General features: G+C 39.1%; 15 protein-coding genes, 1 long non-coding RNA gene and 2 pseudogenes across 22 annotated transcripts; 10 read left to right on the forward strand and 8 right to left on the reverse strand.

Annotated features, from left to right (window-relative positions):
• Window positions 1–22,880: 22,880 nt before the first annotated feature.
• LOC140937013 (uncharacterized) lies at window positions 22,881–24,557 on the reverse strand. Its single transcript, XM_073386535.1, has one exon. It carries the CDS (start codon window positions 24,346–24,348, stop codon window positions 22,936–22,938), a length of 1,413 nt encoding a protein of 470 aa, XP_073242636.1. The 5' UTR covers window positions 24,349–24,557; the 3' UTR covers window positions 22,881–22,935.
• Window positions 24,558–47,108: 22,551 nt separating this feature from the next.
• On the forward strand, window positions 47,109–54,968 carry LOC140938692 (extracellular calcium-sensing receptor-like). Its single transcript, XM_073388192.1, has 2 exons — window positions 47,109–47,153; window positions 49,984–54,968. The coding sequence occupies exon 2, from the start codon at window positions 50,011–50,013 to the stop codon at window positions 52,681–52,683; it is 2,673 nt and encodes an 890-aa protein (XP_073244293.1). The 5' UTR covers window positions 47,109–47,153; window positions 49,984–50,010; the 3' UTR covers window positions 52,684–54,968.
• Window positions 54,969–56,020: 1,052 nt separating this feature from the next.
• LOC140936637 (uncharacterized) lies at window positions 56,021–57,764 on the reverse strand. The gene is made up of 3 exons (XR_012165397.1): window positions 57,696–57,764; window positions 57,237–57,312; window positions 56,021–56,347 (listed from the first exon to the last, which is right to left on the reverse strand). It is a non-coding gene; the product is annotated as an uncharacterized lncRNA (long non-coding RNA).
• A 473-nt stretch (window positions 57,765–58,237) lies between these two features.
• On the reverse strand, window positions 58,238–69,639 carry LOC140938304 (epithelial sodium channel subunit alpha-like). The gene is made up of 8 exons (XM_073387801.1): window positions 69,298–69,639; window positions 67,536–67,575; window positions 64,700–64,838; window positions 63,806–63,903; window positions 63,287–63,450; window positions 62,057–62,149; window positions 61,116–61,221; window positions 58,238–58,299 (listed from the first exon to the last, which is right to left on the reverse strand). Exons 1-8 carry the CDS (start codon window positions 69,637–69,639, stop codon window positions 58,238–58,240), a joined length of 1,044 nt encoding a protein of 347 aa, XP_073243902.1.
• Window positions 69,640–76,435: 6,796 nt separating this feature from the next.
• Window positions 76,436–95,245, forward strand: LOC140936850 (pre-B-cell leukemia transcription factor 1-like). 4 transcript variants are annotated; one of them, XM_073386355.1, is made up of 12 exons: window positions 76,436–76,556; window positions 76,807–77,127; window positions 77,312–77,385; window positions 84,920–85,152; window positions 86,312–86,502; window positions 87,239–87,374; window positions 89,763–89,916; window positions 90,162–90,346; window positions 90,999–91,121; window positions 92,131–92,199; window positions 93,163–93,259; window positions 93,630–95,245. In XM_073386355.1, exons 2-12 carry the CDS (start codon window positions 76,949–76,951, stop codon window positions 93,794–93,796), a joined length of 1,608 nt encoding a protein of 535 aa, XP_073242456.1. In that variant the 5' UTR covers window positions 76,436–76,556; window positions 76,807–76,948; the 3' UTR covers window positions 93,797–95,245. The 4 variants fall into 4 exon arrangements, with proteins under 4 accessions (XP_073242456.1, XP_073242454.1, XP_073242458.1 ...); XM_073386353.1 differs by lacking the exon at window positions 76,436–76,556 and having other exon boundaries at window positions 76,671–77,127; XM_073386356.1 differs by lacking the exons at window positions 76,436–76,556; window positions 93,163–93,259 and adding an exon at window positions 93,057–93,096 and having other exon boundaries at window positions 76,672–77,127.
• A 2,862-nt stretch (window positions 95,246–98,107) lies between these two features.
• On the reverse strand, window positions 98,108–99,074 carry LOC140938306 (visual pigment-like receptor peropsin; annotated as a pseudogene).
• Window positions 99,075–101,892: 2,818 nt separating this feature from the next.
• On the reverse strand, window positions 101,893–116,003 carry LOC140936852 (GTPase-activating protein and VPS9 domain-containing protein 1-like). Its single transcript, XM_073386359.1, has 13 exons — window positions 114,698–116,003; window positions 113,494–113,625; window positions 112,301–112,747; window positions 110,285–111,359; window positions 108,993–109,221; window positions 108,302–108,442; window positions 107,468–107,602; window positions 106,198–106,324; window positions 105,761–105,827; window positions 105,188–105,302; window positions 104,427–104,499; window positions 103,965–104,030; window positions 101,893–103,766 (listed from the first exon to the last, which is right to left on the reverse strand). The coding sequence occupies exons 1-13, from the start codon at window positions 115,772–115,774 to the stop codon at window positions 103,503–103,505; spliced, it is 3,948 nt and encodes a 1,315-aa protein (XP_073242460.1). The 5' UTR covers window positions 115,775–116,003; the 3' UTR covers window positions 101,893–103,502.
• A 3,627-nt stretch (window positions 116,004–119,630) lies between these two features.
• On the forward strand, window positions 119,631–159,752 carry LOC140938307 (kinesin-like protein unc-104). Its single transcript, XM_073387802.1, has 54 exons — window positions 119,631–120,024; window positions 121,500–121,576; window positions 122,072–122,148; window positions 122,758–122,857; window positions 123,601–123,666; window positions 124,004–124,080; window positions 124,292–124,393; window positions 124,686–124,763; window positions 125,347–125,380; window positions 126,110–126,187; window positions 126,407–126,472; window positions 126,621–126,702; window positions 126,780–126,858; window positions 127,258–127,321; window positions 127,413–127,494; window positions 127,987–128,066; window positions 128,647–128,726; window positions 129,510–129,585; window positions 129,925–130,004; window positions 130,345–130,436; window positions 131,099–131,182; window positions 132,170–132,226; window positions 132,494–132,547; window positions 133,848–133,947; window positions 134,282–134,354; window positions 134,886–134,921; window positions 138,349–138,415; window positions 138,794–138,879; window positions 139,690–139,758; window positions 140,394–140,554; window positions 140,935–141,054; window positions 141,667–141,785; window positions 142,415–142,509; window positions 143,008–143,159; window positions 143,719–143,812; window positions 144,302–144,420; window positions 146,154–146,197; window positions 147,118–147,220; window positions 148,321–148,390; window positions 148,539–148,623; window positions 148,748–148,919; window positions 149,623–149,674; window positions 150,977–151,059; window positions 151,167–151,208; window positions 151,604–151,662; window positions 152,010–152,155; window positions 153,037–153,279; window positions 153,414–153,464; window positions 154,309–154,412; window positions 155,133–155,205; window positions 155,536–155,583; window positions 157,175–157,234; window positions 157,434–157,558; window positions 158,053–159,752. The coding sequence occupies exons 1-54, from the start codon at window positions 119,925–119,927 to the stop codon at window positions 158,090–158,092; spliced, it is 4,656 nt and encodes a 1,551-aa protein (XP_073243903.1). The 5' UTR covers window positions 119,631–119,924; the 3' UTR covers window positions 158,093–159,752.
• Window positions 159,753–161,322: 1,570 nt separating this feature from the next.
• Window positions 161,323–173,073, reverse strand: LOC140937384 (protein SET-like). The gene is made up of 7 exons (XM_073386939.1): window positions 172,732–173,073; window positions 170,577–170,699; window positions 169,763–169,876; window positions 168,710–168,874; window positions 167,700–167,777; window positions 165,169–165,405; window positions 161,323–163,571 (listed from the first exon to the last, which is right to left on the reverse strand). Exons 1-7 carry the CDS (start codon window positions 172,981–172,983, stop codon window positions 163,437–163,439), a joined length of 1,104 nt encoding a protein of 367 aa, XP_073243040.1. The 5' UTR covers window positions 172,984–173,073; the 3' UTR covers window positions 161,323–163,436.
• A 3,246-nt stretch (window positions 173,074–176,319) lies between these two features.
• Window positions 176,320–181,726, forward strand: LOC140938703 (grpE protein homolog 1, mitochondrial-like). Its single transcript, XM_073388204.1, has 2 exons — window positions 176,320–176,656; window positions 181,209–181,726. Exons 1-2 carry the CDS (start codon window positions 176,375–176,377, stop codon window positions 181,629–181,631), a joined length of 705 nt encoding a protein of 234 aa, XP_073244305.1. The 5' UTR covers window positions 176,320–176,374; the 3' UTR covers window positions 181,632–181,726.
• Window positions 181,727–184,033: 2,307 nt separating this feature from the next.
• Window positions 184,034–184,984, forward strand: LOC140938308 (melanocortin receptor 4-like). Its single transcript, XM_073387803.1, has one exon. The coding sequence runs from the start codon at window positions 184,034–184,036 to the stop codon at window positions 184,982–184,984; it is 951 nt and encodes a 316-aa protein (XP_073243904.1).
• Window positions 184,985–190,092: 5,108 nt separating this feature from the next.
• Window positions 190,093–191,079, forward strand: LOC140938309 (substance-K receptor-like). Its single transcript, XM_073387805.1, has one exon. The coding sequence runs from the start codon at window positions 190,093–190,095 to the stop codon at window positions 191,077–191,079; it is 987 nt and encodes a 328-aa protein (XP_073243906.1).
• A 4,534-nt stretch (window positions 191,080–195,613) lies between these two features.
• LOC140938310 (uncharacterized) lies at window positions 195,614–197,192 on the forward strand. The gene is made up of 3 exons (XM_073387806.1): window positions 195,614–195,809; window positions 196,097–196,160; window positions 196,567–197,192. The coding sequence occupies exons 1-3, from the start codon at window positions 195,618–195,620 to the stop codon at window positions 197,076–197,078; spliced, it is 768 nt and encodes a 255-aa protein (XP_073243907.1). The 5' UTR covers window positions 195,614–195,617; the 3' UTR covers window positions 197,079–197,192.
• A 2,337-nt stretch (window positions 197,193–199,529) lies between these two features.
• Window positions 199,530–200,525, forward strand: LOC140938311 (adrenocorticotropic hormone receptor-like). The gene has a single exon (XM_073387807.1). It carries the CDS (start codon window positions 199,530–199,532, stop codon window positions 200,523–200,525), a length of 996 nt encoding a protein of 331 aa, XP_073243908.1.
• A 10,241-nt stretch (window positions 200,526–210,766) lies between these two features.
• LOC140938312 (uncharacterized) lies at window positions 210,767–231,452 on the reverse strand. The gene is made up of 8 exons (XM_073387808.1): window positions 231,314–231,452; window positions 219,293–219,574; window positions 217,895–218,278; window positions 215,900–216,285; window positions 214,037–215,294; window positions 212,757–212,821; window positions 211,989–212,387; window positions 210,767–211,648 (listed from the first exon to the last, which is right to left on the reverse strand). Exons 1-8 carry the CDS (start codon window positions 231,450–231,452, stop codon window positions 211,316–211,318), a joined length of 3,246 nt encoding a protein of 1,081 aa, XP_073243909.1. The 3' UTR covers window positions 210,767–211,315.
• An 8,291-nt stretch (window positions 231,453–239,743) lies between these two features.
• Window positions 239,744–240,403, forward strand: LOC140938313 (alpha-1A adrenergic receptor-like). Its single transcript, XM_073387809.1, has one exon. The coding sequence runs from the start codon at window positions 239,744–239,746 to the stop codon at window positions 240,401–240,403; it is 660 nt and encodes a 219-aa protein (XP_073243910.1).
• A 7,296-nt stretch (window positions 240,404–247,699) lies between these two features.
• Window positions 247,700–258,770, reverse strand: LOC140938314 (uncharacterized; annotated as a pseudogene).
• Window positions 258,771–266,752: 7,982 nt separating this feature from the next.
• On the forward strand, window positions 266,753–279,839 carry LOC140937075 (uncharacterized). Of its 4 annotated transcripts, none has more exons than XM_073386606.1 (7): window positions 266,753–267,165; window positions 268,799–270,002; window positions 270,629–270,826; window positions 272,612–272,806; window positions 273,592–273,677; window positions 277,277–277,812; window positions 278,264–279,839. In XM_073386606.1, exons 1-7 carry the CDS (start codon window positions 267,094–267,096, stop codon window positions 278,376–278,378), a joined length of 2,406 nt encoding a protein of 801 aa, XP_073242707.1. In that variant the 5' UTR covers window positions 266,753–267,093; the 3' UTR covers window positions 278,379–279,839. The 4 variants fall into 4 exon arrangements, with proteins under 4 accessions (XP_073242707.1, XP_073242706.1, XP_073242705.1 ...); XM_073386604.1 differs by having other exon boundaries at window positions 266,755–267,165; window positions 272,387–272,806; XM_073386607.1 differs by lacking the exon at window positions 266,753–267,165 and having other exon boundaries at window positions 269,069–269,234; window positions 269,336–270,002; window positions 272,387–272,806.
• The last annotated feature ends 3,661 nt before the right edge of the window (window positions 279,840–283,500 follow it).

Consider the following 283,500-nt stretch of genomic DNA (forward strand, 5'->3'; position numbering starts at 1 on the left):
TCTTAAAAATTCGTAGTTTTTTTTCCTTCAAATTTTTTCAGGGCCACAATTGATTAACTAACTACCCGGACTCTGAATTTCATGGTCATTGAAAAACTGTGACATTAGCTTCTATAAGCCCAAACTTGAGTAAACATTGAAGATTTTTAGCGTTTTGGCTGAGTTTGTGCTTTGGGAGTTGTCTATTGTTTCTAGTCTGTCATTATACAGCATTCTTGTTCAGCACGCGTGCAAAGACCGCGCTTGGCTGACTTCCGAATGCTCACCGAGGTATAATAATTTTGGTACAGTGAGACAGGCCATCGCGTGATACATAGAGGTTTAAGTCACAATTTTTAATCAATATTCTCGTGCTTCTTGTGCCTTTGCAAAAAAATCAAGAAGTGCTACACATTAATCAACTTACTGTTAAAAAAATATCATTTTTCCATAGGTTTAATGCAAGCCAATAATTAAACCAAGTCGTGACGGGAATATCTCGGTGAGCATTCGGAAGTCAGCCAAGCGTGGTCATTTCACGCGTGCTGAACAAGAATGCTGTATAATGACAGACTAGAAACAATAGACAACTCCCAAAGCACAAACTCAGCCAAAACGCTAAAAATCTTCAATGTTTACTCAAGTTTGGGCTTATAGAAGCTAATGTCACAGTTTTTCAATGACCATGAAATTCAGAGTCCGGGTAGTTAGTTAATCAATTGTGGCCCTGAAAAAATTTGAAGGAAAAAAAACTACGAATTTTTAAGAAAATGCTTTTTTCGTGAGAAGGACTCTTAAACGCTGACAAACGTCAACAAATAGCGAAAACTATAATTTCTATATGTTTGCTTTGCTCGAAATCGCGCGCATTTACAAGGCCCTAAAGCGTTTTGCTGACTTGCAAGGACCCATCTGTTATAACGATGCCCAAAATAAAGAGATGGATCTCATAGTTTATTAGATATAATCCGTGTAAAGTTTGCTTATCATTTTTGCATAAATTATTACCTAAATTTGGAAACCGCTGAATTTCTCGAATTGGGTCTTTGCGATTTTGGTGAAACTCTGTTCGGCGCAAGGCACTAATGCGCACTATGTGTAGCCGAGAGATTTTCACGAAAAAATGCCGGCAACAGCAGATTTTCGACTCAGACCTCAAAGGGGCGTGGCATTATAACCACGTGACATTTACTCCGATCGCCAAAAATTTTATGTTGTATTGTAGATTGATCTATATGTTATCCATTCTATGTGTTAGACTTACGATAAAAGTAAAGGTGGGGATACCAGAGAGCTTCAAAGTAGGATGGTACCCCCCCAAAAAAACTGGGTCGAGTCACCTTAAATGTGCCAAAGTTGTTGTTTTGAACTTGGGTGCCATCCTTTTCTTTTGCGGAATCCATTTTAAACCTCTAAAATTAAGAAAAAAATATCGCGCAGATCTCAATAGGCACATTCCACAAAAGATAAACGTATTCGCCTCGTTGGCACTTGCCGGAAGGTACCCCTAGTTTATTTAAATAGAGTTCAAGTTTGTTTCTTAATCGCGTAAAAGCGATTTTCCGTCACCTGACCGTTTATTAAGAGAATCTCTTCGACACGTATTGAAACTCGGCTAACCGAGGAACTTTCGTCTTCGTCTGTGCTGTCAATATTACAGAAAAAAGGTAACGAACGGAGAATTTTTGGATATTTATTATAAGTATATCCGTAAGGTAGCTGATTATCAGCTAACGATTAGAAATTGGATATTTGCTGTGTCCGCAGGAGCGACTGAACTAGACATTGAAGATGCAGCTTTGTTTTTGGAAATGTTTGCTGGTTTTTACTTTGCTATTGTTACTGCAATCGACGACGTGTTTTTCATGGCGGCGGCGGCGGCACCATCCACCTCAAACGGTAAGGCACCCTAAAATTCTCTTTCTATCATTCTCAGAATAAATAAAAAAATAAATGGATAATAATAATAATATTAATAATAATAATAATAATAATAATAATAAATAATAATTATAAGAAGAAAGAATTTAAGGAAAACTCTAGCAAGCTATCCAGAAGGATAATAATAATAATAATAATAATAATAATAATAATAATTAATTCTATTGATTTTTATTTAACAAACACTAGGGAAATATCACATTAGGTGCTAGAGTAATCTGATCATGAATAGACAGCTACACGATCAAGACCAAGTTCATAGAACAGTTTCATATGTTTGGGCCTTTTTACATGGAGGTGGGGGACCCCAGGTAGGTGAGGTAACATATGGCGGGTCAACCCACCTATCATGTAAACGTGATCAAATTGAAATGAGAGATTATATGGACAGGCGGGTCACCTGACCTACCTGGGGTCCCCCACCCCCATGTAAACAGGCCCAAACATATGAAACTGTTCTATGAACTTGGTCTTGATCATGTTGCAGTCTATTCATGAGGAGATTACTCTAGCACGTAATGTGATGTTTCCAAAGTGCTTGTTAAATAAAAATTATACAACGCTTTAGATACGATCGTATAGCTTTAGAAGAATCAATGGCATATGCAGGTTTTTTCCAAGCGGAGATCTGCTTTACATTAGGCCAGATTTTGTTTACAAGAGAAAATTTATTTTTCGACGAGTAAGGAATTGGTTGATATACTGTATTTTTTCTTCACACAAAAAAAATTCTTCATCATTGATTTGCTTTTCCGAGCACATTAACAGCATATTTAATTTTGGGCTTTATCAAACGATCCTATCTTTTATTTTTGTCAAAATAGAAGTATTGAACTAGCGCGTCGAACAGACCTTGCGTCGCAAAACTAAACTAATTTTTCCCGCGCTTGGAACGCGGTTCTCATTCCAGGCTTTTGCTCGGTCACCCTGTTGTAAAAGCGGTCGCGTCCTCGACCTAAAGCTCCCTAATGACTGCGACGGCTACGAAAACGTCACTAAAAAAGTGAATTCGCGCTACTTCAAACTTTATGGCGCTTATTCCACCTCCTTGAATTCGTCAAATGTTGGCAAATTTTTCTGGAGTTGAATTCTAAAGTACTGTATCAAAGTTCAGGAAAAGAAAAAGAAAGTCGTTGTCTTGTGTTCACGTTCTCGACAAAACGTGAATTAGTAGGCACTACCACGTTGTAGTCGTGCAGCGACGGCAAAAAAATGTCCAAAAAAGCGTGATGCACGTGCAAAGTTTTTGTTTTGCCAATCTAAACCTATTGCTTTTTTGCCGCTGACGTCGCCGAGCTCCCTATTAGCGAAACTGAATTCGTTGAAATAAACGTCGCTCCATGGCACAGTCTTTTAAAGTCTTAATTTTTCTTTAGTCTAACTGTTTCTGTTGTTGCTTTTCTTATAGTGTTTTTGCTCTCACAATCCTATATGTAAAATTGAAATGGGCCAACACAGAAGTTATTACATGGACTGTTCAAAGTGTGGATTATGTAAAATGTCCTGCAAAATAGATCAGTACGGTTATATTACTTATTACAGATGTAAACCCTGACAGAAAAGAACTCTTGAGTTTAACGCTTCACACTTTCTATTTTTTGTTCTTTGTAAAATTAATGGTATCCAAACATGACCGTGGCAGAAGAAATATTGCTTAATACTAATACCCTTGTTCTTGTATGATTGATGAATGGCAACAAACCGATCGCTACTTCTTAACAGCCAATAGCATAGGACACAGCCAGCAGCTAGTGTAGGATAAAATTACTGTTTTAAACTGTAGTACAGGTTTTTGGAGTAGACTGGAAGGAAAATGATTGATTCGTTCTGTTAAGGTGATGTTACACGAGACGATTCGCAACGACGACTTTCAGCGCAACACAGAGTTGCAACATTGTTGCGACAATGTTTCGAATGGTTGCAACATTGTTCCAATATTGCAACGTTGTGTTGCGCGAAAATCGTCGTTGCGAATCGTCCAGTGTAACCGTCACCTTTAATAATTCCGGTTTTGACGGTTTTCAACAAGGTAGCAGCCTCGGTCTGTTGTTCGTTGTATGTGTCCGAAGTCAACTTCGGATTTTTCCAAATTCAAGGCAAAATGGAATCTTCCATCGTAGAATTAGTCTCTCGTCTGGTTCTTGTCCACACTTCCAAGTAGGAAACAAAAGTATTAGTGGTGGGCCATTTCCGGGTCGTTCTCGCTACGACTGACAATTAGACCAAACGTTCTAACATCAGGGACGGATCTAGGGGGAGGGTGCAGGGGGTGCGCACCATCCCCTGAGATAACCTGCGGTTTTCTAATACAACTGGTATTCTGCAAAAAAAAACAACAACTATGTGGTTTATTGGTGTTGAAGTAGAGCAAGAGACGAGTGCACCCCCTCCTAAAAAAAATCCTGGATCCGCCCCTGAACATTTATGTTGTATGGTTACTTTAATGATCCATTATAATTGAATTAGCTGATTTTCGAGCTGTTGGCTGCTGAGACACTTTTGTTGTGAATTTAGTTAGTTGGCGATAAAAGTAATAATAATGAGAGGTTTTTCATAGTCTGCTATTTTTCCATAAGATCGTCGAGGTGGAGTGGTTACTGTAACACCCGGGGCGGGGGGGGGCGCTGTAACGGACTGGGCTATCTTTGGCCCGTTTCAAACGTCGTGCTATTGCCGTGCCGAATTCAATTGATCGAATTAAATTCGACGACTGAAACCAAGTCGTGCTACTGTCGTGCTGCAGTCGAGCTACAGTCGAGCCAGCTTAGCACGGCAGTAGCACGACGTTTAAAACAGGCCAAAATGTTTTTTCAAATGTACTGTGTTAACCCTTGGGAAGAGTATCAGCCGCTACCGCTAGAAATCCCGACGCCTACCCCTCGGTACATAAAAACAGGGAAAGAGTGTCATTAGGGCGCTCCTTTTCCCTACCGCTATAAACCTCGATGTCAACGCGCACGGTATATTTGAAACCAAGATGGCCCCCTGTTACAGTAAGCACTAGATTCCGCCGATCTTATGGAAAATAGGCACCAAAAAGTCCATGAAGAATGGTATCACGCTCCTCTAGCCAACGGCACCGTGGAATGAGCGGACAGATGTACTAGGTGACTGGCCGTTGATGACAGCTGTGGTGAGGTTAAAGCAAGACTGAATCAGGAGCCCATGACTCGCAGAGAGTAGACTGCGAGCAGTCTCTTTGGAGTCACAGTAGACCGAGAGAACGCGTGAGGGATGAGCGGCGAAGCCGCCAGCAACGAGGAAAGAAGGACGACCGCTTTTGGTCTAAGGAGCGAGCAACAGTTATACTAGGCCTATGACACGGCGCTTTCACGGTCGGTTTAATTTTAGATACATTTTCCAACACTTTCTTCCGCAAAAAGGGAATACTCCGTGACACGAATACATGGAGGTTGTTTCTCTGGGTCATGGTCTCCTGAGTGAACGCATCTGCCGAGACTAAAGAAGTGGCCTTTTAGGAAGTTGGACTGTAACTCCTTTTCTGTAACTCCGTCTCTTTTAAAATAAACTGGGGTGTAACCGCACTATACTTCACATGAGCCGCCGGCCAATATAGAGCCAATACAGCTATCGGTTCATGCCAAGTATGGAGTTTGACTACGGCTATGTTTGCCATTCAAGTGATAAATGGAAAATTAAAATGATGTGAATAAAAGGTTGCTGGCTGTTACTTATAACTGGGTCGCCTTGTAAAACTTCAAATGGCGTACGCACTAATGGGTTTTCAAAAACTTCCATTTCAGGTTTACTGAGACCGTTTACAAAAACGCGTCCACGCTCTTTAGCCATGCTAGCGTTTTCGCAACGTTTTCTATCATCCATACTTAGCCTTTGCATGTCTGGTAGCAGCGTCAGTTTCTTTTCCAGGTTTTTGTAGAATGTGTATATTGCTACCTCAATTGGCCCTAACGATACTCTTATTTTTTTCCCGCAATTTTCTGACAAGCGAATTTCGACTTATTTAATAAGAAAGATTATGGTAAAAAAGAAAACACGACCAGCAAAACAGACCGACAGAGATCATGATCCGTTTTTTAAGGTAACTATATGATAAAGTTACGAGTTCATTATGTGTGACACGATAAATGGAAATGAAAGCAAGTAATGGACCGAATCACTCATCCTCCTTTTTAAAATTTCGCAACTCAACCCTGTCCTAAACTTTGGCCTGCGCTTCACTCCATGTAAGACCCAACTCCTTATGACAAACTCTTTCATAACTGTTCTCGGCCATGTGGTTTTTGGCCCGCCTTTTTTTCTCTTCCCAGTTGGAGTCTATCTCGAAGATATCAAGGAAACTTTGGGTATCCTAGCTGTCACTGGGCCTTCCTTAAGACATGACCAGGCCATCGAAGCCTGCAGCGGTTCTTAATTTCAAAGGATATATTCAAACTGTCCAACGTCTTATACAGTTCCAAATCAGAGATCTCGTCGGGCTAGTAGATATTGCTGATCTTACAGGGGCAACTGTTATGACTGACATCAACCATTCTCACATCTCAAATACAGGATAGTTTTCACTTTTGGAAGAATTAGTCCCGTCAAATTTTTGATCGTTTTAGTGCCAACGCATGCAATGCCAAAAGAAAACGTAAACTTGCATGCGTCTTCAAGTTTTAGGCATTAGTGAAGACGGGGTCAATTAGAATATGTATAAAAGTGGGCATGACAGAGAATTCTAAAGGCAAAGCTACTCTTTCATGCCCCTAATGCGTCACTGACCTTTTTACTCCTAATAAGGGTAAGTGCCGTAGCTTTTGGACCACGTGACCCGAAACACGTAGGCCGCGCGTGTCGTCTGGATTTATCTAGAAAATATACAAAATTTGGAGATAATTCATCCAGTTTGGCTTGCCAAATACGAAACTGTTCTTGCAGGAGAGATTAGTTTAATTGAAGCGAACATTCTGTAGAATGAGGTCAGAGTTTGATTTCAACTTTTAAGCAGCACCCTAATATGAAGTTCCAGCGGCAAAGAACGGGCTTGCTAGGTATAGGGGAGCCGTGCACAGAGTTCCTTCTTCAGTCATTAATCGACTTATATGACTTTTTATACCATTACATAGAAAATACAGCCAATCAGAATACAAGGAAAGTCGTTATGATTCGACGGTATTACACCCAATCTTCCCATCGTGCGCTGCGATCTTATTCCAGCCGAAATTTTGTAAGAGAAAATTTTGTGTAAAAAAATTTGTATACACACGCGCCTAAAGGCGTATGTGTATGCTGAGAAAATACCACTAGACAGCGTTGCATAACTAGTATATATCTCGAACAAAAACTCTTTCAGCCTTTACATATTAAGTGGTTGCTTTGTATCACAAAAGCAACGATTAATAAAAGAATATTGACGACTCTAAAAAGTTGAAACCATGCTTTATATTAAAATAGCGACGTAAATGAATTTAAATATGCTTTCAAGGGAAAGATAATACAAATTTGATTTAATGCATGTGAAATTGGAATAACTGAAAAATTTACCATTTAAAATTCATGTTTGCTTAGGCAAAAGACGACTTTAACGCGTAAAGGCAATTACAGCTTTCTGCCCGTTTACTTAAACGAAGCGTTTAGATCCCGGAATTTTGTCCACGTTTCGTTTCGGGTTTATCGTCATATCTCGAGTTAGCGGGGAGTTCGAATTATCGGGGTTCTGCTATGTTAAGTTTTGTGTTCCCGAGAATATCGATCTGTCAATTATTCCGCTTATAAGTTCGAGATCACGATAGCTAGAAACATGGGCGGATTTAGGAGTTGGCCGAAGGGACCGCGGCCCCCCTTTTAATGTGAAATTTCATATTAAATATTTTTTTAAAGAATTTTCAGTAAAATAAAAAGTATCTAGTACATAGTATCCAGGCCGGCCACCCCTCTATGAATTTTCTGAATCCCCCCCTTAGAACTTCTAGATAAAAGCCGCAATTTGCAGTTAATAAGAGAGTGTGATAATCAGCCATTTCACGGATTATCCCTGTACTACGATATAGGACTGTTTATCAGTCTGAGAGCGCTTTCTGATAAACGTTTTTGAAAAGATATTTGACAACGTTTTTCTCTGAAGAAATAGAAAAGAGTCAGTTGAAAATGACGGAGTGCCACCAAAACAAGGCTTTGCCCAATAATAAAAATCAACAGCAATAGGAAAAATAATTACAATAAACAAGAACAACATAAGCAAAAACGTTTTTTTGGTCAGCTTACTCTTATTGAATGATAACAAATGCAAATTCTGGGGTGTGAGGCTGGACTTCGAAAAAGTGTATTGATGGATTTTGATATAATTGTATCGTTCGTTTGTTTATTTAATATAGATGATGAAGAAAAAGGTTACTCGTGGCTTAAAAAAATTCGGCATTTCTTATTACTGAAAATGATCCTTTAAAAATGACTGGACTAATATGGGAATTACCACTATTTATAGAAAATTTAAAAGATGTTAAGTGCACATATCAAAAAGCGAAAGACACATTAAAAAAGCTAAGAAATTCGCATTTTAATTCCTGTTATTATTATAGCCAAAAAAAAAAAAGCTGGACAAATGTTTTGCGATTCAAGCAACGTAACTTGAGCACCGCTGTGCCGTTTTTGAAAGGTAATGGAGGATTTTTAGCCATCTCTACTTTCAGATGTTCAGTTGTGTTAGCCACATTAGGCTATATGCTATTTACAAATCCAGCGGGAATCAAAATGCGGCAATAAGCAAACATTTCCTTCTTTTATACCAAGAGTTAAGCGTAGTACTTTAATTACAATTGACAAAAAAGATTTGCCGGTGAGCTTGGTGCTAAAACTTCACTGTCGTTTTCCTCTTCTGCCGAATCACTTTCTTCTGCTAGAGTTTGTAGCTTAGCTAAAAGTTTGTCGGGGACAACAGAAATTTTAGGGATTCCTCCCTCAGGAACCGATCCTACTCCTCCGTTATAAGTTGTACTGTTTTTCATGTCCACTTTGTCTTTATTTACGTTTAGCGCTACGACTTTTGTAATCTTGCTCATTCATTCAGCTATTTGTTCAACAGGAGAGGTTTGAATTCGACTTACAGAATATTGCAAGATATTTGCGGATTTACAGGTACAAATGTCTGTTTTCGGTACCTTCCATGTTTTAATCTTAATTTTTCTTAAGGCAAATAATTTTGTCTACTCTGAAATAAATCGAGACGAAGGCGTTGTCTTGCCTCATTTTGCACAATGACTTTGCCCAGAGCTAAGGTAATGCCAGATTTTTCGATATTAAAACACCAATGAGTACCTGAGTCTAGCAAGAGGTCCCAATGATAATTATAGCATTGATACGGGTACTAGTTCCTCTAGCGAGAGTGACTCTCACAACCAAACAAGTCTTAAGATTAAACTTTTTATTATAAGGAGACTTACTCTTGCACTTCACAATTCTTCACAACTTCCTCAACAACTTCTTTCTAACAACGTCTTTCTTCAACTAATCATGCGTCCTCTGCACTTCACTTTCTTTCTCTCTAAAATCTACTCGTTCGCATCTCGCTATTTATTTGTTTGTTGGTCGTTGACCATATGTTTACGTTGATAATATATTTATGTTGTTATTAACATATATTAACTTGTTATGCAAAATTCCTTTTAAGAGTCTTTCTTTGGTTCTGAAGGAGAATAATTAGTAAAAGAAACTAACTAAGCAAAGTTCAGTAAAAGGAACAGACCTTTACGCAGCTACTTTTAAATCACTTGGTTCTTTAAAGCTAAAAAAACCAAAAGTGCAAACTTTGTTAATGACAAACGAAGGACAACTCCCATGTTAATAAATGTGAGAACAAGATGAATAGAGGGAAAACTTTACCAACAAATCCGGGCGGCAAAGTTAATTAACAAAAATGTGGAAATGTTCACTTAAAGGATAAGCATCTTGGAAGGGACGTCAAGTTCGGAGACAAGATGTCCCGCTCAAAAACCTCATTCCTATATGAACACACGAAAGAAGAAATTCTTAAATTAGTCAGAACATTCCTAAAGAGTCATAGAATGCAAAAAGAATAACCTGAAAATACATGATGGTACAGATGGGGGCTGTCCTTGGTCAATAACCAACTACGAAATCATGCATATGATCTGATTTCGTGCATGGTGCAAGAAGGCACACTTTTAATCTTTAATCTTTTAGATAAGAAGTTCATTAGCAAATGTTATTTATCTTCTTTGATACTTATTAATAAACAGTCAAAATGTTACAGAACCTAGAAAGCTTCCTACAACGATATATATCAGGATTTAGTACAAAAACAGTGGATAGTGTTTTTCGCACGCTCTGATTGGCTACTCAATCAGTGAATATCCTGCACTATTCATAATTGTTTTTTATGTCGAACTAATCAGATACAATTGTCATAAATCAATCAGATTTCATGCTTCATGCTTTATCTTTCATATTTTAAACATTGTTTATTGGCGTCATATTTTACTTATTCCGCAAAGGACACAGTTAGCTAAATCAAGTCAAATATCGTTTTCATTTTAAAGATCATTGGAAAGATATATAGAACTTCCATTAAGTTATAATATTTTTTATACATAGGGGAGATACGTCCCGTGACACCATTATTCTCTCGCAAAAAGCTTTTTGGCAAATATTTAGTCTTAATGCGTCGAAACCAAAGAAACGCTTCATATGAGATTCGCTGACGCACAGGTATAATTGTTTGGCATCGGTACCTTATATGTTTTGAATAAACGTTCTTCAAGGTAAAGGCGTTGTCTTGCCTCATTTTGGACAATGACTTTGGTAGGAAAGGTCATGTGCGAAGTTTCGAGAAAAAGCAGCCCATGACTGAAATATTGGAACACCAATAAGTAGGAGGTCCAATTGTTAATTAGGATTAGGCCTTCGTAAAATTCTTTCATGCACAATGCGCCGAAACCAAAGAAACTTTCTTTGAGTTTTCTTAAGACAAAAAGTTTTTCTTATCTGAGATAAACCTTCCTCATGTCTTGCCTCATTATAGACTACGCCCTGACAGCTTAGGTCATGCGAGACGTTTCGAGAAAATCAGCCCATAACTGAAATTTTGGAAAACCAATGAGTACGTGAGCTGAGCAGGCTGAATAGTATGTAACAGTATTCCCGACAGTGATCGTGCTCTACCTAAATATAAATTTAAGAATACCCTACAGAGTCGGCTACTGGACATTTTGATACAGGAGGATACTGTTGGCGTTGCGTGCTTTATTTGACATATTTAGTAAATATTAAATTTTTATTTTAATTTCATTCATACCTTGTTTCATTTACCTGTTTTGAAATATATGTATTTCCTGTCTTGTTAATTGCCAACGAGGCAACCGAGCTAAAAGCGAGGTTTCCTTGGAGGCAGAATTATAACGCCGCGCAATGTAGGCCAAAACTCTCAAGTATTCTGCATAACCCCCTAAAACTTGCATTTTTGACCATATTTGGGTGTAAGTAAGACCCCATATTTAGGTGGTGACGTCATGGTCTTGTATTTACAACTCGTGGTCCGAAATTGGGTGATTCAGTGAGCAGCTGTTCGTTGTCTATTCAAGAGGATCTAACAGGTGAGCAAGCCTTAATACGATTTCTAGTTTGAAAGGACAATTAGTGCTCTGGTTTGCTTTATAAATTGCATTTAAAGCAGCAGCTGATCAAGGAATAGGGTTTTACGCTCAAACTTTTGTCAGAACCAGCTTGTTTTTTGCAGCTCGATTTACATTGAGGTAGCGTGTTCGCTTCTCGACTCAGAACCACGCTTTTCAGTGTTCTCTTTTCCTTTGTGAATTGAATTTTAAGCGGTAGTTGATCAAGGTATAAGGTTATATTCTCAAAACTTTTATCAGAACCGGCGTGTTCTTCCCAGGTCAATTTACATTGAGCCAGTCCTCACCTCCCGTGAGGAATGCAACGTATCTGCAGACCTTTTTTTTATAATTTATTTATGTATTTCGAGAGTTTTTGTCAAGCAGCATGTTTTTTTGCTGCTCGATTTACATTGAGATAGCCCAAAACTCCCGTGGGGAATGCAACGAATTTACGGACCTTCACTGCCTTTTGTTTTGAAGATTATCATTAAATTATGCCTTTGTCCCCTTGTCCTGTGACACTCGCTCATTAGATCTTTGTATTTTATTCAAGTTTATATTTTTATACTTCTGATACATTCTGCCCCATTCTTGCGCTTTTCACACATTTTACTTTACACCAATTTTTTCTGGTGTATATTACCATGCATAATATTTTTCTTATCCCTGATGACGCTGTTGCTCGGAATTAATTATTATTATTAATTTCAGCAGTCAAAGACCTCATTTAAACTATACTTTCTAACGTTTGTAGTTTTGGTACAATGAAATTTTCCAAGAAACTTAAGTGCTAACTTGCTCATATCTACAACAAAGCTTCAAGCCCTGTTGTGATTGTTTAATAAAAGTGAAAGCCTTAAGGTGACTCGACCCAGTTTTTTTTGGGGGGTACCACCCTACTTTGAAGCTCTCTGGTATCCCCACCTTTACTTTTATCGTAAGTCTAACAAATAGAATGGATAACATATAGATCAATCTACAATATAACATAAAATTTTTGGCGATCGGAGTAAATGTCACGTGGTTATAATGCCACGCCCCTTTGAGGTCTGAGTCGAAAATCTGCTGTTGCCGGCATTTTTTCGTGAAAATCTCTCGGCTACACATAGTGCGCATTAGTGCCTTGCGCCGAACAGAGTTTCACCAAAATCGCAAAGACCCAATTCGAGAAATTCAGCGGTTTCCAAATTTAGGTCATAATTTATGCGAAAATGATAAGCAAACTTTACACGGATTATATCTAATAAACTATGAGATTCATCTCTTTATTTTGGGCATCGTTATAACAGATGGGTCCTTGCAAGTCAGCAAAACGCTTTAGGGCCTTGTAAATGCGCGCGATTTCGAGCAAAGCAAACATATAGAAATTATAGTTTTCGCTATTTGTTGACGTTTGTCAGCGTTTAAGAGTCCTTCTCACGAAAAAAGCATTTTCTTAAAAATTCGTAGTTTTTTTTCCTTCAAATTTTTTCAGGGCCACAATTGATTAACTAACTACCCGGACTCTGAATTTCATGGTCATTGAAAAACTGTGACATTAGCTTCTATAAGCCCAAACTTGAGTAAACATTGAAGATTTTTAGCGTTTTGGCTGAGTTTGTGCTTTGGGAGTTGTCTATTGTTTCTAGTCTGTCATTATACAGCATTCTTGTTCAGCACGCGTGCAAAGACCGCGCTTGGCTGACTTCCGAATGCTCACCGAGGTATAATAATTTTGGTACAGTGAGACAGGCCATCGCGTGATACATAGAGGTTTAAGTCACAATTTTTAATCAATATTCTCGTGCTTCTTGTGCCTTTGCAAAAAAATCAAGAAGTGCTACACATTAATCAACTTACTGTTAAAAAAATATCATTTTTCCATAGGTTTAATGCAAGCCAATAATTAAACCAAGTCGTGACGGGAATATCTCGGTGAGCATTCGGAAGTCAGCCAAGCGTGGTCATTTCACGCGTGCTGAACGAGAATGCTGTATAATGACAGACTAGAAACAATAGACAACTCCCAAAGCACAAACTCAGCCAAAACGCTAAAAATCTTCAATGTTTACTCAAGTTTGGGCTTATAGAAGCTAATGTCACAGTTTTTCAATGACCATGAAATTCAGAGTCCGGGTAGTTAGTTAATCAATTGTGGCCCTGAAAAAATTTGAAGGAAAAAAAACTACGAATTTTTAAGAAAATGCTTTTTTCGTGAGAAGGACTCTTAAACGCTGACAAACGTCAACAAATAGCGAAAACTATAATTTCTATATGTTTGCTTTGCTCGAAATCGCGCGCATTTACAAGGCCCTAAAGCGTTTTGCTGACTTGCAAGGACCCATCTGTTATAACGATGCCCAAAATAAAGAGATGGATCTCATAGTTTATTAGATATAATCCGTGTAAAGTTTGCTTATCATTTTTGCATAAATTATTACCTAAATTTGGAAACCGCTGAATTTCTCGAATTGGGTCTTTGCGATTTTGGTGAAACTCTGTTCGGCGCAAGGCACTAATGCGCACTATGTGTAGCCGAGAGATTTTCACGAAAAAATGCCGGCAACAGCAGATTTTCGACTCAGACCTCAAAGGGGCGTGGCATTATAACCACGTGACATTTACTCCGATCGCCAAAAATTTTATGTTGTATTGTAGATTGATCTATATGTTATCCATTCTATGTGTTAGACTTACGATAAAAGTAAAGGTGGGGATACCAGAGAGCTTCAAAGTAGGATGGTACCCCCCCCAAAAAACTGGGTCGAGTCACCTTAAATGTGCCAAAGTTGTTGTTTTGAACTTGGGTGCCATCCTTTTCTTTTGCGGAATCCATTTTAAACCTCTAAAATTAAGAAAAAAATATCGCGCAGATCTCAATAGGCACATTCCACAAAAGATAAACGTATTCGCCTCGTTGGCACTTGCCGGAAGGTACCCCTAGTTTATTTAAATAGAGTTCAAGTTTGTTTCTTAATCGCGTAAAAGCGATTTTCCGTCACCTGACCGTTTATTAAGAGAATCTCTTCGACACGTATTGAAACTCGGCTAACCGAGGAACTTTCGTCTTCGTCTGTGCTGTCAATATTACAGAAAAAAGGTAACGAACGGAGAATTTTTGGATATTTATTATAAGTATATCCGTAAGGTAGCTGATTATCAGCTAACGATTAGAAATTGGATATTTGCTGTGTCCGCAGGAGCGACTGAACTAGACATTGAAGATGCAGCTTTGTTTTTGGAAATGTTTGCTGGTTTTTACTTTGCTATTGTTACTGCAATCGACGCCGTGTTTTTCATGGCGGCGGCGGCGGCACCATCCACCTCAAACGGTAAGGCACCCTAAAATTCTCTTTCTATCATTCTCAGAATAAATAAAAAAATAAATGGATAATAATAATAATATTAATAATAATAATAATAATAATAATAATAATAAATAATAATTATAAGAAGAAAGAATTTAAGGAAAACTCTAGCAAGCTATCCAGAAGGATAATAATAATAATAATAATAATAATAATTAATTCTATTGATTTTTATTTAACAAACACTAGGGAAATATCACATTAGGTGCTAGAGTAATCTGATCATGAATAGACAGCTACACGATCAAGACCAAGTTCATAGAACAGTTTCATATGTTTGGGCCTTTTTACATGGAGGTGGGGGACCCCAGGTAGGTGAGGTAACATATGGCGGGTCAACCCACCTATCATGTAAACGTGATCAAATTGAAATGAGAGATTATATGGACAGGCGGGTCACCTGACCTACCTGGGGTCCCCCACCCCCATGTAAACAGGCCCAAACATATGAAACTGTTCTATGAACTTGGTCTTGATCATGTTGCAGTCTATTCATGAGGAGATTACTCTAGCACGTAATGTGATGTTTCCAAAGTGCTTGTTAAATAAAAATTATACAACGCTTTAGATACGATCGTATAGCTTTAGAAGAATCAATGGCATATGCAGGTTTTTTCCAAGCGGAGATCTGCTTTACATTAGGCCAGATTTTGTTTACAAGAGAAAATTTATTTTTCGACGAGTAAGGAATTGGTTGATATACTGTATTTTTTCTTCACACAAAAAAAATTCTTCATCATTGATTTGCTTTTCCGAGCACATTAACAGCATATTTAATTTTGGGCTTTATCAAACGATCCTATCTTTTATTTTTGTCAAAATAGAAGTATTGAACTAGCGCGTCGAACAGACCTTGCGTCGCAAAACTAAACTAATTTTTCCCGCGCTTGGAACGCGGTTCTCATTCCAGGCTTTTGCTCGGTCACCCTGTTGTAAAAGCGGTCGCGTCCTCGACCTAAAGCTCCCTAATGACTGCGACGGCTACGAAAACGTCACTAAAAAAGTGAATTCGCGCTACTTCAAACTTTATGGCGCTTATTCCACCTCCTTGAATTCGTCAAATGTTGGCAAATTTTTCTGGAGTTCAATTCTAAAGTACTGTATCAAAGTTCAGGAAAAGAAAAAGAAAGTCGTTGTCTTGTGTTCACGTTCTCGACAAAACGTGAATTAGTAGGCACTACCACGTTGTAGTCGTGCAGCGACGGCAAAAAAATGTCCAAAAAAGCGTGATGCACGTGCAAAGTTTTTGTTTTGCCAATCTAAACCTATTGCTTTTTTGCCGCTGACGTCGCCGAGCTCCCTATTAGCGAAACTGAATTCGTTGAAATAAACGTCGCTCCATGGCACAGTCTTTTAAAGTCTTAATTTTTCTTTAGTCTAACTGTTTCTGTTGTTGCTTTTCTTATAGTGTTTTTGCTCTCACAATCCTATATGTAAAATTGAAATGGGCCAACACAGAAGTTATTACATGGACTGTTCAAAGTGTGGATTATGTAAAATGTCCTGCAAAATAGATCAGTACGGTTATATTACTTATTACAGATGTAAACCCTGACAGAAAAGAACTCTTGAGTTTAACGCTTCACACTTTCTATTTTTTGTTCTTTGTAAAATTAATGGTATCCAAACATGACCGTGGCAGAAGAAATATTGCTTAATACTAATACCCTTGTTCTTGTATGATTGATGAATGGCAACAAACCGATCGCTACTTCTTAACAGCCAATAGCATAGGACACAGCCAGCAGCTAGTGTAGGATAAAATTACTGTTTTAAACTGTAGTACAGGTTTTTGGAGTAGACTGGAAGGAAAATGATTGATTCGTTCTGTTAAGGTGATGTTACACGAGACGATTCGCAACGACGACTTTCAGCGCAACACAGAGTTGCAACATTGTTGCGACAATGTTTCGAATGGTTGCAACATTGTTCCAATATTGCAACGTTGTGTTGCGCGAAAATCGTCGTTGCGAATCGTCCAGTGTAACCGTCACCTTTAATAATTCCGGTTTTGACGGTTTTCAACAAGGTAGCAGCCTCGGTCTGTTGTTCGTTGTATGTGTCCGAAGTCAACTTCGGATTTTTCCAAATTCAAGGCAAAATGGAATCTTCCATCGTAGAATTAGTCTCTCGTCTGGTTCTTGTCCACACTTCCAAGTAGGAAACAAAAGTATTAGTGGTGGGCCATTTCCGGGTCGTTCTCGCTACGACTGACAATTAGACCAAACGTTCTAACATCAGGGACGGATCTAGGGGGAGGGTGCAGGGGGTGCGCACCATCCCCTGAGATAACCTGCGGTTTTCTAATACAACTGGTATTCTGCAAAAAAAAACAACAACTATGTGGTTTATTGGTGTTGAAGTAGAGCAAGAGACGAGTGCACCCCCTCCTAAAAAAAATCCTGGATCCGCCCCTGAACATTTATGTTGTATGGTTACTTTAATGATCTATTATAATTGAATTAGCTGATTTTCGAGCTGTTGGCTGCTGAGACACTTTTGTTGTGAATTTAGTTAGTTGGCGATAAAAGTAATAATAATGAGAGGTTTTTCATAGTCTGCTATTTTTCCATAAGATCGTCGAGGTGGAGTGGTTACTGTAACACCCGGGGCGGGGGGGGGCGCTGTAACGGACTGGGCTATCTTTGGCCCGTTTCAAACGTCGTGCTATTGCCGTGCCGAATTCAATTGATCGAATTAAATTCGACGACTGAAACCAAGTCGTGCTACTGTCGTGCTGCAGTCGAGCTACAGTCGAGCCAGCTTAGCACGGCAGTAGCACGACGTTTAAAACAGGCCAAAATGTTTTTTCAAATGTACTGTGTTAACCCTTGGGAAGAGTATCAGCCGCTACCGCTAGAAATCCCGACGCCTACCCCTCGGTACATAAAAACAGGGAAAGAGTGTCATTAGGGCGCTCCTTTTCCCTACCGCTATAAACCTCGATGTCAACGCGCACGGTATATTTGAAACCAAGATGGCCCCCTGTTACAGTAAGCACTAGATTCCGCCGATCTTATGGAAAATAGGCACCAAAAAGTCCATGAAGAATGGTATCACGCTCCTCTAGCCAACGGCACCGTGGAATGAGCGGACAGATGTACTAGGTGACTGGCCGTTGATGACAGCTGTGGTGAGGTTAAAGCAAGACTGAATCAGGAGCCCATGACTCGCAGAGAGTAGACTGCGAGCAGTCTCTTTGGAGTCACAGTAGACCGAGAGAACGCGTGAGGGATGAGCGGCGAAGCCGCCAGCAACGAGGAAAGAAGGACGACCGCTTTTGGTCTAAGGAGCGAGCAACAGTTATACTAGGCCTATGACACGGCGCTTTCACGGTCGGTTTAATTTTAGATACATTTTCCAACACTTTCTTCCGCAAAAAGGGAATACTCCGTGACACGAATACATGGAGGTTGTTTCTCTGGGTCATGGTCTCCTGAGTGAACGCATCTGCCGAGACTAAAGAAGTGGCCTTTTAGGAAGTTGGACTGTAACTCCTTTTCTGTAACTCCGTCTCTTTTAAAATAAACTGGGGTGTAACCGCACTATACTTCACATGAGCCGCCGGCCAATATAGAGCCAATACAGCTATCGGTTCATGCCAAGTATGGAGTTTGACTACGGCTATGTTTGCCATTCAAGTGATAAATGGAAAATTAAAATGATGTGAATAAAAGGTTGCTGGCTGTTACTTATAACTGGGTCGCCTTGTAAAACTTCAAATGGCGTACGCACTAATGGGTTTTCAAAAACTTCCATTTCAGGTTTACTGAGACCGTTTACAAAAACGCGTCCACGCTCTTTAGCCATGCTAGCGTTTTCGCAACGTTTTCTATCATCCATACTTAGCCTTTGCATGTCTGGTAGCAGCGTCAGTTTCTTTTCCAGGTTTTTGTAGAATGTGTATATTGCTACCTCAATTGGCCCTAACGATACTCTTATTTTTTCCCCGCAATTTTCTGACAAGCGAATTTCGACTTATTTAATAAGAAAGATTATGGTAAAAAAGAAAACACGACCAGCAAAACAGACCGACAGAGATCATGATCCGTTTTTTAAGGTAACTATATGATAAAGTTACGAGTTCATTATGTGTGACACGATAAATGGAAATGAAAGCAAGTAATGGACCGAATCACTCATCCTCCTTTTTAAAATTTCGCAACTCAACCCTGTCCTAAACTTTGGCCTGCGCTTCACTCCATGTAAGACCCAACTCCTTATGACAAACTCTTTCATAACTGTTCTCGGCCATGTGGTTTTTGGCCCGCCTTTTTTTCTCTTCCCAGTTGGAGTCTATCTCGAAGATATCAAGGAAACTTTGGGTATCCTAGCTGTCACTGGGCCTTCCTTAAGACATGACCAGGCCATCGAAGCCTGCAGCGGTTCTTAATTTCAAAGGATATATTCAAACTGTCCAACGTCTTATACAGTTCCAAATCAGAGATCTCGTCAGGCTAGTAGATATTGCAGATTTTACAGGGGCAACTGTTATGACTGACATCAACCATTCTCACATCTCAAATACAGGATAGTTTTCACTTTTGGAAGAATTAGTCCCGTCAAATTTTTGATCGTTTTAGTGCTAACGCATGCAATGCCAAAAGAAAACGTAAAATTGTATGCGTCTTGAAATTTTAGGCATTAGTGAAGACGGGGTCAATAAGAATATGTACAAAAGTGGGCATGACAGAGAATTTTAAAGGCAAAGCTACTCTTTCATGCCCCTAATGCGTCACTGACCTTTTTACTCCTAATACGGGTAGGTGCCGTAGCTTTTGGACCACGTGACCCGAAACGCGTAGGCCGCGCGTGTCGCCTGGATTTATCTAGAAAACATACAAAATTTGGAGATAATTCATCCAGTTCGGCTTGCCAAATACGAAACTGTTCTTGCAGGAGACATTAGTTTAATGAAGCGAACATTCTGTAGAATGAGGTTAGAATTTGATTTCAACTTTTAAGCAGCACCCTAATATGAAGTTCCAGCGGCAAAGAACGCGCTTGCTAGGTATAGGGGAGCCGTGCACAGAGTTCCTTCTTCAGTCATTAATCGACTTATATGACTTTTTATACCATTACATAGAAAATACAGCCAATCAGAATACAAGGAAAGTCGTTATGATTCGACGGTATTACACCCAATCTTCCCATCGTGCGCTGCGATCTTATTCCAGCCGAAATTTTGTAAGAGAAAATTTTGTGTAAAAAAATTTGTATACACACGCGCCTAAAGGCGTATGTGTATGCTGAGAAAATACTACTAGACAGCGTTGCATAACTAGTATATATCTCGAACAAAAACTCTTTCAGCCTTTACATATTAAGTGGTTGCTTTGTATCACAAAAGCAACGATTAATAAAAGAATATTGACGGCTCTAAAAAGTTGAAACCATGCTTTATATTAAAATAGCGACGTAAATGAATTTAAATATGCTTTCAGGGGAAAGATAATACAAATTTAATTTAATGCATGTGAAATTGGAATAACTGAAAAATTTACCATTTAAAATTCATGTTTGCTTAGGCAAAAGACGACTTTAACGCGTAAAGGCAATTACAGCTTTCTCCCCGTTTACTTAAACGAAGCGTTTAGATCCCGGAATTTTGTCCACGTTTCGTTTCGGGTTTATCGTCATATCTCGAGTTAGCGGGGAGTTCGAATTATCGGGGTTCTGCTATGTTAAGTTTTGTGTTCCCGAGAATATCGATCTGTCAATTATTCCGCTTATAAGTTCGAGATCACGATAGCTAGAAACATGGGCGGATTTAGGAGTTGGCCGAAGGGACCGCGGCCCCCCTTTTAATGTGAAATTTCATATTAAATATTTTTTTAAAGAATTTTCAGTAAAATAAAAAGTATCTAGTACATAGTATCCAGGCCGGCCACCCCTCTATGAATTTTCTGAATCCCCCCTTAGAACTTCTAGATAAAAGCCGCAATTTGCAGTTAATAAGAGAGTGTGATAATCAGCCATTTCACGGATTATCCCTGTACTACGATATAGGACTGTTTATCAGTCTGAGAGCGCTTTCTGATAAACGTTTTTGAAAAGATATTTGACAACGTTTTTCTCTGAAGAAAGAGAAAAGAGTCAGTTGAAAATGACGGAGTGCCACCAAAACAAGGCTTTGCCCAATCATAAAAATCAACAGCAATAGAAAAAACAATTACAATAAACAACAACAACATAAGCAAAAAAAAACGACTAACGTTTTTTGGTCAGTTTACTCTTATTGAATGATAACAAATGCAAATTTTGGGGTGCCAGGCTAGACTTCGAAATAGTGTATTGATAATTGTATCGTTCGTTTGTTTGTTTAAGGTGGCTCGATACAGTTTTTCATGGTCAATACCTCCCACGTTTGAGCGTAAACTACGTCGCCATAAACAAAGATTTGGAAAAATTAACACCACAGTTGTATTAGATAAAGATGAAAATTTGTTATGATCAGAATTACAATGACATCGGAGTTGTCATAGCAACGAAATTACGCCATTACCTTTTTTACTTGCAGCAGTATTTCTCGGCACTGGGAACTGTTCTTCCAAAACCGTTTACTGGAGCTTTTTCCTACAACAGCCGCCTCGATGCTAGTGAACTTTAAGCGAAATCTGTAAGAGCGTTATCCAGATATTTTGGGAAAAAGTTTTTTATGGTTAGAAATACGGTAAAAAATTGACAATCTTGATGTTTGAATGTTATCTGTACTAAACGAAGCGCTTTTGACATGCAATTTCACCTCATAGTAGTATCAATCTTTTTAAAAACGTGTGTGAAAGATCATGGAGATACCTCCAGCCGATTGCTAGGAAGAAGGATTTGATTAGTATGTATCGGGGCTCTCTTGTTAGCGGTAATGTAAACATTTCGGTCTACTTTAACAAATTAGTGAATAATTTTTAAACCGCTCGATAAATTTTCTAAAACAATTAAGAGTGTTGAGATAAACCGTCCTTTTATATGACCTCTTAGTTTCAAGATTATTGATATATGGTAAAGTAGTAAAATAAGGGCTACAATTTGCTAATATTTTGTCAGAAATTTTGTCTTTACAAGTGAGAGCCTCTTGTTATTCAGGGGTTTTGTCTCAAAGTTTCATTTTCGCGCGAATAGCAGTACCTAACAATGCATTTGACATATGCAAAACTGCTAACTATTGTTATGCAAGAAAATATGAAACAATCCTCCTTTCTAGCAATCGGCTGGAGGTATCTCCATGATCTTTCACACACGTTTTTTAAAAAGATTGAAACTACTACCAGGTGAAATTACATGTCAAAAGCGCTTCGTTTAGTACAGATAACAGTCGAACATCAAGATTGTCAATTTTTTACCGTACCATAAAAACTTCATCCCAAAATATCTCGATAACGCTCTTACAGATTTCGCGTAAACGTCACTAACATCGAGACAGCTATCGTAGGTAAAAGCTCCAGTAAACGATTTTGGAAGAACAGTTCCCAGTGCCGAGAAATACTGCTGCAAGTAAAATAGGTAATGGCGTCATTTCGTTGCTATGACAACTCCGATGTCATTGTAACCCTGATCATAACCAATTTTCTTCTTTATCTAATACAACTGTGGTGTCAATTTTTCCAAATCTTTGTTTATGGCGATGTAGTTTACGCTCAAACTTGGGAGGTATTGACCTTGAAAAACTATAATCGAGCCAACTTAATAGATGATGAAGAAAAAGGTTTCTCGTGGGTTAAAAAAATTCGGCATTTCTTATTACTGAAAATGATCTTTTACAAATGACTGGGCTAATATGGGAATTACCACTATTTAAAGAAAATTTAAAAGATGTTAAGTGCACATATAAAAAAGCGAAAGACACTTAAAAAAGCTAAGAAATTAGCATTTTATTCCTGTTATTATTATAGCCAAAAAAACAAGCTGGACAAATGTTTTGCGATTCAAGCAATCGAACATGAGCACCGCTGTGCCGTTTTGTTTAAGGTAATGGACGATTAATTATTAGCCATCGTGTTTTTTCAGAATCAAAAATCGCATCAAAATGCGGCAATAAGCAAACATTTCCTTCTTACCAAGAGTTAAGCGTAGTACTTTAGTTACAATTGACAAAAAAGATTTGCCGGTGAGCTTCGTGCTAAGACTTCACTGTCGTTTTCTTCTTCTGCCGAATCACTTTCTTCCGCTAGAGTTTGTAGCTTAGCTAAAAGTTTGTCGGGGACAACAGAAATTTTAGGTATCCCTCCCTCAGGATTCGATCCTACTCCCCCGTTATAAGTTGTACCGTTTTTCATGTCCACTTTGTCTTTATTTACGTTTAGCGCGACGACTTTTGTGATCTTGCTCATCACATTCATTGATCCTCTTCGAATTCTCGGCGACGGTGTAATCGTTTGTTGAGACAGTCTTCGGCCGCTTGCCCCGAAAGCTTGTGAACCTCGTCTTTGAAGTGCCTTGTTTGTGGTTGCCGTTGACACGGTTGCTATAGAGGCTCGTCGGAATGCGGCGTTTGTGGTGAAAGCTAGTTTTCCTGCCTTGTTGAGGCTGAAACGACGCGGCGATATTGCACAAGAAGTTGGCGAAGCTGCCAAAAGCGTAAGATCGCACATCTCATCGCCAATTTCGGTATCTTGCGACATGGTCTCGGAGGGACTAGCCAACGCTTCTCTGATAACAATTGGCCTAGGTTTGACTCCGCGACGGAACGCAGTCGAAACATGCCCTTCGTAAACACGGAATAGTTCTCTCAGGTTCTCACGATGGCTTTTCTCGCTAGTTTGATTCAATAAGTTTCCTGGAGCGGTGTTTGGCCTTTGAGAATGATTTTGTTTTGGCGAATGGTTATTAGGCGATCGTCTTCTCTTTGATTCCGAAGCTGAATCTACTGAGGTCCGCGACGGAAGTTGCATGACACGAAAAAGCGGTGATCGAGAGGCAGATCGAAGGCTTTCCTTCGTCCTTCCCCACTCATCAGCTGTTTTAAACTCCACGTAATCTCGGGCACTTTTTGATGCTTTGCCCTCTGAAACAAGGATTCGCGAGCAGAAGAAATTCCCTGATTTCGACGCCACTATCAAGGGTGTTTCACCTTTTTTATTGCAAATGTCCACGCTCAGTTTATACCGTTTTAATTTGCTCAGTAAAAGATTGAGAACGACAAAGTTTCCTGACATGGCAGCATAGTGCAGCGCTGTATTCCCCAGTTTATCTTGCGCGTTAAGATCAAAATCGCTTCCCTCTTCAAGCATGATCGAAACTAACTGTTCCTGTCCGAGTTTACAGGCGTGTGAAAGTGCAGTTAGTCCATCTTTGTCTTTTAAACCGATTTTTGCACCGCGCTTAACAAATATCTTGGCGTACTTTGCTGCTTTTGCCTCGTCTTCAAGGAAGCAAAGTTGCATGAGAGCCGTTCTCATTTCTGAGTCCCTTTTGTTAACATCAATTCCGATGTCTAAAAGCAGTTTTACTTGAGCAAACCGCTTTTCTCTGATGGCAACGTTAAGTGCCGACATTTTATCTCCGCCGCGAAGAAATTACAGTCATCGCTTCTGAGAAGCTTGGTAAATAAGATGACCAACGCGTTATAATTTAGCCTGCAGTAAAGCTTTCATGCAGCAGGTGTATTTAGTCTTCAACTTATTTTGCATTTTCCTTTTCCGTTCAAGGGATTGAGCAACTATTGTTTGCACTGACATCAAGAACAATGTTGGCATCTGCTGTTTCCATGACAACACCTACTAACATCGACACATCGACTAAATGAAATCGTCAAAGGTGTTATTAAATCGTTTGCCCTATTTGTACTCATTTATGACTCTTTTCACGCGTGTCATATATCTATCACATTAATAGATAAATTAATTTTTTTGGTCGACGTTATATCAGTAAATTAAAACCAAAGCATTTTTAAAAGAAATTGTATTTAAATTTAGTTTTTGGGATTAGGATTAGACACCAAAAGATGTATGAACACGTTCGGGAAAAAACATCTTCAACTCGTTCCTCTTTGCATGAAGCCGGGGCCTGGAGAGTACTATGATAAAAAAAGCGGAAATAATTATAAACTTCTATGGAAAAAAAGTATTCTTTTTTTAAGTTTTAATTTTAACATTATCTTTCAGATGGTTTTCAAATATAGGTTTATAATTGAGACAAGTTAAAAGCGTCGTATATAATTTTAGCGACAGCCACAGGGCTTTTCTTACTGGTGTTAAATCCCAAATTTGTCAACATAATCGACAATAACATGCAAATTTGTCACCGAGAACGTTGTTTTTGGTTTTGTAAGCGAACGACTGAATTCCCTTTTATGTCTTGTGTACTTTTTTTTTTCTTTTTCAATTTCTCTCGCTCGCTGCAAAAAAACTTCACAGACAATGCGATACGAAAAACTAGTAATGAGAGTGAAAAAAAGAAAAATAATGATCACACGAAAATTGTGTTTAATTCTAGAGGAGAACACTTGCGTTTGTTTTATGCAAGTTTATGACAAAGTAATAGGGAACTAAAGTAAACATTTTTCTTAAGTAAATATAAAAACCAATATAAATGTACACATATAAAAATTAAAATCTAATATATCCTTCCTATTACAAATTGTTATTTTAAATTTGTGCGGATGTATACTCACACGGCCTGTAGTTCAATCATTGTGAAGACAGATTTATAATACTGATCCTGCTTTTGAAGGTAATTTACACTTTAATTTCAGTAACACTTATGCCTTAATAATAGACAAGTTAGTATAAACTCTTAACTTCAGCCGGAAGAGAGAGTCCGTATTTGCGACTGTTAGAGTTCAGCACTAGAACACAGGCTATGCAAACTTGATCACGCCATGGTGGTCATCTAAATGGATCGATAACAAATAACATGAAAAGAAGTTGTATTTATTTTTGAACTCTTCTCGACTCTTCTCTGCACCATAACAGCGATAAACTGTGTATTTTTTTTGTTTTTTTACTTAGGTATCGCCAACCTATGAATAATGTCACTTGTTTCTAAGTTTGAAAAGTTTTCGATTAGTTCCAAATCGTATTTTGCGTTCTTTGCTGGTTATTTTATCATCTTTTGCCAACAGAATAGATGTAAATTCACTTTTTGCTGGCTAGTATAAAAGTAAAAAGGCCACGTCGCCAGCTTACTCATTTTCAGAATAATAAGAGGTCATGGGCTTTCCCGTGTGACATGCGGCTCTCGCGATCACCATCCAAATGAAGGGCTTGCTCACAGGCTGATTAGAAAGGAAACGTTTTCCTCTGATCGCACGCGACTTTTCTTCATCCGGTTGCATAAAACGCTGGCAAGGGAGCTTAAGCAATGAAGACGACGACGGTGGCAAAAACGTCTCTTAAAAAGTGAATTCGCGCTGTTTCAAAATTCATCGCTCTTCTTCCATAGCGTTCAATTTGTCAAATGTTAGTGACTTTTTCTGGAGTTGAATTCTAAAGGACTGTACGGTATCTAAGTTTAAAAAACGAATTAGAAAATAGTTGTCTTGTGTTACCTCATCTCCCTAGACCTATGGCTTTTTTGTCGTTCTCGCTGACTGGTCGTCGTCGTCGCAACGACAACAGGGAACTTAAGAGCCACGACTACGACTTTGTCGACGACGACCGGAAGTGAGATACCGTGCACTGCGCAAGCGCGATTAGCAAATTTCGTCATCGTGGTGTCGTCGACGACGCCAAACACAGTAGAATCACGTCGTCCTGCAATCCACAAGCTTTGGCAGGTATAACTCCTTGTTTTTAAGCGATTTTTCAAGGGCTTTGTATTTTTTATCCTCGTAAATCCAGGTATCCTTTCTTTTTTCTCCTAACAAGCGATGTTGATTGAAAATTCGACTGATGAATTGTGTTTACTTCGAAGACAACACTGAGCTGTGGAGGCCGAGCGAGCGAACTCGTAAGGGATAAATTTAGTTGTACGTATTTAAGAAAGGCAAATCATATATCTTTAATATAGAGGAAATGAACTTTATATGGAAAACAGCTATCGCATCGGAATGTCTCTTTTTCCAAAACTAACCTCCGACAGACACTCGGACTCGGTTATCTCATTCAGGTTGAAAGTTGAATAATCTTCGTACGGAAAGCAGAGATTTTTCCATTCGAAAAGGTCAGACATTACTAAAAATTCTTCATCGTCAATGAAAGTAGACGTACGGCTTATAAAATAAGATCTTGCATCGTTTTAAAAGACGCCTCTGCGAAAAAACTTTGTTGCGAACGAACATCACAGTTCTACTACTTCTACTTGTTTGTTTACATTCAGTGTCGTCGTCGTCGACCTACCGATCGACTGCATCTTAAGTTTCCTTTTTCCCGCCGAAACTGACGTTCTTGTTCCAGTCCTTTCCCGGTCAACAGAGGTCGTCGTCGTGAACTTCGTCGTGGTTCTTAAGTTCCCTAACGGCGACGGCTACGAAAACGTCACTTAAAAAGTGAATTTGCGCTGCCTCAAACTTTACCGTGCTTATTCCGTCTTGTTTAATTCATCAAATGTTAGCAATTTTTTTGGAGTTGAATTCTAAAGGAACTGCAGCAAAGTTCAGGGAGAGAAAATGGAAGTTGTTGTCTTTTGTTCCCGTCCTCGACAAAACGTGAAATTAGGCAGCTTCACGTTGTAGTCGTGCAATGACGGCAGAGAAATGTACAAAAAAGCGTGATGCACATAACATAACATAACATGACATAACATAACAACTTTATTCAAGTGTCGATGTCTTTAACTTATAAAAGCTAATTGGGGACACTAAAATAGTAGGAAAAAACATTATAAAATGAGTTCATTCATGGTATCATAAGGTGAACTTATGATTGTCTAAAATCTAAAATTTATAAACGGTAAAAATTTAAAAGTTAAAAGATTTTAACTTGTCTAAACCTATTGCTTTTTTGCCGTTCTCGTTGCCTTCGTCGTCGTCGTTGCGTAATTAAACTCCCTATTTGACGATGACGACGCCAACGAGAACGGCAAAACATCAATAGGATTAGATTAGTGAAACAACAACTTTGAACGTGCTTCACGCTTTTTTGTAGATTTCTTTGCCGTCACTGCACGATTACGACGTGAAAGTGCCTAATTTCACGTTTTGCGTAGGACGTGAACACAAGACAACGACTTTCTTTTTCTTTTCCGGAACTTTGATACAGTCTTTTAGGCTTCAACTCGAGAAAAAATTGTCAACATTTGATGAATTGAATGAGATGGAATAAGCGCGATCAAAAAAAGCTAAAACATGCTTACCTCGATCCGATGTTAAGTTTCCATCTTCAGTTTGCCTGTTTCTCAGCGAGTTTAGGACACAAAGCGATGTTTAGTCTGGAAGATATTCTTCAAATAGCAGACATCATCTGTCCTTGCTGTGTTTTTTTTAGGCACTAGCTGGGCTAGATCTTTTTTACCGAACGCGTGAAATGTTCCACCATTTTGTACTGCTCTATCTGCTCTATCAAAATAACGCAACCTCGCGCCCAGGGCTTCTCTTGGCTTGAGCCAATCAGAAAAAAGAAAAACACCAATCAATTCTTGCGCCATTTTATTGGTTGTTTCTCGTCGCCTGCAACCTCGGAGACCTAATTGCAGTCTATCGAGCCGGAAGAAGCAAATTTTGACAACTCTCAACCATGTGTAAAAAAAAAAGTCATGCATACATTGCCTTGGGCTCTAAGCTTGCTCATTAGTAGCACAACGACATGTTATTCGAGAGAAACCTCAAACAGAGGAAATGTCTTTTCCTTGGGTTTATTTTACACACATTTAAAACTTATTGTGCGTGAAAGGATAGCGCTTTATGCTTCTGTGTATTATATTTCGTGAAGAAAACTTGGTTTTGAAACAAAATAATGATAAAATAAACAGCCTCTCAAGGCAGATGCTTGCTAGACGGAAAGAAAAGTGATCCAGCTCTTAAAAGATCTCTTAAAAGTATTTTTCATGACTTCACTTAAGCAATGCACGAGTTCTTATCTTAAAATATTAAGCACCTTTCAAGATCTCCGAATACATAAGCCAAGAATATTTTTGGCAAACCCTTCAGGGAAAAGAAATAGTTAGAGAGTTTTTTAGGTGTTATCGTCAGTTTGCGTAATAGTATAGTTAATAACAGTAGTTTTTAGTATAAGTCATTGTGAAGTATTTCTTGCTAAATTGGCGACGTGACAAAGAGCACTTAATACCCGAACCACTTTAACCAATCACCTGGTCCACACTTCATGTTATTAAATAACAGTGACAACTACATTATTTAGGAATAAATGAAAAACTGTTTACAACAGAGAACTGAGCTTTTGGGAATTGTCCTAACTAAGATTGTTTAAGTTCATTCAACACAAGGCACTTTAGAACGGTAAGGTATTTGTCTATATAGCAATGGTGGTTGATGTTTCCATTCGCACTTTTAAAAGCAAATAATATGTAATTCTTGCTGCGTTTACAAAATGTTTCGCGCGGCAAGCAGTCTTGATTGCTACAGCTTTCGTTTTAATGCATAAAGTTCTGATCCCTCTAGTTATTCCAAAGATAAAGCCATAACACAGTTTTCATAAAAATTCGATGCTACCAAGTTGCGGCATGTTTGCGTCCGCCGGAGGTCTTTGATACACTTACATTTTGTGAATACACGTCAAGTCCCTTTGGAACGGACACTGTAGGGTCCTAGAGTAGCGAGAGTCCGTAATAGTGTGAGTTTATTTCGGTGAAACATCCGTAGACGAATTATTTTTATGTAGGATTTAGCGGCTGTCCGTATTATCAGGGTGTCCGTTATAGCGAGGTGTCTGCAGGACGAGACTGACTGTACTGAACTCGGAGCAGCCATTGATATAAAACTGTTAGCAATCCGCTTAGTTAGCTCACATCATTACTTTAACTGGCTGCCCGAACTTTAGGTAAAAGACGTGCATTTATTTAGTTGATCTGAGCCTTTACTAACTTCAACGTCATTTTAAACTTCATTTAAATGTTCAAAAAAGCCTTACCGATTCCAGTTTTGGTATTTGATAACTGCAAAAAATATGATCACATATTGGACAAAAAATTTAAAAAAAGACAAACAAACAAACAAAAAAAATACAGAAACATTAAATGATGACGTTCATTGTCGCGGTCCTCAAAAGGAATGAAATCGTTTTATTATAAAATTTATTTCCCTTAGTCATTGTTCGCTGCTACATTTTAAAATCTTTATGCATATTACGCCTTTTCAACTTATCGTCATTAATACTGAACAAAATCTACTTTGCTCATGAAATGTTTTCGTGAAGACCACCTGCTAGTGTTAGTCCAGGCCTACGCACACTTGTCTTACGCGGGCGACTTGCCAAGCGTTTGTCAGCAAACTGAATCGTGAATGAAGACAATGATGGCTGACAATTGTTTCGATGGAGCTATTTTGATGATTTCATTTCACAAGGAACATAGCCATTACTTAAACATGGCCGGCGTGTTTTTGTCTATGGCATGAAATCTGAATGAACTCTTGAATCCGGCATCAAAGAAGAAATACAACATATGTACTCAGGTCGTTGTGATACGGATATGAAAGAGTTCTGTCAAAGTCGATCTACTACACTCTTTGTAAAATTGAAAATTGTGAAAGCTGGACAATCTATTTAAAATAATGTCATTTATCTGCATGATTAGCTCACCGCAGAGAAGCAGTCATTATCGAAACTGGCTTCATAGTCTCTATGTTAACTTAAAGTTAGCTGACCAATTTTTAACAATTTGAGCTTCAACTTCAACTTAACTATAACTTGTAGAAATACTGTAACACGTCCAGTTTTCTTTATTGCAACTAAAATGATCGTACAAACAAACGAACAGAGATAGAAAGAAATGGATTGTTGAGTAGCGGACCCCCAAAGACTTAAGATTACGAAACAGAATCATTTTCATAAGTCAAAGTCAAGTAATCATCGCTAATTAAAGCTTAATTTTAAAATCTTTATGCATATTACTCCTTTTCAAGTCCTCGTCATTAATAATGACCGAATCTACTTTCCTCGCGAAATGTTTTCGTTAAGACCACCTGCTCGGTTTAGATTATGCCACCATCGATTTACGGAAACTCGCTAAACAACTCCTGCAAAAAGAAGAATGAAACAAAACACTACTGGCAGAAAATTGTTTTGCAAGTTATTTTCATACGTATTTTCGTTATGTTATTGTTCACGAAAGGTATGAATCATTTAAACCTAGCGCATTTAATCTCAGTTTTTTTTTTGTCGTAAGGATATCCGATCCGTGTCAGCCTGAGAGTGAGCAAACTCTTAAATTCCAGCGCAAGATAAAAAAAAAAACAAAAAACAAAAAACAGTCTCCTCTTTTTAGCAGAGTACTGAAACAAAAATTTAAAAAGTAAATAAGTCTTCTGTAATTATGTCCTATAAACTCATCGGCCGACGCCACCACTGGTTTTCCCGCGAAATGACGTCGGAAGAACATGAACCGTGCGCGAATAATCAACCTCGTTGTTAGGGTTATATTTTGCCTCGCGAGAGGAAGAAAAAAACCCTGGGAGCGACTCGAGCGAGGTTGCGCAGAAATTCTATACTGATGACGCAACACTACCCAGCTCCGGGTAGTGCTGATTGGTTTAAAATTTACTACAGGATTGGCCAGGGATACAAAAAACGTGAAACAGCTGTAATTATTATAGCCAGCGAATACAGCCAACTCTCATCGCTCTTCGTCGCTGTGCATGGACGTTTCATTGATTATCACCGTTTTTGTAGTTGTTAAAATACTAGATAAGCTGATCAGAAGAATAAAATGATGAATTACCTACTTCTGTGGGTGCCATAGACAGAGCTTTTATCGTGAAAAACCTGAATCGATCAACTTACTGTCAAGACGTTAGCATGCAGACAGATGTGCTCAACTAAGACTTGAAAAATCGAAAAGTTGGAGATGTAGAGTTGAATTCAGTGGCGGATCCAGGGGAGGGGCCCGGGGGCCCGGGGGCCCGGGCCCCCCGTATTTTTAGACCAAACCGAAAACATTTTTTTGGAGACTGGGCCTTATCAAAGGGTCTGGATCACCGCCCCCCCCCCACCCCTCCCCCTTCATCTCAAGGTCTGGATCCCAAACTCTTACAATACGTCACCTATGCTGTCACCGGCTTCGCAGTCATGGTGGAGCGGAGGCAGGGGAGCATAAACTGGAACACATTTTTTTTCTCAAAGTACATTAACAGTCATGATAGTTTTATTGGCAAATTTTCCATGAACCTCTAACTCTTGAAATATTCATGCATATAATCAAAAGCATATATTGGCAACTTACACCTGAACAAAAAAACATTTTATGAGTCTTTTAAGACCTTTTCGATAATTGCTACTAAAAACGAAGCAGATAATCGGGTTGATAGCACAGTAGCTAGGTTTGACTCATAAAGTAGGTTACATCAAAGTATATCCGAAAACTACACGAGAAATGGGCAGACCTGTCCTGATACCGCATGATGAAATGGTTAGTATTGAAAGGTAACCAGCAAAGCACAAACACTATTACGATAGCAATGGACATTTGAAGAACGTTTCTGTTTCTTCTTTTCCGCTGTTGCTGATTGTTGGTCGACTGTTCATCTGGGTGTGCCTGTGTCTTGAGCTTGATAAAGATGGTGGAGTAAAGAATGACTAACAACACCACAGGTATGTATCCAAACACAATGTTGTAAGCTAGTAGGAAACTTGCAAAGGACGAGGACTCTCCGAATACTTTCTTCTATATCCGTACACACAAGGCTCCCTCTGCGTATTCAACAAGCTCGACGGTGAACAAGTCTGAAGAACTAAGAACTATGGCAAACATCCAAGTGGCAAGAATGAAGAAGGGACACAGTTTGGATCTGATGAATGGCGAATGGAGTGGAAATACCACTGCTCCAAATCGATCCACTGCTATCAGAATCAGATTCTGAGTCGACACGACAATGGAAACGTTACCAAAGAAAAGGACAAGCTTACACAAAGCCTAGCCAAGCTGACCATCGATAGGAAACGAGTTTGCGTGCAAGAGTGACAATTTCAAAGGTATCGAGAATATTGGAAATAACAAATCAGACGTGGCCATGTTTGCGATGAAATAATTTATCGGTTTTCTTAAGTTCGGCATTTTATAAACGATGATAACAATGAGAGAATTTGCTACCAGTGAAACGATGATTATCAGACAGTAGATAACGGTTCTTCCGATATTCCACGCATTGGAATATAACTGAGAGACGCATGAGCTCCAAAACTCGCTGGATCCGTTCGCCGTTGAGTTCATGTTTATTTTGCGACGTATCTGCGGAATTGCACGCACGCAGTCGAGTAGATTCCAATTACTGCTCAGTATTTTACGTATCCTACTTGATTCAGAACTTTTATCCACATTTGTTAGCCCCCTGCGAAGCCTCAGCACAGCTGTCTAAAGTTATTTGTAAGGTCAGGTGTCTATATTAAGAAATCGATTGAGAAAAGATATGGCTTATCCCCATTAGCGTAAAAGGTCTTTAGATATATTTTCTGTCATCAGCAACGCTTGACAAAAAAATGCGGGTGGTTTGTCGCGTTTTTTCATATTTTGTCTGAGACTGGGCAATCTCCAAAGCGCTGCCGACAATATTTTCCCGGCTAAAACCGAGCGGCGCCTAATGAAAACATAATATCATAGAGCGGCGGTTATTAAATGAGCCCACTGAGAGGTGTTTGTTTTGAAGGGTCGGCTCAATTTGTCATTAGATCATTCACACGATCATTTACGGTAACTCATCAATGCCCAAGTAAGCCTTCTATAATAAATTTGCTAGGAAAGACTCATAAGCATTGAACCTTCGAGTTATTTACTTTGTCTGAATACGTGCTAAACAGTAGAAGTTACGAAAGTAGAAGTCAATCCACAGGTAGCCCAAGCTCGAAATATGAGTATCGGCGAGCATCGGCATTGTTGCGTAACATTCAAAATATAAGGATTATAAGGCTCCCTGACGATGGCAAAATAATCTACGTTAAGTCTGGAGAGGGACGTCTTATCAACCATTCAAATTTCTCGCTGCCAAAGTAATTTAATTTTACTAACTACAAATTTGTCTATGCTCTGTTCTTTGTTTTTGCGCTACTCTTTTTTATTTATTCAAAGTGTTATTTTGTTTAATTTACCTCTTGTGATCATTTGCTTCAGTCTAATATTATATGCACGTTTTAGTCTTCATTATTTGTTTAAAATATCGAGTACCTTTTGCATCAATCATTTTACACCTAATAGAAAGAATGCAAATCCTTTATTGAGGCGCACATGTTTTTTTCCCGTCGAGACAACGTTTATTACAAAAGACTTGAACAAATCGTGACTTTGAAAATAACTTCATTGAATGTCAGGGGACTTAGGGATGACGCTAAAAGAAGAGAAGTATTTAATTGGCTTCGCGCCAAAAGGCCATCAATATGCATGCTCCAAGAAGTACACTGTATAGAAAAAACAAATCACTTGTGGAAAGCAGAATGGGGCTATCAAGCTTACTTCACCTCTTTTGAAAGCAACAAAGCAGGGGTATGTATTCTTTTTAACAATAATTTTAACCTTCAGCTCCAAAGACTTTACACCGACCCTGCAGGGAGATTTATTATCTGTGACTTAAAAGCTAACGAAAAGCTTTTGACCCTCGCTAACATCTATGCTCCCAACGAGGATAAACCTTCATTCTTTCAAAACTTTTACGATCATCTTTTAAATTTTAATTGTGAAGACATAATAATTGGCGGTGACTTCAACCTTGTTCTTAACATCGAAAATGACAAAAAAGGTGGCATTGCCAAAACTCACCAAAATAGCTTGAAGACCGTTCAAGAAATTTCAGAGAACCTAGATCTTCTCGATGTCTGGAGAATTCACAATCCAGATGACAAAAGGTACACTTGGAGACAACGACAACCTAAGGTTTACTGTAGACTTGATTTCTTTTTAATAAGCCAAAGCGTTATTGGGGACGTCACTAACACCGATATAGTGCCAGGATATAAAACAGACCATTCCATGATTACTTTAGATCTGTCTCTTCATGCAAATAGCAGAGGACCCGGCCTTTGGAAATTAAATACCTCTCTTTTAACCGAAACTGCTTATGTTAATCTTATTAAGACAACGATTAAGGAAGTTCAAGACGAATATGAAAATGATGACATGGTAAACTCTGCTCTATTGTGGGACATGATTAAGCTTAAAATACGGGAAAAATCGCTCAAATACGCAATGAATAAAACTAAGAAAACAAAGGGCCGTGAGGCAGAACTAGAGCATGCAATTTCCAAACTAGAATCGAAAATGGAGAACGGAGACTCTAGCGTAACAGAAAATTCTGAACTTGCAGAACAACTGAATGATCTAAAGAGTGAGTTAGAAAGAATTATTGAGACTCGTACGAAAGGTTCCATATTGAGAGCTAAAATTAAATGGCATAATGAAGGAGAAAAAAATACGAAATATTTCCTCAACCTAGAAAAGAGACACTATAAGCAAGGCATTATAAGCCAACTTAAAGTGGACGAAAATAACTTTATTACTTCGGATCAGGAAATATTAGCAGAAGGGGAATCTTTTTTTATGAATCTATATACATCCAACAGAAATATACACAATTTAATTGACACATATGATTTTTTTAAACACGAAAACGACACCGTCCTGAATGACGAACAACGGAACAACTGTGAAGGCCTGCTAACTGAAAGGGAATGCCTTGCAGCCCTGAAAACCATGGAACAGGGAAAAACCCCTGGATCTGATGGGCTACCTTCAGAATTTTATAGAGTATTTTGGACAAACATATCAAACTTATTGATTAATGCTCTTAATTATGCGCACGAAACGAGTCAGCTTTCCATCACACAAAGAAGAGGAGTAATCAAACTCATTCCCAAGAAAGACGCTGAGCCGTATTTCATTAAAAACTGGAGACCGCTTACTCTTCTCAACTGCGACTACAAAATTGCAGCAAAGGCTGTAGCTAACAGGCTGAAAAAGGTTCTTCCCGATCTCATCAGCTGTGATCAAACTGGCTTTATGAAAGGCAGGTTTATTGGCGAGAACATACGATTAATAGACTATGTTATTCGTTTTACCAAAGAAAAAAATATCCCAGGGCTATTATTATTTCTTGATTTCGAAAAGGCGTTTGACACGATTGAATGGCCTTTTATCATAAATTCTCTTCAATACTTCGGTTTCGGCCCAAGTGTTGTAAACTGGGTCAAATGCCTTTACAGCAACATAGAGAGCTGCTTCTTAAACAACGGCTGGACAAGCAATTTCTTTAAAATTGAAAGAGGGGTCAGGCAGGGGTGCCCGTTGTCTCCATATCTATTTGTTCTTTCAGTCGAAGTCTTAGCCAAGGCTTTTAAAAGAAACAGCAATATCAGAGGAATACACGTTAACCAAGAGGAAATTAAAATAAGTCAATACGCAGACGATACAACCTTAATATTGAATGGTTCACAAACGTCGCTCTCAGCTGCTCTCAACACACTTGACGATTTTGGAGAAGCCTCGGGTCTCAAACTCAACAGTAAAAAAACAGAAGCAATTTGGATCGGAACATATAGTGGAAAAACAGAAATTCTTCTTCCAGAAAGAAATTTCAGATGGCAAACAAACAAAGTAAAATCTTTAGGCGTTTGGTTTACGACAGACCCTGAAAACACTGTACTTCTAAATTATAAGGAAAAACTGGAAAAAATTAACAATATTCTAAGCAACTGGAAATACCGTAGATTAACCTTAAGTGGGAAGATCACTGTTCTGAAAAGCTTAGTAGCTTCTCAAATTGTGTACGTCTTGGCACCCTTGTGCACAAACAAAAAAATAATTAGCGAGATTAACAAGCTCTTTTACTTGTTCCTTTGGAACGGAAAGGGCGATAAAATAAAGCGAGATATTATGATTAACAATTACCCAGCAGGTGGCCTCAAAATGATTGACATACTATCTTTCAATAAAGCGCTAAAAACCACTTGGATAAAAAAGTACCTGGATACAGATAATCAGGGTAAATGGAAACTTTTTCTAGATCTTGAACTGAAAAAGTTTGAGTGTACCCTACCGTTCACAAGCAACCTTAATAAGATAGACATAGCTAATATCTTCAAAACGCAAGACAGTTTCTTAAAGGAAATTCTCCTAATCTGGTCAGAAATCAATTTTGAAGAGAGGATAACATCAGAGAGCCAGCTTTCAGAACAAGGCATATGGTACAACTCACTTGTAAGGATTAACGACAGCCCTATTTTCTTTAAAGAATGGTATCGTAAAGGCATCACAAAAGTTAAGCACTTAAGGAACAGAGAAGGAAAATTCCTCACTCCACCAGAACTTTTAAACAAATACGACATCAAGGTCCAACCCTTGGCATACTGTGGAATAATTTCTGCTCTTAAAAAGCTATGCAACACATTCAACCAAGGTGACCACACAAACGAAGGTAATAGTTACGAAAGCTTTTCGACAAAACTAATGAAAGCCCAAAAAGCAAGCAAGTTGGTGTATGACAAATTAATTACAAAGAAAAGTGCCCCCCCTACTACAAGCCAGCAAAAATGGAATCAAGACTGCAACTTAGGTCAAAACGAAATAACGTGGGGTGCGACCTACCAGCTAGCTCATAAAATCACAAAAAGCATAAAACTCAGGGAATTTCAATTTAAATTGCTGCACAGAAGAATACCAACAAACGCTTTCTTAACTAAGATAAGAGTAAAAGAAAACTCCAACTGCTCCTTTTGTAAAAAAGAACCAGAAAAACTCGTACACCTTTTCTGGTCCTGCCCCAAAACGGCGCTCTTCTGGGAGAGCATCATAACGCGATTAAAACTTTGCCAAATTATTCCCGATAGTTACTCTGCAGACATGACTGTTTCACTAGGCCTGAGATCAGACTCTTCTAAACTTCAACGCCAGATCAACTTTTGTTTTCTTATTGCCAGGCACTATATCTGGCTCTGCAAAACAAAAGAAGCTATACCTCTATTGCAAGGATTTCTCAAACACCTAAAGACAATTTACAACATACAAGCACAAGCAGAAGCAAACAATGTTCTGCCCAAACAATGGTCATTCCTACACGACATCACGTAGAAACTATCGTTTCTACCATGGCGCTATTCCCAACGCCCCCTGATATTCTCTATGTCTTTCATCCGTAGCTTATCCTGCCTCAATAACGCCAACTATCCTTAAATAAGTTTCTTCCGATGCAACTGTGTACTTGAAGCATACGAAATGTAATAATGTTTGAAAACAGTAGTATTGTTAGCAATGTAAGCAATAAGTATTGTCAGTATTGTAAGTATGGTATGAATGTTGTAAATAATGTAAGCAGTGTAAGCAGTGTTCAATATTGTAATTATTGGGTTAAGTAAAGCAAGTTTAGACAGGAAAAAAAAAAAAAAAAAAAAAAAAAAAAAAAAAAAATATAAGGATTTGTATGGGAGAAAAACTTACCGTTTCTGTAACCTACAAAAATGAAAGGATTTCAATAAAAAACAGCTCACCTTACTTAAAATGTGTGTTACGTCTCTCCTGTGTTGTCCACGGGCCGATTTATGGCCGTTTTATGGGTTTTTATGTAAACGGTTTTCTCTCTATATAAAGGTTTACCAAGGTTGGGCACTCCAGCGAAGCAGCTCGACTGATTCACCGAAGGAAAACGGCCGGATATTCGCTCCAACTGCTCCAATCGCCTCCAAATTCCGCCTAGGTAACACACGATAGTTCTTCTTTCCATTCGTTATCTTGCTTCAAGACTCCTTTCACCGAGAGTGAATCAAAGGTCGCAAATCTCTGCAACCAACCCAGACTCTTGCACCCGTTGACACAACAGGAAAACAACGGAAGCAAGAGACTGTCTCCCACCCCGAGTGTGAGTAATCTGAGTCTCAGGCCGTGTCGCTATCTGTCAACGGTAACGCGGAGTTCAGGCCGAGCCTCTGTCGATGGCTTCAGACGGAAAAGAATGCAGAGATTTGCAGCCTTTGATTCGCTCTCGGTGCAACGGAGTCTTGAAGCAAGATAACGAATGGAAAGAAGAACTATTGTGTGTTATCGAGGCAGAATTTGGAGGCGATTGGAGCGGTTGGAGCAAATTTACCGCCGTTTTCCTTCGGTGGATCAGTCGAGCCGCTTCGCTGGAGTGCCCAGCCTTGGTAAACCTTTATATAGAGAGAAAACTGTTTACATAAAACGGCCATATATCGACCCGTGGACCACACAGGAGAGACGTAACACACATTTTAAGTAAGGTAAGCAGTTTTTTTAATTAAAATCCTTTCATTTTGGTAGGTTACAGAAACGGTAGGTTTTTTCCCCATACAAATCCTTGTATTTTGAATGTTACACAACAATGCCGATTCTCGCCGATGCTCATATTTCGAGCTTGGGCTACCTGTGGTCAATCTTAACATATACGCTTAGTAAGAACTCTAGGAGATTTTCCACACCATTCTTATTATTCGTATATCTTTGTTTCGTTTAAAAATCATCAACTACAAAAAATTCGATCAACAACAAAGAAAAACTAGAACACTAAGTAAAAACGCCATAAATAAGGAGGATAGATAAGTTATTTCCTTAAAATTCAGATCACGACGAAAGTTATTGTTAGATCGATTCCGGCGGAAGCGTCATGTATTCACCCCGATAGGAAATAATTTATATCGAGCCGTGTTTTCATGTCAAATATGACCTAAAGTGACCCACTTAAAAGGGGCGAGCTTTGTTGAGAAACCACTTAAGAGCTAATTCCCCGGAAGTAGCAATAAGAAACCACTTTGGTGGAATAAATTTGGCCACGATTGTGGCTAGTTTTAATCGAACAATTAGCAAAACTCAAACACAGCAGTAAACATTTTCGTATATGATGTCTTGTTTACAAATGGGGCGACAAAATACTGCCAGCCTTAGAAAGTGATACTATCGAACCGACAGGATGGATCAAACGTGATAAATCGCTGGGAGGTGGGGAAATGGGGAGGAGGCGGGAAAAAGTTTTTCTCGGGATCTGTTCAATCTGATGGCGAGAGGAGGAAGGAAAAATATCTTGCTGGAACTGTCTTTCATATACTAGGCATGTGACCTTCTTAAACCTGATTGGCCAAACTAATGCTAGTATCGAATCCGTGCCTGGTACAAGCCAACCCGAGCGGAATATCACGTGCGCACCACGCCTCGATATAAATTACATTATGTCGCGCCATAATGTTCGGTTATGTTTCATTACAACGAATTCATGTCAGGAAAAGGTTTCTTTTGATCACTGTTTTAGTCGTTGAAGTTGCAGTGTAAATCTAAACAACTAATCAATGAATCTTTGTGATATTTAACATTGAATCCTGATAAAATATCTATAAGTTATTATTATTATTATTATTATTATTATTATTATTATTATTATTATTATTTTATTGTTATAAATTTTTCAAAACGTATGTCCAGGGAATTTTTGTTAAATAAATAGTAAAAATACAACATCAAGGAATAGAGTAACTAAGCATCTATAAATGTGGCTCTCCGGCCAGGAGGAAATTTTCTGCTGTTGAGGAACATTAATCATACTCCTGCGATCCAGAGCGCGGGAAAGTTTTTTACCAATGTCAATACTATCAATTTATCACCAGTTGTAGTTCTGTCTTTTCCCTGTAAACTGTTTGAAGTAGCTCTAAGACTGTTCAAAATATAGTTGAAAATACGTGCTTAATGCCAAGTTTACTAAAAAGGTGTGTGAAATGTTATCTTCGGCAATACGATCATAGCTGGGTGCAAAATTTCGCAGCTTAACTCGAGCGCAGCTGCCTTAAGCAATTAAGCCCAAGCTTAGCAGGTAAATATGAGGTAAAAATAAATGCATATTCATCAAGTGTGCATAAAACATGCAGTTTTTATAACATTTACTTTTCGATCGAACACACACAAAAAAGAGTTTTTTTTGAGCTTGACGGTAATTACTGCTAAAAATGAAAAAGAAAATCGGGTTTATATCACAGTACGCGTTAGATATTAAGCTATTTCGAGAAAGGTTGTCAGAAAAAGTGCATGCGACAATCCCGAAAGATATGTGGGTAGTCTTGAGTTCAATGTTTTTCAAAGAAATTTGAAAGGAAGGCACGAGAGGCCACAGACGTGTGTTTGCGAGTGCTAAAGGAAAGCAACAAAAGTAGGTTCGACATCTACAGTGTCAGGAACAGTGTATTGATCATATCACGTATTACCTTTCGGGATTGTCGTGTGCACATGTTTTCCCACAACCTTTCTAGAAATAGCTGTATACATGGTGACATCAAAGTAAAGCCAAAAACTGCACGAGAGATGGGTGAACCTGTCATGTAGCTACGGTGAGAAATCGATTGAAAAGATATGTGAAAATACTTGCTTAACTACCATTTTCAGGTGTGTGTTGAATGCTATCGTTAGCAATACGATCATAAAGTGCACAATTTAGCAGGTAAACACAGGAAGCAGGGCAGAGCAGGGGCGAAGCTGCCTGTCATTAAGGAATTTACAGTCTTAACAGTAAATATGAGGCAAAAATAAATGCATGTTATCATGTGTGAATTAAACAGGCAGTTTTCATATCATTTATTTTTCGATCGAACTAAAAACGAGAAATGATAAAACCAGGTTCTTCCTCAGCAAATAGACGAGGCTTTTACTTCTTTGACTACTTTTAACAGTGGCGGATCCAGGGGAGGCCCCCCCCTTATTTTTAGACCAAACTGAGGCCCGAAGGGCCGAAAAAAATTTTTTCAAGACCGCCCTCCCCCTTATCTCAGGATTTGGATCCGGCACTGGAACTGGTGAGGGAACTCGCCCGAAAAGATTGATTAACTGATTGTTAACTGTCAACAGTAGGTTATATCTGCAACAAAGAAGCGAGAAATGTTTTTTCTAAGAATATACTAGGATAATCGCCTGCAATCTTCAATTATAGTGTTTTCATTATAGTGTTTGTTTTCTTAGGCAAAAATTATACAACAATTTTTACCGAGGTGGAGGTGCCACAACTGGCCACCGACACTGAGGTGAATAATTGTTTTAGCATATACTAAAACAGTGAGATAATTGGGCACAAAAATGATGATTTTCAAATCATTTACTGATGCCACCGATTACAGTTTTGGCGCATAATGACCGTAATGACCGAACGGCCGTCGCGTTTTCTTGCCGACAAATAAAACTTTTGAAGACATTTGTCTAGCTCTTGGGGGGAAATTTCTTCAAAAGGAGTTGTGGATTCTTTTTATATTTGGAATCATTCTGTAAAAAACCTATTAAATTTAGTTTTAAGCTTATTTATGAACATGTCAACTAACAAAAATATTTTTCAACTCAAACAGACAAAGCTTCAACTGTTAAAACTTCCAAACTGAATTCGTGTATTTCGGGAACAGCTTGTTTGATTATATGTGAATTTTTTTTGTCAGTGTTATGACAGCAAACCGGGAGGCCATTTTGCTCCTAACTTAGACGAGTTTAGCGTCGCTCGCGTGGAGGAGCTGGAGGGTGAATCAGTGAATAACACTGCGATATCCGGAGTTTGAATAGCCAATCAGAGCGCGCGAAAAACACTATCCACTGCTTTAGTATATACTAAATACTGATAAAAATCAAGACGAACTTAAACGGGCTCCAAAATCACGTTGTGTCCTTTTCTTCTAGTTGCGAAGACAAATCCCTTTGAAAACGGTTTTTATTGAAACGCCAATCAGCAAAGGTACATTATTGACATAAGGAAGCACTCCCGGGATAATTTTCAGAAAAAGTAATAAAATTTGGTAATTTGCCGTAAGGCCATTTTCAGAGTTAAAGATATCGAAAAGATGCCTTTTGTATTTTCGTAATTTCTAATATTTTCATTCCCACTTTTCTTGCAAATTTTTCATTTTATTTTCTTCAAAGTAATTCTCATTCTCATTCTCATTAATCATTATCATTCATCCATTTTGGTCACCACATGAATCCAAATAGAACCAGTAAAAAGTACTTGTCTTATTCTTGTACACAAATAGCCGTGTAAAGAGATTGAATCCATGGAAGGAAGTCTCAGCATGATATTGAACATAGCAATTGGTGCAATTTTCATTACGGAGATACCTCCCTGTTGGACGCAAGTACTAGTACATTATGCCCGTCCTGCATTTCCGTGATAATTTACTGTTTTATTAATTTTCTGCTCTTCGACTGCTGACAACACGTCATATTTACTGTAGAAGATGACATCGTCACGGTTAGAAAACTGAAATTTACAAAGAAAACTAGAAACTGCAAAAATCACAATAATATATTCTTACAGCTGTATAGAAAAAGAAATTTGTTGCTCCGTTATTTCAAATGGTGCGTATCGTGTTTGACAGTTTTGATTATTATGTTTACTCTAATTATTTTAATTGGTTTTAAATACCTGTTGTCGTCACAGGAGCGGTTAGAGGAAAAGTCAGTACTGTTTATTAAATTAAGAAATATTTGCGATCGGAGCGATCGGAGAGCGTTCATCATCCTTGAGGGTTTGATTTGTTCTTCCTACTTGGTAAGTGTTTTGAAACCAAAATGCAACGTTTGTTTTCAGTTTCGCAGTGTCAGATTGTAAAAACTGAAAGCTATGTCATTAATATTGAGAGTGTATGAGGTTTATAAGCACAAATACCGTGTAAGCGCTAGCCTTACCCAAGGACAGACATATTCTTATCCAAACAATACATGTTAATAGTATTCAAGAATTGTCACATCTTTTTAAGGTTTCTTTGTTTGTTTACGAAGATCGCAAACCTCGCACTGAGAACGAAAATTCACATTAAATGTTCAGCCTTTGGAAAAAAAAAAATCATTTATATCACCCTAAGAATAATTTCAGATATTATTCTATGAGAAATTTGGTCAAAATCTTTCCCTTTTGTATCGATTTAACCACAAAAAATACTTGATTTTTTTCTCGCTGGTCCTCAATGTTCTCTAGCTAAAATGAACGGTCAGGAATTCACTCCTTAAATTACCCAAGACATTACACACGCTTTGGGTGGACAAGCGGGAAGTGGGAAATATTGTCGGGATAGACTTGATTAAGGGGCCGACCATTTAACTCCTGAGGTGGGGGGGGGGGGGGGGGGGCGGGTGGGGGTGGGTGATTTTGAAAAAACAAATTTCCTGCAAGTGCTTGTCGGAAGAAAAAAAGTTGCACGCAGCACAAATGTAATAGAAAGCTTATGGGAAAAAAGGTGAAAAGATATCCTGCCCACCAAATTGGTGGAAAAAAAAATTCTTGATGATCAAAAATCACCCACCCCTCGCCTCAAGAGTTAAATGGTCGGCCCCTAAAGTGAACTGGCAACCTAATCAAAGAATCAAAACTGACGCCCTTTCGGTTTAGTTAGTTGACACAGTAAATAGTTGATTTGATGCAATGTTCACAAAAGAAAGCATATTGACATTCCTAATTGCTATTTTATGGAAAATGAATTCACAGGACAAAAAAATTTAACACACAAAAAGGAGCTTATTTGTCAATTGGTTGAACTCAGTATGACGTCCCCTTTTTTCTGATTCGAACGTCTGACGTATTTCATGATTTTTCGTTCCGTCGCTATGAATAAAAACAGTCAAAACTAAAACTGAAATAATAGACTTCAGTGTACTGCTAGATTTAATATTTGTCGTCAGTTTGTCTACTATCAGAAAATTTTTAGTATTCCTAGATCTATCGTATTTAATTATTTTGTTTCAAGTTATTCCAGACTGAGTAAATGAAGTTTTTCCAAGCTCATTACACCATACATGCATGAATCAGAAAACGAAAATCCGCTGGTTCGATACTCAGCTAGAAACACGAGTCAGAGAATTTGCCTTTCAGATTTTCAGGATATAAGCCTATAATCATCAATCCCATAAAGTGTTTTATTATTCATTCAAAATATTTCCCCAATTCTGATTGGCTAAAAGCACACGCATAATTCACCATAACCAGTTACTGATGACCAAATTTGGAAGAATTTTGTGTTTAACGAGGAAATGACGTCAAAAATGCAGCCTTAATTTGATCACATTACGCCTGTCGTATTTGACCTTCACTGGCTTCCGGTTAGTTATGGTATTGTTTTTGAAATTCTTTTGCTAGTTTTCAAATCACTTACCAACCTTTCCCCTAGCTATCTGGCGGACAGACTGAGTTATCAATCGCATTCCAGGGTCTTGCGGTCCGCATCTAAGCAGCTGTTAGACCAACCTCGATCAATCACGAAAACTTACGGGGACAAGGCTTTTTCAGTGTGTGCCCCTAAACTGTGGAATTCACTACCATTAGATTTGCGTAAGTCACCGTCTTTAACTGGTTTTAAGAAAGAATTGAAAACATATCTTTTTAGGCAATTTTTAGAGAGTGGGTCATTGTTTTTGTAAACTTTATGATTTTAAGACCTGTAATATAATGATTGTAAATAGATTTTTAATATTTGATATGTAAATTATTTCATTTTCCCCTTTTTTACATTGTAAAGCGCCATGAGCTCAGAATATGAGCGCTATATAAATAAAGTTATTATTATTATTATTATTAATGCACCGTTAACCGAGAAGACCTGGGAACGAGATTGAGTTGTTTTCGTTGTAAAAACCAAAATGGCGGACACTTCACTCAGCTGGAACTAGGCGAAATAATGGCTAAAAACATAGCAAAAACAGCAAGAAGACAACTCAGAGGGCGACATCTGCTATTTGGAGAATATTTGCGGAGCTGGAAAAAGCTAAAGGTAAACTATCCAAGATTTATAAAATAACTAAGATAGTACGCGCGTTCTGACTGGCCGAGAGGAGTGTTTGCATGAGAGTATGTAAACATGGTTGTGGCGTCAAGATGTTTTGCTTTTCGCGCGCGAATCACGCAAGCACGAATTTGAAAAAGTTTTCGAGTTCAAAACTCCACAAGTTTACTTTCGTCGGCTGAAACTTGGAAAATGGTTACAAAGAAGGTGTGTCAATTTTTCTTCGCCTAAGCTGACATTTTAAGCTGAAAAATACGTATTTTGAAAAGAATCTTTTTGCAAAACAAGAACTGATTATGCGTGCAAGACTTTGTGGACAAGACTTTGCGACTGGTAAGAATTTCTCTTTTAATCATTGCCATACAAAGAGTTTTGCGTTTTTTCTCGGGAAAGTTATTTTATAAAAGCAAAAGAAAACTTTTTCCCTGTGTTTGCATAGCCTGATATAAACACTCGAGGCGTTAGGAGAATTCTCAACAGTTATGCAAACCCTCGACTTCGTCTCGGGTTTGCATAACTGTCTCGAATTCTCCCAACCCCTCTCGTGTTTATATCAGGCTATGCAAACACGGAAAACGTTTTCTAGTACTTAAAAAATTAACATCGATGCAGGTAAGCTTGTTTTAGCTATGTTTTTAAACTAGGAATTATTTTGAATGAATAATAAAACAATTATTGAATTCAGTTTTTCGTATCATATGAAGAATTATGGAGATCTCGGAGGGTGTTATCCGCCTCGGTCTACGGCCTCGACGGATAACACTCTCCTCGATCTCCATAATTCTTCATAAGATATTCAGCCTCATTCATGAATTGTTAATTAACAGCCTAAATTACTTGCCTTCGCGGGGAGAAGCGGCAAAAGCCAGCGAGAAAGTTCACATTAAATGCTCAGCCTTTGCAAAAAAAAAATCATCTTATATCACGCTAAGAATAATTTCAGATTTTATTCAATGAGAAATTTGGTCAAAACCTTTCCCTTTTATATCGATTTAACCACAAAAAATACTTGATTTTTTTCTTGCTGGTCCTAAATGTTCTCTAGTTAAAATGAACGGTCGGAATTCACTCCTTAAATTACCCAAGACATTAATTACACACAGGCTTTGGGTGGACAAGCGGGAAGTGTATTTGTAGAGAAATATTGTCGGGATAGACTTGATTAAAGTGAACTGGCAACCTAATCAAAGAATCAAAACTGACGTCCTTTCGGTTTAGTTAAGATTCGTTGACACAGTAAATAGTTGATTTGATGCAATGTTGACAAAAGAAAGCATATTGACATTCCTAATTGCTATTTTATGGAAAATGAATTCACAGAACAAAAAAATTTAACATACAAAAAGGAGCTTAGTTGACAATTGGTTGAACTCAGTATGACGTCCCCTTTTTTTCTGATTCGAAAGTCTGACGTATTTCATGATTTTTTCTTCCATGGCTATGAATAAAAGCAGTGCGTTGGTCTTTAAAAGGATAAACGAGTTGCCACAGTTATTTAAAGCTGACGATTTGAGCGCTCGACCCTCGTCAGAGTGAGTGAATTTTTATATTCTTTTTGTCTTGTTTGAAATTAGCGGTTTTTAGTTCACCTGCCTATGTCATTTTCGTCATGGTGCACTAAGTTGAGTACGTAGGATAGTTTTTTTGAGTTTTACCTTTTCAGGTTAAAAACATGTAAGCCTATAGACATTTTCTGAGCTCAAATAGAAAGAGTGGTCTAAGAAATACTCATTGTGTCCTTCTGGTTGTAAAAAGAAGGTCTTGTCTCATTCAAGGATTTCCTCAGTGTTATCAGCCATTTATTACTAACACCGCCAGCTCGAAACAAACAAACAAACAAACAAACAACGAAAAACCAAGAAAAAACAAGGCTTCAAAAGGGCCCTCAAAACGGCGCGATTTTTTTGACTCATGATCAGACTGCTGTATGGATGTTATTAGAAATGCTTTTAAGCTTAACTGCGTTTGTTTGGCATAAAGTTTCCAAAAAATAAATCCCGTGACCTTAAACTTATCGTTTATTCTGTGTTATTTAAAATCCGAAAGTACCAACTGGATTGCTTTTAACTTTCTTGCAGCACGCTTATCAAAACTAAAAAATAATAGATGTTAATGTACTGCTAAATTTAATATTTTTCGTCTGTTTGTCTACTATCAGAAAATTTTTAGTATTACTAGCTCTATCGTATTTAATTATTTTGTTTCAAGTTATTCCAGACTGAGTAAATGAAGTTTTTCCAAGCTCATTACACCATACATGCATGAATCAGAAAACGAAAATCCGCTGGTTCGATACTCAGCTAGAAACACGAGTCAGAGAATTTGCCTTTCAGATTTTCAGGATATAAGCCTATAATCATCAATCCCATGAAGCGTTTTAACAGCCTAAATTACTTGCCTTCGCGGGGAGAAGCGGCAGAAGCCAGCGAGAATGAGAAACTCAAACCAAGCCATAGTTTTTCTCTGAAACCGCTGATCAATTAATCTTTTTTTCAACCAGTACCTGTTCTTTGAAGGGCAATGTTGTCTTGTGCGTGATCCCAAGCTGCGACCAGTTCGTGAATTCTAGTGCTCACGAGCGACGTAAACTGACAAAAAAGAGCACATCACCTTCATATTGCATAGACTGTAATAAAACGTCTTTCTTCGCCCCATGTAACTTGAGGTAATTTTTGGTTCCTTGTCAGCGTAAAATGGGTTCCGGATTCCAATCGTCAGCAGGAGCCCGGATTCCTTGAGCTAAGTTCCGGATTCCAAAGCCCAGGAAAAAAGTTCCCAGATTCCGGATTCCACAAGCAAAAATTTTCATTCCCGAATCCTGGAATCCCAGTGTGGATGCTTGACAAAAATTGCGCGTGCAAACTAAACCAATGTGATTAATAAAGCTAAAATTGCCAGGATTTCGAAAGCAATAGTAGGCATTCCTGATGTCCTTGCTTCAACCAATCTGTCAACCTGTCAACGGCGCCTTTCTAGACTTTAAGAACCTGAAATATGAAAAACAGTAACTTTGTTTTCGCATTTACTTTTGTGTTAGACATATGTTTTTTTTACATATTTGACGGAGCGCCGTGATTGGTAGTTTAATGACTTTTCTAACGGACAGAGGCGCACTTGTCGGTTTGCTAAGACAATATTAATCTTGGCTGGAACAAGTCTGTCTGAAGAATTATTTTTTATAAATGGTACCACACACACCACAAAATTTGTAATTCAGAAGCCCTATATGTGAGGAAGCAGAAACAATCGATGTACTGCGTCAACTATATTTTTTCTCTACTTATAAGTCTGACTCCACGAAACATGTGACTTAACAAGAATGGTCATTCAGGGAGATCCGTTTCGGTAGCTTTGAAACCAAGATAATAACAAACGAAAAATCGTGCGTTGCCTTGAACTTCCTCAATTAATGTAGCACTAACATTGGGCCAACTTCTGTAAGGCAAGGACGGCAAGGATTATCCCTATGAACGAATTTTTAGGCTATGAAAAAAATCAAGATAAACACGAACTGATAAACCTTTGAGAATTCCCAAAACAAAGTGAGGATGGAAAATAGCCCCACAAAACAAAAAAGAACATACACGAGGATGAGTCGTTCGTTCAGCGATATAGGTTTTTTGAGACTGATTATCGGCCTTGGTCGAATAATGTAAAGTGAAAATTATAATTCATCCCATCCTGGTACAGCAAAAATGTTTGATATACACAAGGTTCCCCAATAAGTTTCTTCAATCTCGTTGTCTTGGCCCAAATTTTCGCTCAACCCCTTTCTTTAATTCTGGTTATTTTGGGCATCCCTAATCCGAGGCATACTTTCAATCCCGAATCCCACTCCCATATCTATTGTTTTAAAATCCCGAAATCCCGGCCTTCAAATAAGACAAATCCAGAATCCAAAAAACCTATTAATGACCATCAGACATGACCAAAGAAGAGAGCTACCTCAGAGAATGGTGCATGTTATTTTGTGTGGGCCTGAGAAATTTTATGTCCTTTTGACATACGTTTCCTTCATCTCTGCCAACTGTTTATTTTAAGACAAAGCCAGATTCTATCTTGATAGTTGTATTTGTTTTAATCACTGTACATACAATGAGGACTGGGTAATATAGGCACGTCCTGTTCGTCTGTGTTTGTCTACAAAATCACCTTTCAGTATGGCAATTGAATTTTGTACTGATACGTGCTATGTTTGTGTAGCAATTCCACTTTTCGTCGTTACATGATCTATCTTCTTTTAGTGAACAAGGCTTGGATATTCTCAACCGTCGATGTCTTCCAAGAGAAAAAGCTTTTGCGTATTATAAGCAGTTTATATGTTTATGAGACATTAATTTCATAATGTTACAACTCTTCCAGGAAAATTCAAAACACTGACACGAGGAGATGAACATTATCGCTGACTTGCAAATGGCGATAGCTTTGTTTCTTCATTTCACACTGCTAACGTTGTTGCTGTCTTGCCTTGGAAACTGCAACGGCCTTCAGCACGTAGAGTCCGCTTATAAAGACGGCGATATCATGTTAGGAGGACTTTTTGATCTTCACAAGAGCAAAGGCGACAACGACGGCTGCGGTGATCTTCTTGCTTCAAACCTGGGATACACGGAGGCAATGATATTTGCCATTGAAAGCATCAACAAAAATAAATCGCTCTTGCCGAACGTCACCCTTGGGTACGATATCCACGATTACTGCCTTCGACCTGCAAAAGCTGTGAAAACCGCGTACGAGCTCGTAGTAAAGACTGATAGTCGCTTTTCTCTTCAAAACTGTTCAGACGCCAATGAGCACCATAACGATATGCACCAATTAAAGGAAATATTAGGGGTCATTGGGCCGATGGATTCAGCCAGTGCCATCATGGTTTCCAGCTTGTTCGACATCGCACATATTCCATCCATCAGTCCACTGGCAACAAGTGTGGAGTTAAGTTCCACCTTGTACTCCCACTTTTATCGTACGGTTGCCTCTGACAGGTGGCGGGCAAGCCTGTTAGCCGATATGGCATACTTCTTTAACTGGACTTACGTGGGTGCAATTGCCCTTGATGATTCTTTTGGCCGCTATGGAATATGGGGAATTGAAAGGGAAGCTTATGAGCGAGGTTATTTTTGCATAGCCTTGACTCGATTTGTTCCTCGAGTGGACCATTGTAAGCAGGTCAAAAGGATTGTGAACGACCTAAAGAGCAATGAGAAAGTCAAGGTTATTTTCATATGGCTTTATGGAGAGTATGCGCAGGATTTTTTGGATGAAGCAGTGAAACAAAATGTGAAGGACAGAACTTGGATCTTTGCAGATGGGGCAACCCCAAGTGATCCATATTTTCAGAAGCTCCATTTTGCAGAAATTTTAAACGGGTCATTTGGTATTCTCCCCAAAGCTCAGTCCAGCCAACCGTTTAAAATCTATTTGACCAATTTAGAAAAGAGAAACTTTAGTGGAAGCAGCAATCCATGGTGGGATGAATACTGGGAATCTATGAACGTTACACTGGAGACGTCTTTAGAAAGCAGGTCGCATTTAACAAACAGCCCTTACATCGCCTACACCATCGATGCCGTATATACCTTCGCCCATGTCTTGCATGAGATGTACCACTGTCGCGAGCCACATGGACTGCTCAAAGGTGGTAAATGTCCCGTAATTCAAAATTTAAAAGTAAGAGGAGACGATCTTCACATTTATATGCAGAATGTAAGTTTTCAAGGACTGACCGGAACTGTACAGTTTGACAAATACGGCGATCCTTTAGAGGCATGCTACAACATTTTGAACTTCAAGAGAGATGGGGAAGGCTCTTCGAATGTTCTTGCTGGGTGGTGGCTTAAAAATACGGTCCACGGTCCCCGACTGAAAATAAATGTAAATAACATAACTTGGAAAAGTGGAAGTGGATATGAAGGTATCCCTCTGTCCGTATGTTCTACAGATTGTTCGCCCGGCGAAAGGAAAGTTCCAAAATCGCCATGTTGTTGGGATTGTGTCAAGTGTCCTCCAGGGACTATAAGTTCCTATGGTGTTTCTTCTAACTGTTCAGAGTGCCCTGAGAGACAAAAACCAAACTACAACAGGACTAAATGCATCGATCTCCCATTAAACAACTTACAATGGGACAGTGCGTCCTCAATAGCTGTAACCTGCACAGCAGTTTTGGGAGTGGTTTTGACTTTCCTTTTCTTCGTCGTGTTTGCGAAATATCGAAATTCACCGATCGTGAAGGCTTCAAACAAAGAACTGAGCATACTATTGTTAATTACAGTAGGGCTCTTTTTCGTGCTGGCCTTTCTATATCTCTTTACACCTACAAACACCCTGTGCTGCACTTTGAATGTCTGGCGATACACCATATATACATTGTGCGTGTCAATCCTTTTACTAAAGTCAAGAAAAATCTTCAATGCCTTTAGGTTACGTACATTAGCAAACGTTATGAACTCAAGGCCTCGGGCAAAAAAGAAGGGATTCAGCCTTCTTTTCAGAGGAGAAAGACGACATTTGTTTTTCCTATTGTCTGTGCAACTAACACTGATAGCCAGCTGGATCTCATTCGATCCACCCAAACAAACGGAAATTGTCCGTCAGCCTCATTACCTGTTTGTTGTGTGCAAACCTTTCAGTTCCGCGACTGGTAAAGCTCTCTTCATCATAATCGCAACCAACCTTCTAATCCTGTCGACGGCTTGTATATATTACGCTTTCAAAGGGCGAAAAATTCCAGAGAATTTCAACGAAGCCAGATACATTGGTTTTACAATGTACATCGTGCTATTATCATCTGTCGCTTATTATCCAGTTGAATTTAGCTTGGAGGGTTGGTATGTAGGTGTCATTGGAGGAATAACAACACTAGTGAGTTCCTATGCCCTATTGGCCTGTATGTTTGGGCCGAAGATTTATGTCATCTTTTTCACCCCTGAGCAGAACACTCGCGAGGCAGTAAGCAGTGAAATTGCAAAATATTCTTTATCAGCATCGTTTGCAGTAGTGCGTAATGGGCGTGTTGCCCCTCAATCAAACCCTGGTTCAAGTCCTAATACATCCCAAAAACATTAAAAAACAAGCCCTTTAATATTACATAATAATAAATAAGTTTATAAAGCGCTTAAACTATAAATATTCTAAAGCGCTACCTAATTTACAATAATAAAATGCAACATTGAAAGAGAAATAAATAAAAAATCAAATCATTCATTTCTAAAAGCTTTCTCGAACAAGTAGGTTTTAAGAAGCCTTTTAAAACAGTTAATATTTGAAATAAATCTTAGTTCCTAAGGTAGGGCATTCCATAACGATGGACCTGAATGGGCGAAAGCTCGATCTCCAAAGGGTTTACGCTTTGTTTTCGGGACTTGCGGCAGTCTCTGATTATAGATCTGATCGTAAAGTATAACCTCCCGCAGCTTTAGGTTTCAGAAGATCTCTAATGTACACAGGAGCCTTGGCTTCCAACGCCTTGAAAGCAAGTAAAAGAATCTTCAATTGAATTTTGGAATAGACAGGTAACCAGTGCAGTTTAATTAAAATAGGAGTGATATGGTCAAACTTCGGGATAACACGAGCAGCAGCATTAAGGATCTTCTGTAAACAGTCACACTGATATTTAGGTATGCCATGTAGAAGACAACTGCAATAGTCAAGATGCGACGTGACAAAGGCGTGAACCAGAGTCTTAGTTGATTCTTCAGAAAAAAACTTTCTTATTTGCCTGATGCTATGTAGGCCACGAAAACCTGTAATACAAACTTTGACAACATGAGAATCCATAGACATACGATTGTCAAACCATGCACCCAGATTACGGACACACTCAACAGGTTTAATAACAGAGGTACCGACAGCAATTGACTCAATGGAGACCTTGGATAACTCCTTGTAAGAGCCGATGATAAAAACTTCAGTCTTCGTGTCATCAGTTAATGGCCGATGGGAGATCATCCAAATGCGAACGTCTGCAATACATTCCTCAATCACTCTGAAAGCTTCCCTCTGTGAGTTAGAGGAGTCGGGTTTAAAAGAAAAATATAATTGCGAGTCATCCACATACGCATGTGCTTCAGGGAGATGCTTTGCCAATACTTAAAAACAGTCCAGAAGCATACAGGAGAAAAAGAAACGGGCCCAGACAACTGCCTTGGGGAACTCCAAAATCCAGATCAAAGGGCTTAGACAGCTGCAAATTAATGAATATTTGTTGTTTCCTAACCGATACTAAGTACGACTCAAACCACTTTTGGGCATCACCAAATATACCGGAACTGAACTATACAGGAACTATACAGGAACTGCATGGAAGGCTACTTACTGCTGTGATTCTTAGATCCTTGGTCGAAACAACCGGCGCCTTTATGTCCTTCACTTTTTGTCACAGACAAAAGAACAATAACACAGGAGGGTGTCAATGGGGTGGTAGCTTTGACAGTTGACGGTAACTTTTTTCCAATTTTGTCGGCTGACGGTTAAATGTTAGTGCTTTTCACGGTTTTGTCTTTATGAATTAATATTAACTGTTCGGTATTTTGGCGGTTGTCTTGGCCTTTCACTTGTAAAATGTTGAAATATTTTCAGATATAAGCAGGTTGTAAAGTATTGTAATATGTACAAAGAGTGTTTTTGAGACCTGCGGGGGTATTTTACAGAACGCCGAACGCCGAACGCCGAACGCCGAACGGGAACGCCGCCGAATGAATCTGAAATTTAGTGATTAGGGTTAGGAAACGGAGTGAATCAAGTTTCAGGTCCGTTTCCCAGTATAATGACCCCCAGTTTCTTAACCCTAATGACTATTCGGTGCTCTGCATTCGGCGAATGCAGAAAGTCGAATTACTCTGAAGTTTAGTCGTTAGGTTTAGGATGCTACTCGAATCAGGTTTCAGGTCTGTTTAAATATCTGAATGACCCTAAATGGAACCTGATTCACTCGATTTCCTAACTCTAATCACTAAACTCAGAGACATTCGTTGTTCGGCGTTCTGCAAAATACCCCTGCGACAAGACAGGTGTTATTCTCAGATTAGTTTGCCATTTGCCATTAATTATGATAAATCGGATGCTAAAGCCGAGTCTCTATTATAGATATAGGGATAAACAATGAAATTTTCCTTTGAAGAATTTAGGAGCATGAGCTTTAACATTGTAATATTACCAAAGAGTACTTTAGAGGTGTTAAACAACACGAGATTCGACCTCTTTAATACCGTTTTCAAACTGGACCTACATCCTTGTCAATGTAAAACCTAACCAAGTCTTGGATTCCTTGTAGTGGGTTGCTAAGTTAATTGCAAAAATGTGTAAGTAAAAGTGATATTTTGAAGCAGAAGAAGTACGTGTGGTTGATTGAGTATTTATTTCTGTGTAGTCACAGGTAAGCTGTTCTCTTTCCTTCACTGGCTTCGCAGGAAGCTGTTCATAGCTGGAACCTTACTACTTTGTCAATGTTTTTCATCGTATATATCTTAGCATCGCATGGATTGGTCCATGTTTTCTAGGCCATTACTATCAGGCTAGCTTGAACGAAAGCAAACAGTTACCAACAGTAATTTTGTTACCCGCCCCCCTCCCTTTGGAGGAGTTGTGTTGTGTTATGTAACCGTTTAAGTTTTGGCGGGTCACTCCTTGAGGTGCGGTTAAGTCCTCCCTCAAGCTTTTGGCCTTGCTTGTGTCTTGCCATCTTATTCCTTTGCCTTAATCGTGTCCGATCCAGCCCGTGCGGGAGATAAGAAAGGGTCTGCCAATATTCTTGTCCTACCCCACAGTAGTGGGGCGATAAGTGAGGCTTGTGTTATTTTGTGCGCATAACCCTAAGTAGCTATAACCTGCCACAGAGCTGTGCCCCCCCCCCCCCCCCCCATTACGCCATCTATATTAGTAGTTGTTGTCTTTTTTAGGCTGTGTGCGTTATTTAGTTGCTTGACTTTTTAATACATATCTTAAGCGGAATAGTGACATGAATTGAACGTATGTCGCAGAGGAGTTTTCTCTTAGCCAAGGAGGATGCTTATTTAATGTTTTCTTGCGAGAGGCCCTAATTTCTGCGCCAGTCGCTTTGATCAGTGCCCGCTTGCTTGAGATTCAGCTAAACTCGTGCCTGTACATCCAGATAGAGGTCTGGCTCGTAGGCTTCATTGGACTACCCTGCGCGTCAGAGATTTCTTATACACGGTTTCCGCTAGTCTGCGTGGCAGACGTTCGAAAGGGAAGGGAAAGGGAATTAGGGCGCGAGACCACGCGCGAGGGAGGAGGGAGCCCCTCGCGCCCCTCGCCCCTCGCGCCCCTCGCGTTCTCTCGCGCCTAAAACTCCCTTTCACAAAGCTCCCTTTCCCTTCCCTTTCAAACGCCTGCCACGCAGGCTAGTTTCCGCCGAAGAATTGTTCCATCCAGAGGAAAACGAAAAAGGAACACAAAAACAACAAGAATTGTGGTTGCCAAATGATTGCAGAGTATGGAATGACTGAGGCATTTTTAGACTAACTTCGAAATGATGGGTGTCAACCTCGTTCCCATGGCTGGAAAATATCTGGGAACGATGTTACAACGCTTAAGTCATTTCTTTCTTCTTTTTCTTTATGTCGGGGTCGACGGAGTTTACTTTTTCTTCAAATTTCTTGCAAAACGAACCCGCCAAGTCAAACAGCAACTTGCAAATTTCCAGCAGAGTCAAAAGAGATACTCCTGCGAAAAGTCCCAATGAACCTCCGATGTTGCTGATGAGATCTTTAAACTAAGAAAATAAAGTACAAAAATAAATTTACTGATGAATCAATATTCCATGATATTCGTACATCGCAGAGTGCTGTCTGTCTATTCCAATACTACGCTTCATTATTTCTAAATAAAAAGTTTACTTTAAGAATCAACCCCAAATATAGACAAAGGAGCTGTGCCAACGACCCACGTCAGTTTCAGTTTATTGTTTTGCCATTAAGATATACAGGCAACAAGTTCTAAATATTTTAAGGCTAATTGCGAGGAAGCCCAAGGGAACCACCGCGCTTAAAAGGAATGGACTCCCTCAAGGTGACCCAAACGGATGGTACTCAGCCCGGTTACAGTTGGGTGAAACACCTTGGGTCAGCTGCTTTAACCATTGACGTCGGACTCCAGTCAAACTCTTTATTTCAACACCAGACGTTACCAGTTACGTCGGAGGTTACGTTATCTGGCCCTGAAATGTCTATAGTCCTCCTGGTCGGAATTGGATATCAGTTCATCACAAGGTTATCCCCAACAGTAATACGTTTTCAAAGACCAGTTTCGAATTTTTAAAGTTCATACCTCACTCAGAGGCTGGGGTTTATAAATCAAAAGAAATCGCATTGAGATCCACTGATAAATCATTGACATGTTTTGTTTTACATTGGACTCTCTTTTAACGGACACCTCGGTGATACGGACACTAAGAGATGTCCCGACTTTTCTCTGCTCCCTTTATTTGACTCTCTATGAGACGGGCAACACTCGTGGACGGACACTATGTGCCGGTCCCAAAAGTGTCCTCTTTAGAGAGATTGGACACTGCTTCCCTCACCCACTGAGCCAAGTATAATTCATTATAATTCAAAACTGGCCTTTTGAACTTTGCAAAACTTGTGGATACAGTCTTCATTCACCTCGTATCTTGGCACTTGTTGGATGATCTCTGTTGTCATGCTCTTGTAGTAAACGTCAACCCGCGCCAAATTTCTTCTGTTAAGGAAAAACAATTTGTTAAAGACTGAACAAAGCCATTTCTTGCATCAGATCGGTATTTATTTCTTAGTTTTCGGTTTGGTGTTCATTAGCCTAAGCTCAGAGGTTCATTAACCTCGGCCGCCATGCGCATGCACTAAAGCAGTTGCCTCCTGTTCTTTTTTGAACCGTCAAGCTCTCCCTTAAAATCATTTTTTGACTTGCCCCAACTCTCCATCAGTTTCAACGTCCAACATGGTGGGAGAACAGTATCACAAGAGTATCATCGTTCGCACTGCAAAATACGACTGATTTGCAGGTTAGTTCTCATCCTTATCTAAAAGACAGGAAAGTAAGACCTGAATGAAGAGGAAAAGGAAACTGAGCTATTGTTATCATACCTGGCTTGTGTTATATCACTCACTGTATTGAAAGCTCTATTGCCCAATCTTTCCAGCAGATGCGACTTCTAATAAATTATAAAGAAAACCAATGCTGATGATTTACACAAAAGTATTGCGATATCTTACATGTATCACGGCCTGTTTATGAGATTCCACATCGAAGGGTGGCTAGATTAACTTACTAAACTGTTTTATCCTCGCCAGCATCATATGGGACATGTAACGGATACAAGGCTTGGAGGTGCGTCAGGGATGATGCCCATAGGAAAGGTACATAGGGAAAGAAAAAGTAAGTAGCCCCCTTCCTTAGCCTGCGAAAACAGCCGTTTCCCCTCCCCAGCCGCGAGGAGTGGGGAGAAACGGCTGTTTTCGGAGACTACCCCTTCCTTGGCTCAGTCTATAGCCATGGGTGTCTAGATGCGCCCTCGTTACTGCCCACTCATGGTGGGTGGGGGGTACCGTCGTAAGCCTATCCCCTTTTCTCTTGCCTCGGTTGGACGTCATAAAGGATAAGAGAGGCTGTTTAAAGATAAATCAGCTCACCAGGTATCCTTCAGTCGGCCATATTGCTGAGGATACAGTAGCAGGATACTCGAATAACCTAAAAAGAATCAAGACATGTGAGAGCCAAGTTTCAGATCTTTCCGGTCTGAAAAGTTCACTTTGCCTCGCACTTAAGCTACAGATTGAGTAGCCTGTAAAGCAGGCTTTCAAAGGGCGTTGGTAATTAAGGAGAAAGAGGGACATCTTGTGATGGGAAAGTTCCCTTTTTTCTTCCTCGTACACCCGATTTACTTCGCCCTTTCCCTGGGTTGATTACGAGGCAGGCTTCATGTTGAGTAGTCATTTCGCGAGCGACCAATGAGGATCCCCAGTAGGGTTTTCGGGATCCGGGATTTCCCTTATTTGAAGCTCGAGATTCGGGATATGAAGGTAAAATGCGGACGAGATTCGGGATTGAAAGTACGGGCGCAAGGTGGGATGCCAAAACTAACCCTCGGGATTACGGGATTGCACCAGATTTTGGGTCGGGATTACGGGATGTAAGAACCCTATTGGGGATTTCCTGCGAAATGACAGAAACGATTGCAGAAATTCCATACTGATGATGCTTTACGACCCAGACCGTATCTGTCAAAAATGGTATATAAAGGGGCCATGATAAGTTTGGCAGATAGACATGAACTGCAAAAGACCGCAAACGAATATGCCGCAGAACGTAGGATCTAACAGAAGACCTGATCAGCCAAATTATACAAAGTAGACACATTGACTTGCAATTGTGCAAAATTGATCCTACTACGTGAAAATTAACGTTGCAAGACATCAACACGAAACCGAAAGAACCCAAAAGAAAGAACCCCGCTCTGTCTTGGGTTCTACTGTGTCTACTTTGAAGGTCTATTTTATAGATCCGATGTGCTCTACATTTTGTATGGTTTGTCCATGTTCCTATGGTTGGTTCTGTCCATCCTATATTTTCTTTGCGAGACATCAACTCGACACTTGGACTCTTGCCCTCCCGGAGACACGTAATATGGCGTGATTCGGCTGTGGGTGTTGGAGTTCAATGTCATGGCTCAAATCAGAGTGAGCGGGTTATTTTTCAGCAGATATTTGCTGTTTATTACGCCGTCCTGACGAGCCACAATAATGGCGGAACAACTGTCGACGGCTACAACCCCGCTCTGTTTTGGGTTCTTTTGGTGTCGTGTTGATGTCTTGCAAAGTTAATTTTCACGTAGTACGATCAGCTTTGCAGAATTCAACGTGTCTATACGGTTGGCCCTAGCGGCGGAGCCTCCCGTACAAATATAGGTTGAGAACCTCCCCCGGGGCCGTGATTTGGAGCCTTTTATCTAAGAATATGATACCTAGTGTAACCGTCGTTGAGGAACAAATTTGTGGGTGCAGCTGTCAGAAAGAGTGCCTGACCAGTAACTGGTAATATGTTCATATCCGAGCTTTGGTTTCGCATTGACTTGCCTGCAGTCTTGAGGACAGTTGCATGGAATGTTTCCCAACCTTATTTCGCGACTCAGTTCTTTGGCACATCGTACTTGATATATAAAAAGACAATGCATTTGTTAATAATCGACAAAGGTTTTACAGTGATTCTCACAAAAAATGTACTCCTAATCAAAAGACCCTTATAATTAAATGAATGCTATGCTTTTTAAAGATGAAAGGAACGGGAATTGTAGTATTTTGAATTTTAAACATAACGAACAAAAGAATTGATGACCCTGGAAAATAGAGGATCTTACAAGGCAACTTGGAGAGACGAAATTCCTCTTCGAGTGTTGAAAAGCATTTCATCATTTCACGAATAAGCGCATCGACTGTCGGCCGATGATGCCTAAATCTCAGCCCATGATGCCTAAATACACAACATCCTGTTTTTGAGGACGAAAAGAGAATCTCGTATCTCCAAGCGGCCATGTCATGATCTAATCATTATATAAACACCAATGAAATTCCATGTCTTTTAACCTATAAGTTTTTTTTTGCTACCACAGGCGCGATTCATCATGTAGTAAAGATGATCTCTTCACGCTCAAAGATAACAAGCTGCATGAAATGTTGTTTTCACATGTGAAGATATCATGTTTTCGCGGAAACTTCGCTTGGTAATTCATCCGTGGTTATATGATGAAAACCTTCATAATGTTAGTCCTGCAAGACGGGAAATACAAGAGCCTAGAACTTATCGTGCTTTCAGTGTTGAGGGCGGGCAAACCTAGTCAGGTGTTACAACCAAGCGGAGACTGTGCATTCAAACAACGCAAATGGTTGGAAAAGGGTACATAAGCTTAATAGAGAAGGGAAGAGTATTACTTCAGTCGGTAACAAATAAGAGAGACGGAGTGACTCCCGCGCCACCTACCTCAGCCAATCATAGGCTAAGAAAATTTTTGACTTTGTCAGGGTTCTTTCGCAAGTTACCCAGAAGCCTTTGTTACTGTGGGGAACTGGCACTCAGCATGACGTCAGTATCAAGTGTCCCCGTTTTGGAAAATTCCATCCCCTCACGAAATTTTCTTGAAGATTCTGAATGTTTTCTGCTGTTGTCTTTGATTGTTATTCCGAGAAGATGATGTATTGCTAGTCTGAAGGTTTTGAATTATAATCTTGAAGATCATCTGAAGTAAGTCTTCGATTGTGTTTGTTCTATTCAGTTACAGTCAATAAAACATTTACCAGGAAGTTTTCACTGGAAACCCCATGCCTATTTCGGGAACGTTTTGGGAGCTGTCCTTTACGGCTCCTAGGGAATATTTTATTCAATTTTGTGACATCTGATTGGTACTAAAGCTGGTGTTTCGATTGAAAATAAAGCATGAGTATGATAATTCTCATATAGATTTTAGTGTCGAGGAAACGAGCGTAAGAAAAAAAACAGCCAGAGCAACGCACCTTGAACTGAATCAAATGGATCACAATTTGGTGTGATAGGATAAGCCGCTCCAGAGCACCCACAATTTCTCAACTGCTTGTTGGCAACACAAGACTTTTTACAGGCCTAAGACCATAAACAAAAGGACTTTCTGCAGGCTATTCCATCAAAGTGCAGTTATTGTACCTTAGAATGCTGTAGTAAGCAAGATTCTGACTTTGAAACCCTAAGTTCCGCGAAATCTTTTTAGCAATGACACAATCGCAGCCTCCTCTTAACGCGTGCTTTTTTTCTCCCTGTTTGTTTTTCTCAGTAGCATTTCAAAAAAGCTTTATCACGAAGAAATGCTTAAAAAATAGCAGCTCAAAATATTAAAGGAATGTATAAAAAACATAGCAAATATGAAGAGAGGAACGGCTGGATAAACTTGAAGAAAATTGATACGGAATGGAATCGAGGTTTTTGAAACCTTTTTACTGCCTAACAGTTTTTCAACGTTCTTTTTATTTCCTGTAACTTTTGATGTAATGCTTGGGGAACAATTTTGTTTCACATGAAACAGTGGATTTGCCATTTACAAGTAAATGCTTTGCTAACACAAAGTTTCTTTGGGATAAGGACGTGTAATTGCCAATATTAACAAAATAAATTAGACAGACGTGACACGACCCCTTTTAAGTCTCAGTAAACGAACAGAGCTCTTTTTATCATTTCAAATGCGCTCGCATCCTATCATGTTGTCTGCTTGTTACTATACGTGGCACATGCTTCGTAACCTTAGGCAACAGCTTCCTGTTCCTGCGGAAGTGTTAATCGATCGAAAAGATCACAACTATTAAACAACGATAGCCTGCGAGCAAGCTCTCCGGGGCGTTCTAGCGGCGGGGCGGGAACCCAGAACGCCCCAGAGAGCTTGCTCGCAGGCTAAAACAATGACAAAAACAACAACAACATGACTTGCCATTTCCGAGTAACTTCTGTTTACGTAGATAATGTATCCGCCTTTACTGCAAGATGTTCCCTCATATGGCTTGTCTAGTCGACTAACAATTCTCTGTATAGATAAGCAGGTAGTGTTTGCTCATTAGATCTATGCGTTCACGGAAAATCCATCAGTTTTTTAAGTACAGCCCATAGGATTTCATACTCCAGTGAAAGCTAACCCTCGGAAACCCAGGTGCAAAATCATCTCAAAGTTTACAAGAAGAACGGTAGTGATCCTGGACATTTTACTTGTAAATGATTCAGATCAGTTAAAGATTCTGACAAACTGGCCACCTACCCCTCCTTAAGTGACGAGTAAGTAGGTCAGGGGAGGGGTATAAGGAAAGTTTCCCTCATACTCAACTTCAATGTCTCCTGAACTGGTTCAGCCACTTTCAGTGATAAAATACCAAGGAAACCCTAGAAATTACATTTCAGCCATACATGCGACCTGAGTTCGCAACACCACTTCTGGTTTTCCTGCGAAATGACGACTGAAGAGCGAGCAGAGAAATTCCATACTGATGGCATGTCACTGCCCACCTCAGGGTAGTGCCCAAGTGGGGGAACATCCCCCCGGGTTAATGGTAAGGCACCCGGGCAGGGTCTCTGTTGAACCACCTCAGCTACTTCTGGGTATCTAAAGATGATGGAAGATCAATGAAGGAGGCATTTGGGTTGTATTTTGAATGGAAAAGGGGGAAAATTGAAATCATGAAAAATAGGGTAGAAAAAGTCATAGCGGAGCCCCATAGCTAGGAAAATTTGGAACACACGTGATCGTACGTCCGCCCGACTGTCCGTCCGTCCGTAACACAGGGAAACCAATGTGAAATGACACACTTTGATTTCTAGCTAGTGTGGTAGCCTGCAACCTGAATTTTTGTCAATTGACAGTTGTAAAAAGAAGGTATCCGCTGACCAGTAGCACATGACTGTATCGAGGGCTCAAGTGCAACACATCGAGTTAACCGCTCACAAGTCGCTGGTTTTCAACTGATTGCAGGCTCTACTCCAAGTGGATTTCTTTGCAATGTTTTTCATTAAAGGGAGCTTCGCCTTTAGCCTTGGCTAAATCTACATATTACACACATAGAATAATCTTTGTAGTAAACATGACACTTGCAAGGTAAACGTTATCCTTGATGTGGCTAAAATGATGTTGATGTGGCTTGATGTGGCCGGCGAGAAACTTTGGGAAACTCACTTTTGTGAAACCAATGTTTGTAGCTTGCCCTGGTGCAATGAGGTACCCATTCTCCTCCGGAAAGTGCATCTCCATTGTGCTCGTAACATCCACTACAGCTCCATATGACTCTGAAAAATCTTCATAGTAATCATCCGCTTCAATGTTTAGGACTAGAGATAATCCTGATGCAAGATAACAAAAAAAAAACATTTTTAGAGGCCAGCTGGTCGCTTAGGATTATCTAAAAGACATTTGACTCAACAGAAATTAAAAGGTGTGACCGTGAGATCCAGCCTTCGAATGTAAGCTAGAGAAATCAGTCTTTTGACGACTACTGAAAAAGCATCTTTATTTAGCTTTCAAGGAGTTTTGTAATTATTATTGCTGGATGCACACTGATAAGTGTGTCTAAAAATAACTTGGTACATGATATCGACTTAGTCTTGGGGTTGTTTATCTCCGGGAAATGTTCTCCTGACAGCACCAGGGCTAGTTCCTAAGTGTCTTGTGATATTGCAGCTTTGATGAAGAGCTTACCATTTTCACTTCCCGGTGCCGTGACGTTAGTTTTGACGTTCCTTTCATTAAACACATAACAGTTACCAAACACGTAGTTGTAGAAGTATGTGAAGTTCCTAAAGAAGACAAAATAAAAGCTTGGTAATTCGATCTAGAAAAGATAGACTGTTCATAATACAGATTCCCTTCACTTTTAGTTTTTTTACTTTGTTAGTAGAAGACAAGAGATCATAAGATATTTAAAATGAATTGTCCAAATTGTCATGGTAACTGTAACACCTAACTTCCGCAGAGCGGCAAAAGTTTTTAATCAGTATACCCGATAAATGAGCGCCATTCAGGCGATTCAGTCAAACAGGCTGGAGAAGGAAGACCAACGGCAAAAAATAAACATGTAAAGTTGACCACAAGGTTCCAGGACGGCTTTGTAAACGTTTGAGATTAATTAATGATGCTTATGTCTTGTTACACTCTTTAGTACTCTATTTGTTTAAATTAAGGTGTACTTTTGACGTAAATTACAACATGAACCCTTAATATAGACACCTCGTTATTACGGACATTTTCTATACCCGTCAGTTTCGGACACTTTCTATACCCCCAGTGTCTGTATTAACGGGGTTTGATCGTACAAGGGACAAGGATCCACATGGGTGTCCACGGTTTGGACAGTCAGTCAGTCTGTCATTCAGTTAATCCATGGAAGTACTGGGCACGAGAAAAAACGGGCGTGCGAGAAGGAGACACGCGAAGGGAGAGAGAGCTCCCTCACCCCTTTCCTGTCTCCCTTGCGCGCGCCCGTTCTCTCTTTCGCCCACCACTTCCAAGCGCCTGCTACGAAGGCTACCATGGGCGTGTCGACAACTTCAGCGGAGTTAAGAATCACATAGCAAGCATAGTTACTGTACTAACTGTGGTCCACACGCTTCCCCATTCCATTCACAGTCCAGTATAAGATCCTCAACTTGGTGTCCGATGGACTTTTGAAGTGTTCTATTCATGGTTGCCAGCAATGCGTGTTTGTAAGAATTGATGAGCTTCCTACGTGTTCCTGCATCAAACAAAACTTTAGAAGTATTGTTCAACAACTAAACTAATTTTCACCCGTATGGCAGCTTTTCACGTTTCCCAGTTTAAGCAGTAAAAGCCAAAATATTTTACAGTAAAGATAAGCGATGAAATATGACGTTTTTGCATATAGCAAACTCAGGTTTTAAAATTTCAAGCCTTTTCATTTAAAAATTGAAAGCCTTGGTTATACTGGCGCTATGGAAGCAAAGACAAAAACAAAAAGAAAGTTAGTTCTAGTGTAAATCAGAACAACACAACAGAACAGAAACTTTGTTTCCATGCTGCTTTTTTGTTCACAATGAAGGTGAAAAGTTGAAGGGGAAAATCAAGGTGCGAGCTTTGCTGTTGTCAAAGTAAAAAAGTAAGCCTTATAATTATCTGTTCAAAAAACCAAATGAACTATGCTCAGGCCCAAGGGTTGTGCTATCGTTGTTCCTAACTTAGTACAACTGAGTTCGTCTTTGGCTTGACATTTGTTCAAAAGTCGGACTTTATTGCAACAGGATGTGGGAAGATGAACATGTAAAAATGTTGTGTGTACTGAGTAGTATAGTAGGAATCGTTTATTCCGCTTATTGCTCCGGGATTATATTACACTGTAACACCTTTTGTGTTTTGTCGCGGTGGGATAAAATCGAAGTAGGATGATAACCTAATCTACGTTTCTTTGTCTTTAATATAACAGTTTGAACAAGATTTAACAAGTTTTGATTGATTATGTCACCATTTTGATTGGTAGACTTTGGAGGAACGTTCATTTAACAACGGAAAAAGCGCCAACTCACAGCTCACCTAACACCACTAAAACGTAACGCAAATATCCAAGTTTTATCTCCTGTCACCACCACCATCAACACATTTCGATTGTTTTCGCTCGTCTATTGTTGAAAACTGCCACATGAGCACCTGGAAATGAGGAGGAGGTGGATGGAATGGAATTGTGGTGATGGTGGTGCAGGGAATTCAGGGGCACCTAACGAGAATATAGTTCAAAACCACTTAAACATAGCATTGTTAAACGTATTTTAGTATTTAAACGGTAAATAAAGGCATATTTTTATCCACTAAAAATTTTTCATCTGTTCAGATTTCCTCGGCTGAAAGTCTAGTGATCCGAAAATTATAGGGATCAAAACTTACCTTTTCGAAAATTTCAGCCAGAAAAAAGGCTTCCGAAAATTCTAGGTGACCTTTTAAGGGTAAAAATCCGTCAAAAATGGGCAATTATAGTAGTTTTTAGATGTTTGAAAATCCTAGGAGAGGCAAGCAAGCAAAAAATTTTACAACAAATGTTCCGAAAATTCTAGATCTCAAATCGTCTTCCAAACAGATATTTTCCGAAAATTGTCGTTGGGTGCCCCTGGAAATTCTGAAAATGTTAGAAACGCGGTTGTGGTGAAAGTAAGACAATATTAGGGAACTTAAGCTACAACGACGGCGACGGCTACAAAAACGTCACTTAAAAAGTGCATTAGTGCTGCCTCAAACTTTATCGCGCTTATTCCATCTCGTTTAGTTCGTTAAATGTTGGCAAATTTTTCTGGAGCTGAATTCTAAAAGACTGTATCAAAGTTCAGGAAAAGAAAAAGAAAGTTGTTGTCTTGTGTTCCCGTCCTCGACAAGACGTGAAAATAGGGATTTTCACGTCGTAGTCGTGCAACGACGGCAAAGAAATGTACAAAAAAGCGTGATGCACGTGAGTAGTTGTTTTTTTGCCAATCTAAACCTATTGCTTTTTCGCCGTTCTCGTTGCCGTCACCGTCGTCGTTGCTTAAGCTCCCTATTAGCTCTGTGAAGGTGGAAATGAAAAAGCAGAAAAATGCGGAGGCGGCGGCGGTGAAACCGATCATACTAGACACACTCAAAAACAATGCTTCATTCTCCTTTGTAAAGATTCCCTGTGTTTTGTTCATGAGGTAAAGACAAAAGGCTGTGACGTACGTCACCGATGTTTATGTTTTCCACTGCAAAGATGGAGTTAAACAACTGTACTATACAACTCATACTGACGTCTGTGAACAGTAACTAATTCACATTCGCATAAAAGCCACCTTATGCCTTTTGATGGATAAGTTATGGGTGAAAAATTTTGCAGAAGGCATAGGGTGGGCTGATAGAGAAAATTTGCCAGCGCCGCTGAAGGGGAGGAGGGTGGGGAAACTTGCTTGCCCGTTGTGGAGTAGACTTGCGAGAAGACGGCGAATTTGCTTGCTAGGGCGTATAAAAGGCCTAGGGAATTACCCTGGGGACCGTAAAGAACCAATAGACTGCTTCCCGAGGGAGCACGCAGTAATCTAGTTGATTAAATCGTCACGCGGCGGCTTTTATACGAATGAGAATAGGACAAATGCTCATGCATCCGCAAAGAATGTCCACCTAATCAGAAACGTTTTTATCATGGTGTCATCTGGCCACAATTATCCGAAGCCGTAATTTGAAGAGGAAACAATCTCTGAAATAATGCATGAGGAGGGGGGGGGGGGGGGGGTGACAATTTTCGTAATGTGGCTGTGAAATTTTGCCCCACACTCCCTTTACCGGTGAGGAACTTTTGGTCAGATTTGTTGGTGGTAGATTTTACTTCTCTAGCAGATGTTTACCTCGAAATACTGACTTGTTGAGTGGGTGAGGAAGAAAGCTCTGTGCATGCTTTGCAAACTCAGTCAAACGTGCTTACCGTTCAGGTGGAGATTTTCAATCATACCCAGAATTGCTACCTGCAGATAACCAGAAAATTTCAATTAGTGCGATAAAAAAGAAAATTATAATTAATTGTATTTATAAATTTCATTGTATTAAAGACTTGTAAAGGGAAAGCTAAAGACGCAATAGTCCCCCAGGGTACCTAAAAAGCCTGAGCAACCCTTATTAAATTATAGCCTGTTGTAGGCGTTCAGATAGTAGAGCTCGGCGTTCAGATGGTGAGGAGCGAGATAACTCATACGCAGGGAAAACGAGGGGAAAAAACGAGGGGAGGCTCCCACCGTTTTTTCCCCGTCAATTTTTTGCCCCTACGATTTAACTCCCTCCCCACCATCTGAAGGCCGCGCTCTACTATCTGAACGCCTGGAACAGACTATAATTTATAAAGCTCTAGCGTATTGTTGCTTGTCCTTGAAAGCAATGGTAGGCTAAATAGAAATCAGGTTGGGTTATTTACGTCGCCATTGTATAAGTATAGGTAATAGCATGATTTGTAGTGATATTTGGCATAAATACCACGAGTGATATTTCGAAATTGTTATAGGTAATTTCACGAGCCGTGAAATTTGAGACAATTTTGAAATATCATGAGTGGTATTTTTGCCAAATATCACGTACAAATCATGCTATTATTTGTTTATACTACTACCCGCTAAAGGTTTGTAATTTTCACATGTAGGTATTTCAAATTAAGCTGAAATACCACTGCTCTGAGCCAATCAAATTGCAGAAATTTCTCAAGTAGTAGAATAATGTGTATAATAATACACGAGAGTTGGAGAGTTTGGAGCAAGGCCCTTTCTATCTTGCTCAGGTTTCAATGCACCTGCGCAGTGGGCCTTACCATGTATAATGAACCCAGACTGCTTCCTATATTTAGCCCGGCCAGTTGCTATGGAAGAGTACAGCGTTCAGCTGAGAAAACATCTTTCTGCTACTCAGTCCGGACAAAACGGGTAAAATGAAGTAGGAAATAAGATATTCCAAGACATGCTTTCATATATGCTAACTCTCCCAGTTAAGGCGTAAGTTTGATACAGAAGCGAATATTTCGTTCGAATCGCTCGAATTTCACATTGCAATCCCATGAAACTTCTGTCGTTTTCGAGTACTGTTGGGCAACGGGTCACAAAGTAACAGCAACCTAATGTAAAAGAACTATCCGACGAAACTATTATCACCTAGCGCTCCGTCAAGAAGGCCATTGGTATTAAACAAAGAAACTCTCTCTCAGAACAGAGACGAGGGACTGGACCTACAGGCCATTTTACATTCCTCTTCTGGGAATACGTAACAACTTTTCTGTTACGTAACCTGATACTTGACAACGCTGATACGAACGAAATACTCATTTTTGTCTCAAATTTTGCTCTGAATCTTGAAAATTGTACATGTACACTAAATTGATTCTGTAAGTTCAAAGGCAAACTCGGTTTTGATACTATACTATGACATCATCTTATTCGAAAACCTCTGTTTTCGTTCGTCAACACGTAAACGAAAGGCCGGCGTTTTTATAAATCTCCATTCTGAAGAGCGTTTTTGAAGAGATACGTTTTCGCTGACCGTCGTTCATTGGACACGACGGTGGACGGCGGGCAAAACCGAAGAAAAAACTCTCCGTTTTCAGTCAAAAACGTCTACCTGTTGACGGGGCCTAAAAGAGAAAGTCGACATAGGCTGAACCGAATGCTAAGTTAAATTATGGATGCTACCTGCTATTACCATTAACTTACCGTTCCGTTATCATCCAAGATTGTCTTTAATGCTGACTTTTTTATACTGTTCATGTTACAAACCACAACAGCGGGGAAAGGTTGAGAGTTGGTATATCTCAGCTCAACTTTAACATCAACTGGGAACGTTAAGTATTCGGACACGAGACTTATTCCGTGGTAGGTCATAGACACCACAGCTGCCAGTAAACATGTCGACCAAATTACTCTTTCTAATCTTGAAGTTGAAGAGGCGATCCTCCCTAATCCGTGTGCAGTCGTTTCGGTGCAGAATTCTCGAAGCTTTTTCGCCACCTTGCTACCCTTCTTCGGTGTTTTAAATTCGTCTGCTTCTTCACCCATTTTTGCGTGCTTAAAATGAGAATAAATGAAACGATCAGTGCGAGGAGAAATTTCTAAACAATAAACTCATTAGGAGCTAGTAGAGTTAATTCAAAAATACAGAAATTAAAGGAGAAAGTATCAAAAATCTTATTAAATTTATGGTTTCAAACCTTCGATGTATAAGTTCGTGTAATGGTAACCCAACGTTATTGTGTCTGTTACTATCTTAGGCTATCTTACCACCCAGGTGAAGAAAAAACCATTAACATAACTTTTTGCTCTCTTTTGAATTTGAGATGGCTATCACTCTAACAAATATAGCTCATATTGACTTAGATCCAGCATAACACAAAAATTGATTTGCCACAAGGCAAACATCGTCTTTCTTTTCTTTTATGACAAATTACGCGCACCTCACTGTGATTGCATCGCCTATTGTTTGAATAAGATGTTTACAAAACGGCCCTACATTTCCGTCAATAACATCGCAAATTAAAACAACATTTGGTCATTAGATTGAAAAACAACATTTCCTCTATCCCTTCTGCTTACCGAAACTTAAATGCTTATAAACAGTTTTCACTCGTTCGAAGGATTCGGACGTATAAACTTTTAACAAGGGGAATGGTTTACTTTTTGATAAATCTCAATTAAAAAATTTCTCTAGTTCGGGATCGCTTTGAGGAGAATCTTAGTTTATTTGTTCAAGATCTTTAGATTACTCTGCGCAGCTTGACGATATGCCGGACTATTAAATAGACTGATCTTAGCCGGCGCGGCTCGTAAAAAACGGCGTGTGCGCGATAATAGTTGACAGTATACGGCGGGCTAAGTATAGTATTCCTGTTCTAGAGGAATACTGTATATTACAAAATCATTCTATACACTTGCTCCGTTAGGACAGCGACGGCGAAGGCAACGAAAATTGCCGTCAATGCCGATTACGAAGTGAAACTTCACGATACGACGTTTTACGGGGGAAGTAAACACACGAAGGCACAATTTTCTCTCCTTTTTTGAACTCGGACGCGGTGGTTATAACAATCCTTTTCGAGGAAAATTTGCTAGTTTTGAAAAATTAGGTTGGAAGAATCGCCGTTAATGCTTGAAAGAACGAGAATGCACCTGCTTAAAAAACGAGTTCGTCGTAGTGGTTGCCCCTTGTGCATATATGTGATTTCAAGTTAACTTTTTTATTCTCTAAACATTCGTACTGCCTGGGAGCAAGTGACATTATATACATGGAAAAGCATGTTATCATGTGAAACTACGAGCAGAGTAATATCTTTCAGAAACACTTTGCTATGTACTGCCTCATGCAGTGGTCATTCGTTGTCTTGATTGTCAATGCACTACAGCATAGGTAAGCTACATTTTCTCCTTGGGTGTTTTGTGTTGATAAATTAATACTTCGTACGCTTAGTTGCTTAGGTGTTTGCGAATAACAGACCTTTAAGTAATTCTAGAAAAAAATATGGTGTTAATTCTACGCAATAGTATTGACTTACTTGCTGTGGGTTAGATGGTAGAATGCATCTGGACCTCGCCAATTTTTTTCCGTAAACGGGACTTCCCCGTCTTTAGTTAAATTTGAAGTTTTTCTTGACATATCACTTTGAAAAAATCAACAAGGCGATTTTAAAACAAACTCTTCTTTTTAATTATTATTAGTTTAAAAACTCCTCCGGTAAGCTTCTTTTAGTTTTTTATTTATGCAGTGTAAAGTTCTCTCCTCTGTTGTGCTTCTCTTTTATCTATACAATTTAAAGTTTCTCAAAATTATTTTAATAGTGCTTTGCAATTTGAAATCTCCCTTCTGCGGTAAGGGAAGAAATTAAAACCGGGCAAATTAATAATGTTTCAAATGTCACCGGATGCCTTTTTAGTTCATTTATTACATACACAACAGACCACAGCAAGGAAACAGGTGTTTTGTAAAAAAAAAACAGGTTAGTGACAGTGCCGTATCCAGACCTTGAGATAAGGAGGGGCCCGGTCATCCAGACCCTTAGGTAAGGAGGGGGGAGGGTCCGGTCTCCAAAAAAATTTTTAGTTTGGTCTAAAAATAAGGGGGGGGGAGGGACCCCGGGCCCTTCCCCTGGATCCGTCACTGAGTGATAACTGATATGTAGCCCAAAGGGAAAGAACAACTAAAGGAAATTTCCCCTCAAGGATCACAAGATCCATCCATACATCCCTCATTTGCAGTGCAGTATGTCAGTTTACGCTTTTTTTGTAAACGTTGTAGCGTTCTACAAATAACTAACCGCTGTTCTAAAAAAAAACAAGATTTGTAAGCGGCATCTTCCCAGGCCTTCTCAGCCAAAGAATTTCTATGACGTACAGACGTAAACGGGACAAACGGCTTTAATCTTGCTCGAACCACGTGACCCGAGACGGTTAGGCCGTGTGGCTTAATGGCGCCTTGGCACTAGGGAGATCCGACGAGTTTACGGCCTTCCTAGAGGCTACGGGCTTCTGACCAAAGTGCAGGAGGAATCTGGGGTAATACTGAAATTGTCACTAAAGTAAAAACAAGTGAACAGATGCTAGTAATCGTGGACCCTGTAAAACTTGTTTGTGACCAAATCAAGCGAAAATGACTTTGTCGGCAATAAAACACAAAGCATCCCAACCTGAATCCGAAAACGATTTATGCCAATAGAACACCATTAAGCATAAAAGTCGAAGGAGTCAAATAATTGTAGGAGAAAGAGCCTGTATCTCCCCCCTGGTACCTCTTACCCTGAAAAGGATGTGATGCGATGTGATGTGATGGGGATGGGATGGAATGTGATGTTATGTGATGGGATGGGATGTGATGGGATGTGATGGAATGTGATGGGATGGGATGTGATGTCATGTGATGGGATGGGATGTGAAGTGATGGGATGTGATGAGATGTGGTGTGGTGTGCTGTGATGTGATTTGGATGGGATGAAATGTGATGCAATAAGGTGGAATGCGCTCTGATAAGATGTGATGTGATGTGATATGAAATGTGATGGGATGGGGTTGGATGTGATGTGATGTGAATTGACGTTATGACTCCGGATTTCGAGTGACGGGAATAATCGCGCAGGATTTTCTTGGGTTTGAAATTGTCGATTCCGTGATTTTTTAGGTTGGAAAATTTGGCAAGTACTTCTTTTGGTGGCTTGATTTAAGTAGAGATTTTTTTTGATTTTTTCGGGTATTCAAAACAATCTGAAAAATTCGAAGTAGTTCCCGCGAAGATTTGTTATATTATGTCTACCACTGAGATGCTGAAAAGATAACTTCCGATAGTATGATGTCAATAAAAAAACACAAACATTCAATTTCTAATGTTTTTATTTTCCTTGTTATATCATAGCCTGCGAAAACATCCGTTTCTCCTCGCTCTTCGTCGCTGAGGACGTTTCCGCGCGAAACGTCCTCAGCGACGAAGAGCGAGGAGAAACGGATGTTTTCGCAGGCTTGTTATATCATTTAATGCGTTATGGAAATTTTTAAGGCTCGGAAATTCGGCATGAGAGTTTTTATGGATTTTTCGTCCAGGGATTTATTTTGGGTTTTGATTTTTGCCCTCATTCGATCACTCCTCCTGGAAACCGACCAAACCCTATGGTATAATATGATAAGATGCGTCCATTGGAACTATTTTTTAAATGCATAGCTAATAAATGACAGATTTCTCTCTACCCTCTCACATCCTTCAACTGGTGAAATCCCTTCTCCTATACAAACCCAAAGTCAAAGAAAGGTTCCCCTTTGTTATAAGGAATACTCCCGGCCGAAAAGGTCCCGTTACAATGCGAAACGTCTTTCATCAGAAGAAGCATAAAAGTTTGAGAAAATTTGAAAGATAATGAAGTTAACTAATTATTTATGCACCCTTGCCTATGTTTCCACTTAACGATAAAAGAAATCGTTTCAAGTAAAACAACAATAACGAAAAATGTCTTAGACGATTATTGCAATTAAACCGCAGTAAAATTTGGCCGCTTCTGCCTTGTCTCCAAGGCTATGATGCATCTTTGCTTCTGTGCTGCGCGCGTCAAGGGAAGAATGCAGTACAGCTTTCCCATAACGCCCCGCAGTCTCCGTTTTTCGGCAAGATATCACTATGGAGCCTGGGGACGAGACATCTTGTTCGTAAATTAAAAGCAGCGTGCACGAGTTTCTATAAAACAAAAATTGATTTGTAAGCATGTAGTTTTATTTGCGCTGATTTTAGTTATTTACTATTACATTTAATACTTATTACGCCCTAATTAATCTTTTTTTCCTTCTCTATAATAGTAGAAACGGAATTAGTGATAGGAGACCGTAAGCTTTATTTTCTTGTTTTGTTGTTGTTGCCCCAATATAATGCGAACTTATATACTCAAAAGATTTGATCTCTCGGCTTACGATCAGGAGCAGTTGTGCCAAAATTTTGAAAATAATGCCGAAATAATGAAAAAAGTCTCACTTGACTATCGTCCCTTAGGGGAAAAAAAAAACATTTAAGTAAATGAAAATGTTTTTTTGAAAAGGGTGGAGAAGCACTCATCAGGCAGCAATGAGTCATTTAAGCGTTTTAGTTAACGCTGCGTCAAGGTGAAACCTCGTGATTACCTGGGTCTTTCTTCGTTTCCAGTCAGGGATTCTGAAACAAGATTGCCGGCTGGATCTGGATGAATGGGCTCCAAGCACGAAAAAGTGCTTTCTGGTGATGTTAAATTTACTACACTAATGAGTCACAAATAACCTTAATGATTTAACGGTAGGAGGTCATAAATACCTGCTGAGAAATAGTGCATTCGTGACATATCTTTTCAATGTGGCATCCTAGTACTTATTTATCAAATGTTAAAAAAGATACATCAGTGTTGGTGTCTGATGAATTTGTTCATTAGCCTCCGCGTAACCCCGTAAATAATGTATTTTCTCTTGTTGCTGTTGTTTTTGTTGTTGTTGGGAGGAGGGGAAATCTGGCCACGAAAGGGACGAAAAATGTTAGGTTGAAAGAGGGTGGGAGCGTTTGCTCGTGTGTTACTCGCGCTCCATCTAGCTCAGGAACCGATTTTTGTCCTATTATTACCACCGAAGCGTTCTACAGTTCCTATTCGCAGAGTAGCCGCCACATTAGAAGAAGCCGGGAAGGCTACAGCAGCAGCTTGCAAAAAGTGTTTTCCCACTGCAATGCGCATTGCATTCCTGATCACTTCCCATCTATCCCTTTCTTCTAGAGGTTCCCCAATGTCGGTTCTTCTTTCCCTTGTGAATACCAGGAGGTAAACAGCCCACCTCGAAAGGTGTGGCAGTTAGAGAATGTGATTCTCGTCTCAGATTAGTTTTTTTGATGCGCGAAAAAAGGTATCACAGAGTATTAAAAACCTGTAATCTCTATGCTCTACTTTAGCGTTCACTCCTTAGCAAGCTCTATTCAGCTTTTCGTATAATATAATCAGTGATCGATGTACCGTAGGTGTGAGCAGACAAAAGAATTCGCGTCTTAAAGGGGTCACGCATGAAAAAAAGCTGAAAAAACGTGCATGCACAAACAACTCGTGGATAAACACTGGCCAAATCTTTTGAACGCAGGGATGGCAATGACTACCACAGCAACTGAGGTAGAAATTTACATTGCATTTACGAAAAACTGTTTCACTGAGCCGCCTAACGGAAGCCGGAAGCTTTCATCAGTAGGTCTGAAACGACTAGCATACTCTTTGGACGGGTTATATAATTATAAGTTTCTAAGTTTACATTTCGCTTCCAGTATTTCCTTTTAACCGTTATCTACAGTATTTCCTCACGAAGCGATGGATATAGGAGACGTACTTGGGAACGGGTTTTTCACAGATGGAAGAGCCACCGGATGATCAGTTCTTAACCTATGTTTTGAATCTAGATCGACTACATATACCTAATCAACCTGAGCTTGACGGCTTAAAACTTTTACATATAAAAATTTACTTAATCCAAATAACATACTAAAAAAAACGAATTTGAACAAAAATCCTTACATTTTTCAAGGACACTTTTTATTTGCACCACATAGGTGCACCCCTAAACCTCTGGGTATTGATTCCCCAATTTCAGTGGCACCTGTTTCCGGAAAGGTGCAAAAGAGCTTGTATCTAATATATGTCCGAATCTCTGTACTTTATATCAGCTACTGGGAGCTAGTAGAGAAACAAAGCAGGGGGACTTGATGGAGCCAAAATAATTATCGTGAAATTAAATTTAAAAAAAATGACCTAGAAAAATAAAACAAAACACTGAAAAAACCGAGAATTACTGCGTTTTTCTTTGTTAACGGGTAGAGGAAAAATATGAGATCCACGACCCAGCACTAACCGCTCAAAAGACCCACCCGCACAAAACTATGTACTCGTGAATAAAGCGCTAAAAATGGATATAAAAGGCCTGCTGTCCGATCCACACAGGCTTGAAGTACACCTAACACAGCCTCGAAACTGATCAAATCGATCTGCGTCTTTTTGGGGGCTTCAGAGCATAGCCGTCAAAGATTAAAAAAAAGGAAGAAAACACTTTTATTATTAAACAAAAGAAGCAAGGCTGAATTTACAGTCGGGAATTTAAATATTTTTCACCAATTATTATTGCTTCATGTTCACTTACATTATAACTTACTATGTAATAAAATGTGTCCCGATAAAAGCGTGAGGTTCCATAAATGTTATATTTTTGTTTCATTTTTGTGGCTTATTGTTCCATTGTATGTATTTCTTTCAACCGATCCTTTGTTCTGTCACAAAACAACACCTGCAGTTTGCTACCATAGCAACTGTAATGAATATTGACATTTTGTCTTTCGTCGTCCGCCATCTTGGAAATTTTCGGGCGTCCCTTTTGTTTGTCATAGCTGCAGGGGAATTCTTTTACCAAGAAACGCGAAGTCGACTTTCCTATTTAAGCAGGAAATCTTTCAGCGTAAGAAGGTGAGTCTGTTTGCGTGGAACACGGCACTTTGTGTGTTTCTAGTTATGAATTTTACATGAAGGTTTTTATGCTAATTGAGTAAGAAAACTTGTGGTGTCAATCATCCGTAGTCTTCTCACGCATGCAAAAGATATTGACACGTTCGAGCTTCAACAGAGAGTTGAGTGGCAGATTGGAAACACGACCGCCAACCGAGCGTAACACTCTGTGAAATATAACAGCTATCATAAAGTGTTGTTTCTTTCAAAGGATCTGAGGTCGAAAAGTGACAAGGAAGGGACTTGTAGTTTGACCGGCAGCGGACGTTCCGAAATTCGTCACTGCCTCGGGCGCGCGGACATCTTGGATTGTTCCAAACGTTTATTTGCCAACAGCCAAATCTTGCCGCGTTATGGAAGGAAACGTGATGAATTCAGTGCAAGTTCCCGGGATGATGTCTGGCCAGCAAGCGGCCATGGAGCAAATGAAAGCTTCTGAAGAAGGTCCGGACGGCCGTAAGCAGGACATCGGTGACATTTTACAACAAATTATGAACATTACAGATCAGTCGTTGGACGAAGCGCAAGCAAGGTAAGGTGAAATCGAATACGTCGTAAATTTCGTCTCCGTTTCTTGCCACTGCCGACGTGCTGTAGTGACATTAGTCTTGTTCAGTTTACTCTTGTGTATACTCTTAGCTGTCGATCTTTTGACTGCATGCGTTATGGTTTATGATAATTCATTGTTTTCTAATCACACATCTCCTCTCCTCTAGGAAGCACGCGTTGAACTGCCATCGCATGAAGCCCGCCCTTTTCAACGTCCTGTGCGAGATCAAGGAAAAAACAGGCAAGTAATGACAGCTTGATAACACACGTGTTTTGGTTTTTAGAGACCTTTCTTCCATCGCTGTAGTTTGCTTCTGTAATCCTGAGGTATTCAGTAAATCCCCGAGTTTTGTTTGCACAGTTCCTCGACAGAACGATTCATCACAAGCTCAAGGAATTAAAGCTTACCGCACGTACATTACACACACTTCCCCTCATTCTATCGATAGTCCTTCAATTTTTTATTTTCCCCTGTTTTGGTTTGTTATCCAACACGTATAGATATCAATTCACAGGGCGATTTTCTCATCGAACTAATTCTCTTTGGGGCGATTATCTTTAATAGAGCCGTAAATTAATCTCACAAGGTCCCCATGAAATACTTTAACTTTGTCACACGATCGGCAATTAGGATTACTGTTTGTCTCGAGAATTGATGACGCGTTAACGCTCGTAAAAACGTGTTTAATTCCGTGAAGAAGACCTCTATCAATTCAATATTTTGTCTTCAATGCAACCATAAATTTCTCGGTACGTTGAAAGCTGCTACTTCCCCCTTTTTCACTCGATTGCCCTTACGGCTGTGATTATTGCATGAGTAGGTGGCGATTATACATGGTGGCGCTAAGCTTTTATTTTGGTGTTAGCATAATAGAATGTCTTTAATGTTTATTGTTTGTCTGCCGGGTTTCCTTTCGCAAACAATAGATTTCGATCCTACCCAAACAAAATACCTGTAATATAGGTTTAATTCTCTCCTCTTGATAGATCGATTTTTATACATCTCGGACTCTACCTTACGTTTTAATTGTACTTTAAGTTTTATTCTTACCTGTCCACAAAGTTGGGAAAAGGCAGCGTAACGGTTAAGTGATCTCAGCGTAAAAGCTCTACCAGGATTACGGATCCAATTTCGTTATTAAATCTTTCCATAATATTTCCGTTTGTTTGGTCTAGATTTATTTGCAGGACTTAAGAGTTCAGTACTTTTTAAGTCTTTTAACAGGTGCACTGATTTTTTTCATTTGTATGAAAGGGATCATTTCATCTTGATAATTACCTCACAATTCTTTATCCAAAACAGTTCGATTTTTTTACTGGCAACTGGACTCAAAAAGTGCTATAGGCACATGGGCCGAGCATGCTTTTAGTCGGATGTGTTAAGTGTAGACAACGCAATCCTGCTTTGAAGCAGCCAATCATAAAGAGCAGAATCTTAGCTCCACATGTAACATCCTGACTTTAATTAAGATCTTTGAGAAGAGCGAGCTTTTGTTTCTCAATTTTTTTAGTTTGTTCACTGATTAAGCCTTGAAACCTCAAGTTTGATCCTAGGCAAATTGTCTTCTTCCTGTTTGGGTTTTGTATCTATATTTTGGAGTAAAATATCCAAAATTGTATTCAAACATGGAGACAAACAAATCATGCGAAAGTTACCATTCTTACAGTGCAACTTAAGTAACTTACATATAATGTAAGATCATTTATGATATGAAGAGTTTTTTTTGAAGCATTCTAATTAAGTAATGGTTTGTGGTAGAACAATGATAGTAAACCACAGAGCATTAAGATTAATGCAGTGTTTAAATTCAGGAAAATTAAGATTCATTGAGAATTAATGCCCTTTGACGGCATACAAATAGTGATGCATTCATCATTCCATCTAAGGTGTGGATGTAACATCGAATGAAGTTTAATATGTATATGCCTGTTCGCCTGGTCATCACACAGTTAAGATGTACCCCAAGTACTGACTTAATTAATAGTATATATTTGAAGTAAAGCAGTGATAGTTAAAAATAATGTATATCTTTAGTCTGGAGGTTTTTCGAATCTGGCAACTGATTATTACTCTTTTGTGATACCATGTTCTCTCAGCTACAGTACATTGACACTGCTGTCCTCTTTAGAGTCAAGAAAAGGTTTTAAAATCTCTCTGTTCAGAAAGCCGTTTAATATGGAGGACTTGTTTGTGTGGTAAAGGCCGCGATGTTATAATTTAAGTTTTAAGATTCATCTCACGGTATGTGGTAATTTTGGGCTCATTAAACCTCATTTAGTACTTATTGATGTTACTGTAAAGATCTGTTTACTCAAAAACAAGAAAGACATGCTGTTGCATGCAATTTAATTGGGGATAATAAATTGATTAATTGGAACACGAATAACAATAATGGTGGAAACAACAACAAAAGCATTTTTAGAAACATCTCGTTCACAAAGAAGGTTTGCAACTTGTAATTTTTTATTTGGAGACTCAAAAATAAAAAAAACCTGGCTTGCAGCCCTGGTAGGTATAAAAACTGATTGGCATGTGACATATTTGGCTGGTTCTAAACTTATGAGAGAAGGAAGTTGTACTTTGGGCTAAAAAAAGACTGTGAAGTAAAATAGGCCATTCTAAAGGGGTAACCCAATGATGATTTCATCCTAAATATATTGAAACATTTTTAGGCTATCTAGAGTACTTTTAGATCTCTAGAAATGCATTCTAAGTGGGGCTATAAAATTTGTATCTGTTCGGTCATCCTAGGAAAACTTGAGTCTTTTTGAGATTACAAGGGCTCCAGTAGTATTTTCCCGAAAATTTTAGATGTGCATTTACGTATGTATAACAGCAATGGGTTTTTGGAACTGCACTCCTTTAATTTCTCAGCCAATCAAAACTGAGTAATGTTTTGTGTGTATATTTTTAAATGTATTTCAAAAGTGAGAATTTTTGATTCCTCTTTCCATTACATTTTTGAATGCAAAAAGTTTAGGTTTCCATTTTTTCTATGAAAAATAGCCCAACCTGTGGAGTGAAATGTGAAAAATTAAACTTCAGAAACTCGTAGGGAATTTAAAGGATAAGCTTTGAAATTGTACGTGAATGGAACAGTCATCAAGAAATTTTTCTAAAGCTGTTTTCAAGTAAAAGAAAGTTCTTGGTAACATTTGGTTCTTTGAACAGATATTCTATAGAAAACAGTCGTTGGGTGCTGCTGATTCCTGAGTTCCAAAAACTCTCTGTTTCAAAATGAGGCTAAGTGCAAAACCTCTGTTTTCATGAAGATGTCTAGAATAAGGGGAGAAAATGCTTTGTAGATGTGGGCGTTTGCATTTATTATTAAGGTAACTATTTATGTATGTTCTGGCTCAAGTTTTTCTTTGATTTAAAATTTTTTTATTGTCTCACAACAATTAACACAAATTATCTGAGTCAGAGGAAAACTCAAGATAAACTGGTTTTTCAAACCAAAGAAAACTACAACTTACATGTATACATCTACATTTAAATAATAACATAGTAATAAAAAATTCTTTTCAACAACTAACATTTTGTAAAAATAACCCATCCCTGGACCCTATTTACTTGTATAGAGAGTTGTGGCATGTATTTTTACTAATGTTTAAATACATTCTTTAGTTAATTACACTGTAGTTATTTTTAAGAAGTTTGTGATTTCTTCTTGGAAAGACATTGAGAAGTGTATACATGTATGTTACCAGTCAAAATAAAATTCAGGTTAAAATTTTTTAACCTAGGTTGATTCTCAATTTCGTTTGTATCCTAGCCCTAAATATCCATGTATTAGGGCTAGGAGACAAAGGAAATTAAGAATCAACCTACAGGTTTAAAAACTTTTACCTGAATGTAGTTTTGACCCATGACATATGTTGTCATCCTTTCTATTTTTCATTATTTTACAATCCTAACAACATTTCAGTTTCTATCAGCTTAATATTATATCACTTTCATTTACAAAAATAAAATGCAAAAAACAGTCAATACAAAATATATAAACTAATTATAATATGACATAGATGTTAAAAAGGAGCTTAAAGTGGAAAGAAGCTGAGCATGTATTTTTGTTGGAAGTGCATTCCAATAAACAGTATATATACAGTAATGTTAATGTTGCTGAGACCAGCAACAACTGCTATCTTAGAAAGGTATCCACCTTGCGGAGAATCAACTTAAAAGACTGAAGAGTGGCAGGGATTCAAGTCTTGAGTCTGTTTAAGGAAGAGTCCATCTTCTATAGGCATCCATCTTATAGAGATTTCTGTCATAGATGTGTCCAGTGTTGACTGCTTACCTGTACACCTCAGGAAAAAAAACCTGAATGTTTAAAGAGATTAAGAGAAACACTTCATAGTGGAAGTAATCATTTAAGGTACATGCATGAGTAAACATACACTTTTGCGCGGACATGGTAAGAGACAAAATTGAAGGGGTTCTCAAGGCTGTTCTATAAACAAATTGAAGGGAAGTCAAAGCTCTGAACCTGTGAAAAACTAGGGTTCTCAGCATAAATTGTTTTTATATGAAACTAAGATTTCGTAGTCGCTTGTGGAATCACAAAACATTTTTTGTCAATCTTTGAAATTTTTTTTTTTCAGTTTCAGTTAGCTAGTGCCACACAAGTTAGAACCACAACGGTATTTTTTTATGTTACTGTTATATATAGTAACAAAAATGTTGCTTGCTTTAAAATCACTACAATAATAGAAATTTTCTCCACAAAGGAAATTTTCACTGGTTTTAGCATCTTTGTGAAAATTTGTATATAATGCAATTAAGTTCTTTGCTGTGGGCCTGTTTTTAAGTGGGTCATTATAAAACTTGAAGTAATCATCAAAACATTGTAAAATGTAAATGGGGTGCATATACACACATTTATTTTGTTATGTTAATGATATTTATAAGCTGTGGTTCACTTAGCTTTTTGCTTTGAGAGCTTATTATGTTCACTCGTGGTCTCTCATCTTAATGTTGTTTGAGTTTCTCAGCTGTTTTTCAGTTGTATTAAATTCTGCTGTTACCCCAATACTAAATAAGATTTTTGTGATGAGTGACTCATGCAGGTCTTCAACAGTGAAGCATTGCAAACATTAGATAGCCAAATTTGTTGTGGTACTTTAAGCATAATACAAAGGATGATTTCTTGTGCTGAGATGATACTGTCAAGTGGTGCTTTTAGTTTTTTTTATATCATTTTCCATCCTTGTAAGGCGACCATTAAACTTTTGTTACATACATGTTTACATTTGTATGAAGCTTTTCATTTAAGAATTATTTAAGTACATCAAACTTTCTTAAACACGCAACACATTCAAATGAAAGGGAAAATCTGGCAATATGACAACTATCACTGACAGTAAGAATTTATTATTTCCTTGACTCCTCATGATTTTTGATGGTGAAATTTCTCAACACAATTTGTTATGAAAAGTGGAATTTTGTGGTTTTCTTTTGGCCAGCAATATTGATTTTGGGGGTATAATCGTGATCTATATGCAGAGAGCAAATGATGTTTCCGAATACTTTAGCCCTGATCCAAGAATTCTCATACTGCAGGGCTTGAAATTAAAAAAAATGTCTGGTCGCAAATTTGCGACTAGTTACGAAAATTTGGTCGCAACTTTGAAAATGTTAGTCGCGAAATTAATTGAGGCCATTTAATCAAGAAATAAGTAGGCTTTTAAATGATTAACGCTTTAATTTTCATTCTTTCAACAGCTTTCATGTCATTTCGAGACTTAATAGTACAGAACGTTTAGCGTCTCGGACAACACCAGTTCATCTAAACGATCAAGTTGAACCTGCGTTAAGGCACATAAATTAGTGTCTGTTATTTTAGTCAAAGCGATAGATTTCCAAATCATGAACAGATATTACAGCAGGAAACTGCAGTTCTTAAATGCCTCCAATCTCTGCAAAATAGCAATAACATTTGTACTGGGCGGATATCCGACATGGTTATAAGTTACGTTACGTAACTAAATTCCTTTAGTTTTACCTTTTGCAGGTTTTCCACCGATGACAAAACAAGTAACGAATTCTTTTATATATTAAGCTTTACATCTGAAGTATCAGGGGTGTTACTACAGTGATTATTCAAAGAACCCTGAAGGACTGAATCATTCAATACGGCGATACGTGCCATGCGGACATTCCGCCATCTTTGTTTGCTAAACCTCGTTTTCATGTATACGTAGATTCGCAACCCACTTTGAACCGATTTATTTTACATGTAAATCTTCGTTTAAAATGTGACCTTTGAAACAATTTAAGTCGCTTTCATCCGACATAATTGACTCACTAAAGAAGAACACATGTGTACTGTGAGGGCCGTAACGCGGGTCAAAAACGCGGGAAAAGTCCTCAGCATGCTGGCAGGACTGTCAGCGGCAAATCAAAACGAAATATAAGCCTGCAATGTACATGTTTACAGAACCCGCTGAAAATGGCGTGCTGTTGAAGGAATATCGTTGCGTGTATGCATTCCAGGTAAATTACGGTAAACCTTCAGATTGTAACAAAATTATAAGACGCTACTTCAATGAATCTTTTTATTTCTAAATTTATTTAAGCAAAAATTCAAGTGCTAGTCCTTTTATTTCGTATCAGTTAAGGCAAAACCTAGTCGCAAATTTGCGACTAGTCTCGTTTTTCTAGTCGCAAATAAGAAAAATTAAGTCGCAAATGCGACCGTATCCGTCGCAATTTCGAGCCCTGTACTGACTTTTAAACAGACTAAGAGTCCTAAGGCTTTGCTCTGCACACAATATTCTTCTTTACAGTTGTAGCTTTCAAATGGTCTCACAAAGATTTTGTACACACAAATATGTAACTGGATTACTACAGTGTGTAGTTTTAAATTTTCACTTTTCAGTCAATGAGCCACATAGTCCATCAATCAGTCATTCAGTCTGTCAGGCAATCAATCAAACAAGAAATCAAATCAACTATTCTAACTTATGGAAAGCATTCTGTAAGAGGCATACATGTAGGATGTTAACTTGATAAGACAGGTTGTTTAAGGGACTTCAAACAATACAGCAGAAATAGAGACCTGGCAATCTGCTTTATCCAGTTTGAGGATTGACAATTTTCTTGAATTTTTGCTTTTTTAGCATCCCCACTTAGCAAAATTGCTTTATGTATTTGACACAGAAATCAAGTTGTTGTTTTTGTTATCATTTTTATTATTGTCATTATCAATCATTTTTAAAATATATCAGGACCTGCCCCCTGCCCCCCTCCCCAACCAAAAATTGACAGTCTCTGACTGTATGTGGCTCCTGCGTTTCTTTATGGAATGTTACATTAGAAAAGCAAATATTGAACAAAGATAAAAAGAAAAAGGCTCCGTAAAATGTTTCTGTCATGGAAACTCATTGCCAAAAGTATTTCTTTATTTTCAAGTGGCTGCAAAAACCGCCAACCAAGTTTGTCTTTGTTTTGTGAAGAACAAATCCAAGACTGCTAACAGCCATGATTCTTGGTGCTGTAGCGACCACAAGGCGTAAACTGTTTAAATCAATCCGGGGTTAGTGTTGATTGGTTCTGACAGATTTGAAACTAAAACCAAGTGAAAAACACTTGAATTCTCATATTTGGTTCCGTTATCATTTCTTTGTTACTTACTCACTTCAGTCAGACAGCCAATACAATAACAAAGACTACAGTGTTTTTAAGCACAGTACTTAGCCAAAAATTATCTTAAAACCTGACTGCCCTCCTCCTAGCGGGAACACTTTATTGACTGAGTTTTAATATGTTACAGTTCTCAGTATCCGTGGATCACAGGAAGATGAACCTCCAGACCCCCAGCTTATGAGACTGGACAACATGTTACTTGCGGAGGGTGTGGCTGGTCCTGAGAAGGGAGGAGGGTCTGCAGCGGCAGCAGCAGCAGCTGCTGGGGTGCATGAGAACCAAGCTGAACATACAGAGTACAGGGCCAAGTTAAACCAGATCAGGCAGATATATCACACAGAATTGGAAAAATATGAACAGGTACATGTGTGACCTATTTACGCGTACTTAATTATGCATTTTGTGTAGTGTTTTTTAGTTCATTTATATTGAAACCAAATATGATGTAGTTTATAATTATGTAAGTAAAGTGTGCTAGAAAATTTCTTTAGTGAAGTGTTGGATTTTATTCAAAATGTTACTCAGTTCTTCCTTGCTATACAGTGTATGTATTTTTGAAAAACATAAACAGTACTTGTACAATATGTGTAATATAAAACTTTACGTGAAAAAAGTTCTTTGTACATACATAAATAGGAGGCCTGCAGCCAGTTTTGAAACACTGAGACTGTTGCTTAGGTGAAACATTCGGAGTGTTTTGTGTGTTTTAAGAAGAAATATACAGCCATCATAAAAAGAAGCTATTTATGATTTCCTCCTTCTCATGTTGCTGGAATGGATTTTAGTCTGGCTGTGGCTCTAAACAGGGTGTGTTAGTGCCAGGCCCAGATAATCTTTTTTGATGCATGCAGGTACCATAAGTATCATTATTATTGTTGTTTTAACCCTTTAAGCCCTAATATCCACATACAAATTCTCCAAACTGATCTCCATACATTTCCTTAAAGAATTAGTTGGGAGAATTTGATAAAAGATCAAAGATTTTTTTCCCTTGTGATCATTTTATCAATTCTCATAGACTTTGCTCTTGACAATCTATGGATATCATCAGGAGAAAATTGTGTTTGGTCACCATTGGGACTTAAATGGTTAATAGAGAGGAGAAGCATGATGTCATGTTACCATGGTAGCAAAATTTCTGGATCACAACAACAGGCAGTTGTTCCTTTCGGATTTAACCCAGAAAATGTTGCCAACATTTGACAAATTAAATGAAATTAAATGAGATAGGTGAAGTTTGAAACAGTGTGAATCCACTTTTTAAGTGACGTTTTGGTTTGTTGTCATCCAGAAATTTTGCTATTATGGCAACATGACGCAATGACTTCTCCTCTCTATTGGCTTTTTAGGTTGTCCTCAGATTTTGGCATGTCCTCAAAGTTTTAGTACTACTAGTTGTAACAATAATATGGAGACTTAAAGTCAAAAATGACATGAGATGAATTGCATGAATTATTGCTTTTGGATGGAACTCCAAATGGAGGCACAATACCTAACCAAATTTATTCAATTTTTTCAGGCATGCAATGAATTTACTACTCATGTCATGAATCTACTGAGGGAGCAGTCTAGAACACGTCCCATCTCCCCAAAGGAAATTGAACGTATGGTGAATATCATCCATCGTAAATTCAGTGCCATACAGATGCAGCTCAAGCAGAGCACATGTGAAGCTGTTATGATTTTAAGATCAAGGTTCCTAGATGCAAGGTACTTTTATGACTGGCCTTACCCTTTTTAACCCTTAACCTTGATTCAAACTTCATTTTTGAGTAGGCTGGCTTGCAAGTAGCAAAGAGCTAATCATGGCAAGCCAGACTGTATGGACAGATAATTTTCTTATAGATAAATATGCATATTTTCATACAGGAAATATGCATTTAATAACAACTGCAACATATATATGCACTACACTTCATAATATCATTAAATCTTTAGAAAGAAGAAAGATAAAGAGGAAAACAAATCGAAAAACAACAAAAGAACCATATGTAAAAATGGCCCACACTGTATTATCAAAACACCATTACCTTTTGTCCCTCATCTTATATCAAGGGAATTTATTTTGGGTAATATGGCTTTCTTAGCTCATATTCAGCAATATATATATCAAATCAACATCAAAGTGAAGTCTAAAGGTATCTTATTTTGGAAATTTTCCAAGTGCCCTTCTCCTCGATTTGAATATTACCTTTTAAGATAAGAAATTACACACACTATGGTCTATTTACAGGCACTGCAGGAACAAAATGGTACCCAAGTAGTGCATGTAATTACCCTATTTAGTTAGACTGCTCCTTAAAATAACACTGTACACTGTAAGATGACTTTGTATTAATCACCCTGGGCTTTGGTATGCAGTATTATTGCTAGAAACGTGTATTTAATCTCTTTAAACTGAAGAATTTTTGAGTAACTAACCACAAATTTAATTGATTCCTGCTAGGAGAAAACGAAGAAACTTTAGTAAACAGGCCACAGAAATCCTAAATGAGTACTTTTACTCTCACCTAAGTAATCCTTATCCAAGTGAAGAAGCTAAGGAGGAATTGGCAAGAAAGTGTGGAATAAGTGTTGCACAGGTAACAGCATTGATAAAATGGTTTCATTTTTGTTGAGAAAGAATTTGAAATATTCTTTGTGAAGTAAGTTGTTTTAAATCTGCAATTCCTGTTTGTTCAGTCCATTTTTGAGCTATTTTGAAAAAATAGACATACATACGGTGTGACATACATACGGTGTGACCGTATGTATCTTTGTGGCTTTGTAACTTTGTATGTTCGGATCTTTGTTGCAAGAGCCAGTAAGGTTGAAGCTACTATGAGTTGATGCTTAGGAACCAATGAGATCTTGGCATCTACTAAAACATGACATTGCTAAAGGTCGAACAAGGGCACTTTGAGACCGCCATCTTTATTCTTCACAATTTTTTCGTCTTTTATTACGGCTACACTAGGTGTTTGGAAACATTATATTAAATATCTTCATTATTCAAACGCTGTGTACAGTGATGCAGCTGTTTAAGCGTTCATATTTTAGTGTTGAAGCTACTTCAAGACATTTCTGACCGAATTCGGCTATCGTTAACGGTATTAACGCACGTATTTATGAGTTGTGTTTCACGTGCTTCAAGGTAGAGTATAAAAGATCGTATATTTTCGAAGCTCCTTCAGTGAAGCGATAATTGATATTTAGATATGGACTTTAATTCGAAAGTATGCGGCCTGTAAAATGTGGTTTTACAAGTTTGAAAGGCAGCTTTTTTTTTTTTAAAGCTGTACCGAGTATTGTTAATCCTGTAAACAAGCTTTAAAAATATTATTCACTCGCTTACAAAGTTCAACAGACCTTTTTCGTCCTGGCAAAACAAAAAAAAATAATAAGTGAACAACATGATACATCCTTCCTGCATACTAAGCATTATAGTTATTGAAACGTATTTTATTTAGTAAAGATGAGTAACTTAAGTAAAAACAGTAGCGTTAGGGAATAAAACTGGAAGAAGCTAAGTTGACACAATAATTAGATACTGTTTTATTGAGTGGAGTAACATGATATGAGCAGAATTATATTTCGGCAGTTTGATAATTTCCTTGGAAGTTAATAAATGTTAGGCTATCAGCCTTGACGTTGCATGAAACATAATTTAATTGCAGATGTTGTAATGAAGCCGAGGTGATTTCTTAAAATCGTTGAGAAAATTTTGTAGTAAACAATTTGCGTTTTTTTGGGTACGAATTGTAAAAGGGCCAAAGGCCAACATCTTCACGTGCAAATTGTGTGCATGAGTTATTTTTATAATTCTGTTTACTTGATTACTGTGTGATAACTCGAATTCCCTCACGTACGAACAACGAAAGGGGGCAAAGTCCAACACTTTCACGTGCCAGTTGTGTGACTGTACATCTCATGCAGATTGGCTTTTCTCAATAATAATAGTAACTTAAACGTATGAAGACCTGTTTCGTTTTGTAACTAATGCCTTAAAAAAAGCTCTTGTCTTTTAAGAAGCAATAGATTTTAAAACATGAAGAAATAAGTTGTCAGAGTTAAGGACTGTTTCAGTGAGTAGAATCGCACGTGAAAACCTCGTGAATTGTGATGATGCAACCATCTACCACAATGATAAGAATTCTGGTATTTCTTAACTACTCGAATTCGATGAGTCACATTTTGGCTTAAGGCCAACATCTTCACGTGCAAATTGTGTGCATGAGTTATTTTTATAATTCTGTTTACTAGATTACTGTGTGGTAACTCGAATTCCCTCACGTACGAACAACGAAAGGGGGCAAAGTCCAACACTTTCACGTGCCAGTTGTGTGACTGTACATCTCATGCAGATCGGCTTTTCTCAATAATAATAGTAACTTAAACGTATGAAGACCTGTTTCGTTTTGTAACTAATGCCTTAAAAAAAGCTCTTGTCTTTTAAGAAGCAATAGATTTTAAAACATGAAGAAATAAGTTGTCAGAGTTAAGGACTGTTTCACTGAGTAGAATCGCACGTGAAAACCTCGTGAATTGTGATGATGCAACCATCTACCACAATGATAAGAATCCTGGTATTTCTTAACTACTCGAATTCGATGAGTCACATTTTGGCTTAAGAAACTCCGAGGAAACCTTAGAGTTTTCCTTCTAATCAACGTTTGGTGAGTAGATATTTATTTTACTTTAATAATTTGTTTAACTTACAACAAATGTAACAGGGAAAGACAGAGGAAAGTGAATATATAGCATGAGGATCGACGCAGCTGAGCGTTTCGCGTTTTTATTTATGTACGGCAATACCCAATTTCGCACAAAAACCAGTCTACATTTAGGACGAAAAAGGTAGATTCATCACTCTTGGTAAGGTTACACTGAAGCATTCAAAATAGCTCATGCACGTTTAACGTGCCTATGTTTAGTTTATAGATTTTAGATGCAATACCAACTTATTCTTACATGCAAAATAATCTGCTTAGATATCAAACTGGTTTGGAAACAAGCGAATCCGATACAAGAAAAATATTGGGAAGGCCCAAGAAGAAGCCAATATGTATGCTGCTAAGGCTGCAGCAGGCGGAGGAGCCCCTGGACAAGTACAAGGGCAACAGGGAGTACCATCCTCTGGTCAAGGTATGTATGGCTACGACACTAACCTTGATGATGAAGATAGCATTACCGTTAGCATTAATTTTGACAAAAGTTTTAACTGTTTTTAAAGGGTTTACATGTATGTGTAAAAATAAATGATAAAGCCTTTGTTTTCTTTTTACTATGGCAAGATGATATCACACACTTGTTGCACAGGGATACAACTATTATCTTCGGACCAATTCCAGTACCTTCTCTAAACATTCTTCCATCATTCATGTTATTAGGTCAGTACCCAGCTGTCGCAGTAGCTGGCAGTCCTACAGGTGTGGTTCCAACTTCTCAGCATCAGATGCCCATCACAAGTCAGCCACAGCCTGAGATGTACATGTCGGGGGTTCAGATGAATGGCGGTGGTTTGGGTGCTGAATACCAGACGGGACAAAATGTTGGTGCTAATGTGCAGTCACAGGTCAGTGTGGAAAATGATTTGTTACTCAGTAAGGAGACGGTTTAATTAATTTAAAATTTTAAAAGTAATGAACTCATGATAGAAGCAAGTCCCAAAGGCTGCTAATTCTGAAAGTAATGAGGGTTGTTACTTTTGGTGATGGAATTTTATGGTACACTGTATGTGATCTGTCTGTGTGGGTATCTGCAGTAAATGTTAATTTCTTTTTTGAGTAGGGCTTCTGCTTCAAACGTACACTAAAAATAATGCAAAGATCAGTTTCGAGAATCTTGATAAAAGACTACTGAATGTACCAAAGGCGGTTTTGAAGCACTCCTTCAGTCTGGTGTGGTTTTTTTTGTTATCTAATTTTCTGACACTTGTTACCCAGAAGGTCTTTTTTGTGTGCAAGATATCTATGCCTATCATTGTGGTGGTTTTGGTCAGGAAATTGGGGGGGACACAGGGGCGGATCCAGAAAATTCAGAAAGGGGTGGCCACGACACTTGCCAGCTATATAGATACTTTTCCTTTTACTGAGAATTCATGAAAAATTGTAGAAAAAGTCACAGAAAAAAGGGGTGGCCACGGGCGCCCTTGGTCCCACCCCTAAATCCATACAGCTTCAAATTGGAACAAAACAAGTCCAGTGATCACTGTTATTCTATTGTAGGTGCCAGGGTTACGTCATGTAATATCTCAGGCTGCTACTGGTTATATTGATCCTGCAACAGGACACATGCAGGCGCACAGTCAGGGACAAGTGTACCATGAGCCACACCATCTTCACCATCAAGTAAGACTTGTTTTTTTTATGACACAGTCTTAAAATAAAATGCAGAGAAGGTCATCACAGATAAATACACAACTTAAGCTGTTGCAAAAAGATAGCCATGGTGCGTCAGCACCTGCGTCTGATTGTCCGGGACACAAAGAAATTTAATACGGACATGTAAACCTTTGAAATGACTTGACCATGGGACAAGCACATTTTTAATTAAGAAAAATACAAAAACAGTTGAAAATTCTCTTCAAATTACAGTAGCATTAAAATTTATCTTATAGTCATAAAAGCAAACCTCAAACTTGACAAAATGAAGTTAAATATTCCTTTGTCCTACTGCGGCCATTTCAATATTTTACGAGCTCCATTTGGCTTACGAACCTGGCAAAACTTTTTGGACAAGAACTCGTGGGTTTTGGAAAACCAAATTTATCATAGTGCTTGTCCGAGGGACAAGTGGATAAGAACATTTTTTTCTTACTCTGATAGCCTGAAAAACCTTCAGGCTTGCCGGGGCTCTAACCCTGACCCGCGATACCAGTGCAGTGCTCTAACCAATTGAGGTAGTAAATTGGTTTGTAATAGGCCTGAGAAAGTTGAAGATAAAAATAATGGTGAATATAGAAATTTATATTATTCATCCCTTAGTTCAAATAATTATATAAAATTCACATACTGTATTCATCTTTTCATTTTGACACATTCAGTGGGACACCTTTTTTAAATGTAAATCTTTTGAGTTAGAAAAAATGCCTTGCTCTGAATGCATTTAGTGGTTATTCTATTACTCCCTGCTGATGTCCTTAAACATGGCTAAAATAAGAGAAGCCAAAATAAGTCAATGATATTTATTCGATCAATGACCCGTGCAACTAGGAATTAAAATCCACGCTTTCCTAACAGGGCTCTCTCAAAAGGAGGTGAAACTAATAACCTTCTGGTTACTAGCATTCTGAAGCGGGGTCTGAACTACCTTGATGATTATATTTAAATACCCATGTTTTATTGTTGCTTTTTCAAGGCAGGAGGATTTAATGAGTTGTTTGATTCCATTAATGTCTGGGCCAGAAAGTCAGGAGCAGCGTCAAAGGTACGATCAAGTCTTCCATGCATTAACTTAGGTGTTTCAATTTCCGGTAGTAGAGCAAGTTTTGCCTTGCTGAATTTGAAATTCTCTTTTTTTTTTTTGCAATTAAGGCCTACTGGCCAAATGTCGAACTTCTCACGAGACGAACCAAACTTAGGGAGTTAAGTTCATGAAAAGTTCGACCTCTGGCTCAGTTACAAGTCAGTTCGCCTGAATGAGTTTGGATCGTCTCCGGTACAACTGTCGATCTTCACAGGCAACGAACTAAACTAATAAATTAAAAATTTACCCGATGATGAAAAATTAGCCTCGTGCGGGAGAAAATTTATTACTTATCTTATTCAATTGATTGGTTCGACGTGCCGAAGTTCGATACCTGACCCAACAGACGATCTTAACTTAATTTAGGTCGACCCAAATTAGAGGTTGGCTCGTCTCATGAAAAGTTCGACGTTTGGCGTAGGCCTTAGCTTATTTAAACTGTGGTGGGGCTATATATTTTTTAAATTGAGGCAGGCTAGCAAGAATAGATTAACATTAGATCCCATCGACGGTATCCCCTTCGGACACCTCATGAAATTCACACAAATTGGGATATTCTATTTTCCAAAACTAAAAAAGTAAAAAACTGCATAGTGGTAAAAATTTGCTCGTGAGTTGAGCTTTTGAAACTGCTTTGGCAGTAACATTTGAAAGCTAAGAGTTGTCAATAGGAACTGTGAGGTGATGTGAAAAGAAGGTAACCCTTACTTTAGTATATTTTTGTTGAAATAAAACGTTTACTTTTCCCTTCAACTTTTCAACGTAAAGTGGACATCTTTTTACAATGCTTACTAATCTTTTGTTTTTGTAATTCGAAGAGTGGAGATCAGAGAAAGAGAGGGCAAAATGGCAAATCAGGTATCAGTAGAATTTCATAACTGTGATTAATACCTATTTTGTTTTCACTTTTTCTGGTTTGTTTAGCCTGCTTGGCAGTTGCTTGGCAGGGAGAAATTAAACGCGCGAGGATTCGAAAGGCGCGCCAGAAAGACTGCCAGCCATACTATGGCATTTTATGAAGGTAACTATGGGCCCTTTTACACGGGTGTTATTGGCCGTGTATTTCATGGTGATTTATCCCTGCAAATTTACAAATGCTTACAACCTGCACGAAATTGCGACCTATGCGAATTTCCGCTCGAGCGTTACATTTACCAGTAAAATCTGCTTCGTGCGATTAGTTCGTTCGGGACTTGAACCCGGTCCACATAGGGGAGGGGTGGGGAGCAAGTGCGTTCACCGCTGCTCCATCCGGGCTTCCCTTACAAGTAAAATTCTTTATTTCAAGAATTTTCTCGGTTCAACAAGCCGTTGTATTACGATTTCTTTTTAAAGGATGTCAGTGCTATGTTTTGTTGTTTTTAAAGTTAGCTTTCTTGATTCACATGCAGGAAGCCGAAGTAATTCACCCGCAGACTCGCAAGAAGACAAAGATGATCAGGGGGGCCCGGAGTTCTCTAGTCTCCAGGGACTCAGTGATATGGCTAATGCTGATTTTGATTCGCGGGGAAATGACAGATCTCGGGATGAGCCGCCCTCGAAACGAACAAAGATGTGAGAAGCGGAAGGAAGCACGATGCAGACAAAAGGCATAAATGGAGGAGCCTTTCGTGGATTTGGCAGAATGATTTATGTTATAAGAATCGAAGGCAAATACTAGGTCGCAATATCAGTCTAATATCAGTGATTAATGTTGAAAACGTAGGGTTAACACATTGCAGAGGTATAAAGCCAAGAGAAGGTTTAATTTTAGTGCTGACATGTGTGAGAGAGGCTTCAGTGAATGAATGCCCTGTTTGCCATTGTACAAGCCACACCGGCTAAAGCTGATTTAACATGATATTCGAGACAAATAGAAAGTCTTTCAACTTAAAAAAAGTCCAGGTAACCATATCTTTGCTTAAATATCTGAAGTTTGTTAACCTGGCGACCTTGGTGCTTAAAAGGATTGGAGGGTTAGAGGATAATAGGATATAAAAATATTATTATTTGTGCCATTTTTCGCTTCAGTGGCCTGAAGATGGTAAACCTGTTGATATGACTTGATTTAATTACCTTATTTAATATCAGCAGTGACGGAGCAATTTCCAGTCGATTTTCCAAAATACTAGTTTTGTGTACTTATAACGTGTGATGGACAATATGATTGGCTAGTAAAAACTCGTGCCATTTCGTCGACCAATCAGAAGAAAGACTTACATCTATCTTGACTTTCTTTTACGTGTTTCCCCGCGCTTTTCGTCGGTCACGTGTCTTCCCTCTGAGCTCTCTTCCAACACTTGATTAGGAACCGAACTGTTTTACATCTAATATGTTTACCATTAAAATTGCCTAAAATTAGGTAGATTATTAGAATGGAGGACCTCAAAACTCGTCAAGAACAGCAGAAATTTCGAAATAGGGAGCAAAATAAGTAGTAGGGAACTTTCAAAATTTGATTTAATTGTCAAGCCGTTATATTTCATTTATCCTTCATTTCGTTTCTTTCTGGCAATTCTTATTTCAAGGAGTAAGGTTAGCTTTGGACAAGGTCGTGGCCTTAATGATGTACACACCATATGTAAATCTAGAAGTTTTCCTGCCGAATTTCAATTGAATTGCCGCCTTGGAGTTTGGAAAGCAAGGAATAGTTAAGCTGCATATTTAAAGATGATTTTTGAGTTTTTGGCTGGATAAAATTGCAGTGTTGTCGAAAAAAGTCGAGCCCCTAAGGTACGTGGTTACCTAGGGGACGGTGTAAACGCTTTTATTTTATTATGATCGGCTTTCGTGACTAGATGTTGTGGCCATGTCGATTTGGTTGTAAGAATTTTTTCTTCGGTCACCTTCGCGAAATGCAGCCGTTTAATACCGGTTTTTAGTGGGGACGTTTTTTATCTTTTTAAACTGAGAACTAAAATTTAAGGAGTTTGCTTAGATGACGTTTGTGAAATTACGGTAACTTACGGTGACTGGTTGCTTTTCTTAACCTTTGGAGCTCGGAAATTAGAACAAAGTGGTTCGTTTCGGGAAAGTTGTTTGTTGGTGCAAAGAAATCCAGTGTCGAGCCTTATTTTCGGCGAGTGCTTATTTTTCCGACACGTTTTTTCCCGTGTGAACTGGCAAAAAATGTCAAGTTTTCCCTTTTACTCGATTAAACCCTTTGCTTGTCTACGAAAACTTGTTCTTGTAAATTGGGCTGTTGAAGGCACTTGTAACAATACAAGCTGATGTATGTTTGCTTTTCGACTCCGCTTTTATAGTTGGCTTACTTTGCTGTGCGTTTGTTTGACAACCAAATTCTAGTGTGTATAAAATAACGTTTAATTCCAATAGGAGTACATTTTGAAGGAATTTTTGATTATATAATTCCTTTCTTGGTTGTCAGTAAACCCTATTCAGAACTTTTTATTAACGATCGACATCAACGACAACGAAGATTGACACACACATATATTTTTTCGAGTTAACAATATTAAGTCGGGATTATTGGTGTTGGCGAGTGTATGCAATTAACCTGAAGTCTAATTATTAAAAAGTCATACTGAAGCGGGAGGCATTAATTTTTAATCTTGGATTTATCAGCCGGATTGTTCAAATTCGTTTCATCCATTGTTGTTAGTGTGTAGGTAATCCATAGGTTTCGAGTCTCGAAAAACCCATGTCGTCTTGCCTAACACTGTACTGTACCGCGAGGTAGCTTGCGTTTTCGAAGGCCATGCACAACCAACAGGAATATATAGATAACGAAATAAGATTAGAGAAACCCAATAATATGAATACGGAATAGTTATTATGATATTAAAATAATATAAAAAAACTTGTATGCCGTGTTAGAGGGCAAAGTTATTTCGTGTTGCCGAGAGCATTCAAGCGTATTTTGTTGCCCTTCATGAAACTAAGGAATATAAATGTCAATGTACACAGATTATAATTTTATCGTAGTAGTAGACTCCGGTTTTAAAAACATCGCCTTTGTAGTTGATGATTAAACTTCTGATAAGATGAAAAGTTCTCAAAATGATGTGCATTTTTCTTCCCCCAGGCTTGTACCCAGTCTTGTACCCATGTTATTTTGGGATTAACAAGTCCCATGGAAGTTGTCCCGTGGGGAGTTATGAAAACGAGTTAGTCTCTTCCAGGCTCCCAGATAGTAGGCAGAGCGAAACGAGAAAACTGCGTTGGGGTTGGGGAGAGACAGGGAAGTTTGTTTTCAATACCGCATTCCGGCTCGTGATATGCCCTATAATTGGTCAATTTTGATAGTTAACGTCACACTTACGTCATCTACTTTGCTCGCAAGCACCGAAACCCTCCTACACCGCTCATTGTTACATTTGTAATTTTGACAAAAGAACGGTTTTTCTGGAAGTGGGAGGGGTAGTAGTCTCCCTCGCAGCCGTTTTTTGATGTCACGCAACGATCCGGGGAGCGTTGCGTGACATCCAAAAAACGGCTGCAAGGGAGACTAGAGGGGTAGTGGACGGACTGAGGTATTTGCCATTCCTTTCGTCGCTTCCCATGAATTCGTGCACGCCTGAAGCACTTAAGTTGATTTTAGCGCAACACAGCGTTGCAACATTGTTGCGACATTGTTTCGAATGGTTATAACATTGTTCCAATATTGCAACGCTATGTTGCGCTACAAGTCGTCGTTGCGAATCGTCCCGGGCCGTGTAACATCATCTTAAAGATGATCTCAACAAATTAGCCTGCTCCCAATGTATAGGTCTTCATCATTAATTTGTAGTCAACAATTGCCTTCTAATAAAGGGCCCGAGCTTGTATCTCTTGTTTTCCCAAATCAGACCACATGATGTTCTCAAGGGATTTAACCTTTTGTCTTTTCAGAAATTTTGCGTACATATGCACGAGGATAGGACTAAATTTGGAAGAAACTGTTCTTTGGGGTAACATCACCCGGTCAGAAGTAAGGAAACAAAACGTCCAAGTTAAAAAGCTCTTTTGTCTTCGGCTTTGTTGGTAACAATGTGATTTTATTAATCGCATGCAAGTAGTTTCTTCCTGTTGTTGTGAGAAAGTTAAATATTTTTAATGTACCTTTTTCACAGTAATAACAAAATACATTCCAAACGTTCAGTTACCAATTAATAAGTGTTCAATGTTCTTATCAAGGCGAACGCAGGGTTTCTGGCCTTGAGGTCTAACAGTTACGCAGTCACCGTTGGGTTAGCGGAGGGTTAGGTCGGTAAATTCCCAAGATCTTATAGTGATCCTTGAATATCGAATAGGAAAATTAGATATAACTTCTTTACTGGGTTCTAGAACAATATTTACCTACATTTAATTAAAGAAAGGCAATGTTTATATACAGAGCACCACGTTCCCTTCTTACTCTCATTTCCTTCTTGTAAAATACTTTCTAATTAAACTCTAAGTTAAAACTCTTTCTTTCTTTCTCGGCTATTCTGCAGGCTCGGAGGCTATTTCCACGATGACGCCATCTTTTGACTACTACTACTACCAACTACTACCAGAATCCTTAAGGGACTCCCTTTCTTGTGCAAATTGGGGCTTACTATGGTCCAACATGTCCCTTTACCATGGTCAACCATGGCTGATCCCTGCCTATGCCAGAGCAGTTTGACCATGGTTGACCATGGTCAAACCTTGGTTATATCACTGCCAAACCATAGTACACCATGGCTGGAAACCGTGTTTACCCTTCAACCATGGCGTTACCATGGTTGCACATGCTCTATCCATCCTCTCGCCGGGAAAATTGTTACTCAAACCTCGCAGGGATTATTCAATTCTAAATATGAAAGGAAACACGAAATGGATTCTGGTAGTACTAGTAGTAATATGACGCCATCGCGCAAATGGCCTATTCTGAGCCTTCCTATTGCCTCAGAGATCGAGGTCGGCTTCAAGGCTTGTCTCTATTTCCTGTAGAACTCTCTTTTTTTTGGTTGTTGCCATAACGACCAAAATTCAAAGCCCTTTTGAAGGCCGCTTGGAAAGGCGGATTCATAATCCCGTATATAATTGGATTTACTAAACTACTAATGAACATGAGGTAAATAGCTGCCGTAAAAATCTCCCTGGGGATAAGGCTCCCAGTGGTCTCAACAATCACTACAGCAGTCACTGGTCCCCATGTTACAAGAAATACACAAATGACCGTGAAACTAGTTTTTAAGAGTCTGATATCAGTTGCAGGACGTCTTGATGAGGCCGCTGCATCTTCTATGCTGTGGGCATTTAGATTTCGAGTGTTTTCTTTAAGAGTCTTATAAATCTTGTAGTAGGAGTAAAATATTGAAACTGTTCACCGTTGATCACTCTGCTTACAGTAATCATGGCCCATGTAATATCCCCTGCTGTCCAATTAAAAGTGCAGATAGCAAAGAGAGGATGGTAGGCCAAATTGCCCCAGCCGTATAATGGCGGTGTTGCAAGAAGCAAAGAAGCCATCCATACCAGGGCGCAGTAGAATCGTGCCTTTCTCTTGCTCGGGAAAAGTCTGGACTATATCGGTTAAAGGCCATAAGTCCCATATTCAGGATAGAGGCAACTCCTAACGTACAATTAATCACAGCTTGAATCTCACACAACCTCTCGCTAAAAATCCAAGTCCCTGTATACAGGCTTATTACCCAAAAGGGCATGTGCAGCGTTGCCATGGAAATGTCCGTCAATGCCAGATTTTGGATGAATACATTCGTTAAGCTCTTGAGTCTGGAGTCTTTATGGACGACATAGACGACTAAAAAGTTGTCGAGGAAGGAGATAAGGCAAATAAGAATGGCCAAGGCCAATTCCAAACCAATCTCACTGCGAGAACGTCTTAGGGGGTCGTGGGAACTCGATCCAGTTTGAGAGTTGTTCACCATGTTATATAAGGCAAAATTAAACTATAGATTGATAGGCTGAAACTGAAACCGGACTGAAACTTTGGTTGACGTTTAGTGTACCGAGAGGTAATCATTTAACTTCATAACTATCGTTTCTGTGATGTAAAACGTTGTAAGGTAAGGCGGTTCGTAGTTGGGCCATCGACTAAGTTTGTCCTTAAACGGAATTCCCAACTGGTAAATTAATTGCCTTTTAGAAGTTCAAATTTTATGCAGCAACCTTTGCAAAGGGTCTACAAATTCAAGCGTTTCAACATTATCTCTTTACTTATATAACTTGTATTGTAACTCACATAAAATCAAAGTTTACGAAATGCAACCGTAAGGGTACTAAAAATCATGAAACTAAAAGCAAGAAGCTTCAATTTGTCCCTGACGAAATTTCTGGGAATATCGGCCTCATCACATTTGCACAGAGCTCTTCCTGCCCTTTTTTGTTTTGGATCTTTCAAATGCAACCTGATAAACTAAGACTCAACAAAAAAACTATGGTTTTTATATTGCTTTTTGGTCTTTCCATTGTTTTGAAAAGCTTATTATTTAATTTTCAATAAAGAGTAGCTCACTAAAGTGGAACAGCAGATCATAATTTAAAATAATGATCTGCTTTTCCTCTTTAATGGACACGCAATAATGGTTGGATCTAAAACAATGGAAAGGCGCATTAAATCAGATGTGATTCCTTCCGTCCTCGGACCTCTTAAAAATAACGACCGAGCGCGTAGGCCTTGAAGTTCAATCATTATCCTTTATAGAAATGACGAAAATTCAAAAGGGTACTAAAATCCGGTTATCAGTAATCTTAAGTACTAGACGTCTTCAAATGAATGGCCACCATTGGTTTCTTCTTGGAAATGAAGTGATTTTTATCCATCGCATGCAATTGCAATCTCTTTATTTCTCTTTGTGTGAAAATGTTTAGAAAGTTATTTTTTCATTGTAATAATGAATGGATTCAACGCTCAGCCACCCGCTCCCTGGACTGAAATCAAGTATACGCGCGAAAAATATACCCAAGCGAAGTAGACTGAATTCGAATTTTGAATTTTCTCTTGTATGAGAAAAGGGGTGAAACAGTACTTAAACCTTCCACTAGGAAGGACCGATCTTCCACTTCTTCTCCATCATCTTCAATTTGTTTAAATGCACCTTTCTATTGTTTTGAATGGGTTATTAGACCTCGGAACTCAGTAGTTATTTGTTATTTCTTTTCTTCTCTTGCGCCTTTCCGTGGATTAGTCATAAGAGAAGTGGGTATGGTATAAATGTCGGAAATCAGTAATTGTTTCCTCCTAAACAGAGAGCGGAGTCTAAACGCGCATTCAAGTTTGAAATTCAATTTAGTCACATAAAGCAAGGTAGTTTAGAAAACATATCTGAAGAATTGTCGTTTGCTGAACCCAAAGAAAAATATCCTCAAGTCAGAGACTATTTAGTTTCTGAATTGCTTCGTCCAGTTCAAAATCTACGGAATTCTTTTTCGTCCATCCATGTAAAAATGCATTTGATATACCCAAGTTGCTCCAAACTAGAGAACAAACTAATCAAATCTGCCTGCTAGTGCTGTGAACGTAAGTTTCTGTCGAGAATGAGCCGAGAGACAGAAGATGGAAATCGCGTCAGCAGTTTCTTAATTTGACGAATGAAAAACTTAAGAATGAACGCACTTTTCTTCAATGATGATATTGAGATATAAACTGAATTTCATTAACCTCATGTAATCACTCTCTGTCTCACGTGGTGTATTCAAATCGTTAAACTAGTTGTGGTAAAGACTTATAAATCATCATGACTTCGATCTTGAAAGGAAAATATTTTCCCGACGATGATATGAAAATGTACGTATGACTTCGCTACTCGGCCACCATAATTAAACATAATTACCAAGCGCTACGCGCGCGCGATCTTAGACTATGTTCTTTCACGAGATGGAATAACCACACCTTCCTTGAGCGGCAGCCTGTCTGCTTTGCAGAATGCCGGTTTGGTGGCAGGAGTCGCTGTCTTCCTTTTGGTTTTCTTTCTAATGGTGTTCTGGCTTCGAAGAAAAGCACAGAAAAATAAGCAACAAGCGCTTTACTCAAGACCGAGAAGGTAATTTGTCAGACATATTAAGCTTAATGGCAGTTTTTCTCCCCCTTATTGCATCAGAAATCTGACTCGTCCCCGCCCCAACATTGATAGTAAACACCCGCTGATAAAAAAACCTGCATTTTTTAAAGTCTGGCAAAATAGGTTCTTGTATTTTGGGGTACGTATGGTAATTTAGGCTAAGTAGGTTCTGAATTAGGTTCTTAATTTTTAGGAAAGAGATAACAGATTGTTGATTACCAGAAAAATATATAAACTTTTACTTTGTTCACAATTGCTCAAGCATGGCCTGAGGCCAATTTGCATAAACTGTTATAATGATCATAACTTTGAAAATTTATCAGAACCTTTCAAAATTTGGCAACCTCGGAAAAACCGGTAACCTGTCGTAAGAAATCAGATATCTGTGTCACGTGACCACTTATGGTCGAGTCCAGAAAAGAACAGAGAACTAAAAATGGGATGGCGAGATGCCACACAGTATATATTAAATCAAGAGCCATAATATTATGGCTCTTGATTAAATACAGTGTTTTTTTATTGCATCATCATTTCTTGCTTGAATCTGGCCGGAATGGTTGACTCACGTTTTTATTTAATTAGTAATTAAGCAAAATAGGTAAGCTGACACTTTTCACCTGTTAATGACTTTTTAAGAAATTAAAAATTCTCTCCTTTCCTGCCACGGAAAACATTCGTACGGTATAACAAACATTTACACCTGGTTAAAGCTTAGTTGTAATCAACCATTCCTACCCCATTTTGAATTTCTTTTTGAATATCATTATGACGTCACGTTTAACGTGACTACATCACTTCAACCCTAATTAATTCAACGCCTCGAAAGAAAGTTTCTCGAAAGTTTTTTGCAACTTTTAGAATTAAAATGCATGGCCGTAGAAGAGTTGAATGAATGAAGGTGAATTCATCTTTAAGTGATGTTTTACTGCCCCCGCCGTTGTAGTGTCTCTTACTCTCCACTTAAACGTTATGGCATACAAGATATCGAGATTATTGTAAAACAGGGAAGTAAAATTTTAAATTTCCCAGTTCAGCATTGAAACAATTAATTATTAACCGCCCTGATTTTCAACACGATATCTATTTTGGAGTTTTTTTTTACATTTCTGTAACCATCATTGCAAGTTTACATTGTATTTCAACTTACTTATCTATACATTTCAAATTCTCTTCTTTTTACATGCTATTTGACGACTTATTCTATCTCGACTATCTGATTCTAACGTAAAATGCTGCTTAATTCTACAATCCTTTTTACACAGCCCAATTTTCATTTCACCCCATAAAAAAATAGAGCTAGGCCATACGCAGAGATATAAAAGCAACCCGTCTACTCAAATTCAACGCAAATACACTTGCAAGTTCGAGCTGCTAATGCATTTGACAGATAGCCTTGGCTTACAAAAATAGTTGCAGGCAAGAAAAAGATCCCGCACTTCATTCCGAAGAAATGTTTCACTTCGTAGTCGGTTTTTATTGATAAAGATAATCCACCATTTTCACATTACCCATAATACATCTCGCTTACCCCCCAAAATTTTGCATCTAGTAACCATTGTGTACAATTCCTCTTGGGTATTTCCAGTTGTCCCAAGAGAAATTGAAGACAATGCCTATGCAAAATTTTGGGGGAAAACGAGGTGTACTATGGGAAATGCAAAAATTGGTTAACGTTTCCATTGCATTTACTGACGTCACCTGTGATGTGACGTCACTTGTGACGTAAGTCTACAGCAGACCGGCGGCACCAAACCGGAAACCCAATGACAAGCACACAATACAATAGTTCGTTTAGAAAACATAGAAAACATATTCCCCAAAGTTATTTTTCTAAGTTAAATTCAATTTCTAAGTACTTAAAAGGTCTTTAGTGACCACCTAACACTGACCCAACATCTTGAAGATTATATTAAACATCTGAAAAATTAACTACATACAAAAACAAATTAATGTATAGTTTAAAAGACGCACTTTATAAAGCCTTTCGTCCACATGGCTTGATCCATGGCTTTCAAACTTCTAATCCTCAGCAAAAGTTTAAATCACGTCAAATCCTCATTGGTCGAGAAATATCAAGTGCATTGGCGTTATTGTCTGATTGGTCATTTGTCGTGTATGATTAAAACACATTATCTTTGCAAAGTCAAACTTGAAAGATCCATTTCTTCGCTGTAGAGGACTTGAAACAGGGCTAAGCCCTAAGAAATCCACGAAGGCATGGTCAAATCAACCTCCTTGAGGGCTTTTAATAACCTTTCGTACAAGTGGCGATATTTGTAGAGAATCCTTCTTTTTTTATCTCAAAGTTTTGATGAAGGCAATGGCGGCACAAAACTGCATCCAATAGTAGGCCTCTTCGCCACTAAGCTGTTCTTCGTAGAAGTTAGTTATATACTGCACCGTGGAGAGAAGCCCAGGAGGATTGGCGTGGATCACTACATAAACCAGTGCTGGAACGAATTCGTCAGCCCCAGGTACGCTCGTCTCACTCGCCATACACAGGAGGTTCATAATAGTGGCGCAGCATCGATTGACGCACTTCAGTTTGTCAGTGGGCGTCTAAGCGGAAAGACAAAAGAAATCGATAATTCTTTTCGTCATTTTGAGTAAATCTCCGGGTTTTGTGATTTATTCATATTTAATGACACTGCATTTACAGCAGTTAAAAGGAATACTCACCACCGACAGGTAACGATTGTTTATTTCGCATGAATTTCAATTATCAAATAGCAAACAAATTTCAGTACCAGTAATTACCTTGTAGGCGTTAATCTTGAGTAACTCCTTCTGAGCAGACTCCCATGGCGCCTCTTTCCGGTACATCTATCAGCAGCACAAAAAAGACAAACAGTATTACAAAGAATTAATGGCATTTCAGACAGTTACCATCGCGGATTCAGCTGATATAGCCATGTTGCCCTGCCTCGTACCAAGACATCCTTGATTTTTCTTGTGATAGTTGCGGCACAAGCGGTCATGGGAATTTCAGGTATGCATCGGGAAGATTATAAAAAGCGCAAAGGCACGTGGGAAGGCCCATTTCTTTGAGTTGCGACTACAGACGAAAATCCCCCAAACCCTCTGCAGGAGGAGCCAACAACAATGTGAGGTCAGTTGTTGACAGGACGAAGGAAAGTCTCCTAGCGTGTCTAAGGAGATGAAATTTCGTCACATATCCGTCACACTACAGTTCTCGATTCATGTGTAGGTAAAACACACCTTTGCCACCCGCACAGCCTTGTGGTTAAGATGAATCTTCTTCTGTAGGTTGGTCACGTGTTCATAAAATGTTCTGAAATTTGAGGAACAAATAATTAAAAATGGGCAATAACAATAATAGGGATACAAATGAGACCGACAGCCTTCAACATCTCTGTTTTAGCCAACCATACCGCTTGAGAAAGGATTACCTCTGCTATTTTCTATTCGTGTATTAAACACTTGGATATTTCGACAAAATATTTATACTGCTTACTCTGTATTAGTATTCTCTTGTGCAGCCGTTTATTTAGTACTGAGCGCTGATGCAATTAACTCCTGCATGGGGGCCTAGCGATATTTTTAAAAAAAAAGACATTTTGACCGTACAGAAACAAAGACACTTTTCTTTGGTGTTAAACCCTTTCAGTGCTAAAATCGCCAAAGTCAAAATTGATTAATTCAACAAAATTTCCAAATTTCATTTTGTAAAATTCTGAAAACTTATACTGCCATGAGAAAGTGCTGCCAAAGAGATTTCACTTGAAAGTTCACACCACAGCCACAACCTCAAATGCTAGAGGCACGTACTAGACAATCAAGCAATACTGAGTGAAAGTACCACTGAAGACGTAAGTTTCATTTGAATGTTTACATCGCAGACAAAAAACTAGACTCTATCATATCATTCACTTTGGGATTGGAAGGGTTAATACTGTAACACATAGTGATACTCTAAACAGGCAAGGCTGTTTCATTGCGTCAACAACAGAATTCTTCACCTATCTCTTTCCATGTCCACTTCACCATTTGGGTAAAATGCGTATTTGAAGATACTGCTCATGATAGCTCGTTCCGTTGCCACAAAGGTGTCTTGCAGCTGCTCTTCACTTGCACCTGTCGATCAATTTCATAAAAAAGGCTTCATAACACTGGCACACATAGTGATAACGTGAAAGGGCACAGTGTTTTGCATCACTGAGACTCTCGGCATAGCTGGAGTGCATCTTAGTTTCTACAGCATCAAGTAGCTAAGAGTACTACTTACCTTACTTGCAAACTTGTTCGAGTAGTGTAGGGTGCACCGATTATGCTTTTTCGTGGGAAAAATCTCAAGTTTTCTAGTTATTTTTAGGTCGATGAATGTCCTGGTTTTTGATTGGTTGACTAGAAACTAAGAAACGTACTCATTGATTGACTATTGTTGTCGAAAGAATAAGCATCAAAATGCCTGGGAAAGGGCCCTGGGATGGATGAAGGCTTCCCTTGATGTAATGTGTCTTCACCAAATTTGACTGAGGAGAGACTAGGAACGAGTATGCAACCGTCCTACATGAGCGTAAAAAACACTGTACCTGTCCAAATGGGATGCTTTCTCATTTCATCAGCTAACTTCTCCAGGAAATCTTCAAGCAAATCACACTGAAAAAATGAATAACAAAATAGGTTTTTTGATTGCATTTCACAATAACAAACACGCTAAGTTTTAAAATTATGCCAAAGACTGAGGTGAACTTCTGCAGATATTTTTATTAGCGCCACCATTCAAGTAAAAGCTACTGAGCAGTAATTAAAGTTTTGAGAGCTATGAGGTACATAGTGGTTTCTCCTTTTGATTCTATAGGCAAAATTCCCTTAAAAAGAAACCATTTGAAAGTACTTGTCCACAAACTAAAAACACAGAAATCATTAAGTTGTTACGTCCTTTTTATCATGTTTGACTGCAAAAAGGCAAGCAAGACCAGGTCTACATTAAAGTTTGAAATGCTACATGAAATTATCCTTTGCAAACCTTTTCATCTGGTGTGGGTAAAGACTGAAAATCGGAGGTGAAAGCATTGATCTCTCCCTTCTCTTTGGACTCAAGAAACAGCTTCACACAAGTCATAATGAAGTAATTTCGGCAAATTATTTTGTCCCTGTTGGAGAAAGAACAAAAGAATCAATCTTGTCCTCAAGGTATCTCTTCTTTCTGCCTTCCCCTCCACCTCTCCCCTGGAGTGATCTTCCCTTGCTCCTTCAGGGGTGGGGAGATGAAAAAAAACTAGGAACAACATTCGCCACTTAACAAAGGAGAAGGAAACTGGGTCGAGTTAACTTTCGCAAAGACTTCTGGGACTGTTACCAGGGACAGGGGAAAAATTGACCAATAGCTGACTGGTGAATCCCCAGTAACAATCCCACAAACCATTGCGGGATGCCCTTTGGTTCCAGTTCCTTCTCGTTTCAAATTGCAAAGAAAAAATAAGCTATTAATGTGTACAGTAAGGAAATATCTCTAAAAAACAAAAATTGTGGCATAATGTGGTGTGTGAAATCTAACAGCCATCACTGATAACGAGAAATGGATTTGCATGCCTACCGAATCACATTAGCCCCACAGAGAGGACTTACAGGAGTTTTATAGTTTCTATTATATTGTTAAGTGTGCATTCCCAGAAAGCAATTTTGGAGTATACAGCCCACTTCCAACAGGACAAAAACATTGCTCCCGCCATCTCAAAAACCAAAATTTTGTTCTCAAAGACACAGAACAAAGAGGAATACCAATAAGTAGAGGTGGTTATTGCTCTTGGTCTTAAAAAAAGTAAGACTAATTGAGTAAAACAAATGATCACATTCCTCATTCCTCTGGACAAAATATATTTACAGTGTAATGCCAAGTCAATAAAAGTCAAGAATTCCTGGGCCAACAGTCACATGACCGTAGAAGTTACACATTATCTCTGTTAGCCTGTGGACAAATGTGATAGTGTGAGGATCAATCATTCTTACTTGAGTTTCTGAGTCAGAAATTAATGCTACTATTGAGTATTTTAGCCACTAAAGAACAACAGTCAATCCTGTAGATATTCTTTTATCACTTTTATCTATTGTAGGACATTTTTTTAATGTTATTAATTTAATTCTTGTTTATTTACATCTTGCATGATGGCATCCCCATTGCGGGACTAGTAATTTTTGAAAGGATAAAGAGGACTGCAGTTTTGAAATATGAACACAGGATATTCTGAAATCTAGCCACTTTTCTAGACAAAGCAAAGAGAGTCAGACATCGTTACCTTTCCACTCTATCCACTAATCTCTCCAAGTGAGAATGCGTTGCTAATAAACCTTGATGGGCATTGATTAGATATGCCAGGTATGGCGACCTTGACTTGTACTCCTCTTCTAGAGCATCTAACAGTTTAGAACAGCTGTGAAAAGAATACTTAATGCTGAAACATGGTGAACTGTTTTAAGGCATGACAGATCTGTCATGGCGTGATAACAAACGCATAAAAAACTAAATCTGAGTTATTACATAACATGTAGTTACTACCCTGCTATACAGGTATGTGAAATAAGAAAATGAGTTTTCTTTTGCGTGTAAATAGAAGGTTCTTAGTTTTACACACCTCGTACATGTAGCATTGGCTTTGTACTAGGCTTGTTAACTCAAGTTACCTTCACACAGTACTGGATGATGAGTTACTACCCATTCACACAAATGTATCCTTGCTACTTTAAACATTTAAGATGATGAAGTTGTTCAGGACTGTTCATACCATGCCGGTGGAAATAATTCTCAACTGCACTGGACTTCTATTTTGGCATTCATTTTAGAACAATTATGTGTATAAATTTTCATACAGTTAGCATGGGTCTGTGTGAACAGATCACCTAAATGCACAGACGTTTGTTACCGTGTGAAACAAGCCTCAGCCTTGACCTACCAGAATTGTAAAACTGAATGGATTACCTGCAGTCAGATTTTATGTCTCGTGCAAATGTCATTTTTTTTGTTTTAAACTCAGTATCAACATTGCCATCTTCTTATCATTCCAGAGACAAACTAAGGTAAAAATAGATTTCGCCAATACCTACAAATACATAATTTATCATACATATTTTACCTATGGGATGGCAGCTCCCTAACACTTCTTATTGTCTCATGCAGTTGCGCTGATAGGGACCTGTCCTGAAGATTAATAGCCTCAGCAAGCTGCACATGAAGGAATGTCATCAGTTCTTGACTTGGTCTTTTGCTGTGTGTCCTTGAAAAAACAACACCCACACTATACCTTTTGTATGTTTAAAAAACTATTCTCAAACAGCACCTCTCAAAAATTAAGAACACCTAGTGTTTATCCCTCCCAAGTGCTTCCCTTCCTGCCTGTGTTTGAATTTCATGAGAATCTTTATTTGTGGGTATTTAAGTTCACGTAAAATTAAGTACCAACCAATAAGGTAAGATATAGAGGATTTAACATGGCCGCATTGAGATACGAAATATCTCTTCAAGTGTTGAAAAATATTTCACGAGTGAGTGCGCTCACGGGTGAAATATTTTTTTCAACACAAGAAGAGAAATTTTGTATCTCCAAGTGACCATGTAATGTTCTATTTACTATATAAACACCAATGAAATCCCAAACCATTTTACTTAAATAGTTTTTGATCTGAAAGGTGCGGTTTATTATGAAGCCATGGCAACAGTGATATTTTCACATGTGAAGATATCAAGTTTTTGTGTGAAAGCTCACTTGGTATTTCATTGGTGTTTACATAATAAATAATAATATCAGTCTGGACTTGAACACCTACTTTATATCTGGAACTCTGTTATCAGGATGAAGCAATGGAAGATTTTGAAAGTCTGCTTGGCATAGCACCATCCTGAGTTTCCTTTTTGAGTTTTCAAACCTCTCTTCTTCATCAACGAAATCATCCTGTTCCTCACCAGCATCTTCTTCATCATCATTCGCTGCTGGAGCTGACGGTCCTGGCCTGCTTGTCTTTTTTGCTGTGTACTTTTCTATTATCATTTCTATGTCTATTACAAAAGTAACAGAATTTCTACATTAAATATCAAATATTTTTTTTGGTTACACTTAAAAGCACCCAGCCAAAAGCGCATTTTGAGTGGTGGTAATTAGTGGTGGTCACTTACAGGAAATGTTTGCTTATGAGCATCAAACCCAATGCACAGGAAAAAATAACAGATTCCCATTTTTGGATATTTTAGGGTAATTAAAGAATACCCACAAAAATCCCAAATTTGGAAGAGTGAGACAAGTCCCAACCAGGGAACTTGGTTGGGAATTCCCTGGTTGGGACTCGTCTCACTTTGCCAAATAATTTTGGGATTTTTGTAGGTATTCTTTAGATACACTAAAATATCCAATATTGGGAATCTGTTATTTTTTCCTGTGATGGAGGGCTCTTACAACAGGAGGTCCACACACATCTATTTTTGGAAGAGAATTTATTGTCATGCCATTTCTAAGATACAAATAATTATGTCTAGTTCCATGTTGTCACTAAAAGTTCTTTGTATATGTTACAGGTCAAATTTGATTTCAGGTTAATTTTCATTTAACCTAGGTTGATTCTTAATTTCTAATGTCTCCTAGTTCTAGAAGACAAAGGAATTAAGAATCAACCTAAGTTAACAAATTTTAACCGGAAATCAAATTTGACCTGTAACATATATGCTGAGTAGCCACCTACAAAGCGAATAAGGAGATCAGATAATGTTTTAGGTGACAAGCTTAGAAAAGGTTCGAAACAGTAATATTATAAAACCAACACCCCCAAAAGTAAACATGGTGACAGGAAGCACTGAGTAACTTCGGCTCAAGCTGCTGCAAAAGAGGCAAAAGTGAAAGTAGTTTCTCATCAGAGATCATCATTTACTCCGAAGGTTCCAGTTACAGGGTTTCGATGGGAAAATTTTGGTGTCTTAAAACAGGTGGTCACTTATATAAGGGGTGGTCCCACATAGAGGATTAACTATATTATTAATTACTTTATATTTGTGGTGTCTTTGACACCCTTAGCCACAGGACACCAACACTGAACTACTATCTTTTTTATTACATCAAGATTAAATTTACCTTTTGTAGTTTTCACCTCAACATCAATGTCTAGTGCATCAAGTGTTTTCTCTGCCAGTTTCTCATACACCCTTGCACCACTTGTCTTGGATGCTTTCTGATCCTTCTCTGAGCGTCCCTTCTTCATTATTTTGAAGAAGCCTTTGTCCTTTTTACCACTGAGCTCACTGAAATCATCCTCGCCATTGAAGGAGCCTTTTGAAATTTTGGACTTTCTTTTGAACCGGCGTTTAAAGGAAGCAGCACGAGAAGTTTTCTTTCCTGACTGACTTGTCTCTCGATCCTCATCAGCAGCACTGGAGGACCCACTTTGTGCCGGAAAATCATCGCCGAAACTCAAGAAGCTTGCCTGACTATCACGATTGGATCCCTCACCTTGAGCACCAGTGATTGTTCCACTACTTGTGCTTCCATGACGGCTTACTGCACTTAGTCTTTTTACTCCATCAGCTACCTCCCTGGAACGAGGGCGAAATCCAGAACTGGGTGAATCTATGCGTTCAGCACTAAGAAGGTCAAAACCAGAATCTTCTTCTGTTATATCGTCATGGCCTACTTCAAAATGGCTGCTACCCCTGCTAAACTCCAACCCACTGCTACGATTGCTACTGAAAGAACTCAAACGGGTGCTACTGCTGGTACTGATAGCACTATCGCGGCTTCCTTCAGGCTGATCACGGAACGCAGGTGTTATTTCTGTACCAAAATCAATCAAATCAATACTCCCAGCATGCGTGCCATTTGTCCTCACTAACACATCCGGTGCTGCATGGACATCTGCTCCTGTAAAACTATCTTTGATGTTGTTGTGCAGCAAATCAAAATGGTCCATCCCTGCTACCATCACTGGATGAAGAGGCTCTGGTATATTTGCACCAACATTAGTCGAAACCAAAGAGGCTGGATCACCCTTGACAGTGCCATCACCACTTCCGTGATCAGAATGATAATCCAAGCTCTCCTTCCTCATTACAGACTTTATTTCCTTGTAGAATTGGGTTGACTTTGAACTGCTTCTCTTTCTGAATGAGTTATCTGTTTTTACCTCATTCTTTGGATTTTTAATGCCAAGGACCTGAACAACAAAAAGTTGTAGTTATTCGGTAATAATTATACCCATAGCACTGCCGCCGCTTAAGTGTATCAAGTGTCAACTCACTATCTTAAGCACAAATTGCCACAACATAGCAGAAAATAAATTACCGTAAACCACAAGCACAGCATAACTTTAAAATTTTATTATCACTGGCTAATAACTAGCATATTTACCTTTAATTTAAGCATTAAGTACCAAATTGTGGTGCTACATAAGTAGGGGATTGATGCAAAAAAACGATTTATCAACTGTATTGAATAGAGAAGTGATAAACTGGCCACAATGAAACAATTCAAAAGCTGACACTCCATAGCATTGTTGTTAATCAAAGTGGGATTCATTCTGACAAAGGGCTAGTTCTTAAATAATTTATTTTCAACTTTTGATTCCTTTTACCAAGGAAAAATTTACTATTAATCCATTTTTTCAAATCTTCAAATAACTGTACTCCACAGGGTTCTTAAATGAACCTGTCACCCATAACACCTGTCATGGGTATCTCAGGTAAGCATTATGGCTGTCAAAATGCGTTGACCAGTGGATCAATTTTATCTATTAAATTCAAATAAAAGAATGACTTTTTGAGTAAATGACCATGTAAAACACTGACTGTTAGTTGCTTTTGCAATGTACCTTTCTTCGGTTTTAGTTGTCGGAATGAAAAACCTGTCAGCAGATCACAGATTGACCAGACAATTACTGTACATTGCAATGGTTCTGCAACATTGAAATATAGTCACCATAATTATTGAATTTTTACATTTGAGCCAAGGCCTCTTGCAGATGTCCTCTTTCCACATGCAAAAACATGGCTGCTGAAAAGCTGACCATGCATAGTGTGTTGTACAGCAATGGCTGTACAAAATTCAATTGAGGAACCTGCTTCAATTTACTGATAACACCTAGATTATTATTATTACCTTCTCTTCAGAGAGCATTCCAGGGCAATCAATGGATGAATAACCAAGAGAAATTACTAGGACATCTTCCCCTTCTTGAAACAGAAAAGGTAACCTCCTGAGAAACTCTTTCTTGAACTCTTCAGATCTGTTCACAACAGCTTGTGGATTAAACTGTGACGGCTGCCTTGTTTCAAGTTTGCCCTCTCTTTCCTCTGCTTGAACTTCACCTAGACTCTGCTTGCGAGACTGTTTATCTTTCTTTTTAAAATGTCGTCGTTTTGGTGGCTTTGGACTTTGCTCTGGTGCAGAGTCATTACTTGCCACATCTTTGAGCCGATCTTTAGGGGGCGTGGCCTCAAGGATGTCAGGTTGGGGAGGCAAGTTAACCAGTAAATCTTTCAACTCTTTGTGGTTGACGATAATCTTGTGGTCTTCACTGTGCTCAACCATCCTTAAAAAGCTTGTCTTTGAAACAGACAAATGGTTATTGAAATAAGTTAGTTTTAATAAGTTGTACAAAACGTCTTATGGGAAGGTCTGAAAACATAAAAACAAGAGGAATGGCAGGGTGCAAAGAAAATCATTTTTACAGCTTGCCATTCGGGCAAATTGAGCTAGCATTTACTAGCCTAGACGTAATTTCAGCTAGCCCCAGAAACTTTTTGACTAGCAGAATTGATGTCACAGTTCTTCTGTTATTTGAATTCCTCAAAAAACATTACTTGCCCATAGGGCAAGTTAAAAACAGAATTCACTAGCCCGATAGCAAAATCCACTAGCCCCAGGCTATCAGACACTACCTTCTTTTCACGCTGAATGGGATGATACCAAAACAGAAATAAATCCCACACTGGCATGTGCAGCACCAGCAATCAAGGTTTTACCTCTTGCTCTTTAGAGAATGTGCTTTGAGCCACTTGTGGTTTGATAGAAAATGCACTTTTGCTCTAAGCAATAAAGTAAAGTCTGAAGCTAAATTGAATTTTGGTAACTAAGAAAACACTGTGAGACTCAGAACTGATAAGAGATTATTGATCCCAAGGGCAGGAATGAGACTGCAAGGTTCCATTCAAGGTGCCTTGTACTCAACCTATCCAGAGTGGGACATACAGATAAGACCACAACAAAGGGGGATTCCCTCCTACTCTAACTTTTGACTACACCATTGAAAAATAAACTGCTTTCTGTAATACATACATGTATGTACTTACCAAGGCATGGAGTTCATTCTCTGTGATTAGAACTGAGTTACGGGTTAGACCAGGAAGTGTCTTTTGAATAGGAAGATCTGCAACTTCTGTTTTGTTTTCCAGCACAGCATCTAAATATGATGTAATGCATGCCTATGAAAACAAAAGGTGACAGAAGAGAAAGGTCGCTACAAAACAGCAAGATATACTTGTCAGTCTTGCTTCAAAAAGCTTCCTTTCCTGGCCTAGTGAAACATAGAAAGATCTTCTGTCGAACAAAAGAGTGTAAAGAGTAGCTCAGGTGACCCATGAGATAGCCACTATTTAACACAAGTGACTGACATTAATATGTTCTAAGATGCTACTATTTCTAAAAATCCTGGACTGGGTTGTTCAAAGCTGGGTTGAGATAACCCGGGGTTAGTGGGGAATTTGAATTCAGATATGAAAGCTAAAGGCAAAAATTCATTGTAATTCTTTTTCTCTTCAATTTGATGATTGGATGCTCTAAGAAGAATAGAGAAATTATTGGAGAAAATGCTTTTGAATGAAAAAAAAGAAATCCGGACTAAAGTTTTACTCTGGGTTAGCGCTAATCGGTCTTTGAACAATGGGGCCCTGAACTTAAGTCACAAAAAATCTCTGTTTGAGCCTGTTGAGCTGGTGCTATGTATGAGCTACAGTAGCCCTATCAATTCAAAATAATCCCTATCATTTTATTAAAACTATTGTCTGAGTGTCCTTCAGCTTTTTTAAACCATCTGGGCTCACTAAATTTGTAAGAGAAATTCATTCTGGTGTGATTGAAGTATTTAAAAAAAAAAAATTGTGAACGTGCCTGTTTTGGCAACTTTGAAATAACAGTCTAGGTAAGGCCAACCTTCCAAAAAATTTTGGAAAATCAGACATCAAATTCATTTTTAGACAGAGTTCTACCAGTAAGATTTTTTTTTTGCAGTTCTTGGGTAAAAAGATCGAGACTTCCTTAACGTTACTGCTTAGTTTATCACCTTAATATAACTTCCTCCACAGAATATTAATTTGTTCAGATGTATTTTTTTCTTATGACCTGTTTTTGCAGAATGATCATGAATAAAATTGAATCTCATCTAATTTGTGCACCAGTTTATGGATCAACTAGTATTGCTAAGGTATTAGACTTTAAAATAAGATTAAGATAATTTCTGTGTAAAAAATAAAACCGCAAGCTGAAGTAAATACTTACAGGGTCGATTCTTGAGAATAAGTCTAAAGATCTTGCAGTTTCAGCACTTTCCGTCGAACAGCTGCAAAGCAAACAAGAAGCAATCTGTTGCAGGTTCTGCAATGCTACTTCGCTGATTTGGACATCGGAGGTGATGCCGAACTGCTCGGGTCTAATGATTGCAGGGCACACGAGGAAATCAAACAAGAGCTTTAGTACCATGGATCTTGCTTCTTTTTCATTGACCATACCACTTAATGATACGGTGTTGAAAAACTGACAAACGATCCAGCGAAGGCTTTGAGGAAAGCAGTACAGTTTGGACTGGAGGTTTTCCACAAATTTGGTACATTTAATTGGCAACCGTTGCTTGAGGAGGGAATCATCGGACAGAACCTGCATGATAGGTGCATGCAAGGCAGCAGTCAGGTACAACTTCGTGGAGAACAAGCTCTCTACTAAAATCCCGAAGAGTAACGTAAAAGAATTCCTGTGATTCTGAAAGAAATTTTCGGGGCCTTCGTCTCCCGAGACTTTAAGCTCGATCAAGCGTTTCATAAGCGATAAAACATAGTTTTCATCCTGAGGAAGCAAACAGTTACCATACAGAGAATTCAACAACAATCGAATCAGCTGTGAAGTGTCTAAATTGATTTTGTCGGCGTAAGCCAAAGTCGACGCTACAAGGGAGGGATTTTCTCTCAGACCTCTTAAAAAATCCCAATACTTTGACTCCAAGTAGCCAAGATGCCTTGAAGCGTCAACAAAACGTGCTGAATCCAGCCGATTTACTGCTTGGCCACATTCTTCGGGTGAAGCCCTTAGCCGCTGTACTATCTTCCACTGTTGCCGGGTTATCCACGACAAGTGATAAAGCCTTTCACAGCTCGACAGTATTTCTGCATTGAGGTTCGATATTTCGGCTTTTTCTTTGTTGACAAACAGACGCTCCTGCTTCAAGCGTTCCTGAAGATTCCACAGTCGATTTCCAGTGGATGTTTCATCCGCCATCTTTAGTTGGGTTGCTGGCCATGTTACCAACTGCCAATCACAGATAGTTTTATAAAATAGAGGTATATTTTTAACGTGTGTTTTCATTGGTTGTCGACAAATTGTATTGTAAAAGTCTACTTCCTCATGCGAACAAAGAACACTTTAGCAAGCGGGTTTCTTCGTAAATGCCTCATTCAGACTCTTTCAGTAAAAACAGAAAGGAAAAGCCCAAGAGACTTAAGTACATTTCCGTTAACGAGAAAACTGCCCACGTTTTCCTCACGTTTTCCTCCTGAACGAAGGGCATCCAATAATGGACACCTGGAACCGACCCCTACCTTTCGTTAGTCATTTTCGTGCGCTTTCGTTAAAAGGAGGACACTTTCGAACGGTGCTATCTGTCTTTAGCGAGAGCTGAGTGTACAGCTTACGAAACTGAAACTATAGATTTCTGTGGTTTCAAATTTTTTGTACACTCGGGAGTCTAAGAGATCAGCTGTTGGGTTTGTATTGTTGTTTCAAAAACAAAAAGAAACGCGGAGTAAGCGAAACCAAAGCATGACAAAAGAGCTAGCGCTTTCTCTTCATCAGTATTAAACAATCCCTCGGTTTCAGTTTTGTTCAATAAAGTTTGTAAAATTTGACATTACTTTAACCTCTGGCTTTGGTCCTCTCAGTAATAGTGTCTCTTTTTAATACTCTGTGTTGCATTGCTCAGCCGCAGTGAATCCTATATTACTTCCTGTGGTAATATCACGCGGTCGAACTAAGCGTAAATGATCGTCATTTGAACATGAGTACCAGTATTTTTATATCCGGAAAGTTTGTTTATTCGGAATTTTTGGTTACCGCATAGAGTACAAAATAAAAAGACATATTTGTAAAAAGTTGTACATTAGAAATAACTGAGAATTAACATTCGTATCGACGAATAAATAGCAATATCTAAACAAAGATCCGATAAAGAAGTGTAAATGATTTTGACCAATTTCTACGACGTTACGTTACAGCGCCGTTTAAGCGATGTTGTAAAAACTGTTCAGATATAACGCGCACTCTGATTGGTTCATGATAACGCTTGCTTTATAAGAGTACAAAAAATCGGAGCCCAAGTTTGTTTTGAAAACTAGGAAGTAATACGTGGAGAATTTAACGCATTCTTTATCATAAGACAAGTAAGAAAGCCTTAAATATACTTTTTTTGTAGCAAAGCACTTGGGAGGGGCTAGAGCACTCAAAAAGTAGGGAGAAACATTAGACGACTACTCCCTCTACACTATAGCCCCTTCCTGTGTGCTGTACAGTCAAGGCTTCTTTATTTTTTAAGAATTTAAAATTGGAATCAAAAGGGATATTGTCTGACAGTCGGATAATCCAACGGGTATCGTAAGTATACTGTGAGGGGGTCGATGCAAAATAGCTGATAAGGCACTGAAATGCAGCTGAAAATTAGTAGCAATACCAGTACATTTCTTAAAAAGAACAGAACTCTTAGTTTTAGTTCCCAAACAAATTTCTGTCACCCCCTGGTTGGCGGTAACTCGGCATTAGTCGAATTCGACCGTAGACTGATCCGGTTGGAAGGGTTCAATAATTATCCCTTTCATGTGTATTTTAGGGCCTTTTTTCTAACTACCACGAAACAAGTTCCGTCTACTTTTCCCAACATGGTCTCTTGTTTGCATTTTGCTGAAACGTTTTGAAACCTGTTCAGTTGCTTTTTTGATCAATGATCACCACACATTAAGATTAAAGGAACTGGACAGACGCTTACAGATCCTCTTTTAATTAAGCCACCCGAGGGGCTTAATTATTTCAGACACCTTTGAGGGGGGTGGGGTTGGGGGCTTAAAGAGACGGGAGGCTAATTTGAGACGGTGGGGCTTGTTTAATTTAGCAAAGACGATGGTATGAGTTCTTCATAAAGAACTAAAATGCAAATTGGAAAAGCTCAAGTGCAGGACGTGGGAGGTCATGCAGCCGAGGATCCAAAAGAAATCCAGACTTCCAGCTGGTGAATCTCAAACCATCCTGGATCAGACCGAATTAGTCCACACGAAGTTTTACAGTCATGATTGATTAACACAGTCTATCATTTATTGGTGAATATTAATAAGGGGGAGGGGAGGAGAAGCTTATTAATTTTCTTCCCCTGAAAGGACTGAAAGGGGAGGGGCTTGGCTTATTAGAAAAAGCCATGTTTTCTCATCACTCATCACTTGTCCTGCCACCCTGAGAAGGCGTCGGAAAGGGAAAGGGCTAAAAAAGAAAAGAAGCAAAAAAAACAGGAAAGGAAGGAGATAAAAAGACGATTTGCGAACAAGGAAGGAAAAAGATTATAACTCCCATCAGAATTGATGTCATGATGAATTCAGAAGGGAAGTATCCGGCACGAAGAGTCCAAAAAACGACAATTTTTTCAGTAATATCCGAATTAATCGAATAAGCTGTGGTAAAATTTCAAAGAGATATCTCTCACTATTACGTGAATGATTAGAAAGCCGGTAGACTGGGTTGTGGACATGAAAAGCATGTCACGGCTTAACCTCATAAGTTTCCCGCCAAGCCCTTCCTTCATGCACTATGGTATTTTGTTCACAATGGTTGACTATGAGCGTGAAAGGACAGTGAGTTCCCGAATAAAGTAAAAAAAACAAAACAAAACAAAACAAAAAAAAAGAGTCAGGGGCTTTGCTGTATTTGAGACATTGAGTCAGAGCGCGACAAAAGTTTGCGTGAAAATGAGCTCGTTGTATCACATTTAAAACAGGGCATGACTTACGTTTCAGCCTGGCGCCATTGCGCTACAATTTTCCGCATTGCCCACCGAATTAAATTGGTGGCTAGAACTCTTCATTATAGTTATTCCTTGCTCGAGGACTTTGAGAATATCTCAAAATGTAAAATTGTCGCATTGATGGACTTGCGAAACTGGCACTTCGCTCATTTAAAATAACTGTCGCTAAACGCCATTTTGCTTATTTATTATTTTATTTTTTTTAAGTAGCCGGACCCTTTAGTGTTCCGTAGTTTACTTTGACCAGGAGACAAGAAAGTCGCTTTCACTACTTGCTAAAATCTTCTAGTAGTTTCCCAATAATTGAAAATTTATTAATCGCAAGGGAGGACCTCGTGCGCGTAGCAGCCTCCTCCTCAGGCGCTTCGTTTTTCACATGGGAGAGGCGAGGGACTGGTGATAAACCGCAAGGGACCATGGGAAGGGTACGCACATTTTTGTCGAGAGGGAGACGTCTGGGTACGAGGCAGGTGTGCGTACCTTACCCTGCACCCGCATTTTCTCACCCCCCCTGACCATAAACTCATGACCACCAGCGAGAAACAAACGTGAAGAGTGGCGGGCGAATTCCGGTGGGGCATCCCTGCCTTCGGCACTTACTGATCTGACTGGAAGCTACACTGTCTGCTCATCAAGATGAAACTTTTTTTAAAAAAACAGTATGTTTTTAAAACTACAACAACATGATATTAATTTGAGGAGGACTTTTAAAACTCTTGTGACAAATACTCTGTCTGCATATGGTAGGTCTTTGAAAGGGAAATCGGGCACGGCAATGGGCTCCTGCGTGGGCTTAGTTTTCCCAACTGTATTGCACAAAGTGTAAGTAAAACTTTACTTAACAATATAGTCAGTTTGCATTAAAGTGATTTTGGTTGGTGTGGGAAAAACATTAAGGGGCCTAAGTTCGTTGCTTGTCTTGCTTCCCCTGGGTAGAGATGTTTTTCTCTCTTGCTGCTCTGGCTGCTGGATGTCAGTGTCGGCAGTCTCTGGCACCCAGGGTACATGTAGTTTGTTGCATACCTCTTCTCATAAAAATCATAGAATAAAAAACCGATGGAGAAATTCATGGTGTTGTCAAATCTTATTTTAGTTTATTTGACTGAGCCTACATGCGTGAGTCCAAATTCCAGCGGAGTTACCCCATCTCCAAACTAGCGACAACTCCAGGAGGGAGGGAGGAAGAGGAAGAGTGAAAGCTGGAAATTTCGCGGCTTTGACTTCCTTAACATTTTTATTTTTCTTCCGTCATCGTGTAGAAGTCTATAGCTTGTATGGAAGGGCCTTATGATCACCTTACGCCCGAAGTTTGTGGAAAATCGCCGCGCATTTTACCATTTGGCGCCCAGTCGGGCTGCCGTGATGTAATATGGTTGTGAACGCAATGGGATCAGAAGTCATCAAAACTGCTCGATTGGATATCAACGGTGAAAATCACGAAACACGGTTACCCTACATATGTCGTCTGTGAAAGTAGCTGTACGAGTCAGGCCGTTTGCAAGCCGTGAAAATAACCGACGCTGCCGATGTATAATTGGGATGCATGGAGCGACAACAAGTGAGTGTCGGCTCTCGTAATATTTATTTCATTCCCCTGTTAATTTTTAATTTTAAGTTTTAATTGTTCAGTGTGGAGGGGCTGGTGGCAAAACAGTTGAAAATGAAATCTTGATTATTTTATGTCTTTCCCTTACTCTCCTTCAGGATTTGAAAATAACATTTTCTAAATAGTGCGTTGGAATTGACGAATTTTACACGGTTCATTTACTGAATGCTTGTATATGGATATTAACACTTTGTTTTAAAAAAATAATCACTAGTATATTCACTGATATATTTTAACATCCGGAAGCAACACTAAAAGTGGTTTTAATTGTTTGGAAGCTTATCAATAATTAAACAATTTTAAAACTGCGAAATAATTTTTTACTTTTACCTAGACAATTTGCCGGTTTCAAAATGTATTTTCAAAGCTTTTGGTTATTTTAAAATTAATTTTGCCGTCAACCATTTCGCTTCATGCTGCTGAAATTGTAAGTTGACTAGAGTTCTGTACATTATTTATGAAGATTATCTCCAGCATGGTTACCTTGATCATGAGATAATTGAAAGGAAAAAAAATTGTAAAAAGTCACTCGATATTTTCATGTCAATGTTGTTTCATATATAAATCGTTACTTTTATTCACAAGAAAGTGAACAGTTGTTTTATCTTTTTGCATAACAAAAGTGTTTGTTTTGATTTCACTTTTATATTGATCACTGATCTGGCTGCAGCTGGGTAAACATGGGAGAAAAATTTATGTAAGATCAGCATGTTTTTTGCAAACCTACTTGACATCTAGGGGGAAGTAGAATGTATGACATTGGAAAATGAGGGGAGAGATACCCAGGGAGTACCCGGGGGGGGGGGGGGCAATTTTTGCTTTTCATGTGTCACGTCTGACCTCTTGACACCCCTACCTCACTATTAAGTCAATTCTGTGGTCAACAATAGACCCTAATGAATTATTTCATACTTTAAATCATTAATAGACCCTAACTTAGTCATGTTTGGGAAAATGTCATTGCATTTATAATTACCTTAGAAAGCCTTCTAACTAGGACACCCTAAAATGAATTGTTATTATTATTCTTACCCCGAAATTCCCAAAAATGTGGGACCCCTGTATTAGTAACTGTATTATAGTCAATCTAGTCGTAAAAATGTGACCCCATCCAGCAACACATCCATATTACTGAGAAGTACCTCCGTGGCAGAGGACAGGAGGGGTTCTACAGGTCAAATGCAAGAGCTTTGGTAGAGAGCTTCAAATGATGGGCAACTATTCAGATAAGATCAGTGGGATTCAAAACAGAGGGCATAACCAGGCTGAGTCTTCCTGCCCCTAAGTCACTGCCCCTTAGGGCTTCCAAGAAATGGTACAAATTAAACGAGACAATATTTTTGGACCTTCTGGCTAAAAAATCTTCTAGCAATACAAGCTTCTACTTTGTCTTGCAGGGTTATTAAGAATATTAAATTCTCTTACAGCTATCCTGAACCCTAGAAATCCCAGTGAAAAGCCCAAGAGCTTCACCTTTGATTATTCTTATTGGTCGCATAATGAGGTAAGGTGTGAATAGGGTAAAGTGAAGCAGGGGAAAAGTGCATGAGGATCCATATCTTGTAATCTTCTAAGCACTGAATGTTGATAAAGTCACTTTCCTGCAGCACAAATTGTCTCTTCAAGACTAAAGACACTTTATAGCAGTACAACACAAACTGTGGTACCATCAAAGGTATTTTAATTTTAATGGAAAAGGTCTAACTTCCAGTTGATGCATGTGCATCGCTCAAAAATTCCCTTGCTTATAAGCTCTCTGTTGAATGCATCGTCTTATTTTATCGCTGAGTTAGAAGGTGACTGGTGCCTGGCCTTTGCCTATAATTTTGGATGAGAGCATGAAAACTTACTTGCCTGACAGAAATATGTATTTATCCCTGAGACAGTTGAGACAGGGCTGACTTTTGAGCCCTGATTTTATACGATTGTGTTACAAGGTGTTTTATGTATCATGATCTGTTATGTTTTTTAATTTTTTGTAATAATGTTGTTTCTGTAGGATGATCCTCATTTTGCTTCACAGAAGCAGGTTTATGCAGACATTGGCAAAGAAATGTTAGAACATGCATTTGAGGGGTATGTATTATTATTTTGTACATGTAAATGTTGAAATTCAAAGTGAAACTTAGGTGTAAATTGTTTCAACCATAAGTTTAAATCTCAGTTTCTTTTGTTTCCTAACCCTAATATTACTATTCATGACCATGAATCGAGCTCCTTGCTTATGCGAAGTTATAAACTTTCCTATTAAAGTTCAAATTTTCAGTTAATTGAAATCCACTAGCTGAAATCCCTGTTGTTTTTCTTTTGTGAGTTTGTCGCTTCAAAAATATATCATATACACATTTCTTTGTTGCTTATAAACCATGTGATAATTCCCATGAATTGGAATTATGACTTTTAATACACTTTATTATCTTATTCTGTGATTAATGCATGGAAAAACATCAACTGGTATGCCAGGCAAGTGCAAATCTGTGACTACTTTCTCCGTTGACACCCTAGCAAGGGATTAGAAGGGCTCTTCTTAGCATTTTTTTTTCAGTAAAATAAAGAGAAAGAAATGTACAGTAGAATTAAAAATGTAAAATTAATAATCAACTATATTTAGATATTTCATCTCCAGACATCTCACAAGCAATATGACAAACTGTAGTCAATATTTTGCATTTTTTTGTTTTTCAGTTACAACATCTGTATCTTTGCGTATGGCCAGACAGGTTCAGGAAAGTCATACACCATGATGGGAAAACAAGAGGCTGGCCAGAAAGGAATTATACCACAAGTAAGTGGTTTGATAACTAAACAAATGCCAGGCTCTGTATGTGAAATTATATTACACCCAAGCCTCATCTTCCTTTCAAGCATGCCCTGTAGGCCCCCCCAAGATAGCAACAGGATAGAGGTGCAAGTAAAGTAGTGACCGGCTATAGATGCTCTGTCTGAACCCTACTGGGAAAGATGATGGGAGGGTTTGGTGTTACCCTCTAAGGGGTGGGGCTCAACCCCTTACCCTTTTACATGTATATACCATTTTTGACAAAGGTACCCCATGGTACCCCTTTCACATACCTACATGTAGTTTGGAAATTTTTATCCCTTTAACTGCTGTAAGTGCATTTTCTTTTAAATATGAGTAAATGACAAAACTAAAAAATTTAATTTGCCTCTTCACAGTCATAAAATCCTTCTGTTAGTGTAACCGTTTTAGGTCATTAATTTTACTGACCAAAATGACTGATTTCCCTCCAAACCCTGTCATATACTTCAACTAGTGAAATCCCTACCCAGCCGTTTCATATACCTGAGGCCTGAAAAAGGTACCCCTTTTGGGTGGAGTCTCCCCATACAGCCCATTATAGGGAGTACCCTCCCACCCATCCCACTCCTGAGGTTACCCTGTATGTTGAAACGTGATGGAAGAGGAAAATAGATCTAGGCAAAATGGGTCAATTTTGTTTGAGTGTTTTCATTGTGCCACAAGCTGTCCTTGAAGAATAATTTTTAATATTGTATGCTAAAATATAGCTTTGCGAGGATCTATTTGAAAGAATTGATGGAGAAAGTGGTGAGGAGGTGACATTATCTGCTGAGGTAAAATTAAATATTGAGTACAGTTTAATTATTGTTGGCCTTTCATCACTTGTATTGTTCACTTGGTTGAATCTGAAAATTATCTTCATTTGATTTACAGGATATTTAAACTTTTCCCTTTTTTTACATAGATTACAGGTTGTAGCTTGCTGTGTTGAAAGATCTGCATTAATGTTTTTTTAAAATTTCTGATGTTTTCATCCTACGTGTACATTGCATAATATGGAGATGCTTGATTTAAATGTGTGCTATTTAGTGTATGAAATTAATGGGGTATGCATGTAATGCATGCAAAGAGTGATGACAGAATTTCTACTTTTAAAAACTTAATTCCTAGGTAAGCTACCTTGAGATCTATTGTGAACGAGTGAGAGATTTATTGAGTCCTAGTGCTGAAAACAACTTGAGAGTCAGGTGAGGTCTATGTTCTAATGAACATTTCATCCTTAAATTATAGGATGTTTTTTACTCTTCCTTGCTATTTTGAACCTCAGAAACCTAGTGTAGCTTAGGAAATCCTAGCAAATAGATTTGTTGAAAGAATGTGCATGTACCATGACTTTTCATTTTTTGATCTGTTTTGAGCTGGGTACTTTTTTTGTTTCTGTTTTTTTAAATATTAAAGAGAACATCCAATGTTGGGTCCATATGTTGAAGACCTCACTAAACTTGCAGTAACATCTTTTGCTGACATAAATGATCTCATTGATGAAGGCAACAAAGCAAGGTATGAGATGCTGTGAATCCTGTCTTTTTGTTTCAGTCCTCATAAATTTGTTTGATGTTTATACTTTACACCTGCACTCACCAGAATTATTTGTTAATACTCTCTTCAGCTTCTGGATTCCAAAGTTTTTCCTCTATCTTATAGTTGTAGTTTTGAAAAACACTCTTTGGAACATTTGCTCTAAAAGTTTTTATTTGTTATAGCTGCATTTGGTTGATATCTTCAGAACTGTTTGCTTTTATCTTGATCAAAGGTGTATGCACTTTGATGCTCCTTTGTTCATTTTTTGTAGGACAGTGGCTGCCACAAACATGAATGAGACCAGCAGTAGATCACATGCAATATTCAGTATTGTTTTCACACAGCGAAGGTAATAATAATACATTTGTATCATTAAGACCTATTTAAGTTCTCAATTTACATTCACTCAATATTATGTGAACAACATGAGAGCATTGTAAATTACGTTTTCTGTAGAGCCTGAATTTGTCAACTGAGTGATCCAGTTGGCATGGGTTGGTGTTGAATTTTTATTTTAGGTCTTAAGCTGTTTTTTATGTCAACCCTTGCATGGATTGCTATAGGGGTTGTAGTTTCACTGTAAGACCCCACCTGCAAGCCACTTTTTTTCTTTAAGGTTACAGAACTCATATTATGAATTATATTTTATGGACACCATTAAAGTACGCATTTTGTGATGACTTCCTATCAGGCACACTACTTTTTCCTAATTGTCAGTGTGGTTTGCTGATTAGTGCATTCCCCCAGGCTGACTTACCATTAAGTCAGAAATTAAGACAAATTGTTAATGTCTTTGAAAGCCATCAGCCAATCACATCTCATTAATCTAACCATAGATATATAGGTTTTTCTCTCTACCAGCTTTCAAGTGAAAAAATAATGGTGTTTTCTTTATAGAAGTTAAATGTATTTTGGATATTAATCTTTTGTAGGCATGATTCACTATCAGAGCTTTCCTCGGCAAAGGTAAACAAAATTTTGATTAATTTTTACTGCAAAAAGTTTGGATGATATAATAATTTATTGATACATTTATTGCAGTTAGATTAACTTAGTTAAAACTAGTATGTCTCATACATTTGTTACATGATTGAGTAAACAGAATATGTCTTTCAGTGTAGTGGTGGATCCCAGAGGGGGGTGGGTGTGGGTGGGCAGGGGAACCTAATGTATTTAAAAGAAGGAAAGCTTATAACAGAACAGTGTTTAATTTTGTCCTTCTGTTCATACTTACATAATGTATTATGAAGAGAAGGACTTAGAATAGGGTTGTGGCACTGATAGCCTGGTAATTTGTAGGTGTATCATCAATGTTTTAACTTAGTCCCTTCCATGGCACTGATCTGGGGACCTTGAAAACAAAAATGGGCTTTGAAAGTCCTTAAAAGAGGAACTTTAAAACTTTACTTTATGAACTGCCTCTACACCATAAAATATGTTACATGATCTCATGAATCAAATAATGTAATGAAGTTTACTAGAAAAGAAGTTTACTAGAAAAAATATGAGTAGCAAAATTAAGAATGGGTGGACGTTTGCTTCCCCCATCAGTGTACACTGTATGAATTGACAGCTGATTGTTAGAACTAGATAGGAGAACAAGTGACCTTTTTATTAAAACCATGACAACAGATAGTTCACATTTTTGTTGTAAGGAAATTATTCGTAATAGTTTTGTTTGCTTAAAACCTGCAGGTCAGCAAGTTAAGTTTAGTAGATCTTGCTGGCAGTGAGAGAGCAGATGCCACTGGGGCTAAGGGAGACCGACTCAAGGTATGTTTGTTACAACTTTATGATTATGTATCATCATACGAGTAATTAAATCACTTCGCCAATGTGTATTAATTTGTACTTATCAACACAGTACTGTGAGTGATGTTGCAATGGACAAGAAGTGTTCCATTCAGAATAAAAATTATTGAAATACTTCTTCTTTAAGTGCGCTGTGCTCAAGCATGGTTAAATGCTAGCAAGCTTTCTTTTTTTTTTTAGGAAGGTGCAAACATTAACAAGTCACTAACAACTCTGGGGAAGGTGATATCTGCTTTAGCTGAACAGGTAATCACTTAAAAATTAAAAGAAAAAGTTTTACAAACTTAAGTTTTGAAGAAAAAGTTTATATGAAAAGTTTAACCTTGAAAAATGTCCTCTCTAAGGAACGTTTATGGTGATTCAACCTGTGTTTTTAAAAATTTTATTTCTCCAGTCTTCGCACAAGAAAAGGAGAAGATCTGATTTTATACCGTACAGAGATTCTGTCCTAACCTGGCTTCTGAAGGAAAATCTAGGTAAAGAATGGAACTCTTCTATTGTTTTTAGAGTGTCAATCGTTTATAAAAAGGCAACCGTTATATCTGTCCAACAGGTGGCAACTCAAAGACAGCCATGATTGCTGCTATAAGTCCAGCTGACATCAATTTTGAAGAAACCTTGAGCACTCTGAGGTATGAAAGAGTACATTTCTTACATGTACACAAGTTAAAGCTTCCTCTTCACTCTTGTCTCTGATCTCTTCACTGCTGATGTTAACCAATGTTTTAAGAGTCCATTGGTATTAGTGTATAGTTTGGCATTCCAGTGGGTGATATGGCAAGTCTGTTGGTTTGGAAATTTGACTACAGTCGGAAAAGGGATAGGGTAAAGAGTATCGTATCGTGTGACTAAATTGTCTCCTGTAAGAAACCAACATTGCTGACCCCACCTTGGATCTTTCCAGTGGTAGATCTATGCCTATGTATGTTTTTACGGTGTTTAGGCAGTGGTGGATGATGACTGTTCTATATACGCAGCTTAATAAAATTTAATGATAAGGAGGTGTTTACTTATCTCTGTTTGTTCATCAGATATGCTGACCGGGCAAAGCAGATTGTATGTAAAGCAGTTGTCAATGAAGATCCCAATGCCAAGGTACTTACTACCATTATAGTGAAGCAACTGTGCATTGGATATTCTGTACATGAAATCGTCTCTCTCACACGTAACATTTAAACTGATACAGATTATTAGAGAACTGAAAGAAGAAGTCTTAAAGCTGAAGGAACTGCTCATTAAGGAAGGCTACAATCCTGAGGAACTTCAATGTAAGTTGAAAATGACCCCTTTTCTGCTGGCAAGTCCATTGCACACCTTACAAGCAACGTATTGGAACTTCATACCCTGACTGCTCCACCTTGCCATTGTTTACTTCTTTTGTATTAGTAATTTAGTTAACATGACTTCTGTCAAGAGCCCATAACCAGAAGTGAGCACCTCCCGCACTAGGCCTACGTCACGGCATTTTTACTGACCGGTTTATTTTTAGATACATTCTAGAGCATTTTTTCCCAAGAAAATAGAAGCTCCGCTCCGTCTATAAACGCTTTCGAAAAAGAAGATATGAAGAAGGAAAACTAAACGTCACTGTAAGGTCAAAAATACCGATAGTTTGTGAGACTTTTCACGCCAAAATCGTTCTAAAAATACGCTGGCCGGTGAAAAAGTCATGACACGAGTACATTGTAGTTGATTGCTCAAGGTTACGGGCTCCTGCTTTTGTAAGTTGTCATTTTTTTTATTATTTTCATATCTGATAGCCGCACTGAAACAGGGCTCGATGACGTTACCTAGAAGATACAGCCAGGATTCTCAAGATGGAACCCTGGAGAGGCTGAAGGTAACATCATCATGTACCGTGCGAATGTTCTAAATGCTGAATCGTAAATGTGCCTCCGTAAAGAGGTCCTAAACTAAAAATATATTAAGAGTGCTTTCTTTTTGTGCGAAACATTCGGTAAGTTTGAACGTTTTCTGCATTATTTTCCGACGAGATAGAGAAGAAAGAGTGTTGATGTCCCAAAACCCAATTTGTGAAATCATGGGATTGGTTTGCGTATCCAGAAAGAACAAGCTGAAAAATGTTCACTTTCCAAAAATCAGCCTGTTGGTGCAAATCGGTGGGGAGATAAAAGCAACGTTATTCGCCAATGACTCCACATAAATCCTTCTAAAACTGGGCTGAAACGTTGACGTCACTATCCAGGCCAATTTTAGAAGGATTCGTATGGAGTCATCAGAGCAAACCGGTGCTTATATCTACCCACCAATTTGCACTATCAAGCGAATTTTTGGCAATGTTGCTGTTTTCATCTTGTTCTTTCTGATGTTAACGAAGTCACACTTTTTTTTCTCTATTGCTTGCTCAGTAACCTTCGAGGATAGAGCTTTTAAAAGTGTCTTTTTGATCCTGATTATAGATATCAGAAAAACTTATAGCAGAGCTCAATGAAACTTGGGAAGAAAAGCTGAAAAAAACAGAAGCCATCAAGCAGGAAAGGTCAGTAGAAGGGGTGTAAACGTTTGATGATGCATTTTCTCTAGCTTTTTCATGGAAATATTTGTGGGTTTGATCTTATTTGATTATCCCCTGAGGACACTAGCTCGTGCAAGGGTCGGTCATGTGCGTCGGAAAATTAGAATTAAACCCTGTGGATTAGACCAATCCAGGCGTGGCCCGAGTTCAATTGACCCTAGCCTGCGAGCAAGATAACTCCCTTTTTTTTGGTAGTCGCGAGAGGTCGCCCGAGAGTAGCACGCGAAGACGCGAGTGCGAGGAGCGACTACGAGGACGAGACGCGAGTGCGAAGAGTGGGGAAAGAAAGGGCGAGCTTTCCTTTTCCCCCGGCCCTCACGGGTCGCTTCGCTCGCCACAAATGGAGAGCTTGCTCACAGGCTAATTTGACTCCTAAACGATGCCATTACAAAACTGGCAACCCGTTCGTTAGTGAGCTCTTTATTCCGTTAATGACGAATGTTGCAATCGATAACACGCGTAGCTGGTCTAGTCCACCAACGCAGTATGATAGCGTTGTTTTATGCTTCAAGTGCATTCCTAAGTAATACCTTAAGGGGTAAAAATGTTTGACAACGAAAAGAAGCATGGCTGATTTTATAGTGGGGAATATAATATTTGCTGTTCGTGTTGACACTCTTTACACCACTAAAAGGTACAACGAGATTCTCCGCCCCTTTTAAACAGGAGTTCCTCCCAAGTAAATGTTGTTTATTTCCTTATTGAAATATTTTCTAACAAAAAATTGTGCAATGCTCAATTTTGTAGGGAGGCGATGTTAGCTGAAATGGGCGTGGCCATAGGTGTAGACGGTCACACAGTGGGGCTATTTCAGCCAAAAAGGGTAATAAATTATTATTGTAACTGCTACTTTTATGCATAATTATACAGTCCCACCTGTACGTAAGTGACTATGTCACGAGGATATTGCTGATTTTGGTATATTCTGTGCTGAAGTTCTTACTCAGTGCTTCAAACCCATGCTCAAAATACTCCCGTACAGTTATGAAGAAGATATCAAACATTTTTCATCAGGGAACACTAATCAGGATATTTTTTGGTGGTTCACTAAAGTGCTTTGGCATGGACAAGGGTGTATAGGACATCGATGCAAAGGAAGTCAGAATAACAAAGAAATAATAAAAAAAAATTAAACAAATGGATTCGTTTTCTTTTTTAACAGAGACCCCATTTAGTAAACTTAAATGAAGATCCTTTGATGTCTGAATGCCTTCTGTACTATATAAAGGATGGAATTACAAGGTAATGTAAGTGCAAAGTAGAAAAAAGGAGCTGACTACATAGCAAACTTATTCACCACAAAAGACTGACTTGCCGTAATTTAAAATTATACTAACGGGTTTAGTTACTAGTAATATACAGTCGAACCTCCACTAATGCATATGGCCATCCCTCCACAACGGCCACTTTTTTGGCGGACAGTCCATACATTGACTCTTGTTTAAACCTCTTTACAACGGCCACTTTCTTCTGTTTCCAAGATGGCCGTTGTGGAGACGTTCAACGGTAGAAACTGATTCCGTTGTGGCTGACTGGATCATATAAACAGTTGTTTCACGAGATTTGCTTCTTTTTTTTACAGGGTTGGCCAAGCAGCAGCAAAAAGTCATCAAGATATTCAGCTGAGTGGAGAGAACATTCTCAATGAACACTGTCTGCTAGAGCACACACCAGGCAAGTAAATGACTTTCTTCATTGCCTTCGATTCATTTAGAGTTAGAAGTGAGAAGACACAGTCACTGTAATAGATTCAGGGGTTGGGAGGGAAGGGGGGGGATCTATTGCTACCCTTACTCTGACTTCAGAGTCTTAATAACTCCTCGGCCACTACTGTAAGTTGTAAACCGCTTTGCCGTCCACATACTAATTATTTGTATTATGCGGAATGTACTTTTTTCTGGTAAGCAGTTGATCGGTCCAGTGGCCTATAGCTCGTGATAAACAACAACAAACGGAAAAAATGTTAATTCGACTACTTTTAAAGTTCTGTATCAGTACGATACTGTAGTAACCAATCATTATTTTAATGATTGATTATTACAAAAGGTCAGGAAAACGAAACTGCAGCTTTTTGGTCCTGTAAGATGGCATGAAGTGATGAAAAGAATAGGGTTATCGAAGCTTATCTTCCTGAGAAGCGAAGGAGAGAGAGAGACCAAGGATAAAATGGAAACAGACAGTGAAGAAGGTTTTGGGCTCACTGGAGAAGGCAACGGCGATGGCACAAAACTGACCGTTGTATCGCGCTGCTGTGAGAGATGCTACGCTCTGAAAGGAGGGGTAATGACGACCACGATCAGTACTGGCAACTTAACCATTCTTTTCCTTCTCCGCAGGTGTTGTCAAGATAATACCTTGTGAGAACAGCCGTACGTTTGTCAATGGAAGGCTGATTACAGAGTCTACAGTGTTACGATCAGGTGAATGCTGACAACAACAGATAACATTTATTACATGATTCATATAAGCCTAAAAACTCTTGAATTGTCTGTTGTTGTTGTAAGCCGGATCTCCGTTAGTTATGTTAAATATATTTGAAATATAGCGTACGCTGTTGTATTTTTGTGGCCAAATCAAATTGTAATGCATTCCAAAGTGGGGAGGTGCCTGAAATGACAGTTTTGATCTAGGCCCTGTCCGCACTAATGCGTTTTCGTGTGAAAACGCATACATTTCGATGCGTTTAGCCCTTCGGTCCACACTAATACGCTGAGGGTTTTGATCGAAAACGCATCGATTTGAAAACGCTCTTGAAAGTTGATCAAAACGAATACGCATACATGTCCTATTAGTTTGAACGGTCCAAAACGCATCAAAATGAAAACGTTGACCGAAAATATCGCAGGCGCGTGTGTTTGTAGCGGGCGCCTAGTGTTCAACTTACGTCACAACGTGCAATTCTATCGTTTTCGAACATTTTAGTCTGGACATTTGAGAACGCATCAAAACGGTAGTGTGGACGCGAATCGATCGATGCGTTTTCTATGGCAACGAAAACGTATACTTTTGGAAACGCATTAGTGTTGACAGGGCCCAAGGTTGTTAGTATTGACCTAAGCAATCTATTCTCTCTTTAATTGATCAGTCTTGCTACTTCCATCATAGTTTCAGGTTTCATCAGCTTGAGCAACCCACCCCCCCCCCCCCCCCCCACTTACCACCTCTCCCTGTAGGTCGCACTCGCCTAATTTGCAATTATTCTACTTCAGTCTTCTACCCAGAACCCACTGACGAATGCTCGGAGATCTGCATAACCTTTGTTTTTCATTTCGCCTGGGTATTACAGCCGTCCCAAGAGAAATTAAAAACAATGCTTGCGCGAAATTTTGGGGGGCAAATAAGGTGCATTATGGGAAATGCGGAAGTGGCGTATATTTATTGTTATTATTATTTTTTTTATATTTCAGGGTCGCGGATAATTCTGGGAAACAATCACGTGTTCAGATTTAATTTCCCTGATCAAGGTAGGGTGCAGTGTACCTTGCAGTACATTTTAAGACGATAACTGTGACCGTGCAGACAATATTTATGTCGTGAAATAACAGCGTTATCACCCTTATCATTACTTACGTTCTAAGCGTGGCATTGTGCGACAAATGGCGAAACGCACCGTCTGCTAGGTCAGCCAACAAGGTTGCCGTTTGCTTGCAGTGGAAGCGGCTACTTGCGGATGCCAGGTTTACGTAGTTAATCGAAGAAACAAAATTTTAATTATTCATTTTTATTTTTAGCCCGTGAAGAAAGAATTCGCCAATCACGTGGAAATCTTCTGGAAGATATAAATGGTATGTTTTTTTTCCAGTCAATTGAAACGTTACGGTGATAGAAAATGATCGTTGCTAGATCTACGACGGTTTCCGCTTGTTTTCTTTTAGCTTCTTTTATTATGCAAATTAAATGGGAAGCTTGTTTAGGCAAGCACATAAATTATGTTAAAGAAGAGCTATGTATTTAACCTTGCTGTCATAATTTGATCGAGTTAAACCTACAGAAAAAAAACGTTTGTGTCTTTGTTGTACAAGTTTAATGTAAAATAACCTTTTTGCAAGAAATGTTGCTAGTAGACTTAATTAATTCAAGCATAGTCGCACAGATCTCCTTAGTTTTTGCCAGTGTGTCACTGCATGAGTGCGTGCGTACTTTCATGATTTCACAAACCGCTGTAGTAAGTTTGTCATGTCCGTGTTTGCCAACTGTCTCAGTCAGCAATAGACATTTGAACCCTATGACGATTGACTTGAATTTTACGTTTGTGTCTCCATAACACATTGGCACTTTGGCACGTGGTAAAATAGACACGAAGCCTAATCTCCTCGTTAAACGAACGCCCTTAGCTGTTTTAGAAAATCTGAACAGAAGCACGTCAAAGAGTGAATGGTGAGTTCCTAGGTTACAGGGTTCCAGTGAAGAGTCTGGATGGTGGATGACATGTTTTGTGTTTATAAACGTGGCCTTTACTTTGGCGAGCACAATTGGCAGTATTCTGGAATAATGAGAAGTGAAATTCCACCGCTGTCGAACGCGTTACGAGTTATTGTTTTACTGTAAGAAGATTTTGTTGACTGTGAAGTGGAAGAATGTGTAAGGATGCATATAAAATAGCTAGTTAATGTAAATAAGATTTCTCTTGTCTTAGATAAGGATAGGGAGTTAAGCCTGGCGTTTGGTTCTAAATACTCCTTGTAAAATTAAAATTGTTCCGACTGAAGGCGCTGTCAAGACTAAACGGTTTTGGTGAAGTTCCAAAGACATCAGCAAATCAAAACAGCGTCTTGGTAAAGTATCAAACTTTGAACGTCAAAAATGATCGCTAGTGGCCTTGAAGTACTTTGCTTTGCGTTTTTCAATTTCTCTCGCTTGTGTTCTCTTGACAAATGCTGGGAAAAAATCCGCTTCAGTTTTAGGCGGAACTGTAACTGTAACAGCGGAAACCATGTCTGGCATACAACGCCTAGATGTGTGAATCATTCCAGTGTGGCTTCAAAATCCCTGTCAGAATAGGATCTGCAAAAGAAGCGATTTTTTTTCTGAAAAAGAGCGATCGAAAGCTCTCTTATGGTTTGCTAATGTTTGCTTATTCCGCAGGAAAAAGTGACGCTAAAAGTGAAGAACCCGTTGATTGGTCATTTGCTGTGTTGGAATTGTTGAGAGAACAAGGCTGGGATGTAAAGGAAATGAATGACAGGTACAAACGAGTCATTTACCGAGATCCAAACTTAGCTGAACCCTGAAAGGAAAATAAGAAATTAGTGAAATTATCAGCATCATCATTATTATCATCATCGTCGTCGTCATCATCATCATCACCACCACCACCACCATAATATGTGAAATATCTTATGAAAAGAGAAAACATTTCGACCGACATGTGCGGGATTACTTCATCAGGGACCCTGAAAACTGCAAAAAATATTACGCGGCATTCACCTACCTTTCTACCCTAGCAAGTGAATGATTAATTAAGCAACATGTAGCCATCGCTTCGACTTGAGGTTTTTTTGCCATTTTTTTTCCAATAGAGTTCTTGAGCTAGAAGAGCAAATAAAAAAGGAAAAAGATCAAGCGGATTTGCTCCTCGAACAGCAAAGACTGGTACGTAACTCTTGGGCGTCAAAGCGTGGGCCTAGATAGGGTGCTTTGAATTACACCCCAAGTAAAGCCAAGTGACTTCTGATAAATTGAAGATTCTCCTTCCAGTTTGCCCCGTATATGCTTGTAAATAAAAGGGAGAATTTCATATAACATCAGCAGTCTCTTAGCGCCTTATTCCATGCACCCTTTCATTATTTATCTTATTATTTACTTTAAGTACGATCAGTTCGTTAGATTATCTACATCAGCTTTTATTGAAAAAGAAGACAGCCATCACCCGAAACCCAATTTAATAGTCTTGGTTACGTACACCGTGGAAAAATCAATTTCCCGTGACATTCTCCGGCGGTACATTTATGGTAGCATTGTACACATCAAGATAACGGTAGTTAAACAGAATCTCGGAGCCAGTACAATCCAACCTTTCAGATATTCTTAAGCGTTTCCACTTTACTATTAAAAAAAGTAGCTGAAGTGAAGTCATCATATTGATGAGCTGATGACCACAACTGAACTGTTTGTTTTATTTAGACCTACGAGTCCAGATTACAAGAATTGCAACGACAGGTAATTTAGATAGAGAACCAAGAACTACAGACACGTTTTTACGTTAACGTTCCTTTTGATGATCCAATATGGATTTTATGTATTCTAAGAATTAATTCAGCTGTTGTAAAGAACAATTTATCAATTCAGAGGTTTTAGCATAAGTTAAGTTGAGGTTTAAAGCGGTGCTACACTACACTATATCCACGATCTTACGGAACACGCTTTTAACAGACCAATGTACAGTTAAATGCTAAGTATCCTAGCCTTTGAGTGGATGCGAGGCTGTGGGTGACATTGTTTTGATAGCCACCTCAGGGCCATCCGTATGCATAAGAATGTGATTAACCCTTGAAGATGTTTAAGATAAGTCCGGTGAGGTTTCTATCAAAAAAGGTCATCACTACCCTTGCTTCCACTCAACCCCAGAATACTCAGTACACACTGATGCAACTCCCCAATACAACACACAATACAACAATTTATTTTTGCAACTATTTCTACACACACAGTCGTTGTTAGATCTAGAAGTGTTAGTCCATAAATTTTATTGCGCTGCTTCTAGCATTGTCGCTCTGTGTAACGCTTAATTATCCATCGTCATCTTTCTTAAACTAGAGAATTTAATTTTTACTATGGAGCTGCCACACATACAGTTAAACCCCGAGACCTAAGAACCTGTTTTTTTTCAAGTTAGCCTAAACAGGTTCTTATGCAAATGGTAGTTAGCACAAGTTTAGGCTATTTAGGTTCACAAGTTTAGGCTATTTAGGTTCTTAAATAGGTTCTTTTTTACTGAAGAACAAATATATATATTATTGAAGAGTCAATACTAATAATTCTGGCTCATATAATTTGTACACTGTTCGTTGTAAATCATTTTTTTTTAATTTTAAACATTGGCATTTACATTGCAGTTGAAGTGATAAGGCACCTATGTGTCCAAAGAGGATTCTGAATGTTGACTCTGAATTCAGCATTTCTTCATAGATTTTAGAAAATAAGAACCTCTTTCAAATCTTGGGCTAAACAGGTTCTTACAATGTATATAGAGGGGGCTTAACTGGAAAATGTTAGCCTACCGGGTTCTTAAATTCCAGGTTCTTAGTTGCGGGGTTTTACTGTATAGGGAGTAAGAAATATTTTGAAACAATGAGTGTATTCAGATGTAAACTAAAATATACTGCATCTTATATTATGATAATTCATAACAAAATTTGATAATGTGTTTAAATGTCGTGGATTTGGCGCCCTTTTCGAGAAAACGTTTCCTAACTTTCTAAGTTTGTCGTTCGTAATCCATGGTAATCTCTTCTGTTCTAAACCATCCTGTTACGTCAGTGATAATTTTCTGTTTTACCAAACTAATATTTTTAGGTTTCCTTCACTTTCAAAATTGAAAAATGATGACATAAATTATCCTGACTGACTGCTCCTTAACAATTTTAAGAGACAAACTAATCTGAAATTCTTCATGCTAATACGCCAAACAAAACAATAACAACATGAATATTTTAAACAATAACGATACCTGAAGAATAATATCAACTATGAAAGCATGCATTTTTTTTTTTTTTTTCGTAACTTCTCTTTTTCATCCTTTAGAATATTTCGCAGCATGGTTCTTCGCGAAAAAAGAAAAAATTGTTGATCTTTCCGCAAACGAAAACAGCTCAAATTCATTTTCCGCCCAAGGATTCCCGCCGTTCTCATCACGGGCGGGCGTCAGTTACTGAAGGCGTCTTGAAGGTATTGTTGTAGCCTGCTGTTCAGGCGCATTTCTGGGCAGGCCGCGCAAGCACTGGAACGCGTTTTGGCTACACGGCTTTGCAGGAAAATAAAGGCTCCATGGCCCTTCCCCGGCCCCCTTCTCCGTATATCTCTCCCTTTGCTCCTTCATCTTTACGCTTACCCTATTGACTTCACTTTCTGCTGTTCTCAAGCTTCTTCTTTCAAAATCGAACATGGCGGCCACACAGAGAGAACACTGGTTGAGCGCTTAATACTTTCCCGAAAGCTGATACATCTGCATTTCGGGTTAGTGTTGTTCAGCCAAAAACACGTCGACGACGGAACCATTCTAATTTTTTTAGCTTGTCTTAATATCTGGAAGACAACAATCTTCATGACATTGCTTTTTAAGTTAAACTTTTCTGTCGTAAAAGCTCATCGAAAAAAAGCTTTTCAACCCTTAACAAGGGCAACAGTTTGGAACGAAGTAAATTTGATGAAGTTTTAATGACCATCAAGTTGTTAAATAAAGCTGCCTAATGCGCTGTAAATAAACAGTAATTGTACACTATAAATTGTTCAATAAATATGGGAAACAGCTTTTATATAAAGCTCCTCAAAGTCTTAGGGAGACTAACTAAAATGATACCTAACCTTTAATAAGACATTCCAGAAGCTTGCATGCTTCTGGACATTCTTAAACGTGATTTCTCTAAGCCAGAACTGGAAGTAACCACATTTTTTGTTAAGTAGCTGACCTAGATGTGACAAATCTCAACTCTAATCTTTAAACTTCACTAATCATGTGTACTTTGTAATGTTTTTAAAAATTTTGAACATATTGGTTTAAGTTAAGGGTTTTATAAAGATTGCTGATTTTATGGTTTCTTACAAGAACTCTTTCACTTCGCTGAATAGGAACAGCTATGTGGGATATCATGTGTAGCATAAGTCGTTCTAGGCTCTTATAGTCGTCGCCAGTGTAGACTACGAGTAGTCTCCATTTTTCCACTGGGATAGTAGAGCGAGCGAAACGCGAGCGCGCGTGAAAATCACCTCACTCGAGAAAGGCGAGACGCGGTGGTAAGAAACGTCTCGCCTTTCTCGCGTGGGGTGATTTTCACGCGCGTTCGCGTTTCGCTTGGTCTACTATCCCTGAGGAAAAATGGAGACTACTCGTAGTCTATCGCAAGTGCGAACAAAAAGGAAAACAAAAAATAGCAACAACAAAAACAACGATCCAACGCGAGAATACAAGGACGACGATTGCCCGAGAGCCTGTTACAAATTACACTGTCAACTTTCTGTTTTCCCTCCAATTTTGCATAAACGATTGTTTGGAATCCTTCTGGGAGTACTTCATATTCTCAAGAGCATTTGAAAACAGTCATTTGACGTTTCTGGCAAACTGCCCACCTATGTCCTCTCCTAAGACAACATTTTGCTCTAAGTGAGAAGTAAGTGTTAATGTCAGCTTAGGGGAGGGGTAGGTGGGCAGTTTTTCAGAAACGCTAATGATCCGTCAATACACATAATTATGCGAAATAAGACATTTGTGTATACGGAAAAGTTGATGGGAATTAGTTTCAAACAGCTGCTTTAGGTAATGTAAGTAGTTGTGCATACGTGTCATTTTCGTTACCCTTTAGATGTGGTAATTCTTAGGTCACTTCGTGTGGAACTTTTATTGTAAGGTTTATTTCATGTTATTGGTTAGATGGACCTCTCATCCGTTCAGTCCAGTGAATCTGTGGATAGTGATATTGATGTGGAAAGTTTTGACAGTAAGTGACATATATTTCTCTTGTTCTAGCGCTCAATTACATGATACGGCAGATGTAGTGCAGAAAACTCATTTTCATACGCTCCAGAATTGACTCTAAACAAAAAAAGACATGGCTGACATGTCGAAAAGACAACTTGGCCGAGCGGTTAATCTGGCGGCCGTCCTGAGCCCATAAGGGGAAAGGATAATTTTAAAAGTCTTCAGTACTCTTCACTTTTATCACAACAAAACGAGGGCTTCTATATGTAACTCTGAATACGTGAAAACTTTTTTTGTGCGCAGTTATTCACAATAACAATTTTTTTCTTGCCTCGTAAAAGCTGGTGGACGCTACGTTTGTCACGTCCGATTGAATTATTCTGTTCTATTTTTTCAGGCGAGAGTCCGCTGACTGAGAGTGAGCTCAATCTTGCTGAACTGGTGGTCGACAAATGGAAGTGTTACCAGTACACTTCACTTAGGGTTAGTTCCATAACATTGACATTTTTCACAAAGTGTTGATCACAACAACGTATTTTACTACTCACGCATCATTAAATGGTCGGAGTATAGATAACAAAGATACTGCCTACGTGACAGGGAAGAGCTAATTTAAAACAAGATTTTCCTTTCGAAACTGCTAGCGTAATTGGCCATTGATTGCCAATTTACAAAGTTGTACCCTCCCGGCTTTATTGAAGTGAGGCAAAATGTGTAACCTTAAATGCAAATATTACGATGGTTACCCTCATTTTTCTATAAGAATACATTTTATAAGAATATCAAGGCTAAAATTTGAGAAATTTTAAGAATGTTTTAAGAATAAACCCGAGGCTGAGAGTTTAAAAAGGACTCTATTTTGAGTGTTGAAAATCTTTAAATACAGTACAATATGTTTTTGACTTAACCAGAGAAGATTATTGCTTTCACTATTACAAGGCAAGAACCCTGGTAATTGAAACCGCAATACATTCTAAAGCGGAAATGCCATAAGCTACGATTTATTACTAAGAATAATTCAAGAGTATTTTCAGCCTAAAATCGACAGAAAATAAGAATATTCAGCCTGGGTTGGAAAAACAAGATTCTTCTCTAAAAACAAAGAGTGCATTGGTAATTGGCCGCTGAATCAGAAACGTACCTTTTGGTTGTTTGATGACTGTGAGTTCTGTTGCTGAAACGCTCTCGCCAGAATTTTTGCGGTGTTTACTGTCAATTCATTTGGGATGAAATTTAGTTTGGCTTAACCATGCTGGTTTTTAAGGTTTCTTTGGTTTGATTTTGATTCATCAGGATGACTTGTTGAGCCATGCTGTCTTGCTGAAAGAAGCCAATGCCATAAGTGTAGAATTAAGAAAAAAGGTAGAGTATTAGAGAAATAGCGAGTGTTGCTAATGAACACGTGATATAGTGTATTGAAGATGTAGCAGTTTTGCTGTTTCTTGGAACGCCCTATTAGAAATGATAAGGGGAATGGAGCCGAAATGTTTCTTGTCATTAGAGAGTTAACGCTTCTCGCACACAGCAAACGGCAAACGTCTGATTGAAGTAGAGAATTTCTCAAAATAGAAATTGAACGGATAAAAACAGCTCAAAACAATTCTTATGGATAAAAATTGCGTGAAACTGCTAATTTATGTGTTGAAATAATGACCAGTAAACGACAAGTAAAGGGTAAACTTGGTCACGTGGTACAAATTCGCGTTTGCCGTTTGACGTAAACGTGATGCTTAACCTCTCTCTTGTTTCTTGGATCGTTACTGGACACGTGCCGGACAGCTATTGGTCATTGTCCCTAGTAACAGTCTCAGAAGTCTTTGCATTTTGGAACTGTTTTGGGAGACAAGTTTTGACCCAGTTTCCAGCAAAACCTGACAATACGGTAGCCTTCTCAAACAGTGACACAGTGCAATTCAACACGGCTCCGACCTAAATCCCACGCACAATCTCAAAATTGCCAATACGTTTCACGTGTTTTGCTTTACTATCATTTCCAGGTGGAATTCCAGTTTACGCTGTTGACAGAAACTCTCTACACACCCCTCCCACCATTTCTTCTGAAAGACGTCAGACACCACAGTCACCCCACTGTACTTGCTGTTGAAGTAAAGGATATGAAGCATGGTGCATCACATTATTGGTCTTTGGCAAAATTAAGGTAAGGATTCTAAGAATAGCTGCTTTCTCTTTGACTTTCTCTCATGGCTCAAGAACTCGACATCTTTAGTCGGTACTCGGACAACAACCGCCGAACTTTGGGTCTAGTTTTGCAGAAAAGTGTAGAAATGAAAGCCGTGACAAGAGGATCACTGTTATAATGCTGAACACAACAATTACCGTTATAATGACAGTAACAATGCGTTGTTGCAAGGGGGCAAGAGAGGGGTTTTCATTTTCTTATTTAGTGCGCTACACTTCTTCTTCTTAAGATTAAAATGGGATTGTTTCTCACACGGTTTTAAGTTCAGTTCAAGACAGAAGTATGTTTTCTGAAATCAGCTACAGCACAAAGTTCAAACTATTATTTCAACTTTTTAGGGACAGGTTGGAGGACATGCGTTTCATGTACGAGACAGTTGCAGAGACCGCCGGTCACATTTCTTTTGATTCTGTTGACCCTTTCTATGACTCGCTACCTTGGTTCAGGTTGATTGGAAGGTATGTGAGCATTTTGAATATTAAAGTTGCTCATCACTTGTCTTTGCTTTCTCCTCGCCCTTTGAACTTGTCGTACTACTTCAATTTCTCGCCAGGCGCACGTAATATTTTCTCGCCCTTTGGTCTTGTTGCATTTAACCCCCACCCCCCTTGCTGTTGCTCCATTTTCCCATTCTCTACATTTGTTGCATTTTCTCGTTATTTCTTCTTCTCCCGCGTATTGCCGCACTCCGTTTCATCCAGCTGTTTGCACTAGTCGCTCTTTTCCTTGCCCATTGCATTCTTCCCTTGCGATTTGCACCGTTTGTGCGTTTTTGTTCTGTTATTTTAGTCTTGTTTTTTGTTTCAATTGTTATTTTTTTTTTTGCGTGTAAGCTTAACTGACAACCAAAATGAAATTCATAAGCTGCTGTCAGTTTTGATTAATCGACAACTAGCGCTTGAAGTGACAGCCCGGTGACCTCTTTAAGGTGCCCAACATAACCCTATGAATTTTGCAGCTCACAGATGCAGTAAACTATGCATTGAAGGGCTCCTACTGTCGGTTTCAGGGAGAGAGGGTTTCTCAGGGTTAAGCTGTTAACTGTCTCTTCCCTCCATTTCTTTTTCTAGATCTTTCGTTTATCTGAGTAACTTGGTGTTTGGTGTGCCGCTGGAGCAATCAGTACCAATTATCAGTGAGTCAGGGGACATACAAGGTCATCTAACCCTCAGCATTCAGCAGTGCACAGGTAAGACCTAACGAACTTGAAAACCCGAGCAATCCATTTATTCTACTTCCAATATCGCGCATCCTTTCAGCGTCAAAAATCAGGTCATTTTTGGAAATATTCGAAGAAAAAAAGCCTATGGCTTTATATGAGTTCGCGTTACAGTACGGTATCGATTTGCGGCGTATATCGTTATAGGAGATATGCTCGTGGTCTTGTTTTGCTTGTGTCTCCACTCTTTTGTGCACTTTCTTGTCCTTACTTTCCTTCCTGTTTGCGCGTTTGCTGAAGGATACTGGCTTAGTTGGTTGCCAGCGACTGATGTGAAGATGATGGCTAACTTGAGCTCGTTCGTGTTCTGTTACCCGTTAGTATCTACCGTTAAATTTCTTACAGCATTATTCTCTAGTATAAACAAAACTACTAAACAAATGATTATTAACGCAGTCTCTTTGGCCACCATTCAGTGTACAGATATTGTCTCTCTTCTGTTTCCTTTAAACAACTTGAGTCATGTTGTCTCCACTTTGGTGCACAAATAGTAAGAAAGTCCGTGATACTAGGCCATAGCAGGCAGATAGGCAAATCATCTGTAGAATTTTTCCGTAGCCCATAGCTGGGATTGATGGTTTATTTGATTTCTGTGGCAGATGACCGAACATGGGAGGTTGATGAAATGGGGCGGTCGTGTGTGATGTGGCTGGATTTTAGAGGTGATGATCGAGAAAGAAATACTAATGTCGAGGTTAGTATACTCAAAGTGAATGATATGATAAGAACACACAATTGAGAGAAATGGCTCAATTTCGAGTTGTCCAAAGCCTTCTCATCAAAGCGAGGCCAGATGCACAATCATTCATATATCCCTCGTTTGATCATGACAGCTGTCAAGTCGCTAAAACAAGGTAGAGGTAAAGAGTCCTTATTTTACGTCAGTAGCTCGAAATGGTCATCTGACTAACAATCCTGAGATCGACGGTGCGTTCAATTTACCACCCCCCCCCCCCGTCTCTGTATCAGTGCTCCGTTTTACCGGTATTTAAAACTACTTAAAGCTACACGGAAGGGAAAGAAGTTGAAATAAGGATTTGAGGTCTTCGTCCTGGGAATGGAACTCGGGACATCCCGCATAGAAGGCCTCGCACTTACCAACTACGCTTGTCCTTCCTCCTTATTCTCTAGATTAGGTAACTCGCTGGATTGGGCAAAAAAGCTAGTGTTCTAATCTGACTTAACTTTACAGGAGGCTGAGGAAGCCGCTCAAGCCGACGTGGTAACAGAGCCTCCGTTCTCCAAGGGAACACTTCATGTTGGCAAACCTTACGTGATCAACGTCACTGTGCTCCGAGCTCAAGGGATTTCAGCTCAGTATACTGACATCTTCTGTCAGATAAGGTGAAGATCTACCCTATTTACTTACTTTAAGAGGGCATTTTTTGGGGGGGTAGGGGGGGGGGCGGGGGGGATGATGTTGATTTGGGAAGGAAATACATTAGGGTAGAAAAGGCATACACATAACTGAACCAGTTAGTCCGCTAATGGGATCAGAGGCACCTTGTTGTGGTGGTGGACTATCTGGTAATTGTCTACCAATTATTCACTTCATATTTTAATTTTTAACAATCCTCAAATCCAATTGTGTCCAATTTTCCGACATTTTTAATACCCTCTAAATTTTATACATTAAAAACATTCAAAAAATCATCCAAAAATTTTCCAGTAATTATTGAACCAAGGACTCCAATCTAATTGAGTTATTTTTCGATTGAATTAAATCTTGGCTACATAGTTAAGAATAAGGGCGGAAATAAACGAAGAGCAGTGCTTTTAAGGAGACTCTCTCCTCAATGGAAATGGCGGGTTGTTAAAGTTTTTTATCCGTATAGTTTATTGCTGGCCTTGTGTACCGGTGGGGCCTGGCTACTGAAAAGCCGTGATTCTTTGCCTTTTATAGATTTCTTTGTAGCGAGGAAGATGAAGGATTTTCTACTGAGCCAGTATCCAATAAACGTAGTGGTGATCCTTTGAGTTTCAACTTTAGCCAAAAGGTATGTTTTCAAATCAGGCAACTGGTTGCGATTCAGATTCAATATTTTTTCAACTCTTTTGCACTATTAACGCTTAAAGATTTTACTATATACACATTACAATATAGTACAAGAACAAAAAAAAAATAGAACAAATTACATAAATGATTAAAGGTGAAATGTGTGCAATGACCAAATTAGCTTAAGCTTTCGAGTATATCACTGCCACGTGCAGTTAACTGGGGTAGACATTTACGTAAAATTACAATAAATAGTGGGGGGGGGGGGGATAGTGCAAACTCTTACGTATGTAAAAAAACAATAGAAAGTGATTGATAGTATAGTAATAATGTAGTAGTAATGTTGTGTTGCACGCGGTTGATCTGTTGTCCAAACTCTTACTTATACAAAAAAAATATATATATAGAAGGTGATAGATAATAGTAGTGATGTAGTAGTGACGTTGTGATTTTATGTAGTTAACTGGTTGTGACGTTTCTTTTTGCGCAGGTCGGAGTCGTGGTATCAAGGGAATTCATAGATTATATCAGTACCAAACCACTGCAGGTTGAAGTGTTTGGTCATTATCAACATCATCCACACAATCTACCCAGTAAGCACCTTCCAAGGTATGATTATTAAACAAACCCGTCCAAGTTCTTGTCAAAAGGGACGTTACGATCCTACAACGGCGACGCCAATGAAAACGACGTCCCTGAAAAATAGACTTCGCTCCTTTCAAACTCATTTTTCGCGATTATTCCAAGTCACCCAGCTACTTAAAGGGACAGGTTCACGGTTAAGCGCATGCTCATTGATTACACTACTTTTTTGCATTTACCGTTAATTCTATCGGTTAATATTTCCACTCACATGTATCTCAGCGATCTCAGAGTGTATTTCAAAGTAAGTAGGATGGAGGAGTCGTAAAATGGCAGAAAAATTAGTGGATTATGCCAACACTACCGACGTTGAATTTATTGTTGACCCGAAGGTTTTATTCCGTGGTTGATTAATTTACAGTTATTTGCACATAAGTTGATCAAGTGACTGCCAGGGGAGTGTACAGAGCGGTTCTTCGACATCATTATGACATGATCATTTTGCTTTCATAGACGATACAGCATGTAGCGGCAGAAAAACAGCATATTGATAAATGAGCATGCGCTGAACCGGGACCCTGTCCCTTTAAAAAAAGGGAAATCAGGTTGAAGAGAGGGGACCACGTCCGAGTTCAGACGGAGATAGTACAAACTATCGTCTTGCCGTCCCCGTTCTCAAGTACACTTAAAATTCGGTCATTTCACGTCGTAGTTAAGTATGAATAATGGCAAAGAAATGTACTAAAAAGTGTGCTTCTAGTTCGAAGTTGTTGTTTTGCTGTATAAAAATTTATTTATTTTTTGAAGTTTCCGTCGCCGTCGCCGTCGCCGTCACCGTCGTAGTTTCGTAAGGTCCCTACTGAGTCATTAGGCAGGCACATTTGATTAGTTTTAGTGCCCTGTTCAACCACAGAAAACAAAGGAGTCGTTTCTTACTACCGTATTTATTCGATTAACCGCCCTGGGCGCTTATTAAATTTTTGGACCTTGAGAGTGGGCGTTTATTCGAGGTGGGCGCTTATTCGAGGTTGGGCGCTTATTAAATTTTCAACATTTTCAGCAAGTGTAGTATGTGTATTTTCGAACAAAACAATAAATGGTAATAACAGAACGCGAACTTTTAACAAAGCAAGGTTCCTGAAAAATACTTTGAAGAAAACTCCGTTTTCGGGGAAGTCTCTTATTAGTACTTATTCAATTTTAGGGGTGGTCGCTAATTTGAGTTTGAGTGGGAGTGAGAGGAAGGTGTGGTGGGGTGGGCGCTTATTTGAGTTTGATTGGGAGGAGGAGGGGGTGGGCGCTTATTCGAGGCTGGGCGCTTATTAACTTTTTCTGCCTTTAGGATGGGCACTTATTCGAGGTGGGCGCTAATTCGAGGTCTGGCAGACCGGGCTACCCGCCTTGACTGGTCACCCACCTATCGTGTAAACGTGATCAAATTAAAATGAGAGATTATATGGACAGGCGGGTTACCCCACCTAAGCGAGTTACCTCACCTACCTGGGGTCCCCCACCTCCATGTAAACAGGCCCTAATTGTAGCAGATCGTTTCGTGCTGCGAATTTAACTTGAATAAATCAAAGTCAGACAAATAAAGGCTTCTCTGCGCTTTACTAGTACAGCATCTTCACTCCCCAAAAGCACTGAATGTGCTGGTCCCTATCTATAGTAAACCTTAATTTTTTCACAAGAGAAGACAGTATCATTATTGTACAGAAGCACTAACTTACGTTGGCTCACCTATATTGTTCTTTTGTCAGGGCTATTGTGAAAGAAGGCAAATTGGAATCTAAGTCTGTAAAAGGTAACTTGAAATTGGAGTCTTGTATGTTAAGCAGTGTACAAGGTTTAGATGGTGGTATTCGTAGGTTTAGTGGTATTTTTCAGTTACAACTTCAACACTTACATTCGTTAAGTCTGTTTGGTCAGCTATTTCCAAGCCGACAATGGTCTCGGAGTGCTCTCGAAGCCGGTCGTGGAAACTTGTGTCCAAGAGCAAAAAACGTCCAACTTAATTTTGTTAATACTGTAAACTGACCCTCAAGTTTTTTCGCCTTTACTGTAGTGAAAACCTAATTAGAGAAAAATATCAACGCGCACGTTAAGGTTCAACATGACGGTCTCCGGTCTCCGGTACAAGAGTTGCACACATATTCTTTGAGTAAAAGAGACATACTCTTGTTGTCACATTTTCGAGTTACCCACTGGCGAGCAGGATTTGGTCGTCAAGGCTGATTACCCAATGATTCCTTTTCTGGCGACAAGGTTTTCATGTCTTTAACGTTTTGACGCCATTATATTGTCTTTTGTGCTGCAGACGCTCCAGCCTCGACTTCTATTCCGCGCCAAATCTGGTAAGGGAAAAAGTGGTCGCCTTTTATTGAGCGATTTTGTATTTATCATTTTGGTTATCTTTTCCAGTGTGAGTATTAAGTAGACCAACTAGAACTGAGTAATCTCTTACCTGTGACGGCGGTTTAATATTCCCATTCAAATTAAGGATGTCGACCAGTTATCTTTTGGACTTCCTCTTTATTTATCTATCTATTATCTTTTGTTGTACACTTTTTATTGATTTGAAATATATGAAATGAATCATATTTTGAACTGCGGGTTAACATGATCTTCACAGTTAAGTGAACAAACTGAGCGATGGTTCATTTAACTGCGAAGATCATGTTCACTTTCGTACACTCCTTATTGTTGCGTGTCGTATACTTTTAGTGGAAGAAAATTTGTTTGATTTTTTCAGTGAAAACGAAGAAGGAACGCTGAAGTTTGATTTACTCGTGTGGGTTGAAGTCGTTGAAATGTCACCTTCTGGCGAGTAAGTTCGACCTTTCGATGATATGTTCAAATCTGACCGATTAGCCTACGAGCAAGTTCTCCTATTTGGGCGAGCCTCGCGAGAACGGGCGAGCGAGGGGCCGATGAAAGGCGCGTTCTCGCGAGACTCGCTTCGCTCGCCCAAATAGGAGAGTTTGCTCGCAGGCTACTGACCGATGGGTGGCCTTCGCAGTATATCAACACTACACTAGATACCTCTTTTGTCGCCACAAAAACAATTTCAGATCTTCGCCGATCAATATCCCCCAAAATGGAGAGCTTGCTCGGAGGCTAATATTCACCGATTAAGGCTGCACAGCTGCATTTCAGATTTTGAAAGGAGAAAGTCAAGCAGACTTGTCGAGGAAGCACGAACGAGGAGAGCTGTGTGACATTACTGTAGCACTAAACAGCGTTTTCTGTTTAAACAGACTTTTTCTTGTTGGGAATTTACACTGTTTTCGTAATGTGGTTAGTTTTGGACCAGTGTAACTGCTTTGAAGAAGCAACACGCGTTGCGCGTCTTGGCAGACGAGACTGCAGGGATTTACGGTGATTTAGATCGAGGCTAATGGCCTAAGCCGGGTTTTACGGAAGACGATCAGGCAGTTTTCGTTACCATAACAACTCGTATTCTCAAGCAACTTTTACCGGGGATCTAAGGTGTTTTGAATCTTTGTTTTTATTGGCCATTGTTATGCTAGAGACGTTTTAGTCGTCTAGACGCAGTAAAAAAACGTCTGAGACGTTAAAGTTTTCTGGGGTAAAAACGGGACTGAACGCATAGAAGTATACGAGTTGGACATAAATACGTCCCAGTTTACGGCGTCCCGTTTTTATATTAGACGCATTTAACATCGGAGGCGTTTTCAAACGCGTTTAATAGGGGCTGACTAGCTCTAGCAACATACACTTGCAGACTTTGCTGCTGACCAAAACTGAGGGAAGCTTTGTTTCAGAGCGGTCTTTTCTTTTGTTGTAAACTAGGTGAAGGCTTTTTAAAGGTACTTAACTGACAACTGAAACGAGTATGCAACGCACCCTGCCCAGCAATCGTGAAGAGACAAAGGAACTGACTGATTTCGGTTTTTATACTTTTAGCTACTTCCCTTGCGTTCTCAGACGAAAGGGTGAAACCAGTCCATGTGGTGGCGTTTTTCTTCTCCATCAGGTAGTATATCTTGGTTTTCATAGAGCTCACGTATGATACCTCCCGTGTACATTTGGAAACCAGATCGGTTTTGAGTAGAAAAATTCCACGATTTGCTTGCCTGTTTTTTAATTAATTAATATTTGTATTTATTTTAACATTTGTTCAGGGAATCCAAAGACGGCTCGTGATCACAGTGATACACGAGAATAACCCAGACATTAGAATACGCAGAGTAATGGATGTGGTGGTTGGTAAGCGGATTAAGAATTGTTTTTTTTTTCTTGTGAGAAGCTTCCCGACTTAAAGAGAGTTATATCTTTGAAAATAAAGCCAAAAACTGTGGCTGTGTTCTTGATAGTTTTTATTTCTTTACAGGTCGTGTACGCACGTCCCTTACCCCTCCCCCACTTGGGGAAGGTTCGCTTCATACAGTCTCTTTAAACGTGTTGTCACCTCAAGTCCAGTCTCACCCAGACGAAAATAAATCCGTATTCAGGTTCGAGGCGGCCTGGGACTCGTCTCTTCATAACTCTATCTTATTGAATAGGTACAGTTAAATGGTTGTCCTTCTTTCATATTGTGATTTGTGTCAACTGCAAAATGTAAAGCCACTGTCTCTGACTACAGTTTTTCAGTGTGATGTTTACCCCTTTCGATTTATTGTATTTTTTTATTCTTATGTTTCCTAGTAGTAGTGATTTAGTTTTTAGTTAGGAGCTTGCGAATATGTCTGTTATAGATGTTGCAAGATGATATACGTAAATGTAAATGATTTCTATTACAGTCGGCGACAAAATTGTCATGTGAGATACAGCCCTCAAATTGGGTACTTCGGAGAACTAAACAATCTGCACCCCGTCCTTCCCTCCGTTCAAAGTTGGGGTGTTTGTTGTTTTTCTATAGATCTCGTACAGCGTCTCAGCATTGCTTGAGGTTTAGGTAACGGAAAGCTTCATTTTTCTCTTTAAAAGTCGGCAAAATGTCAGTAAGGCCCTCTAGGGTCCTGTCGCCGATTGTAGACAGAATAGTGCATATTAAAAACCGAGTTAAAATGGTTAAGTTAGTTCTTGGAATCTTGGTTCCCATATGGCTTAATCATCATTACCTGATCTCATTGACGTGACAGTAACGGCAATCGTTACGATGAAATAGCAAACGTCTTGTTTTCATAATAACTCGTGCTTTAAGTCAGTGATGAGCAATGCGTCCACAATGTACTCAACTCAGCGCTGCCATTTGTGACTTTTCAGAGTGACACCACCAGGGGAACTTGTGTTTGTTACCATGTCAGCTTATCTTGAGGTTGGTTCATTTTGAAACATGCTATTTATCTCTTGCATGGATTAATAATAGGCTGTTTAGCATTTAATCGGAAAACTTCGACTATTTCCGTCAGATCTTGCAAGTTTCACTCCCACAGCACTTTCCACATACATCCCACAGGCCGTTTGTAGAACTACAGTGGCACATTACTGGTTGAAATGCGTAAGTGAAACAAGCATTGTGGGATTTTTGAATCATCTTTCAAGGAATCCTTTCAATGTTGACATTTTTTGTTTAGGAAAACGAAATGAGTATATCAACCATAGTACTCTGACTTTGGATGTAGAGAGAAAACAACCTCAGTTTCCGAGTTTTCCTAGCAGTTTTTGAGATGTTATACCAAGGTTTTTGATAATCTTTGCTTGTTGTCCCTAAGAGAAATTTGTAAATAACAATGTTGAAATGCAAATACGGCGTATTAACACTATTAAAATGTAAAGTTAAAAATCCAGCTTTCCCCGATCAGCAACATTAGGGAGCTTTAGCATCGACGACGGCAACGGCAGCGAAAACGTCGGTTTTAAAATGAATTCCCGTTTTTTCAATCTTTGTCGCGTTTATTCCAATTTGCTGAAAATGTCAAATGTAGGTGAATTTCTCTGGAGTTGATTTCTTGAGGAGCGCACTTAAGTTTAGAGAGAGAAAAAGAGATTCGTCGTGGCTCATAAAACTTGCAATTAGGCATTTTCACGTCGTAGACGTGCAAGGACGGTAAAGAAAAGTACAGAAAAGCGTGCTGCACGTGCAAAGTTGTTGTTTTGCGTAATAAACCCATTGCTTTTTTTACGTCCTCGTTGCCGTCGCCGTCGTCGTTGCTAAAGCTCCCTATTATCCCCAGGAGGGAGAGGCCCTCTCTTGTGTTTGTCTGACCGATTCATCACTGCCAGTGTGACGTCACATACTAACGGGCGAGATCTTCGGGTCGCTTGTGCAAGTTTACACAAGTAGATAAAAGTAACAACAAAGCGCACACACTTATGATCAAATAAGCGATGTATAGCAATATTTGCTTAGCTTTTAATCTTTTCCCCGACCTATCTTGTTCGAATGACTATGGTGTCCCTTGCAAATTTGCGCCAGCGACCTCAAGCTCTCGCCCGTTAGTACGTGATGTCACACTGGCAGTGATGAATAAGTCATAGACAAACACATGAAATCAATAGAGATGGCCCTCCCTCCTGATCATCCCTGTTGTTGAATTCTGAAGTACGAATTGTCATCCTCGATCAAACAAATGCTAGTTCATCCTTTAGCGTGACCATAAATCTTTTCACTTTGTAGCTAGATAACTGTTGCCAAACGTGTTGCATTACCAAGGACATTGCGCTTTCCGTATTCGGTAGGGACTCCAAGACAACCCCCAGGTAAGGCTGCAGATGAGTTGGAAAACGTGTCCCTTGAAAAATGCCATTCCTTAATGACGTTGTGACATATTCAGCTGATAAGATTCTATATTATTACTTCTTTGCAGGTCCGCCTGGGGTATCTTTAGCTCGTCAAGGCGTCCCGAAAAGTGAGTAACCATACTTTTGTAGCAATTTTAGACTTCCAGTTTCTAGTTTGCACTGTACGAAGTGAAATTACCAGTAGGTTCAGAGCAAAATTGGAGCGATGACCCTGAGGGAGTTGCGCATGAGTAGTGCAGGGTGCACCGAAGTAGTGTAGGGTGCACCGAATTATCCTTTTTGCGGAGGAATTCCATTTGCGAGCTCGACCTTTCTCGCGCGCTCCCCTCTCGAGGACCTATTCTACTGAGTCAGTTATGCGTTTGTAATGAAAGAGTGATAATTGGCCATTTTGATGCTGGAGACTGGGTTGGTGTTGTGTCGAATTGTACCATGGGAATGCTTTGGGCGATGAATTTTTGAACAGTTTTACTTTGTTTATTTGTTTTCCTTTATTCTTTAGTGATAAACTCAGTGATATATTTGAGCTTGTTCTTCATCCCGCTGATGAACATGGCCAGCGTAAGTATGATTCCGAGCATGCTCATTCTTCAGACTATCAGTTGTAATGAAGTTAATCTTTTCTTGATAACTTATCGTCGACCATAAAAAGGTTTTGACTTGAGCTTACCTACTATGTAAAACTAGACAAAACAAAACGCTTTTTTGAGGATGTTGACTGAGATTTACACATGAAGTGTTAAGACCGACGAATATTTAAGTTGCGTCATGATGTCCATGGCAGAAAAAAAATGGTTGTATGATAATAACTTGTTTTTTTTTTGTAGCAGTAAAGTTATTTGTTGTTTGGTCTTCGATAGCTTGTGACGCTTTTTCCTGATAAACAATTTGAATATTTCGTTTTTCAGTTATGAGGACAAAGAGGAGAATAGTGAAGGACACGTCCGGTATTTACGTGCGAGGAGAAGAGAACCTTGGAGAATGGCGACCAAGGGGTACTTCACTGATTGAAGAGCATCAGATACAGTTGGACAAGCTTGAACGAGTACAGGAGGTATAGATTATAGTATTAATATAAATATAATTTAATTAACTAGCAATATGTAATTATAACTTAATTATCTCCTCGCCTTATGAGGCTTTTCATGGATAATAAAACAAACAATTCAAATGGACCATAACATGGTTAAGAATCCCAAATGGTAGGAGGCGAACCAGTTGGCTATTTTACAAGCGTCACCGAGAATTTGAACACGCGCGAGACTATCGAGATCAAATCCAGCTAGCGGTCAGGGCTGGACTTGGACCCTGTGGTCTCTGTATCTTCATTGTGTGTTAGGGTGTTTGAAATCCGACACCTTCTTCCTTGTCACGGGCGAGGGGGATTAAAACTTAAAAACGGATGTTGGAACCATTATCAACCCTTTATGTTTTTCAATCTTATTTTCCATAAATTTTACCCATGTTGTCTTTCCAAAGCCCGTTAAAATTCAACCCTTTTTCTTAATAAAAAAAAATCGCACTCTTGCTTTCTTCAATTTTATTCTTCCCTCTCATATTCCTACACGTGCTGCATCCTATGATCCCAACCCCCTTGCAGGGTGGCCGCCATTTTGAATAATTTCGTCCCAGCATCTCCTGTGTATACTTAACAATTATTCCTTGAGCCCGAATGGGCTCTGAGTCAATAGCCCATGAGGCCGAAGGCCGAATGGGCTATTGACTCAGAGGCCATGAGGGCGAGAGGAATAATTGTTTTAGTTTTTTTTCAAAGCCGGCGCTTTTCGCTACTAGTGGGCTATAACATATAGCCTAGTAGTAGCTCAACCAGTCAGAACGCAGCATTGATAATAGACCACTAGTTGGATTTTACTAATACTAATTATTTGTTTATTTTAATGATACGCTATAACCTGGAAGTTTTGTTTGTTAAAGGTGGCTAAAGCTCGTCATATTCTGTCTCTTGGTGACAAGCTGATGTCCTCTGACCGCCCCGACACGGTTGTGGTAGATCCGGGCATTTTCTCTGATGACAGTACCTACTCCAGCCGTAGTAGTATGGGTTCTATTTCCCTTTCCTCCTCGTTTCTCTCTGTTGCGTCACTTCCAGCCGGGAAGCCTCTGCGTTTTACAAGAGATGTTAACCCGGAGAAAGTCAAGGAGAAGTTACTAAATAAGGTAAGTATACATTTACGTACGTTTATTATTTTACTTCATTTTGTTGTCTTCGTGCAGTCTCTACCGACGAGTTCCTTGTCCTTACTTTGAATTCACTGTCATAGACTGTTTTGTTTTGTTTTGTTTTGTTTTAGTGTCTTCATCTCCTGACTTGGGAGAGGGATTTTAGTGAGCCTAAACCTTTAGTGAGTATGACGTTGCCCGGTATTTCACCGGCAAGTAATAATGAATGGAAATATTTGACTTGACTTCAGCTATTACACAATCTCGACAACTAATTATGGTCCCGCACTGGTCCTCGATCCGTAGTGGGATTTGATTACACTCGACTGATTTGACCGCCGCCCGGTTAGCTCAAATGGTTGAGCGTGGGTTTGTTGAGTAGGAGGCCCGGTTCAAAAACCCCGGCCGGACCCAACCGAAGGCAAGACCCTGGTGGCAGTGATTAAGATCTTGTCTCTGTTCAGATGATCTCGTCATTGTGTCGGCAGTTTCATGTAACCAGTGGCCTTATCTCCTTCATCCTTCTTCCGTTTGTTAATTAGAAAGGGGGTTAAAACAACCCACATTGCTGTTGGAAAAGAGCAGGGAAGGTTCGCCTGGTGGTCCAGTCTCCTGCCTCTGCTTCTGTCAAGACTTCACGTGTCCTGATTCGGCTAGGCCACAGTAAGCTCAGGGGCGGATCAAGAAAGTTCCGAAAGGGGTGGCCGCGATCCCTTGGCACCACCCCTAAATCCGCCCATGAAGCTCCGTCATAAAGGGACTGATAACGGCGCCCAGTGCGCGCTCTATTTTGACGTCCGAGTTTTTGCAGATTTATTACATGAACGTATGAAGACGCGACGTCTTATTGTTGTCATCTCAATTTCACTCACTAACTTGTTCATTGTCTGCGCCAGTATGTTAGTTGTGATTAGCTTGTTTGATCAGATTTGTTTTGACTTTACGACGCTCTCAGTTGTTAGCACTGAACTTCTGTTCCATGCCATGTGATGCACGTGTTCCTTATATTTCTTCTCCTTTATTTAGAATCCTACTCCATCGTCCGAGGATGGTTTGAACCAAAAGACTGACAAAGAGGCGGAAGGCCATGTGGAATTCTTCGTGCCGGAAGTAACTCATGTGAGAAAGAAGTAAGAGAACATTTACACCAGTATTAATGGCGCTATGTCACAATATTTTTTTGTTTGTTTGTTTGTTTTTGTAAATTAAAATTTAAAACCCTAAAACACATAAAGAGGAGAAGTCGTTACGTCATGTTGCCATGGTAGCAAAATTCCTAGATCTTCACAAACCGTGGTCCTGCAAATATGACAGAAAAAAAAAAAAAAACGAAAAATGGTAGCCCATACTTTTCTTCCATCGTTTGACAATGCAAATGGTCGTCTCTGTCAAGAAAGGTTTTTTTGGGATCCAGAAATTTTGCTACTATGATAATAAGACGTCACACTTCCCCTCTCTATTGGAATCAAATATAGTCATAAAATAATAGTTCCGTCTTATTTAGATTTATTCTACGGATATGCCTCAACTATAAGTGATATTTCTGGCTTTCGATGGCCAGGATGGAAACGGAGTACAGCTTGAAAAAATTGGGCCAACTTTTTCCAAGTTAACCTTCTGTGTTGTCGAAAAATGACCTAAAACCGGTCATGTATATTTAGCCCCGTTCGGGAGAAAATTATCACTGATCTGATTCAGTTGATTGGTTCGACGAGTCCAAAGTTCGACATCAGACGCAACAGACGATCTTAACTTAATTTAGGTGGACCCAACTTAGCGTTTCGTTCGTCTTATGAAAAATTCGACGTTTCGCCTAGGCCTGAGACTAACTGCTTCCATTATCTCCACAGCCCAGTAATAAGCAAACGAGGTTATCTTCATATTATGGACGACTGCAGCAGCAAGTGGAGCAAATGCTATGTTGTGAGTACAGTATTTTGCTTTAATTCTTTGCCGGAGATTACCCCAACAGCGTGCTCTCACTGGCCATTCTGAGGTCGCATGAAATCTAACAATAAAACAGTTTCTCGCCAAAATTTTCTAACCTGCAAATCTATAACGTGAGAGGGTAACAGTGCACCATTCCCCGCGAGTGTTGGCTGCTTGTATGGCTCCGGTTTCTGTCAAATATCTCATTGACTGGTCGCTTAGGAGACTAATTACTAATTTTATCTCCCTCGTTGTTTGGGCTCTTTTTCGTGCAACATTGATATCTGGGGAAATAAAATTTCACTTCAATTTTTATTGTTGTAGGTTGTTAGAAAGCCTTACGTCCTACTTTACCGTCAGGAAGGTGATCCGGTAGGTAAACGATTTTTATTGTTATTTTGATCTGATAAACGGCGAAATTGCAAGGCAACTACATGTTTTAAAATGGGTGGACTGAGGTTAAAATGTCGTATTTAGGTCTGAAATGGGTGAGCGTCCAAACGTTCTTGTTGCAAACTCCAACCAACAAAGTGGGAAGAGTACGTCTTCTGGGTTCCTTTGTTGCTGAGGGTTAATTTTGCTTTCTTGTCTTTCTCATATTAGACAACTTAAGCAACGTGACGACGCGGGGTCAACGAAAACAACAGAAAAGCGATAGGTTTAGTTGTAAAACAACAACTCTACACGTTTACCACACGTTTTTGTACATTTCTTTGCCGTCGCTGCACGATTACAATGTGAAACGTCCTAACTAAATGCGACGTTTACGACGAATTTTTCTTTTTCATCGTGAACTTGTACACAGCTCTTTAGAATGTAATTTCAGGAAAATTTGCCGATATTTGACCAAATGAGCGAGTAGAAATAATCGAGGAAAAATTTGCGCAAATTCACTTCATGTAAGTGACGTTTTTGCTGTGGTCGCAGTCCACTCTCTATTAGGGAGCTTTAGCAACGACGACGGCGACGGCGACGGCAGAGATACCGTCTCTTTTAAAATGAATCCCCGTTTTTTCACACTTTGTCGCGTTTATTCCAATTCGCTGAAAATGTCGAATGTAGGTGAATTTCCCTGGAGTTGATTTCTTGGGGACCTCACTCAAGTTTAGAAAGAAAAAGAAAAATCATCGTCGCTTGTTTAAATTTTCCTTTAAACGTGAAATTAGGCGTTTTCACTTCGTAGTCCTGCAGTGGCGGTAAAGAAATGTACAAAAAAGTATGATGTACGTGTGTAAAGTTGTTGTTTTGCTAATCAAACCTATTGCATTTTTGCCCGGTTCTCGTTGCGAAAGCTCCCTATTAGGGGGATTTGACACCAACGCCTCTTTTTAATTGCCGTTTCAAAATTCATCTCTCTTATTCCATGTGGTTCAATATGTCAAATGTTGGTGACTTTTCTGGGGTTGAATTCTAAAGCACTGTATGTAAAAAATAAAGGATTAGAAAATCGTAGTCTTGTTTTGTAGTCCTCAAGAAAACGTGAAAATTAGGCAGTTTCACGACGTGGTCGTGCAACGACGGCGAAGAGATGTACCAAAAAAACGTGCTGCACGTACAAAGTTATTGGCTTTAATTATAATCTAAGGTCTTATTTACATGGAGGTGGGGGACTCCAGGTAGTTGAGGTAACCCGCTTAAGTGGGGTAATCCACCTGTCCATATAATTTCTCATTTTAATTTGATCACGTTTACCTGGTAGGTGGGGTGACTCGCCACATTTCACCTCACCTTCCTGGGGTCCCCCACCTCCATGTAAACAGGCCCTAACGCTATGTTCACGCGACTATGCCGGATAGCAGTTGCTCTGGCTCGAAAACCATATCGGATAGGGCTATTTCCGTATTGCCGTCTTGCCAGCCATCTAATTGTGTATGAAAAAGGTGCCTCAAGAAACCGTTATCATGCCTCTGGTCAAAAATCCATTGTAATTACGTTCTATTTCTGTTGTTGTTGTTACTTTCAGGTTGAACAGTTCTTAGTTAATCTCAAGTTTTCCAAAGTGGAATGTCCAGAATATTTTGTGGTGAGGAATCTATGTACTTTTATCTTCCCTTCAGTCAACTATGGAAGCCTGAAATGTCGATGTAACTTTAAGTTTGAGATTAAATTAATAAGTAGATTAATTTTGAATTTGCCCACTTCTGGGAGTGAAAGTTGTAAAGATTTCAATTCCTTTCTTTTGTTATAGTTAAGAATAACTTGGTGTGTTTGTTTTGTTACAGACGTTCAGTGTTTTCTCAATCCGTACTAGACAGTGCAGATTCCTTGTCCGAACAACAACGGAGAAAGAAGAGGATACATATGACTGGTTGTACGCACTGAATCCGTTGTTAGTCGGCAGCATGAGGTGGGTAGAACACTGAAAATTTCGCTTTTAGAAGAGGATTTCCACAGCCATGTGTACTTATTTTTGCATGCAAATCGCTTTTACTCACATACACCAGCCTCCACGGAGAGAGGGCCATTAACCCAATTAAGCCTTTTCAGGACCCATGAGCCCCCGTGGCGTTTCTCATGGGCTCTTGGAGCCACCCCTCGTCTCCTGCGTCTCGCAACGTTCCTGGAGAAGCGTTGCGTGACCACTCAAATAGCGTCTGTGTAGAACTCCGGGATAAATGTCGTAGTTATTTACAAACAATCGAATTACTCGTCGAGTAAGGCTCCACACCTCCACGATGATGCGGCGCGTTTTGAATGTTTGAGTGTTAGGATGTCAGTTCAGATTGTCAAACTTGATTTTTACGCCTGAAGCCAGGAGCAAGGGCCTCCTGCTAGAGCTTCGCTATTAAATGCTGTCTACACTTTTTAACAACTGTCTATTTGTTTAACTTTTTATGACAGGTCCAGAAAAGGCAGCTTAAAACAGGGCGCACACAAGTGAAAGGGGCGCCAGGGAGATGCTTCAATAGATTCAGGTGGCCAGTGATGAATTCAGTCACCGCCTCTTTACGACAGACACTTCCCTAAAACGGGCAACTGGAGTTAGCTTCTGTTGTTCTTCGTTTTTAAAACTTTGTAATGCGGAGAACTCTTTTATTCGGACATGTCAGTTTGTCTTAAAGAGGACTGACTGACTGTACTGTGTATTGTAAAGTGCTGTGATGAATTCGTGTAATAGGCCATTACCGAGTTCCCCCAAGCCTCTGTTTTAAGACGAGGTTAAGTGCAAAACCTTTGCTATGAAAATGATTTTTTTATTCTTATGCAAATAACACTAATTTTAATCGGAAGTGGCTTATTCTGCGTACTGACCACAGGGTCTGAATTTGAATTAATGTTGAATTTCAAAATTTGAAAACCTGCAAGGTTAGATTAATATATTACCTTATGCTTTATAATTGATATGGATTCATTTTACATCCATTTGATCATACGCGGTATTTATGAGTTAATTCACCATTTCTGTGCGAGTTTGTTATCCTTCAGAATGGGATCGATTAAAAGCGTTCATGTTTTACAATAAAATAATAACAAATTATTTATAACAATCGATCTAATAGATTACTTAGGTAATAGTGAAAAATTTCCAATTTTGTTGCTGCATATCTCCATGCATTGTTCCTCGCACATTTGTAACTGTCGAGACACAATTTGTCGCTTGCCCCTTTTACTTTTTGCTGACTCAGGACAATAGTTCATTTTACAGTTATAGGTGGAAACGAGGCTGGAGTTGACCTTGTTTTGATACAATCCTTCCTGCGTTATTACGTTATTCGTGAAACGCATTGGCCGCGCGGGATAATGAGCCAAGGGACTAGGCAAACCTATTGCGACATTCGCTCAAAAGCGGCCATTTATGGAACAATGTTTGGAGAAGTGATAGTCAGTCTATATGGCTTTTTTGTACAATTTTTCGTTGATGAATAACCCGTTAGTGAACTCATTTATATTTTCAAATGAAACCAGACAGTAACTTCAAAGGTTGAAGATCATATTTTGGGGTAGCTTTTGGGGTAACGAGTTATTGAAGAAAATTTGCAATATTTGTTGGAACAATTATTTGTATTTTAATATTCCCCAACAGGTCGGCTGAATTGAGTTTATTGATCATAATGTACATAATAGGTATAAATCATTATTTAGAACTAAAACTTTCTCAAGTATTATTAGACATGAATATTGCATCACTGGTCAATTTTTAGTGTTAATTAGGGATGGATGCCTTTTCATAAACAAAACTTCCTCAATTAGGAGGTGGCTATTGGATAACTGACCTGTATTTTAAGTAATAAATGAGTTTTATAAGCACATTATTCGGCTTATAGGAGGAAGCGTCGTACCTACAACCAATTATTCAATGAGTTTTTTTTGATAAAAAAGGTATTAAGAAGATAGAGTGTGTTTACGTCGGTGTCTGTAAATAGTTTTCATTCTTAATAATTATGATCGGGGCCGAAGGCTAAGGCTGATAACGCTTACCGAGACCTTAATACTTATACTTGAAAGAGCTTATAAACCTGTGTTTTTTTTTCTGCGTGATGCTTTCTAGTATGTTCTTATTTTTTTGAAAGGAAAAAAAAAAACGAAAAGATAAGATCTAAAGAATCATTTTGTGGCTGCAGTTATTGTCAACAGTTAGTTAAAATTGAAGATCGTTAAAGTGATGTCTTTCTACATTTCTTTGCGTTCTGTTAAGCTAATAATTATCATTTCAAACTCGTGCGCAGAGGAGTGTCTTGAACCATGAGCTCTGATCGCCCTTGGCGGCATTATCATACCCAACATTACCCATATGACAGCTTGTGTTAAGCAAGTACTAGACTGTTCTTTTTCGGACTTCATACAGCACCTTCAGGGAGACACGATAATGTGTATAATGTTTGTGTAAAGCTAATACTTGACACAGTGTAGCATGCGTCACTGACGAAACTAAACTCTTGTTAACTTTTTCAGCGAAATAGCTTCCCCCGCAGGCGTTTTTGGGGAGATCGTATTTCGTCCTCCCCACAAACGCTGCTTAACCGATAACAACATTCCTTTCTCATTATGTTATTCGCCTGGTAAGTTACCAATCAACAGCTTTGAAATAAAGCGTTGACAGGCTAAACACGACTCATAAGCTCGTGGTAGTGTAAAAACGTGACCCTAGAATTACCGTTTACCTTTCTTTTCCTTTCTTCGCTAAGGTTATGCAATGTACGGAGTATTCTAAAATCTGACTAAATCTTACTTTTGCTGCTCTGAGTCTAACATTTATTAGAGGTCATAAAGCTGTCCCAGTGTTTCATGCAGATCGAGTAATATCAGGTCAACCTGCGGTCAAGGTCAGCTTTCCAGGATTTGGAAAGTACAATGTGATTGGCTAAGCCTTAGGAAAGGAAAGTTGTCCTCGGTTGAGCAGGCGTTTGTTGGGAGGGACGAAATACGAGCTCCCCTAAAAACGTTCTCGTGGGAAGCTATCTGCGAAACAGCGGCGAAATCCTTGTTCTGAACCCCAACCTGTGCACCAGAATCTGAGTACGCGCCATGATTGGCCTGTTAAAAAGGCCATTGTCGATTGGCCAATAAGGATGAAGAGAAATTCGAAACGCAATTCCGGTAATTGGTTGAGACCGTTGGGGGCCCAGAACAAAAATCACAGCGCTGCTTCGCAGACGTTACTAACCGAAGTCAAATTTCGTCTGCGATGCAGGCTAGACACAGAGTGCAATCATGTATTAACAAAACGCCGTACATTAACAAAATCGCTTTTTTTGTGTGACCAAGATGGAGTGCAACAGATTTAGAGATGGAGACATGACTTTTCATGGTGCATAGGGAAATTTCATCGTCTGATCACCTCTAAATACTGGGGTGGACACTACTATCTTGTTGCTTTTCCGTATCGATTCAAATGCCTTTATTCTGAGAGCCATCCCCCCATCACATGTAATACGATTCCGACTGCGATTCGCCCAACGAGTCGGGTTAGCAGTCCCCTGTCGTCTTTTCAATCTGCTCTTGATAGGTAATTATTTCATTAAAATTGAGAAGAACCAAATTTTGGCTCCTGCTGCCAAAAACCGGACAGATCGAGTCTATCAATTACTTGTTAACAAAAGGCACCTTATTCAGTGGTAGTTCTGTGGCTCTTGCAGTCAGTGGTTTTAACGCAGTTACCTCACAACAGAATACGTTTTACTTATTTATTTAAATCACTTTGTGGTATACAATAAGTTAGAACAATCATGTGATGCTTGAATGATACCATTTACACTGGCGACGACAAAAGCTGTAGATTGAAATACCAGCAGCTCACACTGAAAGTATACGAGAATTACATCATTGAAATCAGGACTTATTATAATGCCATACGAGTTGACTAGCGATAAACTCTGACCAGTATTCGCGCTGCTTATTAACGGAAAGGATTTAGTGAGATCGCGGTGCATCAAGGGAAGGAAGCCCTTTGTGCGCGTCAATTTTCTTTTCCATCTTCCTTTGCGAAAATAAATGTGACCACTGGGTACGAGTCTGGACTTGCGACGCAAACGCAAGCTCAAAAAATCCTTATTTCGCTGTGAACGCTGCCCAGAAGCAAGCATAAATTCCAGCAAAAGGGCAAAATTTGTCCTTGTCTTTGTCGCGTTTGCGTCTGTACGCTATTTCACTAGACGCCAGACTCTTATGCTTACACTTGCGGTTATGCTGCTGGTGAACACCAGGCATAAGTCTTACAGAGGTGAACTAGATATAATACAGTGATAAGATACAATTTTACAGGATGGACTCTTTAAGGCCTAACAATGACCAGAATAGAATTTCTTCCTACAGTAGAACCACTAATCAAATATAAAATTCATGAGAATAAAGCAAATGATCACTAACCGTAAGTCCTATGTGTCAACAAATGTTTCTTATCAGTACAATAAGAAAGGCAGAGAACAGTGTGGAGGAACAGGTACTCACTCGGAAGAGAATTAAAACGAGCTTCCGCACAATTTATTTTGTACAATCCACACACTGCACGGATTTTACATTACATTGTTAATCTCTTAACACTCAGGAAAACAGCCCAAAATATCTGAAAAAAATTCCGAAAAATCTAAGAGCAATAAAAACAACAACAAAAAGACAAACCAGGAAAGAAACTGCAGCCATTTTAAAAGTTCATTTTCCAAATCAGAAGTGAGAAAAAAACACACTTGTAAATACAACCTGTTTCAGGCGTATAGTTCTATATTCGCGACGTTCCGGCCCTACCCCATCCCCTCCTTATATGAATGCCTGGAACAGGCTACTGTTACCAAAGACATACGCCTCTACCAGTTCACCTCTTCGATAATTAGCACACAGATTACATTCAACAGGTACTCTGTGGCATGCGTTGTGCTCACAATTAACCTATAACCCGAATCGTACCGTGTAAAACAAACCGACGACAATCGCAAGTTTGATTTACATGATACGCGTCATGGCTGTACCTTGTTAACCTGCGCTTTGAAAATCGCAATAGTAGAAGGGCACGCGCGAGTAAGACGCGTGTCCCGCCCCGCGCGTGACCTAAAGTCTCTCGCAATTTTCAAATGGAGTTTTCTCGCAAGTTGGAAGGCTTGAGACGTACTTTGTACATGTAATGAGCGCTTAACTGTAGTTTACTTGAACAGGCACATAACGTGACTCTAACTAATTACAAAAAGTATCCAAATAGTGATACAGCGCACACTTACTTAAAAACAAGATTCCATGAAGGAATTCATGCCTTAAATTTTCAGGGTCTGTCCAAGCCTGTCTGCAAAACCTTGGGCTACGACGGGGGCCAAATATTACTGCATGTATCAATAGCTGGCTATTTTTTCAAGCGTAGAGCTCCCTTTTTGGCTGATGACGACTCTCCAGTCTACAACCAATACTATGGGACAGCGGTCAAATGTTTGCAAAACAGAAATGTGTGTGGCTACAGCAAGACTGAATTTAGGCCAGTTTTAATGTTTGGAAATCATAGAAATACTGTATCAGTGACTCGGTCTTTCATGAATACTTTAGCATGACTCCGGACTACAAACAGCACTGAGGTCACGCAAGAGAAGTAACGCAAAGTCAAATGACTTGCTAAGCATGTATAAAAATAGGTTTTTTATAAAATAGAGTGGCACGTTACCTTGGAAACAAACCAAAGCAAATCAAAAGAACCAGCACTAGCCAATAAGCGCTAGCAAAAAAGGTGAAGATGATTGGACAGTGAGCGAAAGCAACGAGCTTCCTATAAGATATATTAAATACAGAAATCTAAAAATGCTTTTGTTTTAATTCGCTGGTGTGTCTCCTTCTTCCGGTTCAACCTCATCGCCTTCGTCTCCCTCGTCTTCTTCGTCTTCCTCCTGTTCAACTCCTTCATCTTCCTCGTCATCCTCCTCCTCGCCCTCCAGAAGAACTTCCTCCTTTGAAAAACACAAGATGTTGTAGTTGCTAAATTTGAATCTCGCTCAACAATAAACAATTATTAGACTCGGTTTTGTGATATCCGGAATAATCAAGGTCGAGACCGTGCCGAAGGCCGAGGCTGATAACACTTACCGAAACCTTGATTATACCGGATATCACTAAAACCGAAGAAAAAAAAACAAACACAGCATCGCACCCTAACAGTTTGACATTCCTCTTGGAAATCATGCATCGCGCACGCAACATACAGATCAGTCGCTAATCTATCGCTAATCTCCTAGCAGATAACTAACTAATCTGTAGGTTACGCTAATTTCCAAAATTAAACGTAGGCTCTTAGCCAATGAGAAGACAGAGTGAGTACAATGTATAATAATAGATAATAAAGGCACTAGATGGGAACCACCGGAGCCAGATAAGCGCCATCGATGGGTCAGCGGTCACGTGTCTCCCTCAAAAATACCATAATATTTAGGTTTGGGTAGTGCGTCATGAAAGCCTCACTTTCCAATGTCTTTTGTTCTAAATTAGAACTGCACGTGCTTTTCATATGAACTTCTCGTCATTTGAATACTTTAGTTTACACAATTGTATACGAACGGAGTTGCGCTAACGTTGGCTACAATAAACTACTGAAGAAGTTCGTTTCTAAAGAAAAAAAAGCTGTTGCGTCGGAGGAGAACAGAAGCGAAAATATTCGGTTACATCAACTGAGTTAATAAGGTAGGTAACATGTTAGCGAAACGATTACGACACTGGCAAACAGGACGTAGGCGGAACCACCGTAAACTCATTGGCCACCGTCGAGGGGCGTGGGGGTTGGTTAGAGACCTCACGCAACAAAAGCCAATGGTTTCGCTCCATAGCGAGTTAGCCCTCTACTAGTAAGTCCCGTAAGAAATTGAGTTCGCCCCATAGTGAATTAACTCCCTGCGAAATAGCCACGTAAATTAAATGTTTTTCAAAACCTGACCTGGTTAAAAGAGATTGAAAGGGTTGATTTTTATAAGCAGCCGGACTCAATTTCGGCTTTCACAAAGTCCTTCGAAGTCTTTTACATGTTATATCAATCTCAGGCAGTTTAAATGTATCCAATTTTATATAGTCACTTTCACAACTTCACCTACGGGTAAATTACGAACCGTTCAAAAATGACCAACTGCTAGTTGGCTTGATAGCTCAGTATCACAATATTTTGTTCATTAAGCCCGTGCAAATGCCCGGACGCAACGTTGTTCGCCCACAACTCCAAAAAAAGTTGGGATCTGCAGTGCATCGTGGGAAGGATATAACCGATAAGATTTTGGAGACAATGTAGAATGCGTGTGCGTGGCCCCAACAATGGAAGAGCTGTACGAACAGATCCAACATTGTTGCGCTACGCTTCGGCGAACAAGGAATGGGAACAAAAGAAATGTTGGGAGTCGTTGGCTCATAGGTTTGACTGGTTTCAAACTTTGCGCAACAACTCCCAAAAATACGCAACAACATGCGTCAACATGCAACTGGTGTGCCAACGGGCGCAACATGTAACATCCAACAATGTTGTGTCCGTTTGCACGGGGCTTTACAATGTTCATGCCCTACTCTTACCCCTGGTTCCCCTTCTTCATCATCACCATCTTCTGGTTCCTCGTCTTCTTCATCCATTTCATACACGACTGGTGTTTCCCCCTCATCTCCCTCTGCCAAATCTTCTTCCTCTCCTTCTTCTACCACCACTTCTTCTTCTTCCTCCTCCTCTTCCTCGTCCTCCTCCTCATCCTCAACTCCTTCTTCTTCATCACCTTCATCATCCTCTTCTCCTTCATCTACTACCACCACATCATCCTGATGGTTGATGCAGACAATGTTGGTCAGTTGTTTTCAAAGATGGCAGTAATGCCATCAAAAAGCATTTTCTCTTTCCATTGTTATCCTACGTACTAGTATAGCCACAAAAGCCAGGCATACTCAGACTAACCCAGTTTCTGCAGTAGAGAGCAATTTTGAATATTGCCACTTCTTCTTAGCTAGGAGAGTAGGAATACCCACAATACCTTTAGATTCTGAGACGAAGACGACTACGAACAGGAGATTTTCTGAATACTAATAAGTAGTGCACGCGTGTGAACCAGCGTCATTTTGGCGGGAAAACGTAATAGTCGTCGCCATTCTGCTGCGGGTTTTAGCGAGAATGTCGTAGTAGAAGAAACAAGTAATCAAATATTAAAACTTTTATCATTTGGCGCTCGGGAGAGGGCTTAACCTCCTTTAATAAAAAATAACCGTGCTAACTTTTCTGGTGAAAAAAAAATACAATAAAGCTTTGAGGGGCGTCGATTTGTTTTTTGAATAGGCGACTGTGGCGGATCCTGACCTTCAGATAAGAGGGGGGGAGGGGTCATCCAGACCCTGAGATAAGGGGAGGGCGGTCTCAAATTTTCTGTCAGTTTGGTCTAAAAATAGGGGGGCCCGGGCCCCCCGGGCCCCTCCCCTCGATCCGCCACTGGGCGAAACACTAAGTTAAAATCTCGTCCTCTTAATCGTTTTTGTCCTCGAATTTAAAGGTCTCAATAATGCTGATCCATCACAGGGTCATTCCCAGCAGTATGTGAGTCACCAGAACCCATTAACAGGAGACATCCAAAGGGGATTCAGGGGAGCATGGGTGGCACAGTGGTGAGTGACTCGGGTTGAAATCACGGCGTCGACGCCATATCTGGGTTAAGTTTGTTGTTGACTCTCGCCCCTGCTCCGAGAGATTTTTCTCCGGGTATTCCGGTTTTCTCCTAACCAATAATTCCCAATTCCAATTCTGTCTGGAACGCACAAGCACATTTAAACGAGTTTTAAGTGTTTCATGGGTAAACAAATTACAATTAACATTTCTTTTTTTACAATTTACGAGAGCTTCCAATATTGGCAGCCAGCTTCTAGATGAGAGAGCTCCTAGCGCTAGTAAATTCTGGTGACCCATCCATTACCTCTCACACTGTATGGAAGACAGGCACACAACATGATTAAACAGTACAGAGGTGGGGGGGGGGGGGGGGGCATATGGAGAGACAGCCTTTTTCCCCTCTACTGGTTTGAATTTTGAAACCTCATATGAACATCAAAATGAGCTAACAGTGTAACTTCTTACAATACAATGTTTAAAGTTTTATTTCTAGCCATAACTTGAAGCTCTAACTGACACATAAACTGACACTGCTCCACATTTTACTTGCTCTGTCAGTGATAATGACTACAAGACAAAAGTGTAACAGAAGGGATAATGTCTGGAGTGTACTACAGGGGGGGGGGTTGGGCTTATAAGCAGGGGTGGGGTAGGGAGCTAAAAGTGGAATATCTTTTGTTTGCATGTAGATTCCAAAACGGTGGCGATATGACTTTTTTTCCATATTAAATAAATGTAAATCAGACCTCTTTACTGCATTTATATTCACAGAATTCAAAAAAACTTTTTTCCTTTCAAAATGAGACAATGGGAGCCAATTTTCATGAAGAGAAAAGAACAAAAACTAAATTTGCCACCATTGAGGCTGAGTATAATTTGAAGAATTATGCACATTGAAAAGAATGCATCTTGAATTATGCATACTGAAATGCCTTAAAAAGTAGATTGATAACACCAATCAAGCAATTTTTTTTGCATTCAGTTTTAGCTAGAAATAAGGGTATTTTGTCTTTGAATAGCCATGAAGGCAATTTTTCTTTAGTTTAGACTACTGTGATCTGAACCCTTGCACAACTGAAGTGGTTATTGCCTAGGGTCAATTTAAAACTTTTACAAGTGTTATCTACATGTTAAGCCATTGTTATAGGGTCTGAAAACAACAGCTACACATGTAAAGTTTTATTAAAGTGACCCCTGGAAACAAGGCTGGTAACAATATTAAACAGGTACCATCAAATGGTCAAAGGGTCATTGCCTACATTTTCCAAACATGGTAAGCACCAGCTGGTTGTGAAGAATTAATTGGGGGATTGGAACCAATCAGAAACAGCAAAATATTTTCAAGGATTTATAAGGTGTATTGCCGGGGGTTGGGGGGAGGCAGTGCCTTAAATCCAGGCAAGCTTATGACTAGAATTCTGTGGTTTGTACTACATGAAAACCTTTAAGTGTACAGACCCACCTGATCCTCAGATTCATCTTCATCAACATCTTCTTCATCTTCTTCATTATCTTCCTGAAGTACACTTGTTGAATGACCCTAAAAAGAAGTTTTGATAGTGAAAGATGTTATTCATTATGATTTGTGTCTGATGAGTTCATTCCTAACTCGATCATCTTAAAGTAGCCACCAGTGATTTTGTTACAAATAGTTATGGTGAGTCCTGGGACTCATCTTGTGAAAAATCATGAGTCCCTGTCCATAACCAATGAGCCTCAGTACAAAAAAACAGGGAGTCCTAAATTGAAGATGGTTAGGCGTCTCTGTAACCAGACAGTTGATCTGGAGACAGACGCTAAAACTCTTTATTTACAGTTTACTGATCGAAGAAATCACATGAACAGGATATTGTACCAAAAAAAATCTTTCAATCAGTCGATCATTCTTTGCGTCCTATGGGATGCACGTTATGAGTTATTTTGCATCTTTCGGAATCTTTATGCATCAGGGACGCAGGATGCAGAGGTAACAAAATCACTGAGTCACTAAATGAACACCAATAGTTAGATGAGAAAACATCACATCAACATCAAAGTGACTGTTGCCTGACAGGCAAATAATAAACAAAGCCTGTAAAACTAGATTAAAAAAAAAAAAATTTAACTGGCCAGTATTTCTTTGTCTAGTCTTAATTAAACCACCATAAACTCTGGCTCAAAACTTAACAACTAAAACCAAATGATGATAAGGCCTCAGTCTGTTTAATGATCTGAGCATTATCTTGTCAGCGTCTTAACATTTTTTCAGAGATTTTGAGACAGGGCTGGATGAGACAGCCACAACATTCTCTTGACAAATGCGAATACATTATCATGTTTTCACCACAAAGGAAAGGTGGAATAATATTATTATTGATACATGTACACCTGGTTGGCGATGTTTCACAAAGTTGACAGAATGAATCACTTGGTGTCAACAATGTTGTGACTGATTTTAATACCAGAGCTCACTAATAACAAAACAAACCCTACCAAAAAATACTGGATAGGGTTTGGCCAAATGTCATCTTTTATAACTTCTCCCAACTCATCCCCAGCCTCCTGCTCTGTAAACCAGCAGAAGAAGCTTTGTGGCTCTTGATGACCTCGTTTTCTTCCCTTTAACATGTTCTGCTGACTGTACCGCTGAGTTAGGTCCTGTATAGAAACATAACAAACAAATTAATAATACGATGAAAGCAACTGAACTACTTCAATGCAGTAAAATCTGCTTTCAAATTTTGTGTTCTGGTTGGAAAACTGAAATCTGTTCTGAGGAAAATCCAAATCCAGATTTCCCAGTGGAAAGTATGCTTTATGATATGTCTACTTTACAATCAAACCAGCAAAACCGTGAACTTTTGAAATATTTCAGGAATGTTTATTGTGTTAAAACCAACCACAGCAAAGATCAGGACATGCGAACAAGCCACAAAACGGCAAACTAATTACCTTTCTTACTTACGCTTTAGTTTCTTACGCCCAATTGGCTTGTTTCTTGCAACAAAATAACATTCCAGAATTATTTCTGATGTTCACAGTTTTCCCGGTTTAATGGAAAAATTTACAGAACTACACTAACAAAATAAAGCTTAATAAATGAAGTGCTTTAACTCAAGACAACCCAAATTCTCACCATTGAGCACAAGGCACAGATGACAAACTTTCCTAGATTTTAATCTGTTTTCTGTTTTACAAAAAACTCACTTGGCTACTTAACATAAGATCATGGCTGAAACTGAACTCCAGATTACTGTGAATTGACTAAATGCAATTGTAACAGCATGCAGGACTGACTAGTGACTACCAGTCTTCATGTTGATGACTGCCCCAACCACTTGATCATACTGTGTCGTGATAATGATAGATTTTTCATTTGAATTGACCTTATTAGATTGATGAAAGCAATGAAAGGAAAATACTTTGCCTTTCATTGCAACTGACCTCATTGCTCCTTTTTCCCCACTATGATATGTACAGACATAAACAGACATAATCATTTCTAGGTCAGAAAACCTCATGGGTAATTAGCCAATCTTATCTTACCATGCCCCCTTTCCACTTGATAGGCGTAGCCAAGGAAGACTGATCACCATTTTCATTGAGAATAAATTCCTTGTATAGCACTTCATTTGTAAAATATGGATTTTCTGTGAAGCCCTTCAACAAAAAACAAATTATGAAAAATTAGGTCTTTTAATGTTCTTTTAGGGGGGAGATGGAATACAGAGGTGTGGTCTTTGCATCATCATCACTGTGTTCATTTTCTTGTTTTTGTCTGTTTCCAACATTTTGTCACTTACAATGTATTTTTTGGAAAAGTGTACATGTACCATGGAATTCATACTTTCCTCATGCAGTCCATGTGGTCCTTTTTTACTGGAGAAATTTCTTGATTTAAGAAATTGTCAATTCGAATATGACATTTTTCCTTTGCTGTAACTCTGTTTTTCTGAATCTCTTTATGACATCAACCTTTCTGCCACATTCTATGAGTATATGTACCTAACTTACAGGCTTAGTGGAACAATTAGGTAAAAAACCTCTCATAAATGATTATGTAACTTATTAATTTGTTAAACTCATGCAATTTTTGAATGAAAATGTGCTGATAATAAAGGGGGTAAACAGTCTTTGTGATTGAATGCAGTGTTAATGCCAAATGTACAGAATTACAATCTTATGCCACATAACATTTAGATAGCACCACTTGGCTTGTTAACATGACTGAAGATGTTATCTGCTCCCTTCTTTTATAAAGTATTATTTGTACAATTTACACAATATTAATTTCACTTTTTCATAACATCTAGTAATTTTGAAATCTCTTGTCACTGAAAGAGACAACCAGGGAACTTACAAACTTTATTCTGTATCCTGATTTGATGTCCTCAAACTCTTCAACTTCTAGAAATGTCATGTACTGTAATGCTTCTTCATCTTCTTCATCAATCAACACCTGCAGCTGCGGATGATTTATAAACTGTGCACCAAAGTCAAGTCAATGAAATTCTTCTATTTTTTGTTTTTAAATTCAGAATTCAGATAACTTAGGCTAAATGTTTAACTATTCATAAGATGAACCAAATTGTACTTTGGGTCGACCTAAAATAAGTTAAGTTCGTCTGTTGGGTCAAACTAATTAGACATCATCACCTGAGCAGAATGAAACAACGGTTTGGTTGATCTAAACCTCATTCAGAAAAACTTATAACTGAACTTGACTTTCATGAACTTTATAAGTCCAGTTTGGCTCCTCTCATGAAAAGTTTAATATTTGGCCTTGGTGTTAACTTCTCATAACATCAGCTTCATATCTTTTTGGCTACTCTTAAAGGAGCTCCTAAAAACTGTATTCAAAAATTGATGTTTATCAGAAGCTGCATTTATCTTCCACATTTTTCCTTTTTATTTAGTGTAAATAACCACATCAACTATAATAGCATGGTTGCCACGAAGAAACTAATCCGAACAACAAATGTGTCAACCAAAATAAAGTTTAAGTTTTTTAAAAAATTAACACTAATAGACTGCAAACTCTACTTTCATGGCACAATGGCTTGATGGCTAGACACAGCAGATACCCAAACTTTTCAGTGAGAACAATTATTTATTTATTTTTTAATAGTTTTAAATAAAAACAGTAACTTTTTCAACCCCTAGATATTTTTCCACTGTAAAAATACTCATAGCTCTACAATATAGAAAAAAGAAGGAAAGAAATCATTTTGGTATATAAATCATGTCATTTTACATGAAGTACTACTTGTAAGCAATGAAATTCAGTAATGTTACCTTCTCTGTTCTAATGTTATATGTGCAAAGGGGTTTGTGAAAATGTTCCAATGACATGTATAATGACATTTATTCGGAAGGTCAACCAATCACATTCCATGCTATATAAAATCTGTTTGACTTTGATAAGGTTTCTATATGTCCTGCTTTAACAAATCAATTTTCTCTGCCAAATTCCCTAACCTTTTCTTGGCAACCCCGATAACATTACCAACTGGATAACATTGTCCACAATTTGTTAAAGCAAGGAGGTGCTACAGGCAAAAATATGTGAAATGAAATGTTTCGTGGTCACTGATGCAGTAAATAAAGATACCCCTTCCCCAAGTTATCTTAGAAATAACATTTTTAGCTACAGACGGAAATGAAATTCTCCTACAGATTTAATATCAATTGGTGCTAATTTGATTTCTTTTACAGGCATTTTTCAGTGCTTTTTATTCCTCTGAATAAATTTTCTTCTGTTACACACACAAGCGAGTGGACTAGGAAGTCTGGGTACTAGTAATATATCACCGTTGATCGATCACCTCCATTTTGTTTTGTTGCTAAAACATCGCTCCCGAAAGCTCACAACACTTTCTTGTTTTAGCTAATTTCGCACATCTAAAACTTAATACCTGGAAATATTAACTTGGATTATCATGACTTAATACAGATTTGGAAACGGTCGCAGTTATTTTTCCTCACTGCTCATCAGTTGCAAAATGTGGTTGGCCCGATCGATTATGAAGAGAAAATAATCAAATTTCTCTGGAAATTATAACCTACTGGTTAAAACTTCTCTCCCTTTTCATACTATTTTTTTAAAGTGACTGTTAAGTCCATTGGTACCTTAGTTATAATATGAGTAAGTGATCAACTCAAAAATATCTTATCTCAAACATCAGACTACTTGTTGCGTTACTTCATGAGTAAAAATATAACTAGACCCGCGCACTGGCATGGTATTGTTCACCTGGTAAGCAAGTCAACACTACAAAGGATCTTTCCCCAAAATTAATCTGTAATGAAAGGAAAATTAAATAATGTTCCAATTTTCTCTAATAAAACAGTTGTTCATAAAAGAACAGTGCAGTCCAATAATATTAAATAAGATTAAATAAAAATCATCCTAATTCACCCCTAGACGCTAAAAAACAAACTTACCCTGTAACAAGCCAAAGCGCAGATTAAGCACTCACTTACAAGCTTAAGTGCAAATTAAAACAAAAGGATACGACCGTCATCCAGAAGTGGGGAATCCGTCTTGTAAGGTCTGTTCTCTGCTGAAAGTAAGGTTTTCGAAGTCGGTTGTATTTCTGTTCAACCTTCAAAATCTCCTCGGATGCCTGCTCATTTAGTGCATCTATTTGATTCTGCACCGCGTTGATTTCTTCTAAAATTTCATGTTGATCCGTGTGGGAGTTTTGTGCTCCGTCAACTGCGTCAACTTTCCTGATCTTGTTGGGAGTTACACTTGGATTAGACATGATAAAATACACGGCTATCCCTCCAAGCTCTCTCCAAGTTTTCGAACTTTCTTCAGTTCGGAGATGCCCGCGTTCTTCTTTGCGATTGGAGGTGTCCGCTGACAAATAGTACTGTAAAAGAGTTTTGGCGGTCTTTTCTTTGTTCTCGATCTCTCTTTCAAGAGAACAAAATCTGTTTATGTGCGGGGAGGGGGTAACATAATCAAATTTATTTTTCTAGTTGTACATGGAAAAGTCCTCAAAATCACTAAAATTAATTACTTTGCATAGACAATGACAGAATGTTCCTACTTCCAGGGCCAAGCTGGAGAAACCGGTTGACGTGCACAATCCCTTGACCCTATGCTATCTCTACTTCTGGCTTTATGCTGCACTAGCCTTGTTGCTGGCATGTCATCAAACGGGTAGGAAAGATACTCTAAGTTGTTCTATGCCAAATAAGTCAATTTATTGCTACTGTCAACTGCCCGTGAACTGCTGGTGTCCCTGTGATGAGGGTCTCAATGGGGTGGTGGCATTTACGGTTATCGGCTAAAATTTTGGCTCTTTTACGGCTATCGGCAAAATTTTTTCAGTTACGGTTAACAAAAAAGTTAAAAATTAACTTCTTTTGTTTCAAAATGTTAAATATTTATTAACCTGTATTTTTTGTATCTTATAAAGCAAAATAAAGGTCTTAGGATCATCTCGGGATATGAAATAAACATATACATTTGATAGATCATACTTTTTATGAAGCATTCCACTTCTAATATTATTTTACACATAAAAATGTCAACAGTCAATTTAAAAATAATCTGTGTGAAAAAGCAAAGCATACACGCGAACGCCTAACTCAAGGCCGGGGCGCGACATTCATTACAACAGAAATGCCGTTTTCACACTAAAGACGGATTATTCGTGTGAGACGGGTTATCCGTTTGATGATTCGCGTCAGATAGGTAATACGTCTTAATTTGAAAATGGAATAGTTTTAATTTTGCATGAACAATCCACCTGACTTTATCCTTCAACTTCGACGGACAGTTTGAAGATGGGATTATCCGTTCCAGATAGCCTGTGTACAACCGCCCCTTCCCCTCAGAAAAAAAATCGGAGAGGGGGTATCTGTCGGGAAGGGGGCGACTGTACACAGGCTAGTCTCAGACGGATAATCCGTTTCTAGCTCTAGTGTGAAAACGACCAATAACAAAATTCCCGTGTCCAGTGTTTTTAATGATAGCGAAGGACTGTACGGAACCACTGTCAGCCGTTTTGTCTTGTCCGTAGGCCTTATTATTTCGCGCGGCTAATGCGTTTCGGGTCACGTGGTCCGAGCGAGTTCGTCAGCGAAATGCCTTGACCGAAATTGCGTGGGAAGACGCCGTGCAGGGACTAGGCATGGCAATGTCTACCGTAGCTTCAGAGAAAAACAGGGAAATGTTGTTTATCGGCAACTTGTTTTACAAACAGTGAGATCTCTTCGTGTTGTTTCACTAGTGTTTCGAGGGCACGACCTCCTGAAAATCGCAAATATTAATCCCCAGCAAGAAGCCACACTTTCGGTATGGAAAAAAAAAATTAGTTCCCCGAGAGAACGGCGGAAATGGAAATGCGTCTTGGTCTTTACCTAAAAGGCGCTTTACCAAACGTGCGTACGGAGCCACACTAGCGGCGAAATAAAAAACGCAACCATAAGTGAGTTTAGTACCTTCCTTAAAAGTAGCAAATCTAGGAACAATTTCTTTTACGGTTAACTTTTTTTTACCCTATTTACGGCTAACGGTTAAAATTTTTCAATTTTTACGGCTATCGACTAAATTTTTTGCCGTTTTACGCCTATCGGTTAACCCCATTGAGACCCTCTGTGATGTGTGCCCATCCCCTTTCTTTTCCCGTTCCCTGTAAACTCAAAGACGTTTCTCATAGATAAACGACGAATGCTTAAAAATACAGCGTAATCTACTGATCTATGCAGTGTATTGTGTTAGTAGAAATCAACCGGTATACTCTCACGAATCCTGTAGGCTGAGTGACTGACGCACTCACTATCCATGGTATTGCGTGACAGATAGTGAGTATAGTAGGCCTAGTAGCCATAGTAGCCGAGCCAGCCGGTGTTTTGACTTACTTGTAGTACCAAACAAGTGGCAACTTCTCTTTAAAAGACTGTTTTTGTGATGTTTTTGGGGAAGAACTAGCAAAGTTAAATAAATTTTTTCAGTCTAATGGTGCTATCCCGGGGAAAAATGAAAACCTGCCAAAATATACCGAATGAACATTGTAAATGGCAAGAAGGACAAACTTACTTGCTTATTTGTTACAAACTCGTAGTTACTTCTGTCATTTATGTCTTCAAAACATTTCAATTAATGTCTTTTTAATGCTTATTTCACCCTTTCATACACTTCAACTCCTGAATTCCCTACCCTTTGATGTACTTGAAGCCTGAAGAAGGTACCCCTTTCTAGCTGGCAGAGCTTCCCCGCATAATGATACATTATTATAGGAAGTAGTCCCCTGGGATAGAACACTGGGGGCCCAGTTGTTCAAGGACGATTAGTGCTAACCCGGGGTTAAATTTTAATCCAAGTTTCTTTTCCTTGCTCAAAAGCATTTTCTCCGATGATTTTCTCCATTCTCTTTTAGCATCCAATCATCAAATTGTAGGCAAAAAGAATTAAGCCGAATTTTTTTTAAGCTTTAATAGCGGAATTCAAATTTTTGCATTAACCCTGGATTGGTTTCTATCCAGCTTTGAACAACCCGGTCCGCCGGCATTAAGAAAGGAGTGGCGGACTAATATCAGAAAGAGGCCTTGAGCTGCGGCCAACTTGCCGACTCCGTTCCTACTAAAACCACACCGGAAAGGAAACTCTGATAGAGGAGAATCTGCGTGAGCAGGGATGCTTGCTATCTTGTAACTTTTCGGGTGCAAAAGCAAATTTTGAAGTCAAAACCAGTTAAATAGTACCACAGTTCCTAGCTCACAACCTGGCCAATTTTGCTTCATTAACTGATAGTTACATGAAATCATTTTCAAAATTACTGAAACTTTGATAAGGCAAAAATAAAACATTTTTTTGGGCCCGAAAAGTTGTTGGGACTTTCGAAAAACCAGGGTGCCCTGTAACCTGAGATCAGGCCCAATTTTAGCGGTTCTCATACATTCTTTCTAGCGGCCAGCGCTTCGCCATGCCCGCCGGAATGTAATTTTCAAAGCGAAACGAACATAGAGCCTGATCTCAGGTTAGGTGCCCTGTGACTTTTCAAAATAGGAACAAGAATGGGGCGGTTACACAGCTGGTGACAAATCGCACGTGAAGTGATGCAATTTTTTTACTTCTTGGTTTGATCCATCTTATCCAACTGGTGTAAAGGTGTTTTTGTCATTTTTCATTCGAAAAAAGAGATGCTGAGATCTGCCTTAGCTGCTGTTAAAAATGCAGCTGTACATCCAGAGAAATACAGACAACTAAATCCAGTTCAACTGTCACGTTTGATGGGTCTACAGTTCAGATGTTATACAGCGCAGACGACCCCTGACTCAAATTCTTCCGAACAAACTACTAATCAGCAAGATCAGCAAGCATCTGATCCACAGAAGAAGGCTGATGAACCGGCGAAGGAATCGAAAGAAAGTGAACACGACCGTCTTTTAACAGAAAAGGAAGAGTTATTGAAAGATCTTCAGGTATGTTATATAAGATGTGATATTTGATATGGATTTGCCAATATACATGCATGTTACATCATAAAAACTTTTAAAGCTTGAATCGGTAAAATAAAATAAAATTTTCACTTTAAATCTTATTATGGAATTTTAAGAGTGAAGGATGTTACTCGCTGATAGTCCTTAGACCGATTAATTTCTTCGCAATGAAAAGACGTCCTCAAAAGTGCTTCTTTGGGAAACCGCAACATTGTCACCCAAATCGAAGTAAACCTAGAAGAGAGGGGCGTAAGGGTTTGCGGTATTGGGTTATTTTTGTGCGGTGCTGCGCTAATTTTTGTTTCAAAGTACGGTATTGCGGTTTTCAGAGTCCAAGCGGTGTGCGGTGAGTTTAAATTTTATGTCGCGGTAGTCGGTGAAAAAATCGTTGTGTCTCGGTGATCTGCTTCTTTTTCATGACAAGAGGATACAAATCCTAAAAGGTCTCCCTAGCTAGCCTGCGTGACCCGCGTGTCTTCCTATAGTGCACAGTCGGGGATCGTATACTGCGCAAACAGTCCAGACAAATCGTATGGCTTGTAATTTCAGTTAGTACTTGATATGATTAACGACATTAACTTTTTTATCCAATGATACGTAAACATGTCGCATTATTTATGACCTCATGGACCTTGTGGGAATAGTCAGCTCGGTTAATAACCTCCTTACCAATCTTACCGCCACTTTCGTGCCAGTCGCGAAACAATGGCGAGCTATCCAGAGGGTCAACTGGGTGATCAGTCATATATGCCAACAAATAGTGAGGTCAGTGAGGTCGTTATAAATTGTGCAGTGTCAAAAGATGATCTATGAAGAAGGTGTGGTCTAAAAATTACTCCTCGTCCTTCTCGTTGTGCATGCAAGAATATACGGAATGTATAAGTATTCGTGTGTGCTTAGCCTACGTAGCATGGCAGCCCGGGGGGATTTACGGTTAGCAAACGTACCGGAATGTTTGTACTGTAGATGAAAAGTAAAGTGTAGATGAAAAGTAAAATGGTCAAATCATAAGAAGAGAAAGTGACTAAGCTGGGATCGCGAACAATAAATATTTGTCCAAAAGTGACTAAGATGGATCTATAATCTGTATATTTGGCCACAGAATGAACTATAATGGGGTAGGGGCTCTGAGAGGCCAGCGACACATACCCAGCAAAAATTAACCCAAGTACCCCTGTTGTTTCATTTAGGGACGGACCATTAGAAAAGTTAGGGGGGGAGGGGAATTTTCGAGCCGCAGGAATTTTTTTTTGTTATCAAATTCCTTGTATGAATGTTTTTTAGGCCATAGCATGAATATTTTTTAGGATAATTGACATGCATGAATTTTTTTTAAGTTTAATTTTCCCTTGCACAAATATTTTTGTGTACTTCGCCCCCACCCCCCCCCCCCCCGATAAGTTTTCTAATGGTCCGTCCCTTACGTAAACGTATACATGTAATGAACAAAATTAAACGAGTGCGATGATCTTATGTTTATCGCACGCTTGACTTCGACGCATCTTGACTTGGAAACACTGACATAGAAGTGTTCACCTTCTATTTGAACGGAGGATTTGTAGTATTGACAAAGTCAACTTTTTCCCATTAATTTTTAACTGCGGTTTTGGTATTTGGCTAATTTTTGATGCGGTATTGCGGTATTCTCGCGCTACCATGTGCGGTATTGCGGTATTCGTACCCCCCTTACGCCCCCCTCCTAGAACTACATACATTGACACCATCAAGGCTGACACTGGACTGGACAATGCCAAAGAGATAAGAGATGCAATGCTTGATCAGGTCGTGTGGAAAGATTTTTTTAGGAGAGCTTGGGATGATTCTTGGCGTAAGTAAGTAGACGTGGTATCAGTGGATTGGAAACCAGTCATTTCGATACGAACTCACGCTTAATACATGTACTCTTCATTCTATAAGCCAACTATGTGAACCGTTTATAAGTCAAATGAATTGATTTGTATCAAAACAACCGGTACTGAGCGGAGGATTTTAAGCATGCAGTTTGATTATCCTCCTTCTGATTGTCATTAATGAGGCCCTCTAGAGGGGTTTGGTGTGGTATGTATGTCCGTAGTATGGTCATTTCACAGGTTGAGGACCAGGCCATATCCCCATCAGTATTTACACCATCTTTATGTCGTTTGTCACCATATCATCTGGTCTTACCTCGCTGTTTCAAGGCCATGTCGCTTGTCGGAATTTTACCCTAAAAGGGTCTCATTAATGGTGATGGGGGTTTGGTAAAGAAAGTAGTCATCATAAAACACAGACTGTGGACAAAGTATAGACCAAGCAGTTTAAACCGTGGCTTACCTTACAAGCAAGTTTTACTTGACGAGGAAAAACTGATTCAAGGAAATCTTGTTTGTGCAAACAGGGCACAAGACTTGGACTTCAGATCGTGTTTTAAATATGGGCTATGCAGGGTTAAAAAAAATTTACAGGTTTCATGTACATAGAAAATGTGGATGAAGGTGTGTTAACACTGTCAGCATTTTCTGTTAAAATGTCTGTCAAGAGGCCTTTCTCCAAAGATTTCATTTGTCATTATTGCTTTTGTCTTCGAAGCCTTTGGTGGCAAAGTTATATTGAGTGTACCTGTCTATCATAATTTATTAAGGAATATAAACCACTAAGTTTTAAACCACCCTGCAGCCTCACACAGGTATAGAAAACTAGGTATTTCCATGGAATAACCTTTGTTGAAGAACATAACCTGGCATTGTCAACTTCTTGATTTGGCACTTCTTAGATACATGATTGTCTTTTACTGATTTCAACATTGTAACAACAGTTACACGGTTAATAGTGAACTTACGCGACGGGACGGGAGAGGAAAGAAGTACCTTGTGTGATAAGCGTGACAATAATTTTGCTTGAAATAACTTTTCGTCAAACTTCCCTTTCTTTTAAACAGATCTTTTTGTAAAAGACCAGAAAACATTGATGTTAGTCAAGATCACGACAAAACACCCAAGTTATAGCCTTGTCACGTTCGTCACGCACAAGCAATTTGCCGTCCTCTTCTTCCTGCCATCCTGTTGCATAAACTCACTATTCTCCAGCTCATTTAACAGGCTACGTAATGCATGAGGATACATGTATTGCTGTTTTAGGTCAAATCTGTGCTGAGGTCATCACTTTGTTCCTGTATCCATGCACAAAATGCTCTTTTTAGGGTGTAAAGAAGATGTCAAACAAATTTCATCAGGGAGTACTAACCATAATAATTATGGGTGTTAAGTTAATTTGCAGGCATACACTCAAACATGTAGCATTAAGGCCTGACAAAGTTTCAATCCATGTTCATCCTTGACCTTGATCTACTGTAAGAGACTACAGGAACAGTTCTCAATGCCTAATTATAGTCTTAAATAACAAAAATGGGCCATTATTTTTGGAATTCAAGTGATGCCAAGACAAGTTTAAGCTATTTTTAAAAAGATTGCGAATAGGGTGACATAGTAGCCCCTTAAAAAAAGAAAAATAACGACATGTACATGACAGTAAATCAATATAAAACCAAACATTGCAGTATACCAACTTTTTTTTGCCTAGTTGCCCATCTAAGTAAAGCTTGACTTAGTTTTTTGAATGGATGGGAAAGGAAGCTAATAGGGTTTATGGGTTTTCTGGATTAAAATATTATTCCTTGTTAAAATCTTCCAAACTGAAGTGTGATGTGCCTCAAGCTTCTGTTGTGGATCAATCATTTCTCAGCCTGATTATATTACAGGGGAACCCACAGACACAGGACTCCCGTTAGGCATCTAGAGCCTCAACCCCTCTCCCTCAAAAAAAAAAAAATCATTTAAACACTGATTTGCCATTTGACAAGAACTTGGTCAGCGGTCAGCGTAAAAGCATTTTTCACTTCATGTAATACAGCATATTGTGTCATTATACCTTCTTCCTATAAAGATATTATGATATATATTCACAGTGTATTCCTTCCCACCAAATGTACTATTTAGTGTTGTGGCATAGACAAGCATGAAATTATTAGTATGTGTAATCAAGTGGTGATGAGTGAAATTAGGGAATAATTTCATACATGTATGTGTTCAAAACACTTGTAAGTGAAATTATTCCTTAATTTCACCAGTATACCATTTGACTACCCATTGATATCATGGGTGACTAATTAAGCTCACAATCGCGGGTTTTTGACATGTTTTCCAGGATTTATCATATCGAGAACTCCATACCCTGAAAAGATCAGAGCTTAAATTTTGGCTTAAAGAGTTCGGAATTTTTGGACAAAATACCTGATAGAATTTTTCTTGATCTGTTCTTTCATTTGTGTAGCTTTTTCAAAACATCTTTTAAAGCCCTGTTATCTTGATTCATGATGCCATCTTGGTTATGAGAAGTATGGAATGTTGCCATATGAAATAATAAATTAACGCCGACTGATTTTCCGCCAAAATTAAGGAGTAATTTGTCAGTTATGATATTGGAGGCTTTACGTTTCATAAATTTTTTAGCAGTACGTTTAGCAACAATTTGTTGAAATCCATTTTCTGCTTGGTAGGACAAGTACAAACGCTCCCTAGCTGACAATGAGAACATACTGACCCGCAGCAGGAAGCAAATTGATGAGGCTAAGTTGTTTGGAATTCAGAGCTTCTCGAAGGATTTGCTTGAAGTTGCAGATATTTTGGGAAAGGCAACAGAAACTGTACCAAAGGATGAGGTTGAAAAGAACACTACTTTGAAGAATTTATATGAGGGACTTTTGATGACAGAAGTACAATTACAGAAGGTTTTCAAGAAGAATGGTCTTGAGAAAATCAACCCGATAGATGAGAAATTTGATCCTTACAGTCACGAAGCACTATTTCAGGTTCCATTTCCTGATAAAAAGGCAGGTACTGTTGCTGTTGTGGAAAAAGTTGGGTACAAACTTCATGGAAGGACACTGCGACCAGCACTTGTAGGTGTGGTCAAAGAATAGAACTATGTGTATTTAGTAGAATTTGTAACGATCTTTATTATAGTTTCTACATCCACAATGTACATGTATAAGATTGTTGTGCGCTGATATGCATTTAAATATACACAAAAATTAGTTCCCATTTCTTTGATCCTTCGCTCTATGCGTGGTTTGTTTGTTCTGATTGTTCTTGGGGATTACTCCCATAGCTATGTAGGTACATCTGTGATGCATTTGCTGCCCCAAAGGGTCTGCTTTTGAGCCGTATTAGCCGGAAAAAGGGTATAAACTTTGCTCATTATGGAATGAAATATGATATGGTTTTCAAGGGAACCACGAAGGTAATTTTCCTTTTCAGCTGTAAATGAATAAGACCGTTCAGTGTCAAATACTGCTTAAAATGCTTATACAGTACATGTATACTGGTTTCACTCTGGGGTTGGCAAACCGAGTACAATTTTCAGAAGCCAGGTCTGAAAACGGGTGTGAAAAGCAACTAGTTTTGGTCTGAAAAAGGGTTAGGATTTGGAGAACTGGGAGGCACCCCCCCTCCCCCCACGAATTGCTGGGAGTACACCCCCCAACCCGGGCCGTTGTTTTTTTGTGAGTGAGACAAGTGACTGAGACTTGCTACTCGCGGACTGAAAGTGAGTGCGGAGCGTTAGCAACAAGCTTGACCATAAAAAAGGGTTGGATAAGAAAAACATAACTCTGCACGTTTATGACGCTTTTTGGTACATTTCTTTGCGATCCTCTGTCATAATAGCTAGCGGCGTGGAAACTTAGCTGTTTTTGGCAGTGTTGAGTTCTCAGATATGCGAAGATAGGGTCTTGTCGTTCCCCAACACAACGCAATTGACATTTATCGAGTGCCTTTTTTGTATCCTCGCTATCTAGTTAGTCAGTTATTGGGCTGACCTCGTCCCCAGGGTCTACTCTTTCTCCAATATGGCGGCTGTTGAAACACCCTTTCATCACAGGAAACTGTGTAAGGTTTACTCCAACTGTGTGAACGCTTTGAATCAGGCTGTTATTTAGCGAGCAAACTCCAAAAAGAAAGGATTTCCGCCTGGAAATTAGGTTCATCACAACGGCAAAAGGGAGAAATCATATAGATAGGCTTTTTTTCAGTTTATGCTTTTTTCGATGCCCCAAAAAGTTACACCTTAAACATGATCCAGTTTCATTTAATTAATTGAAAACTTATTTTAGCAGTTTAGAAAAGTAGGCTTTAATAATAGAATAAGTTACGTGAATTTTAATTGCTTTTTACTATGTACAGTAAAGTGGTATGTGGTCCAAGGAAAGGGGCCTTTGCCAACTGGGAAACAAATCAGATATCGCTTACAAAAACCTACAAGAAATATAAGTTAAATAAAGACATGGTGTGCTTTTTAAGTATAAAAAAGGCATTAAATGGAACAATTTACCTCGGTAAAGCATATTACTGACCCATTTATGCGAATATGTGTTTCCATACAAAATAGAATAGATTGCCTCTTTTTGCCACCAACAAAGCTGGCTGCCAATTTAGATATTAAGTGATTGTCAGCGAAAATTGCATTCGTTATGCCTTCCACGGCACCTACTACCAGTGGAGGCACCTGCAGGGTTAACACAAGAGCGAAGAAAGTAGGGTGCTTTTTGCATAATATGTCTCTAGCCGATTTTTGAAAACGATCCTACGGAAATTTGAAGCCATTTGAGTGAGAAAGGCCGAAAGGCGGTTTTTTTACCCCCGATAACTGAACTCGAAAATCATACCAGCAAAGGGAAAAAAGGAGAAAAAGAAAGAGTCAGGAAGAAAGGAGTAAAAAAGAAAAAAGCACTGGTGCACTCTTAGCTTTTATAATGGCTACTTTGGAGATAGTTTTGGCCGAAAAAAACTGTTTTGGGGAAGAGGTCTATTTGGCGGTAAAAAACGTCTTCAAAAATCCGGCTAGAGCTCTGTTATATCAAATCATTGTTTCACAAAGCCGTCCAAAATACCCATGGCGAAAAAAGTGAAGCTATTGCGTTGCCAGCCTTATCTTTAAATTTAACGAACTTTATCAGATTTTGAATTGAATGTAAATTGTACAAAAAATGGAATTACCCACGAAGCATTTAAAAGCACTTAAATATGTCCGTGCGTTCTAGAGGAATTGGAATTTGGAAGTGTTGGTTTTTTAGGAGAGGGAGAAACCGGAGTACCCGAAGAAAAAACCCACAAAACTAAAAAAAAACTCAACCGACATAAACAATGGCGTCGTTTTGGGATTTGAACCCGGTCTATGGGTGCGCAACCCTCGCTCCCCTGATATGACAAATACATAGAATCTCTGCCAAGAACACCCTAGGAAATCTCTAATTATAGGAATAACCCATCCACCTGTTCGGTACTGTGACAAGTGTTCGTCAAATCTAAGCAGCACAGAGACAAGATGGAGAACGCAACCATGACCCAAGATAGCTCTGATTTTTTTCTCCTGTTTAAAGAAGTTTCATGGATGATTGTCTTCATCTGTGAAGCAGTGCTAATTCTTACAGAAAATGTCATGACCATTTTAATCTTCTGGAGCATGCGCAAGAGACTTAAGCGAACAAGTTACCTACTCATCAATCTTGCCGTAGCGGACTTTTTTGTGGGGATCGGGCTTTCTATGTTTATTGGCACTGATATTGCAAGGACTTTAAAGAGAAATATTCCCGACAGTTTGGAGATAACCCTGATTATAATAGACCTCAGCGCAACACTGTCTTCCGTAACGTCGTTGGCCTTAATTTCTTTGGAAAGAATGTTCGCTATTTTGTGGCCTTTCCGCCATAGGCTTTTAAAGACACGATACTTCTATGTCTCCATTGGTGTGGTTTGGCTTATTTCAAGTTCAAATGGTGTCTCAACGCTTTCTTCTCGCACAGGCTACAACATTTTCACCGCTGCGTCATTCATCATTGCAGTCATGGTCATTTCTGCAGCCTATTCTGCCATTTGGATGCAGTCAACGCTACGCAATCGGATGCCGTCGAGCCGCGAGAAATCAAGCAACATGAGACAAAACAAAAGGCTTGCCAACACTCTTTTCGTTGTAACCGCCTTGTCACTGATGACTTGTTTACCATATGGCATCACCATTGCTTTCAACGACGACTTTCTCGAGAACTTGTATTCTTTCAGAGTTCAATTCACTTTAGTGGTGATGTATGCCAATTCGTTTCTGAATCCAATTGTGTATAGCTTCAGAATGCCAGCCTTTAAAGCTTCTCTGAAAAAAATATTTTGTCACTGTACTTGTCCAGGCTCACGGAATAAGTTTGCAATCGAGAAAAGTTACCAATCGTCCAGCAATGCAGCCAGTTTGAAATCTATTAAGACTACAGTCGAAATTCTTTAGAATAGTACTGGCATTGTTGCATTGTTTCTTAAGCAGTTTATTTTAAAGGTCTAGCTTGAAGGTTAGTGTTCTCAACAACAACAAAACTTTACTAGCAATTACATATCTTACACTGTCCGTAGCAAGTAAAGCTAATATTTGAGGTGCGTAGTTCATGCGCATAAACTAGTTACGATATTCAGGCTCACTCGGCAAGTTTAAAGTAGTGGGTTTAATAAGGGCATAAAAACTTAACACAATATGTAACTAAAAACGTCATAAAAGCGAATTGTAATCAGTAGTTTAAAGTTCGCACATATGAAGGTTTTCAATTTTAAGTAAACGAACAAAAACGAAAATCAGAGGAAAAAGACGTAATATAGAAAAATAGCTAACTGTTAGTTAAGAGTGAGGAACCGATTAAAAAAAGTAAAATTTATGATTCATATTTTTCGGCTGATTTTACTTTTTCCATCAGCGTGCATGAGCGCATCAAGGTAGTCATCTTTTTTGTTTTTCAAAATATAGAAAGGTATTTTGCTATTCTTTGGAAGATGTTGGATGACGAAGTATCTCATTCCACATCTTTGCCCCTAAGTGAGAGGAAGACAGCCTATACAATACTAGTTCGGATCTATTGACATAGAAATTTCCGTGACGTACAAGTGCTTGTTTTGCAGCTTTTTGCTTCTGCAATGCCAAAATAAACGAAACCGTGTCCTTCGTTTGCATGTGATGCCATCATGCATGCTGCAAAATAAAGTAAAAGCGATCCTGCTGCGTCTGGAAGAAGACTGATTATCCAATCACCGTTTTTTGAAAACAAAACATTTTGCAAACGGGCCAATGAGATTCTTAGATTTGAGGGCTGTTTCCTGATAGGTCAGGTAAGTTTAAACTGTTTTAAAGTTTTCAACGGTTCTTTGTTGATACTTGAATTTTATCGGTTGGCATGCAGAAAACTTGAGAATCTTTTGTTTCCAAAAAACGCTGTGATTGGATAATCTTCTTTCGAGTGCCCCGCTTCAAGTAGCGCACTGTTAGTTTCATCAGATATATAACCTCCTGAGAGATAATACATCGGCTATGCCAACTTTCTGCAATATATAGGCAGGGCTTCTGATATAGGTTTGCTCTGTAGTAAAGCTCATTAGAATTTCAAAACGTTTGCACTACGCGACCTCTGTAAAATGTTGATTTACAGCCACCACTCAGAGTAGCCTTATATTCAATGGTATAACAACAACAAAAGGCCACTTCCGCGGAGTTCCAAAACCCTCACTTTCAAAATGAGGCCGAGTGTACAACCTTTCTAGTGAAAATGAGTTTTATTTGCATGAGAATGAAAAATCATCTCCATATCAAAGGCTGAGCACTTAACCTCGTTTTGATACAGAAGTCCGTGGGAACCAGAAATGGCCTATTACAGTAAAAACCCCGCACGTAAGAACCTAGTGGTTTAAGAACCTGCTGGCAGAAATTTGCCTCTTTAAAACCCCAAAATAGGAACCTGGTTAGCTTAGCAAGATCAAGCAGATTCTTATATGTAGGATACAGTTAAATTATGATAAACATTTTAACCTGGGATCGGAGTTCGACTTTGAAATTGCTAATTTATATTACAAGAAAATACTGTACCAAACTGTAACATAAAGTAAGTAAAACTAGTTCTGTAAGTTCGACAAAAAAGCGGGTTTATATAAATTACAAACTGTAATAATTGTATGCTTCATGACGAACTTTGCATAATGAAGGTTTGAAATGTACAGTTGTGAATAAATACTAACAGTAACTGGATATTCAAGGACCGAATTTTAAGTTTATTTATTTATTTATGTTTTGTAGTCAACAACTATATCTCCTTCATAGCTTAAATTGCGATCGAATAACTACCTGAAAATAAAAGAACCTTTAACTATCTAGAAAAATCTCTTTCCTCTGCGCGTATTTTGGAATAAGAATATACCCTTGAAGGACTTGATTTGGTATTCATTGCAGCGCAATATCAAGAAATCTAATCGAAATAAAATATTCCGATGCATGTGGCGATTGAATAGTACAAAAATCACGGTACAAGAGATTTGTAACAAAACTTTTGCGTATACCTTCGGCCTAGGCCAAAAGTCGAAATTTAAATGCCGGACGAACCAGACTATACTAAGTTAAGATCGACTGTTGGGTCACATGTCGAACTTAGGACGCGTGGAACCAATCAACTGCATCAGTTAAAAAGGCAATTTTAAAAAATTTTCTCCCGAACGAGGCTAAATATACATTATCATACAGGGCAGGTTGCTCGAAGCCTGGTTAGTTTAACCGTTGGTTAAGAGGTATCAAAATGTATAGGTTTCCATGGTATTTAACGCTGGTTAGCACTAACCATGCTTCGAGCAACCCGGGCCTCAGATATTTAATTTATTCAGGTTAGTTCGTCGCATGTGAAGATCGACGCTTGTCCCGGAGACGATCTTCAGACGGATGGAACTTGTGGGATGATCCAAACTCATTCAGACGAACTTAACTGAGCCAGATGTCGAACTTTTCATGAACTCAACTAAGCAAGTTTGGTTCGTCTCATGAAAAGTCCAACGTTTGGCCTATAGGCCTAGACCTTATTCCTAAATACTATCGATCGGACGCTATGAGCCCTAAAAATCTCTCGTAAATGGCCACCTCCTGTTAGTGACCGCGAGCACTTTTCGTTGTATGTACTTTGCTGCTCACAGTATACGAAGTACATTCAGTGACAATATGGAACTACACATAGTAAGTTAGAGATTCTAGTGCATGTGATAATTGAAATTATCTTTCATGTGGTAAACGAGTCTCGGAAGAGACCCGCTTGTGGTTCTATTGTTAGCGACCGACTCCCGTAAGCGACCGCTAAGTCTTCGATTATTTTTGTAAGAATCAATAATGGTAATAGGACTGAGTGGAGTCCAATTCGGTCTGTAATCATAACTAGAACAAAATTGTTAAATCTGATTGGCTATCATCTGCCCTGATTTCAGCCTTAATTGAACAGTTTGATAGGACAGTAAGCGTCATGCTTAAATGGCTTTTTTTTCACTGCTAGCAAAACAAAATTTCCAATTTCTTGTGTTTTGATTTAGAAAAATGCCTGTTATATCACAAATTTTGTTAAAGTTATGATTAGTTGGTAACAGAACTTCGTGTCGTCCAATTCGGTCTGTAATCATACTCGTGATTAAACAAATCGGACTCCCGCTACGCGGTCGTCAGATTTTGTTAATCACTCGTACCATTACTAATCATACGAGTGATTAACAAAATTGGACGACCCATTAGCCTGGTAGCGGGAGACCGATTTGTTTAATCACGAGTATGATTATTTACCATATTCGACAACACGAGGTTCTGTTACCAATTAATCATTACTATAACAAAATTTGTGATAGTTTAGGTTTTTTGAAATTAAAACACAAGAAATTCAAAATTCCGAGAGTTTTGTTAGCGTGCGATGGCGCGTAGTGTCCAATTACTTAGGCATGACACGTACTGTCCTATTACACTGTCCTATTAGTGCTGAAATCAGGACAGTTGATAGCCAATCAGATTTGAGAATTTAGCTATAGTTATGATTAAGGACATTAAGGGACCCGGGGTGTTTTCTTGATTACAAAAGAATATCACTAACTAAATTGAAAGTTTTAATTAGGTTTTTTGGTTCTTCAAAAAGAGACCCTTCATGAATACTATTTCAGCAGGAGCACGCCATAAACCTCAGCTAAGTCCATATGAGAATATTTGCTGGAAACGTAGGATTTGCCAAGCATTTTAAATTAATATCAACACTGAAAAATTCTAATTTGAGGTTTTTAATCACTTATTCTGATTCCGTAAACGTGGACTTTTTCCTTTCCGTGAAATGCCAAGAAAGAATGGTCGAATTTTGCAGAGAAGACAGTTTCGCTTTTATTAATTGTTTCCTGTCTAACCAAGGAAATTGAAAAAGAAAACCATTTTCTGGTAAAAATTAGTTTCAAATGGAACAAAAACATCTTTTGTTTAAAGGGATATAAATATTTTATTGAGATTACTGAGACCTTATCGGGAAATATTGTTAATAAGTTGCCGATCTAAATGATCTTGTTTTCCGTGAGCAGATATACCAGAAAAAGCCTAGAATTCAATGTTATTGCCATCAATTCCGTGGTAAAATTAAAGAGCAATTTACGTGAGAAGCAATCAAATTTGTAAGTGATGGCGTGCCTTTAAGTGTTCTGCCATGCGTTGTATTCGATACAATACTTTTATTGTTTCTGTGTAGTTTTATTATAGTAAGACAATATAAGATGATCGAAATATGAGTCATTTCATATATTTCCATTTAATACCGAGACAGAAGTAGATTGCATTTTGAAGGGAGTATCAATATTTAATTAGCATCTTTAGAAAGATATACATTTCTTTCAAGTTAGCTTAAAGTTCAGATGTTCTTCTAGTTAAACACAGGCCAGCCGATGCCAAACGAACCTGTCACTCTGAGTGCTTATCTTTCTTTGAAATACCGAATGTCAAGATACAGGTCGGATTAAAACGTTAAGAGGAGATAGTAAGTGGCTTTACGCCACTCCAAATAATGTGCCGAACCTAACCGATAAATAAGGTACGTCATCAGAGGACCGGTGTCAGCAGTTTCTATACCGGTTTTATACGGCGAGCGAAGATGCCGCAACAAGATGATAACTGCTTGTTTCGACACTTAATGTATGAAAGTGATAGAATTTTTAGATTCTAAAGAATCTTTCCATTCGCAGTCTCTCCTCTCGGGTCACTCCAAAGCACTCCGTAGTCAAACTTTGTATCGCTGAGTAGGGTCTACAAGTCGACTAAACCGGGCCTAGTAAAAACCTATTTACTAGGCGTCTGGCCGGATTGTGAATTGGTTGAGACGTATACATAACAAAGCCAACATAACCCTTTAAATTGGTAATTTCACTGAATAAACTGTATGTCACAAAATGTCAACTACTTGCTTTAAAGGAGTCTGCACAGCGAAGCAGGCCTGTAATCATTATCTGATTCTAAGTCAACTCATAAGACTTATTCTAAATGTCAGTCATGTATCGACATTTTTTAAAATTTCCTTAAATAGGCCTAGAAAGATGAACAACACAAGCCTCGATTATGGTTTACCTTTTTGGTTGTTTAAAGATGTTCATTGGATGGTTGTCTATATTTGTGAAGCTCTTCTTATCCTCACTGGAAACTCCTTAACGATTTACATCTTTTTTCGCATCCGGAAGCGGTTGAAGCGTACAAGTTATTTGCTCATCAATCTTGCAGTTGCCGATGCTTTTGTGGGGATGGTACTCACTCTTTTCATAAGTGTAGATGTAACAATTATGTTTGAAAAAGACGTCAGCTTAACTTTTGGTGAAGCAGTCGTAGCACTCGATATCAGCGCAACAGTTGCTTCACTGTCGTCGTTGGTCTTAATTTCTTTGGAAAGAATGCTCGCTATTTTATGGCCACTTCGTCATAGGCTTATAAAAACACGATACTTCTATGTTTCTATTGGCTTTGTTTGGTTTCTTTCCGCCGCAAATGTACTTTCAAATCTACGCCTCTACAATGATATCACGTATGACGATTCTTACAGCGTCTTTACATCAGTAACATTCGTAACGTCTCTTGTAGTCATTACAGTTTCCTATCTTGCCATTTGGATTTCAGTACGGCGCAATGCAATACCAAGCAACGATCGTAGATCAATGAGACAAAGCAGCAAGCTGGCCAAGACACTTTTCATAGTAACCGCCTTGTCAATTATGACTTCCTTGCCATACGGTATTATCGTCACTTTGAAAGAATTTTCTGAGGATTTCTTTTCTTTTAGAGTGCAAATTATTATGGTGGTACAATATGCGAATTCACTTCTGAATCCAGTCATCTACTGCTTCAGGATGCCCGAGTTTAAAGCTTCCCTGAAAAAGCTATTTTGTTGTCACTGCTCGGGTGGGAGCAGTTTCCATACGAATTCTACACCGTTTAATAAGAATTCTCTATCGATTAAAAATCATTCTTTATCTCCTACCAGTGGAATAACACTGAGGTCCGTGGAGTTCACGGAGGCTAATAATCGTAACTAGATTTACATTTTCAGTTCCAAGCTTCTGAGGAGAACCTGTCGGCTCCAAGACCATTTGCTTTTGGTTGAACTTAAAATAACTGCTTATGAAACTAGGGATCGATAGTCTATTTCCTTCTTTTTCTAAAAAAAAATTCAGTAAGGGTGTTTGATCCTTATCTTTCAGACATCAATTTTCTTCATGTTATTCTTGCCTTTCTTTTTGTTATTTCTTCATCAGCCGCATGATGAATACCGTGAGGCCTCAGTGTGGTTCTACCTATTCATCGTGGCGTCATTGTTTATCTTTTGTCTAACAGCCGCCTAGTTAGCTGACATGAATAAACTCTCGTCTGCAGAGCAGGAGGTCGCGGGTTCAAACGCCCGGACCGGAACAACACACAGGGTATCAAGATAACTGAGGAGAATGTGCTGCCTTTGTTATAACATCTGTAAATAGTTTAGTCCTCTCGGGCAAGGAAGAAAAACCGTTGATCCCCCTCACACACTCCTTCACTGTTCTGATTGATTCCTGTGGGACGTTAAAAAAACTGGCACTGCTGTTCGTAGAAAGCAGGGGAAGTAGACCTCTGTGGTGTGGTCAACCTGGATGTGAGCCTGTGTATGTATTGCTGTAGCAGCTCCAAATCAGCTTTAAAGCTGCTATGATGATGATGATGATAATGATGATGATGATAATAGTTTTCCCATAGAAAAGGACGCGGTATATGAAAATTAAAATTGCAAAGCCGGTTAAGCTAAGGGAGTGATCTATGCAGTTTTTAACTCTTCTGAAGCGGTATTTAAGGACAATAACCAACCACTCAACTGTGCAATGAACGTTGCTGGGTAGCAATTATGCTGGAAGCGATAAAACAACAACAACAATAACCTTTATTACATGACTATAGATACTTACAGTATTGCAAAAAGTAATGATATTAACAACAGATAATCAAGTGACATTCTTACATGACAGTACACTGAGACGCAAATTTTTCAATAATGAAATACAATTCGCAAACCGGACTTAAAATTTCAGAGAGAGCTTTTTCTACTATGATATTTAAATGAAAATCCCTTTCTACCGACCCAGCTGCAAAAATGGGTCTCCGAGGATGGTGAAGATTCAGGGCTACTACTTTCACAAACGGTGGTTTCGTTTGGCCCGTCCGGCGCAGCATTCATTTGTTCGTTACATCCTTTGTATTATTCTTAGAGCAAATTAGAAGAATTAGTCAGCCTAATTTAACAATCATTTACCATGCTTACTTTGATCTTTTTATTGTTTTCCATTAATCAACTTGATTGATATTTATGAAAAATTGTCGATGTAATATTGTACATATCCTAAGTAAAGTTAATTATGAAAAGTTAGGAGCATGTGATATACGCCATTTCCGAGTTCCAAAATCTCTCACCTTTGAAACGCGACTAAGTGCAAACCCTTTCTTGTAAAAATGAGTTTTATTGGCATGAAAAAAAAAAAAAATCATTTTCATACCAACTTAGCCTCGCTTTGAAAGATAGGCTTGGGGCCAATCGGAAATGGCCTTTTGCCAATATGAATTCGCTAACAAATCGCTTAAACATATCGCTGTGTACATATCCCAGGATGAAACAAGCAGGTTTTAGTAATAATTGAGCTAATGTAAGCTTTTTTCTGAAGAAGAAAACGAATATTCAGTTAGCAAAAAGAAACGTGGTTCTATTTGATAATTTTAACGGACCAAGGACATCCTCCTAGGTCTGAATTTCTTTCTTTTTTTGGTTCACATCATACTTAGCCTGTTCCAGGCTCTCAGATAATGGGGGAAGACGCGATAGAAAAAGGCACGCGAAAAGTTGGCGGGGTGGGAAAAAGGGAAAGGAAAGGAGAGAGAGCCTGTATTAAACCATTTCTTTTACAACCCTCTTCCGCCCACTTTTGGCACGTTTGAGATAATTAGATTTCCGCTTTCAAACTGTTGAAATGTCAATGAGTTGGAATCTTTCTCAAATTTCTCGCGAGATTATATCGCGCGGTGCTAATCCCTTATGCGAGTGTAAGCAATATGGAGTGTAAAAAGCGGGTCGGTAGGCAACACACGATTTTTATCTCGTGCCAAAATGCTGCTTGTTAGCCTGCGAACGGCAGACGTTTCTCCTCGCTCATCGCCGCTGAGGGACGTTTCGCGAAACGTCCCTCAGGGGCGATGAGCGAGGAGAAACGCCTGCCGGCGTTCGCAGGCTAGCTGCTTGTTCCAGTGAATACATGTATTTTCTCTCACGGGTGGATTATGCTCTGGAGGGGTCTACATTTTGACTGAGCAAACTATGCGATTTTTGCCGCCTGTTTCATGCTAGCCTGTTCACAGACCCTCTATTTTCTCTTCAAAGTCCGTCGAGCGCGGGTGATAAAATATAAACCGCTGGGGATTTATGATGTTTTTGAAAAGAACGAAAAGAAAAATAAAACGTCTGTTTACAGGCTAGTTTCGTGCTGAGAGGTCGTTACAAGCATATTGATTTTCTGAGGGTATTGTTTCTGGTCGGCATGATTGATGATTTTCCCTTCATTGCGGCTAAATAAGGGTTTTAGGTTGTTTAATTTTCTCTAAGTCCCTCCTTGATCTGAATGTGATGGTCTCCTACAATGAGTTTTGTCACGCTGGGCCCAGCTCGTTTAGTGTTTTCGCAAGATGTTAAATTCTCACGGATGGTGATTCACAAATCCAAATTTCGAAGAATTGCAGCTTAAACTGAAGCTACTTTAAACATGGAGAACTACGCTGTGAGTCAGTCAAGATTTTTAAACTCCAGCTTGTTCTTCTAAAGAGATCTAAAGATAATGTAAGTCTGGACTGGAGCGCGTAGATAACTCCTTTTTGCGACTGTTCTGTTATTGCCACTTCGTTATCAGGCAAGACCATTGTTTTCACCCTAAATGCGCTGGTTTTTCTTTCATCCGGCCCGATATTAAATAGATAATGAGTCCAAGAATGTCACCAACGTATCAATACTTAGAAGGAGCTCTTACAGAGTTTCAACAGTTTCAAAACTGACAGAGTTCATCACGTTAAAGTTCCAATGTTTTATATTAGGAAATTTAAAAGAAATTTCAGGATATAAATCATATAAAGAGTCCAAACGCGGTGAAGGCAAGGGGATTGAAATATTTGTAGCAATGGAATACGGACGCTTTCAAAACTCTTTCTTGTGTTATACACGTAATTAATTTTCACCGCGCACTTTTAATTCACAAAATGCCCGTGGCGAGACAAATGAAACTGCTATTTTGCCAAGTTTATGTCATACCCTGAAATTAAAATCCATCTAATTGTGCAAATTGCTGTCAAGCCTTTTCTAGTTTGTTTACTATCGCTGCTTAGTGTTTGTGATTCGCCCAGGGAAAGTTATGATGGTACGCCTTGTAGTAAGATCAGTCAAATTGGCTTCCTTTTTCAAAGAATAACTCCTTTCATTGAGGGGGCAGCGTGACCGAGCGGTAAGCTTGCCTCAACCCGGCATCGCAGTCCAGTCCTGCCCTTACCACTCGCCGAAGCTGCTCCTTGCCGTCCTAAGTCCCCTCCAGGTTAGACTAAAGAAATTGTGGTGCTACAGGCATCTGTAGGTGAGTAAAACAGACAAATGTAGTTTTATGAACTGATTGCACATTTTACTTTACGATGATATCAAACCAATTTTTATGCCTGTCAATAGCTAACTACTTGCGCTCTGCCCTCTTCCAGACGGGATTTCTTCTTAAAAACGAGTTTAAATTTTGAGTGAACTCGCCGAAAACTACTGAAACAAAAAACTGCACTAGTTTTACATGTTTTGCATTCTCCATTTCCCGTAATACATCCGCGTGCAAGTCTTGCTTTAAGGATACAGGGGCACCCAACGAGAATATAGTTCAAAACCACTTAAACATAGTATTGTTGAATGTATTTTGGTATTTGAACGGTAGATATAGGCATATTTTTCATCTGTTCGTCTAGCGATCCGAAAATTAAGGGATCAAAACTTACCTTTTTGAAAATTTCAACCAGAAAAAAGGCTCCCGAAAAATTCTAGGTGACCTTTCCACGGTAAAAATCCGTTAAAAATGGGCAATTATACCATTTTTGGGGGGTTCGAAAATCCTAGGAGAGGCAGGCAAGCAAGAAATTTAACAAAAACTGTTCCGAAAATTCTAGATCTCAAATCGTCTTCCGAACAGATATTTTCCAAAAATTGTCGTTGGGTGCCCCTGAGGATAGAAACAACGATAAAATTGTGTTATGTCCAAACACCATTGCTTTCGGACAGATATTTTAGAAACTTTTATTAATGACCTAGTATTCTCAAAATCGCCCAAGCCTCTGTCTTAAGTCGAGGCTAAGTGCGAGGTTATTTATATAATTATTCATAAAAAAACGATTTTTTTTCTCATGCAAATAAAACACTTTTCCACAAGAAAGGTTTTGCACTTAGCCGCGTTTTGATACTGATTTCGAGACCTAATAAATCTTAAATTTGTCATGATGTGAAGTTATATTGATCTAACTAATCTATGTATTCTTTAGCCTTAGAAAGATGACGAATGCAAGTCAAGATGATTCCGAACATTTGTTGTTTAAAGATATTCCATGGATGCTTGTATACATCTCTGAGGCATTTCTAATTCTCGTTGGAAACCTCTTTACAATTTATATTTTCTGGAGCATTCGAAAACAACTGAAGCGAGCAAGCTATCTGCTCATCAATCTTGCAGTTGCTGATTTTTTTGTTGGAATACACCGAATGCAAATATGGCGGATCTCTCGGTCGGCCCGGGTCTAGTTGCGCGAAAGCGAGGCTAGTGAGGCCTCGATAGTTTTATTTTGACTGCGCGTCTTAGCGATTCAGTCGATGAATATGGTCTCCTTCGAGCTGTTACGTGCTTAAGTGCTTTACCTTTGGTAAAGGACTGTTCTTGAAATATGTCGCTTTCTTCTGGTTCTTACATAGTTTCACAGCCCACGCTTGTAGGATTAACAGGCGATTGTTATTGTTGTTGTTATATTTTAATGCAGCTGTTTTCAGCGGGAAATCTAAAAGATCTTACGGTCCACCGCGGATGCTCCAGTTCTCGAGAATGTTTACCTTTTGTTGGATGAATAACAGACCATGCAAACATCTTGGAACAGCACCATCTCTTGTGAAAATTATTTCATTCAAATACTTTTGTGAGTCTTCTCATCTAAAGCAAGTGAGCGAGCACAGTTTCGCTGTAAAGTGCTTCCCATCGCCGCGCCGAATCGCGTGAATCCTTAAGTTTCTTTGTGAAAAGATCTCGGGAAAGTAAAGGCTATTCCAGCTAGAGTAAAATCTTTTTTTTGGTGGCCCTCAGGCATGCAACAGCTCGATGCAAACCATATCGATCGACTCAATCGCTAAGACGCGCAGTCAAAACAAACTCTCGAAGCCTAACTAGCCTCGCTTTCGCTCAACTAGACCCGGGCCGGCCGAGAGGTCCGCCATATTTGCATTCGGTGTATGGGAGTTGTTCTTTATATTGGAGCAGATATTGCAGTTCTCTTAGGAAAACAAATTAGTTTGATGTTAGTTGACGCAATAATAACAGTTGACGTCACTGCAACAGTTGCCTCGCTGTCATCGTTGGTCCTAATTTCTTTGGAAAGAATGGTGGCGATGCTGTGGCCATTCCGTCATAGGCTTTTGAAAACACGATACTTTTACTTCTCCATTGGTTTTGTTTGGCTTCTTTCGCTCACAAATGTTATTTCACTAAACTTGCGTGTAGATTCTGTTTCCTCAAATGGCTATGCCGACAGCATTTATACATCCGTTACGTTCATAGTCTCGGTTTTGGTCATCACCGTTGCCTATCTTGCTATTTGGATTTCAATGCAACGCAGTAAAATACCAAGCAATGATTGTAAGTCCAAAGAGAAAAATAGAACGCTTGCAAAGACCCTTTTTATAGTAACCACTTTGTCAATTATTACCTGCCTGCCATATGGTATCATCATTGTTTTTTGCCAACTTTTCTGAGGATTGCAGGTTTTCTTTTTGGGTTCATATAATCTTCGTCGCACAATTTGCGAATTCATTTTTGAATCCGATTGTCTACTGCTTTAGAATACCTGAATTCAAAGCGTCCCTGAAAAAGCTTTGTCAGTGCTCACGGAAAAGATTTTTGTTTGATAATAATGCTGTAAGGTCTGCCGGTGGAATAACACTGAGGTCCATGTCACCCGTAAAGACTCCTTAATGAAGGAGAAAGAGAGCCGAGCCTTGTGCTGAGACTGGAGAAACGCTTCAAAAATACTTGAAGGTCTTCTCTAGTCCAAAGGGGGATTATTCCGGTATCCCATGATGCAGCGCGGATCAACTATCCTCTCTGAAGTCCTAACCTGAGAAAACAGCTGGCATACTGGTTTATCACTAGTTTATCCTCGCAATGAGGGGGAGGGGGGGAAGGTTGCAAAATGAAATTCGAAATTTTTCCATCGATTGCTCAGTATCTAGTACGAATAGCTTAAGACTGATCGGAGGAAAGGCCAGGGAAATATTCCGATTACATGTTACCGACCGAACTGACACATAGTAAAAGCGTAATTGTCTTGTACATAAAATATGGATTATTTCTATAAAGACAAACGAGACTCACATTATGAGAGTTTTAAGTGAACATTAAACCAGATTTGTATTGTGTATCCGCGGTTCTTTTCTCTGGAACATGCAGCTCAGTAGCTTGCCAATATGCCTGTAATTGTTCACCACTTTTTCCATTTTTAGTTTGCGATTTTCAAGTCACCCATTAGGCAGATTTAGCCACGGCAATGCAGCGCAGATCTAAAAACCGACTTGACCAATGGCAGAACGGCAAATTTAGCACCGAAAGATTTCCGCGTACTTTGGTGTTCTTATTAGATATACTGCGTTGTCTTTGCTAAATCCGCCCATTGCAATTAGTTGAACGTTATAGCTCTCCCCGACATACAGCTGAGCGAAAAGAGAAAAAATCAAATAGAGTTCTTCAACATTCTAGACTTTTCTTTCCCAGAAAATGCGAAAACTAGTTTTTTGTAATTTTGACTGGCTTGGTTCATCTTATCATGGACTCAACCTGTCATTATTGCGGAAGTTACGCAATCAACATAAGAAATTTACACACCTGCCGGATTAAAGTGAAATATATAAATAGACATTTTTTACAATTAAATGATATTTTTCATCTATTAAAATATCTTATTGCCCGTGATGTCATTTCCAGTTTCTTTGAAGCCGGTATTTTATATCACATGTACAAAGATCTGAGACCAGAGTCAAAGCCAAAACCAGTGAATGAGAAGCTCTAGTACGGTAAGTTACTTTGCGGAATTTATTGAGATCTGAGTCCGAAAATAGTCCAGAAAATTGAAAACCATATTTTTCAACTTGGACGATTTGGCAGGACGCAAAAACATAAACCTTATTTCTGTATCTTGAATTGTCAATGCAAATGTACGTGTTTTCATGAGCTGATAATTATAAACTTTCTCGTTTCTGGACCACAACTTTAGAGTGCTATAATGCTGCCTATCTTCGTTTTTTTTTAGACGACACTTTTTGGTCGAAACCGTGGATTAGTGTATAGAAAGTACTTTTCTTAAAAAAGGAAACATCAAAATGTGTCATAATGTGACAATTTAGGACAATTGTCGTCTGCTACAGACAAACATTTTAGAGGAATATAATCTTTGCGAAAAAAGCTGAGGACGGCTAACAATGCTACGGAATAATCTGAGTTCCGATCAACTGCCCATATCACGCCGGTCTCATTTACAAAACAGCAAGAACGCACTAGGAAAAAGGGATTAAGTCTTTGGTTATCTTTTGGTTGAGTAATCATTATGAATGCCAAAATTTCTTGATCGCATATGGGTGTATCACAGCAAACCACTATCAACTGGCAATAATTTTTTGATATTCTATTGATCTTACCGAACTTTGACTCAGCTCAAGATAAATTAGAAGTCTAAGCTGCCGCTGCATTCATGTTATATTTCGGACTGAAGTATATTTCACCGTCTATGAACTGTTGTCGTAATAATGAAACAGTATTAGTTTCCTTCATTTAAGAGCTAAAATTGTGAAAAAAATGACTGCATTTGAGGATTTGGTCGTTGGCGGTAATAACAGGGTGGTTGGATTTATAGCTCTTTGCGAGAGAAAAGATAATAACTGGAATTTTTGGCTAGGACCAGAAACTTCGTCTTAACAACGAATTAATAGGAGGCTGCATCATGGAGTGGTCATTTGGCTGGTTCCACTGTATTAAGCAGTTTGTCTGCCTTAAACTGGGTTTTAACCATTTCAATTTCTGTCATTTCTAAAGCAAAACATCCCTACTCTAACAAATTCTCAGGTTTAATTGTGTGATATTTCCTTGTTTAGGATTGCCTGTTCGAACCCGCTCTTGTAGAGATTTTAGGCTCTGTCTAGAGACCTCAGACCACAATGGAAAGCACTTCATATCTGCAGAACTCTTCTTCAACCAAGTCAACTCCCACAGTTTTACCACAAGGCCAAACTCCTGAAGTTCTTGATCATCCACATGTGGTTATTATATGTACAATACTGGGCGTGGCTAGCCTTGTGGGAACTCTCGGCAACGCCTTAGTTTTATGGTCCATAATCAAGTTTGAGAACTTAAGAACCATAGCGGACTTATTCATTTTCAGCCTGTCGCTATCAGATATCCTTGTCACAACAACGTATCAACCATTGAAAGCATATCGGGCTGCACAGTTACAAGAGGCTAATTTATCCTTGGTATCTTTCTCAAGGTTCCTTGGGTATTTATCGCTCACTGCATCAATTACAAACATGTTTGGGGTGACTATGGAGCGTCTTATTTCCATTCGCTTTCCCCTGAAATATGATCAGATTGTAACTAGGAGACGGGCTATTATCACTGTTATCTGCATTTGGGTATTTTCAGTTACTAATGGAATAATTTATACCAGAGGATATATGTCAGGGTTTTATCTTGCAATGTACTTCATATTAACCATCGCCGAAATAGGAATGATCTACGCTTACATATTTTACATAGCCAAAAGACTGGAGGATGTAGTGATACAAGCGCAAAACCGCTTTGTTGGTGGCAGTGAACGTAAAGCGGCCAAAACTATCATCATTCTTCTTGGAGTAGCAATTGCATGTTGGGTTCCGTTTTTAATCAGTTTGAAACTTTTATCGAAAAATGATGTGAGATCCAAGTGGATCTTCTACTTAGCACAAGCCTTGGCAACATGCAATTCATCAATTAACCCTTACATATACTGCGTAAGAAGTAGCAGGTATCGCAAACCGTTTGTTAAATTGCTTGGGTTGCGTAAGGTTGATATCGCGCGAGAAACTTGGACTCCTGCTTATCTTCCAAATACTGATGTAAATGAGTTTCAGTTAAACGGCTCAATAAAAGGAGGGGTTTTCACTATTTCAAAGTAAGAAATGGTGAAAAATTATTTATGATGCTGTGAATGAAGTTTGGTTAGCATTTCTTTTATTCACTCAAGCTATCTACAATCGGCCACAAAATTAGTTTAGACACTTGCCCCAAAGGTTCTTTCCCGGGAAAGGTACTCCCTTATATAAGATATATTTAGGTATGTGCCGCCTCAAAGGGTATGGTTTTTACGCTGTTTCGATCTGGAAAACGGGTAGGGACTTTGCACATTTTGGTCTGGAATCGGGTATGGTTGTCGAGGGAACTACGAGAGTTTATGAACGTATTTTGTCGTTTCAATTTCAAATGACTAAGAAAGAATGATAGTATGCAAATTCAAAATGGATTTTAAGAAATCGTTTTTTTGGCGTCTTATCTAAGTAATTTAAGGTCTGAAAATGAATGTGGGTCGCCAGGTCTGGAAAATGGAGTGGAAAAAACATTGTTTGGTCTGAAATAGGGTCAAGCATTCTTTTTAATGTATGAACAACACTTAAGGTTGGTTTCCACTGACTCGTTTTTGGCTACGCACGTTAACGCACGTAAATCCATTTTATTTGCGAAAGTAAATTTTACGCACGCACGCACGCGAGTAAAAATTACGCGACACTGGAAATCAGAACCCTTAACGCTGACCACTGTGTTGTAACTACTTATAAAGGTGAACACTGGTAAAAGTTTAGGTTTAGAGTCATTATTTAAGGGTACATGTCTGGTCTCTAATAAAACAACACCAACAAAAACAAGTTTCATTTGCATGACCAATGCAACAGAGTAATGTTACAATATTGCAAAACCTGTATATAGCTAATTCTGATTTGTTAGTTAATCAAGAAAATAATAAAGATAAAAGAAAAACATTGTTAATTTAAAACTTAGAGCGTTGTCACTCACGTGACCAGCATCTATGCAAATTTAAGTAATGATCCGGGTAAGGTGGATAGCAATTTCTTTTGTTATGCGGCAACGGTGCTTTCCCCACATAGGAATGTTCTCATTTTTACACAGAGAATGCATAAACCTACATGAAGGCCGTTTACGTAATAAAATGTATTTACACTCCACTTTGAAAGAGTGTTTTTTTGTATAAACGATTTTGACCAATCACAAGAGTTGAAAACAATAGCCAAGAAAAGTTTAATTTTCCATGCTCCCCACATAGGATTTCTTTGTTCTTCAAGATTTCTTTGTTATTCAGATTTTGTTATGCGGAAGATCGGTTGGAAAGTAAGGATGAATATATGTACCGCTTTATGAAGTTTTGTTAACTTTTGATGTTTAAGCCAATCAGAAGTAAGTACAGACAATAGAAAAGTTAGCACCTTTTTTGCATTCCAACATGCTCGTTGCCGTTGTTGCTATCGTTCTTATCTGGACCGTTTCTTAATGCAACAAAAGAAATCTTTCGCGTAAGAAAAGAAGTCGACTCTCAGAGGACTGCTTTGGAACTCCAATATGGCCGCCGTGACGTCATATGAAAACCGGCTCTATTCTCACAGTAGGAGTAATTATTCCGGAGAGAAGGTTACCTCTCAGTTCGAATGAGAAAATTAAAAATTGATTGCTTATAAAAAGACAGTTTAAACCTGATGATACTCAAGTTCAGTCTCAGTTTCCTATCGTATGAGGGATTGCCATTTGCGGGGAACAAAGATTACCACAATAGTGCATCGTTCGTCGTGGTAGAGGAAACAACAGCAATATTCAACAGCGAGCTGATCGGCCTCAGGGCGAAGAAAACGAAAGAGAATGAAAATTGAAAATAAAACTGAAAATAATATTTTGTATTATTTGTGTCCGATATTTCGGTTTCAAATACAAACGGCCGCTGTGTGCAATTACAATATAAGAATTTTGAAACTAGAGTGATAAATATGCTTGGTAAATGAACAGACAATAGACGCAAACAGACGCTACTAAAGTAAAAATATAAATGCATGAAACTTTAATGAGAAGAAAAGAGGTAATAAAAATGAAAATAGTATGTAATTAATATGACAGGCAATTGCAAACAATAAAATAATACATATTATAGATGACGATAGAAAAACTGCATAATCGCCATAAAAATGAAGTAAATTAAAATGAAATGTTGATTGATTTCATTGCGTTTGTTGATTCCATAAAGCTCCAGTGCCCTAGCCTTGTCAAAGATCGGCTTCCCGAATGAAATGACTTATATAGGTAGGGCGCACTGGTTACTCGGTCATTGTACTCCAAGTCAAGCGTCTTCGCGTGAGGTATCTATGGCCCTATGTCAGAGGTAATCTAAGACTGTCTTGGATTCTGTATTCACGCCGTGGTGTCCGGACTCCAGGCACTGGATTCCACATTTAATGTCAGTGAAACTTGGATTCCGGTTTCCAATGGTGATTCTACAAACAAAAATTTCCCGGATTGCAGAAACCGGAATACCTTACATGGAGCAATATCTAGTAGAAGCGAATGTAACAATAGAGACCTTATAGATTCTAAACCGAGGTCGAGTGCGGGTACGATATTTTCTAAATAACGCGAGCGCTTAAAACCGCGTCATTTTGCTTGGAAAACGCGATAGTCGTCGTCGTTCTACGACGAGGTTTAGCGAGGATGGCGGGAACAAGTTATCAAATGTTAGAAGGTGTTTTCATTTTGGGATCAGGAGAGGGCGTATCCTCCATCAATGAAGATAACACTTCTAATATTTTATGGTGAAAAATTAGTACAATGAAGCTTTCCGGGGTATCTGTTTTTTGAAAATACAGTACGCGAAAAAACTTTCAGTCAAATCTCGTCTTCGTAGTAGCTTTCGTCCCCGAATCTTAGGAATTAAAGGTCTCTTGTAACGACGTGACGAACAAGGAACAACAGCAGGTGAAAACACATCCATTAAGCCACCTTGGTGTTTGTTTTATTTAATGAAAGGCAAATGGGCTTTTATGTGATTATCGCTGTTCATTCTCTTCGTTTTGTTTACCACAGTGCCAGTATACAAATAAAACTGCCATAAGTCGAAGGAAAATAATTTATGTTTATTTCGTTTTTGCAAAAGATAATGTATAATTGTAAATATTGATATCACGGACTTGTCAGGTTACATTTAGGGCTCATCAGATACGGAACGTGTTCTTCCCCACCAAACACTTGCAAAAATTTTCGTTGGCATAACTTATCCAATTTGATGTTCAATTTTCTAGCGATTTTTGTGTAATATTTGAGAAAACATACCAGCTACTATATTGGCCTTATCTGGGAACGCGGCATCGTGTGCGATTGCTTGAATGTGAATTCAATATCCGACATGGGGAGCTCAAGTATGAAAAATATACACGAATTCACGTGCTCAAGGAACTTCTACCTATTACAAGATTTTCAGTCGTTTTGGATTTCGTATTTAGGCGTTACTATAAACAGTATACTCTGTTTCACTTCTGTCCTAGGGAACTTCCTTATTATAATTGCTCTTCAGAATTCAGCTTTACGCCCTCCATCGAAAATACTCTTTCTTTGTTTGGCCTTGACTGATCTCTGTGTTGGACTTGTTGCTCAGCCATGTTTTGTCATTTACGTAACTTCAATGATCGAAGAAAGATTTGACATCTGTCGAATCGCAGAAATCTTAATGCAAATTTCTAGTTTTGCACTGTGCGGGATTTCACTTTGTACGATAACTTTGATAAGCATGGACAGAAGTCTTGCTTTACTGTTTGGAATCAGGTATAGACAAATCGTTACACTCAAAAGAGTCCGCAGCACTGTGATTATTTTCTGGATCTTGCTTCTTTCAGTGAGCCTGCTCTACCTATTGAAAGAGGATGCTGTCATGATCACATTCTGTGTGTTTGCACTATTTTGTCTTGCAGTATCGACGTTTAGCTTCTTGAAAATTTATTTTACACTACGACATCGACAATCGCAGGTTGTATCTCAGTCTGAACGTGAACACCGTCAAATGTCCACCCGCGCAAATGTGTTCAAATATAAAAGGACAGTAGCTTTGTCAGTCTGGATTTACTTAATATTGACATTGTGTTATCTTCCATTTGTTGTGGTTCAAATAGTAAGAGCTTTGTATGGTGATAGTATCTCTATTGTTATCGCAGAGGGGGTTACCACTTCTATGATGTACCATAATTCCACAATTAACCCACTGATTTATTGTTGGAGCATGAGAGAAGTGAGACAGACAGTCAAGTCGACGATCAGAAAGTTTTGTTGTTTATGCTGTTAGTTTTATGGACAAACAGGAGCCTCAGATTTAGAAAATCGTGGAAAGAATGCCTTACATTTATAGCCTGCATGGCAAGAATATCGTCAGATGCGTTAGATGCTGTACCTGAGCATTTATGTATTAATGCAAAAAGTTGAGCAGTAACAAGATTTACAGGCGCTATGTCACTGGAAGAGGATATTGCTGATTAAGGTCATTTGTGTGCTAAAGTCATTACTTGCTGCCCATACCCAAAATGCTGCAGTAAATAAATTACGAATATGTCAAACAAATTTACCAGGGATCATTAACCATAATATTTTTTTAGGTATTTTTTTGCAGGTATACGCCACTTCCACATTTCCCATAATGCACCTTATTTACCCCCCAAAATTTTGCATAACCTTTGTTTTCATTTCTCCTGGGTATTACAGACGTCCCAAGAGAAATTGAAAACAATGCTTATGTAAAATTTTGGGGGCAAATAAGGTGCATTATGGGAAATGTGGAAGTAGCGTATAGTATTAAAATTTGAAAACACTGACTCACCGTTTTTCAAGTTTTAGTAAATGTCCATCCTTGCCGTCCGGTGCAACAGAGGATAGGAAACAGTTCCAATGCCTATATATAGTCTTAAGTAATAAGATAAAAAATCTGGACCAATTTTTTAGAATCAAATTGTTGTGAAGACATGTTTTAGCTTTTAATAGTAAATAGCATGACATGGCCCCTAGTAGCCTGATATAATCATTTTTTAAAGTGCTAGTCATGATTCGTGCATGACCTTAGTTCATGTTATGACTTCAATCATAGAACTAACACATATTATAAAGAAGATGTAATGTTATCTGACCAATAAGAGTCATTTCTTAGATATCTTCTCCTCCACATTTGGAGCGGAAAAAGCGCAAGTTATTAAGGCCATTCTTCATACTTTTCTGAAGTGATTTAACGCATGGGTCATCACTTATTTTTCCGTAAAAATGAAGGGGGTGGTCTATAAAATGAACTGTGAATCATGAAACACAAAATACCAAAAAATAATATAAACCACAAAAAATTATATATACCTCTGAACCAAGAGACTAATATATAGATTTAGCCAGGGCTAAAAGCGAAGCTCCCATTAATAAATTTATATTTTAAATCAAACAATAAACTTGTAATCCACAAATCATGATCAGTTAACTTAAGGGCACATTCATATGACATCTTACATCGAGTTGATAGCCTAAATATACATGTATGTACACCCAAAACATAGCAAACATCTTCTATCACATTCAAGAGCCATAATGGCCCTTGATCACAGTAGATTAGGCCTCGAAAATAAATTCTTGGAAAACAAATCAGGCCGCATTTTTTTGCGTTCGACAGGTTTACTTTACAAATTTTTGCCAACAAATCTGAGGGTGTGTAAACCAACCTTTTATACTTTTTATACATCACATCTGAGGTGAAACAGTACTTTTTATCATACAGACCTCGGACAGAATACGGCATTTCACAATTTTTCAATGTTCAGGACGATCAATCGTGGGCTTTTAGCGAAACCGTTCAAAAAATTTCCAAAATCACCCATACGGCTAGCCGGTTCTCATTTTTAGTGCGAGCTATCGGTGTGGTCGAGTGTTTGAATGAACTTTGATGGAGATACGCTTCAACATAATAACGAATTTATTATCATTAGTTTTTTGTTATTTAATGGTTCCAGTTATAACGATGTGTAATCTTATAAAGCGTTTGATACGCGCGACATTTCTAAGTACTCCTGCAAGCGAAGTTCACGAACGATGAAAACCGTGAACACCACGTACAAGCGATTAAAATTGCAAGAGAGACTACTAACAATCAATTAAAGAAATATAATTCGGTAAAACATTTACAGAGACAACAATTTTCATTCACGAAGACAAGTATTAAAGTGTCTCTAAAAATCCTGAGTCTTTAAGCTTAAAGCTTAAGCTTAAGTTTATTTTGTTTTACTTTCAGCCGGCCCCCCGGTGTTTGCTTTTTTTTTCAAAGATGAACTCCTCGAAGCAAGAAAATCACTCAAAGTTTTCTTTCTACAGCCAAATTTATAACTAACTATTCTTTGGAACGTTCTTTTTTTCTATTTGCCGTGAGAAAATATATCTGAAGGCCTTTTAAAGTTCTGTAAGCTTATATCAAACCTTATACTAGATCAGATCATTGACTCAAATCTTAACAAACGTGCAAAAACTTGCCGCATAAACTGTGCTCGACTTCATGAAATTAGATAAAACAAAAACAAACATCAAATACAATAATTAGTCAGGCTTACCATTCGAGATTCAGTTCCTGAAAGATATCAAGGAAGGCGATGGTTGCTTGAGACTTTTAAACCCTCTTACGCATTGAGCAAGGTGAAAGACAAAAACGATGCCATCCGAAATCGGATTACCCAATTTTGACAAGCGACGCATTTCTCAACCAAAAACCCAATAAACAAACCAGCCATGGATAACAGAAGACTCTTGATAGCAGCTGTATTTCATTTTGTACATCCAGTGGAAAAAGACAGTTAAAAACATCACAAGTTGAGACAAAACTCTGTCAGCTTTAGCTGTCAAAGTAAACAACTTTCAAGATGCTGCATAAATTTTCCGCATGAACTCACCTGTCAAATTTTGACCAATCAGAGTACAAAAATTGGACGTAGCGCGTGACCAACGCATGACCATGGTAAGAAAAAGGTCTTCCCCGCCTTTATTTTTAAAAAAGTGGCTGAATTTTCGCGTCCGAGGTCAGTTTGAAATCAAAATCTTGACAGTGCGGGGCCATAGTGACATAAACACAACATATTTCATATGAATCATTGGAAAAAATAGACTTGAGCCTGCGATCATTCAAAACTGGTAATTTGTCAGCGGATAACTTCAAAAAAGTACTCGACCTCGATGGGTCGACACTTGAGCCCGCTGGTCAGCGGATATCCTGTTTTGACAGCTGTCAATTGATCACAACATTGATGTGCAATTAGTTTTCTATTGGGCTCCCAAACTAGCTAGAAAGTGTGAGAGTAAACATTGGTTTCCCTGTGGTGCGGACGGACGGTCGGGCGTACGGTCACGTGATTACCAAATTTTCTCGGATGGGTAGATTACCACATTTCCTTAGCTATGGAGCTCCGTCCACGCGCGCGCTTCGCGCGCGGGTGGAGCTCCGCTATAAAGGGGACAGAGAGGGCATCCCCCATATGCACCCTATTCCATAGGTAATTCGTCTCGAGTTATTTTTAACACCACAGATCTCAAGGGGGATTAGACAACAGCCAATCACATAGCGCGAATGTGTTCCGCGTGGATGACCCACGCTGAGAGCCTCGCGTCCTTCACGAAATGACGCAGAACAAAATGGGGGAAGACGCGGAGAGCGATTTTGCTATTCCTTTTGTCGAAGAAAACGACTACAGCGAGATTTCTGCGAAAGTTGTGTCAGCGAAACCGAAATTAAAAAAAATCGCCCTTCCTCTCTTGTATAGAGCTAACAGTAGAGCAGGGAAATCCTTAACACACTGAATATTCTCTCAGGATCATTTATAATTTACAGTTTGAAGAGAGCAATTTCTGGTTTGATGTTTACTTTTTTCAGTCTTTATAGCGATTATTCCTACCCACTTACTTTGTCAATTGTAGGCGAACCCTCCTAAAGCTGAATTTCAAGGGACCATATTCAAACTCAGAAAGAGAAATAAAATTTCGTCGTTGCTTATTTACGTTCTCCATAAAACGCGAAATTAGGCATTTTCACGTCGTAGTTGTGCAAAAACGGGAAAGAAATGAACAAAAAAGTGTTTTTGCACGTGCAAAGTTGTTGTTTTGCTAATTAAACCTATTGTTTTTTTGACGTTCTAGTTGTCGTCCGCGTCGTTGGATCTTAAACTCCCTAAATTGTACAAACGACCGGTTTCAATAGACCGGCGAAATTTTTCATTTTATTATAGCATTAAGGTTACGACAACTTCGAGTTAAACTGATTTCACGGGTTAACTTTATCCCGATTCTAAAAATAACTCGAGACGAATTACCTATGGAATAGGGTGTATATGGGGGATGCCCTCTCTGTCCCCTTTATAGTCTCTTGCTCCGAACACACAAACATTATGCAAATTAAGTCACGTGACCTTACAGCTCCACAAAGTCTCAAAAAAAAAAATGGGCGCACTTTTTAGCAAGAGCCTGAGTATTTTACTTAAGTGGTGCACGAAAATACAATGTAAGCAGTTACAAAACTGCGCTTGGCAACTTTAAAATATCTCGTTTATTTTGCAAATAAACGGGGTTTTCCGACTATTACCTAGTCTCCCAATACAACATGCTTGTCCTTTAAAAATGTTGATATTGCCAAGCGCAGAAATGACATACCTAATGGCCTTAAAATCATGAAACTAGTAGAAAAAATGTGTGCCCATTTTAGTTCAAAGCTTTTCTGGGCGTTGCGAGGCACGTGACCTCATTTGCATATTTTGTGCGGGCTAAATAGACAAAAACTAGCAGTGTATGTAAGTTTTCAACCTGCTACTGCTAATGCATCGAAAGATAGACCAGCCCCTCACTTTCCGACTTAATAACTGGGGACCCATGCTTCGATTAACTTGTCATGAGTGGGAAAGCGATGCACGTGATTGGTTTAATAGCGTAGTAAGACGTGCTTCGAGGAGGTGTGCATGTTGAAAAAACGAGATTTTGTCATCGATATGTGATCAGTGTTCGAGTTTTGTAGGAGTAGAAGACAAACCTGCTATTATGAAACTGTCTTGCAAAGGGGCTTCCAAATAGTTTTGACTACACTGACTTATGTTCAATTTTGTTTTACAATATTGCATTGCAGTTTCAGGTGAAGGTTTCTGTGGGTCCTTTATTCTTTTTAAATTATTTGTACAAAGGCTTACATCTTTGCGTTTCTTTCAAACTGCTTTGATCCGCATTTCGTGACTTACATTTTCAAGACCTAACTTAACGCGGTCTTTTATTAAAAGAAGGGATACTGGTCAGTTTTCGGTTTTGTGATTTCAGCAACTTTTGACCTGTTTCTCAGTTTTGTGGTCCAATTTTCTGTTCAGTAAACAATGGTTCGGTTTCCATACTTTTACACTGTTTCCTTTTTTAGTTTTGTTGTGATGACCCATTCGGAAAGAGATGATTTTCTGCATAATTTTCATTATAATCTGTCACAGGAACGGCTATAATTTCCATTGGAAAACAAGAGGGGGCTTTCTTAAGTTTGCCCTCATTGACGTTGAAGCATCTTAGTGTCATCGGCAAAGGTGGCGACTCGACTTGATTTCACAACGTCTGGCAGCGAATTCGCATATAAGAGAAACAGCATGGGGCCTCAGATCGAACCTTGGGGCACTCCAGAGGTTACAGGAAGTGCCTCCGAACACTCTAGAATCAAGCCAGTAAGTTCCAACCAAAACCGTGTTGTTGCAGCAATGTGAGTAGTTTGCCGGATGGCTCGCTTTATCGAAAGCCTTAGACACATCTAAATAGATAATGTCCACTAGTCCCCCTTTGTCAACCAGATGCGTAACGCACGAACGCTTTGCCATGAAGACATGTTGGCAGCTGCCGACCAGGCTATATACTTAATCCTTAATAATCTGTTATTTAAGCGACTAAGCAGATAAGTGAGTTAGGTCGATAATTTTCGACGTATTCTTTATTGTACTTCTTATATACAGGGACTATGCTAGCCAATTTCCATTCTGTAGGGAGCAAGCCAAGTCTAAGCAAGTTTCAGTATTGAAGAGATCACAGAGTGAAGGGGCAATATCGTGAGCTGTTTTTCTTAAGTATTCCGGCTGGAATTTCCTCTGGGCCAGGGGCTTTGTTCACATCGAGACTAGACAAAACAGCTAGGAATTGATTGGTCGTAAACGTGAAGTCACATAGTAACTGTAAACTTTATTGAAAGGAAGCACTTCTCACCAAAACTACATTACTTTTTAACAGCCCTTATGCAACTCTACTATTTGCTCAAAAATTCAAATAACATACCCAACTGCACACCTGTTTTTGTTGTTTGTTGGTTTGTTTGTTTGTTTTTTTCTTAAATGATCGTATAACCTTGGAAAACTAGGCAACTTTTTAACAGCTTTTCAACAACTATGCTGTTTGCTCAAAAGTTCGAACATAAACCCTAACCGTGCAACATGCTTTTTAAACTGATCGTACAAGCGTGGGAAAACTAGCTAGAGAGCACCGCAAGCAAGACGCCATAGCACTCTTGGACAGCTTCCTGAGCACTCTCATGAAAACACGTGGAACTCTCACGAAAATTATAATGTCGGCGTCTCTAACTGTTTACAAACTTTACAAACTAATGTTGCTTCACGACATGATAGTAACCAACCTGAAATCTTCAAACGCCAAGTGAAACTCCAAACTGAACAGTGTTAAATTGCAAAACCTACATGAAGATCATAGATAGACACGCGTCTAAGAAAGTGAAATCTGCTAACAGAATTACCTTTACAGTAAAAAGCTAATCACGTGCAAAATGACATTAATCAGAATGAATTCAGCATCTAAGTAATGAATATACTTAGCAAAAGGCACTGCGCAAATCTAGAACGCTTTACGGTGTAAAATCAAAAGTCGGACCAGCGTTAGGCCCAATATCTGGGTCACCATCATCGTCAACAGGCGTGCGTAACAATTTTTTCAAGTGAAGCTCAACTCCGTACATAAGGCCGATAGCATTCTCCAGTCCCTCAGGAGGGTTGTCGTTAAAGGCGTTTTCCAGAGATTTGAGCAACTTGGTATACGCTTTGTTGAACAATACAGCTTGCCTGTACGCTTTTGAGCCGGGCGTATAATCCGACAGCTGGGGATTAGGAATCATTGGCCAAACACCTTCGGGATCAAAGCTTATCTTGGAACCATTGAAGTAGTAGCTGCCGTTGCAAGGCTATTGAGGGTAAACCACAATTATCATCAGTAATCTTTTTAGAGCGTAAAACATTAGGGATATGGGAGATAAAAAACAATGAACTTGATTGAACGGGCCATAAAAATTGGCTTACATCAATATCTTTCACAGGACGCAGATTGAAAATGTTGCTAAGAAACATTGCTACCCATCCCGCAGTTGAAGGTTCCACAAAAGGATAGAATAACCTGGCTCTTTCTGAAAAAATATGGAAAGTTGAAAGACTATGATACCAGCTAGATAGCACTACACTGAAGAGGGACATGATATTCCATCCTCCCTATATCCCATCTTTATTTTCTTGCCTCGTACAACGTACCTTCGGCGGTTCACCCAAAGCCGCAGCATCAGCAGTTTTTGTATTCGCCTTGACCACTTGAATCCCTCTCTCCTCGGCAATTGATTGAAACATGAAGTAATGTGAAAGATCCTTTTGACCCAGTTCATCCTTAGTAATGGGGTTACAAGGATTGCTTCCTTCACCCTGGTCAATAATCGTGTTAATGGCGTCAACGGCAGAGTGGTAGTCGTAGACTGAAATGTTATCGTGCTTTTTAAGATGCCAGCGAGTTGTAACCTGTTTACTCATGTGTCCTGTAAAGATGCTGTTATTATTTCCACAATCTGTCAAATTTCCAAGGACTTTCAAGATGTGATGGTAAAAATTACCAATTGTGTTATAGTGATGTCCAAATTTGCTACTTTCTTTATCAGGGAGCTGAATACATTGAGATAAAGATTAAAAGAAACAAGTCAATTTCAGAAGAAAACACGGGTGATTTTTGCCAAATACAACTAAGAACAAGTGCCAGCTTTGCTTCAACCCAGCGGGACTCCTAAGCCATACCCATGTACTTAAAACATTCTAAATTTATCTTCGCTATGACAATGTTACATTATTGTATTTGATGAGCCCAATTAAAGCGGTCACGTGTTTGAGCCCTTCCATTTTTATAATCACCAGCCTTCGTGGTAAAGAAGGGAGGTTAGCTGGTGGTAACAGATTTCCTACATAAGCTACCACATAACAAGGATTGAGAAATTGCGCTCTCTTTCTTAGTAATCACTTCTCTAGCGACCACAATACCTGTTTCCCCATTTTCTTATTTGCCATGACTTGACGCGATCGTTCCATTGCAGCAGGTAGGTGACCTGAAATTAAAAATAAAAACCTTATTTGTTGGTTTAATTCAAAGTACATTTAACGGTTGGCCACTTAAAATCAGCGTCCCGTTTCCGCGTCAATATAGTATCCCCAATTAGTACTTTAGTGCCTATAATGAGTGTTTCGCGTAGCTCAGATGACCACGCAAAATGACGGTCCCGTTTCCAGTGGAAAATAGTGTCCTCATTTAGTACTTGTGCTAAATACATTGACATTAAAATGAAGTGCTTTTTATAAAATATACATTTGATGTGTAGTATCGCTGAGTATTTTAACAACTGGTGCTGTATTTTGGCGCTAAACCTTTTGTAAGGTGGAGAACGTGTGACAGCTTTTGTGTGTAACGATTATGATTGCCTGGCTAAAGAAACATCAACTTTTGAAACCAGTTTGTGAAACAACTGGAGCTTGAATTAGTACGAAAAGTTATATTTTCGAAGCGGTTAAGCAATTATTCTGGCGATGAATTTCGATAGCAGAAGTTCATTAAAGAAAACAAGGAAGTGATTTGGACAATCAGCTTCAGAATAAGAGCGAAACAGAGGTAAGATAACCGGCATTTGTTTTGCAAACGAGTTTATCGTCTCAGTAAGGGGCACGTACGTACGTTTCAAATGCGATGAAATCAGTTTAAAGTTGGCCTTTATACAATCAAAACGCTGCCTATTTTTCCTGAAGTGCGGCTCTACCATCTTTAAACGGCGTGTTCCGACAGAGTTTCTGATGAAACGTGCTTATAATATTTTTTTCCCGATTATATTATTTGTTACGTATCGTAGTTAAGTGGTAAGGTAAGGAGTCTGCCTAATAATAAAGCGGTCCAGGGTACGACTTTTTGATAGTCCGGTTTTAGTTTTTTTTTTCTGCCGGCCCTTAACCTTAGTTTCACGAGGTTCTGCGATACACGTACTTCTAGTGTAATCATTATTTCATATCAGATCTACAATGTAGCCTATTAGAGTGACACAATGGTACGTCATTTTGACGTCATATAATTGGCTGAACCCAATAGATAAGTGTAAAAACGTCTAAGTAGGAAGGCGTCTGATAAAATCATGAAGTTCACTAGCAGACTGATTTAAAAACCAAATTGTTGAAAAATGTTACCCTTCAAAGGGGCACTCACCAACATAGTGCATGTATAAATGAAAGTGCCCCTCTCATAATCAAGTACAGTGTAACAATAGGTCCTCAAGGCTCACCTCGTATACCAGACCTTGCGATGTCCTCCAAATCAGATGGATGGTGACAATGGCCAAGATAGTTGTTCTTGTCTTCTTTCAAGCAGCCTGTCCCTTTGTCATTCGTCCGACAATGACTGGATCTAGTACGGTTAACATATTCCCAAATATGTACCAGGTTGTCTTGTAGCTCATACTCTGGCTGCTCAATTGTCATAAAAATATTCCTTATTAACGCAAGGGAGATCTTCTCCACTGGAACTACCAAATCAGGGTGTACACCACCGGGAAGTCTTGATGGGTAGTGGGGGATAAAATCTTCTGAATAAAAAGACGGTTTTCCTCCAACAGCGTTGATTATGTTGGCAACAAGAGCCATATGCATCATCTCTTGGATCACTATGTCTCTCAAGATATTTTTCACCTCCTGGTTGTAGCTTTTTTTGATGGAGGCCCAAGCAGTTAAGTATGGTGGAATAGTTGAATGTTCCAGCTGAAGTGCAATCTGTAGGTCTTCACGGAGTTGCTCCAATGTGTACAAGTTTTCTGGATTACCAACAAGAGGATTTTCCTGTTTAAGCCATTTCAAGATAACATCGCGCTTGGGCTTCGACAGGTCTCGTGTAACAGGCATGTAGTTTGGATGTGATTCAGGTAACTCGAGACATACTTGGATCCTGTGACGATAATTTATAACTTCATGGTAATTCCCTAAATCTACGAAGTTTTCAGTCATCACTGGGTACAGGTCGGCGTATTGCTTGAATATAGGATACACATGATCTAACCAGGTTGGCTCGCCATCAATAGTGTAATTGTCAAACACCCGAATAACAACCAGCGAATTAAGTAACTTGTAAGGATCGTTTTTGCACATGTCCAAGCAGTCTGTCAGCTTTTGATCGAAGAAGGAGTATCTAAAAAGGTAAAGCTGCCCGTCGATGAAGCTCCTGTTATTCTTAGGATCTATTGTCGAAATGGTGTACTCTGCGATCCCATTGCCATCAGTGAGAGCATGGGACGGTACTTCAGGCAATGGCGGTTGACCGACTGATGGTCCCTCTTCGATATATCTGGGACAATTAACATTGCAAGGTTCCAGCATCACAACTGCGTTACTAAAAGGTTTTCCAAACTTTGTTGCAAAGATCTTCACAGTAGCTTGCTCAGAAGGGTTTTTTCGAAAAGCCCATTTGTCGTATGGATGAATAGCTCTACCATCTTTAGCTTCCGCTAACACTATTTTCTTGCAGTCCAAGTTTGGCAAAGTACCTTTAACCTACAAATTAACATAGGTGTTAAAATTTTGACAAAGAAGACCGACAACGAGGATGTGCATGTACGGTGAGAAGCTGTATCAGTGCTCAGTACGAGCAGTATTTTCAAGAGTCTAAAAATAAAAGACATTTCATTTTCCGTCCAAGAGCATGTGCTGGGTAAACAGGGGAAAGATAGTCAGTCTTGTGACCACGGTGCACTCGGCCAACCCCTCAATCCGCCCATAGATTTTGACTTGAGCTACCAGAAGTTTAAAATCGTGAATAAGCAATATTTTGGTTATGCTTTATGCAGCTTGTTCCTAAGCAAAGTTAGGTACCAAATGGCTCCTTTTCTGTCATATTTGTATTTGTGTAAAAATGGGACAAAAACAACTTAACAGCACTGAGACATCTGTCTCCCTAATCCATAAAACGCTATTTTTAGAAAGGAGGTTGTCTTAGACCACGCAATGGGAAGCTTTTTTTGGCAAACTAAGTATTGCTTACAACATGTTTTTAGCACTGATTCCTAAATAATTTTATGCTGGATTTAAATACTCACGAAGAAAAGCGATGTTTGCCATTTTTATCTGTTACATGTATAATTATGTACATTGAGTAATACCTTAGCGACAACCAATGGTTTGCTATTAATTATGTCCATATCTTGTGGTGAAAAAGTGCCATATGATGGGAAAACCTGGATTCCTGCAGTGTTGGTATACCAGTTTGGTGACCTGTATTTGATATTACCTAGCCATAGGAAATCATCAAAACAGTTAAGCGCTGGAGTTGTGTTCCTAGGCACGGCCAAAAATAAAGTATCGAGGACCCATCTGGCCAAGTTTCCATTTCCATCAATTGGTAAACTGTTTCCAAAGTCCACAAACACCTTTCTTTTCGCTTGATCTACATAAAACGGTGCATCTTGTAGTTTACTTGACAATGACTTGAGCATACGACCGTGAGTAACGAATTTTGGAGACTTGACACCCAGCAAACCTATTGTGCCTGCGAAATAAATGAGTCATAATGCGTGAACAGGTAGCAAGTATTAAAAGCTAAACTGTTATTCTTTCAAAACTATTAGCAACAAGAAGTTATCACTTCTGCTGTGAAAATTCCATGCATTTAAGTTCATGTCTACGGACATGTTGTAAACTCACAAAGTGGCTATAGGCTCAGCGGTAAGAGCCGATTGCAACGCCATCGCACAAGTCAAGGGTTCGAATCCCGTACAAGCCTGAATTTTATTCTATTTTTTTTTAGGCTATCTTTTCGCAACTGCAAAAGTTGCGTCTATAACTGCGATGATTTACTTTCATATAAGTGTCAGTTGTATTACAATCCTAGAAGACAGTGTTACTGAGTAATGATGACTGGAAAAGAAAAGAAAGAAACTAAGTAACTAAGTTCCTGTCCACATAATGCGTTTTCAAAAGTATACGTTTTCGTTGTCATCGAAAACGTATCGATGGATTCGCGTCCACACTACCGTTTTGATACGTTTTTCACTGTCCACACTAAAACGTTCGAAAACGATAGAATTGCAAGTTGTGACGTAAGTATAACTGTTACAAACACATGCGCCTGCGATATTTTTCATCATCGTTTTCACTTTGAAGCGTTTTCAGACCGTTTTCGACCGTCCACTCTGAGGATATGTATGCGGTTTAGTTTTGAGCCGGAGCCACTTTCATAAGAGTTTTCAAATCGACGCGTTTTCGATGAAAACGCTCAGCTTATTAGTGTGGATGGAAGTTCTAAACGCATCGAAATGTGTGCATTTTAAGCGAAAACGCATTGGCGTTGACGGGGCCCAAGATATCAGGGCCGTTTATAAGAGAAAAAATAAGCCGCGGCTTACTCTGGCCACGGCTTTCATAAGACGTGAAAAGAACCATTTATACTTGTACGGCTTACATAAGACACGAACTGGTTCACGGCTTACTTCGCGACCAGACCGGCCCGATCAATGACGTAGTTTGTTTTGGTGTCTCGCGTAATATTCAACAATTGGTATTGCTCGAGCGAGTAAAAATGGGAAACGATTGGCTTCGGTCAGGAAAGTCGCCATATTTTTTACACTGTCTTAGTTTTTCGTTTTAAATTAATATTTCGGTCAAGATTAGTCTTGGGCTGTTGTGAAAACCTCGTTGAAAAGTTCGTCAGTGATCAATCGAGTAGTTTGAAAAAGACGTTCCGGCGATGGATTAGGTGCTGAGTTTAGACGAATTTCTGGCCCTCTCGTGCAGCAGGTCATTTCCCCGACACTGCAGTGCGCGTCTCTCGGCCATGAAGGTCTGGGATATAACTGAAAACAGAGCATGCGCAAAAATTATTCACGGCCTCGGCAAGTCGCGGACAACGTTTCAGGACATTTATACGAACACTTTCACGTCCAAGGTAAGCCGCGGCTAGGATAAGCCCAGCCCAAAACTCCTCCCTAGCCATGGGTTGAATAAGTCGTGAACGTAGATTTTGTACCATTTAGACGGGGTGTTCGCGTCTTAAGTAAGCGGCGGCTTAATTGATCCCGTATAAATGGCCCGAATGTGGAACCAGTGACATACCGTGAGAAAATTAAAATTAAAATAAAAAGACGGAAGAAAACTTATACCCGTTATGCGTCCCATTGTAAAGGTGTTTTTTCTTGAATAGGTCTCGTACATATCAAGATTGAAACGTATAGAAAGATCTTTGCTGGAAATGTTATCTTGGCTCATCGCCCTTTGAAGCTTCTGGATAAACGGGGAGCCGTTTTCATTGTCTATCCATGAAATGTTTGATAGCACCGACTGATAAGCTACACCAAAAGCAGTACTATTAGTTTTCTCCCCTTCTTTGGCAATCTTTTTCTTCCACAGGTACTGAGGTGGTATTGGAGTATAATCAGCGGAAAACAAATCCCCTATTCGAATTCTCCAACCCCACATTTCACAATAATACAATTCAACCTCAGTGTCCAGGTCTACCAGCTTTGCAGACGTCTTGTTCCCACCATCTGATGAATAAGAAAGGCAGTTTGGTACTAGAAATGTTCTTAATTTTACACTGACTTGAATAAAAGATTCTTCCCATAAGTATTTCAATACTGGCACATTGAATATTTCCGAAACTTTTCTTCATTTGAATAGCTTTATAGCAATTACTCCTCGAGCCCGAATGGGCTTTGAGTCAACAACCCATAAGGCCGAAGGCCGAGTGGGCTATTGACTAAGAGGCCACGAGGGCGAGAGGAAAAATAGTTTTTAGTAAGTCAAACTAGTTGATCAAAAATGTCAAGGCAAAACAACTTTAGCTATCAAAACGCGATTCAGCTGCCATTGTTTCGGTTTTCAAGGCCGGAGCTTTTTGCTACTAGTGGGCTATAACAAGTAGCCTAGTAGTAGCTCAACCAATCAGAACGCAGCATTGATAATAGACAACTAGTTTGATTTTACTAAATATATATATTGTCTTGCCTTGTCTTTGACACTCATATCATTAGCCTGTCTTTAAAAATATTCCGATTTATAAAGTTATAAAAGGTTGGACGGACTGGAGACTCACAGTTTCCCTCGCAGCCATTTAGTATCGTCACGCAACGCTCCTCCCCGGAAACATCAATAAAGTTGTGGGGAGGAGCATTGCGTGGCGACACTAAAAACGGCTGCAAGGAAGACTAGGAGTCTCAGTGCCCTGACAAACTGTTTTTGGGTAAATGGTATTCCGTTTCAAGGTAATTTCAAGTGCATTTTAGATATATTAGTATCTTATAAGGAAAAAAACGGGTACCCCCCCGAGGCCAGAATTGAATTGTTTGCAACAACATTCCATCAACTTGTGGCATAAGAACGGTTGTTCTTTCTTTGTAATTAAAATTTCAGTACTCATTATTAAACTGATTATTTTGGGTATCTATCGAATATGGGAGACATTTGTCCTCCATGCATGATGATGAATCTTGTTTAATGTTACGCTGTGAATCAGTGTGAATCTCACAATCCATACAGTAAGTTCCTAGGGCCCTTCTTACCCAGTACAGGAGCTCCCAATATTGGATCATCGTTGGCGTTATCTTCTCCTCCATACTCGACCCAGTCCCCGTTGGTATAGCAAATCCCGGTCACAGTGGCACTTACGCTCCACATTCCGCTTCCTTTCGGGTTCCATGACATGTCGGATTGGTTGAACTTCTCAGGGTTGAAGTTGGAATTTTTATTATTACCAGTGTGAGCATCTGCTAGAAACGTCCCACTAAAGTGAAAGTGCGGACACAGCAAGTAGTTCATGTAAGGGTCATTAGGAAGATCGTCATCTGGAAAAAATCATGAATTCAATTAATCATATCTTCATCGTTAAAGTCCACATTATAGCTGCCATAAGGTGAATTCTTTTATATAAATTACCGATCAGCGCTAACAATAGACGCACAACTTTATTCCGATTTGAGTCCTCGAGGGTTACAACAATAAGCAAGATGGTAGACCATTGACCTTAAAGACTCGACTGACATTAGGTCCGACGAACCGTAATTTGTCGTATTGATGTGTTATGTTGTGGTTTAAACTGAAACACAAGGTGAAAATAAGACTTCAGAAATACTGCGAACGTAAAAGAAATATAGCAAAGATGAAATACAGCAAACGAATGGACAACGCACTTACATTGTTTTGGCCCAAACCTTCTGACCGCAAAGGAGATACTCCTGATAGGAAACTACTACTTAGTGCTCTTGAAGAAACAACGTTGAAAAAAAGGCTGAACTGAATATGCTAGAAGGCGATTTAAGTTACAAACAACAAATGCAAATAAGGGCTAGGCTCACGTTGGATTCCTAGGGGACTTGATTAACAGCTAAATTGTTCTTTAGGGCGTTAGATACAATACACATATTTACAGCTCCACTACCCTGCCAAGCTTATCGACTCCATTGTGAGTCGGTGTACTAAAACCAAAAGAGAATAATAGAACAGAAATGGAAACGCCCTGACTAGCGGTTGGGATGTGTGAAAATCACCAAAGTTGTAAGTAGTTGTCGAGGGTAAGAATTAAGCCTTGTTGGTGTTTAGGTATAGGTGCTTCATTAATATTCAACTGCGTTCCTGTATATAAATTCGTTAGTGTCGTGTAGGTACAGGTATAAGTAAGTCATTAACATTCACATACCTTCCTGGATACTAATTCGGTATACGTTTACTAATGCATGGTTCAATTTGACCTTTTAGTGGGATTGCAATTTTTTTCTTTCCTAGTGGTCTATTCCCCACCCCCGGGCACGCAAAGGGAGACAATTCCCCATCGCCTGATCGACCTCATATACGTTTCTTTGGATACATCTTCTTGAAAGCAATAGTGATTTCCGTACAATAACAAAATGGGACGTTTTCAGAACTTTTAGAAACGTTTTCTAGAGTTTATTGAGAGAAGGATAATACATGTTTGTAGTTAAAACATGAACAATGTATTTGAAAACGAAAAGAAAGAAAAAACTCTTAAGGGCCTTAGAGCACATTATAAGAACAGTAGTCTGAATGTCTATTTCAGTGATCTTGGTTATTCAAGCATTCTTATTGGTTAGCTATCTCGATCGGACTATGACATTCAGACTGGTGGTCTTGTAAAGTGCCATGTATCCGTTTTCATATACAGTCTATTTCAGCCCGTGTACAGCCGTCCCCGTCTGTGCGCAGGGTAAGTCTATTTAAGTTGTGTTATTATTAAACTAGGTTGAAGAAATATTTCTTTGTTTCTATTGCAAAAAAATCCTCCATTCGAGTACGCACCATACGCACATTCGTTTGAATCTTTAAAACATACCCTGAAATACAGACTGAAATTTTGATAGCTTATATTTCTCTCCCACCACTCTTCGATAAATTCGTACATTTTCCCTTCAAAATACGTAATCTTGAGTTCCGCAGCTTCGTGCAAACCGCACTAGGAGCTTTGCAAAATTGACTTCGCAAAATCAAAGAGAAGTTATTTTTATTTACCCCACCCCCCTACCCCCGTGACAGGACCGCTTCAAACAATTCCCATCCGCCCCGGGACCGAAGGGCTGGACTTACCCGGGGGTTGCCCGGGGAGGACGGTAACAGGTCAAATTGAATTATGCATAAGGAGCGTTCCTCTTATCTATTATGTGTTCAAAATAAAAGCGGGCAGTTTTTGAACGCGCTATCGTTGTAGCAAGTTCAGGTTGCTAGGAAAAAAGTCTTACTGTCACCAATATTTTTAAAACATTGCTCGAAACACGCAAGTTGAATCGAGTGCTACACCTATGTTGACAGAAGATAAGGCGAGTTTTTTACCTGGTCAGCTCTGCCCGTTTTACCCCCTTTCAATGTTGGAATTGGTAGAAAAAGCGAAGGGATTTTGCTATGTGCTCTGCCCTGAGAAAATGTGCTTTATGTTTTCCCTTGCTTCAGAATGGAAAGAGGTCATAGAGTGGATCGCACATCATACACTCTCTGATGTGAAACAATACGCAGTTCAGTAGGTCTGTGATTGTTCTAACAATCCTACATTGAGAAAAAGTAAACAGCCTTAATTGAGCAAGGATCGTATGTTTCTAACATGTTACAAAAAAGAGTGTCACTTTTTCATGTGGATAGACCAGCCAATATCGCATGGTATCAAGGAGCGGCTCTCGTATTTGCCTCAGCCACAGGTCGTAAGATTCCTTCCTTATGGAGACATAGAGGCGATGTTTTGAAAAACGACGCCAAGAGGCTATACAGAAAGCATTTATCCAACACCAGCGCCATACACCCCAAGATTACAAAGAGTGTTTAATGTGTGTCAACGGTTTTAACAGTGTAGGAAGTCCCAACATCTTTCGGGGGCATAGATCCAGAGAATGGATGCCCGAGGTGTGGGAATCGTTCAAGTTTTATCTCCAAAGAATGAAAGAAGGCTCTTCAGACGTCCAGATCCTACACGTCTTAGTCTAGAGAAAAACTGTTTGCTCAGTCAGGCGTATTACAAGTACGCAAGTGACTGCGGTCATTTCCTAGAAACTTACCGAGTGCTGAAGGCTTTGTGTGAAAGACGCATTGAAGGTAAACACGTTCCTTTCCACCGTTATGTTATCACCACTGAAGAACGTGAAGAGATAGAAAGAGATAAAAAGTTACCATTTTATTCTAGAGCTTTTATAAAAGATGCACGCAGATCAAAATGCATCAACATGCTTAGCAATATAAGGAACCCTAGGTCATCCTGTTTGTTCTAAATCAATGAAACAAGTTTGTTTTGAATGAGTTTTCATGTAACATCCTGTATAGCAAAAGGTTGTAAAGATTGTGAAGTCATCAATATAAGACACTCAAAGTTGGTTGTTTACAGTTTTTATTGAAACGCAACAATGTAAAGGTCCTAAAAAAAAATTCTACAACATTCATAGTAGGTCTAGTCTTGATCTTGTGGAATGGGCTGCTTTTCATACAATAAATTGAGTAAGAATTTTCGCTTATCGATCGCTAGTTCTCTCGACTCGAGCCAATCAAATCTCTCTGTATCTTTAAGCTCTTTTTGGGTTTCCATCACTTTTCAGAAGGTGCGATCTTTTTTCATTGCACGCATGCACTGTAGATAATCTAAGATTATTTAAACAGGAAGAAGAGCGTTCTCGGCTTTAATACTAGCCACGTTTTCTGAATCTCCGTTCTCTTCGTTTTGATTGATCAAAGCCTTGAGCTGGGTCTCGTGGCGTTTCTCGGCTTCATCAAAAAAGCGTGACCAAGGCTACAAGTGCTCTGTTTCTTCTTGGGAAGACTCCGTTCCTTTGCTAGAGACTTCACTTTCTTGGGAGAAATCGCCTTCCTCGCTGTTTTCATAATTTCCTGCACCTTGTTGAAGACGGTTGTAATGATGCTTACTGTTCCACATTGTTTGGTTTGTACAGCACGCATTCTGATAGGAAAATAAACTTCAGAAAAAAACGCGCCTCTTTTATAGAAAATTGGTGAAGGCGAGTTTATTAAGCGTTCTCCTTCGTAAATAATAGTGAACTTACGCCACAGGACGTCATCACCACCACCAGCTCCTCATTTTTATTGTTTTTCTATCAGAAAAGTTATTTAGAGGGTCAGATGGGCCAAATTAGGGTACAGTTGTCCCAGTTGTATAGGTGTGGCGGGGCGGTCTAGAGAATTTTGCCAAAGAGAGTAGACTCTGAGATGAAGCAAGGAAGAGAAAGTATTACGAAACTTGGCCCTTTAATGCTTTTCGTCACTTTTGGCCTGAGTTTGGCCCTTTTGGCCTTGGTAGTTATCAAGTCAAGGTCCATTGGTTCTCACGGACTCTTTCAGGGCATTCTATTGTTTCTCGTTGATCACCGAAATCCTTCCATTTGAGCCCATTTGGTCCGTAGTATAGAGCGTATAAAATACGGCTTTGAAGATCGTCACCCTACAACATCAAGTTCTAGAGAAGCGAGGCAAGTACTTGTCCATGGCATTTTTGGCAGCTCTGAAACGACAACGCTTCCCATGATTTACCTAACTTGAAGCCAAGAGCACTGCATATACTTTCGGTAGCTTTCAGCATAAAATTCAAGTCAATTTTTTCCACCACTTTGAACATCGTGGTAACACATCCATGCATCGTTATTATCCATTATGAAGCAAGAATGTTGATTTTGACTTGGGTGTTGAATAACACAGCCGTGGCAGCGATTCAGCTTTTCTTGTTGAATGAGTTTGTCAACCATAGCTGCATACGAAGGGTGTAATTTGCAGGTTGCAGGTTAGAATTTGAAAAAGAGTTAAATGTCCAAAATGTTTTACAGATCTTTCCGATCTCCTCAAGCAGGACATACCAATGATGTTTTGGTGATATCATATTCTTGACAGAGTCACGCAAAACTGGAAATTTCAAATCTCAGTTCTGTAAATCGATCCTTTATTTCCAGACCTTTCAAGGCAAGAAGGAAGGTTCTAAAATTGTGAGATCAGCTGCTCCTTCATCGCTGCTGTCCTTCTCATCGCTCCTGGCATCGCTAGCACATAGTTCTACAGAAAAGAGCGGTTCCTCGTTGCTATCTCTTCTGCCGTACCTACGGTAGAAATGGAACCTGCAACCTGCAAATTACACCCTGCGAGCCGCATAAGTCAGTTGGTATACATGTCAGATAAAACTGGGTAACTATCCTTTGACGCTGGACTTTTCCTATTTCATCAATCGTCGGCAGGTGTGTAGCGCTCGATTCGACTAGCATCTTTGGCGGAATGTTTTAAAAAAATACTGTTTATAGTAAGAATTTCCCTGGAAAAGAGATCGATTGCAAGAATAAAATGCTGAAAGGAAAGCGCGCCTTTATTTCGAAAACATAATAGATTCTCCATGGTGAGCCAGTCAGGTGGGTATGGAGCGGGCAAGTCTAGGCAAGCCTATTGTTCCTATGGTATAAGAGAGACGCTCATTATTAACGGAGCTCTCGCGCGCGAAGTACCATGGGTAAGAAAATGTGGCAAACTTCCCATCGTGGAAAATTTGGTAATCACGTGACCGTACGCTCGCCCGACCGTACGACGGTCGGAGACGCATAGTCACCCGCGTCTTGTGAAGCAGAGGCAACTAAAGAGTCAATAAAGACGAAAGCGAAAAGCGGAAATTGTCTCTGTATCCGTACATTAATTGTCATGTCCACCAATTTGGAATATAGAGCAAGAGTAAGACAGAGAAAAAGAGAAAGTAGGAGGAAGCCAGCGAAGCTCAACGAGAAAAAGGCCGTCAGAGATCTAGAGCGAGAGATGGAAACAAAGGAGACATTTTTTTTGTTGGAGGGTGACAACATGAAAATTTTGTAGCGGCGGTGACAAAATGAGAAATGCTAGCGGCCACCAATGCAAGGTGAAAATGAGCGGCAGTGAAAAAAAAAAAGTGAACGGGAACACGTAAGACATTTCCTCCATACAACGTGTAAGTAAGAAGTTTCTGGAAGTTTCACGTTGTAGTCGTGCAAAACAACGACAAAGAAATGTACAAAAAAAGTGGGCTGCACGTGCAAAGTTGCTTTTTTTGCTAATTAGACCTATTGTTGTTTTTCACAGTTCTCCGGCGTTTCCTTCGCCTCTCAGCATCACACGATGTTGTTTTGTTTGAACAAACTATAAATATTATCGAGAGCTCCGCTTTTAATGGTTTACCTAGGTGTAAGAACCTGTAAACTTTTTCTTTGTTTCGCACCTTTTGTTTTTCTACGTTCTATTGTGATGACTTCTTTGTTTCCTTTGTTTTACGTCACTGGTGAGTTTAACAGGTTCTAACACCGAGGATGAGCCGCTTTTAGCCCTGGCTAAATCTTTATATTAAACCTATACCGAATTAGTATGCAGGAAAGTATGTGAATGTTAATGATTTACCTATACCTATACCGTACTCGACACTAACTTGATAAATTGTTAAAAAGGAACGCAGTTGAATATCAATGAAGCACCGATACCTAAACCTATACACCAACAAGGCTTAATTCTGACCCTCGATAGCCTGCGAAAACATCCGTTTCTCTCTGGGGACGTTTCGCGCGGAGGAACGTCTGCGACTCAGTGGGAGATATTCCATACTGATGACGCAAATCAATGTTTACATAATATATCCGGTAGTCATGGGGTTCCAAATACAAATTTGGCCTATTTTAACGTGTCTTAAACTACTAGTTTATAGGGTTAACGCAAGTGCTGTACTTTGCGGCTCGCACACTTTCCGAAACCTTTTTGCAGACGGAATTTGCATTATAGGAATGTTACAGCTGCACAGCTGGCTGCCGGTTTAGAGCTTCTGCTTACCTGAATCAATTACAACTCTCAAAGCATTATGAAGCTAGCCGTTGCAGCTTGGACATGTAACTAACTAAATTTTTCGACTTGCAACAACGTGCTTCAGTGGACCCTCCTGTGAATCGTGTTAATTGTGAATGGTCATGTATTGATGTATAGGTGTTCGATACGTGAAATGTTAACTGAGAAATTGCAGAACTGTGATGGTTTCTTTACAACGCATCGCTATCCCCCTTTTCTAAAATTCCGACAATTATCGTTCAATTTCCGACAGCGACGTGAAGCATTTATAAACACCGACACGAGACGTTTTAAAATTCAGACGAACGACATGGGACCCCCCCTGGCAGGGCCTCGCTATGGGCCCGGTTCCTCGAACGGATGGTTAAGTTTAACCCCAGATTAAGCCTGGTTATTAAGCACGCTTTTCTTGTCTAAGAACATGTAACTCAAGTTTACAAATACTGTTGAGCCTAACTCTAAAGCAATGTATAGGAAAGTTAATACAAAAAAGTGGAGCAAAATTTTAATCCTGGATTAGCGCTAATCGGTCTTTCACGAACCGGGCCCCGCTCTACAAGCTATATTAGAAGCTTTGTTCTTTACCTCCAAGTATCGTTTACAAAATTGAAGGTGTGCTTTCTCGATTTGTGAGCCGTCCTAGGTCTTAAAATCTGGTTTGTTATGCACACCCCAAATTTCACTGTTATATGTTAGAACTAGGAGAGATCATAGTTAAGCAATAGAAACATTTTCCGTGTTTGCATAGCCTGATTTAAACATTCGCGGTGTTGGGAGAATTCTCGACAGTTACGCAATCCCGAGACGAAGTCGAGGGTTTACATAACTGTCGAGAATTCTTCCAACACCGCGAATGTTTAAATCAGGCTATGCAAACACAGGAAAAAGTTTTCTATTGCTTTTATAAAATAACTTTCCCGAGAAAGACGCAAAACTCTTTGGTATGGTACTGATTAAAAGAGAAATTCTTACCAGTCGCAAAGTCGTGTACACGAAGGCTTGCACGCGTAATCAGTTCTTGTTTTCCAAAAAGATGCTTTCCAAAATACGGATTTTTCTCGCTTAAAATGTCATCTTAAGCGAAAACAAAATTGACACAGCTTGTTTGTAAAGATGGTCCAAGTTTCAGCCGACGAAGGAATGTGTAAATAAAGTAAACTTGTCGAGTTTTGAACTCAAAAACTTTTTCAAATTTGTGCTTCCGTGATTAGCGTCCGAAAAGCAAAACATCTTGACGTCACAACCATGTTTACATACTCTCATGCAAACACTCCTCTCGGCCAATCAGAGCTACCTTAGTTATTTTATAACATCAAATATTTTACAGGCGAGAGCTGCTTTTAGTTTACAGCTGATTTCTGGGCTGTGTATACACCCTGATTTTTAGACATGATTCGACGGTCATGATTCGACCGAGAGGTTACCAAGCAGTACAGTATCCTACAGGATCTGAAAGTTACTTTAGTGATAGCTTGAATGTTTCTCTTGTAATTCAGAAAAAGAGGACTGTGATCCATAAATTTGTTCTCCTTTTCAGACAACAGCCTATCATACAAGTCACGCAATCTGATCGTAATACATGTTATCGGGCGTGTGGACGTCACGATTAATAAGTTTTTCGGCTCCTTTCTTAACTGTTTTTGGGCTTCTACCTTGATCTTTAAAGAAATATCATACTTTACCCTTTTCAAATAAAAACAAATGTTGCTTTCTTTTTTGTATGGTTTTCTTTAATTGTGCTCTCTAGGGTCATAGGTCGAGGACCGAACATTGTGATATTTTTCAACGGTCGACAAACTTTCAAACTCTCCAGCAAAATCTTTCACAACGGCAGACTGATCAATTTATCTGTTGATTTCTTCTGCAAAACGTCAAGTTTTCCTGTAGTTTTTTAACCATGCGGAAGCTAAGTAAGGACGAAAAAGTACCAACTTGAAGAAATATAAATTTGCCTCCCTGTTAACTAAATTTGCATCACTGTTACATGTAAATTGCGGGTGGTATTCACAACGGCAAAATACCGAAACCTTGTCATACGAAAGAAGACAAACGATAAACCATCGGACTATTTCGCTTTTCGTCGTATTGATAATGTTTCGTCCATTATGAAATCGCCTACAGAAATACATTCGAACTCCGCAATCGAACTCCAGGTTTATCACCTGATCATATGTTATCATAATTTCTGTATCATGTCGCCGCTTTCCAGGCAACAAAGCTTTCCTCTTCAGGTAAAACGCATTTGTCGGGATTCTAGCTTCGTTACACTTATGTCCTTTAGTGCTAAGCTTTCCTTGCTAGCCAGATTTTTCTCTCACTGTTTCGGATCCCACGGCAGAACTCTCAATTATTTTTGCAACCGTTTATGGTTTACGTACTGCCAAGGCGATACGTCACGTGATTAGTGTCGAATCATGACAGGTCGAATCATGACCGTCGAATCATGTCTGAAAATCCGGGGGCGCTTTCCATTCGACCAAAAATTCCGGAATGAAATTTCGAGTATTCCATGTGACGAATGGAACAATATTTTCCGGTTGGTTTGAACCAAGCCGTCCCAGTCCATCACGTACCAATTTTCGCGAGAAAATAGGAAATAAACAGGGGAATAAAAAAATGGCGGACTCTTTGTCTATTTTACTTGCTTTAGAGTTGCATTTGCTCGACGACTATGAAGTTGAAATAAGCGAAGTATTGGACGAGGACGACGACATAACGCTGTTCAGTGTGGGTAGCTCCTACATGCGAACAGGGGTCTTTTTTGCATGAGCATGCGCGACCGCTGAACAAGCGATGTGCATGGGGCGGCTCACAACAGGGTTTGCCTTCATCAAAATGGCGCGTCTCAAAGCTATCATAGCGATTATTTTGCTCGTTGGTCTTGGCGAATGTGCTCGTGATTTAACAAAATGTGTAGTTTGCAAAAAAAACTCTAACATGGTCTTAACAAAAGCGAAGTAGACAAGCTTAAACATACACGAGCTACTATCAAATTTCATCTCCCCACTTGACCTGGACAACAGCGCGCGTGTATGTAGTGCCTGGAGGATTGCGCTGACCTCATCAAAGTCTAAACAAAGTGCAGAAACAGTTTGTTGATGCAAGTAAACACTTTCAATTTTCTTTGTTTTGAAATCGGAAAGGAAGAGAAATATTAGAAAAAAAACAAAGCAAATTTCAGCGAGTGGGTTCGGAGTGCGCGAAAGCCGATGTTCAGTTCAGCAGTGAATTAATATATGTTCTACAATTTTCCCAGCACTTTAAAGCTACAAAATTAAGAGCACACGAGACGTAGATTAGTCACCTGGTGAGATGTTGGTGGTAGTCACTCTGTATGTCTCGAACAATAAAAAAAATGAATATCAATGAGACACAGTCAAAACTGCATTCAATAGGACCGAAATTAAAGTCCAATCTTGTGACCGATTTTGATGAAACATACGGTTAGGTTTCCCAAGAAGTACAGTAAACATGTGATGCCGACCAAAAGTTAAAAATCATTAGAACATTTAAGTTCTGGCTAAAAGCAAATTCCTGCAAAAGATGCGTTACAATATTAGTCCACGCAAAAACAAGAAGTTCTACAATTTTCCTATAAACAAACTTTGTATCACTAAAATACTTAAGGCAAAAACTTTCTATTCCAACTGAAAACGGCGTGGTAGTCGCCCGCTGATCGTTATTAATCCACTCCCGAAATATGGCTAAATCAGCTATTAACAAATAATTGTCAGAAATCCTCTACGGCATCGAGAAACTGATTTACATCCGATTTATAGACAAACATTAAATAAAGAACATTTTGCTCAGTAGCTACGCATCAGCAATGCATTCTATGCCAAACTTTGCGGTTCTTAAAGGGGAATCAAGACACGAGTCGAGCGCCAAACAACAACAAGCAGCCATGTTCGTGTCAGACATCCTTGAGAAACTTGCTCTTTCACCTCGTTCAGCGCATCAGTCTCCACTTTAAATCAACAGATCTTTACTTATTTTGTACAACGAAGTTCTTTCCTAAGTTCCTGCTACCATTTCAATCTCAAGCAAGCGTTCAAAGTGAACAATTTGGTTCCTATGACTATGCAGCACGGTCGCTGTCACTGGTCGCGTGCTCTTTGTTAGTGCTCTTTGACAAGTCAGCGGTCGCGCATGCTCATGCAAAAAAGACCCCTGTTCTACATGCGTAGGAATTTAAACCGAGTCCGCGACTATTTGCCTTGCAATAAAATATAGGAATATTTGCCTTGCAATAGAAAGTGTGCTCGTCACTTATCACATTAATTTAAGACATTGCGTGTAGCTTATATGCATTTTCGCACTACTTACGGAAGTTTGCCGTGGCTCCGGTGCAAAAGTGGTGCAAAAGAACATTCAAGTCATCTGTCGCATAATAACAAGCGGAACACTGATATTGAGCAGAAGAATTGGAAGCCATGTTGAGTTCGATTTCGGGGCTCTGAGAAACTGGGCGCGAGCAGGAATGGTCGAATGGAACGGAATTTTCCGGTTATTCCGATTTTCCGGAATTTTAGGCCAACCTCGCGAGGTACACCCAAAATTTCGGAATGAAATTCCGGAAAATCAGTCTGTTCCATTCGCTCCCAAACCCGGAATTTCCGGAATTTTTGGTCGAATGGAAAGCGCCCCGGGTGTATACATTGCAATGAAATCAGCTGTAACCTTGCTTTAATCGGAAAATATGGTCACGTTCATTTCAGTTTAAGTAGCATGAATTACTCTTTTATTGGCGATTTACTGTAGTCTTATATAGGGTGTTCGGCTAACACCTCAAGAGCCCAGAGTTCTCAAACCATGGCATTAAAACTTATAAGCAAATTAGCTGAGAGTACATTGAATGTACTTATTTGCATAACAGATTTTGAGCGGCTCAAGATGAGTAGCATTCCACTCCTGCAACACAACAAACGCCTTTAAATTCTCTAGTTTTGTAGTTTGATATTCTTGAAGTTCGGCTTCATTATTGTATAGTGAGACATACGACAAAATGTAAAAATTGTCTGGTTATTTGTCCCTATACAATTAAATTTTCAAAATTTCTTTCAACCTGGCAGGAATCTGTTGATATTGAAGCCGTTCTGGTGTTGCCAACTGGCAATAATCTTTTTGTCGCTATAAATTGATTACTTTTATCTCTATTTCAGTACCAGTTAGGAACGTTTTTTTCGAACGCTAAATTGAGAACAAAAGCTCTGTTGTTAGACTGAAATTCTGCCATAGTACTTGTACGTTACCTTGATTTTCTTTGTTATCTTTCCCTGTCTCATCTTTGGTTTCAGTCGGATCCACTGCCACTGGACTGGTTGCCATGCATTCCTGGATACAAACTGCAATTATTGTAAAGAACAGCACGATGCAAGAATGTGCCGTCATCATGAGGTACAAAAAGGATTAACGCTTTGTCTGAACGGTATAACTCAGGGCGTAAGAAGCTAGGGCGTTGAAACGAGCGGGGTCGAGCGATCTAGCTGTGATGCAAGGGTCTGGGTAGGTCGGCATTATATTCTACCCACCAAAACCACATCGATCGAGAGGGACTGAGATTGAATTTTGAATAACTTAAAAGTCGTAACCGAAGATTCTCGGAAAATGTACGGATGATATGCACGAACAACCGAACATCCGAATACTAGATCGGACGTTCTAACCACTGAACCGCCAGGGCTCTAGCTTTAGTGAAGTCGGAATTCTACTATACCAGCAGAGTGCACTACACTTCTGTCCTGGGAGCTGAAAGAAAGAGAAAGGCTCGAGAAAGGCTACATCCATTTCACAGTTGTGGGGGTGCAGAAAATATATCAGGGGGGTACAGTTTCATGCATAATGACTGAGATGTTAGTAAGATGTTGGAAACGAGCAAAGCCGCGCGAACGAATCGCGAAGCTCGCTGGTAAGTGCTCGTTCTTTCTCACGCGGAGAAAAATCAAGAACAACCTCTGGAACCAGGGTAGCTAGGTGTAAATTACCACCCCCCCCCCCCCCCTAACTGCAAGAAGAGGATTCTTTCCGGCATGGATTTTATCGACTATATTGACTTCCAAAATTATTTATGATTGACTTCCAAAATTCTAAATTTGTAAGACTTCTGAATGTACATTCACAATTACGTTTTTCTCTGCCGTTTCATAATAACGATCACAAGCAACGAACCTTGAAACACACAAACACACAAAACGGATCGAAATCCACCAATCACAAATCACAAACCTTGACCTTTTGAACCCGTTAAAGTAAAGTTTTGTTTTCTGAGAGGTCCGTTAAGATGATTGACGGCAGCGAAAAACGCAATCGTCAGTTGGCTTTTGAACTTCAGAATTGGCATGTTTGTGAAAAGCGCAGTAATGGATGAACCTAGGGCGCGATCCATTCAACCAAAATTCCAACTGGTCCGACCGGGAAAAGTGGTCCACCTCAAAAGGTGGATCCGTTTTTTCGAAACTTTTCCGGTTGGACCGAACCGATCCATTGAGTTTTGGACCGAAATTTCCGGAAATTTTGGTTGAATGGATCGCGCCCTTAGATACACACCAAAGTTCCCAAAATCTTTGTCCACTTTGAAGCAGGAAAACTTGGTCGTCGATCTCGTTTCAAACTCTGCAATGAGTTCTCAGCAATTTTCCTATCGAACGCGGGTTCGTAACTTAAAATTCCCGCCATGATCTTCTTGTTTGTTTTCGGGGATAAAAGTAAAAAAATAAAAATTTTGTATGTGTAAACAATAACAACTTGTAAAAACCATGATTAAAAGTTTCATTGTGTCAATAATTATTATGCTTTATGAGTATGGTCTTAAAAAGTCCGTCAGTACTTTGCAGAAGCGTAACTATGCGCCCAAAGAAATAAAACCTTTGCCTCTTTGGAGATTTAACAATGGTTGTAGGTAAAGGCTCATATGTGCGGTCTGGACAGGTCGAGTGGTTTTGGTGGATGTAGACTTCAACATCCACCAAAACCACCAACAACCACCAACAGTGTTCGGGGCTAGATGTGTATCACGTAGCCCCATGAAATGTCTGAAACATGTTTTAAAACTTCATGTACAATATTTGCCGAAATATAGTTATACTCGTTATATTCATCCTTTGTTGGCGAGAACGCGATCTCCCAAATATAATAAAGCTCAAAGCAAAAGAAAGGCGAATCCCCGAGAGGCGAATACATCAAAACATCGTAGGCATCTTTCTTTGGTATAACATGTCACAAGGTGTCCAAAATTCAATCTCAGTCCCTCTCGATCGATGTGGTTTTGGTGGGTAGAATATAATGCCGACCGTCTGGGTACTACCAAAGAGACAAAACAAGATGGCGGACATCATATTGGACCGTCAGAGAGATTACCTAGCGAACGTTAGCCATTATCCCGTGGCATTCATTTACTGCGAGCGATAGCGAAGGAACAACTTATATTTTCTCACGTTCGTTTTCTGTTTTGTTCAATTTTTCCCCCACGAACAAATATCTGTATTGAATATAGTTCCACCTCCGTGACCTGTATTAAAATTTCGTGACTTGGTAAGAAAATGGCATCACAACTCAAATGATAGCACTGACATCATTTTTAGACTAATATTATCGGTTCTCTACTTCAGTATCAAGTTGTGTACTTCATCATCTGCTATGGCATTTATTTTTTGCTGCCCAGTTTCGAGGCCAGATGATCTGTTTTCACTAATGAAGTTTGGATTTGTTGGTGTACATCTGTTCAGTATTCTTCTCTAAACACCTTATATTGAGCTATCTCCAGTATTGAGCTTTACAGTTGGACAGATTGTGAAAACTTAAGTCCGGGTAAATTTAAAATATAATAAAATCATCATTATTTTTTACTCTTGTAAACTAATACTAATTATCAATGAAGAATAAGTATGTGAAAAAAATATAATTTACTGCCGTTGAAAAACTAACAAAGAGGTTGCAAGAACACAAATAAGTAGCCCAGCAAATATTTTTGTTTGATAATAACGGCTTTTTGTAATGAAATGGTCACTGAAAACTACCCATGCAAGACATACTAAAGAACTTAGGATGTAGATGTTTATACAGAGGCTGTTGTTATTTCAATATGTATAAATCAAATCAATTGACCGGAAATGTTTACAACGATTCCGACGTAACAATAAAGGTGAAAGAAGATATAAAATCTTGCTATGCAAAGTAAGTTTTCTTGCTAGGAAAGATAAACAACGTGATCGTGAGGATAGTCCTTTTGGGCCTTTTTACTGACCGAAATGACACATTTTCCTACCGTTTCATATACTTCAGCTAGTGAAATCTCTACTCTTTTGTATACCTGAAGTCTAAAAAAGGTACCCCTTTCGCGCGGAGCCTCCCCATATAGGTCATTATGTGGAGTAACCCCTGGGATAAAAAGCGCCACCAGGAGCCCATTCCTGGCGCCATATATGACCTCCGGAATGAACACTTTTATCTTATGCACACGCTAGCCTGTGTCGCTCCTGCCTGTGTACAGTCGTCCCTTCTATGATGGTTCAAAAAATTGGATGAGTTCATTTTCATCCGCTCGGTTCGCAGCGTATAAAAATACTACTGATAACGAACTAAAAGAAAACGTTTTCTTCGCTTAAAAACTCTGTCCATGTCGAACCAGTTTGGTTTAGTTTAGACCTTGACCTGGCCTGGCTTGACTGTAAAAATCTTTGAATTCCTAATGAATTACCGTGTCTTCCGAGAGAACCATTACACATGATAAATGAACTTTTACTAAAGATACGTACACCACCAGATCGTACCAACATTTTTTTGTCTTCTAAACGTGGTTTCAAAATGTCTTCTCTTAACGTTACATAACTAGCTTGACTAACGGTGAGGGTAAAAGGCGGAATGAGTTTGCGGAATGGCATGTGGCATGGCTTGCGGAATGACATAATTATGCGGAATGTAAGATATGGAAATTGGTGCAAAGAAATAAATTAAACTGAAAGGCATGCGCGCGTCATTGCCGCGCCTTTTTTGGCGCCAATTTGAGTGAGCAACTGCTTCACTGGTTGACGCATTTAGACATTTATCTAAAACATACCTGAGAATTGGCTAGGGTTCCTGAAGGCAGCCTCCAAACGAAAACATTGAAGTCCGGTAAGTATAGTGAGGCGTGACCAAAATGACTTAGTCTCCTCGATTGTAAAGTAACAAGACGAAATATCTTCTTTTTCCGTTATCCTTAGCGAATTACCATTGTTAAAATCCTTATTTTTCGATAGAAGGGAGTACCAGAATACTTTTGCGGTTGATTGTTTGCTTCTTCAAAATACTGTCGGCACCGAAAATGTTACTCCTTCGATCAAGAATTACGTTGCGTTACTTCCGTCTCGTCAAACGTACGTTGTGCCACGTGCAGTCACGGAACAAACTGTCACGCAGAGTCGCGGGCAGGTAAAGTTCAGTGTTTCAAAATGGCTAAAATTAACCCAGTTTCACCTTTTTACCCCATTCTTTGATTGAAAAAAGCAATTTTGCAAAGGAAAAACCTACAAGACGTACGAAAAACGAGCCTTTAAGCTGTAAATATCTGTTTATGTGCGTTTCGAAATTGGAAGTGTTTACACAATAGACCTTGTCACGGTTTTCGACGCCATCTTGACGAGTAGGCAAACGCGTGAGAAATTACAGTGTTTGTATGAGAATCTAATTTCGAATAATTTCCGTAAAACGACTGTTCTGAAAAACATATGATTTTTAAACCAAAGCTTCACTCCTAAGGATTCTACTGAAAAAATTTGAGGGCGTTACGTTCACTAGAAGACCTAGAACCACTTTTTAAATTTCCTATACATTTGTCTGTAAGTAAGTCCCGGGAAAATTACAGACAAATATATGGAAAATGTAAAGCAAGCCTCTGGAGAAATTTAAGTACAGGTAAGCCTCCAAAATGTTTTAGGACAATCCTTTGCACTGTAGCTTTAGTTTACAATTGATATTTTTTTCAACAGCCGTTTTACGGAAATTATCCGACATTAGATTCTCATACAAACACTGTAATTTCTCACGCGTTTGCCTACTCGTCAAGATGGCGTCGAAAACCGTGACAAGGTCTATACAGACAATTACCGCCAGCCTACCATGAAAATTCCTGAACTTCGATGGTGTCTTACAGAGATTTCCTTCACTTACCCAAGCCAATTCCCAGGTATGTTTTAAATGAATGTCTAAATGTGTGATTTAAATAGCAAGAAGAGAATTTGGAGTTATATCACATGTTAAATATTGCCGTCGAAAATGAGTAACGAACTTAAATTTTGTCCCTCATTTTTAAAATTATTTCAGTACGACCAGCTTCCCTATTGTCCAGAAAAAATCTTCTAGTGGAAGGAAAAGAATTTTTCTGTTCGTGGAAAGTGTCCAAATTTCTCCATCCAGCTTCGTTTGCGAACGCGAGGAAAGTTGATGTTAGCGAATTTCAGGTTAAAAATTAATGCAGTCTGAGACGGACTCCGACATCGAAAACCGATCTTCTACTTTTTCTCACGAATGAAAGGCTTTCGGCGGGAACAATCTACGTTAGGTTTCTTATAAACCTAAAAGCTATCTATGAACAAAGATGAAAGAACTTGATTTTTCAACTCTTGCCGCGAAATTAACATTTTGGTTTCGCACGTCTCAAGCTCGCAACTGAGAAAACAAAATGCAAGATTCGATTCATCTCTGAATATTATCAATTATGTCACGATCACGTAACCCACAGTCTCATGAAGAAACACTTCCCACACGGTTTGGAATACAAATATAGGTAACAAGAAACTGTTAAGTTAATCGTACAAACATCTTATGCAGAAAACATTTATTAAAGTAGAAGGGAGCGTGACCTTCGAAAACATAGACGAAGAACCTTTTTGGCTGTGCGGACAAGGCTGGTCGACAATGAGCCTTCGTGGTTTTTTGATTGTCATCGTATGTTAAGCCCGCAACATTAAAACAGGTCAAACAGCGGCTGCGTTTGCAAATTGATTGGCGCTAAAAAAGGGCGCTCTTTTCAGTTTAATTTATTTCTTTGGAAATGATCTGCGTGTATTAAATTCCGCATAATTATGTCATTCCGCAAGCCATGCCACATGCCATTCCGCAAACTCATTCCGTCTTTTACCCTCACCGCTTGACTAAGCATATCGATGAACTTTAGAATTCTGCTTGCCAATTATCCTTTAGATGTTATCTCAATCAATGAAACGATGAAGGTTTTACCCGGATACAAGATAGTACGACGTGACAGAAATAGAAATGGCGGGGGTGTTTGCTTCTATATCAAAACCGCCATTACCTATTTACGCACAGAATCTAACTAAAAACAATCTGGAAAATTTGTGTCTTGAAATAAAAAAACCGAATTCAAAACCGTCTGTTATTGTCACGTGATACAGGCCACCTAATTCTCCCGATGAAGTATTCTCATCTCTGGAAAATCTTATTGGACGTCCGCGCGTCTTGATTCCGAAAATGTCGAATTCTATTTAATGGGGGATATGAATTGCAACATGGCTTCAATGTCTGACACTAATTCTCGCTTGTTGTCGGACATCACTAACCTATATGGCCTTCACCAGCTGATAAACGAGCCTACGCTTCACTTACGCAACATCTACTCTAATAGATCGGATATATACTAACTAGCCCGATAAAGTAGTCTGCTCTGGAGTTCGTCGAGTCAGCACCAGCGACCTGCATAGTCTCATTTTTGCTTATCGAAAGCTGTCGGTTAGAGCCGCTTCCAAAAGACACAACGTGACTATTTTCGCAGCGACATTGCTTCTCAAAACTGGGATGTGTTGAACAATTTTCAAGACCCAAATGACATGTGGCATGAGTGGAAAATTAAGTTCTTAAATGTCGTTGACTCTCAAGCTCCTCTACGAACAAAGCGGGTCCGTTCAAACAGATCCCCATGGATCAACTTCAGAGTTGAAAAAACTTATGCATGAACGAGAGCATCATGAAGCCGTTGCAGCTTGGACATGTAACTAACTAAATTTTTCGACTTGAAAAACGCTCTTTTTCACTCACTTGTAACCTGGGACCAGGCTACGCGTTGGGGAAAAAAGGAGAAAAAAATCGGTTTGCAAGAAAAAAAATCGGCGAGCGATGCGGGCAGAGCAGTAGTCTGGGTGGCCTCCCGTTCCAATATATATTTTTCCTATTTCATCCCGTTTATAGCCTTTCCTCCACTGTGGAGCCTGGTCCCTGGCTAACTCACTTGCTAACAAAGTTTCTTCCCTTGTTTAGTAGCTTCTCGTTGAAATAGTCACGCGTAATGTATTCAAATTAACAGAATGAATTAAAACTTAGTCAGACGATAAGTCCCTGAACAGTGATTTAATTTGTACCTTTAATTTTTGCGCAAAACATGCCAGAACCGATAAATTTGACAAAAGAGTGTAGATGAATATTTTCTCTGAAAAGAAGACTCTGGATTGCTCTGGACCCTGCTGAGGGGGTTCACATGACCTATCAATTTTAACCGCGTCCGGTTCAAATGCACCATCGCTTTCAGAATCATCACACGGAGGTGATTCCCTGCAACCCTTTTTAAGCAGCTTCTAAACGGCGTAATTCCCGAAAAAGATCCAAAAAATTGAAAGCCATATTTTTCAACTTCGATGATTTGGCAGGAGGCAAAAACATGAACCTTATTTCTGTATCTTGAATTGTCCATGTAATGTACGTGTTTTCATGAGCTGATAATTATAAACTTTATCGTTTCTGGACCACAACTTTAGAGTGCTACAATGCTGCCTATCCTCGTTTTTTTTAGACGACGCTTTTTGGTCGAAACCATGGATTAATGTATAGAAATACTTTTCTTCAACAAAATGTGTCATAATGTGGCAATTCAGGACAATTGTAGTCTGCTACAGACAAACATTTTAGAGGAATATACTAATGGTAATGATAATCTTTGCGAAAAAAGCTGCATGAGGACGGCTTTTCATTTACTAACAATGCTACGGTATAATCTGATTTCCGATCAACTGCCCATATCACGCCGGTCTCATTTACAAAACAGCAAGGACGCACTAGGAAATATGGATTAAAAGTCTTTGGTTCTGTTTTGGTTGAGAGCCTAATCATTTTGAATGCCAAAATTTCTTGATCGCATATGGGTGTATCACTAGAAACCACTTTCAACTGGCAATAGTTTTTTGATATTTTGTTGATCTTACCGAACTTTGACTCAGCTCAACATAAATTATAAGTCCAAGCTGCCGCTGCACTCATGTTACATTTCGGACTGAAGTCTACTTCGCTGTCTATGAACTGTTGTCGTAATAATGGAACAGTATTAGTTTCCTTCATTGAAGAGATAAAATTGTGAAAAAATAACTGTATTTGAGGATTTGGTTGCTGTCGGTAATAAGAGGGTGGTTGGATTTATAGCTCTTTCCGGGAGAAAAAGATAATAACTGGAATTTTTGCTAACACCATAAACTTCTTCTTAACAACGAGTTAATGGCAGGCCTCATCATGGAGTGGTCATTTGGCTGGTTCCACTGTATTAAGCAGTTTGTCTGCCTTGTACTGTGTTTAACCATTTCAATTTCTGTGGCAAAACATCCCTACTCTAACAAATTCTCAGGTTTAATTGTGTAATATTTCCTCTAGGAATGCCTGTTCGACCCCGCTCTTGTATCGATTTCCTTTAGAGACCACAGAAAACAATGGAAAGCACTTTATATCTGCAGAACTCTTCTTCAACCAATTCAACTCCCACAGTTTTACCACGAGGCCAAACTCCTGAAGTTCTTGATCATCCACATGTGGTTATTATATGTACCATACTGGGCGCGGCTAGCCTTGTCGGGACTCTCGGCAACGCCTTAGTTTTATGGTCCATAATCAAGTTTGAAAACTTAAGAACCATAGCGGACTTATTCATTTTCAGCCTGTCGCTATCAGATATCCTTGTCACAACAACGTATCAACCATTGAAAGCATATCGGGCTGCACAGTCACAAGAGGCTAATTTATCCTTGGTATCTTTCTCAAGGTTCCTTGGGTATTTATCGCTCACTGCATCAATTACAAACATGTTTGGGGTGACTATGGAGCGTCTTGTTTCCATTCGCTTTCCCCTGAAATATGACCAGATTGTAACTAGGAGAAGGGCTATTATCACTGTTATCTGCATTTGGGTATTTTCAGTTACTAATGGAATAATTTATACCAGGGGATATATGTCAGGGTTTTATCTTGCAATGTACTTCATATTAACCATCGCCGGGATAGGGATGATCTACGCTTACATATTTTACATAGCTAAAAGAATAGAGGATGTAGTAATACAAGCGCAAAACCGCTTTGTTGGTGGCAGTGAATGAATGTGGGTCGCCAGGTCTGGAAACTGGAGTGGAAATAACATTTTTTGGTCTGAAATAGGGTCAAGCATTCTTTTTAATGCATGAACAACACTTAAGGTTGGTTTCCACTGACTCGTTTTTGGCTACGCACGTTAACGCACGTAAATCCATTTTATTTGCGAAAGTAAATTTTACGCACGCACGCACGCACGCGCGTAAAAATTACGCGACACTGGAAATCAGAACCCTTAACGCTGACCACTGTGTTGTAACTACTTATAAAGGTGAACACAGGTAAAAGTTTAGGTTTAGAGCCATTATTTAAGGGTACATGTCTGGTCTCTAAGAAAACAACACCAACAAAAACAAGTTTCATTTGCATGGCTAATGCAACAGAGTAATGTTACAATATTGCAAAAACCTGTATATAGCTAATTTTGATTTGTTAATTAATCAAGAAAATAATAAAGATAAAAGAAAAACACGGTTAATTTAAAACTTAGAGCGTTGTCACTCACGTGACCAGCATCTATGCAAATTTAAGTAATGATCCGGGTAAGCTGGATAGCAATTTCTTTTGTAATGCGGCAACGGTGCTTTCCCCACATAGAAATGTTCTCATTGTTACACAGAGAATGCATAAACCTACATGAAGGCCGTTTACGCAATAAAATGCGTTTACACTCCACTTTGAAAGGGTGTTTTTTTTGTATAAACGATTTTGACCAATCACAAGAGTTGAAAACAATAGCCAAGAAAAGTTTAATTTTCCATGCTCCCCACATAGGATTTCTTTGTTATTCAAGATTTATTTGTTATTCAGATTTTGTTATACGGAGGATCGGTTGGAAAGTAAGGATGAATATATGTACCGCTTTATGAAGTTTTGTTAACTTTTGCTGTTTAAGCCAATCAGAAGTAAGTACAGACTAATCTCGTACCCAGATCTCACTCTGTTTTACCCTGAAAAGTGGAGATCTGGGAACGAGATTAAGTACAGACAATAGAAAAGTTAGCACCTTTTTTGCATTCCAACATCTTCGTTGCCGTTGTTGCTATCGTTCTTATCTGGACCGTTTCTTAATGCAACAAAAGAAATCTTTTGCATAAGAAAAGAAGTCGACTCCCAGAGGACTGCTTTGGAACTCCAATATGGCCGTCGTGACGCCATGTGAAAACTGGCTCTATTTTCACAGTAGGAGTAATTATTCCAGAGAGAAGGTTACCTCTCAGTTCGAATGAGAAAATTAAAAATTGATTGCTTATAAAAAGACAGTTTAAACCTGATGATACTCAAGTTCAGTCTCAGTTTTCTATCGTATGAGGGATTGCCATTTGCGAGGAACAAAGATTACCACAATAGTGCATCGTTCGTCGTGGTAGAGGAAACAACAGCAGTATTCAACAGCGAGCTGATCGGCCTCAGGGCGAAGAAAACGAAAGAGAATGAAAATTGAAAATAAAGCTGAAAATAATATTTTGTATTATTTGTGTCCGATATTTCGGTTTCAAATACAAACGGCCGCTGTGTGCAATTACAATATAAGAATTTTGAAACTAGAGTGATAAATATGCTTGGTAAATGAACAGACAATAAACGCGAACAGACGCTACTAAAGTAAAAATATAAATACATGAAACTTTAATGAGAAGAAAAGAGGTAATAAAAATGAAAATAGTATGTAATTAATATGACAGGCAATTGCAAACAATAAAATAATACATATTATAGATGACGATAGAAAAACTGCATAATCGCCACAAAAATAAAGTAAATTAAAATGAAATGTTGATTGATTTCATTGCGTTTGTTGATTCCATAAAGCTCCAGTGCTCCAGCCTTGTCAAAGGTCGGCTTCCCGAATGAAATGACTTATATAGGTAGGGTGCACTGGTTACTTGGCCATTGTACTCCAAGTCAAGCGTCTTCGCGTGAGGTATCTATGGCCCCATGTCAGAGGTAATCTAAGACTGTCGTGGATTCTGTATTCACGCCGTGGTGTCCGGACTCCAGGCACTGGATGCCACTTTTATTGTCAGTGAAACTTGGATTCCGGTTTCCAATGGTGATTCAATTCTACAAACAAAAATTTCCCGGATTGCAGAAACCGGAATACCTTACATGGAGCAATATCTAGTAGAAGCGAATGTAACAATAGAGACCTCATAGATTCTAAACCGAGGTCGAGTACGAGTACGAGATTATCTAAGTAACGCGAGCGCTTAAAACCGCGTCATTTTGGCGGGAAAACGATGTAGTCGTCGTCGTTCTACTACGAGTTTTAGCGAGGATGGCGGGAACAAGTTATCAAATGTTAGAAGGTGTTTTCATTTTGGGATCAGGAGAGGGCGTATCCTCCATCAATGAAGATAACACTTCTAATATTTTATGGTAAAAAATTAGTACAATGAAGCTTTCCGGGGTATCTGTTTTTTGAAAATACAGTACGCGAAAAAACTTTCAGTCAAATCTCATCTTCGTAGTAGCTTTCGTCCCCGAATCTTACGAATTAAAGGTCTCTTGTAACGACGTGACGAACAAGGAACAACAGCAGGTGAAAACACATCCATTAAGCCACCTTGGTGTTTGTTTTATTTAATGAAAGGCAAATGGGCTTTTATGTGATTATCGCTGTTCATTCTCTTCGTTTTGTTTACCACAGTGCCAGTATACAAATAAAACTGCCATAAGTCGAAGGAAAATAATTTATGTTTATTTCTTTTTTGCAAAAGATAATGTATAATTGTAAATATTGATATCACGGACTTGTCAGGTTACATTTAGGGCTCATCAGATACGGAACGTGTTCTTCCCCACCAAACACTTGCAAAAATTTTCGTTGGCATAACTTATCCAATTTGATGTTCAATTTTCTAGCGATTTTTGTGTAATATTTGAGAAAACATACCAGCTACTATATTGGCCTTATCTGGGAACGCGGCATCGTGTGCGATTGCTTGAATGTGAATTCAATATCCGACATGGGGAGCTCAAGTATGAAAAATATACACGAATTCACGTGCTCAAGGAACTTCTACCTATTACAAGATTTTCAGTCGTTTTGGATTTCGTATTTAGGCGTTACTATAAACAGTATATTCAGTTTCACTTCTGTCCTAGGCAACTTCCTTATTATAGTTGCTCTTCAGAATTCAGCTTTACGCCCTCCATCGAAAATGCTCTTTCTTTGTTTGGCCTTGACTGATCTCTGTGTTGGACTTGTTGCTCTGCCATGTTTTGTCATTTACGTAACTTCAATGATCGAAGAAAGATTTGACATCTGTCGAATCGCAGAAATCTTAATGCAAATTTCTAGTTTTGCACTGTGCGGGATTTCACTTTGTACGGTAACTTTGGTAAGCATGGACAGAAGTCTTGCTTTACTGTTTGGAATCAGGTATAGACAAATCGTTACACTCAAAAGAGTCCGCAGCACTGTGATTATTTTCTGGATCTTGCTTCTTTCAGTGAGCCTGCTCTACCTATTGAAAAAGGATGCTGTCATGATCACATTCTGTGTGTTTGCACTATTTTGTCTTGCAGTATCGACGTTTAGCTTCTTGAAAATTTATTTTACACTACGACATCGACAATCGCAGGTTGTATCTCAGTCTGAACGCGAACACCGTCAAATGTCCACCCGTGCAAATGTGTTCAAATATAAAAGGACAGTAGCTTTGTCAGTCTGGATTTACTTAATATTGACATTGTGTTATCTTCCATTTGTTGTGGTTTAAATAGTAAGAGCTTTGTACGGTGATAGTATCTCTATTGTTATCGCAGAGGGAGTTACCACTTCTATGATGTACCATAATTCCACAATTAATCCATTGATTTATTGTTGGTGCATGAGAGAAGTGAGACAGACAGTCAAGTCGACGATCAGAAAGTTTTGTTGTGTATGCTGTTAGTTTTATGGACAAATAAGAGCCTCAGATTTAGAAAATCGTGGAAAGAATGCCTCACATTTATAGCCGGCATGGCAAGAATATCGTCAGATGCGTTAGATGCTGTACGTGAGCAAAAAGTTGAGCAGTGACAAGATTTACAGGCGCTATGTGACTGGAAGAGGATATTGCTGATTAAGGTCAATTCTGTGCTGAAGTCATTACTTGCTGCCCATACCCAAAATGCTGCAGTAAAAAAAATTACGAATATGTCAAACAAATTTACCAGGGATCATTAACCATAATATTTTCTTAGGTATTTTTTTGCAGGAATACGCCACTTCCACATTTCCCATAATGCACCTTATTTACCCCCCAAAATTTTGCATAACCTTTGTTTTTCATTTCTCCTGGGTATTACAGCCGTCCCAAGAGAAACTGAAAACAATGCTTATGTAAAATTTTGGGGGCAAATAAGGTGCATTATGAGAAATGTGGAAGTAGCGTATAGTATTAAAATTTGAAAACACTGACTCACCGTTTTTCAAGTTTTAGTGAATGCCCATCCTTGCCGTCCGGTGAAACAGAGGACAGGAAACAGTTCCAATGCCTATATAGAGTCTTAAGTAGTAAGATAAAAATCTGGACCAATTTTTTAGAATCAAATTGTTGCAAAGACATGTTTTAGCTTTTTTTTATATATAAAAAGTAAATAGCGTGACATGGCCCCTAGTAGCTCGATATAATCATTTTTTAAAGTGCTAGTCATGATTCGTGCGTGACCTTAGTTCATTTTATGACTTCAATCATAGAACTAACACATATTATAAAGAAGATGTTATGTTATCTGACCAATAAGAGCCATTTCTTAGATATCTTCTCCTCCACATTTGGAGCGGAAAAAGCGCAAGTTATTAAGGCCATTCTTCATGCTTTTCTGAAGTAATTTAACGCATGGGTCAACAGTTATTTTTCCGTAAAAATGAAGGAGGTGGTCTATAATATGAACTGTGAATCATGAAGCACAAAATACCAAAAAATATTATAAACCACAAAAAATTATACTTCAGAACACGCAAATATTATGCAAATTAAGTCACGCGACCTTACAGCTCCACAAAGTCTCAAAAAATCTTTAAGTAAAAATGGGTGCACTTTTTAGCAAGAGCCTGAGTATTTTACTTAACTGGTGCACGAAAATACAAAATATAAGCCGCTACAAAACTACGTTTGCAACTTTCAAATACCTGGCTTATTTTGCAAATAAAACGGTTTTCCGATTAGTACCTAGTATCCCAGGATACAAGAGTATCCCAATACAAGTGTATCACTATAACATGCTTGTCCTTTAAAAAATCTTGACATTGCCAAGCGCAGAAATGACATCCGCTAACGGCCTTAAAATCATGAAACTAGTAGAAAATTTACGGAAACAAGAAAAAGTGGCCCATTTTAGTTCAAAACTTTTCTGGGCGTAGCGAGGCACGTGACCTTATTTGCATATTTGGTGCAGGCCAAATAGACAAAAACTAGCAGTGTATGTGTTCCACAAGTTTTCACCCTGCTACTGCTTTTGCATCGAAAGATAGACAGCCCCTCACTTTCCGACTTAATAACTGGGGACCCATGCTTTAATTAACTTGTCATGAGTGGGAAAGCGATGCACGTGATTGGTTTAATAGCGCAGTAAGACGTGCTTCGAGGAGGTGTGCATGTTGAAAAAACGAGATTTTGTCATCGATATGTGATCAGTGTACGAGTTTTGTAGGAGTAGAAGACAAACCTGCTATTATGAAACTGTCTTGCAACTGTCTTCTTGTTTGTCCCATGAGAGGTTGTCAGGAATGACAACACCTAGGTACTTTTTCCGCAGTGGATTTTCCAAGGGCATGTTCATTTAGTTCATGGCTGGCAATTACAGGATTGAGCTTCCTAGTTATCAGGTTGCACTTTACATTTAGATTCATTAAAGGCCAGGCCAACAGAAGATGACCAGGAGGCGAGGTTCCCTAAAACTTAAAGTCATCGGCTAAGGTGGCGACTCGACTTAATTTCACAACGTCAGGCAGCGAGTTTGCATACAAGAGAAACAGTATAGGGCCTAAGATTGCACCTTAGGGCACTCCAGAAGTTACAGAGAGTGCATTCGAAGACACTCCTAATTCGGTTACCCTCTGAAGACGGTTATGAAGGTAAGAATCAGACCAAGCCAATAAGTTCCCGCCAAAACCGTGTTGTTGCAGCAATGTGAGTAGTTTGCGATGACCCACTTTATCAAAAGCCTTTGACATATCTAAATAGATAATTTCCACTTGCCCCCCCCCCCCCCCCCCGCTCCCCCTTATCCAACTGGGAACCAATAAGGTCAAACACCTCAACCAGTTGCATAACGCACGAACGCTTTGCCATGAAGCCATGTTGGCAGCTGCCGACCAGGCTATATACTTGATCTTTAATAGCATTAAACAAACAATGCTCCGTAACTTTAGAGAATAAGCAGAGTAGTGAGATTGGTCGATAATCTTCGACGTATTTTTTAATGGCCTTCTTATATACAGGGATTATGCTAGCCAATTTCCATTTTGTCGGGAGGGAGCCAAGTCTAAGCAATTTCAGAATTGACCGAAGATCACAGAGTGAAGGAGTAATCTCGTGAGCTGTTTCCTGAAATTTCGTCTGGGCCAGAAGCTTTGTTCACTTCAAGACTGGACAAAACAGCTAGGACTTGATTGGTTGTAAATGTCAAGTCACATAGCGACTGGTAAACTTTATTGAAAGGAAGCGCTTCTCACCAAAACTACATTACTCTTTAACAACCCTTATGCAACTCTACTATTTGCTCAGAAACTCAAATAACATACTCAACTGCACACCTGTTTTTGCTGTTTGTTGGTTTGCTTGTTTCTTAAATGATCGTATAACCTTGGAAAACTGGGCAACTTTTTAACAGCTTTTCAACAACTCTACTGTTTGCTCAAAAGTTCGAACATAAACCCTAACCGTGCAACAAGCTTTTTAAACTGATCGTACAAGCGTGGGAAAACTAGCTAGAGAGCACCGCAAGCAAGACGCCATAGCACTCTTGCACAGTTTCCTGAGCACTCTCATGAAAACACGCGGAACTCTCACGAAAGTTCTAATGTCTGCGTCTCTAAATGTCAACAAACTTTACAAACTAATGTTGCTTCACTACACATAGTAACCAACCTGAGATCTTCAAACGCCCAATGAAACTCCAAACAGAACAGTGTTAAATTGCAAAAACTACATGAAGATCGTAGACAGACACACGTCTAAAAGTGAAATCTGCTAACAACATTACCTTTACAATAAAAAGCTAATCACTTGCAAAATGAGATTAATCAGAATGAATTCATCATCTAAGTAATGAATATACTTAGCAAAGGCACTGTGCAAATCTAGAACGCTTTACGGTGTAAAGTCAAAAGTTGGACCAGCGTTAGGCCCAATATCTGGGTCACCATCGTCGTCAACAGGCGTGCGTAACAATTTTTTCAAATGAAGCTCAACTCCGTACATAAGGCCGATAGCATTCTCCAGTCCCTCATGAGGGTTTCCGTTAAAGGTGTTTTCCAGAGATTTGAGCAACTTGGTATACGCTTTGTTGAACAATACAGCTTGCCTGTACGCTTTTGAGCCGGGCGTATAATCCGACAGCTTGGGATTAGGAATCATTGGCCAAACACCTTCGGGATCAAAGCTTATCTTGGAACCATTGAAGTAGTAGCTGCCGTTGCAAGGCTATTGAGGGTAAACCACAATTATCATCAGTAATCATTTTAGAGCGTAAAACATTAGGGATGTGGGAGATGAAAAAACAATGATCTTGATTAAACCGGCCATAAAAATTCGCTCACATCAAAATCTTTCACAGGACGCAGATTGAAAATGTTGCTACAGTTCGACTGTGAGTAAAGTCTTATCTATAAGAATCATTGCTACCCATCCTGCAGTTGAAGGTTCCACAAAAGGATAGAATAACCTGGCTCTTTCTGAAAAAATATGGTAAGTTGAAAGACATACCAGCTAGATAGCACTACACTGAAGAGGGACATGATATTCTGAACACTCCAAATGTGATGTGAATTAAGTAAGTGAATCTGAGGGCAAAGGGCTCAACTGCTTTGAGCTTACAATGGTTCCGTTCCTAGCATAAAGAGAACAAGGAGAGTTGCCACCCTTCCTTCTCTTAAGACAGAAAAGCTTGGTCAATCCATCCTCCCTATATCCCATCTTTATTTTCTTGCCTCGTACAACGTACCTTCGGCGCTTCACCCAAAGCCGCAGCATCAGCAGTTTTTGTATTCGCCTTGACCACCTGAATCCCTCTCTCCTCGGCAATTGATTGAAACATGAAGTAATGTGAAAGATCCTTTTGACCCAGTTCATCCTTAGTAATAGGGTTACAAGGATTGCTTCCTTCACCCTGGTCAATAATCGTGTAAATGGCGTCAACGGCAGAGTGGTAGTCGTAGACTGAAATGTTATCGTGCTTTTTAAGATGCCAGCGAGTTGTAACCTGTTTACTCATGTGTCCTGTAAAGATGCTGTTATTATTTCCACAATCTGTCAAATTTCCAAGGACTTTCAAGATGTGATGGTAAAAATTACCAATTGTGTTATAGTGATGTCCAAATTTGCTACTTTCTTTTCCAGGGAGCTGAATACATTGAGATAAAGATTAAAAGAAACAAGTCAATTTCAGAATAAAACACGGGTGATTTTTGCCAAATACAACTAAGAACAAGTGCCAGCTTTGCTTCAACCCAGCAGGACTCCTAAGCCATACCCATGTACTTAAAACATTCTAAATTAATTTTCAGTATGACAATGTTAAATTATCGTATTTGATGAGCCCAATTAAAGCGGTCACGTGTTTGAGCCCTTCCATTTTTATAATCACCAGCCTTCGTGGTAAAGAAGGGAGGTTAGCTGGTGGTAACAGATTTCCTACACAAGCTACCACATAACAAGGAGTGAGAAATTGCGCTGTATTTCTTAGTAATCACTTCTCTAGCGACCACAATACCTGTTTCCCCATTTTCTTATTTGCCATGACTTGACGCGACCGTTCCATTGCAGCAGGTAGGTGACCTGAAATTAAAAATAAAAACCTTATTTGTTGGTTTAATTCAAAGTCCATTTAACGGTTGGCCACTTAAAATCATCGTCCCGTTTCCAGCAGTGCACGTCAATACAGTATCCCCAATTGGTACTTTAGTGCCTATAATGAGTGTTTAGAATTGCTCAGATCACCACGCAAAATGACGGTCCCGTTTCCAGTGGAAAATAGTGTCCTAATTTATAATTAGTACTTGTGCTAAATACATTGTCATTAAAATGAAGTGCTTTTTATAAAATATACATTTGATGTGTAGTATCGCTGAGTATTTTAACAACTGCTGCTGTATTTTGGCGCTAAACCTTTTGTAAGGTGGAGAACGTGTGACAGCTTTTGTGTGTAACGATTATGATTGCCTGGCTAAAGAAACATCAACTTGTGAAACCAGTTTGTGAAACAACTGGAGCTTGAATTAGGACGAAAAGTTATATTTTCGAAGCGGTCAAGCAATTTTTCTGGCGATGAATTTCGATAGCAGAAGTTCATTAAAGAAAACAAGGAAGCGATTTGGACAGTCAGCTTCAGAATAAGAGCGAAACAGAGGTAAGATAACCGGCATTTGTTTTGCAAACGAGTTTATCGTCTCAGTAAGGGGTACGTACGTACGTTTCAAATGCGATGAATTCAGTTTAAAGTTGGCCTTTATACAATCAAAACGCTGCCTATTTTTCCTTAAGTGCGGCTCTACCACCTTTAAACGGCGTGTTCCGACAGAGTTTCTGATGAAAAGTGCATATAATATTTTTTTTCCCGAGCATATTACTTGTTACGTATCGTAGTTAAGTTGTAAGGTAAGGAGTCTGCCTAATAATAAAGCGGTCCAGGATACGACTTTTTGATAGTCCGTTTTTCCTTTTTTTTTTCCTGCCGGCCCTTAACCTTAGTTTCACGAGGTTGTGCGATACACGTACTTCTAGTGTAATCATTATTTCATATCAGATCTACAATGTAGCCTATTAGAGTGACACAATGGTACGTAATTTTGACGTCATATAATTGGCTGAACCCAATAGATAAGTGTAAAAACGTCTAAGTAGGAACGCGTCTGATAAAATCATGAAGTTCACTAGCAGACTGATTTAAAAACCAAATTGTTGAAAAATGTTACCCTTCAAAGGGGCACTCACCAACATAGTGCATGTATAAATGAAAGTGCCCCTCTCATAATCAAGTACAGTGTAACAATAGGTCCTCAAGGCTCACCTCGTATACCAGACCTTGCGATGTCCTCCAAATCAGATGGATGGTGACAATGGCCAAGATAGTTGTTCTTGTCTTCTTTCAAGCAGCCTGTCCCTTTGCCATTCGTCCGACAATGACTGGATCTAGTACGGTTAACATATTCCCAAATATGTACCAGATTGTCTTGTAGCTCATACTCTGGCTGCTCAATTGTCATAAAAATATTCCTTATTAACGCAAGGGAGATCTTCTCCACTGGAACTACCAAATCAGGGTGTACACCACCGGGAAGTCTTGATGGGTAGTGGGGGATAAAGTCTTCTGAATGAAAAGACGGTTTTCCTCCAACAGCGTTGATTATGTTGGCAACAAGAGCCATATGCATCATCTCTTGGATCACTATGTCTCTCAAGATATTTTTCACCTCCTGGTTGTAGCTTTTCTTGATGGAGGCCCAAGCAGTTAAGTATGGTGGAATAGTTGAATGTTCCAGCTGAAGTGCAATCTGTAGGTCTTCACGGAGTTGTTCCACTGTGTACAAGTTTTCTGGATTACCAACAAGAGGATTTTCCTGTTTAAGCCATTTCAAGATAACATCGCGCTTGGACTTCGACAGGTCTCGTGTAACAGGCATGTAGTTTGGATGTGATTCAGGTAACTCGAGACATACTTGGATCCTGTGACGATAATTTATAACTTCATGGTAATTCCCTAAATCTACGAAGTTTTCAGTCATCACTGGATACAAATTGGCGTATTGCTGGAAAATAGGATACACATGATCTAACCAGGTTGGCTCGCCATCAATAGTATAATCGTCAAACACCCGAATAACAACCAGCGAATTAAGTAACGAACGGAAGTAACGGATCGTTTTTGCACATGTCCAAACAGTCTGTCAGCTTTTGATCGAAGAACGAGTATCTTAAAAAGTAAAGCTGCCCGTCGATGAAGCTCCTGTCATTCTTAGGATCTATTGTTGATATGGTGTACTCTGCGATCCCATTGCCATCAGTGAGAACATGGGACGGTACTTCAGGCAAAGGCGGTTGACCGACTGATGGTCCTTCTTCGATATATCTGGGACAATTAACATTGCAAGGTTCCAGGTTCACAGTTGCGTTATTAAGAGGTTTTCCAAACTTTGTTGCAAAGATCTTTACAGTAGCTTGCTCAAAAGGATTTTTTCGAAAGGCCCACTCGTCGTATGGATGAATAGCTCTACCATCTTTAGCTTCCGCTAACACTATCTTCTTGCAGTCTAAGTTTGGCAAGGAACCTTTAACCTATAAATTAACATGGGCGTTAAAATTTTGAGAAAGAGTACCGACAACGAGAATGTACATGTACGGTGAGAAACTCTATCAGTGCTCAGTACGAGCAGTATTTTCAAGAGTTTAAAAATAAAAGGCATTTTATTTTCCGTCCAAAAGCATGTGCTGGGTAAACAGTTGAAAGATAGTGTCTTGTGACCACGATGCACTCAGCCAACCCCTAAATCCGCCCGTAGTTTTTCACATGAGCTAACAGAAGTTTAAAATTTTATGTAGCTTGTTCCTAAACAAAGTTAGGTTCTTAATGGCCCCTTTTCTATCGTATTTTTATTTTGTGTAAAAACAAAAAACAACTTAACCCCACTGAGTCATCGGTCTCCCTAATCCATAAAACGCTATTTTTAGAAAGGAGGCTGTCTGAGACCACGCAACGGGAAGCTTTTTTTTTGGCAAACCAAGTATTGCTTGAAAAAATGTTTTAGCACTGACTCCTGAATAATTTTATGCTGGATTTAAATACTCACAAAGAAAATTCCAAAGCGATGTTTGCCATTAATTTTTATCTGTTACATGTATAATCATGTAGATTGAGTAATACCTGAGCGACAGCCAATGGTTTGCTATTAATTGTGCCCATATCTTGTGGTGAAAAAGTGCCATATGATGGGAAAACCTGGACTCCGGCAGTGTTGGTATACCAGTTTGGTGACCTGTATTTGACATTACCTAGCCATAGGAAATCATCAGAACAGTTAAGCGCTGGATTTGTGTTCCTAGGTACAGCCAAAAATAAAGTATCCAGGACCCCTCTGTCCAAGTTCCCATTTCCATCAATTGGTAAACTGTTTCCAAAGTCTACAAACACCTTTCTTTTCGCTTGATCCACATAAAACGGTGCATCTTGCAGTTGAGTTGACAATGACTTCAGCGTACGACCGTGAGTAACGAATTTTGGAGACTTGACACCCAACAAACCTATTGTGCCTGCGAAATAAAGGAGTCAGAAAAAAGAATGCGTGAACAGGCAGCAAGTATCACAAGCTACACTGTTATTCTTTCAAAACTATTAGCAACAAGAAGTTATTGCTTCTATTACATGGCCAGCTATTTGGAACCACTAGGGGCAAAGCGGAAGTTGGCGTATGTCATATTCCTCTCGGTAATTGGTTGGCCGCTTTCTCTAACTTAAAAATGACACGAAAGAGTGTCACTGACAAAAGCATTTGCCTGCTGAAATAAGCACATTAAATTACACATATTAGCCCCGATTTCTGATTTTTTTTCCCCTGAAAATCCGATTTTAAAGCCCTTTAGATGCTATTCGACTGGTTTCGGTCGTACCTTACAAACCGCACAAAATTTGCCTTAATCGAAGGAAAAAATCACAACCTCGCGAACACAACTAGGGTGTGCCTCAAGGCTCTGTCCTTGGACCCATACTATACCTACTTTATACAACGCCACTGGCTGACGTTCTGCGTCATCAGAAGATGCAATTTGATTTCTTCGCTGATGATACTCAATTATACATCTCTTTTTCACCAAAAACAACGACCTAGAATTAGCCAGCAACATTGCCAAAATACAGGATTGCTTGTCTGAGCTTGATAGATGGATGTCTCTCAATAAACTGAGACTAAATAAGGACAAAACTGAACTTCTCTACCTCGACTCTAAGCACCGTTCCATAACGTCTCTACCACCACTTCGTTTTGGAAAGGATACAATTCATCCATCCTACTCTGCCAGAACCATCGGTGTCATTTTTAACAGCACTATGTCTATGCTTCCTTATGCCAATTCTGTCTGTATCCTCCAAGCTTGACTACTGCAATTCTCTCAGTTGTATAATGTGCCGAAGTATGTTTTGAAAAAGCTTCAATCAGAGTACAGAATGCTGCCGCCCGCCTGATTAAATGCTCCCGCAAATACGACCACATCACTCCAGTTCTCTCCGATCTACACTGGCTTCCTGTAAATGAGCGTATGACTATTCAAGATCCTGCTGCTCACCCTCAAGGCTCTACACCAACAAGCACCCACCTACATTCAAGATTTGGTAACTCGCTATTTACCGCCCAGAACTCTCCGGTCACCCAGCTCACAACGCCTAAAGCCTTCTTAACATGAAATCTTATGGGTCTAGAGCCTTAGGTGTCGCTGCTCCTGACCTATGGAACAGGCTACCTGACAACATCCGTTCATGTGATAATTTGACTTATCTTTTTAGGAAAGCTTATTACTGTTGGTATGGCCATTTTTATCTCAATTTTAATTCATTTACTGTTTGATTTGTTTGGAATGTTAAATTTTATTTAATTATTGATTACTTAATTATTTATTTAATTGTTTGGAATGTTAATTTTCACTTAACTGTCTGGGATGTTGTGTAAAGCGCCTAGAACAGGATTGGATAGGCGCTATACAAATTTTAATTGTTATTATTATTATTATTTTTTTATTTTTTTTTATTTTTATTATTCAGCTCACCCGGAATCATTTTTGACAATTACCCGCTTTGTGAAGCTGTTTGAAGCGGCTCTAAAATTAGGATCGGTGGATCTGCCGGCATCGAACACAGTAAAACACCTACGAAAAGTAAAGAGTTACTCCCAGGCTTTTAACTTCCAAAAGAAGACTGAAAAGAGCTTTGGGAATACTAAAATCGTAGCCTGAGACTGACAGCCGACATTTGGCGACGCTACCACTGGTTTCCCCGCCAAATGACGTCTAAGAAACGAGCGCAGAAATTCCATACTGATGACGCGTCATTACCCAGATCTGGGTGATGCTTCTGATTGGTCGTACCTCGTGGGAAATATAAAATATAAAAAATAAAAAAAACGTAATAAACTTATACCTGTTATGCGTCCCGTTGTAAAGGTGTTTTTTCTTGAATAGCTCTCGTACATATCAAGATTGAAACGTATAGAAAGATCTTTGCCGGAAATGTTAACATGGTTCATCGCCCTTTGAAGCTTCTGGATAAACGGGGAGCCGTTTCCATTGTCTATCCACGTAACGTTTGATAGCACCGACTGATAAGCTACACCAAAAGCAGTACTATTAGTTTTCTCCCCTTCTTTGGTAATCTTTTTCTTCCACAGGTATTGAGGTGGTATTGGAGTATAATCAGCGGAAAACAGATCCCCGATTCGAATTCTCCAACCCCACATTTCACAATAATACAACTGAGCTTCAGTGTCCAGGTCTACCAACTTTGCAGACGTCTTGTCCCCACCATCTGATGAATAAGAAAGGCAGTTTGGTACTAGAAATGTTCTTAATTTTACACTGACTTGAATAAAAGATTCTTCCCATAAGTATTTCAATACTGGCACATTGAATATTTCCGAAACTTTTCACCGGCTTCATTTGAATAGCTTTATAACAATTATTCCTCGAGCCCGAATGGGCTTTGAGTCAATAGTCCATGAGGCCGAAGGCCGAGTGGGCTATTGACTCAGAGGCCACGAGGGCGAGAGGAATAATTGTTTTTTGTAAAATTCAACTAGTTGATCAAAAATGTCGCGACAAATCAACTTTAGCTATCAAAACGCGATTCAGCCGCAATTGTTTTGGTTTTCAAAGCCAGCGCTTTTCGCTATTAGTGGGCTATAACATATAGCCTAGTAGTAGCTCAACCAATCAGAACGCAGTATTGCTAATAGACAACTAGTTGGATTTTACTAAATATATACATATCTAGCCGCATTTTTTATAACGTTATCGCCAAATGGACCTTTTGCGTCGAACAGTTTTTTCCGGCCAAAAACTAAAGCTACTTCTCCAAAGTAGCTATTATAAAAACTGAGAGTGCAACCATTGCTTTTGTTTCCTTCTCCTTCTTTTCCTTCTCCTCGCTCTTTCTTTTTCTCCTTTCCTTTTCTTTCGTTACTATGATTTTGGAGCTTCTCGGGCTTAAGAAAAATGCCTTTTGAGTAGACGTTTTTTCACTCAATTGACTGCAAATTTCGTTAGGTTGGTTTTCAAAAAATCGGCTAGATATACAGTCTTGTCTTGTCTTGCCTTTGACACTCATGTCATTAGCCTGTCTTTAAAAATATTCCGATTTATAAAGTTATAAAGGTTGGACGGACTGGAGACTCATGGTTTCCCTCGCAGCCGTTTAGTGTCGCCGTCACGTAACGCTTCTCCCTACAAACGTCAATAAAGTTGTGGGGAGGAGCATTGCGTGGCGACACTAAAAGCGGCTTCGAGGGAGACTAAGAGTCTCAGTGCCCTGACAAATTTTTTGGGGGTATATGGTATTCTGTTTCAAGATAATTTCAAGTACATTTTAGATATACTGGTATCTTATGAGGAAAAAATCGGGTTCCCCCTTCCCCCCCCGGCCAGGCTTGAATTGTTTGCAACAACATTCCATCAACTTGTGGCATAAGAACGGTTGTTCTTTCTTTGTAATTAAAATTTCAGTACTCATTTTAAACTGAATATTTTGGGTATCTATCGAATATGGGAGACATTTGTCCTTCGTACATGATGATGAATCTTGTTTAATGTTACGCTGTGAATCAATGTGAGTCTTACAATCCATACAGTACGTTACTAGGGCCCTTCTTACCCAGTACAGGGGCTCCCAATATTAGATCATCGTTAGCGTTATCTTCTCCTCCATACTCGTCCCAGTCACCATTGGTATAGCAAATCCCGGTCACAGTGGCACTTACGCTCCACTCTCCGCTTCCTTTAGGGTTCCATGACATGTCCGATTGGTTGAACTTCTCAGGGTTGAAGTTGGAATATATGTTATTACCAGTGGGAGCATCTGCTAGAAACGTCCCACTAAAGTGAAAGTGCGGACACAGCAAGTAGTTCATGTAAGGGTCATTAGGAAGATCGTCATCTGGAAAAAATCATGAAATCAATTAATCATATCTTCATCGTTAAAGTCCACATTATGGCTGCCATAAGGCAACTTCTTTTACCGATCAGAGCTAAGAATAGACGCACAACTTTATTCCGATTTGAGTCCTCGAGGGTTACAGCAATAAGCAAGATGGTAGACTATTGACCCCAAAGACTGGACTGATATTAGGTCCTATGTACCGTAATTTGTCGTATTGATTTGTTATTTTGTGGTTTGTATAAACTGAAATACAAGGTGAAAATAAAACTTCAGAAATACTGCGAGCGCAAAAGAAATACAGCAAGGAATGGACAACGCACTTACATTAATATTGTTTTGGCGCAAAACTTCTGACCGCAAAAGAGATACTCCTGATATATGTAGGAAACTACTACTTAGTGCTCTTGAAGAAACAACGTTGAAATAAAAGCTGAACTGAATATGCTAGAAGGCGATTTAAGTTACAAACAACAAATGCAAAGAAGGGCTTGGCGAACGTGGTATACCTAGGGGAGTTGATTAACAGCTAAATTGTATGTTCTTTAGGGCGTTAGATACAACACAGTCAACTCTCTCTAAGACGGACACCTTTGGGACCGGCACTAAGTGTCCGTCTTAGAGAGGTGTCCGTCTTATAGTGAGTCAAATAAAGGGAGGTAAGAAAGGCAGGGACCAACTCTAAGTGTCCGTTTTGCAGAGGTGTGCGTCTTATAGAGGTGTCCTTTAAGATAGAGTCAACTGTACACATATTTACAGCTCCACTACCCTGCCAAGCTTATCGACTCCATTGCCAGCCGGTGTACTAAAACCAAAAGAGAATAATAGGACAGAAATGAAAACGCCCAGACTAGCAGTTGGGATATGTGAAAATCACCAAAGTTGTAAGTAGTTGTCGAGGGTAAGAATTAAGCCTTGTTGGTGCATAGGTATAGGTGCTTTATTAATATTCAACTGCGTTCCTGTATATAAATTCGTTAGTGTCGAGTAGGTGTAGGTACAAGTAAGTCATTAACATTCACATACCTTCTTGGATACTAATTCGGTATACGTTTACTAATGCATGGTTCAATTTGACCTTTTAATGGGATTGCAATTTTTGTCTTTCCTAGTGGTCTATTCCCCACCCCCGGATACGCAAAGGGAGACAATTCCCCACCGCCGAGCTCCTGATCCACCTCATATACGTTTCTTTGGATACATCTTTTTGAAAGCAATAGTGATTTCCGTACAACAGCAAAATGAGACGTTTTCAGAACTTTTAGAAGCGTTTTCTAGAGTTTATTGAGAGAAGGATAATACATGTTTGTCGTTAAAACATGAACAATGCATTTGAAAACGAAAAGGAAGAAAAACTCTTAAGCGCCTCAGAGTAATTTATAAGAACACTAGTTTGAATGTCTGTTTATTTTATAGTATTAAAAGCCATACATCCGTCAGCTCGTGACCGTTAGAGAGAATGTATGAAAACCGCTAAAAAATTGGGCCTGATCTAAGGTTACTCCTGCAAGACAACAAACGCCTTTCGATTCTTTAGTTTTGTAGTTTGATATTCTTGAAGTTCGGTTTCATTATTGTATAGTGAGACATACAAGGCGACAAAATGTAAAACTCGTAGGTTATTTGTCTCTATACAATTAAATTTTTCAAAATTTCTTTCCACCTAGCTGGAATCTATTGCTAATTGCTCTATTTGTATCTTTCAGGCCGATTTTGAAGCCGTTGTGGTGTTGCCAACTGACAATACTCGTTTTGTCGCTATGAACTGACTACTTTTATCTCTTTTTCATTATCAGTTAGGAACGTTTATTTCGAACGCTAAATTAAGAACAAAAGCTCTGTTATTAGATTGAAACTCTGCCATAGTATCTGCAACAGTACTTGTACATTACCTTGATTTTCTGTGTTGTCTTTCGCTGTCTCATCTTTGGTTTCAGTCTGATCCATTGCCACTGGACTGGTTGCCATACCAAGTTCCTGGATACAAACTGCAATTATTGTGAAGAAAAGCACGATGGAAGCATGTGCCGTCATCTTGAGATACAAAAAAGTTCAAAGCGGAATTTGTCTGCACTGTATAACTGATCAAGTAGGCTGATTGTTCGATGAGCAAGGCCCGTAACTAAATGACTGAGCCACGTCAATCAGGGAACTGAGTATATTGAACCTTCAACGGTTCGCTGCTACGCCGGCTCACTGCTACATCACACTGAAGAAATTATACTTCACGTGTTAACAAACGATTTGAAGAACTCGGACTCTAGGAAGGTTACTGATCGAACGAATTGTTAATCTAGGAAATTTCATTGAAGCCTAGTCGTCTAACACGAAAGAAACAATCTCGAACTTATTACCAAGAACTGATCCAGTTTTGAACTCAAAGGCTTTGTAAACAGGCTAATATTAACATTATAAGAATGTTTGCCAATCAAAATGGTTAGAAATTATCTCTCATCCTAATAATACTGGTAAACACCTCAATTCTAACAGTCTTCAGTAAAATTTGTCCCGGACCAAGGCGTTCGCTTCTGATTTTGTAAGTTATGGCTGTTACAGTCAAGGCAGGTCAAACGTACCCCCCAAAATTCTATTTAATAATGAATTGGTTATTTGAAAAATGAATCCTTTAGTTGTTCCCGTAAATCGGCATTCCTTCATGCGTTATGAGCAGTGAAAATATTTTATAAGAACTTCTCTGTATTTGGTCGCAGATTGAAATATTTGAATGGATAAAATTGCTTCGAAGATATTTACGTCAAATTCAGGGAAATTGAGGAGGTAGAAATATTATAACTGCCTCGCATGTGAATTCACGGCTCATTACGCAGGGCTGTCAACCCCTCACGTCTTCAAATATTGAGAATTGATGGGGGAAGGATGATAAATTACGTCATAATACACACGGCACATGACGTCATTTGTGGAAAAAACGCGCGAAAATGATGTTGTTGGAATTGAAACATTTGACCTAATTGGCTTACTTCGCACCAATAACATTATTGCTTATATTACAACGGCATACCGGATTTTGTGAGGAAACGTTCGATGTTAACAGCAAAATAGCTCAAGCAACGCAAAGTATTCGAAGTTACATTGTCAGAAAGTCGATTCTACAAGAAATGGCGAACTTCGGCCGTTATCCGGGAGATCATATCTTCATTTTAAATTTGTATTTCCGCAGTTTATATCATCTCCATTCCATATAATGTTAATGTTTAACAACCTGTTAAGTATTATTAGTTACTTATTGATAAAACGTTGATTGGCAGATAGTCCAAAGTCTTGTCTACCACATATATATGTTAATTTTGTTTTGATCCCTTTAACTATATAGGAAGATACAACACATTTAACAATACCACCCTTAAAGCCTAAAATTTTTTAAAAAAATTATTTGGGCCTTAAAGGGTGATTGGAACAGTTTTGATATACGGTTACATCTTTGTAGTTGCCAGAAGGTTGGAGCAGTCGCTGACTCAAGTACAAGACACTTCAACTAGCGAACAAAGGCTGCCTTTTGCACGGAGCGAAAAGAAGCAAAAACAATCGCAGTCATATTAGGGGCAGCGATTGTTTTCTGGTTGCCTCTTTTGGTTGTTCCTCGGGCCATTTCCAATAATGTCAACGTTCTTTCAAATTAAACTTCGTCAATCCATACATTAACTGTGTAAGAAGCCGCAGGTGTTATGGGACGTTTGTCAAACTGCTTGAGCTGCACAATCTTGCAAAGGTATAATATAAGTGATTGTTGCCCGTACTAACATACCACGTGATTAAGGCTCAAGAACATTTGACGGTCCAGATACAACTCAACCTCAAACTTATGACATCGCTCTTAAATGAATATCAAAAATAAAGAAAAAAATGGTTTATATATAGTGGATCAATTCGCCAACATCTTGAAATATCGGCCAAAGCCGGTGAATTCAATTACACGCAGCCTCATCGTAAAATTTAAAAAAAATGAAAAACTTCTTTAAAAGAAAAAGAGGAAAACTTATGCTATAGCATATAAATCTGTACAATAGCATTAACATTAAAAAGATTAAAATATTGCTAAGAAAGATCACCTTCTAGACTATACCCAGCAGATGACGAGACTGAACCAGAAGTATATTTAACAATTATTCCTCGAGCCCGAATGGGCTCTGAGTCAATAGCCAATGAGGCCGGAGGCCGCATGGGCTATTGATAATAGACCACTAGTTGGATTTTACTGCATTGATAATAGACCACTAGTTGGATTTTACTAAAAGGGGTTATATGCTTCTGACTGAACCAAATAACTATCGGTCGATAACTCTATTGTCTAACTTCAACAGAATTTTTGCAAAAAATAATGTATAAAATCTTTAATAAACGAAAATGAAAATATTGCAAGGTGGTCACTGAGAATATTAGGTTTAGGTGTCGGGTCATGGGTAACTTTGTTATTGTTTTTGTAACCGTTAAGTGAGTTAATTCATTTAGAATTTTTGCTTTTACGGTTTAACAAATTATTTATCCCTTTCCAGGTCTTTTTTTTTAATGTCGAGTTTGCGTCTTACATACTTTACAATTCGTAAAGCTACAGCTAACGTCCGTATTACTCTCTCTATTGTAGGATAACCTCACACGTTATATATAACAATACCTAATATGCGTACTATTAGCGTCACTAGGTGTGTCACTCATCACGCCATTACATCTCTCCTCCCATCACTTGGATATAGTGCAACGGTGCGAAAGAAAACAAAAAAACCTAAACAAATAAACTAAATAAATATTGCTAATAACAAGTAAATTCCTTGTGACCTTTGCAGAATCTAATATAGTAGACAAGCAAATGTTCGCTTTTCGCTGTATTTAGTGTTCTTTGTGGATCTTGTTTTCCTTCTGGGTCTGTCCCAGGACGCATGTCTAGTCTCTCTATGTCACGCTCTGATCCGGGCTGCCCAGATCTCTGCCTACTCTCGTATTAAACTGTGTCGCTGTTTGCTCCTGGCTGCTCATGACCTTGCCGTGATTCACTGGATCTGTCCGCTGACACTGCATCTCCACCCGAGCCTGCTCTGGATTGCTCTGGACCTTGATGGGGTTCACCCATCGGTTCGTCCGGTTCAAAAACACCATCGCTCTCAGAATCATCACACTTAGGTGATTCCCTGCAACCCTTTTTAAGCAGCTTTTAAACGGCGTAATTCCTGCTGCGAATCCTCACACTGTTGCTTTCCTTGACGCCAATGCCTACCATAGGATCCGGGTCACACAAAGGAGTCAGGGTGTTATTCGTTCCTGCTTGCACAACACCGTGTCCCCGACTTAAATTTTCATCACGGCTGTGTGTCTTCTTTTACCAGCGTATTGCCTCATCTTCTGTTTTTGTTCTCGGTCACGACAGCGAGTCGCGTCGTCCCTATGTTTAGGTTGTCCCCTGACCTCAGGGAACTTTCCACGTAACTCCCTTCCGAGCATGAGCCTGCTGTTCAGGATGACTCCAGTGGTTGCATGCTCAGTTGCTCTGTATGGCCTGATTCCCCTCTGCACTTCACTCCTCACAGGTTTGACTTCCAAAGAAGCGATCCCAGTGATCTTCTTTATTCTCTGCATAAACCTTTCTACATCGCAGTTTGCTTCTGCCCATCCGGATGTCACTTAACGGTGCTTAAACCCCTCCTCTTGGGAGTATTCTTCAAATTTATGGCTGTTGAAAGGTGGTCCGTTATCTGATTTGATCTCTTTTTACACCCCATATGTGTCGAACATCCTCCTGATTATCGGTATTGCTGCTTTCACGCTCTTGGACTCCTCGAATTCAGCCACTGGGTATCTGGCATACTGAGAGTAGAATATGAGGGCGATGTCACCACTCGCCATTGGTCCGCAAAAGTCCACGCTGAGTTTTGCGGGCGAAACGATCCGGTCCCCTCTCAAGACAATCCCTTCTACTATGGTTAGTTCATGGAAAACTTGCCTATATTGCTGTGCCCTTGCATCATTTGTATCTATCCAGCCTTGGTTGATACACTTCTATAGCGCTTGTAGTGCTGGATCTTCGTCAGTGGCGTCCTTTACTTGGTTTCTGGTGACAGCTTTGGGCGTGCTGCACGTTACAACATAGTTTACATAACGCCGTACCTCCGTAGTCGTTCTCAATTCAAACTTGGATCACTCGCAGAGTGGTATAGGGTGCCGTGAGGTGTAATCTGATATGCCGGTTCTCTTTCCCAGGACGATGCTCGACCACGAAATCGTAGTCCATCATATGGTTGGCGATCCTTTGGACCCGGATCGAGGATGTAGGGGTGGGTTTGTTGAACACACTTTCGAGAGGCTCTGAGTCTGTCACGATCTTAAAGGGTCTTCCATACAGGAACAGGTGAAACTTATTGCACCCAAAATCACTTGCTAAAGTTTCTGATTCAATATGGCTGTACCATTTCTCCAGGTCGGTGAGGCTGCGACTGGTATACTGCACCACTTTCCAACATTGTCCTCCAGGCAACTGGGAAGAGTGGTCGCTTACGTCAGATATCAAGTTTCCACTGATTTTGACATGTTCAGGGTTCTTTACAAAAATATTATCGATAAGAGTGGATAAGATTATTGCGAGCTTGTGTTGGTTAATTTCGCGATGGAAACGAAGGGAAAAAAATCAAACTGTCTTTCGTGATATTAAGGACTTGAGATTGTCTCTGGGCCAAATTTCAGAACTCTTGCGACTAAGAAAGGAAAGTTAATGCAATGTTCAACTGAAGTGCCGGATACCGGGCACATACTGTGTTGTTTACATACTGTACGTGCCAGGGAATTCCGCGCTTTGCAAACCAATTGGCCTTGACGTGTAGGTTCACGTGACCTGTTTTCAAGATACCAATGCGGGATTCCGTCGCCAGGATCGTAAGTGCTCTATACAGTCAGCAATTACTTTTCTTACTGACTCCATTAGAAGAAACATGGATGTTGGACTCCTAACAGGTGGACTTTCGTAAGGCACCCAATCTGTTTTCGCGTGAGTTGATCTGTCCAGTCCTCTCTCTTGCCGCCGCTATATTGGAAAACGAGAAGACCCTGGGGACAAGGTTACAGTCTAATTTGAGCGGTGTTGATTTTAGGTGTCAGATTAGAGGAGATATTACTGGAAGAACATCAAAAGTTAGAAACTAACAGCTGAACGTCTAGCTGTACAGGTAAGGCAGGGTAAGGATTCATTCTTGTCTTTGTCTGTTTTTGTTCCTTGTAGTCTCCTCTTTAACTAAAGACTATGCAGCAATATTGAATTTAATAAGCAATGTTCGCAAGTTTAGCTGAGCTTAAAGTGCAGCTTGAACTTATAAAGAAGTTCAAGAAAAATGATGTCCGCTTAAAATATTAATGAACTCCTCTTTATCGAAACTGTAACATTAACCAGCTTAACCAAGATGAAACGCGTTGGTATTTTTGACGAGAAAATCATACGATCAACCCACTTCCGGCTTTGAGCACTGATTGAACTAGCATCGAGTCTTACACAGTAAGCTTATGTATTTTGAAATAATAAACGAACATTTTGATTCTTCAGTGGTAATTAATGGCCGCCAAGGCATTTCGATCAAATTGTAAGTCGGAATAATGCAACTCTTTTTCCTCTTAAATAAGTAAATACTTTCTTGTATTCAACTGTGTAATATCATTAGCCCGCAAGTACCATATCCAAAACGAGAAGTAAATACAGACACGTTTTATGTGCATGAGCTACCGTAAAATTCCAAAAAATAACCCCCGGCGCTTATATTTTTCAAAGGCCCTTTTTGAGGGGCTTACTTTTGGAGGGGCTTATTTACGGAGGGAAATTTTGCGTTTCTAAATTGATTGGGCTAGCCTTATAGTTGGAAGTAAATCTATCGTTTTTGCTTTGTTTTACTTTGTATTTGAGTCTAATTTTCCAAGTACAAGCCCCCCGGCGGGCTTATATTTGGAGGGGCGATTTAACGGAGGATTTGTTGCGTTACCCGTTTGGGGTGCTTATATTTGGATGGGCTTATACATGGAGGGGCTTATTTTCGGAATTTTACGGTATTTTGAATGCTTCAGTGTAACAGTATCGGCAATCTACTGTTTTAATCCTAAATTAAGGCTATGTTTTGTGCGAACTTGGGTATTGATGTAGATTAATGAAAACGAGAACCGCAGCGCATAGCTGACTTATTCGATCTGATAAATTCACTTTTCTTTGTCGTTCCTTCAGACATCTGGTGCAAAATAAACAATTTGTTAAAGTACTATGAATATCAACTCACCAAACGTTGCTTAGAGGGAAGACTCGAAGGTTTCAAGGCTTCTTCATGGTTTCTTAAAATAATGAAGGTCGTCGAATACCGAATAGCTAAGATTTTTATCATTGTTGTAGATGGTTGCATCATCATTATTCACGAGGTTATCACGTGCGATTCTAGTTTAATGAAACAGTCTTTAACTCTCAGGGGCAAACAACGAGAATGTAGTTCAGAACCACTTAAACATAGCATTGTTGAACGTATTTTAGTATTTAAACGGTAGATATAGGTATAATTTTATCCCCTAAAAATGTTTCATCTGTCAGGATTTCCCAGCTGAAAGTCTAGTGATCCGAAAATTGTAGGGATCAAAACTTACACCTTTTCGAAAATTTCAGTCAGAAAAAAGGCTCCCGAAAATTCTAGGTGACCTTTTTATGATTTTTTACCCTGGATGATACCTTAAAAATGGCCGCAATTATACCATTTTTTAGATGTTCGAAAATCCTAGGAAAGGCAGGCAAGCAAGAAATTTTAGAACTAATGTTCCGAAAATTCTAGATCTCAAGTCATCTTCCGGGCAGATATTTTCCAAAAATTGACGTCGGGTGCCCATGAGTTTTTACTTCTTAAAAGAAAAGAGCCTTTGTTTAGGTACTAGTTACAAAACTAAAGATTTCTCTTTCACTTTTTACATTCAGATCATTTTACTTGTCGGAAAGTAAGCCTTAGAAATTAAAAGGACGTTTGATCGATTCACGCTCGCGCATTCTAGTCTTATTTGAAACTTTATAACGGAAGGACGTCTGTGAGCAGGGAATAAGTTAGCACAGAATTTGATTGTCGGCGAATTTCTGTAATCGTCCATCGTTCTGCTAGTGATAAGCTAGCCGTTGTTCACTCGTCTTGCTTGTTTGGGGCTGAGTCTTATTCTGGTCAAAGAGAGAGAAGAGTGTCTGGCAAGGTTTCCAATATAAATCAAAGATTTGTGAACTCATATCTGGCAAACTCTCCAAGTGTTTATATATACACAGTTAAACGCACCTTATAACCTCATCTGCTATTAACGAGTGTCTTTTGGTCCATAACTTTTAAAACAACTGCTACACAGAATGTCCCTGCGTAACGCAAAAGAGTATTGAAGTATGACTGCACAATAAATGTCACAAAATCTACCTGGGCGGTCCCTTCGGGATTTTCTGTCTTTACGCTGTTCAAGAAAATCGAGATTTTTTCCATATTGACTGTACGACTGTATATTTCAACTGTAAGTACTTTCCTTAATATAAGCGCGAGCAAGAGCCATAAGGACAGAGAGGGAGTCTCCCAGTCACGCCCTTGGGATATCTTAATTTCAAAAAAGTTATTTATACCAATGGCTTCGCAATTAGCCTGGCTGTAAAACAGAGGCTAATGGAACAACTTAGAAATTATCTATTTCATGTTTGTCCAATTTTTCGAAAGTTTCACAAAAATCGCAGGTTTTGTTGAGGCCCTCTCAACCTCCTCTTTCACTGCTTTATACTGTTCAGTGAATTTTTGAATTTTGCAGAAATTTTCAATTTTTTTTAATTTGCAGTTTTCAAAAAAATCACAGATTTTTACCTCCCCTTTTACTGCGTTTCACTAATGCAGTGAATTTTCAAACGTTTTGTAACTTTTGCAAAGTCTGTGTGCAAACCTGGACATATCTCATTAGATCATTTCAGTGCAACCCACCTGCAGTTAGTAATTTATGGGACACTCGATCCTGCAAGGAAACTGGCTGTGTGTATTCTTGCTGTTGAGTTATACCCCAATAAAACAAAAACCAAAACAACTAGGCAATAAGTTAGGCAAGTTTACCTTTTTTATTATTATTGTGTTTCACTATTCATTTGCAAGGCAGTGTCCATGGAGTCTACCTGGTGAAGTGCTCTTCAAATCCTTACCTCAAAATGTCAGGCCTGTGAGTCCAACAGGACCCTTTTGTTTAAAAGGTGGATACATAACCACTATTCACTGGGTTAACTACAGCACTGACAGCTGAGAGTCACATAAGTATTATCTGACAAGTGGAAAGTATGATTAATATGTTACTATAGCAAGGACTTATATTCCCCTTCAACATGTATTAATCAGTCATGGCTGCCTCATCTGATTATCCTGAGGTCGTGAAAGCAACAAGGTCAACAAGGAGTCTGGACAATTCAGAGGTTCATTCTTTTTTTTATTTCTTGTTACAAAAGTTTAATTACTTTATTCATGAATATTATACTATCGTTGACATGTCAGCTGGCATTTGTTGACTGACATTGTTGTCATGTTGACTAATATTAAGCATTACTTCAAATGAGGCCTGGTCAACATTTGACTTGACAGTCGGCCAGTATGTTCACATAAGGGTGCTTTTAGTTCACAAGATCCAAGAAATTTATGGTTAATTACGCCTTGTTTGTTTAGTGGATAACTTCGATTTACCTCTATACACCTAATTGAAGTTTGTGTTTTGTATTACATTTGAAAAAACGAAAGTGACAAATACATGCCAAAACATATCAAAGTCATTTCCCACGCAGAAGGACATTATATATTTGTGACTCTTACATACAGGGGGAACTAACGCGGTTGCACAGTACTGAGATCAAATTGCAAGATGGCGAATCGTCTAAAGAGAGAATTATGCCCAACATAGCCTGCGAAAGGCAGAGGTTTCTCCTCGCTTATCGCCGTTGAGAGCGAGGAGAAACGTCTGCCGTTCGCAGGTTATGCCCACCAAAACGTTATGCAGAGATGCAAAATGATCTGAAGGGTTGCAATGCCAAAAAAAAAGTCGAAAACGGACAAAAATCTTTACGATATAGAGATTGTGCAGGTGGACAAACAAAGGAAACGATTTAAAATTCATTTTGTTGGGTTTGGATATCAATTCGACGAGTGGCGTGATTTCAGAACCAGCGGTGGAGAGTTTCCGTTTGTTTGGAGAAAAGTTTTGTCCCCGGCGAAGAATCATTGGAGGACAGAAGGCATTTTTTTCATGGGCCTTTATACCGAGCTATTAAAAGGAAGATGTGGTCAAGCCGGCGGGAAGACCCTGAGGTCAGGATAGAATTACCCATAGAACTTGATGTGTTTTCCTGTGATCTCAGTCGGGCAACCAAAAGCAACTTTCAGATAGCAGAAACAGAAAAAAAAACTACTTAATTTATTGACGAACGTCAAAACAAAAATGAGGGGAAAAAAGGATAATCAGAAAGTAAAATGGTTAACTCGATCGGTCGACTACTTAATTGTTTATTTGGAGCGTAAACGAGGGAAAATCGCCTTGCCCTGATGTATTTTCCTCGCCTTTGAACCCGTCGGACTGGTCTTCTGTAGCCGTCACGAAAGCAGCAAAGCTTGGCAGTATAGCCAGCGCCAAAGTGCTGAGTTCAATGCCCATTTTACGCTGACAAAGTTCAACAAACCGGCTTAAATTATATATCAAAACGCGCCAAATTTATTGTAGGTTTTGAATCTGGCGATAACAGGCAAGTTGGAGCATGCGTAGTCTCATTCTTGGCCCAGCTTTCGCTCTATTCGAGATTTCTTGTAACAGACTTGTAAAATATTATTCAATAGGTAACATGAAATCGCTTGTTTACGTGTGAAGATATCTCACTATTATTTTTATAATTTAGCAATTATTTTCTTATTAGAGTTTAACTACGTGACAAGGGATCAGTATTAAACAATTATCATAATTTTTTATTGTAAAAGACTGAAGCAAATTAAGTGGGCATGGTTCTTGAACAGAAGTAGCAACAGTTTACAACAGTTTATTGTTATTTATTGTCATTGCTCCTGTAGGCTTGCTATGGTGACACCAGTGTTCCAGTGTTACATGTTACTCTTCTTGGTGGTGAGTGGGGTTCATCTGCTGGTGGGTTATCAACCATAAACAGAGAGCTTGCTATTCACCTTTCAAATCATTCAGCGGTGAAGATTTCTTTACTAGTCCCAGAGGGAGTTTGCAACACTGAAGAAATAAGAGAAGCACATGGCTATGGAATCACTATTGTTGAGGCGAAACAACGTGCAGCATATGATCGTCTTGATTGGTTGAGCATCCCGCCCCAGGACCACTACATGGACATCGTTGTTGGCCATGGTGTTAAACTTGGTCGGCAAGTACAATTCATTAGAGATTCTGCTCAATTTCCAAATTGTAAGTGGGTACAAGTGGTTCACACTGCTCCAGAGGACCTGAGCAGATACAAATGCTATAATGACCCCATTTCAAAAGGTGAAACAAAACACGAATCAGAAGTTGGGCTTTGCAAACTTGCTGATCTTATTGTGCCGGTGGGACCCAGACTAAAAGAAGCATACTCTTCATATTTACAGCGATGCAAGACAAATCAAGACCTTTTTTCCATTACTCCGGGCCTTTTTCAAAGGGAGTTTGGGGATTTAGTGGCAAAACATTATCCTAATGAAGATGGTGAATTTAAAGTGTTGTTATTTGGTCGTGGGGATGATGAGGACTTTGAACTCAAAGGATACAACATTGCTGCTCACGCATTTACTGATCAACGGTTGAATAAAAAACCTTATCATCTAATCTTTGTCGGAGCGCCTGAAGGAAAGCAAGAAGAAGTTAGAGAAAAACTCCTTCAGCGCGGTATTGTGGAAGCGCAGTTGACTGTTAGAAAATTTGTACAAAGTAGAGAGAGACTGAAAGATTTGCTGTGCGAAGCTGACCTTGCCATAATGCCGTCAAAATCAGAGGGATTTGGTCTTGTCGCACTTGAGGCCTTGTCTGCAGGACTACCCATTCTTGCAGGCAGTAAGTCAGGATTTGCCAAAGCATTAGAGAATGTTCTTCATGGTAATGCATGCATCGTGAATTCAGATGATCCTGCAGAATGGGCAAAAGCAATAGAAGCTGTTCATTTAAGGCATGGAATGAGGCTTCAAGAGATAAAATCACTTAGAGCATCTTATGGAGAGATGTACTGTTGGAAGGAGCAATGTGAAGCACTTGTGAACAGAATGCAGAGATTGGGACATGGTAAGAGTTATTTGTTAAGCGCTGGTGTACTTAATTATTCGTGTTGTACCAGACATCACACTGATATAGTTAATTCGTAGCACAATATACAGCTGTTTTGAGAAAGGTTGTCGGTAAAAGTACACGCGACAATTCCCAAAGGTATTGTTGGTGGTTTTGAGTTTACTGTTTTTCAAACAAAAACAACAATGGCACAAACGCCCATGAACGTATGCTTGCGAGTGGTAAACTAAAGGAAAGCAACAAAGGTGGATTTGACACTACAGTGCCAGGAACACTGTATTGATCATATCCTGTATTACCTTTCGGGATTGTCGCGTGCAAATTGTTCCGACAACCTTTCTCGAAACAGCTGTATGCAAATGCAAGAGTGCAGTGATATACATGTGCACAGCTTTTAAAGTTGTATTGGAAGTTTTCAATGCATGAAAAGATCTGTGATGTGTAGAATTAAAAGGTCTCCACCATGTTTAAGGGTCACAGTTGTCTATGACTGTCAGAATTTATTTTTAGTGTTACTTGGAACGAGTGGTTATGGGTGTTGGAGATGTGAATGTGTTAGAAAAACATAATTTTTATACATTATTTTGCAAGAAGCTTATAATAAAGGCTTGTTCTCGCACCAGATGCTTCTGATATACCAAAGGATGTTTCAGTCACTGAAAAGCAGTCTGTTGCAAAAACACATGCTTCAACGTCTGGTTTCTCGGGAGAGCAATGTCCAGTTGATGAACAGCCTAAAACTGAGGATGCAGCCAGATTAAGTGAAGAATCTCCCTCAACTTGCCATACTCCTAGCATTTCAGGGCTCACTTCTGACCAAGGTATGGAATTACATTGACAAGGTGCCACTCTTTTTTATTGTGTCTTAATAAACTCTTGATAATTTTTGGCCCTTTTAAAGGGACGCGATCACGGTTATGCGCATATGCGCCGTTTGTCTCTTCAGAATAACTAAATTCGAAATCGCCATTACCGGTACAATCATTGAAAGTCTTTCGTTTTATTCCGACATCTGTCGCTTTGGCTGGCTTAGTTATACTTCGGTAGTGGTGATTAACGTGTGGCTGTGTTGTTTGACTGGTTACGTTTTAAAAAGAAGACGCAAAAAATAATGTTTTGATCATGGAGGTTCAGAAGAGCATCGTGGCCGTCCGGCAACAGGACTTTCTCGAGAGTCTTTGGAGATAGAGAAGCTTAGCCGATCGATCTTGTATGATTCTAGGAGTAGTGTGTGGCTTACGAAAAGAATAAACGACACTTGGAAAGTGGTTAAAGGCATGAGTTCGTTCAACTTTGATTTGATTTTTGACCGCACCTGTCGTTATACCGCAACAGGCCGCGCGATCTTCACCGATCTGGTACACTTGAAATGTTCCTTGTATCTTTGCTTTACGATCGTATATGTTTAAGAATCGATGTTTTTAAAATAAATTATTGTCTGAATATTCTGTTTATAATCTAGTTTCTTTATGTGTTCTACTCGATAACATTTATTTGTGGAACACTGACCCGATGATGTAACGCGAATGAATTTGTTCATTTGCTGATAGGCAACTGAAATTTATCCTCATTTGAGGATAATCTTTATACTCATACGTTGTGTGTGTTTGTCACCGGTAAGGCGCTTTTTGTAGGTAATTCTGGGTTTATATAAGGCGAACTGAGAGAACAGTAACAAAATGCTTGTTTACAAATTTTGTTTGCCGATCGGTGTCTGCTTTGTTAGCGTGGGTACGACCTCGTAAAAATACACGTTGGTAATGTTTGTTTCAAAGCAGGAGAGGGCTGTAAATTTTATTCTTATCGGCTGCAACATATATCTGAGGAGTAGCAAAGAATAAACTTGAATTATGGGGATATATAAAATCAAACCACATGCCCGGGAATACTCTCGCGTCGCAAACAATGAATTTGAATATTGTAAATTTACTTGCGTGCATCTAACTCGCTTCCGATTGGTTTAAAAACAATCAGCTACTGTCAGAACTCACACATGCGCATTATCGTGAACCAGTCCCTTAAAAGAGTAACTGTTTTTTTTTTTCACTTTCTGCTATTCACCATTTTCACAAAGACGATAACACACCTTGTGTACCTTCCGAAATTTTGCATAACCTTTGTCTTTGATTTCTCTTGGGACAGATGTAATTCCCAGGAGAAATTGGAAACAATCGGTTATGCAAAATTTGGGGGGTAAACAAGATGCATTACGGTCTATGTGAAAATGGTGAAAAGCTAAAGAATGCTCTGTTTGTGTAAAAGCTTTCCCACACAACAACGAGTTGAGAAGCGTGCCTCTCAGTTTCCTTATACATTCGTAAATTGTAATAAGAAGCCGTAATTAACTTGTAGTTAATACGCTTTTAATCAATAATTTTTAGAAACAGCAAACACTGTTAAGATGTCAATCACCACACGTGATTTAAGTAGTGAACTGGAGGACGTCGTGGATAGAATGTTAAGGCAACAACTTAAAGCATACTTGGAATACAATAAAAAAAACAAGCTTTCTACAGCCAGCGGACTGAGTGACTTCATTAAGCATGTAGAAAATACTTACAACTTTACTTTAACATCTGTGGGTGTTGGATCTTTGGTAATAAAAGGTCAGTGTCCTGACCTGCAAAGCCTGGAAAGTCTGTGGAATGATTATTGTTCTGGTGTCCTGAATGAAGCTGCAGAGAGGTTTTTGGTAACTGATGATATGAAAAAAAAAGTCAACTTGGTGACACTCAGATTAAAGACTATTATTGAGGAAGAAAGCTATTTGACTTGCAAGAAAGCTCTTATGGAAAAGTCAGGTGAGTTGGTTTAGCACAATTTCTTGGGCAATTATCTTTAGAGGTCTTAAGACAAGAAACTGATTGAATTCTCTGCTAGTGCTTTACAGCAATGTACTCATAAGTATACATGTACATGTAAAAATTAATCGGTCATCTTAGAGACTTCAATCGAGATAATGGAACAATAGACGTTTTTACCGATACGGCGGCCATATTGAATTAATTCTATTCAAGGAGTATTATGCGATGCCCAGGGGGCATGAGCACGATCCGTTGTATTCGCCAAGTATTAGAAATATGGCCTTTCGACACTGTACTGTTTGTATATTTCTCGGGGAAAAAGGTGATCATTATTACATCCAAACGCGGCACAACGACCTTTTTCCCATTAGAATCTTATCCTAAGAAAACTTAAAGAAAAAATGCCCCGAAAGGCGCTCGTAAATACTAAACAGATTATGTGCTTATGCCCCTGGGCATCCCATAATACTCCTTAAATCTAACTTATTCAACGTTGTGTACAAGATTTTAAAAACACTTCAAAGCATAACTTAAGATTATGTACTAATAAATCAACGCGGGATAAAAGTAAATTTGCCAAACTGCTCGGCCAATGACATTGTGTATAAAGGTTGGTTGCTTCTTGACAGCAGCTATCCTGGGTCAAAAGAGCCAGTGTTTTGAAATGATCATTCACCCCATGTAAGGGAATTCAAGTTGCCTGGCTGTGAGTATTTTCTGTAACAGTGCATTCACAAAAGATGAATTCAATGCATATTTTTTGTTATTTTACTCTGTGTTAGCAATCAGCCGTAACGTGTCACCTTCAACTGAATCAGATAAGGAAGCAGCTTCACCTCTAACTGACACAAGCCCAGAAGATTCTGAGGTAGGTGCTTTGTACTTGAGACTAAAAATGATAACAAGTAAAGACTAGAAAGGAAAAGAAATCGAGCTGTTGCATGGGGTGCAATCTGCAGAAATAATAGCTCGGAAAAAAGTATGACAGTTTTCAAACCCAGTTTTATTAGACAACGTCAAAGAGAAAGACTGGTTGGATTACATTTAATAAGTTGGAATTGTATGAAAATATTATAATGGAAAGATTGAGCTATTTGGAAAAAATAGCTCATATGTCAGTGGTTTGAGCGTATGTATCTTCGTGGGTTTGTGGTTGACGACAGGGTTAATTAAAGGGCCATGCTTCAAATTAGGGTTTCGGATATAGGTCTGGCTTTGTGTGCTCGTATGTCTGTTGCAGGGACTAGTAAAGTTGAAGGTACTATTAGTGGGTGCTTAGGAACCAATGAGATTTTGGCATCTAAACATGATTTTGCTTAAGCTCAAACAAGGGCACTTTCAGACCGCCATCTTAATTCTTCACATTTTTTTCATCTTTTATTACGGTTACTAAGGGTGTCTTGAAGCATAACACTGAAATATAGCTGAAATATCTTCATGATTCAAACGCTGAATATCTTAGTGTGGGTGCGGCTTAACTTAAGTAGAAACAATAGCGTTAGGAAATAAAATTGGAAGAAGCTAATTGACAGATATTATTGCTTAATTGAGTGGAATAACATGATATCAATGCTGTCTATCAGTATTTCGGCAGTTTGATGATTATCTTAGAAGGAAATGTGTAGTTCCAGAAAATATTCATAGCCTCCTCCCTGCCACGGAGGGCAAGGGGAGGGGGGGTCCAGAAGGAGGCACATTTCGAGGGGGTGGGGAGTTGCTTAAAGAGGTTTTTTTTTTCGGGGGATCTGGATAAGATTGGTGAGGTACTAATAAATTAGTAACGGAACTGCCACATAAGCTGTTAACCAAACTGCAGTTTTATAATTAACCTTAACGATATGGAAAGTCACTCAGTCAACGACAAGTTCTGGAAATTGTAAATATTTTAATTTCTTTCAAAGTGCAACCTCCACATCCACCGGTATATGGAAAAGTAATAAATTATATACCCAGCTTTTTTTGTGGGCCATTCATTTTAGAAAGAGAACATTTAAGACACTGGTAAAATTGTTGGAATAAAACGTTTTAAGTTGTTGTCTAAATACAGTATGTTGCCCAGTATCCGGACGGTACCAGTATCCGGACACTTGAAACAAAAACTCAAATTTTGAGGCGCCCTTTTCAGTTCTCGGTAAACGAGGTATTTCGAATGAAAGCTGAACATTTCAGCTTTAAGATGAAAGTTTTGGCGATTTGAAAGCTTGCGAAACAGTCGCAGAAGACGCCGTTCTGATCAAGTGAATAGACTTTTCATGGCTAATATTTACGCTGTTTACTGCGCAGTAAAATTAGTGCTGCTCAGAAAAGGGAGGGTAATGTGTGATATTTTCAAAAAAACTGTTTTATTTTTAACGTGAAGATACTTAAGGAAGTCAGGTTTTGAGAAAGTTTATTAATTCTTCTTGAGATTCTATTTGTTTGGAATAACGGAGGCCAGAAACATTCACTAAGTATTGATGTCAGGTGCCCAGTATCCGGACAGTTTTTTCTTTGCTGTACAGAATCGATGAATTAGCTATGTACATTATCCGGATAAGATTTATTTCATATCAGTAACTATAATTAAAGCTTAGGATATATGATATAGTCGTAAAATGTAATTCTACTCAACTCTGTATGGAAATTTTCTTCACTCATTCAGAGGCGACTTGATTTCGTGTGCACGGCTTGTTTCGCGTGACTGCATTTTCTATATATAACCGAAAGCGTCTGAGTTGAACCTGGAATTCTCATACTTACCCCAGTTGTGACTGCTATGGGGTTGCAACGGTCTCAAAAATGTCACAAAGGGATTGAGAGATGTGAAAGAAGGAGGAATTAGTGCTAGAAAAGCCCGCTTATTGTGGGCACTGAGCATGAAGAAATCAACACTGCAGGTCAGACTAAATAGGAGAGTGACCGTCGGATTGAGGTCCCTTCCCCGAGCTTTTTTTTTTTTTAATAAAAAATGAAGAAAAAAAGTCGTTTGTAGATTGGCTAATTGAGCTTGCAAACTGCGGCTTCGGTATGTCCACGGATGCCTTCCTTAAATCAGTGAAAAAGTTCCTAGACAAGGAAGTGAGAATTATACCGTTTTTAAGACAGCCGCTCGCGTTCCCCACCATACCCCAGTCATTTGTTGTTTTATTTCACGATGCTACGTTATATTTTTGGAATCGATTGCCAGACTACTTTGCAAGTGCAAGAGAAGCTAATAAGTCTCTTGCCTGTCGAAATTTATGTACAGTTACGTTGTTATTGTTGTGTCCGGATACTGGGCCAGCTGTCCGGATACTGGGCAACATAGGAGCTCTGCAAAAATATTAATTTCGAGCTGGAAACAAAGGCAAAGAAGTTTAACTGCCTCTCGTCATATTAAGGACTAAATAGATTTTCTCTGGGCGAAATTTCAGAGCTCTTGCGATTAACAAAGGAAAGTTATTGCAATCTTAAACTGAAGTGTCCGGATACTGGGCAACATACTGTATTACAACTGTTTGATTCGCATAAAATAGGTCTTTAAATGAGGGAATGTCGATTCAGAGAACTTAGCTCCGAAATTTCCCAACGAGGCGGGTCCATGTTCCTCACTCCACTATCCCCCCTCCCCCCTAGGCAATTGAGGCTCTGGTGCATATTTTTCGCTAGCCTCCCCCGCAGACGTTCTTAAGGGTTCGTCACGCGTTCCTGTTTCTCCAATGTTAGTGGGGCAGGAACGCGTGACGAACCCCTAGGAACGTCTGCGTGGGAGGTTAATTTTTGCCTAACCCGGCCAGGATTGGTCCCTTACCTGCTGAGCTAAAATTTAGGTAGAACACTGCAGTCCCAGGGATCAAACCCGTCCCTTTCCGCTCTTCCGCCCAGCGGTCGATCAAAGGGGCTAACCCTACCGAGATTTAAATTACATTTCTTGTTTAATCTGCCTGTGTTTCGAAAGTAAATCCTCCGGGGGGCACTCAAATAAGTTCGGGTAGAGGTGTGCCGCCAAGCCCTTGAAACCCTGACCCTTGATTGCTCATTTTGCTACGCTGTTTAAGACGAGACGTTATATTATGACCCTGATTCGTTACGTTTTGCATACAGAATTAAGTGATTTTTCAAAGTGAAATCATGGAATTAGATTTTTTGGGAAAACCCGTTGCTTCCACAAATCGAGACCACTCATTTCAAGACTTTAAATAGGGAAATTGTATAACTATGTTTAAGACTCAAGAACCTGAAAACCATACCCTGTTCAGAAGCACATACCTGCCCTTGGCCAAATAAAGGAGCACTCCCCCTTCGGAAGGAAAACTAGATTGAACAACCAGGACCAGGAAGTAGATATTGTAAGGGAATTGATCTGCGGGACTTTATGTATTAAAACGAGCCGTATCCTCTCTAACGAGTCTAACAGACAGCACATTGTTAGCTCCATCGTTACTTTGATTGGGATTTCAATATTTCTCTGTTGCTCAGAGAAGGTAATCATCTTCGTTTTGTTCTTAGGCGATAGGTAGAAGGGCTTTGATGAACGCTTTACGTGACGGTAACACTCACAAATCTTTCAAACGTGTCTCCACCCCGCCAGAGCCGCCAAACAAGCCCGTCCCTACCCCGCTAGAACCCCTAAACAGGCCCCTACTGTTCCTCCCTGAAAGACCAAGAAGGCCTGATCGACTTCCACCTTCTCCTCGGTCCCAGCACGAGCCGAGAGTGTCTCCAACGCCTATGATAGGCAGTAAATCTCGATCACCGTTGCCTCGAAGTCGGATTGTTAGCGCTCCACCAGGTAGCCCTAGCACAGAGAAACGCTCGTCTGATAACCCTCCTGATAAGCCGCTACCCCCTGCTTCTAAAAAGAGGCCGGTTCCACGTCGTAATATATCCGAACCAGAGCAGTTTCGGAAGGGCCGTAACGCCACCGTGACCGTTCAGTTGGTTCTTACACGCTCCATTAAAGTTGATGTAGCGGCTTCTACCCAAGACGTGGTTCGTGCCGCGGCCAGTACTTTTAAGCTTTCTGAGGATTCGTTTGCATTGTGGTAAGGCGATTTCTATTTTTGATTAAACTTCTTTCCCCCCTTGCCATTAAGAGGAACTGAAGTGTACAATTTTAGCAGTTAGTCGTTCTATCTTGACATTATCATGCTGTGAATGAAACTCTTATCTAGCCTAAGAAAACTGCAAAAGGTCTAGCAAACATACTGATGACGTGTCACTGCCCAGCTGCCGATTGGTCGTGCCGCGTGGGAAATTTTCTGAAACAATCAGGAGCACTTCCCAGATCTGGGTAGTGACGCGTCATCAGACGGTATGGAATTTCTCCGCTCGTTCCTCAGACGTCATTTCGCGGGAAACCAGTAGTAGCGTCGCAAAATGATGGCTGTTTTCACAAGCTAACTCTTATCGGGTTTTAAGCCGTAAGGTGGCGGAGGTATTAAGGGTGTGAATTGCGTCAGCAAGAAATTTTATTTTTCCTATTCATTATTTTAGGTTTATGAGAAATGGCCAGCTTGCTGCCCTTCAAGATAAAGATCTAGAGGGAATTCTCAACTCCCCAGCAAACAACATGGAAACTATTTACTGCTATGAAAATAAACCTCAGTAAAGATTGTTTGATAACTAATTTTCTTACAGGAAACTACTGAGTAATTTTTTTTACTTGGTAATGTAACGCTTCGAACCGCGTTTTTTTTTTTGTGAATCGTTCTCGGTAATGACCTGGTTAGAGTGGGATCTGTTGAGTGTCGAAACTAACAGACCATTTCCATGTTTCCCAAGCCTCTTCTAGAGAACTCTAAGTGCGAAGTATTTAGAAAACAAAAATTAACTGAGTTGTCATGCAAATGAAACTCGTTATTAAATGGAAGATTTTTCACTTGACCTCACTTTGAAAGCGTGAATTTTGGAAACTCGGAAATGGCCTACTTTGTTAGCCAATCAGCATTAAAACAAAAACCAATTGTGACTTGCTGACTCGGATTTCCCTGCCCTTGGTGCTGGCTTGGAAATCTGTTTGGTTCGTTCAATTGTCTTTGCGCATCCTGGTTGGTCGAGGTAATTCCCTCCATTGGGCGATAGTCAAGTGAATATTGCTGTCAGTGATACAGAGCTAGGTTTCGTTGAGTAAATTACTTTTTATCTTTATCTTTCGCTTTAGAAAAAAAATCAGTTGGTGTTGTTTAGATTTAATAAGAGTCATAGTAAAAGAAATTAGACAGAGAAATCACTGAGGACGTACATTCTAATTATCTTGTAAGCGGAAATGCCTTTTAGTTCGCGTTGTTTCGAATTTAGCCAATTCTGCGTATCAAAGAAACATTCCATGAAGTTTTGAATAGCATATTGTTTTGAATGTTACCCTTGATCTTTTTGTAAGGTTCCTGTTAGAGACGTGTCGAATCTTTGTGAGAATCTTTAATAATCAAGTAAACTAACTTCTTCCTTCAGTCTTAGCAAATTTGGTGATTTCATAAACTAGAAGAATAAAAGGCATTATAGAATATATTAGTCTTCTACGATTTTAGTCCAAATAGTCTTAGAGTCTTAAATAACGGGAAGTTCTTCTCATTACTTTTCATGCAGTTCGATGTTATTGTTTTGAATATTTAATGAACAACTTAAGAGTTCAATAGCTCAGGCGCCGATCGCTTCTTCAAAACATTCTCGACTTTAGAGTTATTCTCTATTGCGTATTACTGAGAACTGAAGGACTGAGGCATGACTAAGGCTACGCGTGTGCAGTTTTTCTCAGAACCTTCGCGGCCTTTCATGGCCTAAAAAACCGAAAGCTCTGAAGTCGAGAATGCTCGTAGAAGAACTTGATTTTGTCGGGTTATTTATTTGATGATACATATTGTATCATGCCGTTGTATACGGTTTATGAGTGTCTAAGGTCATTGCCCATTTGCGTCCACACTGAGATTTATAGAAGTGTAAGGCCTGTTTTGAAGGTCTCTTATTTTTGTAAGCGAATTAATTAATACAAGTATTTTACAGTAAAACAGTATAAAGTGAGATATCTCAAACGGTTTTATACCTACAAGAAAATAAATAAGATTTTCATAAAGTTGCAGTAGTCTTTATTAATGATGCCAAAAATCATAGCCGAAAAGCGCGATTAAAAAACGTAACCAACGCGCGTATAAATAGGTTCGGCCACCTTAAGGACCTGTTTACAGAAAGGTGGGGCTCCCGAGGTAGGTGAGGTAACCCGCTTAGGTGGGGTAACCCGCCTGTCCATATAATCTCTCATTTTCATTTGAACACGTTTACATGATAGGTGGGGTGACCCCCCTCATGTTACCTCACCTATCTGGGGTCCCCCACCTCCATGTAAACAGGCCCTTCGAGTCTTCCCTCTAACTAAAGCAACGTTTGGTGAGTTGATAATTCATTGCCCATTTCATACCGCGTGGAAGCCTGGCACTACCGGATTTTCCCGGACTTTTTAAATTCCGGATTCAAAAAGGCTTCCAAAACAGAGGGTAAAGCAAAGGTCATTGCGTGCAGTTGAAACGATATTAAGGGCCAGAATACTCCAGAAATTTATTATTCTACAGCAAAGAACAGTATTTTTACTGCTATGAAGAACTTCGATTAAAAACCTTGAGAAAAGAAAGATTTAATCGGAGACTTTCGCTACTTGAAGTATTGGAAGGATTCCCGAATTGTTCGACAAAAAATTTGAACAAAGAACCGTCGCGTTTTTTAAGGCGCTGGATCGACCGAATATTGGGGGATGATAAGGGAGTGGGTGTACCTGTTTTTACGAACCGTAAAATAAAGACTACTAAAAAGGGAACATGCCAGAGTGACCCTGAGTGAAAGGGCATCGTCGCATTAGGTCGGCAAGGCTTACATTAGGTTTTCTCTCCGTCGCTGCTTACGGTCTCAGTAAAAAATCCTAAAGATCTGACCAAAGACAATTCTCACTGAACATAGATAAAAGCAAGTATACTTCAGTCTTAAAAGAGAGGCATTTCTCTTCCGGTAACACTGCAGTTCCTGTCAGACCAGACCTCATGCATTGAGCAATGTTAAAAAACACAAGTAATTTTTCTTGGGGGGATAAATTGTATACAGTATATAGTGTCTTTTTGAGGCCCCTGCGTGTGATTCTGTACCTTCCAGTTACATTGCAATTCTAGTAATTTACTCACTACTTAAGACATCTATAAATTCATTGATCTGAAAATGTCAAATGGCAATGGCTTACAAGAGCTCACTTGTTGAGCTGCCTCTTTTTGGAACTTATTGGGTCTACGAGCATGTTTACAATTTGGGCAATCACCTTATAATCCAATCAAGAATAGTCAAGAATGTCACGTACATCTACCTCAGTTGGCTAGCATGCACTGAGTTTAGACTAGTCCCTTATTCTCCAGCATGTTGATTTAAGAACACTAGGTTAAACATACATAACGCCACAAAGTTCACTACATTCGGTACCTTACACGGACATTAGGGAGTTTAAGATACGGAGACTAAGGACTACGAACTACGGCTGGACGAGAGTTGTCCTTTGTTTGTAGCACTGGGTTGAGTCATGCAAATATAGAACGTTAAGATTGCGCTACAGACAGTAGACTACGAGAGAAGAGGCGGAGAGGGAAACAACACGCAAAGATTTTCTTGTTTTCATCACAGTTCAAAAAAATGCAAGCCAGTTTTGCATGTGATCTTATCTTTAGAACAATGAAAAAATTCTTCCGTATACTTGAAGGAAGCAATTACGTCGGGTGAAATTGGTAAACAAAGTTTTAGTTATACAGGTTTTATTTTTTTCGCCAATGAATACTAATGTCAAATATTAACCCATTCGCTCCTGGAGATTTTGCCGAAAAACGCGTTTTGAAGGTACTCGAGTGGTTTTCTGGTCACTGTCCTGCTATAAAGAGCCAAAACTAACCACAGACCGGTTTACAGGTCGTACACTTCACGGCCTTCTGATCCAGATGCAAAATATTAGCTTACGAAGTTCGGGCATGCGCAGAAAGCAAAATCTCGATTTACTTTTCGCTTTGTCTCCTCCCCCCTTTTTTCGCTTTTCTTGCCTCATTTTGCTGGGCATTCAGTAGGCTTCATTTTGGTGGGAATAGTTTTTAGGAAAGCTTTTAGGATCTTAGGATTAGGTGAAAGGAAAGGTAGGTGAGCAATGGAACAAGATTTTCATGGAGATTTTCAGGTCAATGTTACATGGTTTTTTGCCTCTTTCTCCGGTGTCCTTGACTGAATTGTGCTCATTCTGGTATGGTTTGAAAGGTCTCTTCACTCTGCACAAGTTAGCGGACAAAGTTGTCCTTGACCGTTAAAACTGATGACGTCACAAAGGGTAGATAGGACGTGGATCTGCACGGGCGATTACTGGCGGTTCAGGGGCGAATGGGTTAAAGAAATAGACAGAAATAGTAATAGCTCATTTATTAGATTTAGAAGATGGACTTCTCCGACTACTGATCTGATGTAGTTTGAAGTATTGGAATGGCGAGTTTCGATTGTCTCGAAGATGTCTGCATCATTTTCATTCAGTAAATGCGATACAAAAACTCGCATAAACAAAGGTTACACAAGTAGAAAGATACACTAATCAGTTCGAACAAACATTGAAACTTTTCAAGTGCGAAGAGAAAGTAAATTACCTGCATGATTTCTCTTCTCCTCTGCCGTAAATCTGAATTCTGCCTATAAACAGGAAAGCTTATTTAAATATGAGCTTAGCTAGATAAAAATGTAGTCACAACGGTGGATGAAAAGCGTAAATCTGAGCGGAAATTACACACAACTTACATATTTCGCTTCCCCCTTACTTAAAGCAGGTGAATTGAAAACTTTTCCACGAAAAGACGAGATTATTGATTTACCGAGACGGCAAAATACGAGGAAAATGTTCTCCGTAGTCCCGATTACGCGAAACAGCTCAACAACTCACCGTAGCCGCAGGACTACGCGGCAAAAATGAACAGTCACGTGTTTTTGATCATGCGCAGTGGCACGTTTAACCGTAGTCGTAGTCCGTAGTCGCCTTATCTTAAACTTCCTATTTCTCTTTTCCGCGACGGGAATAATCCATCCCAGGTAAGTCCTTCTGTACTGCCCTCTTAAGTTTTGCTCGGCCATACTTAGGTTACGATCGGTACGTACATATTCTGTGTTCTTGCCTGTAATGATCCTCTACTTTACAGAAGCCAGTAGAATTAAACAGAGGACAATTTATGATCATCTTTGGTTTGAGCGACCTGTTCATAGAACAATTGCTTGCACTTGCGGCTGAGTGTCGGATTCTTAAGTTTAGCTTCAGGTCATGACAGAAATACTGCATCCTTTCCTTACTAAGTTTAGGCAGATTCTCCGAAGGAAAATTGACCAATATTTCGTCGAAAAAGAATGCTTTCGTTCGAGTTTTTACTCTGACTATCCTCTAACTATCTGCCATTTTGAAACTGGACTTTTTAAGGTGGCTCGACTGGATTTTTTTGAGGGGATACCTCACAAGTTTGAGCATTATCTACGTCGCCATGAGTAAAGATATGGGAAAAAGATGACCACAACTGTATTATATAAAGATGAAAATTTCTTATGATTTGGGTTTTATTGCAATCGGAGTCGCGATGGCAACGTAACAACGCCATTACGTTTTTTATTTATCTTTGTGTTTCTCTGTACGGGGATTTTTTTTTAAAAAAATCGCTTAAGTGAGTTTGTACCTGCCATAATTGCCTCAGTTATGG

Source organism: Porites lutea, chromosome 5 (assembly GCF_958299795.1).
Source record: "Porites lutea chromosome 5, jaPorLute2.1, whole genome shotgun sequence".
Classification (NCBI taxonomy): domain Eukaryota; kingdom Metazoa; phylum Cnidaria; class Anthozoa; order Scleractinia; family Poritidae; genus Porites; species Porites lutea.

Bases quoted from the DNA above. Each gene is read 5' to 3' on its own strand.
- LOC140937013 (XM_073386535.1), bottom strand. From the start codon at position 24,348: ATGTCGGCACTTAACGTTGCCATCAGAGAAAAGCGGTTTGCTCAAGTA.
- LOC140938692 (XM_073388192.1), top strand. From the start codon at position 50,011: ATGAACATTATCGCTGACTTGCAAATGGCGATAGCTTTGTTTCTTCAT.
- LOC140938304 (XM_073387801.1), bottom strand. From the start codon at position 69,639: ATGGGTGAAGAAGCAGACGAATTTAAAACACCGAAGAAGGGTAGCAAG. The intron at 62,150-63,286 runs GTGAGTTTCCCA...TTATCTATACAG, and splicing joins CAAACATTGGTTTCACAAAA to AGAATTGTTAGTCGACTAGA. The intron at 58,300-61,115 runs GTGCGTTGCTCT...GATTCTTTTTAG, and splicing joins TCCATTTGATTCAGTTCAAG to GTTATTCGAGTATCCTGCTA.
- LOC140936850 (XM_073386355.1), top strand. From the start codon at position 76,949: ATGGAAGGAAACGTGATGAATTCAGTGCAAGTTCCCGGGATGATGTCT. The intron at 77,128-77,311 runs GTAAGGTGAAAT...CCTCTCCTCTAG, and splicing joins TTGGACGAAGCGCAAGCAAG to GAAGCACGCGTTGAACTGCC. The intron at 91,122-92,130 runs GTAAGACTTGTT...TGCTTTTTCAAG, and splicing joins CACACCATCTTCACCATCAA to GCAGGAGGATTTAATGAGTT.
- LOC140936852 (XM_073386359.1), bottom strand. From the start codon at position 115,774: ATGAAAACACACGTTAAAAATATACCTCTATTTTATAAAACTATCTGT. The intron at 107,603-108,301 runs GTAAAATATGTA...TTCTTTTCACAG, and splicing joins AGGGAGCTGCCATCCCATAG to CTGTTCTAAACTGTTAGATG. The intron at 105,303-105,760 runs GTACAGTGTTTT...ATTGATCGACAG, and splicing joins AAAGCATCCCATTTGGACAG to GTGCAAGTGAAGAGCAGCTG.
- LOC140938307 (XM_073387802.1), top strand. From the start codon at position 119,925: ATGTCGTCTGTGAAAGTAGCTGTACGAGTCAGGCCGTTTGCAAGCCGT. The intron at 122,858-123,600 runs GTAAGTGGTTTG...GCTAAAATATAG, and splicing joins AGAAAGGAATTATACCACAA to CTTTGCGAGGATCTATTTGA. The intron at 134,355-134,885 runs GTACGTAACTCT...TGTTTTATTTAG, and splicing joins TCCTCGAACAGCAAAGACTG to ACCTACGAGTCCAGATTACA.
- LOC140937384 (XM_073386939.1), bottom strand. From the start codon at position 172,983: ATGTCTAATCCAAGTGTAACTCCCAACAAGATCAGGAAAGTTGACGCA. The intron at 169,877-170,576 runs GTAAGTTCCCTG...TTTTTGTTGAAG, and splicing joins CAGGATACAGAATAAAGTTT to GGCTTCACAGAAAATCCATA. The intron at 165,406-167,699 runs GTGGGTCTGTAC...ATCAACCATCAG, and splicing joins AAGATGAATCTGAGGATCAG to GATGATGTGGTGGTAGTAGA.
- LOC140938703 (XM_073388204.1), top strand. From the start codon at position 176,375: ATGCTGAGATCTGCCTTAGCTGCTGTTAAAAATGCAGCTGTACATCCA. The intron at 176,657-181,208 runs GTATGTTATATA...TCTGCTTGGTAG, and splicing joins AGTTATTGAAAGATCTTCAG to GACAAGTACAAACGCTCCCT.
- LOC140938308 (XM_073387803.1), top strand. From the start codon at position 184,034: ATGGAGAACGCAACCATGACCCAAGATAGCTCTGATTTTTTTCTCCTG.
- LOC140938309 (XM_073387805.1), top strand. From the start codon at position 190,093: ATGAACAACACAAGCCTCGATTATGGTTTACCTTTTTGGTTGTTTAAA.
- LOC140938310 (XM_073387806.1), top strand. From the start codon at position 195,618: ATGACGAATGCAAGTCAAGATGATTCCGAACATTTGTTGTTTAAAGAT. The intron at 195,810-196,096 runs GTTGGAATACAC...ATTTTAATGCAG, and splicing joins TTGCAGTTGCTGATTTTTTT to CTGTTTTCAGCGGGAAATCT. The intron at 196,161-196,566 runs GTTTACCTTTTG...GGTGTATGGGAG, and splicing joins ATGCTCCAGTTCTCGAGAAT to TTGTTCTTTATATTGGAGCA.
- LOC140938311 (XM_073387807.1), top strand. From the start codon at position 199,530: ATGGAAAGCACTTCATATCTGCAGAACTCTTCTTCAACCAAGTCAACT.
- LOC140938312 (XM_073387808.1), bottom strand. From the start codon at position 231,452: ATGACGGCACATTCTTGCATCGTGCTGTTCTTTACAATAATTGCAGTT. The intron at 215,295-215,899 runs GTATTACTCAAT...GTTAATTTGTAG, and splicing joins AACCATTGGTTGTCGCTAAG to GTTAAAGGTACTTTGCCAAA. The intron at 211,649-211,988 runs GTACGTTGTACG...TACCCTCAATAG, and splicing joins CTTTGGGTGAACCGCCGAAG to CCTTGCAACGGCAGCTACTA.
- LOC140938313 (XM_073387809.1), top strand. From the start codon at position 239,744: ATGGAAAGCACTTTATATCTGCAGAACTCTTCTTCAACCAATTCAACT.
- LOC140937075 (XM_073386604.1), top strand. From the start codon at position 267,094: ATGGCTGCCTCATCTGATTATCCTGAGGTCGTGAAAGCAACAAGGTCA. The intron at 267,166-268,798 runs GTTCATTCTTTT...TTGCTCCTGTAG, and splicing joins GGAGTCTGGACAATTCAGAG to GCTTGCTATGGTGACACCAG. The intron at 270,827-272,386 runs GTATGGAATTAC...AATAATTTTTAG, and splicing joins AGGGCTCACTTCTGACCAAG to AAACAGCAAACACTGTTAAG.